The 244,286-nt window shown below is 38.0% G+C and overlaps 2 protein-coding genes and 1 long non-coding RNA gene across 6 annotated transcripts; 2 read left to right on the top strand and 1 right to left on the bottom strand.

Moving 5' to 3' along the window:
• The first annotated feature begins 62,278 nt into the window (after window positions 1-62,278).
• ZNF507 (zinc finger protein 507) lies at window positions 62,279-95,895 on the top strand. 3 transcript variants are annotated; one of them, XM_077132275.1, is made up of 7 exons: window positions 62,279-62,419; window positions 63,891-63,984; window positions 68,957-71,088; window positions 72,560-72,677; window positions 76,311-76,425; window positions 91,971-92,105; window positions 92,228-95,895. In XM_077132275.1, the coding sequence occupies exons 3-7, from the start codon at window positions 68,959-68,961 to the stop codon at window positions 92,592-92,594; spliced, it is 2,865 nt and encodes a 954-aa protein (XP_076988390.1). In that variant the 5' UTR covers window positions 62,279-62,419; window positions 63,891-63,984; window positions 68,957-68,958; the 3' UTR covers window positions 92,595-95,895. The 3 variants fall into 3 exon arrangements, with proteins under 3 accessions (XP_076988390.1, XP_076988391.1, XP_076988389.1); XM_077132276.1 differs by lacking the exon at window positions 63,891-63,984; XM_077132274.1 differs by lacking the exons at window positions 62,279-62,419; window positions 63,891-63,984 and adding an exon at window positions 63,992-66,543.
• Window positions 95,896-104,594: 8,699 nt separating this feature from the next.
• Window positions 104,595-108,069, bottom strand: LOC143660255 (uncharacterized). Its single transcript, XR_013163895.1, has 3 exons — window positions 107,894-108,069; window positions 105,785-105,973; window positions 104,595-104,926 (listed from the first exon to the last, which is right to left on the bottom strand). It is a non-coding gene; the product is annotated as an uncharacterized LOC143660255 (long non-coding RNA).
• Window positions 108,070-108,216: 147 nt separating this feature from the next.
• On the top strand, window positions 108,217-221,349 carry DPY19L3 (dpy-19 like C-mannosyltransferase 3). 2 transcript variants are annotated; one of them, XM_077132273.1, is made up of 19 exons: window positions 108,217-108,586; window positions 110,114-110,254; window positions 114,350-114,483; window positions 135,459-135,549; window positions 142,246-142,367; window positions 142,929-143,074; window positions 144,943-145,066; window positions 145,684-145,818; window positions 191,681-191,812; window positions 193,119-193,220; window positions 195,206-195,279; window positions 195,424-195,582; window positions 198,538-198,660; window positions 199,026-199,137; window positions 199,758-199,814; window positions 204,024-204,106; window positions 213,581-213,713; window positions 216,006-216,164; window positions 217,436-221,349. In XM_077132273.1, the coding sequence occupies exons 2-19, from the start codon at window positions 110,152-110,154 to the stop codon at window positions 217,595-217,597; spliced, it is 2,151 nt and encodes a 716-aa protein (XP_076988388.1). In that variant the 5' UTR covers window positions 108,217-108,586; window positions 110,114-110,151; the 3' UTR covers window positions 217,598-221,349. The 2 variants fall into 2 exon arrangements, with proteins under 2 accessions (XP_076988388.1, XP_076988387.1); XM_077132272.1 differs by lacking the exon at window positions 108,217-108,586 and adding an exon at window positions 108,593-108,848 and having other exon boundaries at window positions 217,436-221,348.
• Window positions 221,350-244,286: the final 22,937 nt, after the last annotated feature.

The following is a 244,286-nucleotide window of genomic DNA, read 5'->3' as shown; positions in this document are numbered from 1 at the left end:
TTGAGTCAAGAAATAAAACATTACCCCTGCCTCCAGAATCCCTTTTTGGGCCCCTGCCAACCTGTACCCCTGTTCTTCTCCCCAAAGCTATCATCCTGACTTCTGACACATAGATGAATTTTGCCTAGTTTTTGAACTTTAAATAAATGGACATACAATTTATGTGTCATCTTTTCTGCCTGGTTTCTGCCTCTCAAATGAGGTTTACCAGTATTATGTATAGTAGTGTTTCATTCATTTTCATTCATTAATACTCCATTATGTGAAGATTTCATAGTAGGTGTTTGTGTGAACATCATCTCACATGTGCACACATTTCTGTTGGGTTTGTATCTAGGAGGGGAACTGTTGAAGCACATGTTCACTTAACTAGATAAAGGTAAACACTCTTCCAAAGTGGATGTACCAATTTAAACTCCCAGCAGCAGTACTATCTCCCTGAATATTTTAAACTATAGGTTATTACTGCCTCAATCAGTTCAGCTCTAATCTTAACCATGACCCAACTAAAAGAGACCATGTGTAAAGCTTTGGAGGCAGCCGGAGTGCAGTTTAAATCTTGGCTTCATCGCTGACTAGCTGTAAGTGCTTCTTTGGAGAATTTCACTTAGCCTCAGATTCCTGATCTGTGAAGAGACCATAATCATAATGTTCTTGTAAGAATCCAATTGGATTTTATATGCAAAAGTGATTTGCAAACTGTAAAACCATACACCCGTGTTAGGGATTAGAAAGAAACATTGGGTCCTTTCAGCCAATATTATAGTCACCTGGTGCTAAGATAGAACTCTCCCAGTAGCATTAGAAGTGTAGAGGACATCAAGCTAGAAAGACCTGGGTTAAAATCTTCTCCCTAGCACTTACTTTGAGGAGTATGACCTTTGAGGAGTTGGTTAATTTCCCTGATCCTCAGCTTTTTTTATGTATAAAATGAGAATAGTAAAACTTCCCCTATAAGGTTGTTGTGAGGGTAAAAAGATATAATGTCTGAAAAAAAAGTGAAAGAGCGAGAGAAAGAGAGTATGAGAGAGAGAGGGAAACAGAGAAATCTATGTGCTGATTCCAGTACTGGGCACTTAGCAAGTGCTTAAAAATTTGGCTGTCATCATTAGTTGTATTAGTTTCCTGTGGCTGCTGTAACAAATTACCACAAACTGGGTGGCTTAAAACAAGAAACTTAACATTTCTGGAGACTAGAAGTTTGAAATCAAGGGTTGTCTCCTTCTGGAGAATGTGTGCTGTGTCTCTCCTGGCTTCTGGTAGTTGCCAGAAGTCCTTGGCACTCCTGTCTTTGTAACTGCATCACTCCAGTCTCTGCCACCAGCATCACATGGCCTTCTTCTCTGTGTGTCTGATCTGTGTCTCTGAATCAAAATACTCTTTCTCTCATAAAGTACAAGACACTGGCTTTAGGACCCACTCTAATATAATATAAGCTCATCTTAACTCGACCACACCTGCGAAGACCCTATTTCCAAATAGGGTCACATACACAGGATTTGAACAAATCTTTTGAGGAGATACTATGCAACCAGCTGTAAATAGCAAAGGTCTAGGAAATATGACTTTTTGATTGACACCGAATATGGTAGACATCTGGTTCCATGATTCCTTTTTATTGATACTCTTGTCTTTCATAATGAGGGTTTGTTCTATGGAGAATTGTCAATGGATAAAAATGTGACTTATGCCTCAAGATCCTCCTTTTCTGTTTTCTTCCTGCCCCACACATTCAGGGACTCAATGTGTCTAGAACATCTGCCATCCATCCCCTCCCTAAGAAATGTTTCCTATCAGGAAAAAGTGAAATGCCAGCATTAGATATGACGGTCACAGAATTTCAGAGCTAGAAGTGACATGAGGGCATCCAACACATCCAATTCGTTTTACAGATAGTGAAGCTGAGGCCAGAAATCTAGTTACACAGTTGGTTAGTGGAAGAGCCAGGGCTAGAGCTCTGAGCTGACAGCCAGCCCTGAAAACCAGCCCAGGGTTCATCCTTTGGTGGCTTGGTATAAATGTTCATCTGAATCTCCAATTGTAAATTTAAAAAAGTTGATTCTATATTAAAAGCTTTTCAAATATCAGAGACAGAGTTAAATCACAACTAGTATATCCATAAATTAAATAGGCCCTGCTAAAATGTAAAGCATAGACATAGAAAAAATCATCAGCATTTATATTTCAAATAACATCTTCTCTTTAAAAAAATTGGAGAACTTCTGCTTCCAGCCATGACAGAATAACTGATATGAGACTTGCCCTCCTGCCAAAAACAACTATAAAACTAGACAAAATATATGAGGCAAACTGTTTTCAGGCATTGAACAGCAGACAGTGCAGGACTGTCATCTTTGAGAGAAGGCACACATATGAGGTGAGCTCCATTATTGACCTGGCTTTCTGCCGGCAGCAACTTTATGCCATGGTACAAGGAAAGGAGCCAAAATAGAGCAGTAGTTATGCTAAGCTGAAGAGATAAAGATCAGAGTTCCAGGTTGCTGAAGAGGTTGAATCATGTGGCTCAAGATAACAGAGAAGAGGGAGCTTCACCGAAAAGAGTCCCAGAAGTCTGATTGGGGATTTACCATGGCACCTTGGCTAAGGGTTGGGATGTGCACACATGGGATAAGATTCCAAGAGGACTAGCAGATGTCTCTCACTCTGAGAGTGATACAGTGATATCAGAAGTTTTGCACTGTTGGAAGTGTTGACATTCTAGCCAATTCAGAGTAGAGACAGTTCACTGAATGCCCTGAGCCTCCAGTTGAGATCTCAGAAAGGATGTGTCTTCAGATTAAGGACCGTGATCCAAAGTGAAGACCACACTATAAGGCAAATTTAAAAATTGAAACACATCCTAACAACAAATAAAATAACAGTACAGAAAGGACCCACTAGTAACATTATTGCCTGCAAGAGCTAAACTTGAAACTCTTTAAGGGAAAATGATCTAATCTGGACTCCCCACTGTGTATCATCCGCAATGTCCACTAAACACTCAAAAATTGCTATACATGAAAAGAAGCATCAAAATGTGATCCATTTAGAAAAATACATATTAAATGAAAACTTATCCCAACATGACCCATATGTTGAAAATAGCAGAAAAAGATCTTTCAAGCAGCCTTATAAATGTGTTTAAGGTTTAAAATAAAAGATAATCTTAATAAGTGAACAGCAGAGATATTGAACATATAAAAAGAGAACCAATTGGAAATTCTGAAACTGAAAAGTAAAATACCTGAAATGAAAGCCCTGTGAACATAACAGAAAATTGGGGATTACAGGAGAAAATGTTAGTGAATGTGAATACAGATCCATAGAAATTATGCAAGCTGAAGAACAGAGATAAAAATATTAAGGAAAAAAAATGAACAAAGTTTCAAGGACCAGTAGAAAAACTGCAAAGCATTCTGGCATATATGTAATTGGGACCCCAGAAGAGAGGGAAAAGAGAAAATAGAAAAAACTTTTGAAGGAATTACAAACAAAATTTTGTGGTAAGCATGAGCTGGGATAAATACAAAGAGAGCCATACCTAAACCATATGAAAATCAAATCATTGAAAACTAAAAACAAATAAACAGCCTTAAAGGTAGCCAATTTAAAAAGATGCATGGCATACAGGAGAACAATAATATAAACAATGGATATCTTCTACTTAAATGGAAACTTGATCTACAAAAAGGAATGAACACCATCAGTTCGGTAAATGTGTGGATGAATGTAAAAGACTCATTTTGCTCTTTTAATTTCCTTTTAATACAACTGTCTAAAGCAAAAAATAAAAACACTATATGGTGGGGATTATTAAATATTATTAAATATATATGACACCAGTAAAACAAAGGATGGGAAAATAAATGGATTTTACTGTTGCAAGGGTCTTACACTTTACAAGAAGTGGTACAATATTAACTCCAAATAGACTGTGATGAGTTAGAAATTCACATTGTAATCCCTAGAGCAGTCAATTTTTAAAAATTACAAACAGAGCTCTTTGTATTAGAATGCATGAAGAGAAGAATTAAAATAGACACTAAAAAATAGTACAATAATGCAAAAGTTTTCAGGGAAGAAAGAACAGATCAGCCCAAATCAGATGAAACAACTAGAAAATAAATTGCAAGACGGTAGACTTGTAGGTTATCAGTTATTAAATTCAATATAATGTGCCACTCTTCAATCAAAAAACACAAATTGTCAAACTGGATTTTAAAAGTAATGTCCAATTATATGTTATCTGCAAGAGATACTTTAAATGAATAGAAATAGGGCAAATGTAAAATATGGAAAAAAGACAATAAGCCAACAGAAAATCTAGTTTAACTATATTAATATCAGGCAAATTAAACTTCAGAACAAAGAATGTAACTATGTATGAAGAAGGATATTTCATAGTGACAGTGATTTCATAGTGATAAGTGGGCAATTTCTCAGGAAAACATCACAATCCAAAATGTATATATACTAAATAAAAGAGTTTCAAAATACATAGAGCAAAACCTAACAAAGCTAGAAAGAGATATAGACAAATCCACAATCACAGTTGAAGATCTTAACACTACTCTCTTGGTAATTGACAGAACAATTAGGCAAAAATTAAAGATATAGAATATTTAAAGAACATTTTTAGAACACCACACACAACTGTAGAATGCATATTATCTGCAAGTGCACCTGAATTTTTCACCAAGATTCAAAGTAAATGATAAATTTCATAATGTTGAAATAGTAAAGAATATGTTCTGTGGCCACAGTGGAAAAGCTGCAAATAGTTAGAAATTTAAAACATACGCCTAATTAACAAATGGTACAAAGAAGAAATCATAAAAGAAATTGCAAAATATTTTAACCTGAGTGATAATGAAAGCACAACACTTAAAAATTTGTGGGATGCAGCTCATCCAGATTGCAAAAACTTCTGACACCAACTACAAATGACTGCAGTAACTTCAGACACTTCCAATGGCAACCCAATCCTGACACTGACTACCCAGAGTTAAGCCAGACTCACAGGTTAAGGTCAATCCTCTATAAGATTGCTCTTCAGACACCAGATGTAATTTCAATGATCCAGACCACCTCCACTTCTGACCAACTGGCTTCAAATGTGGAAACATTCCCCCCACCCTCTCAGATTTGATAATTCACTGGAACAACTCAAAGAACTCACTGAAAGCACCATCCTTACTATTATAGTGTCAGTGTAGTAAAAAAGATATAAGTAAGAAGAAAACAAAAAAAGAGATGCATGGGACAAAGTCTGGGAGGGTCTCAAATGCAAGCTTCCATTTCTTCTCCATGTATAGAGTCAAACCACATCACTCTCCCAGCACAGTGATGCATTTTATCAGTTAGAGGAGCTCACCTGAGCTTCATGTTCCAGAGATTATAGGAGGTTCCATTACATAGGCATAATTGATGGAATCAATGTCCATGTGATTGAATTCAGTCTCCAGTTCCCCTCCCATTTCCAGAAGGCCAGGCTGATAATACCTGGCTCAAAGCCCCAATCCCTTAATCATATGGTTTGTCTATCTGGTGTGGCCAGTCTCCCCATCCTAAGACTAAGTATGGCAGGTCCCACCTTGTTATCTCCTACCATAAACTACCAGGTATGATCCAGCAGCTCATGATAAAGAGCAAAAGTCACAGCTAGCATGGGAAATTTCAGGGATGTAGAAGGTACCACCCAAGAACTAGGACAAAGACCAACCGTGTTCTTCATTAAACTACACAGCTGAAGCAGTAACTAGGGAGTATTTAATAATGGGCATATTAGAAGAAGAAAAAAAAGAGAAGTATTAAAATCAGTGATCAAAGTTTCCATCTTAAGTAGCTTGAAAAAGTGAAAGTTTAACCCAAAGTAAATATAGGGAAGGTAATAATAAAGATAAGAGATGAAAACAATAAAATAAAAAACAAATGTAATTAGCAAACTCAAAAGTTGTTTCTTAAAAAAGGTTATTAACATTGATGAACCCCTGGAAAGACTAAAAAGTGTAAAAAAGATAGTAAACACAAATTATTAATTTCAGAAATTAAAAGGGAGACATTGCTACAGATTCTGCAGACACAAGGCAATATTTTGAACAACTTTGTTGCCATTAAATTTGACAGCTTCTATGAAATAGGGAAATTCCTTAAAGATTCCAACTTATCTCAATTAATGCAAGAAGAAACAGAAAATCTTAAATCTATTAAAGATTTAACTGAGAATCAGAACAAACATAAGGCCCAAATGATTTCACTGGTGAATTCTACCAAATATTTAAGAAAAGTACAAAACCAGCCTTACACTAACTCTGTTAGAAAACGAGGATGAGAGAATAGTCCTCAAATAGTTGTATAAGTTCAGAATAACACTGATTCCAACCCTGACAAAGAAATTACAAGGAAAGAAAGTTACCAACAACTATCCTTCATGAACACAAGCATAAAAATTGTTCACAATATATTGACAAATAAAATCCAGCAATATGTAAAAAAAATACATCTAGAGGAATAGGGCTTTTCATAAATGCAAGTTGGTTCAACTTCATTATATTCATTATATTAATAGAAAAAGGGAAAGACAAAAATATCATCTAACTACATACTGAAAAAAAGAATTACCACACATTTTTAGGAGGAAAAAAATCAAAATAAGAATTAAAAAAGAACTTCCCCAATCTGGTAAAAGGCCTCTATGAAAAATCTACACTAACATCATACTTAGTAATAAAATATTAAACACTTCCCTTTAAAATTGGTAGCAAGACAAGGAAGTCATTCTCACCATGTCAATCCAACAATGTCCCAAGAGAGTCTAATCAGTGCAATAAAACAAAAAGAAAAAAAAGACAAAGATTGAAAATGAGAAGTAAAGCTATATCAATTTATAGATAGCAAGGTGATTTATATAGAAAATCCTAAGAAATCTACAGAGAAAGTGCCAGAACATAAGTAAATTTAGCAATGTTGCAAGATAAGCCAGTATACAAAAATAAATTTATTTCTATATACTAGCAGCAACAAACATTGGAAAATGAAATTTTAAAACGGTGCCATTTACAATAGCTTTAATATATAAAATACTTAGAAGTACATTAACAAAATATGTGTAAGATTTTTTCTCTGAAAACTTTGATAATGGAAATTAAACACCTAACTAAATGGAAAGATGTACCATGTTCTTGGATTGGAAGACTAGCTATTGATTGACTTCTATTACTAGAAGACTCAATAGTAAATGCTCAATAATGATCCTTAGATTCAGTGCAATCCCAATGAAAATCCAAGACTATTTTGTAGAAATGTACAAGTAAATTCTAAAATTTTTATAGACATAGAAAGGACCAACAATAACCAAAACAGTATTGAAAAACAATAATGTTGGAAGACTTAAGCTACCTACCTAGTTACTAAACTAGAGAAATCAAGACAAAATGATTTGACCATTAGAATAGACAAACAAAGCAATTGAACAGAATAGAGAGTCCAGAAATAGACCTATGCATACTGATTTTTGACAATTCCAAGGAGGAAATAAAAACCTTTTCAACAAATATGCTAAAAGAACTGAATAAGCATATAAGGAAAAATGAACCTCAACTTCTACACTCACATTATGCATGAAAACATAATTTGAAATAGACCTTAGGCCTAAATATAAATCTAATACTTTAAAACATCTAGCAGAAAACAGGAGAATACCTTCTGACCTCTGGTAGATAAAGATTTCTTAGAGGAGATACAAAAAGCACTCACCTTAAAAGAAAAATGACTGATAAATCAGGCTTCATCAAAAAAAATTCTACTTACTAAAAGTTACTAAAAAGTAAATTAAAAGACAAGCCACAGACTGGGGGAAAATATCTACAATTAATATATCCGAAAAAGGACTTGTATCAAAAATACATGAAGCAATCCTATAAATCAATAGTAAAAAAGTAAACAATCCAATAAAAATGAACAAAGAACTTGAATAGACTCTACACAAAAGTTATATAAATAGCCAACAAACACAACATCATAAATAATCAGGGAAATACAAATTAAAACCATAATGTGTATCAGTTTGCCAGCTGCTAGCACAAAGACCACACAGTGGGTTGGTTTTTAAAAATGGAAATTTATTGGCTCACAGTTTCAGAGACCAGAAGTCCAAATTAAGGCATTGGAAAGACCATGCTTTTCCCCCAAAGACTATAAAGTTCTGTTGCTGGGTGCCAGCAACACATGGGGTTCTTTGGTTTTTCTGTTACATGATGAAGTGCTTGCTGTCTTTTCTCCCTTCTTTAGCTTCACTCCTTATAAGGTCTCTAGTAATCAACATTAAGACCCACCCTTATTCAGTTGGACCACACCTTAACTAAAAGTAACTTCTTCAAAAGGTCCTTTTTATGATGTTTCACGTTTACAGGAATGCAGAATAAGATTGAGAACATGTGTTTGTTGGGGTACCTAATTCACAACCACTTGAGAGGCTAAAATGAAAGAGACTGACAATACCAAATGTTGGCAAGGATGTGAAACAGCTGGAACTCTTGTACATTGCTAGTGCGGGTAAAATGGTACAACCACTTTGGAAAACTAGGATACATTTTTAAACGTATACTTATCTATATGACCTGGGATTCCAGTTCTACATATTTACTCAAGAGAAATGAAAACTTGTTCACATAAAACTTGTCTGCAAATGTTCACAGCTTCAACGATAATAGGCAACAACTGGAATACAACCCCAATGTCCATCAACAATAGAATGGATAAGCAAATTGTTATGTATTCCTATAATGGAATACCACTCAGCTGATAAATACAATAACATGAAAAAAATCCTCAAAAGTATTATGTTGGTACAGGTGCAAAATGGCAGGATTGGAATCTTTGCAAATCATTCCCTCTACTAGACAAAAATGAAAGCTGGAAAAAGAGACTGCAATTAACTAAATTGTAGCCCTAAAACCAGAATGGACATTTAGAACAGCTATAGTAGTATCAGAGCTCACTTTTTGTAAATGAAAGCATAAACCAGTGACCAGCCCCCGTTGTTCAGCCCATGGAAATGGTGTGGTTGTGGCAATATGGCCCAAATTCCAGTAACAGCTGGCTGGGATCAGAGCTGGCAGAAGAAACTTCCTCCTCTAAATGTTGGGGTCAAAGGGTTGTGGTGAATTAAATTTTGTACTCAAGTTTAGGCACAATCATGGTCTTGTCCCTATTTTTGGTGGGTTTGAACCCTTCATAAACAAGAGCTCTTCCAGATGCAACTTCAGTTAAAGTGTGGCCCAACTAAATCAGGTTGGACTTTAATCTGGATTACTGGAGTCCTTTTAAGCAGACTGAAATGTAGACACACAGAGAAGCCATGTGGAGCATCAAGAAGCTGCAAGTCAATGGGACACAGATAAGAAAGAAGACATCACCATGTGCATTGTCATGTGACAGAAAAGGAAAGGAACATCAAGGATCAGTAGCAACCAACCCCAAATTATCACAAGCTTCAGGGAAAAAGCATTGCCTTGCTGATGACTCAGTTTTGGACTTCTGGCCTTAAAATGTGAGCCAATAAATTCCTGTCTTAAGTCAACCCATAAATAAATACACAAAGTATTTATTTTAGCAGCTAGAAAATTAAGACAAAGGTCAAGTTCAGCCTGGGAGATATCTAAGGGACCAAGAAACTGACCTGTTTCAGACCTCTGGGTAGCAGCACTTCCACTTCAACATAAAAAACTAGTGCATTTTTTTCCTTCTGTGCATGGGTATTTCCTAGTCTGGCAGATCCAAGAGGCCCAGCATTAAACTGTGGCCTGGGTTTGGCCCTCTCTGCAGCAGTTTCTGGCCTCACATCAGTATCTACCAGGACTTAAAGACCCAATGCACTTCTTTACTGGTTGAGTTTCTTCCTTTCCTTATTTGTTTAATCTAGCAGATCCCTGAAGGCCCAGCCAGATATAAATTCAGTTCTCTGAGAAACAGCTTCTTCTAGCCTTTTATCAACATCTACAGGGACATAAAGAGACTATGCAGCACTTTCTCTTGTATTTCGTGTGTGTATGTGGTTGATTTTTTTTTCTATTCTCCATTTTATATTTTTTAGTTCTGGTGGGTCCCGGAGGAAGGAGCGGGGATGCTGGCCAAGGTTTTGACCTCAAAAGTAGCAGCTTCTTTCTTCCCACCAGCAAATAAAAAGAGCCTTGGGGAGGTAGTGTACGTCATTATTTTTCCTTGGTTTTGTTTTTTTATTCCTTGTTTTTTCTTTTTCTTTGGGTGTTCTATCCATTAGTATTTTTTTTCCTGTTTCTTTTTTCTCTCCTTCTTTCCTTCATTTTTTCCCTTCTTTCTCTCAGTTTGACAGATTGCAGGGCGTGGGAGAACTAGAATTCCAAAGTGACCACAAAATAATACTCAAAGTATCCAATTCTCAAAAAAAAAATTACAAAACAGACTAGAAGACAGGAAATAATAGTAAAAAATTATTTGATGGAACATATTCTGGAGGAAAAACAGTCTCTGGAATTACTAATCAAAGCTCTTAGAACAACTCTCATAAATAGGTTCAAGGAACTAAAGCAAAACATAGAAGAAGAACTAAAGGAAGTCAGGAAAACAATAATACGAACAAAATAAGAATTTTAATAACGAGATAGAGATTATAAAGAAGAACTAATATAAACAAATTATGGAACTCAGACATGTAATAATTGAAGTGAGAAATTCAGTCGAGGATCCCAGAGCAGACTGGGGGTGGCAGAGAAGGGATCTGGGAACTCAAAGGTAAAAAAAATTGGAATGGCCTAGGTCGAAGAACAAAAAGAAAAGAAGAATGAAAAAAAAATGAACAGAGCCTGAGGAACCTGTGGGACATGTGCAGGCATATACACGTCATAGGAGTCCCAGAAGGTAAAGAAAAAGAGAAAGGACTGGGAAAAATATTTGAAGAAATAATGGCCAAAAATCAAATGAAAGATATGAATATACAAATCCAAGATGCTCAACAAACACTAAGCAGGATGAATGCAAACAGATCCACCGAGACACATTATGATCAAGCTGTCAAATGTCAAGGACAAAGACAGAGTCTTAAACACAGCAAGACAGAAGCAATGTGTCACATAAAAACGGTTCTTAATAAGATTAACATCTTATTTCTCAATAGAAACCAGTTAGGCCAGAGGGCAGTAGGAGGACGTATTTAAAAGTGCTGAAAGAAAAAAAGTTACCTGAGAACAATATACCTGGCAAAGTTATCCTTCAAAAATGAGAGAGGGGCAGTGCGAGAGTGGCTCAGTGACAGAATTCTCATCTGCCATATTGGAGACCCAGGTTTGATTCCTGGTGCCTGCCCATGCAAAAAAAAAAAGAAGAAGAAGAAGAAGGAGAACAGGTGTGGGCTCAAGAGCTTTATTCTGGGTGGGCCACGGTGACTCAGCAGGCAAGAATGCTTGCCTGCCATACCAGAGGACCTGGGTTCGATTCCTGGTGCCTGCCCATGTAAAAAAAAAAAAAAGAGCCTTATTCTTTCCATGTCAGTGTAGGGACTCAGCCATCGCCTCTTCCCAATAAGGCTCTTTCTCCTTTCCCTCTCTTTGGCCCTAGATTTATAACCCATGAAAGCACTAGGTCCTGGCCCCTTGATACTGTCACATTTGGTTCTCTTTGTGTTTTGTGGGCTCTGATCCCTCTGTTCACCCAGCAGTGGCCATAGCAAGCAAAAGTTCTCTAGAGTCCTGGAGGATGGGATCAGTCTGACATTGTGCCAAGTAGCCAGAAGTTGACTCGCCCATGGCCTGCTGGCCTTCCCACAACTTCCCACAGGATGTTAAGAAGTCCATGACATGGGATTTCTTTCCATACCCTGTACCATCCCGAGTAACAAAATGAATCACACTTTGAAGCCAGATTTGGGAAATTGAATTCCCTATGAATTATTTTGATTTGTGAGGAAGTTTAGGTTGTGTTTCTTGTTTTATTTTTGGGCAAATTTATCTGCGTTTGATTTTTGTTAAAAGATACGTGATATATATATGATATATATATATCCCCCTTTCAAATGTAAATGTTTAAAAGTAGGTATTTATGTGTTTCCACAGCTGACTTCCAATGTAGACTTCATGCCCCTTCCCTTTCACACTCTTTTCTTTTCATACCCTTGTATTGGTTCTAATAAATGGTTTCTTTAAAAAAAATATGAAGGAAAAATTAAGACATTTCCAGACAAAACCTGAGGGAGTTCATTACCACTACTCTGCCTTACAGAAAACACTAAAGGGAGTCTTCCATGTTAAAAGAAAAAGACACTAGACAGTATCTCAATGCTGGATGAAGAAATGAAGATTTCTGGTGTAAGTAACAGTATGGGTAAATATATATGCCAGTCTGATTTCTTTGTTAATTTGTAATGCTGTCTTTAACTTCTTATAAGCCTGAACATGCAAACGCATAAAAAAGACTTAAATCTTTGTTACTGGGCACACAAGCATTAAGATGTAATTTGTGACATAAACAACATAAAAGGGAGGATGGAGAGATACATGTACTGTGTATACGTATAGGCTATTGAAGTGAAGTTGCAATCAACACAAACTAAATTGTAATATATTTAGTATGCTAAATATAATTGCCATGGTAACCATAAAGAAAATATCTTAAAAATCTACACAAAAGGAAGGGATAAGTGATTCAAAATGGTTCATTATAAAAGATCATCTAAACAAAAAGGCCTGTAATGGGGGAAAAGAAGGTGAAAGAAGATATAAGAGTTACCAAAAAATAATTAGCAAAATGGCAGAAGTAAATCATGCCATATCAGTAATCTCCTCAAATGTAAATGGACGAAACTCTCCCATCAAAAGATATTGACAGACCAAATAAGGAAACATGAGCCAAATATATGCTGTTTACAAGAACCCCAACTTAGATCCATAGATAGAAATATATTGAAAGTGAAAGGATGGGGAAAATATTTCATGCAATTAATAATCAAAAAAGAGTGGGGTAGCATATTTAATATCAGACAAAATAAACTTTAAGTCAAAAACTGGCAAGACACAAAGAAGGGCATTATATATTGATAAAAGGGTCAATATACCAAGAAGATTTAACAATTATAGATGGACCTAACAGCAGAGTACCAAAATATATGAAGCAAACATTGACAGAATTGAAGGGAGAAATACAAAAGATAGCTGAATATTTTAATACACCACTTTCAACAGTGGACAAAACATTTAAACAAAAGATCAAAAAGGAAATATAGAACCTGAACAAAACTATAGATCAACTAGATCTAACCAATATATATAGAATACTGCACCCAACTAGGGCCGAATATACATTCTTTTCAAGTGTACACAGATAATTTTCTAGGATAAACCATGTATGAAGGCACAAGTCTAAATAAAATTTTAAAATACTGAAATCATAAAAAGTAATCTCTGACCAAAATAGAATGAAGTTAGAAATGAATAACAGAAGAAAAACTGGAAAATTCAGTAATATGTGGAAATTAAACAGCATACAGTCAATGGGTTAAAGAATAAATTACAAAGGAAATTGGAAAATACTAAGACACAAGTGAAAGCAGAGTCAGAACATAAAAAAAATATATGGGACACAACAAAGGCAGTGCTCAGAAGGAAATTTGTAGCTATGAATGCCTTTATTAAAAAAAGAGGAAAGATCTCAAATTAGTAACCTATATTTACATCTTGAGAAACTAAATAAGGAGAGAAAAGTAAATGCAAAGTTATCAGAAATAAAGAAATAATTAAATCTGGAGCAGAGGTAAATGAAATAGAGAATAGAAAAACAACTCAGAGATTTTAAAAAGACAAAAATTGGTTCTTTGGAAAAAATCAAACCTTTAGCTACAGTGACAAAGATAAAAAGAGAAAGGATGCAAATAATTAAAATGAGAAAGAAAAATGGTGCTACCAATACTGACCTTACAAAAATAAAAAAGATTATAAGAGAATATTATGAATAAATGCATGCTAACAAACTAATCTAGAAGAAATAGAAGAATTCCTAGAAATACATCATTTACCAAAATTTATTCAAAAAAAGAAAACATCCACAAGACTATAATACAGAGGTTCACTCAGTAAACAAAAGCTTTCAACCCAAAAAAAGTCCAGGACTGGAAGGCTTCACTGGCAATTTCTACCAAACATTTAAAAGAATTAATATCAATCCTTCTCACATTCTTCAAAAAAATCCAAGAGGAGTGAACACTTCCTAATTCATTCTATGTGGACAGCATTATCCTAATGCCAAAGCTTGATAAAGATATCTAAGAAAAGAGAATTATGGGACAACTTCCCTTATAAATATAGATGCAAAAATCCTTAACAAAATACTAACAAACTGAATCTAATGGCATGCTAAAAAAATTACACACCATGAACTAGTGCGATTTATCTCAGGAATGAAGGGGAGGTCCAACATATGGCAATCAATCAATGTAACATACTACATAAACAGATTGATGGGGGAAATCATTATTAGTTCAATAGATGCAAAAAAGGCATTCAACAAAATCCAGCATCATTTTTTGATATAAACACTCAGAAAAGTAGGAATAGAAGGGAAGTTTCTCAACACGATGAAAGCCATTTATAAAAAAGCCACAGTTAACATCATATTGGAAGTCAGATTTAATACTTTCCCCCCAGTATCAGAAATGAGACAAGGATGCCTGCTTTTACCACTGCTATTCAATATGGTATTACAATTTCTTACCATAGCAATTAGGCAAGAAAAAGAAATAAAATCGATCCAAATTGTAAAGGAAGAAATTAAAGTATGTTTATTTGCATGATAACATGACCTTATATTTAGAAAATCCAAAGGAATACACAGGAAAACTAATAGAACTAATAAATCAAGTCAGTAAAGTTGTAAGATACAAGATCAACATGCAAAACAATTGTGTTCTTATGCATTAGCAATGAACAATCCAAAGAGGAAATTAAGAAAGCATTTCCATTTACAATAGCATCTAAAAGAATAAAATATCTAGGAATATATTTAGCTAAGGATAAGAAAGACATATATTGAAAACTACAAAGCACTGTTGAAAAAAATTAAAGACAGCCTAAATAAATAGAAAGACATCCCACGTTCATGAGCTGGAAAAGTTTAATTGTTAATTTGTCAGTATTACTCAAAGCCAAAATAAATTCAATACAATCCTTATTACAATTCCAGCAGCGATTTTGCAAAAATGAAAATTTTGATCCTCAAATTTATATGGAAATGCAAGTGGCCCTGAATAGTCAACGCAATTTTGAAAAAGAACAGGGTTGGATGACTCACACTTTCTAATTTCATATTGTATTAAAAAGTGACAATAATCAGCACAGTTTGGCATCGGCACAAAGATAAACAAATAGATCAGTGGAACAGAATCGAAAATTCGGAAATAGACATATACATCTATGGCTGATTGATTTTTAAAATTTTTTTATCATATAATATAACATATATACAAAGCAAAGAAACTAAAACGCAATCGTTTTCAAAGCACTCTTCAACAAGTAGTTACAGGACAGGTCCCAGAGTTTGTCATGGCTACCATATGATCCTCTCAGATTTTTCCTTCTAGCTGCTCCTGAATTTAGGAGGCTAGAAGGCATAAATATTTTTTATCATCACAATCAATTTTTTTTCATTTTTGTGGAAAATAGTATATATATAAAGAAGCAGTAAATTTCAAAGCACAGCACCACACTTAGTTGTAGAACACGTTTCAGAGTTTGTCATGGGTTACAATGCCACAATTTTACAAAACCAATAAATTTAAGTTTTTACTTCTAGCTGCTCTAAGATACTGGAGACTAAAAAAGATATCAATTTAATGATGCAGCAATCATGTTCATTTGTTAAATCCTCTCTTCTCCACCATCACCTTTAATCTTTCTATGCCTCTCTTTAGGAGTGTTTGGGCCGTGGCCATTCTAACTTTTTCATGTTGGAAGTCTCTGTCAATAATATGGGGTACAGAACTGGAACTATCTGATGTTCTGGAGAGTCTGGGCCCTCTAAATTTCAGAACTTATCTAGTCCAGGTGACCCATCTGGAGGTTTTATGTTTCTGGAAAGTTACTCTAGTGCATGGAACCCCTCTGGAATCTTATATATTGTCCTCGGTGTTCTTTGGGATTGGCTGGAATGGTCCTGGTTGAGGTTTAGCAAGTTATGACAGATAGCAATATCCAACTGAAGCTTGCATAAGAACAACCTCCAGAGTAGCCTCTTGACTCTATTTGAACTCTTTTTGCCACTGATATTTTATCAGTTACACTTCTTTTCCCCTTTTGGTCAGGATGGAATTGTTGATCCCACCATGCTAGGGCTGGACTCATCCCTGGGAGTCATCTCCCACACCACCAGGGAGACTTTCCCCCTGGTTGTCATGTTCCATGTAGGGAGGAAGGCAATGATTACACTTGCAAAGTTGGGCTTAAAGAAAGTGAGGCCACATCTGAGCAACAAAAGAGGTCCTCCCGAAGCAACTGTTAGGCATACCTATAGGTAGGCTACCTACGTAAGTTTCATAAGTATAAGCCTCAAGATCAAGGGCTTGGCCTATTGATTTGGGTGTCCCTAAAGTTTGACACAGTATCAGGGGATTCCCTGATGGTAAAGTTTAATAGTTCCATATTTTTTCTCCCATCCCTGTAGGAACTTTGCCAATACTTTTTGATTATCTGATTAACATACTCTAGGGTGTATCCAGGCAGTACATTAAGCAACATATAAGGATTAAAGGACTTCTTTCTTATTCTGGGGCCCCTGTGTTTCAAATGAGCTATACAGATAGTTATACAGATTGTTCAATGAGCTATACAGTACTTGGAATCTCAGGTAGCACATGAGATTTTGTTGGTTTGTCCAGAGTGATGCCCCGATGAATCCCAGAATGATTTGATCAGTGACTGGAAAAGTATTTGCAAGCCCCCTTCGGGGAATGGTGAGAACGGGGAGAAATTCAACTTCCCCAAGTTGAATTCTTAATATTCTCACAAGCAGTGTGGACAACCAAAGCTATAGGCTGAACCCCCAGTCTTGGGGTTTGTTCACATGAAACTTAACCCCACAAAGAATAGGTGAAGTCTACTTAAAATTTAGGCCTAAGAGTCACCCCCAAGAGAGCCTCTTTTGTTGCTCAGATGTGGCCCCTCTCTCCAGCCAACAGACGAGCAGTCTCACCACCCTCCCCCTCTCTGCGTGGGACATGACTCCCAGGGGTGTGGACCTTCCTGGCAATGTGGGACAGAGATCCTGGAATGAGCTGAGACTCAGCATCAAGGGACTGAGAAAAACCCTAGAATGAGCTGAGTATTAACATCAAGGGATTGAGAGAAACTTCTCGACCAAATGGGGGAAGAGTAAAATGAGACAAAGTGTCAATGGCTGAGAGATTCCAAACAGAGTTGAGAGGTTATCCTGGAGGTTATTCTTATGCATTAAGTAGATATCACCTTGTTGTTCAAGATGTAGTGGAGAGGCTGGAGGGAATTGCCTGAAAATGTAGTGCTGTGTTCCAGTAGCCATGTTTCTTGATGATGATTGAACAATGATATAGCTTTCACAATGAGACTCTGTGAATGTGAAAACCTTATGTCTGATGCTCCTTTTAGCTACTATATCAACAGAAGAGTAGAACACATGGAATAAAAATAAATAATAGGGGGAACAAATGTTAAAATAAATTTAGTTTGAAAGGCTAGTGGTAAATGAAAGCGAGGGGTAAGGGGTATTGTATGTATAATCTTTTTTTTTTCTCTGTTATCGTTTTGTTTTTATTTCTGTTGTCTTTTTATTTCTTTTTCTAAATCGATGCAAATGTACTAAGAAATGATGAATATGCAACTATGTGATGATATTAAAAATTACTGATTATATATATCTTAATGTTTTGTTTGTTAATTTTTTTAATAAAAAAAGTTTTAAAAAAATAAATAAATACAATTTCTACTAAAAAAAAATGAGCTATACAGATAGGTTGAGTTAGATTATGTGCTAAAGAAAATTTAGGTTTCAGACCAAGTAAACCTTTCTTCCTTTGGTCTCAAAGGGCCGATTGATCTTTGACATGGGTCCTGGGTCCTGAGTACATGCAGTGAGGAAAGAATAATTTCTTCAACAAGTGGGGTTGGGAAAACTGGATATCCACGTCCAAAAGGATGAAGGTGGACCCCTACCTCATGCCATATACAAAAATCAACTCCAAATGGATCAAAGACGGTGCTGGTTTGAATTTGTGGATCCCATTAAAGCCATGTCCTTTAATCCTCATTCAGTATTGCTGGGTGGGAGTGTTTTAATTATCCATGAAGATGTGACCCACCAAATTGTGGGTGGTAACTTTTGGCTAGATGATTTCCATGGAGGTATGTCTCCACCCATTCCAGAGGATTGCTTACTGGAGCCCTTTAAGAGGGGGACCTTCATGAAACAAGAAATCCTGGAGAGAAAGCCAGCAGATATCACCATGTTTTCCATGTGCCTTTCCAGTTGAGAGAAAAATCCTGAATGTCATCGGCCTTCTTGAACCAACGTCATCTTTCCCTGAATGCCTTCGATTGGAATTTCTATAGTCTTGCATTAGTTGGGACATTTTCAATGTCTTAGAACTATGGACTTGCAACTTAATAAATTCCCCCTTTTTAAAAAGCTATTCAGTTTCTGGTATGTTGTGTTCTAGCAGCTAGCAAACTAGAACAAAGGCCTAAATATACGATCTAAAGTTATAAAAGCTTCGAGGATAAGATAGGGGCAAAATCTCATGACTTGGCATTCAGTAGTGGATTCTTAGATATGACACCAAAAGCACGAGTAACAGAAGAAACAGTAGATAAATTTATTTCATCAAAATTAACAACTCTTGCGTATCAAAGGAAATAATCAAGAAAGTGAAAAGGCAACCTACAGAATGGAAGAAAATAGTTTCAAGCCATATATCAGATAAAACTTAATACCCAGAATATATAAAAACACCTACAACTCAACAACAAAAGACAAATGACTCAATTTTTAAATGGGCATAGGACATGTATAGAAATTTCTATACAACACAAATGGCCAATAAACACATGAAAAGACACGCAACATCATTAGCCATTAGGGAAAGGCAAATAAAACTGCAAAGTGATACCACTTCACACCCTCTAGGATGGCTATTATTGAAGAATAGAAAATAACAAGTGTGGGAGTGGATGTACAGAAGTTGGAACTCTAGTGTATTGTTGATGGGGATGTAAAATGGTGCAATCACTGTGAAAAGCATTATGGTGTTTCCTCAAAAAGTGAAATATAAAATTATCATTTGACCTGGCAATCTCACTGTAGATATATATCTGTTCTAGTTTGCTAGCTGCCAGAATGCAACACACCAGAGACAGGTTGGCTTTTAATAAAAGGGGATTTATTTCGTTAGTTCTTCAGAGGAAAGGTAGCTAACTTTCAACTGAGGTTCTTTCTTACATGGGAAGGCACAGGGTGATCTCTGCTGGCCTTCTCTCCAGGCCTCTGGGTTCCAAACTTTCCCTGGGGTGATTTCTTTCTACATCTCCAAAGACCTGGGCTGAGCTGCGAGTGCTGAGATGAAGTATGCTGAGCTGCTTGGGCTGTACTACGTTGAGCTCTCTCATTTAAGCACCAGTCAGTTAAATCAAACATTCGTTGTGGCACGCACACCTTCTAGCTGACTGCAGATGCAATGAGCAACAGATGAGGTTCATTTACCATTGGCTCATGTCCACAGCAATGGGGACACCTTATGGATTCTTATGAAGAATCCAAGTTGGTCAGATTTGGGAAAGAAAGAAACTCAATGCTAAGAGTTGGAGGTCAAAAAGGGGGAAGAGAGAAATGAGACAAAATAAAGTTTCAGTGGTTGAGAGATTTCAAACATAGTCAAGAGATTATCCTAGAAGTTATTCTTATGCATTATATAGATACTCCTTTTTAGTTTATGGGGTATTGGAGTGGCTGTAGGTAAGTGGCTGAAACTGTTGAGCTGTGTTCCAGTAGCCTTGTTTCTTGAAGATGATTATATAACTAGATAGCTTTTACAATGTGGCTGTGTGATTGTGAAAACCTTGTGTCTGATGTTCCTTTTATCTAGGGTATGGACAAATGAGTTTAAAAATATGGATAAACAATAAATAAATAATAGGGAGAACAAAGGTTAAAATAAATGGGTAGATGGAAATACTAGTGGTCAGTGAGAGGAAGGGGTAAAGCATATGGTACATATGAGGTTTTTTTTGTCCTTTTATTTCTTTTTCTGGAGTAATGCAAATGTTCAAAAAATGATCATGGTGATGAATACACAACTATATGATGATATTGTGAGCCATTGATTGTACACCATGTATGGAATGTTTGTATATTAAGAATGTTTGTATGTTAGTATTTATCAATAAAAATATTTTTAAAAAAAAACAGAGTTGGAGGTTGTACTGTTTTAAAAGGATTATGCACACTAGAAAAACTGTGTTTTAATTCTGATCTAGAATTGTGCTGGAAACCTGATTGGATTATCTCCACAGAGATGTGGCGTGCCCAATTGTGGGTATTAACCTTTGGTATGTTGATTAGTTTACTGGAATCTTTTAAAATAGGAAACAATTTGGAAAAAGCTTGAGAGCCACAAAAGTAGCCAGAGACTTTTGGAATGATGAAGGAAAACGCCCCAGGGGGAATTTTGTGAAACAAGAGGTCTGGAGAGAAAGCTAGCAGATGTCACAATGTTCACCATGTGCCTTTCCAGTTGAGAGAGAAACCCTGAACATCATGGGCCTTCTTGAACCAATGTGTCTTTCCCTGATGCCTTAGATTGAACATTTCTATAGCCTTGCTTTAATTTGGACATTTTCACAGGCTTAGAACTGTAAACTTGCAACTTAATAAATTCCCCTTTTTAAAAGCCATTCCATTTCTGGCATATCATATTCTGGCAGCTTGCAAACTAGAAGAAAGGTAAAGTTAGGCTAATCTTGTTCAAGACAAAGAATGGGTATGGAAGGGAACCAATTTTTATTGCAGGTTTCTGTATATTTCAGGCCACTTATTAGGAGTTTGCTTCAAAATGTTCCAGGCAAAAGGAGCTAAGTAAAGATGAAACAAAACCAGAAATATAATTTTAAATAATATAGGGATATGTTTAGAATAGGGATAAAATAGAAACACACAGGTTATCAAGGATGGCATGGGGAAATTTGCTATTAATGCCCAAGACTTCTATATAATCAAGCATGTAAAGCACATGTACCAGACCTGAGACCATGATAATGAAGCTATTGCTGGAAAGCCATGTTGGGTAGCATGTTTCAAAGCTATACTTGTTATGTTTAGCTTAATATAGTTTTTAAATTCAAATTTATGCTCAATAAACAAGGCTGCAACAGAAAATCTTAAAGGAAAAACTCCCCCATAGTCCCACAACCCATAAAAACTATGGGGAAAAAAATGTTGACTTAAAGCTGCAAAAGAGTGCCTGCTGTATGATTTCATTTATTTGCAGTTCGAAGAAGATAAAACTACTCTATAGTGAGAGAAATCAGAATAATAGTTGACTACGTGGGGGAGCAAGAATGAGGCACAAGAGAATTTTCTGGGATGATAGAAATGCCCCATATCTTGATCAGGGTGTTAGTTCTAGATGTATATTTTGTCAAAACTCATGGAATTATACACTTAAGATATGTATGTGTCATTTGCACGTATATTCAGATTTTATCCACATTTTTTAAAAATGCAAATGCACATTCCATTTTCTCCATATCTTGCTAAGGTAGGATTCCAGAACCTTACAAAGTCTCCCCAATGTTTTGAGAAGTTACGCCAGAGTGTACTGTGTGTGTATGCTCACGAACAAGTCTGTTGTGGTCACTGTCACGGTGGCTTCTGCAGGTTCCTGGGACTGCCCAAGCTTCTCTACCTTTCCTGGTATTGCTGCCTCTTCCCTCCCACATGCCCCACCATCTCCCATTGTGTGTTGGAGCCCAGCACATTGCTCTGGTCCCTTGAACTGTGAAAGCTACAAGGTTGCTGAGATGGCATGCTCCTCTTGGGTAGCTCGTCAGAAAGCTCCCACAGCAGTGGTGCTATGGGAATGATGCTACAGTGCCTTATCAGGTATCTTTGTTGTTGTTTTGACCATGTTTCAATAGCTATTCTGTCATTTTTGTTGCTCTTGCTGTTGCTGTTTTTATTTCACCTCACAATCCAAGATCAGTGGGGGAAAGATTACATCACTGCTGCAGAGAAGGAAATTGCAGCACAGCTGAGGAACCCATGGTTGGGTGCAGCACAAGAACGAAAGTACCAGAGTTGGAAGACCTGGTTTGGGATCTGGAGCAATGAACAAAGGTTGGGTTCTCACTTACTGGCTGGGTAACCATGGGAAAGTCACTTCACCTCTCTGTGCCTCATTTTCCTCATCTGTAAAATAGAGATAATAACAGGACCTACCTCATGAGGTTCTGAGGTTTAAATGAGTTAGCACATGGGAAAGGCTTAAAACATTGCCTGGCACAGCTTAAGTGCTAGCTAAATGTTTGTTAACTACATTATAAAAGTTATATTGGGCGGGTGATGGTGGTACAGTGGCAGAATTCTCGCCTGCCACTCCAGAGACCCGGGTAAGCTCTCCGGTGCCTGCCCATGCAAATAAATAAATAAATAAGGTTATATTAAATCACACTCAGAACCTTCAAAAGGAAGATCACCCAGCAGGGAGAAAAAATTAGTTGAAGAAGCCCGAACTCATGCACCTTCCTTTTAATATACCACTTGGGTGAACATTTTCAGCTGGGGGGAAATTACAGACATATATACAGAAGGATGCTTTTTGCTTAGTCGACATGAGCAGGATTATCCACAGGGTAACATAAAATCACCCCAAAGACAATGTTGAAAGAAAGGTGAATGATAAAATGGGGGTCAAGCGGCCTTAAATTGAGGGCAATATCTTCGCTCTACTTCCCCCTCCCAATAAGAAATATGTGGAACCTATAAAAGGCTGGTGAGCCCAGAGCTGCCAAGGCTGGCTGGTCTGCTGCTCTTCCATGGTCTGGAAGGGGCAGAGCAGGGAAAGGGAGTTGGGAGGAGGGAGCTCCCTCTGTCCTCTGATGAGGCAGAGGGGACCAGACTGTCCATCACAGAGCCATAATGTTTAAGCAGCATGAAGTCATAAAGTGGGCAGCAGAGCAGGTATGCTCCATTGCAGGCGAGCTCGCCCTCTTTCTGCTCCCCCAACCCCTCTCCAACCCGAGGATGCTGGCAGAGGCCCTCAGCAGCCCTTCATCTCTGTCACTGGAATCTCCTGAAGACAGACTCTAGGTCCTGTATGCCTGCCCAGGCTACAGGGGCCAAGAAAAGGCAACACCATTCATTCATCATTCATTCATGCAACAGATATTTATTGAGCACCTACTATGTACCATGCCCTGCCCTAGGCACTGAAGACAGAAGCAAACCAAGAAAAGCTCCTACCTTAATGGTGCTGACTTTCCAGTGAAAGGACCAGACAATAGCAATAAAGGTAGTAAGTAAATATATTATACAGTGTGCTAGAAGATGCTAAGTAAAAGGGGAGTCTGGATTGTGGGGTAGGAAACAGGGTGGCAAAAGTAAAATGGGTGGCAAAAAGTCATGGCAGGGACTAGGGTAAGTAGGAGCCCATGGCGCAAAATTTCAGGAGCCCTCACTCTCGGGCTCGTGCGATAGCAGGGATGACACCTGGGAGTGAGAGCCCCTTTAAATTTTATGCCTGGGCACTCCCTCACTCGGTTCGCCCTAGTCCAGGCCCTGAGTGAGTTTAGACCTCTTTAAGCAGGTGAGATCTGAGCAAGCACTGGAAGGAGGTGTGGAAGTGAGCCAAGTGGACATCAGCGGAAGCGCAGAGGCCAAACCCCTGGATGAGGGCATATCTGGTGGGCTCAGTCTCACCCCAGACTTCATGCCACCTGGTGACAGTGCACATGGGCTGCTAATATTGGAGACCAAAGTTCCTCATGGACACAATAGATAGCCTCAAATCCCTAGCCCCTGTTTGTCAGGCTTTCAGAGATCCTCATCTTAAAAACCTCATTCTTCTAGGCAGCACACACGTGTACCATTGACATCTTAGACAACGAGCCCCCTCAAGTCCCCACAAGCCCCACAGGCCCAGTTCCTCATTCCTGTTCTTCCTCTGAACCCCCTCCAAATCCCCAAATTGAGGCACCCACAGCTCACTGATGAGCTGTATGCTTGAGACAAGAGCGCAAGGAGAGGGACAGAGAACCACGTTTCCTGCTCCACAAAGGAATGAGGTCCTTGAAATATAAGACCCTGGAGGCTTAATGGACTAAGTTGATTCCCCCAGCTTTGGTGATAAATAAACTTCATCATTCCCCAGACCGCTAATAATTAGCTCTCAGACAAATCAGTGATCAAACTTAAAAAGATGGTCTGTGAAGAGCTAATCTCACAGAAGAACAATTGCACAAAAGTTTACTGTAGCCATATGAAGGGAATTTTTATGAACCTTTTAAATCTGCTGATATACTAGGGAGCAGCGCATCAGTGGTGCATTTAAAAGTCTATATGGAAGTAAACATTTTACTGCATGTTTGGGAAGAAGGGAAAAGTTAGCCGAGATTCATATTCTTCTAGGACAATGAGGTCATACACTGGTTTGCAGCTGGTTGTACCTCCCATGGGGTCCTATAAAGATTCGTGAAGGCCCCAAACGCTGCTGCTTTGTTACTCCTGGAGATTTACATGATTTGGGTTAAACACAGTAGTAAACTTTCTCTCCAAGACCATCCAGGAGCCAATAACTGAAAATGGCTTCACAGTGGCACAGAGCCAAGACAACAGCGCCCAGGGTTTCCCCACAGCCTGAGGACTGGGGACCCAGCTACTAGGGCAGACACATCCAGAGCTAGGCTGGACCTTAACCATTGCCTGGGCCTAGGGGGAGATCCCAGGGAACCCATTCTTCTTCTTCCCACTTCCCAGGTCTGTCTGGAGCTTACAGCAGGCACATGATGTAATCCCACGATGCAATACACTTGTTCAAGTGGACATTTGCCGTTTCGGTCACTTGGTTTCCATTACCTCTTCCTCTTAGGTCCCGCTACATACTAGTTTTCTTTAAGGGACTTTTCTGCCCATCTTTTGTTCTGCCCCCCAACCCAGCCTCCAGCCAAGCTGCTGGGCAGGCAGCGTGTCCAGGTTCCACCAACCAGGCTCCTTAACCCAGACCCTGGAGACCTCAAGGGCAGTGGTGCAGGGAGGGAGCCCTTTCCTTCCCACCATGGTGCCCAGACTGGCAGAAGCAGGCGTGCTACCCAGATATCTCGGCCCAGTCTGAATAATTTCCTTTTTCCAGGCCTTGTTCTCCAGACTTTTGGTCCTCTCTTGAGTTAGCTAGGAGTCTTCCTTTATATTCCTAATGTGCTAATATTTACTGGAGCTAGCTTCAGTTGCCCATCACCAAAGAACCCTGATGGGTACAGAAGGATACAAATGCAGAGCATGTTTCTGGGGCAGAGTCTCCAAGACAAATGCGAAAATGTGACTTCACCCCGCATCTCTAGGTCAACACTCACTGTACCCCCAGAGGTCATCCACTAGCAAGACCACGGGGCCTCTCCGGGTAGTCATGAATCCATTATTTCAACAACCAGAAATAAGGCCTGGACTTAGTGGTCATCATAGAGGCAGAGGATAGATACAATGCTCTCTCAAGGACCCTTTCCAAGAAGATTCTCAGGTTAGAAGTGTCAGGAGCCCTCACAAACAGGAAGCCACAGAGGGAAGGCCCAAATTTACTTTGTTATATATACAAATTTTTTATTTTGAAATAATTTCAAACTTATAAGCCAGCTGCAAAATAGTATAAAACCCCACTCAGAAAACTCCAACATACCACCCAGATACCAGATCCACCAATTTTTAATATTTTGCCACATCTTCCATATCATTCTATATATATCCATCCAACCATCCATCCATTATCCATCCATCCATCCATTCATCTATATATCCATCCATTTATCTATCCGTCTATATATCTATCTATCCTTAATTTACTTACAAAGAGTGCCAAATGTGGGTTACTCTTTTTTTATGCAGTTGACTTATTTGAAGAATATCTTCTGAGCCCTTCCTATGTGCAGGATGCTCTGCTAGGCTCAAGGGACAAAAAAAAAAAAAAAGATGAATAAAGCAGGGTCTTCCCTGGCATCCAGCAGGAAAGAAGAGGCTCCAGCATAGAAACATCAGGAATGATGGCTATGCCACTCCTGCTGGGTCCCAGCCAGGAGTGCTGGTGTCTTCGCCAGTAGCCCTGAGGAAGGAAAGGCCACTAGGGGCTGGTGGGACACCAGGGTTGGGCCATGAAGGGTGACCGGGGCACAGGGCAGCAGCAGAGACCACCCTTGCTGGAACTGCCCATTTCGTGATGAGAGCTCCATTGATCAAGGTCAAAGACAGTCTTTTCCTAGGCTGTTCCCCTGGGCTGGCAAATGAAACCCATGCCCAGCACCCATATGGGCAAGGGCTTCATATGACCTATCAAAAGAAGGCAGAGAATCTCCCAACAGATGTGATCTTGGATAAGTTATCTATCTCTGGTATGACCTATGCCTCCATTTCCTCACCTGAAAACTCACAGTGTTGTTGTGAGAACAAAATAGGGTCATACATATAAACATTTAGCACAGGCGGTGCCCAGCCTTAGAAATGCACTCATATGATGTCAGTTATTTCTCCCTAGACTATTAACTCCATCTGAGAAGAAATTCTGTTTTAGTCTCTGCTATATCTCCAGGATCTAGGATTGTGCCTGACACTTAGTAGGTATAGAGTAAATATTTGAAAAATTATCTGATCCTCAAAGTTAAGCCACAAAGAAAAAAGACAGAAAAAACTAATGTGCAGGATATTGTGTTCTGCCCCTCTGGTGGGCAGTCTCCTCCCAGACACTCCCCTCCGGCACTGCATGCCTGAAAACTGCATTTCCCAGAGTCCTTTGCCAACTGGTTGACTTCAGGCTAGATTCTGCTAGCAGGAGGCACTGGAAGAATGGAAGATATGAAGGAGAAGCCAGTTTTTTCCAGTTGCTGAGCCTCCTGCAGAAGAAGTGGCAGCAATAGGGAAGATGGCAGCTACCAAGCAATTAATAGTGGTGGCAGCAGCAGGACCAGAAAGTGCAGACCCGGGTTCTGCTCAGCAGTTTGGTTTCGAAAGCAGCAGTCTTGGTCGTACCCCAGCCATGGGCATTGGGTAACACCAATTCCCTATTGTTTCTCAAGCCCCAGGGGTGGTAGCAGCCTCTGGTAGTTATCCATCATTGAATAATTTTACCTCATTCTTTTGATCTCCTCCCTCTCTCCTAACACCTTCCTAAACAATCCCTTGTATTGAATTCCCTGTTTTGGCATACCTGGGAGTATTGTACTAATTAGACTCTAATGGATGTAGTTAACTTATTTTTGAAGCATGTATGGGGGCTCAGGGTGGCCCTTCTTTCTGGACAGTGCCACCTCTTCATCTCTGCACTGTGAAGGCTCTTTTCAGTAAGTCCCAGTGTCCTTCCAGCCCCACCTGACTCAGGCCCACTGCATACAGTTAGGCTGGTTGCTCACTGCACAAACGTACCCTGGGGCTGAGTTCTACTCTCCCAGGGAAGTATGTCCACCTGGAGGGCACTTTTTCTAATTTATACAGAGATGGATGTTATGGATTAAAATGTGGCCTCTCAAAAATACATGATCAAGTCTTAAACTCTGGCCCCCTGGGTGTGATCTGATTTGGAAATAGGATCTTTGAAGATGGTATTAGTCAAGATGAAGACAAACCAGATTAGTGAGGGTTCTAATCCAGTATCACTGCTGTCCTTATAAGGAGAGGAAAATTGGAGGTGAAGAGATGGAGAAAGACAGTCATGTGATGGAGGCAGAGATTGAAGTATGCCATGAGTCACTGACAAGCCACCACCAGAATCTTACAGATTCAGAGGAAGCACAGCCCTGCCAACAACTTGATTTTGGATTTCTTGTCTCCAAAATTATGAGTAAAGAAAGTGCTGTTGCTTGAAGCCCTCTAGTTCATGGTACTTTGTTATAACAGCTCCAGAAAACTAAGGCACTGCCGATAACCCTGCTAAGATGCCTCCAGGCCTACACCTGTGTGAGGCAAGGTCTTTCCCAACAGCCTCAAGGCCCCTAGCCTCCTTCCAAGTAGTGCTGTCTCCTGGACTGGTCCAAGCATTTCACAGGAGGAAGCATTTCAATTGGGGTTGATGGATTTTTCACTCAGGTGGAGGCCAGGTCCACTTGAACAAAACAGGTTCAGGACCCAGCAGAGCTGCTGAAGCTACCCCAAACCCAGCCTTACATTGCTTAAAACATCCCCAGGCCTCCATCCCATTTTGTGTGGCTCTGAGCTAGGTGCTGGAGAAAAAACATAAAGCAGAGCTATTCCTACCCTCAAGGACCTTCTAGACCTTGGTACTCCAACAGCCAGGAATCTTTCTGCAAGCTACCTGTTACCACGCAAAGAGTCCAGCAGGCTGCTCCCAGACCAGCTTCTCAGGCAGGGTCTTGGTCCCACCCATTCCTTCCAGGCGACTGTGCCAGCACTACATTTCTTTCAAGTTTCAGGTACTTCCCAGGAAATGCAATAAAATGAAGAAAGCCACTTTCTTTGGGCTCCCTAACTCTCCCGGAGCTCATCACTTCTCTTCTTGGTGTTGATAACGCACGCCCAGGGTTAGGAAACTGCACCACCCACTGGGTTCACTAAAACTGAGGCATTCCTATTCCTGCAGGAGAGTGCACGTAGATACTTGAAACCCTTAAACAACCCCTTGCCATATGCGTTGATTTAAATGGAAACCAAACGGGAAAGGATTCTGACGACAGTCTGTCACCGAAAGCGCTACTTCCTCCGGTTAATTTATGTCTTCCGTAATCAAGTTGCTGCTTTTTAAAAGGCTCCACCTGTGATGGCACTTTTTTTTTTTTGCCCATACGTTCACATTCAAAGGTCCCCAGCCGATGTGCTAATAGTCATTTTAAGATGTTGCACCCTCATAGCACTTTATCTTCCTAGCTCTTTACCTGTATTAATTAATTAGTGCTATAAATATAACCAACACATGACTATTCTAGGGCTAATCAGTCACTGACTCAGCTCAAGACCCGGGGGGAAATTAGGAAAATTGGATCTTTCGAAAGTTGGGCCCATACACGGTAACTTAGTCAAACCTGTCCTGAGAGTCACTGAGGACTGGCTAATTTGGGCTCCATCTAGGTATGAAAGCAATTTCCTTACCAGCAAATAAGTAATTCTGGTCAAAGTGATGCCAGCCTGTTACATGGAAAATGCAGTCTATGTTTCCTTGCTGTTGAATATACTGGCATTTATTGAGGACATGCCTTGTGCTAGGCCATCCAGTAAATGTGAGGACACAGATTTAGCCCTTCCCATGCAATCATTTCAGTTAGGCAGAACCAGGATATATTTGGATCAGAAACATCAACATCAAAAATCAAGCAAAGGGGGAGGGGATGCAAGGGTGATTCAATGGTAGAATTCTCACTTGCCATGCGGGAGGCTCAGGTTCAATTCCCCACCCACACACTTCCCAAAAGCAAACAAACAATCCAACAAAACAAACAAAAATTCAACAAATGGTTCCGCAATAATGGGATACTTACATGGAAAAAGAATGAAGTGTGACCCCGCCATACAGCATTAAAAAAAAAAAGTGTCCAGTGAAAAATCAAGTAAAGGAAATCAGGAGGATTTAGAGATTGATGCAAAATATAATAGATTCACTGAGTCATTCAAAACATATTTATTGAACATCTACTATGTGTTGCAGGCTGGAGACAGTAGGAATAAGACTTAGTCTCTGCTCTGAAAGTGCTTACAGCCATAGAGAAAGACAGACTTGAAAACTACAAGAAAATACCCAGAGGAGAGGGAAGAAGTACAATAAAAGATGGTACATTTGGTGGTTCTCAAAAGTAAATTCAGAATAGTCACTGATCTTTCCAGAAAAAGAAGGCTGGAAGGAGGAAAGTTCTGTTGATTGAACCACAGACCTGAAGGACTATTTTTACTGCTAATTTGTAACTATTTCTGTTTTGTTTAAACCCTGACTCTGAATATCTGGATCCAAATTTGCTTTTGATTCTGGATTGGCCTAAATGGCAAGAACACTGGGTCCCTGGTGCTGGGCTGTGGTCTGACCCTGGCCTGCAGGCCTCCACCCTGCCTTTGGCCTTTGGGTCTACGGCAGACTCAGGAGACTCATTTTCTTAAGTTTGATTTTCTTCTGTCAATTGCAAACTAAGGAGCTCATCCCACCCAGAGTCTCATCAGAAGCCAGGAGCTGCTGGACAGTATTCATGTCTGCAAGTAGAAGAATTGCTTTGTTCACCTCTGATTTGCTTTTGCTCTTCGCCAGTGCCAATTTAATTCAGCAATAGTGTTATACCCAGGGCTCTGGACTGGGGACTGGGGCCTGGTGGATTGAGGCCTTGAGAAAAGGGAGAGGATGTCTGCAGCTCTAGCTGGGAGTTCAAACCTTGTGGAGGCTACATGGATAAATGACAACATGTCAAGTTCAGGGTAGGTGTTCTAGTTTGCTAGCTGCCGGAATGCAATATACAAGAAATGGAATGACTTTTAAAAAGGAGAATTTAATAAGTTAACAGTTCTAAGGCCAAGAAAATGTCCCAATTAAAACAAGTCTACAGAAATGTCCAATCTAAGGCATCCAGGGAAAGATGCTTTGGTTCAAGAAGGTTGATGAAGTTCAGGGTTTCTCTCTCAAGTGAGAAGGCACATGGCGAACACAGTCACAGTTTCTCTCTCGGCTGGAAGGGCACATGGTGAGCAACGCATCATCTGCTAGCTTTCTCTCCTGGCTTCCTTTTTCATGAAGCTCCCCAAGAGGCATTTTCCTTCTTCAACTCCAAAGGTCACTGGCTTGTGGGCTCTCTGCTTCTCAAGGCTATGTCATTCTTCTTTGCTCTCTCTGAATCTCTTTCTTTCTCCAAAATGTTTCCTCTTTTATAGGACTCCAGTAAACAAAGCAAGACCCACCTAAATGGGTGAAGACATGCCTCTAGCTAATCCAGCTTGACAACCACTCTTGATTAAATCACATCTCCAGGAAGATGATCTAATTGCAGTTTCAAACATACAATACTGAATAGGGATTAGGAGAAATGGCTGCCTTTTCAAAATGGGATTAGGATTAAAACACAGCTTTTCTAGGGTACACACATCATTTCAAACCAGCACAGTAGGAAAGATGGACTCTGCCTGCTTTGGATGGACAGTGGAGGAGGTGGGCCAGAGATCAAGAAGCACCATTAGAGGAAGTTTCCATCCCACACTGGAAGTGCAAGCCGTGAGAGGTGAGCAGAGCGTGTGGGCAAAGACTGAGTGACTGGGAAGAAGCTCACTTTAGACACCCACCCTGAAAGCATTCAGACATCCGCATATTGTAGTCCTTTGATTTCCTAGATCTTCACCCACTCACCCATATTCTGGCAGCAATGAAAGCAGAGCCAGGTTCCCCTGAGAGCCAATCTGTAGGGAAATGATCTCCTTGGGTCTCTCATGGCTTCCCACCACCACCACCTCCCTCCAACACCAGGGCTCAACTCTATTCTGATGCAGCCATTCTGAGTAGAAAGAGGTGAATCAGCTTCTTGCTTCCTTGGTGCAACAAACCACCCCCATATATTCTCACTGAATAATTCAGAAGCACCAAGCACCAATGCTTCACCCTTCCAGTGTAGGTCATTCTGAGAAGTCATAGGTTGAAGACTGTGAAGTTCACAAAGACAATTCTGTTTAAGTTTTCATTCAACTATAACAAGGAAGGAGGTCCTTCATTGATGAAAAAGGCTGGAGGAGGTCCTGAGATAGCACCTGGAGTCCATGAGAGACTCTTATGGAGGCTGCCCATGGGGGAGATCCTGCAACCCTCAGGTGGGCACTTCTCCAATTTTACATGCCTTGGGGGAAACACGGTCTTGTTGGTGTTGCCCCTGCTTTTAGGAAAGCTCTTCCCTTTGTCAGTATTCTTGGGCCTCCTGGAGTTGCCCTGTACCAGGCCCAGGCCCCCATATCTGTCAGCTGGTGGAAACCCTGCTACCGTTCCTGGTTAGTCTTCTGTGCTGCAGGGTGCCTCTCAAGAACACTTCCCTATGCCTCCAGGGCCCTTCTCTGAGCTGCCCATGGTGGAGGGGTTCCCCAAGATTACCTATGGAATGGCGTTGGAACCCAGCTTCCCAAATGAATAGATGAATAAATGAACCATCCCACCAGACCTCTCTTTGTACCCTCAGAACAGGAGACTGAAAAGAATAATACAATACAAGATATAAGCCCAGGATCCAGAAGCACTTCAATAGTGCTCAGATCTTCAAACTCACAAGAGCTAATTATCCGCACCCACCCTACCATGAAACAGCAACATTCAAAAAGGAATATGCAAATCACCCCCAAAGATACATAAGCAGAGGTACAGGGAAGATCTGTTCTGGACAGGTATACTTTAGTCTTGTGCTACCCACAGTCTGGTCCATGCACTAGTTGCATCAGCATCAGCACGAATTTGCTGGAAATGCAGGACCTTGTTAGAAATGACACACCCCAGATGTACCAAATCAGAATCTGTACTTTATCAAGATCCCCTGGTGATTTCTGTGCACTATGGAGTTTGAAACGTGTTTTGGTTTAGAGGCCCAGCTGCATATTAGAATCAAATGGTCAATTTTAGTTTTTAAATATCGACACCCAGGCACCATCCACAACCACGAAAATCAGAATTCCTGGGGTGGGGCTCAGACACCCATATTTTTTAAAGTTCCCCCAAAGGATTCAAATGTGTGGCAGAAATAAGAACCGAGGCCCCAGAAGTTTCCTGCACTACATACCCAGCTGAACTGGAGGGGTTTTTTTTCTCTTCCCTTATTGTTATTTTTAAATAGATAATGCATGCATATAACCATTTAAGATAAAAATATATAAACTACTGGTCCTGTAAGGGTAGTTCAGTGGTAGAATTCTCACCTGCCAGGTGGGAGACCTGGAGTCGATTCCCAGCCCGTGTACTTCCCAAAACAAACAAACAAGCAAAGAAAGAAAGAAAACAAACAAAAATAAAAATTCAACGAATTGTGTTGCAATAAGGGGATAGTCACATGGAGAAAGAATGAAATGTGACCCCCTCTATACAGCATACAAATAAATATATACATATACATATATATATATATATATATATAAACATACTAGTATATAGTGAAAAGCAAGTCTCCCTCATATGCCTAACCTTCAATACCTCAATTTCCCTCTCTAAAAGTAACCACCTGTGCTGGTTTGAAATGATGTATGTACTCTAGAAAAGCCATGTTTTAATCCTAATCCCATTTTGTAAAGGCAGCTGTTTCTTCTAATTCCTATTCAACATTATATGCTTGAAACTGTAATTAGATTATCTCCCTGGAGGTGTGATTTAATCAAGAGTGTTTGTTAATCTGGAATAAGTGGAGGCATGTCTCCACCCATTTGAGAGGGCCTTGATTAGTTTCTGGAGTCCTATAAAAGAGGAAACATTTTGGAGAATGAAAGAGATTCAGAGAGAGCAAAGCAGAATGACATAGCCACCAGAAGCAGAGTCCACCAGCCCGTGACCTTTGGAGATGAAGAAGGAACATGCCTCCCGGGAGCTTCATGAAATAGGAAGCCAGGAGACAAAGCTAACAGATGACACCATGTCCACCGTGTGCCCTTCCAGATGGGAGAGGAATCCTGACCGTGTTCACCATGTGCCTTTCCAGATGAAAGAGAAACTCTGACTATGTTCGCCATGTGCCCTTCCACTTGAGAAAGAAACCCTGACCTTCGTTGGCCTTCTTGAACCAAGGTATCATTCCCTGGTTGCCTTAGATTGGATGTTTCTATAGACTCGCTTTAATTGGGACATTTTCTCAGCTTTAGAATTGTAAACTACCAACTTATTAAATTCCCCTTTTTAAAGCTATTCTGTTTCTGGTATATTGCATTCTGGCAGCTAGCAAACTAGAACACCACTGTTACCAATTTTTGCATGGACAAATACATCCCTGTATATACACACTTCTTTATATATGCAATGCCATGAGACTATACATGCTGTTCTGCATCTTGCCCTTTTCACTTAACAGTGTATCTTAGAGCTTTTTCCATAGCAGGAAACATAGTTCTGTCTCATTCTTTTTGACAGTTACAAAGTATTCTATTGTATGGGTGTAACATAATTTATTAACCAGTCTCCTAGGGTTGGACATTCAGTTATTCAGATCAGTTTCCAATTTTTGCTACAACAAACTATCTGCAAGGAAATCATAAAACAGTGGCCACCACAGTCACTCTCCCTTTTTTCCTACTTTACTATTATTTTTTTCATGGCACTCATCAGCACCACCTCAGGGTGACCACATAATTTATCACGCCAATTGGGACACTTCTGAGAACAAAACAGGGTACTATCAAAGATTTTGCAAGGACATAAATGTGACTGTCCCAGGCAGCCTGGGACCTGTGCTCACCCTCCTTGATGTACTGTGTATCCTTGTGCATCTGTTTAGCATCTACCTCCCTACTAGAATTTAAAGCTCCTGGCAGGTTAAGAACCGTTAGTTTTGTTCACTGCTATTTCTCCCAGACCTAGAACACAGCCTGGGATGCAACCGGAGCTCATTAAACATTTCATGAATTAATATATGAATTAACAGTGACTATCTCTGAGTATTCCTCATTGGCACATATGTGAGTAAGTCTTCAGAATAAATTCCTAGAACTTGGCCAGTTGGGTCGAAATGTGCATCTTACAATTTGATTTCATAGAGGGTGTACTAAGTAACAGCCCACTGACAGTGAGCGTGGGACTTCTGCCCCCTTGATGTGCATGGCCTGCTTATGTGCACAAATGTGTGCCCACACACACACTCAACATGCCACACTCAATGACCCGCAGCCACTGCACTGCTCAGTCAGAATGTTAAAACTCTGACTTCCCAGAAATGCAAAAGTTTTGGTGCCAGCATAGCTGGGGGAGAGATCCTCTCATAGCTGCTGCGTCTGGTGCATTCTTTCTTCTCCCCAGTAACCCCTGCAGGAAGGATCAACATTTAAAGATTATGCTCCAGGCCCTTGACTCTCAGACTCAGCCTGATAGCACCTAGCATGCACTCAATCAATGTTTAATTAATTAAACACTCAAACCAAATCAAAGAATAGATTGGTTATCTGGATCTTTTATCTATATAGCAATAGGCAACTGGTTAATTGCTTTTTTTTTTTAAGTCTTGTACTGAAATGACAACATGTTTTACAATTACGTGGATATCATAATTACGTAAAATTACATAATTTCAGAGGTCAAAAACCTGATCCATAAGAAATATTCCCAGGGTATCCTCAAGAGCAGATTACTGCAGAAGCAATTGCCGTTATCCTAGAAGTCAACAGGTTCACGTTACCATGAGGCTGAAGTATATAATATTATGGTATATGATAGGATAACTAAAGTATACAGATGGTTCTGCAAAAATAAAATAGCCAACTCAGAGAACCTGCACCAGTACTGATTTCCCCCTATGGACATCCGTACATATGCTGATTGTAAGGATAAAGGAATGTGTGCTCACCTAAGATGCTTGATTGTGCCTCTCCCTGTGGGGCTCTGTTGGGTACCTGGCATGCCATGGCTCTATAAAAATAATATTACCTTGGGTAAAATTGAGGAGAGTGAAAAGCTGGTAATCAAATCATCAGGGAAAGGCAAAATGCTATGGGGTTCTTGTGCTTAATAAACTTCCCATGGTTGGTAGAACTTTCTAGAAAACCCCTCCAAAAACCTCATGGAGCCCAGGTTGGGTCGCACAAGTGTCTTTGTGTTTCCACCTAAGGGTCACCAATTATTAGCCTTAGTTTCATTTCATTTACAGATCACAAGATGCTGAGATTTTTGACTATTCATTTTTAGCTTTAAATATTAGACTAGACTCTTTTGGATTTTACTCTGGTTAGAGTTCTACTTTTGGTGGGTTTGGGGCAAATGAAAGCAATGGCAATCCGAGTGCCTTCGCTGCACATTCCGCAAGCGGGGGAAGACTCATTTGGAACCTGCCACTTCTCCGTTGCTGGCAGCAGCTTGGCCCAAACAGGCCTGGTACCTAAGGAAGATGTGAAACACAGAGCAGGAAATCTTAGTAGCAGATTTATTCCTACTGGAAATTTCTGGGTAACTTCTAGAAATCGAACATAATAATAAATTCACAAAGGCATTTTTACCTTACTTACTGAAGATTTTTCCTCTTTCTTTTATTATTATTATTTAAAATAAAAAAAAAAAAAAAAAAGCTCTTCCGGGTTGAGTTAGAGCCCTCACTCACGCATTCGTTCGGGAACCCACGATCTGGCAGCAGCCCAAGCTACAGAGCTTGCCAGGAGACCTCCAGCGGCTCATCCCGGCCTCGGATTCCTCACAGCGGGAGCCTGAGCACAGACGCCGCCCCGACCATAAGCGCTGCCTTCACAGGCTGTCGGGGAGTGTGAACCTGGGACAGCAGCGCTGGCTGGCAGCCCCGCAGTAGCCACTTCCTCCTCTACCCTCAGTCGTGGAAACACTTTGTAAGATCAATAGCTGTTGCTCCAGGATTTCTCTCTTTTCAACATTGTCAACACATGTTCAGCCACACATCGTATATATCTGCATCCACAAATACACACGCCAACAAACACATTTGTCACATGTTAATCTTCATGGTCAGCTCAACATCTTTAAGTGGTGCAACTCGCCCCAAAGGAGGAGCGGACCCGTGGGTCTGGCTGAGGATTGAAGCTCACTGGCGCTCAAAGGACCCAAGGTCCACCAGGCTTTGGGGACTGTGCTCTGGGGAACTTGCAGCCACAGAGGGACGGCTGTGCCTTCTTCAAGTTCAGATGGCCTGTGAGGGGACAGGCCTCCAGGGTCTGTACAAAAGATCATGTATCAGAAAGTACAGATACGGTGTCAGCACCTTGTGGTCAAACCCCGGAACAGGTACTGCGTGTCCTGTGGGACCCACATTTTCACCCATGACTCATCTTCCATCGACTGCCATGATGTGACCTCTAGACAGATGGCAGGTCTGGAACAACTCAGATCCAAATTCCCTATGTCTGTTTTTAAAAGAAGAGTCAAAGCTGTCTTTCCCTGGGGCTCTAAGCAAGAGCAGTGCAAAACGCCATGGAAAGAATGTGACTCTGGCAACAAGTGGACTGGGCCTCAACCTCTGGCTCAGTCACCATTGGCTGGGTGACCTTGAATGGGTTTCAGGACTTCTCAGATCATTGGTTTCCAAGCTTTAAAATGGGGATGAGAGCACCCACTCTCATGAGTTTGTCATGGGGGCTAAAGAAAATGCATACAAAACACTTAACTTCCAATATGAGTGTGGCATGTGGAGGGGGAGGAGAAGGCCATAGTCAACCTTCTGTGGTTGTCCCCAGAACCTAAGGCAAACATCTTCTGTCCCCTCTGAGAAGCAGAGAGCTTAGGCCACTGTGCTTCTGAAAAGGAGATTGTAGCTTTGGGACTGACCACAAGAAAGAAAGAAGAGACTTTCGGAATGGGAGCAGGGGATAAAGTGGCAAGTGGGCAGAAAGCAGAGGAGGCCTGAGGAGGTGTGCTGGTTTGAAAGGAAGTATGCCCCCTAGAAAAGCCATGTGTTGATCAAAATCCCATTTCATAAAGGTGGAATAGTCCCTATTCAATACTGTGTGTTTGAAACTGTAATCAGATCATCTCTCTGGATGATGTGATTTAGTTAAGAGCGGCTGTTAAACTGGATTAAGTGATGACATGTCTCCACCCATTTGGGTGGGTTTTGATTGGTTTATTGGAGTCCTATAAAAGAGGAAACGTTCTGGAGAATGGGAGATTCAGAGAGAGCAGAGAATGCTGCAGCACCATGAAGCAGAGAGTCCACCAGCCAGCGACCTTTGGAGATGAAGAAGGAAAACACCTCCTGGGGAGCTTCATGAAACCAGAAGCCAGGAGAGGAAGTTAGCAGATGATGCCGTGTTCACAATGTGCCCTTCCAGCTGAGAGAGAAACTGACTGTGCTTGCCATGTGCCTTCCACTTGAGAGAGAAACCCTGAACTTCATCGGCCTTCTTATATATCATATCTAATTTTCCTTCTTTCTACACTCTTCTCCACACCTCTCTCTTCTGTCTTTTCTTATCTGTCTCTAGTGCTCACTTTGGTATTTCTTGCAGAGCTGGTCTCTTGGTCACAAATTCTCTCAGTGATTTTTTGTCTGAAAATGTTTTAATTTCTCCCTCATTTTTGAAGGACAATTTTGCTGGATATAGAATTCTTAGTTAGCAGTTTTTCTCTTTTAGTAATTTAAATATATCATCCCACTGTCTTCTTGCCTCCATGGTTTCTGCTGAGAAATCTACACATAGTCTTATTGGGTTTCCCTTGTATATGATGGATTGCTTTTCTCTTGCTGCTTTCAAGATCCTCTCTTTCTCTTTGACCTCTGACATTCTAACTAGTAAGTGTCTTGGAGAATGTGTATTTGGATCTATTCTCTTTGGGGTGCGCTGCATTTCTTGAATCTTAAGTTTTGTTTAACAGAGGGTAATTTTTCAGTTCTTGTTTTCTTGTTTCTTGTCCTGCTTGTAAGGTGCCTTTTCCCTCCCCACCCTTAGGAGGGTCTACATAGGTATTACAGACTCCAGCCGGGTTTTCCCGGACTAAGCTGGCCTCCTTTCAGGGGGAAGGAATCACCTGCATCAGTTTTCCCTGAGTGTGAGACCCAGCAGGTTGAAAGACTTTCCTGTGAATTCTCTGGGCTCTGTTTTTCTTATCCTGCCCAGTATGTGGTGCTTGTCTGTCTGCGGGTCCCACCAGCAAAAGATGTTGTGGCTCCTTTAACTTTGGAAGGCTCTCCCTGTGTTCCCGAGACTTGCAGCCAGTCCAGCTGGTCCAGACTGGGGTACGCTGTGTGTCCGATCACTGTCGTGGCTCCGGGAGCTGTTCTGTACTGTTTCTGGTTATTTAGTAGTTGCTCTGGAGGACGAATTAAAACGTGCGCACCTTACTAAGCCTCCATCTTGGTCCCCTCTCCTCATTGGCCTTCTTGAACCAAGGTATCTTTCCCTGGATGCCTTTGATTGGTCATTTCTATAGACTTGTTTTAATTGGGACATTTTCTCAGCCTTAGAACTGTAAACTAGCAACTGATTAAATTCCCCTTTTTAAAAGCCATTCTGCTTCTGGTATATTGCATTCCAGCAGCTAGCAAACTAGGACAGGAGGAGAGGGGGAAGGGAAGAAACTCCTGTACTAAATGCACCTCTCCTGTGCCTCCAGCTGGGAAAGAGGGGTATTGATGGGTGAGCACTGTAAGGGACACCGCTGGGGCACCTACAACCTTTTTTTGGATGGTGACCTTATCAGTAGATCTTCAGACTCTGATCGTTATGCCTGCACTGTGAACCCTGAGCAGCAGAGCCCCCACATCACCCAATCACCATCCAAGTCACCACTCAGCTCCCCATAAAGAACAGCTCCTTATGGTACCTATTAGGACTAATGTAAAACCAAAGGGACCTCAGAACACCTAATAGGGCCATGAGGAGGAACCCCACCCCATGATGGAACATGGATACTCCTCTCATGTAAGCAGTTGAGAACATTGCCCATCATTATCACTGTTCTGGTCAGGGAGGTTGGATTTGAAAACACACAGGGGATGTTGCCAGTCAGGCTCCCAGAGCAGAAAAGCAGAGATTGAAAGAAGCCACTGGGAAGCCAGTTTAGGAATCAACATGATGTGATAGAAAAATGGCAAATGTCATTTACCAGAGAAACTGTATATATTTAGAAGAAATGCTTTGATAGACTCTCTGTGGTATGGGGGTAAAACTACAGGAGTATGCTTGAGCAATAAGGATGGTAAGTGAACTGCCTTCTAAATGAGTGTTCTGTTGACTGGAGGGCCCTTTGTTTCTTTGGGTTTGGGTTTGTGAGGTTGAGGGTAAGAAGGAGGGAAGAGTCATGTTGTTTGGCTTGAAAAGAGGGATTTTGCCTCCTGAGATGATGAAGACCAGGTAATTGGGCATTGCATAGTGGACAACTGATCACTAGTAAACAGAAATTTCTAGCAGGGATGGCATGGGTCTCATGCTGTGACCACTCTGCCAACTCAGTGCTGGCTAATGCTTTTGTGGGTAAGGACTTTTGGACAGTAAAGGGCATTGTCTAGGTTGACGTGTGAGCAAACACATATAGCAATGCCTAGACACAAGCACCTGTGGAAAAGGGCAGAGCAGACATCAGAGCTGGGAAGTATGCAAAGGGGGAGTCAGAAGGCTTGGGTGCAGGTCCAGCTCTACTGTCAACAATTTGGGGAATCTGGAAAAGCTACTTCCTCTCAGGGATTTATTTACTCATCTTTAAAATAGAACCCTGTCCTTCAAACCCTGTGATTCTGATTTAGTTCAACACTCTCCACAGCACAATAGGAGGAGGTGGGTAAGGTGACATTAGCAGAGCATTTGTGCATTTATATGGACTGTGCTAGCAGCCACCACAACAAAATGAATTTTCTCACAAATTACATATGCAAAGAGCTGCTTAGATTGAACTGTAAGATCACTTCAGGCACACTGTTGATTTTCATTATTTTAGTTTTCTCCAACCTTGAGTTCCCTGCAACCATCCCCCAATGTGATTTTACCCAGTCAAAAAATCTCTACCTCCTCTTTCTAGGAATCATTTCATAAAAGCTCAGAGGAGGGGAGTCTGAAACACTAGGCCTATTTGGATAAAATGTTCATCTCCTAGAGCCAGTAGGAATTTCTCTGGCTAGAGCAGTAGATATCCTTCCATGGTGATATGAATGGCCAGTCATGCATGCATAAAATACAATAAATTTTTATACAATAAAGAAAGCAACTTCTGTGATGAAAAATTATCCTGCTGAAGCACAAATACTTTATGCCCCTACAGCAGCTGTCCATTGGGAAGCCCTAAGTAGCCCTTCTCCAGGGGGTTCTGCCAGTGTCCCCTTTCCCACCCATTTTGCCTTTCTCACTCCATTTTCCTGTGGTGATGGGGTTGGGCAGCTTCTAAGCTGCGTTCCCCAGCAGAGCAAGCAAGCTGATAATTCAGAAAAAGATGCCTCTCCTGACATCGCAATGGCCATTAGGGGGCTGAGATCCCTCGGGTGGCCCTGTTCAGCATCTCTCTTCTGATTCATTGTCTTCCCAGGAAAGACTGGCGCTGCATACATACACCAGGATATTAAAATTAGACACTGCTCTGCCTCTGATTTGGAGATGGAATATATGGAATGACTTCTATGACAGAGCAACAAGATGCACACTCCAAGGCTATTCAAAAGAAAACAAAATAAAAAGTAAACCTGGAAGGGCTGCTCATACAAAAACTTTCAGTACAGTGGGAATATCAAGGGACCATTGAAGAGAAAAAAGACCACAAGAACAGAGGATCCAATGACTTCATATGGGCTTCAGGACTTGAGATGACCTCATTCATTCATTCCTTCACATACTCGTTGGACCAAGGGCCTGGCGCTGTCCTTGGTGCTGAATCTTCAGCCAGCTGAGAACCACCACCAAGGACCCTGGTGATCCTCTGGTACTTACATTCTAGTAAGGGGACACTAACAATTGAACTGTAAATAAACCAAAAACAAGATAATTTAGGAATGTTCTAAATGCTACGAAGAAAAAAAATAGGACACAGTGATAGCCTTTGTCAAGGTCACGGCCTAGGGGCGGGGGCACTACTTTAGCCTGGGTGGTCTGGAAAGCCTGAGGAGACACTTGAATAGAGACTTGAGGGATGGGATAAAGCCACCTGTGCAGAGATCATGGAAAGAACATTCGGAGCATCCACAACAGCCTGTACAAGGGCCCATAGGTGACTTCCAATGCTAAAGTGCAGCGGGAGAGTGATAGCAGATGAGATCAGTGGGAGCCTTGGAAAAGACTTCGGATTTCATTTATAAGGGCAAAAGGAAACCTTAGAGGTTCTCAAGCATAGCAGTAATGGCATGATCTGACCTAGATTATAGGAGGCAGGTGTAGCAGCAGGGATACCAGGGTGGAGATTTTCACAAGTGCCACATAAGAAGTGATGATTAGGAATGATGGCAGTGAAAAGTGGAAAGAAGTAGATGGACTTGGACTTTTTATGGGAGCAAACAGAGCCGGCTAAACCTGCTATTGAGTTAAGTGGGATGTTGGAGGAAAAAAAACAAAACAGGCATGTAGGGTAACAGACTTTTTTGGCTTGAACAACTCTCTGGTGGCAATGAGTTATCAGTGCGTTGGGCTTAATGATAAACTCTTCCCAATCATCTTTGGAAGAAAGACAAGTTTGTTGTTGTTTTTTTTTTTCAAAGGAATTTAGAAGCCAACTCAAAAGAAATACAAATGCTGATAACATTCAACTTTGCAACATGAGAAATGTTTTAGCTTTTGTTTCCTTGTGATTTTTTCCCCTTCTCCTTAAAAACAAAAGTGAAGCAAAGGTTAGAAACAAATCTTGGCAAAAATATAAACATCCACTTTGTGAAGACTCAACCTGAAGAAGGTGCTTTCTCCACCAGAATTGTATTTGTTTCTGATCTGCTGTTTCTTTTCTAATCTTACTCAATTGTTTGGTTGGGGATCTAGACTTTAAACTTAACCAGGTGAGCCTTAAAGCCAATGCAAAGGAATATCTTTGTTGAGGATTCTAGTGTGTTTGGTGGAGGTGACTGGGTAAAAGCAAAGTGAGGATTCAAGGGCGGGAGAAGATTTTAGAAGAGGCAGAATATCGAGCAAGAGAAACTGAAAACACATTTGTGGGAATCGATTGGCTGCCTAGCAGCAAATATCACTGCTGTGATTGCTGCAAAGGAATCACACGACTACTGCCAAGTGCATTTGCTTGCTGTGTGGACAGTCCTCTAATGAGACAGTTTCAAGCCAGTTGTATTTTGCATTGCTCAGTGCCAGCTTGGCAATTTTTTTTGCATTAAACACTGCAGCCCATTAACCTGATGGGTTACTTTTCTGAGTGGGCAGAAAAGTATACTTTTTTCTTAATATAAATACTTTTTCTTAAAAAAAAAAAGATGGTGACAATGATGATGATGATGATAAAGAAAATGAGTTCAATCATCTTGAAATCTTGAATTCATTGAACTAAAATGACCCAATAATGGGCCTTTTTTAATCTTTCTGGACCATTCCAGAAAAGTACTCAAACCATTTTTCAGCCTTTCTCTGCCCTGTGCTCCTATTGGGGGGACTAGGCCTTTCCATTTCTTGCCTTTCAGGCTCAGAATAATTTTGAACCTTGGAGCAAGAAAGACATGGGAACTTGGCCTGGGGCAGACTGAGCCTGAAGAAGTGAGGAAAGAGGAAGAATTTAGGCACAAAATCACTGGGATGTCACTAGTCTCAACTCTAAATGTAAATGCTGTCCTGTGTCTGACATCATGACAAAAGTAGGATTTTTCTTCTTTAGAGGGCAGTGAAAGAACTCTTCCCAGCAGAAGCAGCCTCTCTTGTTGGTCCACATAAATGTAAAACCTTGGGCGGAGCCCAAGAGTCTGTTCCTAGAGTATGCTCACTAGAACTCCATTTGAACACAATTTTTACTTTGCACAGTCTGTGGTCACTGTCACCACAGCATTCCTCCTGCCTACCCCCAGCACAGAAGGAGAAAGGGCATGTTAGGTTTGGCACCAGAGAGTGTTTGGTGTTGCATGTCACTGCCCCTTTCACAATGGGACATAATGGGTACAATGGCTCACTTTCAAACCTCTTTCCTTCAAGGTCAAAGAAAGGCAACTGTGGGCATCACATGCCCTGTGGAAGGTGAATCTGGGATTTCTGCCTTTCAGATGCAACTTCTACTTCCATGAGAATTGTATAAAGCTGATTAGAGCCACTTGGTTGCTGAAATGAGATGACGAAAGCTATACTTCATCAACATACAAAACTTAAATAGCAATAATAAAAGGTTTGGGTGGCAAGGATAACACATGAAATATTTTTGGCTTATTATGAAAAAGAAAGGTTAGCTTGGAGAAGAAATCAGGAAAAAACATACATGTGCATGCACATGTATTTGTAGGAGTGTGCACTTAAATGCATGTGTATATTTGTGAACATGTGCATGACACTTTCAAAGTACCAGAAGCCAATTGCCCACTGATTTTCTGACAGGCGGCATGGTCTGTTTTGACTGCCAAAAATCAGAAAGAAAACCAGAAGCAGACAAATACTGTCAGGAAGCTCAGCCCTGAGCACTTGATTCAGCCACACCGGCAGCTGAACACAGAAGATTCTCTGCTTCCAGCACGGTCAGGATAATCCTCCAGGCATAGTGTCCCTTTATGCTAAACTTGGAAGTGCAGAACTTTGGTTTTATACCAGCATGGGCAGACTGAAACCTTGCATCCAAATTATTTTACATATTTTGCAATCTACCATTTTAAAATTTCAGACAAATACAGTCACTTTCCAGAAGAGGTCTTTTACCCTATGCCTCTCTCTCAAAAACAAAAACAAAACAGTATTAGCAAGCCATTAGGGACTTATCCTTTGGTTGGCGATGCATTTTGTGACACATAAAATAAACTTTATCAAGACAATATGTGGCTTTATGAAAATTGATGGACAAGAGATGCCTTAGAGTCTAGTAGAGCAGATAACAGGGTTAGGGTACTCTTCCAGCTCCGAAATGGTGAACACTTCAGCACTCAGTAAAGCAGTCAGAAGGCAAGTAGATTCTGAAATACATACCTACATACATTCTGTTGTTAGTGCAATTCAAAGAACTTGTCTTATTAGGCCATTTTATGCAATATTTCTCAGCATATTCAATCAGTCTCCTCAAATTAACATTGTCACCAAAATTAAATCAGTATTTCTCCTTTAGGGGAATAAAGAGTATATTATCTAATAATCAACTTATTTAAGAATCGCAATGCTGGTTGCTATCACCAAAAAGCATTTCTGAATTATTAGCTATTAACTGTACATTACTTTGATCTTCATATCAGTCAGATTCAGATAAAATGTGAGCTACTAATTTAATTATGTTTTGGATTTCCAATAACATATCTATTTATACTGATTGCACAGGAGGAAAAGACCACCCATAATAATAATAGTTATGAAAAACACTTATTGACATGCCAGGCTCTGGGCTTGGGGCAACACTGGTATTATCTACTTTAAACTTCAGCAAGCCTAGGAGGAGGCCATGAGGCTTCCCATTTAGGGATGATGAATTGGGGATGGGACGTTGTGTCTATTCCCTGGACTTTGACCCAGGCAGTGTGAGTCTAGAGCCCTGCTCTTCCCCACTGTACTGCCCCACTTCTCAGTGGCATGAGGAATTCCAAGGAAAGTCATCAAGGAAAGTCATTTTCCATGAGATGCCTTCCCACTCTGAGTCAGCAAATCATAGAAATACAGACATTAGCACTGTTAGATGACCCAGTCGCTGAATAAGGTAAAAGCCACTTCTGTTTATTGTTCTTTGTGCACTGGTTTCCTCCATCTAATATGCTTGCCCCTTCACTAGGAGTGTTGTACAAAAGATGGAGGAGCTAAGACCCATTCCATTCTGCAGACAAAGGGTAATTTTCTAAGTAAGAATAAATGGGAAGGAGAAGAACTCCTTCTTCTGCGGTATGACCCTGTGTAAAAATCCCAGGTCATCACTTAACTGTCTGTTGCTGAGTAAGAGTAAATTCTCTGTGCCTTAGTTTCTTCAGCTGTAAAAGGGGGATGATCATAATCTCTCTGCGGCATGGAGTTAGGGAAAGGGTTATAGGAAACAGTACATGTAAAGCACTCAGCATAGTGCCTGACGCAGAGTAAATGCTCGGTTCTCTTATATAAGCCGTGATCACCTACTGAGATCCCTGGTGCACCCTGTACGATACCTGCCAAGAGACTTTGCTTACACACCTTCCTTCCCTGTCATATTGTGAGTACCTCCCAGGCCCTGTTTGGGCCTCATTCATCTAAGGATTCTCTACACTGTTCCCACCACTCATGAAGGTCAGTTGAGTGCTTGAATAATTGCATAGATGCACTCACTGCAACCCCAGCTTTCTGTACAGAAGAAGTAACTGAAGCACCAAGAGGCCAGGCCACTGCCTGAAGCCCTGGAGATAGATGGTGGCCAAGCTGGATCGGGGACCCAAGCCTCTCATCTCCATGTCACAGGAGAAAGCCTCAACTTTGCATTTTCTTAAGAACGTTTTCTCAAAGCCAAGACCAAAGTGATAACCAGAACATCTTTAATATTACCAAAGTAGGGATACATTCAGAATCTACTTTTCCAACTTCTTATAACTTACATGTCAGCAAGCCATCACATAAAAATGCAAAAAAAAAAGTTGCAAAAATATGGGCTTAAACATTTTTAGTGTCTTGCATCTTAAGTAATTACACCGTAATACTATGATAATCTAATAGCAATTGACAAGATAAAAATGCGTGGTAATCATGTATTATACCTGATATAAGCAATATCACATCACCTAATATCCTGCCTTTTTACACAACTATTTCATTACTTGGAAGCTCCCTGGTAATGAATATGCTATTAAACAGGTTTTTTTTAATTTGCATGTTTCTCTTACAGTGATTCTTCAGTAAATTTTTCTGACTTCCTTCATAAATAAGTTTCATTGTTCCTCATTACTAAAAAAAAATAACCACATTTTCCTGTCCTGAAAGGATGCCATATATTAGATGACCTTCCTACATAAAATCGGAAATGAAAAAGGGCCAGACAACCTGCAGGAAAATAAGTGTTCAGACAGTAGGGCACCAATACAGTTGGGCAGATGTAAGGCACTATGGTATAGTTAAAAATCTGCCAAAAGACTATTTTACAATGCAAAGAATCAAATGACAATTTAGTTTTACTACAGCATGAGACAAGTCCCAGCTTTTGCACAATTTATCACTGATTTCTTCATTTCATTGTTTTAAGCATGCTTTTAAGACACACCGGATAACTAGTAAAAATTGTATACAATGCAAATGACATTTCAGATAAGTTTTATTGACTTAATGCCCTGATAATAAAATTACAACAATCAGTATTATTCTGATTTATTGCAATTTTAACTTTCACTTTGTAATGGACTTGGTTCATTGTAGAATTGAATGTAATGTTGCTGCCACCTCAAGGTCACTCCCTGAAAATGAGATGGCTCACTCCAGTCTAATGCACTAGCACAAGTAAATAACTGAGTGCTTTATGGATGAAAATATCACATTGTGGTCACGTCACAGTAAATCTAAACTTTTATTTGCAATGAATCCACGGGCTTTACATGCAATTTTCAATGAAAACATACTACAGCAGTGCTAGTGTGGCATTGTGAGCACTGGATTTGGGAGAGGAAAGGATCTTACACCACGGTCCAGGCAGAAAATATGTTAATTCATCAAACTGAAGAGTCCTCTACATGTAACTGCATGTTGACATGGCATAATCCAGATACAGTGGCTGCTTTAGAGAAAGAACTGGCCCTTGAGTTTATTTTTATTTCATAAAGCTTAGTTGGTTCCCTCCCGACCCTCTTAGAGCTCTTCTAGTTAATGACCTCCATGAGCCTGATTTTCTACCCCCAGATTTATCAAAAATACCTTTTATATGAGCAAACAGATCACAGTAAAGGAAATGCCAGTGATTCAACGCACTCACAATAAGAGAAAAGCAAATTAAAACAACAAGGCAATATATGTTTTACCTAACAGATTGGCAAAGATCAATTGCTAATAACACTGGTTTAGCAAGTGGTACTGTAAATCAGATGAGGGAAATTTGGTGGTTTAGGTTTTTTTGTTGTTTTTTTTTTTCAAAATTTAAAATGCACATACCAGCAATCCCATTTCTAAAAATTTATTCTTCAGATATATCTACACATGTACACAAAGATGTATGTACAAGAAAATTCATTACAGCCAGAATTGGAAACAAACTAAACGTCCATCAGGGGAAGACTTGTAGAATAAATTATAGCAAATACAGACATGAAATACTGTGGAGCCTTTGAAATCAACAAGGCAGTTCTATATGTACCAATATGGCACAATTTCCAAGATCATACAGTCAAATGGAGGGAAAAAAAGGCAATATGCAAAACAGTATGTATACTATGCCTTCTGTTTGTATTTGCTTAAAATCTCTTCGGAAAAAATACAATAAACCATTCCTAATGATTGCCTCTGCTTACATGAACTAATGTAACATGGTTAGATAGGGGACACTTCATTTTCACTGTATTCCCATTTTTGTCTTGAATTTTATACTTGCATGTATTCACGACTTGAAAACTACAGCAAAAATAAAACATTCTAAAAACTGCTAAAGGGAAAGTCAGTGGTTATGAAGAAGGGATAACAGAGCCTAGGAGGGAGGAAGGGAGAAAAGAGACAAGGGTGGTAAAGGATAAGGCAGCCGCGGTGGGGTGGAGCAGGGCAGGGGCTTGCTGGAGGCACAGCCTCCCCCTGCAGGTTCCTCTGCTCTGATTCATCCAGAACCCGCCGTTCCTGCCTGGTCTCCTAGTTCCCTTCTTCATACTTCCTCTATCTGACTCTTCTCCTAGATGTCAATTCTCATTTCAATTCCTCTGCAAGTCCTTCTGTTCTGCCTCCCTCTAAGGATCCTCTCTACCCGTAGTCGCCTCCAGGAAGAGGACGTGAGCCAACCCTCCTGCGCCTGCTGCCAGGCCATGGCTGGGAGTGCCAGGTACGACTGTGTGCACCCTGAACGTACAGTGTGAGGAAGCCGCGTTACGGCTAACAGCCCCATCTGCCATCTACCCTCGACTGCAAGTAAAGCATTCAGCAGAGCGTTGTCTGCATTTACTTCTTCTCCAAGCCCAGATACCCCAACGATGAACGATACATCTGCTGTGTTGAACAGCATCGGCCAGGGTGCAGAAGAAATGCGTTTGCGATGGGTTTAGAAACCTGGAGACATGCCACAAGCTTGGGAGAAGGCAATGGGCTGGAGAGTCCACCCACAGTCTCTTGGCTATGGACCCAGGGTCACCTGGTACTAATTAGATGTTTTGCATCAAATATCTCAGTGGAGCTGGTGGGGAGTACCAAGCAGAGAGCAGGAAAAGGAGTTGAAGAAAGGAAGAGGGTGTCTCCAACTGTAGAGCTTCATGTGTTTCCTGGTTTTAATATGCTTTTCCTTTATCCTCTTTTATTAAAACAAATCTCTTGCTATTTTTATAACTCCTTCAATGATGCATCATTAACAGCGAAGCCAAAATTCTATTTGACATTGCTTAATAATTAAAATTCCACCAAATATCCATCAAAATACTTTATGAGCCTCTACCTATGCAGCATTTTAAATGCAGGCACATTTCTCCTATCCAACCCCCCATGGACTGATTTAGTTTCCTTCTGGTGTTAATTTAAAATACTGTAGTTCAAAAGATTATGAATAGACCTGCACCAACCCAACTTTATCCACTTTGAAAACGGACACCTCCTTTTTATTATATTTGAAGATGATAGGAAAAGTGGAAAGCAAAACAATAAACAAAGGTTTATTCACCTTAAAGGGAGGTCTAGGCAGATTTCTGGCACGTGGAAATCCTTCTACATTTTTCCTATAAGCAAGAGAAGGTAAAAAGGCTAAGCACAGCACTCAGTATTAGGGGAGTTCCCCAGAAAGGAAGGTAGTGTAGAAGCTGGGCCAGTGGCAGGATTGCTGAGTCCACACTCTGCTCTGTGCCCTGTGGTCACACCACCTCACTGCCCTTCCCATCTCTTGAGATTCTTCCAGCTCCAAAACCTAACATTAATTCTAAGAAAAATTGTAGAACAAGAGAAGAGCAAAAATGGAGAGCAATGAAAAGAAGAGTCTGGAAAGCTGAAATCAAGCCTTGAATCCAGAGACAGGAAGTATACTCTTAAGCGTCCATTGTCTCTCCACCATAGTCAACCCTCCAACCCCTCCACCCCCACCCTTTTTAGGTATTTTACACAGATATAAATTAAGAGAGAATATTTTACTGAGTATTTTTGCCTCCAGATCTTTCACCTTCTATATAATTACCTGTAATCATCTCAAACGTATAAATAGACATGTTTAAAAATACCCCCACCTCATTAGTTGTTCCAAACTTGGTTTTGAGATGGCATTCTGGAAATCCGAGATCCCCTGAGGACACAGGCATGCGGTGAGATGAGGAGGAAAAGGGGCAGATCCGGTCTTTGATGGAATGGCCAGTTTCCAGAGTTGGATCCTTAATCACACAAGCAGCATGGTGGTTCTTGAGGGGTCAACTGCAGAATAATAGTAATCACGAGATGGGTTCCTGGAGACAGAACTTGGGGGTAGGGGAAGGGATTCTCTAAAAGGAAGAAATGGAAGGAAACGACTCGGTGGTGAAGCACTGAACTCGTCAACAGGGAATCTGAGGTGAGACCTGCTGTGAAGGACACGGAGGGGGCTGCTCTAATGTGGGGCCTCCTTGTCGATGCAATCCCAGCACTACACAAAGGTGGGCTGGAGGGGATTAATTACTACTAGTGTGGATGTTATAGGGTCTCGAAGATTTTTATTCAGTATTTCAGAGATTTACAGGAAATCTCCAGGCAGTTAAGCTGAGGGACTGAGCTTGTCATTCAACTGGCTCAAAGCCAATCATTTGGAGGGTAACTAATTCCTGGGATATGGAGCCATACAGTCAGGAAGCAGGTCTGACCCCAGTAAGGTCAGTGTCGTGGCCAAGTACCCTGGGCTCAATTTAGAGACATAACTATGGCAACTACTGTGCCTGATAGGTTATTACAGGAGATTTATTGACGGATATGCCTGAATAGCAGAGCCATTAATTGCAATTACCAGACAAGACACTTTGTTCATCTCGGGGAACTGAATGCCAAGACGCCCTAACAACTTTAAAATCCCATTTGCTCTTGGGCTTTCTGCTGGCGTCACTGAACCCATGTCCACTTCCCAGTACAGTGAGGGAGAGGAGAAGGGGCTGAGCTTGACATGGCACCAGCTGGAGAAAATGGTATATGCCAGGCACTGGGGCATGAACTGTAGAAACTTCATGCAGCCCCCAGAGCACCCTTCACAAAGGTAAGGGAGGCAAATGCAGCCCCACACTTCCTGATGACTCATCTGTGGGCCCCACCAACAGAGTAGCCAAATGCCTTCCCCTGCACTCTGTCAATTGACACAGTCATTTTCTGATTTTTTGGGTCCTACCTTGCTCTACTCTGGTTTTCCTGTGCATTGTGCTGCTTGGCCCGGGCTCTGTTCACTTTGAGGTCTCCCAAATCTGGATCCCTTGCTCCTTCTGGTCTTCCTCAGAGCAGCCTCCCCTGAATATCCTTTTACTCTAAGACACTGACTCCACGGCCCCGCCCCCTTCCATCCCTTCACTCCACTCTATTTTCTTCATTGCACTGACCACAATCTGAAACTAAGCTGCTTTTTGTCCTGTTTACTCATTTGTTTCTATCTCCCTCTGGATTCTAAGGTCCATGAGGGCATAGATTTGGCCTGTCTTTTCTGCTGCATTCCTGGTGCTTGGCACAGCACCTGGCCCATAATAGGTGCTCAAGAAATATTTACGAAATGCATGAATGGACTCAGCAAATTCTGCGGTTGTTGTTAAAGGGACCATCCCTCTCCAACTAGATCCCAATTCCCCTGAAAGCAAGGACTTTCTGGTAGCATCTTATTTAGCACTGCAAATACCTTAGGTGCTGTGCTGGTTTGAAATGATGTATGTACCCTAGAAAAGCCATGTTTTAATCCTAATTCCATTTTGTAAAGGCAGCCATTTCTTCTAATCTCTGTTCAGTATTGAATGTTTGAAACTGTAATTAGATCATCTCCCTGGAGATGTGATTTAATCAAGAGTGGTTGTTAAACAGGATTAGCTGGAGGCGTGTCTCCACCCATGTGGGTGGGTCTTGATTAGTTTCTGGAGTCCTATAAAAGAGGAAACATTTTGGAGAAAGAAAGAGATTCGGAGAGAGCAGAGCAGAGCAGAACGACATAGCCATGAGAAGCAGAGCCCACTACCCAGCGACCTTTGGCGATGAAGAAGGAACATGCCTCTTGGGGAGCTTCATGAAACAGGAAGCCAGGAGAAGAAGCTAGCAGATGACACCATGCTTGCCATGTGCCCTTCGAGATGAGAGAGGAACCCTGGCCGTGTTCACCATGTGCCTTTCCAGATGAGAGAGAAACTCTGACTGTGTTCGCCATATACCCTTTCACTTGAGAAAGAAATCCTGAACTTCATTGGCCTTCTTGAACCAAGGTATCTTTCCCTGGATGCCTTAGATTGGACATTTCTATAGATTTGCTTTAACTGGGACATTTTCTCAGCCTTAGAACTGTAAACTACCAACTTATTTAAATTTCCCTTTTAAAAAGCCGTTCTGTTTCTGGTATATTGCATTCTGGCTAGCATACTAAAATGGGTGCTTTAACACTGTTAAACAAGTGAGTGAGTGAGATTGCTGAGCCACAATCCCTACCCATGCAGCAGAAGAGGTAAAATGCATATACCACCACTTTTCAAGGAATATTAGTAGCTGATGCTTAAATAGTGTTTTCTTTGGGGGGGGGGGGCACCATTGTAAATACTCTCCAGTATATTCATTCATAAAATCCACATAATAGCACTGTGGGATAGGGACTGTTATTCTCTGCATGGTCCAGATGAGGTGCTGGAGCACAGACAGGTCTCTACCTGTCCAAGTGTGTCCAAGATTACATGGCTAGTAAGTGATAGCTCCAGGAAACAGACCAGACAGTCCAGCCCTACAGCTTCTGCCCGTAACCCATATGCTATGCTATTTCTCTTGATTTTGAAAACTTGGGTAAATATAAAAGCAGTGAGAAAAACACCCCAAAACAGAGGCCTTGGGGGCATTAATCTTATGTTCACTTGGGTCTACTTGTTCTTCTAAGTCGATGAAAAATTACAAATCTCTGCTCCAAATTAAGATGTCACTTGCTAGTCTCCCTTTTATAGATAAAACTTTAAGACCATATTTAACCTGAGGCTACTGAGACCAATGATCTTTTTTTTTTTTAATTCTTTCCATGAAGAAATTAAACACAGTTCTTCCCCAGAACTGTGAGAACACAACTCCGCTTCTTAAACTCTCTGCCAAGAGTATGGATTATAAGAATTTCAACTAATGTAGAAGAAATTTTTCACTGATAGAAAGTTGGCCAAACCAGATGCCCCTTTAGCTCCACACCATTTCAATGTTAATAAGCAGGAGGAGTTCTTATTAATAAGACCACTCAAATAGCTACAATTTTCTATACTTACTACTGAGGCCCACCGACTTGAAGTATTCCCTTTAAGACAAACTTGACTTGGTATGCCCTAGAATCCACATAAATTAAATCCTATAATCTCTATCATCCAGTTCTCCATTTTACAAGATCATATGATGTGATTTAATGTAGGAATGATGAAACTGAAGCACCACAAGAATTTCAGTCACCCAAGAGAAACTCCATTATATTCATCATTCATCCATCCATTTCATTCATTCATTCTTTACCATTTGTTTCTCTTCTGAGCATTTACTATTGCTAGGCACCATACTGAGTGGTGGGGATACAATAGGGAAGTTGTACTAGTCAGGGTTCTCTGGAGAAACAGAACCAACAGGATATATCAGTAAATATGAGACTTATAAAGGTGTCTCATGCAACTGTGGGAATGGAAAAGTACAAAATCCACAAGGCAGGCTGTGAAGCTGGAAACTCTGATGAAGGGTCTGAATGAGCTCCACAGGAGAGGCTCACTGGCAGTGAAAAGGTCTCTCTTCTTCCTTAAAAAAGGTCTTCAACTGACTGGGTTCTCTCACTGGTGGGAGACATGCCTTAGTTGATTGCAGATGTAATCAGCCACAGATGCAATCAACTGATTGATTTAATACACCATGCCTTCTGGTTAATCAACCAGCAATGAAATATCCTTGCAGCAATGGTCAGGACAGTGCTTGCCTGACCAGAGCACTGGGCATCATCATTTGGCCAAATTTACAACAGAACCTACCCATCACAGTAGCTGACCACCCCCCAGGGGTCATAGTTCACAGAGGGTGTTGGCACTAGTCCAATGGGCACACAGGTGACTTACAGCTAAGGTAAAAGCTCTGAGCAAATGGCACCATGTATAGCGAGATGGTACAGAGGTTTTACCCGGTCACAGAGGTCAGCAGAGGCTTCCTTAAGAAAATGACCCTTGCTGAAACCTGAAGGAAGAGTAAGAGATAACAGCGCAGAGGCGCAGGAGTGGTGGGGAGGACACCGTGTGTGGTGCAGCTGGGAAACTAAAAATCAGATCAGAGAGTCTGGGCATGAAGAGGCTGGGAGGCTTGATGCCCTGAAGCCTCAAAGGCTGAAAAAAGACCATCAGAAGCCATTGGAGAGTTTTATGCACTAGTAAAAGGGGAAAGATTGGAGGACTATTTAGACAACGAAATTGATAGCTGCATCAGCTGTGTACAGTCTACTTGCCAACACAAGAAAGAAAAACAAAGGTCAAGAACCAGCAGTGAAACAAAAATGACTTCCTGGTCCATCTTAAGATAATCAGAAACTTAAAGGATCAGGGTGCTCATCCCCAGAGGAGTCCAGTTAGACCAAGTTCCACTGCCCTCACTTCAGTTCTGCAAATCACCCAGCAATAACCCTTATGGCTTGAAAAAGCCAAGAGTCAATTCATGTCCACCCTTGGAGATGGGTTCTCTTTTGCATTTCTGTCACTAGAATATCCAAAAAAAAAAAAAATCTATAATGTAGCTATTATTCTTGTACTGACACCAACATTATTATGCATCAGTGTAGCAGGGTACTAATTTTAATCTGCAAGGAAATCACATTATTTTCATGCTGAGAAGCACCTTTAAATGTCATCTGAAGATTTGTGAATTTTTCCAGTATGTTCCTAGATGTTGGCATGTGTAGTTTATTTTCCGTTAACATGTATATTTGGTATCCACTAAATAGAGTATATGTTTCACATAGGCTGAACCTATGTGTACTATCTTTTGGGTCTCCCTTATTCCCACCTAAATCCCAGTGGGATGCAAACACACACACACACACACACACACACACGGGTGTGCACAATACCTGATACAAGGCTGCATTCACATGGTGTCCAATCAGCACTGTTAGTTGGTTGACTCACTCACTGACAAAGAAAACCAGCCTGACCATCAAAGCCATGAAGTCAAGAAACTATCCATCCAGTCCTTGTTTAAAAGGATCTGGTAAAAATATAGGGTAAAATCAGGTGAACTGTCAAAAGACTCTCTACTCCGGCTCATCAAAGAAGGGATAAAACTGGAAGGAACTAGAACCTGAGGCTGCAGGGAAGGTGGTTCTGACTTACCCCAGGGAGAGTGGGCAAGGATCAAAGAGGAGAGCCAAGAATGCCACATCTCTGGTTAAAGGATCAGAGAGAAAATGAGTATATTAAGCGAATAGAGAGGTTTTGCAATTTTAGAAGGAAAGTGCTCCCTCAGATGACAGCAGAAGCCACTTCCAATCTTTTTTCTTTCTTTGATCCACCAGTGGCACCCTGGCCACCACCCAGACTCACACAGTCCAAGCAGACGTTTTGGCTGGAATCAACATGTTAGCACCCTCATTTTTCAAAATGTAGAGGATATGATCTAGGATTAAACCTATAGAAACCAACCCCTAGATGTCATTGTTGCTGCTGAAATATCAAATTTTGATTCTTTGAAATTTCGAATCTGAAGAGATAGCAGCCTTCATCTGAATACACCATTTAAATAATGCAAATTCGATTCACTTTCAATTTTCAAAGCCAAGTCCAAAGTCTTCTGGACTTCTTAACCAAAATGTAACTAAATCTTAAGAGTGTTAACAGGCATTCAGTTGCCAAGAAAATCTACAGTTAAGAAAAATAGGCTGAGAACCACAGAGTCACATATGACATATGACTAACAAACTCACATCAAATTCCACAATTCATAAACTGATTATGGAGTAGCTGGATAATTCTGCTCCTCTTCGTTTCCACATGTATTTTGACTTCTGCGTTTGCCTCTGCCACTGCTGTCCAGAGCCAAAGGTTATCTGCTTTGGAAGCAGCAGCTTCCAACCAAGGACAAAATGAGTGAACAGGGGTACTCACTGGCCCTCAACCTCACACTATTTCAAACTAGCGACAGAACATGGCAGCTTCTTTGTTCTCAGTCTCTCATCTCTATCTCTTCTTTCCATTTCTTATCATTCCACTATGAATCTTTGCAAGAATAATATTTAATGTTTCTGAATCACTTACTATGAGTCAGGCACATCCACGATTTATACACGAGGCCCTTTAATTCTTGCAACAGCCCTATGAGATAAGCATCACTATCCTCATTTTACAGATTAATTAACTGAGGCACAGAGAGGTAATTAACTTGCCCTAGGTCACACAGCTAGTGCATTGTAATAAATTTTGAAATTCAGGGCATCTGAGTCTGCAGCCTAGCCTCAGGGCCCTCTGAAGCTGACTCCCAGGTCCCTAACTGCATGCCATCTGTGTTCTCTTCCCAAAGCCCCTAGCCCTCAGTATGATGCCCAATCTTCTGAAAAGACAGCTTTCAAGCAGCTCTTCTGACCCAAAACTTCCAATGGGTCATCACTGCCTGTTAAATAAGCATCATGCCTGGAGACTGTCTGCTAAATGAAATCATGTTTTCATTCAGTCAATGAGTACTAACAGTGTAGCTATATTCCAGGCCCTGTTTTAGGCTAGGGGGAAATATCAATGAGCAAGACTGACAAGCTCCCTGGGCTCTTAGAGCACATTCTCCACCAAGGTAAACAGATGCTGAGCCAGTGATGACACATAATTATCAACCGAGCTAAGTTCACCGAGGTATGTGAAATAACACAAGCAGAACCACTCATACAAGCCCCCACACCAGAAAAGCCCTCAACAGATGCTGGCTGCCTGTCTTTGCCACAGTCCCAACAAGTCTTTCTGCCCTAGTGTGCCCTGTTTCCTGTTCCCCCCCACCAGGCAGAGGGATCTCTACCACCCAGACAGATGCCCTGGGTCCTCTCTCACCTCACATCTCCATCCATATTGGGCCATTTACTTCCACCTGCCAAGCTCACCCCTCCGTGAGCTTTGCTCAGGATTTTTCCTCCCCCATTAGCTGGTCATCAGGGCTCTCTCTCCAGGTGGCCCACAAGTATGAGCTGAGGGAGGAGAACAAGTGCAAAAGAGGTGAGTGGCATGGGAACCTGGCCACCTGTCAGTGAAGCTTACTTATACCCCAATACCTTCCACACACCTGATGTGGATGTGCCACTTTGACGTTGCCACAGGTTTCTGCTGGACCTTTCCATCCTTATGACTTGGCAGAGAAGACAGAACCTAGCTTACAGGGAGCAGTTCTAGCCCCTGCATCAAAAAAGGCATGGGCATTGCAGTATGGAATTTTCCTGGGTACCATATGCTTTTCGACCCCATTTATCGTCTGCGTCAATGAGAGAAACATGCCAAAAAGAAACATTCCAGTAAGTCAAACACTCTACAATATTTCTTATACTGGGTCTTTCACATCAGATGAGGCGCTCAGAGCTGGAGGATTCTTAGAAGGTAAGAAGGCTGTCCAGGATTTCTATTTACTGATGCCTTGAAGAAGCAAGAAGTGGGACTCACAGCCAGCTGATGATGATGTTAGTGGCTCCTCCTAGTCTGTCAGCTCAAGAGGAGTTGTCAAAATAACGAATGACATATTTTTAGATTACAGATTACCCCTTAGGCAGGCTCTCAAGGTGTGATTAGCAGTTACTTTTCTTCTTAGTGTCTTTCTTCGTCTTCTTCTTTTCATTTTCTTCCTCTGCTCCTCTCATCAATAAAGGCTCACTGCTTTAAAGAAACTGCTTCTCTGAGAAGAATTTAACAGTATCCTATTACAATCACATTGTCTTGTTCAGAAGTAGGTGGTATTACCTGTCAACAGGGTATGGGGCATAGCAAATTGCTGCCACCTAACTCCCCTGAGCAACTCCCTGGCTCCTGGGCAGATAAAGTGGCAAAAAGAAAGAGCCTCCTGGAGGCCCTGATATCTCATTTTCATTCCCCTCATGGAGAAGAGACTGACTCTATTGACAAAGATGACTGAAAATTGCTTGAGCGTTCCAATAACCAGTCTGTATTGAAGCAGAGAGACAGTCTGGCGGAGGCGCATCCCTGCTTCATCGCAGAGCTCGGCTGAGCCACGCTGCGCCACAGCATGAGTCTGTGGCATGTGCAGCCCAGACTCAGAGGAGCCTCCTGTCGTCTTCAAAAGCAGCCCCTCTCCGCATCTACTTCCAGCCTGCTGCTGTGTCTCCTGGATCCCAACCATAATTCAACATAAATTCAGAGAATCTCTGCCAGAAACCAAACTCCTAGACTGATTCAGGGACCCGGGGTGAGGCCTGGGTTAGCTGGCCAAGGTCAATGTCCACTTCCCAGCAAAGAGCTCTGTGACTTGATTGCACATTCCAGGCAGGCCACTAGATGTCACCATCCTTGAGCCTTGCCATGACAGGACTCAAGGATGCCCTGGGTACAGGACTGAGTACCGGGGGCTAGGAGAACTCTAGACAGAATTCCATCAGAAGCTTTATTGCAGGGCTGCTTCATCATGACAATCTGAACTCTTCAGTGTAACTCTTCTAAACCAGTGAGCATCTCAATCCTTAATAGTTGAGCTGAAAGTTAAGGGAAACCAGCATTAGGGAGTAAACCCCAATTCTCACAGTTAGGTGCCTTTTTCTCTGTCTCTTCTTCTTCCTAGTCAGAGTCAGCTATTGTGTAACCTTCTGGTTTACTTGGGCACTCTATAAGTAATACGTTAATATTGTATGCCTCTTAGCACCAGGGATTTTAGATGCTGGTGTACTGCTGAAATAACATAGGTCTGTGGCTTTCAGCAAAGAACGAATGGCAGGCAGATAATTTATGGTGATACTTGAGACCTGAACAATAATTATTAAGCATTTATAGGTATATGTTCAGGATGCAAAGTGTAAGGAACCCAGAGCTAATGTTATTACTGACAGCTGTATATATAGTAGTATATCATATCCTTTAATCTTGCATTCCTTCTCAAGTTGCATCAGGCAATTGTTTCATTCATTAATAAAATCAAGCTTTGCCATTATGTTTAATAACTGAATCCAATTTTGAACCTGGAGGACACCTATAATTAAATTCCATACGTCCATATACCAGACAGCTGAAACTCAAAGAAGTAGCAATTGAACTTCTTGTTTTACAAGAAAGATGACAACATCAGAAAGATATAGACCACCTGCTCACCATGGGAGCTAAATAACAAAGCCAGGGAAAATTTTCCAGTTCCATCTTCTCAGATCACACCATCACTTCCTTTTCCCCTTTTACCCTCCTTTCTCCTTTTAACCTTCCCAATCTTTCCTTATTTGAGATGGTATATTCAAAGTATATATTTCAAAGGGGATGAGAAAAATTGCAATGAGAAGAAATAAAGGCGAACATGTCACCTCCAAATCTCTTTGCTGTGCCAAAGACTGGCTTACATGGTTAATTCCTTCCAAAGAATTCTAATCGAATCATATTACACCAATGACAACGTATCCTTCATGTGTATCATGGCTTGTAAGAAGTTGGTCTTCTCCTCAAGTTTCAACTGGTTCAGTGTTTCATTCAGTTTACAAGCAGCCTTGACCTTGGCAGTTTACTCATGGTGGGGGTTTAAGCTGGAAGCACTTCTATCAGACTCCCTGGTCACTCTAGAAGATACAGAGTGATGATACTTGCAGAAGAAGCAAAATCTTTAACCTCATCAACAAACTAATTATCCCAAACTAGGATAATGAAGTATGTGGAGACAGGGCTTCAGTTATCTGAGTTCTCTTGCATCTGGACTCAAAATCAAATTTCATTGAATAGATGCTAGATAACTGAGCAAGCACATTTCCTATCTGTAACACTAATCTTACTATTACCATGATTGGTTAATTAAATCATTATAAATAACGTTGTGAGGCAAGTAGAAGATGTTTAAAAGAGTTAAGGTGAGATGGTCACAACCTAAAAGGAACTGTATCTGTGAATGTGCTTCTATTCCTCTGACTTTAAACATGCTTACCATAATTTTCAGGGGTGCTCTTTTTTAGGAATAAAGAAACACTAAAGTTTTGCCCCGTTGACTTTTGAAATGGTCTAGGTTTTTCAACTGGATTTCTCTGCCAGATACCTTCTCTGCCTTCAGAAATAAGGGTCTTAATTCAAGAATTAACATGCCTTTTTGCTATAATGGTTTCCTCCTGTTGGTTCTGCCTTTGCCAGTTACTTTATTGTAAGGAGGAACTTCAGTCAATAGTAGCTGTCATGCTGCAGTAATAAACAGCTCCAAATCCTCAATCTACATGTCTTTCATGGATAAGCTGGGGCTCAGTTTATAATTGTCACTTTAAGATGTAGGCTGACAGGGTGGTCAAACATTGCCAGTCATCAAGACAGGTGGAAAAGAGCACCCCAGAGGAAACTGCACTAGCAATTAAATGGTCCAGTATGACGGTGACACCCGTCACTTCCACATACAATTCACTGACCACCACCAGTCACAGGCCCCACCCCCTAGCCATAAGGGGGCCAGAAAGTGCCATCTTACCCATGTGTCGGAAGAGGGAGAACCAGAAATAGCTGATGAATACCAGGAAGGATTACCATAGGAGGTCCAAACAAGGTAGACTTACCTTCCTTCACCTGTTTTAGAATTCCCTTAATTTCCCTAGATCAGATTTTCTATACTTTGTTTTTGTACTCTTCCCTGATCAAATAATTTCCTGGTTTCTGTTATGTCCACTTGATGGACATTACTAAAGAAAAGAATCTCTTGGGACTGTTATTGACTAGGATTGTTTGTGTCAATCATTTAAGAAAAGGAAAGAAATGTGCCCATTGTTTGTTCTCCCTTTCATTTATTTTTAGTTTTCCTTGGCTTTTTTTTCTTCCATCCTTCCATGGTAGTCCTCTGCTCAGTCTCATGTCTTTCATTGAAAACATTACTCAATGCTTTATTTTTACTTTTCACCTATTTGGTCCAATTGGCAAATGGTTCTGTGGAATAGAATTCTAACTTTGCTGGTTCCCAATCCTCAAATTCAGGTGAATTTATATCCTGAAGCACAGTAAGGGCAGTTACTGATATATTTGAACAGCAACTCGAAAATGCTGGCCTTCCTTCCACTTGATAAGTGACAGCCAACCCTACTACAAAGGCCTCTAAATATGTCCGGAAGTCCCTAAGAGCGATCTTATTGAACAAACCCAGTTCATTACTACGAGTGGAATCTTCAATTTTATTCCCTTTCACCTGTTCATAGCCCGCCTGCTGAGTCCACACCCAAGCACCTTGCTGTGCAGTTCCTAAAATGCCAAAGCTGGTCAGGATTCTGAATGTTGTTGGGTGGAATGCCTTACACACTTCTTAATTCACTCCATTAATGGGGAACTAAAATAGGACTGCTTAAACCCTAGTGGATATTTCATGAGACAGAGCCTGATGGCAAACACATTGTTGTTTGGATGAGTTCTCAGTCCTTTGAGCAAATAGGTTGCCCAGGGCCAGCTCCGCATTTTAGCAGGCACATCTGAAGTCCAGACATGAACATAGCTCAGACTTCTACATTTAAGCCAGCAACACCACAAAATAGCAAGGTCCAACCAACAGAAGTAGCCTCCAGTCTTAACCAAATTCAGAAGCACAGAGTTGAAAAGAATGTCAATGTCCACTGCTGAAAGCCAATTAGGGAGTAGGGATGATAAATCTATCATGGGAGATTTAGGCGATTTGAGGAGACTCCAAAAGTGAATACACACCTAGACGACCACTGACAGGACAACGTAGGGGCCGTGACAGCCCGGCAATCGAACCGCGAGCTCCGCCCAGGAGCTGGAGACCAGAGAGAGACGCCCGCTCAGTTACTGTCGCACAGCCCCAGCGTCCCGAGGTGCTCGTGGGCGGAGCCAGGGCATCGCCCCGCCCCCACCGTCCGCCACTCGGGTCATCTGACCTGCCCGCGTCTCACGTGATCCGAGCCCAGCGCCGCCATTTTGGAGCTCCGGATGAGGAGGGGGAAAGCGGGGGAAAGGGGAGAGCCTGGAGCGAAGAGTGCGAGGACAAGGGCGAGGGCACGGCCGTGCTCCTGGCCGGCCAAAGGAGGCTCGCGGAAGCAGCAGCTGCCGCCCGACCGCAGGTACCGCGCCCCGGGGCCGTCACTCCGCCCGCTGGTAGCGCCCCGCGGGCCATGTGCGTCTTCCCCTCAGGCCTCTGCTGGTGCCGGCTTCCTCCTCGGCAGGCCGACAGCCGCTGGCGCTCGCCAGAGTTCCCAAGTTCCGTGCCCTCATTCGGTCTTGTTTGCCTCCCACAGCAAGGCTTCTGGATCCCCTCGCGGAAACCGTGGGGTTTCCCTGCGGTTGGGAGTGGGGGGAACCTGTCGCTCCCCGCATACTGTCACCTATGTGGTCCATAGACAGTCCTCACCCCCCCCCTTCCGAGGCGTAGCCTCTTTCCCTTCGACAGATGTGGAGCCCCTTAGACCACCCGAGATGGAACTAATAGTGTCCTTGCTACGTCTCTTCATTACTTTCTCAACCCCCATCGCCCCACGTCTTTGGTCACTGGTTTGGTGTAGAAAAAGCCATCCTGGCCCTTTTCACTTAACTACCATCCTCATTAGTAGAGTGATCCCCCAAAGGTCACTGAGATCCTTGGGAAAGTCTCCCACCCTTTATGACCTGGGGGCATCCGGAAAAATGGTTTGGGTGAAAGACCTGGATGATTAATTAGGTGGAGGTCACATTCCCAACCTTTAGGCGATCTTTTTAGTTCCTGCATTTGGGCTGTAGTTTGCTATCAGTCTACATAGCTTTTAACAGGCAGTAACTGAATGTATCACGTCCTCGAGTTCGTACTTTCTTCCGTACTCTGCTCTGACTCAGTTTATGGATAGTACTGTGGATTAAAAGAGAAAGCCTGAACTCTTTCTTTACCTCACTAACTCATTTAAAATTAACTTAAGGGGAAGCACAGAGACGTGCTTGCTGCCCTGGCAGTGAACTATTTACTTAACCGTAATCAATAACGTAGTCGCATTGTAGGAGAAACGAGTAATTCTTTGATCTTTTAGCATCATCCTAGCTAGGATAAGGAACAGTAGGAAAACAATAATAAGAAGAAGAAGACCAATGTAGGAAACTTCATTAGAAGAAGATGTATATCGGTCCAGCCACTGTGTCATATATTTTCTTGTCATTCTGTCCACTCTGCTTGTAGAAAACTGTTTGAATTTTGTAGAATCACCCTTCAGATAGTTTTTGATTAAGAGTAAAGTAGCAACTTGTGGTTTCTTATTTCTTGTACATTAGAAAGCAATGTCAGTAAAACCACTAGTATTTTGAATCAGAAAATTCTGAATGAAAATGTAAAATATGCAATTATTGGGAAATGTTTCCATAGTTATTTTTTCTAATTTCACTAAAATCCTCATGTCTACTTGCTAGATAACTTACGTAAATTTGTATCACATATGAATTGCATGGACATTCCTCCGAGTTTCTTTTTGATGTGGAATATTGGAACATTTTTCACTACCAAAAAATATAATTACTTTGTTTCACCAAGAAAGAGAAATGTTTGATATTTTATACTTTCGTTCTTGGTCACAGCTGGATTTTGAAGATTGATCCAAGGGACTGTATTAATTTCAGGAATTGATTTGAAAGACACTGGGTCTGCCACTTAACAGCCATGTAACCTTGGGTAAGTCGCTTAACTGCAATGAGTGTTTCCTTATTTGCAAACTTGTATAACACCCACCCATCCTGCCCAAAGAATTGTGAAGATCAAACAAGCTAACATGTTTGTTACAATCTAACTTTAAGGGGCTGTTTCTCTTTTTAACAGCAACACTTTATTCATTTTTGTTCTTGCTAGAACTAATTGAAAAATCGCTATATTGGAGAAAGCATGGATTCAGAACCAGGTAGGCCTGGATTCTGATTATATTTGCACCACTTCTCTGAGCCTCAGGTTGTACTCTACAAAAAAGAGGTAGGGGTATTGCCAGGAGTTATATGAATACTACTCAAAATCTACACAGGCACCACAGGAATTGGGCCCCTCAAGGGCAAGCACACTCTCTTATTCATTTTTATATTTCCAACACTGTGCTTGGCGCATTACAGGTGCTCGGTAAATGTTAGTTAAATCTGGATACTGCTTGACTTTAGTTAGACCTTATGTCTAATTACAGCTGCCAGATTAGAATATTCTCTCAGACTAGGTGCCAGCTAAGAAAATCTTAGGCTATGAAATACATATACTTGTGATATTTATACTCAGGTTTTTTTTAGTGGCAATTAATTACATAGAGCTATGGAGATTTTAATTCATATAAATTATAGCTGACATTATAAAGGTAAATCTTTAAATAATGTGTGAGCAGTTTCCTGGTAAGTTTTTAGAAGACAGTTTATAATTTGGGAACTTGAAAGTTCATCCTGTTCAATTCTCCCTTTACATCTTAGGAATTGAAAATATGCAGGTAGTGACTTGCCTAAGGCCACACAGCTAACTGAGGACACTCTAGTGGAGGAACTGTGAGTTTCTAACCCCTGCCTTCTTGTGACTGAGGCAAGAAAGTGTTTTGTATTTTAGAATTATGATAATCTAGAAGAGTGGGGTTTAACTTTTACTTCTAGTTGAAAAAGAATAAATGCTTAGTATGAAAGAAATGGTTCTTTACATCATATTGAGCTGTTTTCATATAGACAGAGAAAATTACAGTCTTTTCTGCAATCCTTCATGGCCCAGCATAAATTATTCAGCTTGATTTTACTGATAACCATACTGCTATAACTGAAAGGAACTAAGTAGATGTACAAGTAAACCAAGTAATGAAAATTATAAGGAAGTAAAGGCAACTGAAATAATTTGGCTCTTAACTCTTCTTGGGAAAGATACTAATTATAAGCTTTTGCCTGGGGAATACTGTTGTTGAGGAAAGATTTGAGAAATTTAGTAGAAAAGTTTGTAGAACTCTTCTGGTTTGAGATACAATTTTTATTTATTTATAACAATTTGGTGTAGTTGGACTAAATGTTGGTTTATGCCTAAGGCTTCTAAACAAAAAAATTCCCTGTTTAGTTGATGCCTTTCTAATCTTCTCTCTTTGTATTGAACCCTCCTATTTAGCCATACTGATCTTTTCATTAACCCCTAGATAGCATGTTTATTCTCACTTCTAAAAATATTATGGCTGTCTTCTTTGTCAGTCTTACTCATTTTATCAACAGTCTTACCCATTGTAGCAACAGCATTCCAAGAAAGCAAGTAGCACACTCAAATTAGGATAATTCAAGAAGGGTACATGTACAGAGACACTAATTATTAGAGTGCAAGCATTAAGTAGGGGTACCACAGAGATTAATGCAGTTATCCAGAACTAGCCGCATCAGGAGAAGGGAGAGGCACCAGAACCAGAAGGAGAGTCGTGTGGAGCAGCCTGTCTGGAGAGGAGAAGTGGCCTTCTGTCAAAGGACACAGCCAGTCCAAGGTGACCTAGAGAAGCAGAACAAACATCCTGGTCTGTGCTGCCTCCATCTGATCTCTTGCCTTGACTCCCCATTGTCACAGTTCAAGGAAAAGCTAGAGGACATGGGAGACTGATGGTGTAATCCCTCTGGGAAAGACCTATTGCTTTGTTTAAAAGCTATTATTTAAATCTTTTTAATTTATGGACAGATTATTGTCTTATTCACTAAACTAAGTTTTAAACTATGAGTACTATAAATTTTAAATTTTTCCATTTTTCCTGATGTTTAGCATGGTACCTTACACATAATTTTTTTTGTAAATTTTAAATATGTACACAAATAGAGAAAACAGTATAATGGACTCCTAGGTACTTCATCACTGAACTTCGGTTGCCAAATTTGCCATTCTTAATCTGTCACCTTCCACTGTGGCAATTTTTAAAGGTTGTGTTTACATTGATCTCTTGGAGGCCCATAAAGTGCATAGGTTATCATAATCTGTGTTGTAGTCATTGAACCAAGGAATTGTATTTGTACTCCTTATTTGTATCTCTTTTATAAATGAATTTTATTTCACTTGACGTGCAGTCGCTTATGCATTAGTGTCTTAAGTAGAATTTTTGGAAAAATTTGGGGAGTTGGCCTTGAGGTATCTTCCCCAAGCAAGCAGATTCTTTGTTATGTGCTGTTTACTTAACTTTTTTTTTTTTTAGCAGAGACTTTTGTTTTTATGAGATTTCAGTTGTGCATTGATTTTGCATGTGGGCCCAAACCAGTTTTTCAGGTATTTCTTGATATACTTTATGTTGTCATATTTGTTTATAGTTGCCATTTTTGTACTTATCCTCAAATGTATGCAGCCTCTAAAATGAGATACTTACATAAATGTTCAGGGAAAATTGGAGCATCTGTTGCAAATTTCCATTAGCTCTTAATGCCTAAGCAGGCACCACTTTAAAAATCTGTTTTGTCAGATTCTTTTGTATTAGTCTTTTTCTTGAGATGAGATGAACTCCTTTTTCTCATCATTTCACTTTCTTTTGAAGGTACACACTGAAATATCCACAGGAAACAATTTGAATTGCTCTATCTCCCTCTTATCATTAAGTAGAAGAAGGATAACATAAGTCACCATTGTAACCCTGTGGGTGTGTAAAGTGTGTTGAGCAAACATTTGCTTGTTAACCTCCACCTTCATAGATGTCACATTTCATGGGGATGGGGACTTTATATCTAGCATAGAGTGCCATATCTTGTGCAAGAATTGAATGTTCAGGGATCCTTCCTATTAAACATGATAGTTAACTGATCTGAATTCAGCAGTTGAACTTAAAGAAATAAAAATACAAACCTTAAGTGAATCACTCTAAAGGGGAATCGATAGTCTCATGAAGGGCCATAGCCTTCCTTGACCTAAAAATGTGTAGTGCTAAAGGTGCTGGAATAAGTTAAGAAATCACAAAATGATTTTTCTAAAGAAAAAAATTGTTCCTCTACTTGCCATCTCTTTAGTCACTTCAAGTCCAGTGTAGGGACTGAAATACTGTTCCGTCACTTCTACCTGAGAAAAATTGTAAGAGCCAGTCTTTAAGAGGAAGTGTCTTCAGGTCATTTAGGGAAGAGAGCTGCTGAAGGACAACAGCATTGGGGAGCATAGAAAGCTGTCATTGCTGTTACAGCTGTGTTCAAGAGGAAGAGCAGTTAGAGACAAGTGGTGGAAAATTGAAAAACTGATTCCTCTAGCCTGTAAGGCAGAGTATTAGAAAGGGAAGAAGCAGAGAGTAAAATGTTTGCATTTTTGCCTGATGTGGACCTAGATATGGGAGGCTGGTATATCAGAGGGAATAGAAAATAAGAGGAAAAACTGAAAATGCTGCCAAGATTCGGTACTAGTGGGAGAAGCTGCTTAGAATACCATGGTATCTGACAGGCCAGTTTAAGTATGATCCTGTCAGGGACCAAAGGGCCTTTTTATGTTGATTTGGCCGTCTGAGGAAGAGGACCCATGATTCACCACCTAATATAAGAATTCAGAGCTTGCAACCAAAATTTAAGAATATTATGGGTCTTTGGTCTATAGCTAGTACCACTGAAATTCTGTTGGCATTTATTGAATGTTGTGAGTAAAATTCCAGAATGCACCTAAAATGTGGAAAAACACAACTTGTTGCTGGAAAAAAGCCTAAACTTAAAAATGTGATCCAAGTGAACAAATTAATCTCACTTTACGCCAAAGGAAATGTTTGAAATGAAAGTACTGCCAAAAATATAAAGAGTATTCAAGGCTTAGTCTGAAAGATGTGGGAGCATTTTATGTTTAGTGACTTCCTGGGCCACAATGCATGATCAGAATGGACTTTGGTCATATCTAGACCTGAAATATGACTGGGATATCATTTTTCCTTTCTCTAATGTTCTTTTCCCTTTCAGAAAAAAGTAAAATGCATGCATGTATGTGGATATGAGTAATAGCTGACCACTAATATGACCTCAAGAAAAAAAAACCACAGCATACTTTGTGGTTTATCTTCAGGAAGATATATCAAAGGAAGTAAAAAAAAAAAGGAACTGGATCATGGCACTTACTTAGTTTCACTTACATAGTACTTCTCAAATTTCTCTATGCACTTTACATAGATTGTGAATATTTTCACAATCCCAAAGATTTGGGGCCAAAAAGCAGAAATTTGTGGTTTTAGTATTAAAACCAAGTTAGGTTTGGTGTAAGAAGTTTCCAAGAATTGTATCAATCATGTAATAGCTTTGCAGAGTAATGTTCACAGTACCTTGAGAATGTTCCATATACCCTGGTAATGACCATGTTGCCTAATTAAGGAACAAGAGTCATTCTTTGGAAAGGTATAAAAGGGAAAGGTACTGATCAGGTCTGACTGCTTGGGGGATGATAGAAAATGAAGGAAAAGGAAATGCAGATTTTTACAATTGTTTCCAAAGAAATAAATGAAGGATGGAAAGTTCTTCATCATTAGTTTTGATAGGCGATAATGTTCCAAAGAGAAATGTTAAACAATTTAAGTCTATATTAGATATAACCAGGTACATTGAAACAGAACTCTTAGTTTAGAAGATACTTAAATTAGTTTAGAGACTAAAATTGGTTCAGATTTCCTGAAGTACATATCTGTGATTAACCTGTAACCTGGTGTTTCTTTCTATTGTATATTACCCTTTTTTAGATATGGAAGAAAGCAGCAGTGTTGCCATGTTGGTGTCAGATATTGGGGAACAGGAAGCCATATTGACTGGAGAAACGGTCATCAGTCCCTCTTTGGAAACTGATGAACAAAGAAGAACTAAAACAGATCCTTTAATCCACGTTATACAGAAGCTAAGCAAGATCGTGGAACATGAAAAATCACAAAAATGTCTTTTAATTGGGAAAAAACGCTCACGTTCAAGTGCTACAACACGCTGTCTTGAAACCCAAGAACTTTGTGAGATTCCGGCTAAAATAACCCAGTCAGCTGCTGCTGATGTTAGAAGGGCTGAGATGTCACAAACAAATTTTATCCCTGGCTCTCTTGCCCAGAATGAAGGGAAGGCTATGTCTTATCAGTGTAGCCTTTGCAAATTTCTATCATCTTCCTTCTCTGTGTTAAAAGATCATATCAAGCAGCATGGTCAGCAGAATGAAGTGATATTAATGTGCTCAGAGTGCCATATTACATCTAAAAGCCAAGAGGAACTTGAAGCTCATGTGGTAAATGATCACGAAAATGATGCCAACACTCAGACCCCATCCAAAGCCCAACAGTGTGTAAGTCCCTCCAACTCTTTATGTCAGAGAATTGTAGAAAGAAATAGTGAAACCATTCCTGACATCCCAGTAAATATACACAGTCCACAAAGTCATACCATCCAAACTGCATCCATGGCAGAAATGGGTAAGAGGAAATGGTACGCATATGAACAGTATGGCATGTACCGATGCTTGTTTTGTAGTTATACTTGTGGCCAGCAGAGAATGTTGAAAACACATGCTTGGAAACATGCCGGGGAGGTTGATTGTTCCTATCCAATCTTTGAAAATGAAAATGAGCCCCTAGGCTTGCTAGATTCTAACGTGGCTGCTACACCTAGTGGGGTCGAAGCTGTGGTCATTGCTATTGGAGACAATGAACTGAGCATCCACAATGGTCCATCAGTTCAAGTGCAGATTTGCAGCTCAGAGCCATTATCATCTTCATCTCCTTTAGAACAGAGTGCAAAAGGAAAAGTGCACCTAAGTCAGTCAGTTACTCTTGATCCTAATGAGGAAGAAATGCTAGAAGTGATTTCTGATGCAGAGGAAAATCTGATTGCTGATAGCCTACTTTCATCAGCACAGAAAATCATTAGCAGTAGCCCAAATAAAAAAGGTCATGTTAACGTGATAGTGGAGCGTTTGCCAAGTGCTGAAGAAACTCTTTCACAGAAACATTTCCTCATGAATGCTGAAATTGAGGAGGGAAAAAACCTGAGCCCTATAGAAGCCAAAAGTGAATGTGAAAGAACAGATGAAGTTTATACTGATAAATGTACTGTTGATATTGGGGGATTAATCATAGGTTGGAGTAATCCAGAGAAGACAGACAGTGAGTTAATAAACAAAGGACTGGCTACTGATGAGAATGCCCCACCAGGGCGAAGAAGAACAAACTCTGAGTCTCTGAGACTACATTCATTAGCTGCAGAAGCCCTGGTCACAATGCCTATAAGAGCTGCAGAGCTAACACGGGCCAACCTTGGGCACTATGGGGATATAAACCTTTTAGATCCAGATACTGGACAAAAGCAAGTAGATAGTACATTGGCAGCATATTCTAAAATGATGTCACCACTTAAAAAATCTTCAGATGGATTAAGTAACTTTAACCAAAGCAACTCTACCTTGGTAGAGCTCGCAGAGGATAGGCAGGAGTTGTCAGATGGGCATGTTAAGACAGGCATCAGCATGTCCTTGCTAACTGTAATTGAAAAATTGAGGGAAAGGACAGACCAAAATGCTTCAGACGATGACATTTTGAAAGAGTTGCAAGACAATGCCCAGAGCCAACCCAACAGTGATGCCAGTTTGTCAGGAAGCAATGTGGTGGAGTACATCCCTAATGCTGATCGACCGTACCGCTGCCGTTTGTGCCACTACGCGAGTGGTAACAAGGGCTACATTAAGCAGCACTTGCGAGTCCATCGACAGAGACAGCCATACCAGTGTCCCATCTGCGAACACATTGCTGACAACAGCAAAGATTTGGAGAGCCACATGATAAACCACTGTAAAACGAGAATATACCAGTGCAAGCAATGTGAAGAATCTTTCCATTATAAGGTGAGGGTTGGCTTGGGAAATCCTTCAGATAACCTTAGAATTTTAGAGCAAGGGGGAAACTTTGTAGATCTAGTCCAACCACCTCATCTTACAGTTAAGGAAATGGAGTCCCAGAAAAGTTTGCCAATTTGCCCAGGGGCTCCCAGCTAATTAATATTAGAGCTGGGACTAAAATCCATGTCCCCAGAATCCCTAATGCAGGTTTCTTTCCACTGCCTGCTGCTTGCATAAAGGCTCTGTGCTTATTGCTTTAGTGTGTATGCCCTTTTTTGTGTGGGGGTGGGTGCGGAGGTCTGCATGGTCCAGGAATCAAACCTGGGTCTCCTTCATGAAAGGCAAGCATTCTACCACTGAACCACCCATGCACCCTGTATGCCTTTTTTAAAAAGTGTTCATTTTAAATTACAAGAGAATGTACAGTAGAGTAACATCATACATGAATTTAATCCTGTATCATCAGGAAAAAAATACCTTATTTTTCATTTTATGTAGCCCAAAATGCAAGTCATTCACTGCTCCACAACCAGCAGTTGCAGAAGGAAAAATGGGTTGTATTGGACTTATTGAAAGACAGCAGAGTGGAAATAGAAATGTGTGTGTTATGTTTTGTGGGCAGCGTAAGGGACTTGAAACGATTCTTTGACTATGTAATTTTCAGTTTATGTGCTGACCTTAGAACAGCCAGCACAAAATACTACTTTTTTGTAAAAGGAACTTTTCTTTGTCAGTGTGCTAGTTGACTCTTTGAAAAAATGTATCTTAAAGAGTTAACTAGGATATAGATTTTTTTTCCTCTTAGATTACCCAGAGTTGAGGTCCAGCTGGTAGTAAGAAGGTAACTAGAAATAAAAAAGCTTAAAATCTGAGACTCACTGCCATTGAGATTGCCCTCATGAAAGTCTCACACAATCTCAGGCCCTAAGACAGTAGTTCATCCAAATGAACTGCAAAAGTAAATCCTAAAAGTTTCCGGGAGTTTATTTTGCTACTGTGGTCTTGATGTGTGGGGGCAGAGGTAGAAGAGCAGAATATTGGTGGAGGAACAGTTCCAAAAAAGGTTTGTCTTACACATGTAATTGATACTTGGCAGGAGTCCTTGGTTAGTGATTGATTTTGTTTTCGTGGAAAGTGTTGAAATATTCTGAACCCTCTGGGCTCTTTCCTCCTCAGGTATGCCAGTGGTCCAGTGAGCGTGCATACGCCATACATTGATAGCTCCTAAGATTGGTGGCTTCCTTTTGGAAAATGAAAAGAGGAGCTATCTTTCTAATGATATCATGGTTTTGCTACTATATTTCTTTTGATTAACTGTCAGATGTGTCAGATAATCTTTTGGCAGATTTGATCTTGAAATAATTGGTGGTAGTTTTAGGTAGTAGACCCTGAAAGCAATTAATTCCTTCTACAGCCTCCTGGTAACAGGACATGTGTATTTGTTGAAAATTACATATAATTTCTCTCAATTTTTCAGAGTCAGCTGAGGAATCATGAGAGAGAGCAACACAATCTTGCAGATACCTTGTCAATGGCAGCTTCTAATGAGCCAAGGCTTTCCAGTGATACTTCTGATGGAAAATGTGTTCAGGAAGGTATCTGCATTTTTTTATACAAGCTGCACTGACGAACATTTGAAATAAATAATGCCCTTAGTTGTCATCTGGGTTATCTTCAGGATCTTTTCTCCTATGTGTTTATACTGTGGATATGAGAGGGTCTTCTCTCTGTTCCTGAGGATATTTAGAGTACTAGTGGAAGTAAATATTTACAAGGTCCTAGGTGAGAAATACTAGGTTAATACTCAGCTTCAACTAGGCAGATAGATACTACAGTTGAAATTTATGCTGTCCCTTAAGAGCCAGTCTTCGATGTAGACTAAGAAAATTGCATACCGGCAAGCCAAAGAAGCTGCAGCATAGAAAGAAAGTTTCCTCTCCTCTCCCAATACCAATTGACCCATTGAGAACACAGCTTTTGCAGATGGTAAGCCCCCATCTCAAACTTCAGCAGAGGCGTCCTGCAGTGATCTTATCCTTATCCAAGTATGACTACCGGATTCCATTTGCATTATTAAAAAAAAACGAAAATAAAAACACAGGATTATTTTATGTACTACTTAGGTACCAGTCAGCCAAGTTTGTAGTAATAGGAATATTAGAATCCAAAGATTTAATTAGAATTCTGTGAAAAGGTAGATGCCACATCCAGACAATGAGGGATAAAGCACAATAGCTGTGCTTCCTTGCATCAGTTTACTTTAAATGTCTCAATTATGGTACATAGTGTTTATGAGAAATAAAACATATTGGGGTGACTTTCCATTTTAGATTTCCTAAGAATTAAAGTTAGAAATGACTGCACAGTAAAATGTTTTACCATAATGTTTCATTAAATTATACCCCAGAAAGCATAACTGATTCTGCAATGTTTCTGCAAGAACTGATTTTGACACCACTGTAGCACCAAAATTCCCTTGTCAAACAGATGCCATCCCTGTAAAACTATCCAAAACAAAAGGAGTTTATGACATAGCATCTGTTTCTGCGATAGATGGCTGAACTAAAACAGTTTTGTTTCCTTTCTACAAAATAGTCCTGAATGTCTCCTTTTATTTTAATTCATTATGTTTCCATATCTCCTTTTAAGGGGACATTAAAACATTTGATGTGGTAGGACCATAAATCCCTAATGAAGGAATAAAGTGAGTAATACTCAGTGGCACCCCTTGCAGTTAATACTGGTATTGTAGTATGTCTTTTCTAGTACCATCTTAAAAAGCAGCAATTTTATATTGCCCAAATAAGCTTGCTCTTAATTATAACTCACAATTTTGATAAAAAAGATAAAAATACCAACTCAAAATAAGAAGCAGCAGTTCAAACTTTATAGTGTTAGCGTCTGTCCACCGTACTCCATTTTGCAGCATCTTTGTAGAGCATTCTCTTTTTTTTTCTAGGGTTGAATGTATGGATTTTAAATGGTTACCATAGCTTTTGTGTGTATGTGTGTGCTCCAGTTGTCTCCATCTGCTTTTCTCTGTCATAGTAGTACAGCAAGTCAGGTGGCTGTTATCTTCCTGCATACTTATACCTGGAGTAGTACTTTATTAACTCAATGTTAGATATTTCAGAATCTGGTTATCAGGCCAAAGAACAAGCTTTTTACTCACAAAGAAGGTAAAAATAACTCATGTTTTATTAACACTCCTTAAACCATGTAGTAAACTTCTTAAACAAGAGGGGAGATATGTGCCTTTGTGATACACAAAGTCTGCCCATTAAGATAGCACAGATAACTTAGGGTATCTCGTAGATCCAAAATTCCATGTAACTACTTCAGACACTAGTTTATTGAAAAGGCATGTAGTGTCTGTTTTGTGCAGGGTGCTCTGCTCAGTGCTGGGAGTGCAGTGAGGTGTCACTGCCCTTGGGGAACCTAAGCTAGTGGAGAAACAGTGCTATATTGACAGGTGTGTCAGCAAACACTACAGATGCTCTAGTACAGCCATGGACATAATACTGTTTCTTCATGGCATTGAATTAAATTGTTCTGTATTGACAACTACAATTTGCCAAGCCCTGAAAGTTAAACATAAGCAGAATAGTCAAATCCCTGTCCTCAGGGGAGCTATATCTTAGTGATAGGGGCAGGGACTTCTCAAACACATGAAGTGATGTACACCCTGCAGTGAAGGAAGAACACGGTATTCCTGGACTTATTGAACCCTACAGTGAGATCATAGTACTCTATCTTATAGATGAGGAAGCTGAGACCTCAGGAGGTCAAATAATTTGCCTGTTATCACACTGGTAGTAAGTAGCAGAGAAAGGACTAAACCCAAGACTTTGAACTTTCAATTTAATATTCTTTCCATTGGAAACAGTTGCTTGAAGTAGCACTGACTCTCATTCTGTGCTATATTAAGTTTTTCCATCTGTCATTTTTATTAGTTGTCATTGATCTGTAATATTTCTCACACAAACCATTATCCAATATTTCACACATTGGTTTTTCAAGAGTTTTTTTTTTAACTGTATTTGGAACAGTGCCACTTATAATCAGGTCCAAGTTTTTAACCTACCAATTAAGAGCAATACTTAGATTATAATTATGATTAGTGTGTGTATTAATGTTATAGATTTATACCAGGAAACGAGGACATTTTGGTTTGCCTGGCAGTAGTTATTAGCAAAAGAAAATTTCTATTTTAGGAAGCTTAAATTTAGCTTAAATATTTTCTTTGTTTCATTGAAATTGCAGTGTGGGTTTTCTTTTGTACCACCAATTTTACTTTTATGTGCTGGGTACTAGTCTTCTCTCTAAGCTTTTTTCCTACTCTGCCTCATTTTTGAACATCCATACTGGCTTTGTTTCTGAATAAAAAAGCATTCAGGGTGTGAATAGCTTGTGGATTTTGTGCTGACAGGAGAGTGAATAAAGCATTGACTATCTTCAGCAAACAATTTCATATTATTAAGTCATTCAGCTTAGTATTGTCACAAACTTACCCTACTTGAATTATCCAGCCTTATGTCACGTGATGAAGTTAGTAATGTGACCTTCCTGAATTTCAGAGAGCTGTACATTCACATTAGGCATGACCTTAGTCCTTGTAACCTGTCAGTTTATTAAATACAATTATTCCACATTATATGGTACTCAATAATTTGCAGTTGCTTGTCCTTCCATTGGTGCACTGATAACTGATATTTAATTATAAACAAAGGAAAACCAACCACAGAGTGAAAAAACTTTAGGCTTTTTATACAATATTTGTTATATGTGCTTTGTAGCCATACTTTATAATTTTGGATTGTAGTATTAAATATGTAGCTTGTTGGCAAATCGGTTTCCTTAAGGTAGTGTATCCAATATTGATTAGACCTTTGAAATCAACAGTGTATCCCTGCTGAATTTAGCTGCTACAAAGTCAGCAAGGCAGCTGGAACCAAGTTCATTATGTTTTAGAATTTTGTACAAGATTGTGCAGAAACCAACCCAACCTATTTATGAATCAGATGATGTTCTGTTTATACTTGTTGATAATGCAGATGCGGAAGAACCTGTAAACCCACCTTCAAACTTGTTAACTTTAAGCAGTGAGAAAGCCTTGACTAAACTGTTAATACATGTGTGGTATGAATATTCATTTACAGTGCACCATAAATACTGTCATTTGAATCTTATCAAAACATGCTATAAAAATTCTGAAATACCTTGTCTAGGGAATAAGTCTTCAGTCCAGAAACAGTACAGATGTGATGTGTGTGACTATACAAGTACAACATATGTTGGCGTCAGAAACCACAGACGAATCCACAACTCTGATAAGCCGTACAGGTAAGTGTGATGATACTAGAGTTTCAATGCTTGTATTAAAATATTTATAGTAGAGGAAAACAGAAATAAATAAAAATTCATAGTACTTTTTTAGATATACAGGTTAAGAGCTAAGAAACTTCTGCTTAATGGCTTTGTGAGTGTGTTTAGTTGGTTAAGGAGCATAAACTTTAAGCTTGGATCTTAGGACAATAGGCATTTTGTCTAGTTGCAATATAAGAAGATGTCTGTATCTGTGAGTTTTATGTTTTCCGTTTCATTTATGTATAAATTATCGTAGCAATTTTCATTGTTTAGAGAACATTCCGGTAATTTGACTACTAGGTGTTCAGCATTCCAGCAGAGGATCTTTAACACTTAAAAGCAATAAAATTCCCTATAAAAGAATACTTTTTTTTAAATGAAGCTATCATGTGTAGAATGAAGTCTTTTACTAGAATTTTGGTACTTGATTTTTCACAAAAGCCAATTCCAGTATATATATTTTTAAAATGCAGGCAGAGATAATTATTTCATAAGCAAACTTTGCCCCCTGAGAATAAACTATTTGTTATTTACATACAGTAAAGGTATAGACATTTTTGCAAAGAGTTTGTCAGCTGTCACAGAGCAGTTTGTCCTACTTGCAGCTGTGAGGAAACATGAGGCTCTCACATCAGCACTAATCCAGTCACCATCACTAGGTGATTGGCATGAGGTCTTTTAACCCCCTTATCAAAACTTGTTTCATGTTTGAGATCTCTCCCCAGGTTTTATAGGGATGACACAAGTGAGTGTGGGAATGTTGCTATATTGATACCTAAATGAAAACTAACCTGACATACTATGCCAGAAAATGGCATTCTATGATCCCATAGTGTGGCTTTCTCGATATATATAGATTTACTTAAAATCTGCTTAATTTGCTAACCAGAAGACTTATTTATAGTTGCTTTTCACCCAGTGCATCTGGTTGCAAAGCCTCATTGCTCTGTGAAAGGTATTTAACCTTGCCTCAGTGTCGATATTTGAAATTTTTTCAGAAGTAGAATCCCTAGAAAAAACTTTTTCCTTCCAGAGTATAATGTGAGGCCATCATTAGCCATTATTAACAATAAATAAGTGCCAGAAATTGTAGATAAAGAGTAATAGGTGTATTGACATGTATCATTTTATATCATTTGCACTAGAAAGTGTATGGGGCATCATGATGGAAACGGGATGTAGTTCACCTGGAGAAAGCTTTGCCTTTATATTTGGGGTACTGTTATTCTTGAATTTAGTGACATACCAAACCAAATTCGTGTGTCCCAGGTAAGCATAAAATAATATTCTCTGAGTTCTAGAATTAAACTGTTCATTCATTGAGAAATATTTATGGAGAAAATGTGCCAGATGCTGTGTTAAGCACTTGGACCAGAGTCATAACCAAAAAAGTATCATCATTACTATCCTGGAGCCTATAGACAAACAATAAACAAGTAAACTCTCAAAAATATATGTAATTAAGTTAAATTTATAAAAGAAGGCAATGACTCATTGTGGTTTTATAGAAGAGAATTTCACGTCCAAATGACTAAATTACCCTTACAATTCAAAGACTCATTTCGATGGGCTGTTTGATTTCTCTGTGAACCCGAATTTTGGGCAAGATCTACCCAAAAAAGGTTTAAGATCTTGGTATTTTAGGGGTTGTGTGTGGTTTTTTTTCTTACATCCTTAAAATATTCACAGAGTGATGGGATTAGTTGAGCTTATTCTTGGGACTTCCTGCTATTAGGCAACATCCTGTGAGAATTCCCTCCATGTAACATGAGAGAAGCCTCAGTGTGTTTTCCAAAGTGAGTACTCACACTGCTCTGTTTCGCTGGGTCTGGCTGGGCCTGAATGTTTATGTTGTCATACATTCCCCTCCCTCTGATTATTTCCCGTTTTTTCTCATCTGTCTTATTTTCAAATTTCCTAATTTTGTGACTCTTCTTTTAACTTTCTTTAAATACTACACGTCCCCTCTTGTCTTCATGGGATTTGTAGTTTACAGACCATTATGGATTAAAATATTCTGTTCCAGTATGCTGCTAGGACTTTTGCCTTAAGCTGAACTATAAGCAAAGGCTTCCTGATGTTTGATTTAATCTAAGTTATCATAGTAGTTTTTCTGGCTTATTGCATATCTGCTTCATTCAATTTTGTTACCTTGGCACACTTTTGGCCAGAGTTTGGACTTGTTTTCTTAGAATCCATACCCTATGCCTTTCTATACCCTTCCCCTTCCTTTTGTTAAGAAATAGGCTCACCAGTAACACTGATGACTTTTTTAGAGCAAGAGTACCTTGTTGCAACACTTCTAAAGTCTTTGTACATATGTTTGTGCTGGTTTGTTTGAATCTGTTGTGTACCCCAGAAAAGCCAAGTTCTTTAATCCTCATTCAGTTTTTGCTGGGTGGGAGCTTTTTGATTGTTTCCATGGAAATGTGACCCACCCAACTGTGGGTATAACTTTTGATTAGGTGGTTTTCATGGAGATGCGTCTTCATCCAAAATGATTCCTTTAAGAGAAATCCATTTTGGAAAAAGCCTTAGGGCCACCAAAACCAACAGAACCAATAAAATGGACACAGCCCCAGGAAGCCATTGAAGATTCCTGGAGAGAAAGCTAGCAGATGTTGCCATGTGCCCTCCCAACTGAGAGAGAAATCCTGAATTTCATTGGACCTCTCTTTGGAGTTGAGGTATCTTTCCCTTGATGCCTTAATTTGGATATTTTCACAGCATTAGAACTGTAAACTTGCAACTTAATAAATTCCCTTTTTAAAAGCCGTTCCATTCTGGTATATCTCATTCCATCAGCTTATGCAAACTAAAACAGGGTTCATTGTGTATTTTAACCTGCCTGTTATGTAAGATTTTCTGCAGTAGTGTCACATGTTCTTTTCTTCTATGTTTGCTTTTTTTTGCCTTTGCAGTCCTTCACTGAATTCATGTGTGGTCTGAGCAGGCTCTCACTTACGGGATCTGTGACCTTTTATTATTGCACCTCCCTATACTTGACTTTATCATTTATAAGCTGAGGATAATTAAAGCATTATAGGATTGTTGTGAGGATTAAAGGAAATACCATATATAAGGTCCTTGCACATAATCAGCACCCATTAAATAATAGCCGTCTACTATAGTTAATAGTCCAGTTTTTACCCTTACCCAATCTTAGTGATTCATTGTCTAACAAAAATAAAAGCAGAAATAGAGAGCTGGGATGAGGGGAAGTCATTGACTTCTGATCATTTGGAAAATTTAAAAAAAGTAATTCTGTTCCTAACCAGGCACATGTAGCTTATTTTATGAGAGATACTTTGCTAAGGTAGAGATACCATTACTTATGGGGTCCCTATACCAACATTGGGGCAGTCTTCATTTTTTTTAATTGATTGCAGTAGTTTTTTATATATTTTGGATACATGTCGTTTGTCTGTTATGTGTATTATAGATATCTTCTCCTAAGCTATGAATCCTCTCTAAGCCATCTCTCAGTGGTATCTTCTGATACACAGAAGCTCCTACGTTAGTTTACTCCTCCCTCGCTCTTTTAGGATTTAGATCCTCCAGTGTGGAGGTAAGATGGCTCACTGTGTTTTAGTCTTCTGTCCAGCGGGTCTGTCTGTTCAAGTCCAGGTACCTAGAAGTTCCTAGTTTTAATTTAGTCAAATTTATTCTTCTTTTCCTTTGTGCTTATGGTTTTTATACTCTGAATCTGGTTTTGTATTTTTAAAAAAGCCTGGTGAGTAAGGTAGATGATAAAACTGGGGTCGGGGGTGGGGAGGAATATGTGCTTTTAAAATGGAGAGCTTGATTTCCAGGGATGGCACATCAACTAGGTCAAAAATAATGTGGGCTTTTGTAATACCAAGCTTGATTTTCTGATATGGCACATAACCTAAAAGAAAAATCTCAATAAAATTCCAGAACGGTTTTAGCAATGATTGTATTTTAGAAATGACCAGATTGCCTTTCAGTGTGTTCAGTCATTGTACAAAGTCTAGTCTTAATATAAATAAATATATCAGAAGTGATAATACCTAACTTTTTTTTTTGATACCTAACATTTTTGAAACACTTTTTGTGTTCTTAATCCTCAAAACATTCCAGTATTAGGAATTTACTATCCCCATTTTATAGACATGGAAACAGAGACTAGGACAGATTAAATAACTTTCCCCAGGTCGTGCAATTAAGGGCGTAAACTATTGCTCCTGATGGCTTTACCATCCTGTTAAGTCTCTGCTATGCCAGAGGAAACTCTTCATTAGATGTACTATTGCTGCAAACCAAATCACCCTCAACATATGTGGTATAAAACAACAGCAATTTTATTATGTTTGGGGATTCTGTGGGTCAGGAATTAAGAAAGGGCACAGTAGGAATGACTTATCTCTGTTCCACAAGGTCTGGACCTCAGCAGGGATGGCTTTACAGCAGGAGATCACTCACACAGCTAGGGTTCCAGTCATCTGAAGGCTTCCTCACCACCACCTAGTGGTTGATGTTGGCTGGGGCCTCTGCTGGGATTTTTTTCTGGACACAGTCACATGATTTCCTCCTGTGGATTTTCCAGGTGGAGATGGACTAGTTGAGACTCCCTCTTGGCATGGCAGTTGGTTTCCAAACATGAGCTTCTTAGAAATAGTAAGCAAAAGCTGTATTACCTTTTCTGACCTATCTTGGAAGTTGCATACCATCACTTCACCATAGTCACAGATCTCTTAAGGTCTCTTTTAACCTGTAGGCATGTTGAATCTTTAATCATTTGTGTTGACTTGGGGAAAAACCCAAGCCTTTTAAAAAGCTGTAGGCATGTTGAATCTTTGATCAACTGTGTTGGCTTGGGGGAAAACCCAAGCCTTTTAAAAAGCTTAAATTTTTTTTCAGGAAAACAGTTTAGGAGATACTTTAATTTGGTGGAGAAAAATGCATTTTGTTTTGAATAGTGGACTGTTTTTCACAATGGGATAACAACTTCACAGAACTTTAGCTATTTATTTCTATAATTTTAGGTTAAATAAAATTTAAAACATAGGAAAGGAATTGAATGCAGTAAGTCAAACCAAACTCTATTGCACAATTTCTATTGAAACCTTTGCATGCATGTTCATATCATACTCAAGGTGGCCCAAATCTTGTAAGACATTCAGGCTCTGCTTTCTTTCACATAAGTGCTCAAGGCATTTGTTCCTAATTGAATAAACCATGGAAGCTAACCAAGTAAGGTGCCAGGCCAGGAAGATAGTGGTATTTTAGCCATAATCCTTATCTATCTGGGATTCTAGGACTGAAATTACTGTTCTATAGAATTGAGAGAAAACCTGTAGGAAAAATTGCCTCTAAATCAGTACCAAGTTTCTTAAAGAAGCTTTAGGCTTTGACATTGGTTCTCTTTTTGGTTGCCAAACCTTACCCTATTTCTATCTCCTGATGGTCTCTGTTACCAACAAAATTCTCCAAGATTATTCACTAATGTCAGTTCATATCAGTGAGACCATACAGTATTTGTCCTTTTGTTTCTGGCTAATCTCACTCAGCATAATGTCCTTAAGGTCCATCCATGTTGTTACATACTTCATAACTTTATTCTGTCTTACAGCTGCATAATATTCCATCAGGTGTATATACCACAGTTTATTTAGCCACTCATCTGTTGGTGGACATTTTGGCTGTTTCCATCTCTTTGCAGTTGTAAATAATGCTGCTACAAACATTGGTGTGCAAATGTTCATTTGTGTCCTCATGTCCTAGGGAAGTTGAGCATCTCTTCATGTGCCTTTTGCCCATTTGTGTTTCCTCTTCTGAGAAGTGTCTGTTCAAGTCTTTTGCCCATTTTGTAATTGGGTTGGCTGTCTTTTTGTTGTTGAGTTGAACAATCTCTTTATAAATTTTGGATAGTACCAGACCTTTATCTGCTATATCGTTTCCAAATAGTGTCTCCCATTTTGTAGGCTGTCTTTTTACTTTCTTGATGAAGTTCTTGGATGCACGAAAGTGTTTAATTTTGAGGAGTTCCCATTTATTTATTTATTTCTTCAGTGCTCTTGCTTTGGGTGTAAAGTCTAGAAAACTGCCTCCAAGTATAAGATTTATAAGATATTTCCCTATGTTTTCTTCTCACAGTTTTATGGTCTTAGATCTAATGTTTAGGTCTTTGATACATTTTGAGTTAACTTTTGTATAAGGTGTGAGATATGGGTCCTCTTTCATTTTTTTGCATATGGATATCCAGTTCATAATACTCATTGAACTCTTAATCAGTGTTTGGATGTGGCCAGTGATGAACTGTAGTGTGGTTTAATTGTTTTATTATGTAAGCCTATAAAGTCTTGAAGAGAGTAGGCTACCATTTTTATAATATTTAAATATTGAAAACTTTCAACATTTCACCATTTTTAAAAAATAAAACATTGTAAATATGTCTTAAACCTCAGTACAAGTTATACCTTACTTCTTCACTTCCCCAACCCTTCCTTTCCAGAGGAAAACCACTGCCTTATCCTGATGTTGCAGGCATTTTTTACTTTACTAATTATGTGTGTGTGTGTACAGATGTAAACATGTCCATATATCTATATATATATAATGTGCATACATATATATACATACACACACAACATATATGCTGTTATTTTTGGTGTTTCAACCTTTTATTTAGATGGTAGAGCAAACAAATCTTTTTGTTACTTTTTATTGATCATTGAGATTGGTCTATAACAATAATGAATACATTGCTTTTATTTTAACCACTGTATAGGGTTTTATTATTTGAGAATAAACCAGTTTATTTCCATATCCCTTTCTAAAAACCTTTCAATTGTAGATTGTGTCATTTTTTGACAATTCATAGCTACAGTAAACATTCTTGTATCTGTGTCCCATGAACATACACAGGAATGTCCTTGGGGTATACTTATAGAACTAGAATTGTGGAGTCACAGGTGTGTGCCTCTTCAGTATTAATAGATATGACCAGAATGCTTATATATATATGCCCACCAGCAATTTGAGCATTTCCATTTCTCCACATCCTTTGAACAATGGCATTATCAGACTTACTCATCTTTACCAGTCTGATGGTGGTAGTGCATTTTCCTGTTTAGTAAGATTATCTTTGCATGTTTAAATTTCTGAGTTTCTTCTAAGACCTACCTATTCATTGCCTTTAAGTGGGCTGCTCTTTCTTGAGGTCAGAGGCATACTACTTCCCTAACATGATAAAGTTAAATCAGAGGTGGATTAGATTAAGAGTTTATTCCTTCACTTATTTACTCATTACAGCTGACGAACCAATATTGATACATTATTGATGCATTATTATTAACTAAACTCCATGGTTTACCTTAGAGTTCCCTGTTTGTGTCCTACAGATCTATGGTTTGTTTGTTTTTTTCACCTGGGCAGGCACCAGGAATCGAACCCGGGTCCTCTGGCATGGCAGGCAATCATCCTTGCCTGCTGAGCCACCATGGCCCGCCCTAGATCTATGGTTTTGACGAATGTATGTCAAAGCCATTCTATTTTCTTTGTTTTATTTTTGCTGATAATGTGAGAAAGTTTAGATGAGTTGCCTAATTTGTTAAGTGTGTAATTAAAGACAAAATATCTTTTAAAAAATACTTTTTCAGTTTCTTAAAAAGGTAAAACATAATATTGCCATACGGTCCAACAGTTTCGCTCCTAGGTATTTACTCAAATGATATTAAGGAATGATGAAAAAGAAGGAAAGAGACAGACGAGTTCAGGGGGTCTGAAGCTTAACTTTAACAAACAACTTTATTCTTATCCAAATCCTGCTTATATACTGCAGGGTAACAAAAGGCATGCATGCATTTCTTGAAAGAACAGAGCTTGTTTTTCAGTGCTCTCTTCCTTCATACTTAACATAACCATTTGGGGTAGGGGTAAACATTCTCTTCCTCCCAGACTGCTCTACATAACAGTCTCCACAGTTTACTGCCACCACCCTGAGGCCAGCTGCTTCCAACAAATTCTGCAGGTCTTGTTTTAACCCTTGGCTCCTACATTTCCCCCTTTTTATTTTATTAGCTGAGGTGACTGTGCCTGTCTTAGGTTGCCCTTACGCTCTGAAGGAAAGGACTTACCTGCCATTGACTACCAGTCAAGCTTTCTGACTTTGAGTATTTGTTGTTTAACACAGCTGAGGAGGAAGAGAAAGAGTATAAACAGCCCCAAACCTAAGATTTTTTTAGCTCTTGGGTAAGTGATTGTGTAACATCACCTCCATAGGCTACATGTAAATTATTCTGAGATAATTCTAATACCCCTTTTTTGTAATCCTAAAATATCAGGACTTAAAACTATCTGAAAGCCCCAAAAGATACCTCTTTACCTTTTCCCATTCTATTTCAAATAGGTTATATGTTAAAAGAGGGTAATACAGAAACTGCTGTGATTCCAGTTACACTTTAAACTTCGTAAAAATTTAAATTATACATTTGATATCCAATATGAACCAATGTCATCTCTATATCATATAGTCTGTTATTAATTTGCTCTTCAATATGAGATTATCTGTGCCACAGTTCCCTAGCGTTTTTCTAACAATGCTGTGTCTGTATAGTTTGATGCAATGCAGTTCCAGCGACTGCAGCCACTGTGATGCTTCCAATGATTCCAATGACAGCTGCAATAATGAGTCCAATTAGTCTTAGTCCTTTTTAGATATTCTTTTGCCAAATGGATCAGTATTTGTGTTTCTGGAGAGGATTGCAAAGATCTTGACATCTGTACCGGCAGCCAAATACCTCTTTCTTCTCCTTGCTGCTATAATCGTCTCATTTTCCTGCAACATAAATGCTTGGAGACAAGTGAATAGAGAACAATTCTCACAATTAGAAGTTTGATTTCTTATATGCATATGACCTTTAACAAATATATATGGATCTCTAATACATATTTACATATAGTGTTTATGGCTGCTATTTAAAGAGAAGTTATAGTTACTAGAATTCGCTATAAAAATTGGTCCCAGTCCTAGGAAAATTTCCCATAAATTTCTCTGAATAATGTATTTATCATCCCAAAATTCTGGCACAAATCATCCTCTATGTAATAAACTCTGATTTAGCTTGCCTGTCCATATAGTCTCAGTTATCTTCAAGTTAGAGATGGGAGACCCCACAGGGGCCGCATCTCTTACAATTCCATAGGAATCATTAATTATGATAACTGCTCAATCCATATGACATAACTGCCATCCATTCTGACTTTCTTTCCCATCTAACAGGCAAATATCATTTGTTTCCATAGAGTTATGCATACGGGTCTTACTTAAGATGGAAGAGTTAAATTTGACATCATTTTTCTTTTTCCTTAAGTAGTTTTGGAAGCCTAGAATCTACTGGACATGGGAATCCTAAACTAGTATTCAGATATTTTGGTAAAGTTGGATCTGCCCGTTAGGGCCTGCAGCAAAGGTGGATTAGAAATATAAACCCAATAAGTATGACTATGTCCCTGTCTGTCAGCAATTAAAGTTATATGTCCTATAATATACATTACCCATTTAGTTATTTTCGTCCAGGTCGACATGTCTGGGTTTTATTCTTTTTGAGGGAATCCAAACCGAGGTTCATCATCTGCAATGACAAGAGCAAATCCCCTACCCCACACCTTTACCATTCCTGGTTTCCATAAATCATCTTTAACATCTTTCCAATAGATTGGCTGCAGCTGCAGTTCTGTTTGGGTTGTACCATTTTTCTTTTCCAAATTACTAAAATGTTGTTCTGCAGGAGTCTGTGATGAATTATCATAAATGTTTTAAAAATTTAAAGTAAACCGTGCTTTTGCTAATTGATTTTTAGGTGTACTTATTTTCATAACATCATCCTCCTTATCATCATCTCCCCCTTTTTGTTTTATTAGCATAGACTTTAGTGTCCAGTTCGCTCGTTCAATAATTCCTTGCCCAGAGGGATTATGTGGAATTCCTGTGATATGAGTAATATTAAAGGTAGTACAAAATTTATGAAATTGCTTTCCTGTATAAGCAGGAACGTTGTCTGTTTTAATAGATTGAGGGCATCGCATAACAGCAAAAGCGTTACGTAAATGTGATCGAACATGGCAGAAACGTTCTCCAGATTGTGTGGTTGCACAGATGAAATGAGAACAAGTGTCTATGATAACATGTACATATTACATTTTACCAAAATGTGAAATATGAGTAACATCCATTTGCCATAATTCATTTGCTTTTTGACCTCGAGGATTAACCGCTGATGCAAATGGGAGTGCATTTAAAGGTCCACATGTTGGACAACTCCTAACAATGTCCTGAGCTTGCTGTTTAGAGAAAGACGGAAATTTCTTTCTCAGCTGTTTGCTAATTAATATGAGTCAATTTGTGAAATGTGGGATCTTGAATTACCCTACCCCCAACAAGACTATCTGCTTGCTGATTTTGAAATGACAAAGGACCCGGAAGATTGGTATGAGCTCTTATCTGCATGATAAAAAGAGGATTAATTCAACTTCTGACTAATGTTTGTAAATGTAAAAACATTTGGGACAATTCCTTTCCTTTAGGCAAAAAGCTGGCTCAATGTGAGTAACTGTTTGGCAGCTTTATTCCAAATCACAAACAATATTGAGAGATTGTGGAAAATTTTGCAGTACTTGAATTACAGCTGCTAATTCAGTACACTGAGCTGAGGTATAAGGCATTTTGCAACTTTTGTTTTCCGCTGGGGTGACATATGCAGCCTGCCCATTAAGATTATCATCAGTAAAGACAGTAATAGCTAGAAGGGAAGCCAGAACTATTTTAGGCAAAATCCATTGCGTTCTTTTTTAAAAATTGTAAAAGTTTTGACATAGGCAAATGATTATCAATTTGTCCTTTAAAATCACTTAACGCTATTTGTCAAGAGGTATTTAAGATAAATAGACTTTGAACCTCTTCGATTGTTTGGTAAGATCCATTCTAAAACACCATCTTGCCAAAACAGGCCTGTGAGAGATTTCAAGGTAAAGAAAATAATAAAATCAACAGGCTTTTCTAGATCTATTTGAACAAGCTGTCCTTCTTGAATACATTGTTCAATTAACTGTAATTCTTGTTCAGCCACAGCTGTTAACTGCCTTTTGCTTAATAAATCAGAATCTTCTTATAATCCCCAAAGTGGCAGGTAGCAAAAATGAAAGCAGAGTGTTAATCTTGTCATGTAAAAGGAATGCAGGGATGAGGATTCTTTATAACTGGTTGTTCATTTTTGCTAATTTTAAATTTATTGCATGCAGTTTTAATGGTATTTTCCTATATCAGAGGTCAAATTCCAATATGCTTACATGGCCAGGCCCAGTTGGGTCCTCTGGGAACTGGCTAGGGACCAAGAGGAGCTTCCTGGGACCTAGCTATCTTTATTAAAGTACACCTCCTTCTGGGAGGATAGCCATTCCTCCCAGCTAGAGTGCACATTTTAAGTATTTCTTACCAAGGTCATGTTATAGCAACATCAGTTGCATGTAATGGCAACATCAGGTGAACAAAACAGACTCCACAAGTATATTTTTTCCTTGCATTCAGCCCTCAAATTTGATTTGCTTCCAATGTAAGCCATGGTTATTTTGGGATAAATGTAGTTTATACATATGTAGTTTGTATAAACACTGGACAAAGCATTAAGATATTTTGGCTTAAAGGAATTTAGGTATTTATATGATTTGAATATTATTTGGCCAATAATAGATTCATTTACAGCAATATTCCTTAGATTAATAGATTAAGCCACCTGGTTTGGGGCAAGAAGAGAAACAGTTCTTTCCAGTATAATGATACCCAGGAGAGAATCAGTTTTTTTTTATACAGATAACAACATGATAAAAGTTAACATAGTTATTTTGACAAAACACAGACTTTTTGCCTTTTACACTGCTTATCTAGAAAACATTTTTCTATCTTTTCCTTAGAACAGGCTAAGAGTCCAAGAAAATGTTGTCATTTTAGACTCGTTAAATTTTTTGATTTTGACCATAATTTCCATTTTTACAAACTCTTAATTATTATATTAGTTTAGCCTTTGTCCTATATTTTTCTCGTCTTGTAACAGTTATTCACTTTATCTTTAGACTATTGTTTTTCCTATTAATAAAAATATCTTTTATATTTTTCATACTTGTCATTATTTTGAATATTTTACCACATATAATTACCATCAAAATAAAATTTGTTAGAATAATGTTAAATACTTAAAATACTTTAGTTAATGCATATTTGAAACATCAAAATATAGTTTTTAACAAGAATTTTCAGTTTTAAAGTTCTGAAAATATATTTCCTTTTCAAATATGAATAGGAGCTAAACTCATGGCCAGTTTCTAAATTGCTGTCTGTTGAGGATCTGATTTAACAAAAGGAGATGGGGCTGCCATTCCCATTCTGTGTCACAAGATTTTATTTGTAGCATTGGTATAAATTTCAGTAGAATAATTATTTAGATTAAACCAAGGTAACTTAACAGAACACTGTGAGTCAGAACTACAACCTTGAATTGCATACCCCTTAGGGGACCAATCTGTTACAATTCTATAGGAACCATTAATGAGTACTGACTTTTGTTTGGCATGGCATTGTACTTATTGAATATTTCTGACTCAGGTGTATATGAATTTTTATATAAAGGCAGCTCATTAAGAACAAGCTCAGAAATTAATTTTTCTTTATCTCGCTGAAGCAATTTTTTAAAAATCTATTATAATAATAGAGCAGTTTTTAGAAATTATAACTGGTGTGGGCAAGCCAGATTGTAATGACTCCATGGGTTAAATTACAGCATTAACTTTTATCAAATCAGTCAACATTCTCCATTTTCTTTATTTCTTTTTTTATAATAAATACTGGAGAATTCCAGGGACTGTGAGATTCTTATATATGTCCCACTTTAAACTATTCTTGAACTAACTGAGTTAGAGCCTCTAACTTTTGTATAGATAAGAGCCACTGCTCAACCCACAAAGGCTCATTTGTTTTCCAAGTTAAAGGTATGGGTTGAAGTGTTATATCAGCAGTGGGCTCAATTATATATTTGGATAGCTGAGAAAAAGCACATACTGGAGTATGTTTAAGATTAAGTGTCTCATATCTGTTTCTTAATTGTTTCCTACTTTTGCCCAAATTTGAGGATTAACTGTATTTTCTTCTGAAAACCATGGGCAATAATTGTGTACATGACAAAGAAAAGTTTCTAATTGAGACTGAGAAAATTTTGTGCCTCTAGTGGACAGCATAGATTTATAGAGGTTCCTTTCTGCTGAACCTCAATACCCCATGTTTTACACCTAGCTGAAAATATCTCCAATTCACTCCTTACCCTTTTGTAGCTCTTAGTAGCTCTTTGTAGTACTTGTAGTGGACATCCCTGGGGTATCTCTTCACTTTATTCTTTAAGAGTTCCCCTATCAGATCCCTGTCTGGGCACCAATTGCTGAATCCAGCTCAAGCAACTGTCCAGAGTCAGAAGGGGCAGTGGGAGATTGAGAAAATACACAACACAGAGTTTAAGAGAAAGCGGGGGCTAGGTGGTTCATTGCCTGACTGAACACAATGACCAAATAGAAACAGAAATATCTTCCCTGTTTTGTTATGCTCACTGCAAAGACTTCATAACCAATTTCCATTACTTAAGATTTAAAACATTACACTGAAACCTGTAACAATGCTTTTGAATGAGATCAAATAAGTTTAATAATTCAGATGTTTTAACAGGCATCCCAGTAGCTTCTAACAATGTTTTCAACACACACACATACTCCTCCAGCCGCCTATTGTGATTACCCGTTACCCTGATGCTCCAAGTAAAATGCTTACTTTACCAGTATGACTCGAGTCCTCTTCTATTGGCTGGACATACGTGCCTCTAATGAGACTTTTCCTTGGTTCCTTAATATTGTCTTGGAGTCTTCTTTGAACCCCACTCTGGGCGCCAAATGTTGCTGCTTCCTAAGAAACGGAGCTCGAAGGATATTAAGGAATGACGAGAAAGAAAGAAAGAAAGAAAGAGACAGACGGTTCAGGGGGTCTGAAGCTTAACTTTAACAAACAATAAAGAACTTTATTCTTATCCAAATCCTGCTTATATACTTCAGGGTAACAAAAGGCATGCATGCATTTCTTGAAAGAACAGAGAGCTTGTTTTTCAGTGCTCTCTTCCTTCATACTTAACATAACCATTTGGGATAGGGGTAAACATTCTCTTCCTCCCAGACTGCTCTACATAACAGTCTCCACAGTTTACTGCCACCACCCTGAGGCCAGCTGCTCCCAAGGAATTCTGCAGGTCTTGTTTTAACCCTCATGTCCACACAAAAGCCTGCAACAAATGTTTATAGCAACTTTATTCATACTTGCCAAAAACTGGAAACAACCAAGATGTCCTTTAATAGGCAAATGGTTAAACAAACTGTGAAATATCTATACAGTAAAATATATTCAGAGTCAAAAAGAAATGAACTATCAATCCTCCAGTAGATGGAGGAACCTTAAATGCACATTGTTAAGTAAAAGAAGCCATTTTGAAAGGGTGGTAAAACCATTCAATTCCAACTATATGACATTCTAGAAAAGGCAAAACTATAGAAATAGATCAGGAGTTGCCAGGGTGAAAAGCAGAGCACAAAACATTTTTAAGGCAGTGAAACGATTCTGTATGATACTGAAATGGTGGATACATGACATTATACATTCGTCAAAACACATAGATCTGTAGGACACAAAGAGTGAACTCTTAATGTAAACCATGGAGTTTAGTTAATAATAATGTATCAGTATTGGTTCATCAGTTGTAAAAGATGTACCACATTAATGCAAGATTCTAACGGTAGGTATAGCTTGGGTGTGGGGTGTGACTATATAGGAACCTCTCTTACTGTCTTCTCATTTTTCCTGTGAAACCAAACTAGTCTAAAAAGAAAAAAGTACTTCACTGTTGATTTCAGAATTTACCAATTGTAACCAATGCTATGGAACAATTTTTGTTTTGAATATAAATTTTTAAGATTATTAACTAACTTTCTCAGTTATACAGTTTAAGTTGTTGAAGCTTTTTCAGGGCTATTATTTTCTGTGGATCTGTAAATAGGTACGAAGTTTATGTTGAAAATTATTCAAATTCTTTTTTGCTTTCTTTATGTGATATAGAGTATTGGTCTTGTATGTTTTTGTTTGTATTTATAGTTAAATAATTTAGAGCAAAGATTCTGTACATTATTAGAAATTTTTCCAAATATTATAAATAACCAAAGAAGTCTGAAATGTTTGTCTTGATTCTTATAAATTCTTCCTAATGTAAAATACTGTATTTCATTGTTTCCCCGGAACATGCATTTCAGGATTTCTTAAACTCTCTGAAATCAATAGGTATCTTACAATGGATGATGTCTTTAGAAATGCAGATATGTCTAATAAAACTTTAGGAAAAGGAATTTAATAATTATTGCAGAATCATAAGCTTCTCAAATGATGTTATGGGATAATTCTGATTTTCCTCTCACCTGTCTTTCAGGTGCTCTTTGTGTGGGTATGTATGCAGTCATCCTCCTTCTTTGAAATCTCACATGTGGAAGCATGCAAGTGACCAAAATTATAACTACGAACAAGTAAACAAGGCTATTAACGAGGCAATTTCACAAAGTGGCAGGTATCTGATCCTACCCCCTTCTGTTGTTGTTATATATAAATTAAAGCTGGGATTAAATCTACTAGTCCTACATTATAGCCAACTCAAGGTTTTGTATATTTTGTTTTTGTTTTGTTTTTAAGAGTTCTGGGGAAATCCCCTGGAAAGACTGTATTAAGCAGCAATGAAGAGAGAGCTGATCCTGTCACTGGAAGTTCAGAAAATGTGGTATCATCCTCAGAGCTGATTTCCCAGGCTCCCAATGAAGTTGTAGGTCCCAACGAGAATGAAAAACTGAGCCCAACAAGTAATACCTCATATAGTTTAGAAAAAAACTCCAGCCTGGTCCCTCCTGGCATGGAGTATTGCGTTTTACTCTTCTGTTGTTGTATTTGTGGTTTTGAATCAACCAGCAAAGAAAATCTCTTGGATCACATGAAAGAGCACGAGGGTGAAATTGTAAACATCATTCTAAGTAAGGACCACAACACAACTCTAAACACAAATTAGATGGATTAATTGCTTGAAGAGAGAAAAGATAGAAGATTCCTCTAAGCAGCAGTTTCATCTTTACACCAATCTCAAATAACTTTCTAGACAAAGAAGAAATAGTGTATAATTTTTGAGGAAATGACACATAAGACTTTGGAACCAAATTTTGTAATGTAGTAAAAGTTATTCCAAATGGATAATTGGTAAATATATTTAAATATTTTGGGCATGGGGAGGAGGAAGCAAAGATATAATCCTATCTTAACCCTCTGCCACTCCTTATTGTTGAGTGTATTTATTATTAAAAGCTTATTATAGTGTATATGTGCAAGCAAAAGAGTTAAGAAAGGGCTTTTCAGGAACTTTCTAAAACTTATTGTTGTAAAATTGTCAAAATCTTAAGCAGAACTTAGTTTTCTTCCTTTTCAACTGTGACATACCAACTCTAGAGTGATTGGCCTCCTGTGAGAAATGGGAGGCAGCTGTCTGAATCAGTAAGGAATATGTTCCTTTACTCCCTAAAAAGATAGAAAGAAAAAACCTCTTAAGTCCAAATTTAAATTGTAAATAGGCATATAAGAAGTAAACTGTTGTCTGAAATTTACATGAATTTCTTGCGGGCAAAGGAGAAAATAGTTGAATTCCCAGTTTCACAGCAAGGATACTTCACTGAGCGCAGTGCACTTCTCACAGATTCTTTTCAGAGTGTTTGTCAGAGTACTGCATGCTGTCTCAATATATAGAGACCTTCTAATCATCTTTTCTAAACCAGAGTAAGCTTGAAAAAATCTGTTAAAGTAGCAAAGTATGAAAATTTACATTTGATCATCAGACCTTGAAAATAGTTTGAACTCTAAAATAAAAATCATTTGAGTGAAATTCAGTAGCCCTTAAAATGAGTATCATTATTGAAACTTCTTCTTGGAATTTACTAACCTAAGTTTGTTTAATACAAGAGGTATAACCAGGTGTGACTAAAATATAATAAAAATTCATGTTGCTTATGGAAATTTTAGTGACAAACACACAGCATTTGGAAAGTCTACAGGATTTCTCCTGTCTAGGAAATTCCGTTTTGTTAGCGTGAGATAGAACATGTGGAAAACCAACTAAAATGCTTTTGCATTAAAAGCTGCCATCAGATTGTAAATTCTTCATTAATTACATATTTTATATTAAATGCATTTCAAAGTATGAAGAGAACATAGAGTGTTTGGTTTTGGTTTTTATAGTTCTGATTATTTATGCATTGTTTTGTTACAGTAAGTGCTGCCGACAAGTCCAAAGGCTGTGACACTGATAAATTTAGAACAGCACAAAGAGATTTTTTTTTTAAAGTGGGCTACTCTGTAGATAGTAAGAAAGAATCTGCTCCCAAAGTCGAGGTATGAATTGAATGAATTAAAATTTTAGGTTAGTGTTAGCAACTATTTAAGTGGGGCCAGGCATCCTGAAACATGATCTGACGTTTTTTAAAATATCATTTTGGTGATAACATTTGAACAAACAAATGATTTTAACCTTGCAGCTTAGTAGTTTAGGTAGTTTTAATTTATTTATGGAAATTAATCCATTTCTGATACGTAGTTTTTAAAAAAGATAAAATGAATTTATGTATATAAATTATATTCCCCAAATTTACTGTATGTAGATTTATATTCTTTTTTCCTGTTTTCAGAATTGAAACATATTTAATTTCAAATTTAAATAAAGTATCTTAAATGGTTTCATTATTATCGCTTATATTATTGCCACTCATATTATAGGTCAGTTTTCTCATTGCTGGTAACTAAGACTCAGTATTTCTCTGTATAAATCTGTTATTCTTGAAATTAATAACAGTAGAACTTTTGTTTTATAACATTTTCTTTATCTTTAATTTTATGTAATAATTTAGAAAATACTGATAACCAAAAAACTTCCCTAAAATTTTTATGTGAATTTTTAATTTTTCAATGTGAGTTTTTAAATTACCTTTCTTCATTTCCAAACCCATTCTATTGATTGTTACTTACGCTTTCAGTCTGATCATGGATTTAAAGTTTCCGTAGCAAGGAAAGTTTAACCAAGAAATTCAAAGCCTTTAAACTTTTCACCTGATTCTGGCCTAGAATGTCCTCGAAAGCTTTCTCCTGGCCTGTAGGACTAACCTTTACCAAGGGTATTGTGCACCTTCCCATTATTGTTTTGTGGCAAGCCTTAAGTTACCTGTCTCTACCAAGAACAATTGAATATATCTAAAAGTAATAATGAGGATTAAATATGCAATTCGAATTGCAAATAGAGAAGTACTAAAATAATCAGTAGGAATCCCCTTTGTACTAGACCTTTTGTTATACAAAGCTCCTGGTTTGTTTTCTTCTCTGAACACAATTTGAGATTTGATAGTGGAAATGGTTTTTAAAACTCACTTGATAAGGCAAAGATTGGAGGGAGGGGAAGATGATGTATTCTGATCATTATAAATAATACTCTTCAGGGCTGTATCATTTTTTTTCCTTTTTCTGATACTCTGGAATATGATGTGTCCCCAGTGTTCCAACAGTACCATACCTATATTCCATTTGATCTGTAGACTTTAAATTCTGTGACCAGCCAGTGTAATGTAGTAACATTGAATGAAGCCTTTGTTCTAGATCTTTCACTCTCTGTGGCTCTGTGGCTTTGTGGCTTTATTTTCTGTCTTTTCTCACAAAGCAAGTGGTGGGCACCCATGTTTACATTGTATCTGTATCTTCCCACAACGTATTTGGCTTGGCAAGGACAAGCAGGCTTCTGTATTGAGACTTACTGTATTTTTAGTTTTCACAGACACTTATTTAATCTTTTTTTTTTTTTTACTGTACAGCAAGGTGCTCTAAGTAATATTCTATAAAATATATTTAATAGATATTTGAGTTTGATATTCATGGACATGAATACTTGTATTTTTTTAAGAAATAAATATTGTGTAACACTATGGCTTTGCTTCTGTAGCCAAAGTATAAAAACTTCTGGAACACTGACATGAAAAGACTACAGTTAATTCTGACACTGTATCTTATTAAAATAGGATGATTTGCATTTTGTAAAATTATCCTGCACATTGAGCTGCATGCCTTAAAGCCTAAAACTCTAGGATTGTTTTCATGGTAGAACAGTTTATCTGTTCAGAACAAACAGTGAAGCAAGGTCTATAGCGCTTCTTTAACTACCTTTGGAAATACTGTACAATGTTAGAATAATTTATTTTGCTTTACAGGAGTTTGTCATGTATTGACTTTAATATTGTATTTTGGTAATAAATTTTTTTGTTAAAAACACTTGCCTCTAAGTTTTATTAACAAAGGCTTATGTCTTTATCTTGGAATTGTTGTTTTGATCAGTGTTGATTTGATTGCTTAGAAAGTTGTGTTTAAAAAATTAAAATCTTCCCAAGTTCCTAAGGCTTTATAATTATCCTCAGTAACTTGTTAAACTATTGCTGACTGTATTTTTGTAGTCTACTGACTAGCACTAAACTGTGTAACATAGAGATAATTGAAAAAATTTGAATTTCAAAAATCAAAATCAAAAAATCAAAAATGTAAATTTTGAAGCTTTGTTCCATGCTACAAACTCAACACTTCAATTTACCTTCCAAATTACATCTTTGCATTCTCTGCTTTCCGTTCCAGTATAGTTAAATGCTAATGACTAGTTGACATTCTGCTAGTGGCCATTAGCATTCTTTATTGAAAGCCACAGATGACAGTGATGTGCACCTTGATTGTAGTCTCTATCAGGTATTTTCTGGCATTAGATTTGTTGCATTGGTAAGTGAAGCTAACGTCATCTGACTACATCATTGATCTAGATATCAGTTCCTGCTCTTGAATCCTGGACCACCTCTGCTTAAAGTGTCCAAGACCAGATTTTTCTTCCAGTAGCAGTAATCCTTTGTCCCCAGGGGCAGCTTAATCGTAACCTCTGTCTTTCAAGAATCCAGTGTCTGCACCGTGTCACTAAACTCCAGATGTAGAAATCTCTCATCATGGAAGGTCTGGGAAGATCACTATCCAGTGCAGTAGCCACCAGCCAAATGTGGCTAGTATGCTTTAAGTATAAAATATACAGCAGTTTCAGAAACTTAGTACAAGAAAAAAGTGAATTATCTCTTTAATAGTCTTTTATATTGATTAACGTTGAAATGAAGATATTTTGGATATATATTATTAACATTACTCTTAACTGTTTTTACTTTTTTTTATGTAGCTACTAGAAAATTTTTAATTTTATTTGTGGTTCACATATTTCTGTTGGGCAGTGCTGGTATGAAACAGAGATTAACAAACTACAACCCTCACTTCAAATTTGGCTGGCCTTCTGTTTTTGTAAGTAAAGCTTTATTGGAACAAAGCCACCACCATTTGTTTACGTTATTGTGTATGGCTATTTTCATGCTACAGCAGCAGCATTGTGTAGTTATGACAGAGATAGTGTAGCCCACAAAACCCAAATTATTTACTATCACTTTCTTTACAAAAAAAAGTTTGCTGACCACTGGACTAGAACAATGATATAATCAGTAATCTAAAGCCACCAAAAAGAAAAAAGGTTTTTATAAAGAAAGCCTTTTATAGTAATGTTTTCTAACTAAATAGTACTTTTTCCCTCTGTATTTTTTATAAAGCCTTCCTGTTCTTCTACAGTCCTTGCCTGTAATTTCTGACTTTAACCTAACTCACTATTTCATTTTCTCTGATATAAAAACAAAGTATGTTTAAAATAACAAATAATTAAATAATTAAGTAAGCAGGTAGTACCTTGTTTTCCTCCTGTCTACCTTGCAGTGTCAGTGGTTCCTCTCACTGCTCCACTCTTTCAGTGCTGTGGGTGCTACAGCTGATATGGTCACAGCAACTGCATATGTGACAGTAGTACAAGGTAACTAGTAACTAATCATTTAGCTGCATTGACACCTGACTTGAATAATCCAGGATATAAAGGAAAGAGTCTTAGATGCACCTCCTTACAGCAAATAGCATGTGAGTCTAAAGCCAAATTCACGAGGAGAGGTAAGGAGCTGTTGACTAGATTGGCAGAGCTAAGAAAACGTCACAGTACTCTCCTACATACGTTTCTTCCAAATCAATCAGCAGATGTAAAATGAAAACATTTTTGGCCGTACAAAACTTAGGCTTTTTTTTTCAATTGGTGCCATATGATAGGCTTACTTAGGTAGTGCGATTTGGTTTATATCTCAGAATCCAAATGAGTGTAAGTTGCTTGAACAATTTCCAGAGTCTTATGTGTGTAGCAGTCATTTATATACTGTATTGGTGGGCTGTAGATGGTATTTCTCTGGTGGTACTTTAATAAATATACTGTATGTAACTTTAACATTTGAACCATAAAGCATTTGTAAAATTATGGTAGCTTTGGGTTTTATCTAATAGTTTGTCCAGTAGTAGGTAATCACTGTTTAGGTTGTTTGCCACAAAAGTAGATTATAGTTGCCCTTTCTTTGAATTAAAAAGTTTTTTAGGCATCTAATGTAAATTCTGAACTGCTATATGACAAAATTTACAAATATTGGTGTATTTTTTCTTCATAACCCAACTAAGTTTAAACAGCCGTGTTACTTAATCCAGATGATAAAGCTACAGTTCTGTAACAGTTTACAAAATTGAATATAAGGCAGGTACTTCTGAGGTAATAATGCAGTATACAGGGGCTTGTTTTAAAAGGACTCTGTGTGTTAGGTAGATGGATTTTATTTACACAAATCAGAAAGTAATGAATATGATGAGCTCAAACCTATTTCATCTTTCTGATTTCTCAGCTTTGTCCTTTGTTAAAAGTAAAAATAAAAAAGAATACCCAATTATATCCATGTCGTTGCTACTGGCTTATCATAATAGTTGATTAACATTAATAAAGTTTGTTATCTTGAATGTGTACACAATGGAATATTGTGACCTGAAGAGGCCCTCAACAAGATAAAACAAGCTGCTCATTTTCAGGTCTTTTATTTTAATACTCAATAGGTTTATTTAAGGGTTTATTGACAGTACAGTACACTTCTCCAGATTTTTGTTTCTGCTACTTGTCATTTCATTAATTTTAGTATCCATATTTCAGAAATAACGATGGCTGCATTTTACTGAAATAGGCACGTCAATCCACATCTTGCTCTTTTTGTTTATATCTGCAGGCCTATTTTTTAAATTCAGTGTTTCCAACCACAAAAGGTGTTAGAAAATTTTATTTTAAGCTTATGAGGAAAGTACAGCAGGGATGTCGTTTAAATCTTAAAGCTGTATTTATTTCTGATCCTCTACAGCTAACGTTCTACAAAAAATTAGTTATGCTGAAATAAATAATTGCAGGAAAACAATGGTTGTTTTCATTTTCTAAGCCCTTCATGAAGCACAAGACTGCCTTTGATGAGAGAATACTTCTCTAAAGCGTTGATATTGGGAGTCCATGCAGAATATCACCATATAGATTTAAAACTCCTTAAAATGACTCTCTTCAGCATCTGTGCCCAGCTGGAACAACCGTATACTCAGTCTGCAAATACTAATGAAGAGGCTTCTGCATATTGTTTGGCAATTTTTAAAAATTAACTTTGTAATAGCAGAAAAAAAGTGTGAGTCTTTCTAATGGGAAAGCAGTCACCGTGTCCCATCTGGAGCAAAGCTGAGAAACATGCATCGTGTATAGCTGCCTCAGCTTGTTTGAAATACAGTTTGGCTTTACCTTTTTTAATCTCTGAGGAGCTCATTTGTTCCCTCTATTTTCTTTAGATGCAAAGGAGTGATAAAATATTTACCGCTTATAGTTGTGTGGATTAATGGGATGACCTATAAAATACCTAGTAAAGTTTCTGACACAATTCTGGTTCCAGCTGTAGCTCAGCAGGCATATGACCTGGAATAAGGCATTTAACTTTTTTTTTTGAGCCTCCAGAAGAGCTCAAAGTGGGTGCTTTTATAGTTTAGGGTAAACTGTAAAGGGGAAGAATTAAACTGCCCTTATAAATCATGATACCAAAGCTATTAAGTAAAGCTTTGGAAATGAACATAAGAACCACACTAGGTTTTGTGGGTGTATTTGTTTATTAGTTTGTTTATTTTGGGGACAGCCCACTCAAAAATATCCTATCTTTTAAAATATACACACAAAAAGACAAACCTAGTTTTATCAGTTCCTAGAAAATTGTACACAATTCATGTTACAACTAAAAAGATAACAATCCAGAAGAAAATGTTAGAACATTACCCTCTTACCATCATATTATGTTCATATAATTATCGATGTGCGATTCTTTGGCTCCTACAAACTGCCATTAAGGATTTATTTTCACCTGCCATGTTGGATAAGGAAAATGTGAGAATGGCACTTCTCCTAAGTAAGCTTATAAACTGGCTGGATTGGCAAAACTTAAGTCCAGGGAGAGGGAATCATACTTAGGATTGTATGGACTGGAAGACAAACTCACCAGGGATGAGAATGTTTGCCAGGTCGCATCATGGGGAGAAAGGGTCCTGTTCTCCAGGCCTAACATGGACTAAATATAATTAACCTCTAACTATACAGTAAAACAATGAAGGGAAGCTTGAAGTTCAGAGGACAGAGTGAGTGCCAAGTACTAGACTATTGGAGAAAGGTGGAACCTTCTTGGAACAGGTGAGAAATGGCCTGTCCCAGATTGTGCAAAGTTCATGCACAAAAGACAGACTTCTTACCTCTTGCAAGAACATTTCAGCTGCAGGACTCTGGTGCAGAGAAGTCTTAATTCTGACATATGCCTGCAAACCTATCTAGATGTCAACCTCTACGTGAGGTGCTGCCTGCAGGCCTAGGGTGCAGCTTTCCTAGTTACACCTCGTGGATTTGCGATCAGGTAGGAAAATGGCAGAAGTGGCAAAGATAAAGCCAAATCAGTATTGATCCACTGATGTAATTTACTCTTAAAAGATTAAATGAAACGACAGAGTCTTTGGTAGTTCGTATTTCCAGCTAGAAGTTATGCTTTACAGAACAAAACAAAAAAGTGAGCTCCAGAGGGCATGACTTCAGTTGAAAATAAAACGAACAGTAACACTCGTCTTGTGAATATAAGTGCTGGGATCAAATTCTAGCTGTATTCCCTTGTCTTCTAGTAAATAAGCCCAGGGTTTGTTTTTGAAATTCAAGAAGATACCAAATCTTGCTTACAGGGTACTTTGCATTTACATAGCAACTTTGTGCTGATTTTCTCTTACACTTAACAAGCATCTGCTAATTGAGTTTCTAAATACTCCTGAGAGAACTCTTTAGGTAAAATTCATCCAATAAAATTCAGATTCCAGTTTTAAAAAGAAGTTGATATCCTTCCACCAAGTAGAAATAACAGCTTACAACTAGGTTATCTGCCTTTAGTGGTTGATCAGCTAATCAAATATATAGCTTCTAGAATGACTTAGGGTCTTTTAATAAGACTAATAACTGAGTTCTTTGGATACTGCTTCCCAGTCCTGAGCCATCCATGCACACTAGCTTCTTTATAAGATAATTCCTACACTGTGTGTGCTTGTACAGAGTCCGTGATCATCAAAGAAACAGGACAAATTGTGTACATGGAGCAACACATACATTCAACTGTAACTTAAAAGAAAGTACTTTCTACGAGTTGTGGCAGATCTTGCACGTTGTCCCCAACATCTATTCTTTTCCATGGTGGTAGAATTTTTAGTTGCCTAGTTACAGACTGTATTTCCCAACCTCCCTGGTAGCAAGGTGAGGCCTTGTGACTAAATCATGGGTGAAATTGTGGACCAGTGGGAGATGACTAGAAGATAAACCTCTGGGTTGGGAGTTCCATCCTTTGCCTTCTTTCTTTTTTCTGCTGGCTATGTGAATGTGGTGATGAGCCATTACTGACTAGGAAAACAAGGATGACAACCTGGTGACAGCAGAGTAATAAAATAGAGGAACCCTGGGTCTCTGACAGTGGAGCTGCATATCAGTTCTGGAGTGCTTATGTGACACAGAAACAAATGTCTTCTTTAGCCACTTTTTTTTTGAGGTCATGTTTCAGCAGTTCAACCTATATCCTAAATAGGACTGAATTCTCAGCCATTATTTTTAGCCTGTTCCCTAATTTTTGTGTAGGGAAAACAAATCCATTAGAGGCAAAAGTATTCTGTCAGGGATAGGGATCCAACTACCAAAATGTATAGTGTATCAGTGGCTTTCAACCTATTTTTGTTTTTCATTATTATCCCTTTAAGGACCCTAATTAGACATTTTTTCCTTGTCACCACCCATGAAATTTTAATACCACAGATATACTATGTATGTGCTTATGTACTATATGTATATCTGTGCTTTATACATAAAAAGAGTCAGATTTTTTTCAACCCCCAGGAATCAATTTTCTATCCACTGGGGCAGATTATGTAAATTAGGCGGCTGAAAGTAGTCGTCAGCAGAGAAAGACACTCCAACTTCCTTTCCTAGTATCTGGACTGAGAATTCAAAAAGGTCAAGTAACTAAAACCTCTACATGATAGCTGTATTTCTCGCCTCCATCATGTAGGTAAGTCCCTACACAGCAGTTGGGGTGGTTGGAATCCTAGCAGCTTTCAGGCCCGGAGCTGCAATCAGACCTATGAATTCTTTTTAAACATAAGAAGTCCTTTGGGCGAGCTTATCACTATCCATGGAGGATTCAGGAAAGTTTGGGGGGAGCATTTGATAAGTGTTACTGAAAACCCAGCCCACTACTAGATTGGCCATAATGTTAGGCATGATAAAATGTCTGAATTCGAGAGTGTTAGAAACACATACGTTTCTGGCTGAGTCTTAATTCTTCCTACAGAAAAACCAAAAACTCCCACGCCTGACAATACGCTTTAGCATCTGTTAGTAGGCAAAATCTGCTTCTAGGTTTTTTAGACACCTGTTGTGTACATGCCTGTTTTGCAGGGAGTAACATTAAAGCAGTCCAAGGGAACAAATTAGAAGGACCAGCCATGGTTGGATGTTGGGCTAGAACAGCCAACACCTAGGAATCATCACATTTGGCAAGTAGCTAATATGATAATCATCATCCGCTCTAATTGAATATCTTAACTATTCATGTCCTTGCTCAAAAACATACACAGTCATTTTAACCACAGAAAGGAAAGGAAGGTATCGATAAGAACAACAAGAAAGGTAAGAAGAAGAACAGGTGTTAAAGAGGAAAATGAAAACTGATAACATTTAAATACCTTGTTAATTTTATTTTATAGAGTTCTTGGATAATTGTACCCCTATACCAATCTGCCTATAAATTTCATTATTCTAAACCACTACAAATATCATTAAGAAAATACAAAGTTGATCAAAAGGAGAGAAAAAATATATTTCATAATGCCCTTTCTTAAGCTTCTCAAGAAAAAGCCATGTCAATTCCCTCAATTCTGTGAGAATTGAGGAAACTCATCTCTAGGACTTAGCCTTGGTTCCCTAAGAACAAAACATGTCAAAGCAGTCTCAGAAGTATGCCATAGGCATACCCTATCTCTGAGGTCTCTCACGTGGGTCACACACAGGAGTGTATAAAACAATTAGTGGGATGCAGGAAGAAAATACCAGGATTTCCATTTATATTTAGTTTTATGTATGCATATAGAGACACAGAAAAAGAACAATTTTTGTCTGATAATGAAAAGGGATCAAAAATGTTTGAGAACCACTGCTCTGGCATTTATCAAGACATTTAAAAAGTAAACTAATCTGTGGACATGAAGAAAGATGAATTGGATGAAAAGACTGTTTAAAAAATATACATGTTGGGCCAAACTGCCCTTAACTTAATACATATTTTTTACACGGGAATGCTCAGTATTATAAAAATCTCATTTCTCCCAAACATTTCCGTATATTTCTTATACAATTCTTGTAAAAATCTCCATGGGTTCTTTTTTGGAATCTGGTAAATTAGAAAGTTTATTGGAGCAAATAAATATGAAAAATAGCTGAGATGTGTTTTTTAAAAATACATAATGAAGGGGCAATTGCTCTTCAAAATATCAAAGCATTCTATGGAGAAATAGTAAAAATCATATGGAATTGTTGCAAGAAAAGTAAAAATGTTGCACTTTTAAAAATGATTTGTAAAAATCATTTAAACAGTAGTTTATAAATCATATACATACAGGAATTTAGCGAGTGATGCAGGCAACACCTCAAATAATAGAGTAAAAATGATGGTAGATTACAATGTACTTGGAAATTACTGCTTTTTTGTATATATATTTCACAATAAAAATTTTTTTTTAAATGGTAGAACAGTGACTATCCAATTAGATCTAGCTCATCCCATATTAAAAAGATTCTTTATTTTTAAACACTAGAAGAAAGCATAAAAAATATTTTACAATCATGGAGTGGGGAAGGCTTTTCTAAGCATGAGGAAAACCCAGGAACTATAAAGAAAAGATAATAAATTTGATAATATAAAAATGTAAAATCCCTGTATAGTAAAAGACACCAGCCAAGATAAACAACAGTGAGAAAACACCTGCCACAATTATGACAAAAGGTTAATTAATATCCATATAATAATCCTTTCATATCAAGATTAAATAGATAAAGTGGTCAAAGGACATAAAAGAAAATCTCAGGGAAATAAATGTAAACAGTAAGCCCTTGCTATATCCACCTCACTAATAAATACATATAAAATAATATGTTATTTGTCACCTAAGATGGGCAGAGATTTAAAATATCCATTGTTGGCAAGGGCATGGAGAAGTAAGCACCATTATACAGGGTGTTTGCCAACATTTGTCACAATTTAGAGTATGAGTTCTAACAATTCTATTTCTAGAAATATATCCTAATGAATTATACAAGCCAAAGGCTGTTCTCTCTAGCATTACTTATGATAGCATAAAACCAGAAACAAACCTTGAATGTCCAACAAGAGGGGAACAGTTAAATTATGATACATCCATACAGTAGATTATTTTTGAATTAGTTATCTATTATTGGATAACAAAATCACTCCAAAACTTAGTGGCTTAAAACAGCAATAAACATTTATTATCCTCATGATTTCTGTGCATCAGATATTTGGCCAGGTCTGGCCCAGGCTCTCATGAGGCTACAGTTATCTGAAGGCTAGTGAGCTGGAGTTGGATGACCTATTTCCAAGGTGGTTCACTCATGGCTGCCTGAGTGGCACAGGCCAAGTTCCTCTGCATGTGGGCTTTTCCACATTGTTTGAGTATGTTTGAGTGTCCTCGGCAGTTGGCTTTCCTTTCCAAGAGACTGGAATATTTTATGATTTATCTTCAGAAATCCCATTCTGTCACTTCTACAGTATTCTGTCACACAGGACAGCCATGATTCTATAAGCAAGGACAACACAGAAGCATGAAGAGCAGGCAGGAAGGATCATTTCAGCTGAGCTCTAAAGGCTATTAGTAGTCAGGTTCTGAAGTTAGTACATCCTGAGTACCAGCTACTACATGAGGGATGGGTTGGGTGATTGAAGACAGAGGAGCAGATATAGAGGTAAGGAAACCAGTAGGCTACTGAAATGATTCCAACAAGAAATAGCAAGTTGGATTTGGGTGGTGGTAATAGAGATGGAGAAAAGTGGGCAAGTTCTGAGATAGTTAGTAGATAATCGCAATAGGACTCAATAATCAAGTGAATGTATAGATTGCAAAACAGGGACGAATCAAGGCTGGCTCCTAGATTTTTTACTTGGACAATTAGTTAAATGGGGCACCTGGGAAAGAAGAGCAGGTTTGGGAGTTAAAGGAAGTTTTCATTTTTAGCATATTGAATCCGAGTTGCTTCCCCACATGAAAATGCTCAGTACCTAATGATCAGGAGATATACCTGGACATAAAAACTTGAGTCATCAGCACATCACTGGCAACAGGGGCCATGGGTCAGAGAATCATTGTTTTTTTTTTTTTATTTTTATTTTTTAAGAGACAATGACGCTTGCAAGGACACTAAAAAGGAATGCCAGGAAAGGGAGATATGTTGTCACTGAACACAGGAATGATTAAGAGTGTCGCGGTACTAAGTCAAGCAATTTAAAACTGAACAAACATTTGACATTAGATAGGAAAAAGAGGGAGAACTTTCACCCTTGGTTCCAAGATAAGGTATTTTTATGAGAAGGATGTGATGAGCAGTGCTAATGACTCCTGGTGCAGTGCTTCTCAAAGTGCGATGTGCACACAAATCACCTGGGGATCATTAAAATGCAGATTCTGGCTCTGAGGGTCTGGGGTAGAACCTGACACTCTGCATTTCTATCAAGCTCCCAACTGGCAGTGATAGTGATACTGCAGGTCCCCAGTTCACACTTCCGAGTTGCACTGTTCTAGAGGACCACTACTGCTGGCCACCAGGTGAAGTTCGGATGTCCATTTGGGCTGCAAAACATCATGCAAACAAGAAGTTTCACATCTGCAGTTACAGTCCATGACCTAAGTACATTCCTTTTATGGTCCTTCCCTGACTCCTCAGCTCTTAAAGCTAAAAGTAGGGGCAAAGGCCTACTATTCTTTATCTATCACTCCCAGGATTGCTGCATCAGAACTAAGGAATCTATATGAATTGGCTTATTCATTCCCAAGACTTACTCTAGTCTCAAATCTTTATCTTGCTTAGAAAGCAGTTTCATAATATTAAAACAAAATATACAGCTGCTAATGAATACTATATCCTTTACTCAAGGGACACATTTGTCCTCATCATCACATTTTTCCCCAGAGTGAGACAATTTATTAAGAAAACCCCTATTCACTTGAAAAAAAATTCTAGTTAAGGGCATTTTCATGTGTGCAAGCAACTCGGATTCAATATGCTAATTCACACATGTATGAAGCATCCACATATATTTTATGTAAGGCATTATTTTTGTTTCCTAGGCTGCTTAAGCGAATGCCATAAAATGGCCTGGCTTAAACAATGGGAATGTCTTAGCTTACGGTTTTGAGACTAAAAGAAAATCCAAATCAAAGTGTCATCAAGGCAATGCTTTTTTTTCCCCCCAAAGAGTGTTTTGGGGAGTCAGTCTGGGGGCTGACTGCCAGTGATCTGATTCTTCTGTCATGGCAAGGCACATGGTAGCATCTCATGGTCTCTACCTTCTCTTCTGGTTCCCATTTCAGCTTCTTACTTTCTTGGTTTACTCTCTCTCATGCTTTAACTCAGTCCACTTATAAAGCATGCTCTCATGCTTTAACTCAGTCCACTTAATAAATCCAGTAATAGGATTAAGACCCATTCTGACCCATTAAGACCCACACACACCTTAACTGAAGTAACCTCTTCAAAAGGTCAAAAGGTCCTTACTTACAATGTGTTCATACCCACAGTAATGGATTAAATGTAAGATCATGCTTTTCTGGGATACCTACAGCTTCAAACCACCACAGGTATCTTAACATTAAAAAAATAATAAATGAAAATACAGTCTCTGTCTTCAAGGCCATAACGTGAAAGGGAGAACACCAACAACTATGTTAAAACATGGCAAATACCATCTGAAAAAAAGCGCTGACATTTTTATTAAAGCCACCCAGCAGATACTTCAATCTATTTGCACAGAATGTGCTTATCATTAAGAGCAACAGACACATGAAAGGGGAGAAAGATATCCAGCAGGAGTGACTAGGAAAGACTTCCAGGATGAAGTGATTTCATGTTGGAACTAGACTAGGGGGACGGGTGTATTTTCATAGGTGGAGGGCCCGGGTGACCATTCCTTATCAAGAATCAAATGAAATTTGAGGAACTGCTGTTTTTTTGCGGTGAGGTTAAGATATCCAGGTACAAAGCAAAGCACAGTCTCTGCTCTCAAAAAAGGCTTACAATCTAGTTTGAAGACAGAATAACACGGAAGACTAAAAACCAAGAGAAGCACCTTTTTTAAGAGAAAAACAACACAAAACAAAACTAACAAGGAAATAGCGCCCCCTTCCTCCAAGCCCCCACTCCTGCTCTCAACACTAGAGAGAAGTCTTCGGAGAAGCAAAGAACGAACCTCTGGGGAGAATAAAGTAGGGCCCCCTCCCTATTCAGTCAGTAAATAACTCCCAAGCACAGATCAGTGGTAACTGGGGGTGGGGGGTGGACGGTTTATGGGAGGATAGTTGGGTATAGAAACTGATGCTACAACCCAACAAGGGCCCCACAAGTCTTGATGTCCCAACAGCCTAACTGCTTCCGTCCGGCCTGCCACACCTGTATGGTCAGGAGGGACAGGCAGCAAGGAAAACTGTCTTACAAGACGAGAGCACCCTGCACGCGGTCCCAATCCCTCAGCGGCTGCCTCCCCGCAGGCTGACCTAAAGTGACCCTTCCTTGGAGCTGCCATCCACCTGCGCCCCGGAGCCCCACCTCCCACTCCGGCAGGAGGCTACGATAGCAACCAGGAAACACCTGACGCTGTCCCCAGGGGGGCTGAAGAAAGGGGAAAGGCGGGTTAGGGTTGGCAAACGGAAGTGCGCTGCTTCCTTCCGGCCGGGGCTGCACGAGACGGGGCGGGGAGACCCGGGATGGGGCGGGGGCTCGAGTTGACGGACAGCTCCCAGGACCTATGGGTATGGCCGGGTCGGCCCTCTGGCGCGCCCCTTCCCGGGGCCAGCTGACGCGCCTCCGACCCCATCAGCTCCGCGTTGCACAAAGCCCAGCCACTCCTCGTCCTCCCTTAGTTCTGGGCGGCCCCGCCTCCTATGGCCTTCGCCCGCCCGCCGGCGTCCTTCCTACATCTAGCGCGCGTGAAGTCGGCTGAGCCGCCGCAGGTCTGGGGCTTCGCGGCCTGCCGCGGGCGGAGTGGACACGCGAGCACAAGGGCTCCGCGGCGTGGCGAGAGTGGTCCGGCGCGCATCTTTCGCGTCCTGCCCCGGAGCGCTTCGCGGAATCCGCTGTGAAGACCGCCATCCCCTCCCGCCGCTGCCGCGTCGCGCAGTCGGCGGGCGCCGGGACTGGGCATCCTAGGGGGGACAGGGCTCACGGAGGTCGGTGGCGCGAGCTTGAGAGTAAGTTTTTGGAGCCGTGGTGCTCGCTTCTTGGGCATCTTCGCTGGACTTGGCCGCGCGGGAGGAGGGCGGGCCTGGTTCGTGACCTCCTCGGGGGCCACTGGACCTGGGTGACGTGGAGCAAATAACTGAGCTGCCCCGGCCGCCAGCCGACCCCGCGGGTACCTGTACCTGAAGAGGAATCCAGGTGCGGAACCGAGCTGGATAAAGTGCCCCGTATCGCCGAGGAGATGCCAGAACATGCCAGTCATTCTTAACTAATGTAAGAATTGCTTTTAGTTGCCATTTCAAACATTTGAAATGGCATTCCTTTTAATTTGTTGGAGGAACTTTTTCCAGAGCTCATGGGGTTATCACAGCGCCTAGCACATAATTGACCCTTAAATATTTGTTGACTTTCTGTCCTAACATGTTAGAGTGTATGAATTGTGGGATTGTTAAAACTCATCTTCTCCATAGAAAGGGCATTACTCTGGGATTAGGTCATTTGGGGGAGAAACCTATCTCTGGCAGTATGACTTGGCTACTGACATCCTTTCCTCCTTCACTGCTCCAAATTCTTCATTTTCAAGCGTTTGAGAGCATGGCACCTTCAACTGAAGTCTGCTATTTTCCTCCACGCATGTTTTGTATGAACCACCGAATGAATTGTTTGTATAATGTTGGTTGTTAGGTTCTTTTCTATAGAGCAGATGGTTTACCTTTAGAAATTAATAAACTGCCCAAGCAATTGCGTGAGGGTACTGATCGCTCTTTAATAATTAGTAAAATGCAGTTCATTATTCAGGGGAATGAGGCAAGCTGTTCTGGGGGATTGTAATCAGCTAACTCACCACCACACTCCCCTGCCTCCCACTTGCTGCTTCCAAACCGGGCTCCTGCTCCCTGCAGTTCCTCCCACTGTTGCTCCCTGGGATAGCAGCTGCTATGATGGGTACGCCCCCACTGTCATCACTACTCAGGCATATTCCTCAAGCTTTCAGTATGAATTGTTTTAAAGTACACTGTTAACTAAAATTCATATACCTGCAACAAAACAAATCTCAGTTCCTCAAACTCAGGCTGTCAACACATTTATCGGATACCTCCCCCTTGGTCAGTTCTGTGGGAGATCTGCAGTACAAAAGACCTATTATTGCCTATGAAATTGTAGAAAATAATATAAAGCTATATAATTGTGTGACAAATGGCATAGTAACTGCTGTGGTTCAGGGAGGACGATAGGTACTGCCAGGAGCATCCAGGGAAGAAAGGCTTCCTGGGAGAAGGACAGAGGCTTGTCTGCATAGCTCACCTGTAGTCCTAACACCTGGTAGTGCCTGCCATATAATAGATGCTTCATAAATATAGTTTAGTCAGATAAATAATAGTATGTCTTGAGTTTAGCTTCAAAGGCTAGTTAAGATGGGAAAATTAGAGGGTGTGCTAAAACGGCGGAAGTTACTTAAGCACAGACGAACATGGTGTGTGTTGGGAAAAATGGGTGCTGGCATATAGATGGGTCGCTTATTTCTGTGTTGTTTGTAGGAAGGTCAGAAGAACAATGCATGTAAGTCTTTGACATCATGATGTCCATCCGGCAAAGGAAAGGAGTAAAAACTGAAGAACTTTCTGAAGATTATTCAGCACAAGAAGAAAATGTGAAGTTTGAAAATAAATTGCTATCTGGTAGGTGATTTAAACAAAAGTAGCATTTTGGATTGCCTTTGTAACTGTATATTAAAATATCACTCTCTAATATGTTAGAAATTTGGTGAAACGTAACAACAGATGAAACTTGTTCCATTATGTGATTTTTTTAACTTTTTTTATTAATTAAAAAAATTAACAAACAAAACATTAAGATATCATTCTATTCTACATATACAATCAGTAGTTCTTAATATCATCACATAGTTGCATATTCATCATTTCTTAGAACATTTGCATTGATTTGGAAAAAGAAATAAAAAGACAACAGAAAAAGAAATAAAACGATAATAGAGAAAAAAAAGATTATACATACCATACCCCTTACCCCTCGCTTTCATTTACCACTAGCATTTCAAACTAAATTTATTTTAACATTTGTTCCCCCTATTATTTATTTTTATTCCATATGTTCTAGTCTTCTGTTGATATAGTAGCTAAAAGGAGCATCAGACACAAGGTTTTCACATTCACAGAGTCTCATTGTGAAAGCTGTATCATTGTTCAATCATCATCAAGAAACACAGCTACTGGAACCCAGCTCTACATTTTCAGGCAGTTCCCTCCAGCCTCTCCGCTACATCTTGAACAACAAGGTGATATCTACTTAATGCATAAGAATAACCTCCAGGATAACCTCTCAACTCTGTTTGGAATCTCTCAGCCATTGACACTTAGTCTCATTTCACTCTTCCCCCTTTGGTCGAGAAGGTTCTCTCAATCTCTTGATGTTAATTCTCAGCTCATTCTAGGGTTTTTCTCGGTCCCTTGATGCTGAGTCTCAGCTCATTCCAGGATCTCTGTCCCACGTTGCCAGGAAGGTCCACACCCCTGGGAGTCATGTCCCATGCAGAGAAGGGGAGGGTGGTGAGACTGCTCGTCAATGTTGGCTGGAGAGAGAGGCCACATCTGAGCAACAAAAGAGGCTCTCTTGGGGGTGATTCTTATGCCTAAATTTTAAGCAGACTTGACCTATCCTTTGTGGGATTAAGTTTCATATGAACAAACCCCAAGACGGGGTTCAGCCTGTAGCTTTGGTTGTCCACATTGCTTGTGAGAATATCAAGAATTCAACTTGGGGAAGTTGAATTTCTCCCCTCTCTCACCGTTCCCCGAAGGGGGCTTGCAAATACTTTTCCACTCACTGATCAAATCACCCTGGGATTATGTGATGTTTTGATTTTACAGTTGATTTCATTGCAGTTTGATTACTTTGATTTATAATTATGGTTAGATAAAAAATGAAAGAGCTTTGGTTAAACCCCATGTTTCTTTCTCAGTTGTCTGCCCATTAGCTTCTCTTTATGCTGATCTGATCTTTTGACTCTCTAGAGTAATGCCTTTCCCTGGCATTTAGATTTTGGTCTATTTCTAATTTTTCTGGTTTTATGTATGTTGTTAACATTAGGCATGTTAACCTTGGGTTTCTCGTTTCATTCAAGTATTCAGAGGAATTGAACATTTTTAGTTCTTTATTTTCAGTGAAATTGCTGGCATTTGCTTCTTTACATTCTTTTGGTGGGAAAAGACAGAATTTGATGACTTATATAAGACTGAGAACTCTTCCTAAGTGATATAGCAAATGGCATTAATCACATTTTGCCTCCTAAGTTGCTTTCTTAACATGATCAGGATTTTAAAGACAAACATGAGAAATTCCATGTCCCTCGGCCATTTTAGATATCTGACAGAATTTATAATAACTGGAGCCATGAGCTGCAGTTATCAGCCTGAGCTAGTAAAGTAATTTGGGGAAACAGTTTAATAAAAGTAATCTATATTGGAAAGTCATGCCATCCAACTCAGCTATAAGCAGAGTACATTTTGGGTAATTCACAGTACTTTCCAGGGATGTTCTACAATTCTTGAAAAAATTCAAGATTTTTTCTTTTTTAATTAAAATGCAGCTTCAGAGATTGTTTATTTTACCCAAGAAGTATTTATTCATATCAGAAAAACTGAAAATAAAGGAAAAAAGAACTTCCACAAACCCACCTATCATGAGACAATTCCCAATGACACTTTGATTCACTTGCCATCTAAATGCCATTTTCTGCACATGTATGCTTACAAGCATTCATATGTAGTTTTACAAAATTTGGATCCTACATGCTATTTTGTAACTTGCTCTTTTTCTCTATTATTTGTGAATGTATGTCAGTAAATGTATTAAACTTTAATCAGTGACTATTAGTATACTGCTTTGTGGCTATAGTTAAACTAATTCCTTATGGTTGAATATTTAGGTAGTTTTCTAACCCTTTACTAATACAAACAGCACTGGGATAAATGTCCTTATGGCACAATGTTTGTTTAGAACTTTAATTATTTCCTTGGGGTATATGCGAGATTTGAAATTGCTTGTCATATTATTATATGCTTATTTTGGTGGCTTTTACTTCCTTTTAACCTTGTTGCCTTTCAGAAAGCTACCAATTTATTCTTCTACCAGCAATGTTTGAAAAATGTCCGTTTTTTTATACTGTTACCAAAACAGATTGTTAGCATTAAGTTATCAAATTGGTCAAGATTAAACAAATTATGGCTTACATTGTTTTTTTTTTTTTGAATGTGAATGGTCTTTATTCCCTCCAGTGAAAATCCAAACTGATTTAATCAACACTGGAATTTTTTTTTTTTATTAGCGTTGTTTTGGGCATTAAAGATAGGTCAGTTAGCTAGATATTGATAAAACTTTTTATCAGACAAGTGCTGGCATAGAACTGCTTGAGACATGTTTGCATCATTATCTTTTTTATGTTCAATAACTTGTATTTAGCATCAGAATTTCTTAGACTTTCTCTCTTAAGAATCCATTGTTAGCATTATTTAAACAAGATATGCCTAATAAAATGAAATAAACCATTTAAAAACTCAATACAGGTCAAAGCAACTACAGGGACCAGAGAGATGATAAATCCCTTAAGCCAGGAAAAGTTCGTCTGGTTCTCCCACACAAGCCCCCGAGGAGGTCCTCAGTCACTTTTTTTTCTCAAGTTTTTTACTTTGAAATAGTTTCAGACTTACAGAATATTTGCAGAAATAATCTGAAACGCATACAGAGAACTCTGGCATATCCCCATATTCCAAGATCCTCCACTTTTAACATTTTGTCACATTTGCTATATCATTCTGTGTACCCGTCTATGTATAATCTCTCTGTATATCTATATACTACCTATTTTGTAAGCATTTGCAGCTCATTGTTATGATTTGCATTTCTTTAATACTGCAGAATTTTGAACGTGTTTTTCTTCTGTCTGTTCTGTTTATTGGCCTTTTTTTTAATGTGAATTGCCTATTCATGTCCTTAATCCGTTTCCTTCTGGAATAATTGTCCTGAAAGTATTTATCCTATATTAAGGATATTTAAGCTTTTTTGTATATACTACAAATATTTTTCCTAGTTACATGTCCTTTAACTTGAATTATTTTTTTTTTTAGATATGTTTTTTTTTCATTTTATGTAGTCAAGTTTTTCAGTAACTTTTATAAATAACACAAATTATAAATAAATGGTCTAAAAGAGTTTTTACCCCTTATCCCCTTATTTTTTATACATACTTTTACTCATCTATCCATAACCTGGATAAAAGGAACATCAGACACAAGGTTTTCGCAATCATACAGTCACATTACAAAGGTTATATCTTTATACAATAGTTTTCAAGAATCAAGGCTACTGGAACACAGCTCAACACTAAAAGAGTTTCTACATCTTAAACATGTAATCCATTTATTCCTCTATTTAACAAACTTGATTGTTAAACTATACTTGTGAAACTATGCCATACACAGGTCCTAAGTATTAAAGATGAATAACATAATATAATTCTCCATAAAAAGGTCATGTTCTACTTGGCAAAACAGACAAGCGAACAGTTAGATACAATGAGGTGAAAACTAATAAAAACAGGAAAACTGGTCTGTGGAATTACAGAAAAGTAGTTCCTTTCTGTTGGGGATAGAGAAAATTTCACCTAGAGCTTAGCCCGCTTAATAATATGAGGTAGAACTCTTGAATTCTCAATTCTTTACTGATTTGGTTCTTTATCTGTTTCCTTTTTCTAAAAGGTTATACCAATAGAAGATTATGGAAGATTCTGTCATTGACAATTGGTGGAGCCATTGCCCTTTGTATTGGACTTCTTACATCTGTCTACCTTGCCACTTTACATGAAAATGATTTATGGTTTTCTAATATTAAGGTATGGGGTTTTTATGGCCAACTATGATTTGCTTTTCATTGCATTCAGTAGTTGCCCAGTAGATGAATGACCCACACAATGCAGTTTTGCCGTAAAGAATCTAACCGCTTAATGGGTTTGGCTATAAAGACTTTTATGTTTATTATTTTAAAAATAATATCAGAATTTTTATAATCAAGTGAGATTTCTCTTTTTCATTAACTTACTCCAGTTATGCAGCAGTTACTGGATTTTGAAAAATCCGTTGTTTTTCTAATTGGATTGTGAAAAACATTTTTCTTAGTGAAATCAAATAGAAGAAAAAATATCAGAGTTTATCATATATAGTAGGGTTGAATATTGTTTTTTTGAAACTTTTAATTAAATTTACGTATGTGCAAATCAGGTCACAGTATAAAACGTAATTTTTACTATGGGTTACAGGAAAAAAAAGAAAGAAAGAAAAAAACCATGGTTCTAAACCATGGAGTCTTAATCTGACTTCATACATGGACCTCAGGGTCTCTGTGGCTTAATTTTCATCAGCTTCTTAGAAAGAGCTGTGCCTCTTTTTAAACACCAATTTCTTGTGTTGTCTCTGTCTCTCTCTCTAAATTTCCAAAAGCACTCTTGGCCTGTTCTCAGAACTACTATATTATATAAGAAAACTTGCACATTACCAGCATTAGACTGTTTTTGATTCAAAATGTCAAAATCTTTTACCTTATTTACTAGCCATGCTTTAAGGATTTAATTACTGACAAAGGTAAAACAAAACTTATCAAAGGCTGAAGATGTTATCATCTAAGAATATTAAAAAAATGTGCTTCCAGATCTTAAAGGCAGTTACCAAAGTGAGCATTCCAAAGTATTTTGAGCCTTGGTTACTGGGCTGGTTTGAATCTGTGGTGAACCTTAGCAAACTAGAAAAGTTACATTATTGGATTGATTCTCCAGAGGAGATTACTTTGAATATCAAGTTTAATTTATATTAAACTTCTGGTATGTTTATTTTTAAAACCAGCCACATTACTTTCTAGATACGGCATGATTTTATATACACAAATTATCAGGCTACCAAAGAATAATAACTCTTATCCTTCAGTGACAGTTTTTCTTATGAGCAGTTATCCTCACCTGTATCTCTTTAAAATGGAGTACTTATGAACAGGTTCCCTAGAATTAAGCAATGTAATGCTTTTTATTAATACAGATATTTTGAATAAAGGCTCAAATATCCCCATGAACATATAGCTAAAAGTAAATGCTAGTAACTGAAGAGTAGACATTCTGAAGAGATCACATAATTTGATTATAAATTGTAAGTCTAACTCCTTACTTGAAAGGTTACAAGCGGCATTACTAGTGTCCCCCCTAGTTCTTGGGGGGTTCTTGGCTTTACCAGTACATGATGATGTATTCTTTTTCATTTGGGTTCCACTGAGTTAGTTCCTGCTTTACCCTGTGCCATTCTCCTTGTAGGGAGTCCACTAATCTGGATTAAGACCCTCCATGGTTCAGTTTGTCACCCCTTAATTAAAACTTAACACTTTGAAGAGGACCTTCTTACAGTAGGTTCACATCCACAGGAACTAAAATTAAGAGCTTGCCTAACTTGGGGTACGTAATTCAATCTAACATTGCAGTTGAAAGGAAAGAATTAACAGTGATGACCTGCTTTCTCCCATTTGCTTATAGATGGATGGATGTGCCATTCACTGTGATAATGAACACTATTAAGGGAGCAGATCTGGGGAACAAGACAGGAAACGATGAGTTCAGGTTCATTGTATTAAGTGAGACACTTTCAGAACAGTCTAAGTAGAGATATGTCCTTAAGGAAGCTAGATTTATGGATTTGAAGGCATGTGTTCCATCTGTGTTGGAAATGGACATTTTCATGTTACCAGCTTATATATATGTGAGTGAGATTGTTTCAGGAGTGTAGAGGGTGAGAATAGCAGGAGAGCCTTGGCCAGTTTCTGTCTGTGCCTTAGATGCCATCTGGGAGAAACTACAAAACAGGCACATCCTCTTGACAGGTCTCCCCACCCACCATCCTATCCCTGAAACTTATGGTTGAGCTCATTCTTAATTACATTTTTTCTTCTTTACACATGCAGTAACTCATAGCATAGATTTTTCCTGCCTCACAAAATCCTCTGATGTACTAACTGTTTCTCAAGCCTGATGATAGCTCTGTAGAGGCATTAGGTTTATTTTTAAGCTTGGAATATCTAGACCAGTGCTATCTGGTAGAACTCTCTGCAGTAAAGGAAATGTCCTGTACCTGCACTCTTCAATGTGGTAGCCGCTAGCAATGTGGCTATGAAGTACTTGAAATGTGGCTAGTGTAACTGAGGCACTGAATTTTTTATTTTATTTAATTTTTATTTGCATGTTAGCTCAAAAATGTATATTCTTTTTTGGTCAAAAAACAATGGAAAATTATAGCATTATTGCTCAGAGATCTTACTTAGCCAAAGTAAAAGCTCATTTTCAGAGTTTATATGCCTTTATAAGTCTACTCTTATAGTTTATACCATTTTTGTTTTGGGGGATTATGAGAATATTTGAGAAGGATAAATCTATTTTTCTTTAATATTTGTAAATATATTATAACTTATTTTTACCAAAATTGCCAGGCTAGTTTTTTTTTTTTGCATGGGCAGGCACAGGGAACCGAACATGGGTTGCCAGCATGGCAGGAGAACTCTGCCTGCTTAGCCACCGTGGCCCACCCACTAGGCTAGTTTCTGATGAAATAGTTTGTTTCTTTTGAATACTTTGAATTAGTTGTAATTTATTCAAAGTAAAATTCTTGCTTCTGAAAATGGACAAGTCACACATTGGTTTTATACATTCAGAATATTTTAAATGTTTACAGCGACATGTTAGTATTTGAAAAGTGGGAACCTTGAAAGAGTAACATGAAAATTTGAAGGAGAAGACATTCGTAGTAAATGATCATAGAAAATCTCTATGTAATGTGCTTTCTCGGCATATTTTTTTGTTTAAAAAGTTCTTTTTCTACTTTCATAATCATTATATTTCCCTTGCCCAGGAATCAAAAGTATTAGCAATTTTTAAAAATAGCCTTTTAAAATTTAAAAATAAGCATTACTGGCTTATGCTGAAGGGCAATACTGGCTTATGCTGAGGGGCAAAATCAGCACTCTGAAACACTGGGAAGAGCCTGAAGACCAGGTAGCAAAATCCTGGGAATGGGTGTGAGAACTAATAGCCTTTATTGAATATATACTACATGCTTGGCATTGTTTTGGTGCATTTTATAAATAGTTTATTTAATCTGACTGTTTCCGAAGACTAAATGCTTTAATTCTGATTTTTTTGCTAATGTAACCTGCTTTTTTGCTGCCCTTTACATAAATGAAACAAATGAAAAGGGCAAAGCCTTTACAGTGAGTAAGAGCCTGGTGTATCACTGGTGCCCAATAAGGGAACCTTGATTGTTGAGTTACCTCTGGGCTGAAGGAGTGGGGTAGGCAGGGAGAGGGAGAGGCCAAGGCTGGGATAAAAGATCTGAGTTGGAACTAGGGCAGAAGGATACAACTTTTGAACATTTTAACATGAAAAACATTACATATTAGTACGTTACCCTTAACAAAGTCTGTTTTCATTTTTCCCTTCCATTCTTCCTCTATGTGGAAATGAAAATTTTAACATGAAAAGCATTACTTGTTAGTATGCATTACCCTTAACAAAATCTTTTCATTTCCCCCTTCCATTCTTCCTCTATATGTTTTACTTATCACCCCAATAGTTTTTATAATCTGCTTTGTTTATCTGATATTATATCATATTCATCTTTAGTTATATATTTTCACAAACTTTTACAATTAAAATGTAAATAATTATGGTTGTATAATTTTTGAAAGTTTTTATACTCTTAAATTCTTCCACTGTTTCCATATTCCCTTATCATTGAGTAGATTATTTCTACTTTATAGTTAAACTCCTAAAATTACTTAACTCCTCATTTTCAAGTGAGAATGTAAAGATATTAGCACCTCCTTTTCTTGGAATTACCTTGGAGCAATTAGGAAAATAATAAATAATCACAGTCTATCTCTGATTAAACTAAGAGAGAGCTGTTATCTGGGCTACAGTAGATGATGAAGGACTGCCAAATCCAGTGAAATTCAAAGGAGCGTAGAAAAGTACTGAAAGAAGAATCTCAAAGCTGTAGATTTTGGATAAAGCCAGCAAAGCATAGTTCTCCAGCATTACCGGCTTCTGCTGAGGGGCAAAATCAGCACTCCAAAATACTGGGAAGAGCCTGAGGACCAGCTAGCAAAATCCTGGGAATGGGTGTGAGAACTAATGGCAGGTGCTTTTCTGGGAACACATGTTGTGAAGTAGAAGTAAGTTTAGCAAGCTGAAAGGAGTAATTACAGATACAAACCATACTTGTTGAATGTGGAATTTAAGAGGATAAGGATAAAGAGAGCTTGCATTTTGTACAGCTCTGAAGCTTGCCAGTATGTGTTGGCGAAACGAGAAGACTAAAGAGAACTCTCATATAAGTGACCTGCAGCATAAGGAAAATTCTTACGGGCCTGAGATGTGACCCTGGCCTCTTCCCTACATGAGCTTCCTACAAGTAACTGGTTTAGTAAGAACTTGACACATTCAGAAATGACTCATAATCAGAAAGGCACTAGCACAGGATCTGTGCAATCACATTTCTGGAAAAAAGGGAAGAGAAAAAGAAACAACAGATGAGCAGTCACTAGAAAAATTTTGCAGCCAATCACATGAAGGTTGTGCTCAAAAGTCACCATAATTAAAACAAACAAAGCATTTGCCACTTGAAAGATGAACTTAAAGCAGAAATATGAAAAGATATGTACCTTCTTCTAGACTGTATGGGAAGAGAATAAAAGGAAATGAAACATGAACTGGCAGAACTTAGGCAACAAATATAATTAAAAGCTATAAACGTAATAAAGGTTAAGACCATATTAGAAGCAGCATACAACAGATCAGAATTTGTAGAAAGTACAGAAAGAAATATTGGGTAGGATTAAAAAAGTATACAGAAGTCAATGAAATTAATAAAGTATTAGAGGATGATAGCTAAGGAAGACAAAGAACAACAAGTATACACATAATTTGTGTCCTAAAACAAGGAAGTCAAAACAATGAAACAGAAAGTAAAAAGTCTTAAAGATATAATTCACAGAAGTTAACCAAAACAACATTTAAATTTGTAAATTGAAAGGGAACTCTGGGTCCCGGTAAAAAATTGCCCTAAAATAATCAATGGAATAAATAAATAAATAAATAAAATAATCAACGGTAGTACATAGTTCTGTGATGTTGCTGGACTTAAACAAAACAACTTCATGCGTCCATGTAAAAATATCAAGTAACTTCTAGGGGGAAGCAAAGGTCAATCTGTCTTCTGACATTTCCATCATAAAATTGAATGCTGGAAGACTATGAATGATGCTTACAGAGTACTCAAAGAAAAGACATTGATTTGCATATTTTAGTCCATTCATTCCATCATGTATAAAAGCACCAAAACAACTTTTTTGATAGTGCAAAATGTGTTTTTTTAAGAATACCTGAAGAAATTGGTAGAGGAAAAACTGTCTTTTTTCAAAGAAAAATGTAAAAAACAGTGGCAGAAAGAGGCTTGACTTTAACTGTATGAATAAGACTCAATAAACAGTTACATCACAAACTGTAAATGATAAACCTTAACAATGTACTGATAACACAAGTTAGAAAAGGAGAAGGGAAAGAGGAGGTAAGAGATGGTGGAAGTATCCTCATTTCCTTATCTGTTATAGCTAAAGATAAAAAAAAATTCATTTAAAACTGTTAAGTTCAGAAACAAAGATACTGCTGAGGAAGATGTAGTAGTAAGCTGCAGGATTAAGTCTGTCCACCAGAACAGCTATTAAACAGGCAGGAACTGTCTGAAACAATTATTTCAAAACTCCAGATTCCAGTAGAACACTGTACAGTATCCAGGGAAGAGTGGGAAGAAGAGGCTAGTATATTACAGTAAAGACTAGAAAGGAAATTGCTTTCTCTGTGTGGCAGTTACCAGCACCCATTCCCCACTTTCATAGTAAGCTGCTCTAGGATGCAGCCCCTGGCTTCTACTTCCCTAAGATCAGGGGTGGGCATGTTTGATCAATTGCTGACCCCAGCTTTTGATTTATGGCTTCAGATTGCAAAGGCAGCCATTGTTCCAACATGTCCTGGACAAAGGTGACTGATGAGATTATAGATGCTAAGTTTCTGCAGAGCTGTGGGGGCCAGCTCAAGAACTGCATTTGCAGGGCAGGTCAAGAAATTGCAGCTTTAGCGAGCTCTCGAAAACGTTCCTGGTATCCTTCCTGATCCCTTCCCCAAGGCAGTTTGGAGTCACTCTGTTCCCCTTTCCTGGGTCACTGGATTTGTTCTGGCTAGGGAAGACTGGCTTGGAAAACTCCTCTCTGGCATTCCTTCCCCTCCCAGAATTTACTTTCTGTGGTAGTTAGATTCAGTTATCAACTTGGCCAGGTGAGTATACCTAGTTCTGTTGCTGCGGACATGAGCTAATGGTACGTGAACCTCATCTGTTGCTGATTTACATCTGCAGTCAGCTAGGAGGCTGGCCTGCTGCCATGAAGGACGTTTGACTTAATTGGCTGGTGCTTAAATGAGAGACACAAGGTAGCACAGCCTAAGCAGCTCATCATTCCTCATCTCGGCACTCGCAGCTCAGCCCAGGCCTTTGGAGATGCAGAAAGAAGTCACCCCGGGGAAAGTTGTTGAAACCGAGGGACCTGGAGAGAAGGCCGGCAGAGACCATCCTGTGCCTTCCCACGTAAGAAAGAACCTCAGTGGAAAGTTAGCTGCCTTTCCTCTGAAGAACTAACAAAATAAATCCCCTTTTATTAAAAGCCAGTCCGTTTCTGGTGTGTTGCATTCCAGCAGCTAGCAAACCAGAACACTTTCAGATGAAAACAGCTTGAGACAACAAGGAAGGCAATGTAAGAAAGTATTGCAGCAGATCACCTGGGGCAAAGGGTTTCCTCCTTTAAACACTGGAAAGAAGGGGAAGTTCTTTCTCATGGGAAAGAGAAAGGGCATTCATATACCTCTAAACAGGGTAAGTCCAAAGCATCTAACAAGCACGAGCCTAGACAAGATGCAGGCCCAGAAAAAACAAGGAGTACCCTGCACATCGCACTTGCTGTGGGCAAACTTTCCTGATAGAACGGCTGACACTCAAGAAAACTTCTGCCATATCACCAGCTTGTTACAAAATCAAGAAACAGTCATATCAGGGAATAAATCCCAACATTAACATTTAAAATATTAGAATTTACAGTGTATAACAAAGAACATAAGAAAAAGGAAATAATGATCCATCCAATGTATAAAATTTTCTGGATAAAAATCCAGAAAATACCAACAAGACCAAACTGTGGACATAACAAACAAAGACTTTAACAAAATGACATTAAAAATGCTCTAGAATAAGAAGAAAAATACAAAGAAAAAACTAAGGGATATCAGGAAAACAAAGAATGAACAATATGAGAATCTTAGTAAAGACATAGAAATGTTTAAAAGGAGCCAAATAGAATTATTAGAGTTGAAGACCGTGATAGCTAAAAATGAAAAATTCCCAGGAGAATTTCAGTAGCAGTTTGGGACTGGCAAAAGAAAGAAGCAACAAACTCGAATACAAGACGATTGAAATGTGTCAGTTCAAGGAGCAGAATGAAAATAGAATTACGAAAAGCGAGAATAGCTGAAGAGATCCTTGGGACACCATTATGCATACCAATATGCTCACTGTGGTAGATCCAGAGGGAGAGAAAGAGTATTCAAAGAAGTAATAGCAGAGAGCTTCCCAAACTTAGCAAAAGACACGAATATGCACATCTAGAAAGCCAAGAGAACACCAAACAGAATATACATGAAGAAAAACATACCTCATCATATTTTGGTCTAAGTGCCAAATTCAAAGCACAAGGAAAGAGTTCTGAAAGCTGCAAGAGAAAAACATGTATGTACAAAACAGCCACAGTTAGTCTGAGTGCCGATTTCTCATCAGAAACTATGGAGGCAAGAAGGCAATGGGTTGAAATATTTAAGTACTGAAAGAAAACTACCAACAGATAATTTTATGTATAGCCAGATTTTCTTTCAAAAATGAGGGAGACCAACAAATAGGAATAGAAGCTATGGTGTCTGTACTTTGGGCTGTACTAAGTTCCGTATGCAAATAAATGTGAGAACCTCATGTAAGCCAAACTTAGAGCTAATTGCACAATATCCTTTAACACCTCTTCCAACCCCAAATATATTGCCCTGTTGTGTCACTTGGTGACTGAAATTCCCTAAAAGAAATTTAGATGTGCTCTATATTCAAGGTCATGGCTTAAGTGAATTAGGTGAAAAGGAGGTCAAGGAGGAAGGGCTGTTGAAGATTTTTTCCTGTTAGAGAGGAATACATGCCCTAGAGGTACTCTGATTTAAAAATATATATATACATATTGAATATGAATTTAAAGAATAATTTGACTAGGAAAATGTTTGTAAGCAAATAGCTTAGCCTTCATACATTTTTGGTATAAAGCTGTGAACTTCATAAATTTGTAGAGCAAAATGTAAAACAAATACAAGAGGAAAATAAAGAACTTTTACTAAAAAAATGGAGAGATTGAGATGTTCCTAGATAGGCAAAAGCTAAATGAGTTCATCACCGCTAGACCCAGTCTACAAGCAATTGTAAACAGAGTTCAGACAAAAGCAGAGATACTAGAAAGTGGTTCAAAGCAGCAGAAAGAAAGACCTATGGCCAAGGTAACTATTTGGGTAATTATAAATGCCAGTACTGTTTATTGTATTGTATATTTTGTCATGTGATTCCTACAGATGCCCGAATGGAAATGCATTTAAAGTAACAATAAATCTATGGTTTTGGATATACAATGTAGAAGAAATATATAAATGGTAACAAGTACAAAAAAGTGGGAAGAGAGGGGTATAGGATGAGTGTGTGTTGTATGCTATTGAAGTCAAGTCAGTATCAAACTAAATATGATTGTTCTATATTTAGTATGTTAAATTTTAACCCCATGATAACCACAAGGAAAATATATGAAAAATACATCCAGCTGGAAATGAGAAGGCATTCAATATGGTACAATACACACACACAAAATCAAATGAACATAAAAGTAGGCATTAGCAGAAGGAATGAGGAACAAAAAAAATACATGAATTACAAAAACTAACAAAATTGCAGAAGGCGGCAATGTTTCTTAGACTTTACACCCAAAGCATCAGCAACAAAAGAAAAAAAGGATAAATGGGGCCTCTTCAAAATTGAAAATTTTGTGCCTCAGAGAACTTTATCAGGAATGTAAAATGACAACCTACACAATGGAAGAAAATATTTGGAAAAAACAAATATCCCATAAAGTCTTAATATCTAGAATATATAAAGGAATTTTTTCAACTTAACAACAACAAAAAACAGTTAAAAATGGACAAAAGGCTTGAATAGACATCTCTCCAAAGAAGATATACAAATGACCAAAAAGCACATGAAAAGATGTTTAACATCATTAGCCTCCTTTTGGGAAAGAAGTTGCTATATCACCCAGCAATCCCACTACTTAGGTAAATGCCCCAAAGAACTGAAAACAGGGACTCAAGCAGATATATGTTCCCCAGTGTTCACAGTGGCATTATCACAATTGATTAAAGAGGAAAACAACCGAAGTGTTAAACCAACTGATGTAGGGATAAATGAATATGGTATATGCATACAATTAAATATCATTCACCAGTAAAAGAAATGAGGTTCTGATACTTGTGACAAAGTGGATGAACCTTGAAGATACCATGTTGAGTGATATAGGCCAAACACAAAAGAACACGTTATCTCACTTATATGAAATCATTAGAGTAAGTCAGAATCTAGAATATAGGTTACCTGAAGGTGGGTTGGAGATAGGGAATAAAGGAGTTAAGATTTAAAATATACAGAATTCCTTTTTGAATGATGGAAATGTTTTGGTAATGGATGGTGATGATGGTAGCACAACATTGTGAATGTAATTAATAACACCGAAATATATTTGAATATTGTTGAAAGGGGAAATGTTGGATTGTATATGTGATAAGAGAATAAAAATTAAAAGAAGAAATCCATGAAACTGTACAGCACAGTGAACCCTAATTTAAACGATGGGCATTAGTTAATAGTACAACTGTAAAAATGTGCTTTTATCAGTTATAACAAATGTACCACAACAATGCAAGGTGTTACTCATAGGGTGGTATAAGGAAATCCTGTATTTTATACATAGTTGTTCTGTAAACCCACAATTTGCCTAATAAAATTATTTTTTAAAAAACAGGTATAGAAAAGGAAAATAATATTAAATAAAATTAGATGGGAGGAAGTATGAACTTAGGAAGAGTTTCATTACTCTTAATAGGAAGTCAATGAATACTATCCATAGAAATAAAAAAGTTATGGGTATAAAGGGACACACAGAAGAGAAAGAAAACTTACAAATTATTTTTATGAGGTAAACATAACACACCAAAACTGATGAAAAGAATATAATTATAGTCCATCTTCATTATTCCTGGATTCTTTATTCACAGTGCTTTCTTGGACAGTTGCAGTGCAGACATGCGTAGCACTGTGAAAAATTTGAGTCACCAGACAGGACAATCCCAGCCAGGGTTGAAGAAGGCAAAGCTCTGTCCTCTTGTTTCAGCTCTCACACTGAACAGTTTAAAGGTTGTTCTGAAGGCAAGGATACTGTTTCTAAATGGGATTAAATGAGGGCAGCCTTTAAAAGACAAAGAACTTCTTGGAGAATTTGAGGAAAATTTCATTTTAAATTTAAGTTCAAATTTAAGGAGGAAGCAAAATATATAAAGTGAAACAAAAAACACCTAAAACAAGGTTACATTCTTTTTATCAGTTGATGAAATATTGCGAGTAGATACTAGAAGGAACCTAACCTTGTTTTTCCCGTAAGGGCAGTGATTCAGTATTCACTAATTCAGTGTTTTCAGTTACTGTATAGAACGTAAGTATTGCAAATAACAAGCAGTGATTGTGTATAATCTAGATAATAAAAATGTGAAACAGACTAATCTCATTTAAGTATATTGGTGCAAAAATCCTAAATAATACTAGTAAGTAAGATCCAGTGGCACATTAAAAGTATAACGTGCTAGAATGAGTCGTTTTTTTGCCAGGAATGTAAAAATGGTTTATTGTAAAGAAATCTGTTAGTATACTTGCTCAGTAATTGTATTTGTACTTTAAGAGATGCAAAAAAAGAAAGGAAGGTATTTAATAAAATTTAGCATAACTCCATATTAAATTTCTTATTAGAACTCAAAATACAAGCCAACCAAATCAGTCGCATAAAGGACAGAAATCATGTGATAGTCTCAGTAGACACAGAAAAAGCATTTGACACAATCATCATTACTTCATGAAAAAAAAAAGATCAACTAGTATAGAAGGGAACATCCTCAAACTGACAAAGAGCATCTACGAAAAACTCACAGCTTCATACATTCAGTGAAAGATAGAAAATTCTCCCCCTAAGATCAAGAACAAGACAAGTATGCCCACTCTTGCCACTGCTATTCAACATTGTACCAGAGGTTTTAGCCAAGGCTGTTAGGCAAGAAATGAAATAAAAGGTATTCAATTGGAAAGGAAGAAGTAGAGCTTTTCACAGGTGACACGATCATCTGTGTAGAAAGTTCCAAGGAATCCACTAAAAAAACTATTAGGGCTAATAAACAGGTTCATTGAAGTTGCAGGATACAAGATTGGTATGCAAAAATAGGTTTTATTTCTCTGCAGTTAACAACAAACAGAAATGAAATTAAAGAAACAATTCCATAGCAACAACAAAAAAAACTAAAATAGGAACAAAGTTAACAAAAAGGGACGAAACTTATACCATGTTGGTGTATTGAAAGACTTGTTAAGCTGACAAGTTATTCTACAGATTCAGCACAATCCCTATCAGAATCCCAGCTGGAATTTTTGCGGATATTAATAAGCTGATCTTAAAATTCATACAGAAACTCAAGGACCCCGGGATAACTAAAATAATCTTGAAAAAGAAAACAGTTTAAGGACTCACAAGTCTGGTTTTGCCTTGCTGCAAAGCTATAGTAATCAAGATAGTGTGATCCTGGCACAAGGCTAGACCTTTAGATCAGTGGAATAGTATTGAGAATCCAGAAATAATCCCTTATGTTTATGGTCATTTGATTTTTGAAAAGTCAGAAAAAATAGTCTTTAGTAAAAATAGTTTTTTCAAATAATGATCCTAGGATAACTAGATAGTCACGTGCAAAAGAATGAAGTTGAACCCTTCCTCATACCATCCACAAAAATTAACTCAAAATGTATCACAGACCCAAAACTATAAAAATCTCAGAAAACCATAAGATAAGTCTTCATGGCCTTGGATTAGGCATTGGTTTCTTACAATGTGATACCAAACTACAGGCAACAAAAGAAAAAATAGATAACTTGGACTTCATCAAAATTTAAAACTTTTGTACTTTAAGAACACCATTAAGAAGGTAAAAAGGGGTCAAGATGACGGCTTAACAATGTGCGTGTTTTAGTTCGTCCTCCAGAACAACTACTAAATAACCAGAAACAGTACAGAACAGCTCCTGGGGCCATGTCAGAGACCAGACACACAGCGTAACCCAGTCTGGACCAGCTGGACCAGCTGCGAGCACCCCCCCAACCGTGAGTTCCCAAAGCTGCGGCAGCCAGTGCCCCTCCCCCACAGGCTGCTTTCCAGAGGGGAAAGGAAAGGACTTTACCAGCAGCAGAGACTGGGCACAATCAAACACCAATTGTGGAACTAATTAACTAATTCTGACTACTAAAAATAGGCCCCCAGTTTAGGTGAACCTAATCAAAGCGGAGGTTGCTCATTTTTGCCCCGGCGCCAAGGGGGCAGGACTCACAGAAAAAGGGGGGAAAAAAAAGAAGGAAACAGAGGTTTTTGTGGCTGTGTATCTATAAAGACTTGACTGCCTCTGGATACAGCAGCAGGACTTTTCAGGCTGCAACTGCCCCAGACATAGGCAGAAGTGAGCTCTTTTGGGGGCTTGTCTGGAGCCTGTGCCTTCCCCAGGGGAGGGGTGAAGCCCAACTCAGGTGGAATCCCTCCCTCAAGGAATTCAGAACCCAGGACTTGGTAATTTGAAGCCATTAAAACCAGCCTACAACCTCTCCTCTGTCTCCACCACGCCCCCAGCAGGGTGAGTCTGCCAAAGTTAAAGGTACTGCATCATCTTATGCTGGTGGGACCTGCAGTCAGACGAGCACCACATACTGGGTAGGATAAGAAAAACAGAGTCCAGAGACTTCACAGGAAAGTCTTTCAACCTGCTGGGTCTCACCTCAGGGAAAACCGACGCAGGTGACTCTTTCCTCCTGATAGGAGGCCAGTTTGGTCTGGGAAAATCTGGCTGGGGTCTATAATATCTAAGTAGACCCTCCTAAATGTGTGTGGGTGAAAGGCACCACACAAGCAGGGCAAGAAACAAGAAAACAAGAACTGGAAAATTCTCCTCTGTTAAACAAAACTTAAGCTAAAGGTCCAGATAAAGCTGAACGGAATGTCAAAGAACAGATAGACAACAAATTCATCCAGCAAGAAAACCCTAGATAAAAGAAGTGAAAGCAACCTCCAGAATAAACTAATTAAGGTAATTAAATGCCTAGACGCCAGCAAAAAATAAGAAATCACACTAGGAAAATTGAAGATATGGCCCAATCAAAGGAACAAACCAACAATTCAAATGACATACAGAAGCTGAAACAATTAATTCAGAATGTACGAACAGACATGGAAAGCCTCATCAAAAACCAAATCAGTGAATTGAGGGAGGATATAAAGAAGGCAAGGAAAGAACAAAAAGAAGAAACTGAAAGTCTGAAAAAACAAACCACAGAACTTATGGGAATGAAAGACACAGTAGAAGAGATGAAAAAAACAATGGAAACCTACAATGGTAGATTTCAAGAGACAGAACATAGGATTTCAAAACTGGAGGATGGAACATCTGAAATCTGACAAGAAACAGAAACTATAGGAAAAACAATGGAAAAATATGAGCAGGGACTCAGGGAATTGAAAGACAATATGAAGCGCATGAGTATACGTGTTGTGAGTGTCCCAGAAGGAGAAGAGAAGAGAAAAGGAGGAGAAAAACTAATGGAGGAAATTATCACTGAAAATTTCCCAACTCTTATGAAAGACTTAAAATTACAGATCCAAGAAGTGCAGCATACCCCAAAGAGAATAGATCCAAATAGACATACTCCAAGACATTTAATAATCAGAATGTCAGAGGTCAAAGAGAAAGAGAGGATCTTGAAAGCAGCAAGAGAAAAGCAACCCATCACATACAAGGGAAGCCCAATAAGACTATATGCAGATCTCTCAGCAGAAACCATGGAGGCGAGAAGACAGTGGGATAATATATTTAAATTATTAAAAGAGAAAAACTGCCAAGCAAGAATTCTATATCCAGCAAAACTGTCCTTCAAAAATGAGGGAAAAATTAAAACATTTTCAGACAAAAAATCACAGAGAATTTGTGACCCAGAGACCAGCTCTGCAAGAAATACTAAAGGGAACACTAGAGACAGATACGAAGACAGAAGAGAGAGGTGTGGAGAAGAGTGTAGAAAGGAAGACTATGAGTAAAGGTAAAAAGAAGGAAAATTAGATATGACATATAAAATCCAGAAGGCAAAATAGCAGAAGAAAGTACTACCCATGCAGTAATAACACTGAATGGATTAAACTCTCCAGTCAAAAGACATAGTCTGGCAGAATGGATTAAAAAACAGGACCCATGTATATGCTGTCTCTACTCAAAGGACATGAGGCCAAGGACACAAATGGACATTTTACACATCAATGTTTATAGCAGCATTATTAGCAATTATCAAGAGATGGAAACAGCCAAAATGTCCATCAACAGACAGTTGGCTAAACAAACTGTGACATTTATGTAAGATGGAATATTATGCAGCTGTAAGACAGAATAAAGTTATGAAGTGTGTAACAGCATGGATGGACCTTAAGGACATTCATTACGCTGAATGTGATTAGCCAGAAACAAAAGGACAAATACTGTATGGTCTCACGGATATGAACTGACATTAGTAAATAAACTTGGAATATTTCCTTGGTAACAGAGAACATCAGGAGATAGAAATAGGGTAAGATATTGGGTAATTGGAGCTGAAGGGATACAGATTGTGCAACAGGACTGAATATAAAAACTCAGAAATGGACAGCACAATACTACCTAACTGTAATGTAATTATGTTAAAACACTGAATGAAGCTGCATGTGAGAATGATAGAGGGTGGAGGGCTGGGGACATAAATGAAATCAGAAAGAAAGATAGATGGTAAAGAGGGAGATGGTATAATCTAGGAATGCCTAGCATGTATAATAATAGTGAAATGTACAATGTACAAATTTTAAAAATGTTTTTGCATGAGGAAGAACAAAGGAATGTCATTATTGCAGGGTGCTGAAAATAGATGATAATTAATACTTTAAAATGTCACCTTATGTGTGAGACTAAAGCCAAAAATGTTTATTTGTTACAAAATTTATATTTTGACTAGAGCATTTCCTAATATAACTCATGTAGATAGTTTGATTGAATGTCATAAAAGTACTTGGAATCTCAGGTAGGGCATGAGATTTTGTTGGTTTGTCCAAAATGATGCCCCGATGAATCCCAGAGTGATTTGATCAGTGACTAGAAAAGTGTTTGCAAGCCCCCTTCGGGGAATGGTGAGAGTGGGGAGAAATTCAGCTTCCTCAAGTTGAATTCCTGATATTCTCACAAGCAGTGTAGACAACCAAAGCTATAGGCTGAGCCCCCAGTCTTGGGGGTTGTTCATATGAAACTTAACCCCACAAAGGATATGTCAAGTCTACTTAAAATTTAGGCCTAAGAATCACCCCCAAGAGAGCCTCTTTTGTTGCTCAGATGTGGCCTCTCTCTCCAGCGAACATGACGAGCAGTCTCACCACCCTCCCCTTCTCTGCGTGGGATATGACTCCCAGGGGTGTGGACCTTCCTGGCAACGTGGGACAGAGATCCTGGAATGAGCTGAGACTTAGCATCAAGGGACTGAGAAAAACCCTAGAATGAGCTGAGAATTAACATCAAGGGATTGAGAGAACCTTCTCGACCAAAGGGGGAAGAGTGAAATGAGACTAAGTGTCAATGGCTGAGAGATTCCAAACAGAGTCGAGAGGTTATCCTGGAGGTTATTCTTATGCATTAAGTAGATATCACCTTGTTGTTCAAGATGTAGCGGAGAGGCTGGAGGGAACTGCCTGAAAATGTAGAGCTGTATTCCAGTAGCCGTGTTTCTTGATGATGATTGAACAATGATACAGCTTTCACAATGAGACTCTGTGAATGTGAAAACCTTTGTGTCTGATGCTCCTTTTAGCTACTATATCAACAGAAAAGTAGAACATATGGAATAAAAATAAATAATAGGGGGAACAAATGTTAAAATAAATTTAGTTTGAAATGCTAGTGGTAAATGAAAGCGAGGGGTAAGGGGTATGGTATGTATAATCTTTTTTTCTCTGTTATTGTTTTATTTCTTTTTCTGTTGTCTTTTTATTTCTTTTTCTAAATCAATGCAAATGTTCTAAGAAATGATGAATATACAACTATGTGATGATATTAAGAATTACTGATTGTATATGTAGAATGGAATGATATCTTAATGTTTTGTTTGTTAATTTTTTTTAATTAATAAAAAAAGTTACAAAAAAAGGTAAAAAGACAACACATTTTTGTGGGGGAAATCATACATCTAATAAGGTACTTGGATTTAGGAAATAGAAACTGTTACAATTCAATCAGAAAACATAGATAGTTTTTCAAAGAAGATATACAGATGGCCAACAAATACATGAAAAGATGTTCAACATCATTAATCATTAGGGAAATGCAAATCAAAACCATAATGAGATACCACTTCACTTCTAGGATGTCTGTAATTAAAAAGGTAATAAGAAGTCTTAGCAAAGATGTGGAGAAATTGAATTTCCTAGATAATGCTGGTCAGAATGTAAAATGGTGCAGCTGCTTTAGAAAACAGTCTAGCAATTCCTCAAACCATTAATTATGGAGGATCCATAAGATCTAGCTTATTGCCCCTAGTTATATACCCAAGAGTAATGAAAACATATCTGCACAAAAACTTGGACATTAGTGTTCATAGCAGCATTATTCATAATAGTCCAAAAGTAGAAACCCAGGTGTTTATCAGCTGATGGGTAGGTAAATAAAATATGCTATATGTATACAAAGAAATATACAAAGAAGCGAGTTACTGATACAGTAACCTATATCTATAAAATGGATAACCCTTGCAAACACTATGCTGCTGAAAGAAGCCAGTCACAAAAGATCACATGTAACTCCATTTATATGAAATATCCAGAATAGGCCAATGTAAGGAGACCAAAAGTAGATGAGTGGTTGCCTGGGCCTAGGGATGCTAGAGGATTTGGGGGGTGGATGTCTAGGAAGAGCAGGGTTTCTTTTGGGGGCAATGAAATGTTCCAAAATTGATTGTGGTGATAGGTGCACAACTCTCTGAATATACTAAAGTTACTGAATTATACACTTTAAATAAGTGAATTGTGGTATGTGAATTATAGTTCAATAGAGTTGTTAAAAATTAAAAAGAATAATTTTGGTTTATTTAATTTTTTTGGACATACCATGTATACACCTCAGATCAGATGCCAAGACCCTGTTAGTAGGGAAACATAAGCACAGTGCTAACCAGTAAAACTTTCTCTGATGATAGAAAATTTCTGTATCTGTTCTGTGCTGTGTTGTATAGTATGTTAGCCACTAGCCGAATGTGCTCAAGAACTGAGGAGCTGGATTTGTAAAAAATGATTTGTTGAGATGAGATGTGCTTTATGAAAATTAGCCATTTTAAAGTGAGCAATTCCATGGCATGTAGTACATTCAGAATGTTGTTATAGACACTCGCTCTAGTGCCAAAACATTTCTATTACTCCAAAGTGATACCCAGACTCATGACTGCTTCATTGTGGGCCCAGTGAAAGTACTTGCACATCAGCAGGAATCTAACCTCCTCCAGCGCTCTGCTTGGCAGCTGTCATGTGTCAAGGATTTAATCAAATCTAGGGCAAGAATCATTCCATTGTAACAGATGGACACGAATTTAACCAGACAATAAACTATGCATGTGCTATAAATATGTTTGCTGAGGGCATGATTCCTTGTACAGAACTTTAAGAACAGCTGTCTTATCATGAGTCTAATTATTTGGGGGACAATTTTTATGGACAAAAATTATTTACATGTGATTTATAAAAACTAATTTAATATATTTCCTTTCTAAAATTTGATGTCATTTGCTTCAAAGGGCATAATATCTTTTGTGTGTTGCCTGCAACTTGCCTTATTTGCCTGAAAAGGATGCAGATCTTAATTGGGAATGGTCATTGTTTTCTTTGATGCTTTTTCCTGTTAGTGCTTCTGTTACATAGCAATATAAAACTGTTAAATGGCTTTAGCTGTACAGTTCTTTAAAATGGAATTCTTTTGTCTTTCTATATCTTTGTCATTATCTTCAGAGAAGTTTTCATTTTCTCAATAAACATTGTCTTCCCTATAGAACCTATGCAAATTAAAATATGGCATATTTGTTCGTTTTTGCATTCTTTAGAGGGTAACTTCTTGTGGTGTACATTTCCGTTGGCATGATCTACCAGGCAAAGTATAAATTGCTGTAAAACTGGAAAAGTGTTTGAATGAGTAAAGCAGATGTTCTCTTAGCATGAAGCAGATGTAAAACTTCCAAGTGTCTGTCTAATAAAGTATAGCATTTGGTTCTATACAGCTGGTGCCAAGATTACCAATTAATCATGTTTGAATGCATTTTTACTAATTAGGTCCCCCTCTGTTCAATATACATTCTGGGTATATTAAAGAGAGGGGTAAGCCACAGAAGCTTTCTGTTAGTACTTTGAGAGATTTCTTTTTCTCCATCTTTATAAAGCCAGTCTTTTTTTATTGTTTCATCATATTGGAAATGAAGCTCATACGTGTGGATGGATGACTGATTTGACTGTCCTGTTTGATGTGGGGATGTAGATTTGGAGTTAGGATGTCCCATTAAAGGCAACAATTAGTACCTTGAATACTTGAAAGCAGCTGGAGAGAAGAGGAATGTAATTAAACTTAATGTGTTCTTTTTTCTTATTTGCATGGTCAAGAGATAATCTTTGCTCATTTAACTTCAATTCATAGCCTCTGCAGTTCCTTGACTGAAGAGGGAAGTGAACATTCTAGGAACAAATGATACCAGTTTGGTTTTGTTATCAAAAGCAATAGGGCAGTTTTTCTCAAAGATTAAAGATGAGTAGATTAACATGACTGCTAAGAAAAATTGCTCTTACTGCCATGAAAGATACATCACCAATCAGTAGCAATTGTAAAAGCTGAAAAAGCAGTGTCATTTTATGTTGTCCTTTTTATGAAGCAAGTATGCCAGTGAGATTAATTTTCTTTCTCATGCTTGATTTCCCATGATAAATGTACTATCTGTCGAAGGAAATTCAATACATAATGAAGGTTTGCTGTCCCTCCCATTTTTCTTAAAAAGAGTTAATGGCAATAAAACATAATAGTTTATTTTAGGGGTCAATAATTGGATGTTTACATTCTTAGATAATTGAGAGTATTTCTGTAATACTTTATTCATGAATTGATCTGTAATGCTTTTTTTAAGATATTTAAAGGGGGGAGAAATGAATAAAATAATTGCCAGATCTGAAGCTAAATAGCATTTGAGTGGTTCGTTTACTATTTAAAAAGTAGGTGAAAGCAGTGGAAAACAAAGATGTACTAAAAGAAGTCCACTGAAAGATGTTCTGTGTTTATCGTCCTCCAAAACAAAGTTGAGATTATGGTGTATGGAATTGCTTTAATACAGTGCAGCATAGATAGAGTTACATTTTAGGACAATATGTTGCAGATTCTAGGACCTGGTTTTTTGAACGAAGTGAAAGAATATGTAATGACATAGATTATAGCTTTATGTTCATTTAAGTTTTTAAATGTGTCTGAAACATAGAATCTAAGAGTATTGATGGGATTATTCTAGAAAGTCTTCCCTATTATTACCAATTTTGAATTTAATAAAAGCATCTTGCACCCAAATTAACTATAGATACTGCTTTAAATGTTCATTTTTTTCTGAGATAGACTATTTATCTAAAAGTAGTTTAATTTATGTGTTCATTTACCTATATGAACATCTTGTTACTATAGTTCTGCTTGTCAAAGTAAAATTCATATGTAAAAGGTCTTCCCATTTTACCAAAAATACCTTATATTCTTAGAATAAAAATAAAAATTTGCTCCCATATAATATTGTTAGCTTTTAGACAGATGTTTAGTATAAAGTCCTTTCAGTTTGGAGGTTTTTTAAGACTTCCTATTTTTTTTCTCACTTGTAGTGTTCTGTTTTGTTTCTTTTAAATTTTAAAGTTTAGCTTTAACCTGTGTGAAAACAGAAGAAAAACTTTAACTCTGAAAAATCAACTTAAATGGAACTAGTTGTCTCCATTTTAAAAATACTTTTTATGAAAAAATTTTAAATATCCAAGAAGTAGAATAGTATAATTTTATATATACTAGAATATATACCCCCCCCCGCTCCATTAGTTATCAACCTTCATTCTTGTTTGCCAAGATTTCTTGAGAGGATATTTTCCAAGTTTTTTTCTATGTTAAGCCTGTAATTTCAGTATTCTATTTCCACGATAATAATAGATATAGATACAAAAACAAAACTCAGCCATGTGTACTGAGCAGATCTAACTCTGTTTCAGGAAGTGGAGCGAGAAATCTCATTCAGAACAGAATGTGGACTATATTACTCCTACTACAAGCAAATGTTGCAGGCTCCAACCCTCAGGCAAGGTAATTACAACTAATAGTTTCATTTGGGGCCTACTGTGTTCTTTTTGATATTTCAGTCAAAACATAATTTTGCATTAAAGCATTTAAAATGCTTTGCAGAACTTTTGTAGTTTTTCGTTAACATCTAGTCATTCCAGGAAAATGTTTAGCACTGAAAGAAGTTCTGTAGTACTTTATATAACTTTTCCTTCTTTGCCTTCCCAACTCTACTTTCCAAAATTAATCAGTTTGGGATTTCTTACTGATTTTTCTCATGATCTTTTGGAAGAGGCCTTTGCAAGTTATGGTAGTGTTGTCTAACAACAAGAGGCATTTGTGTGTTTCAAATGAAAATTAGATTTGGGTCTCTTCATTCCAAACTCTGCCTGTTCCTACCTTTAGTTTGCAATTGCCATTATTCCTACATTTCTTCTTTTCCTAAGTGGTTTGAAGCCCATATTTACCACTCCTCCAACTAATTGAAGCCCCCCAAAAAATCTCTCCTACTAACTGTAGGTTTGACATGCTTAACATGGGCACACATGAAAGAGAAATACCCATTTCTTTAGGCTTTGGTTAGATTCAGATTTGATTATTCTGGCAAGAATTCTTCATAGGTGAATTTTTGTGCTTCTTACTGTATACCATAATAAGAGACATGAAATATTTGATTATCTTTCTCATTATTCCATAAAAATTATTATTTCATTCCCATCAATGGCCTGATTCATCTATAATAAAATTAATTACCGGCTTTTCACTTAATGGTTTTGGCAGCCATTGGTGATTGTTATATCCCTATTTCAATATGGGTACAAAATAGTGATATTGCATCATTCTTCCTATATTTATTAGCTGACATTCTGTTATCTAGAAAACCTTTTACTCATCAACTATTTGGTTCCCTGAGATACAGTTTTTATAGGAAAGGTAGTATCAGTGTTGGGTTTTTTCCTCCGTATTTACCAGTTTTCAAAATTATGAGTTGCTTCTCTAGTGTCCTCTAAAGCACTGTTTCTTATTGGCGTGGGTGGGGGGCAGTTGTGCCCCCTAGGAGACATCTAGCAAGGTCTGGAGAGGTTTTTGGTCGTCACAGCTATGGGAGTTGCTGCTAGCATCTAGTAGGTAGAGGCCAAAGATGCTGCTAAGCATCCTAGAGTGCACAGAATGGTCCTCACAACAAAGAATTATCTTGCCCAAATGTCAGTTGTGCTGGGGTTGAGAAACCCTACTCTAAAGGTACATGGTTATTTTCTTCTTAGGTATCACTATTAACTCAGTGATTGATATTTCATTCATCTAAGTCACTTTCTAAGGTTTTTCCAAAAGAAAATTTCAAGCCTATAAAAAGCTAGAAAGAATCCTCTAAATGGATTTACTTCTGTGTGTCTGTCATCTAGCTAAAACAGTTACTAATTCATGACCTATCTTGTTTCCTCTATATCCTCATCCCCAGCTTGGATTATTTTGGAGTAAGTACAAGACTCACATTGTTACCTCTGTAAATATATCAGTATGTTTCTCTAAAAGATAGCAACTCCTTTTTATAAACATGACTACAATGTCATTATCACACCAAAACACAATTAAGAAATTCCTTACTATCAGATGTTCAGTCAGTGTTCACATTTCACAGATTGTCTTTGTCTTATAGTTTAATATGTATTTTTTATTGGCCCTTTTTGTAATGCAGCTTTTTCTTTTTAAATTTGTTTTCTTTTTGTAATGCATTTTATTGAGATATAATCAGACCCCATACATACTATACAATCACTGGCTCACAGTATCATCACATTTAATATTGTTTCTGAGATCCAAATAAAGCCCATACATTGCAGTCTTTGATATGTCTCTGTGCCATTTTGAAAGGATGTATGTACCCTAGAAAACCCATTTTTAATCCTAATCCCGTTTTGTAAAGGCAGCGTTTCTTCTAATCCCTATTCGGTACTATATGTTTGAAACCTTAATCAGATTATCTCCCTGGAGATGTTGATTCAGTCAAGAGTGTTGTTAAACTGGATTAGGTGGAGATGTGTCTCCATCCATTACAGGTGGGTCTTGATTAATTTATTGGAAACCTATCAAGACTAAATACTTTGGAGAAAGGGGGAGATTCAGAGAGAGAAGAGAAGAATGACAGAGCCACAAGAAACCTGCAACAGAGAACGCTGCAGAACCATGAAGTCCGCCAGCCAGGGACTTTTGGAGATGAAGAGGGAAAATACTTCCTGGGGAGCTAGAGAGGAAGCTAACAGATGATGCCATGTTTACCATGTGCCTTTCCAGTCGAGAGAAACCCTGAGTATGTTCACCATGTGCCTTTCCACTTGAGAGAGAAACCCTGAACTTCATCGGTGTTCTTAAATCAAGGTATCTTTCCTTGGATGCCTTAGATTGGACATTTCTATAGACTTGTTATAATTGGGACATTTTCTTGGCCTTAGAACTGTGAACTAGCAACTTATTAAATTCCCTTTTTAAAAAGCCATTCTGTTCCTGGTATATTGCATTCCAGCAGCTAGCAAACTAAAACAGTCTCTGTAAGTGTTGCCTTTGATCTCTAGGTTTCCTTCTATCTTTCTTGTAATTTTTTGTTGAAAATTCTGATTATCTGTCCAATAGAGTTTTCTACTTTCTGAATTTTACTGGAGCTCCTTGGAGTCATTTTTTTTTTCAGATTTAATTTTTTTTTTTATGTATGCTGTATGGTGGGGTCACATTTCATTATTTTTCCATATGAGTATCCCATTATTGCAGCACCATTTCTTGAATTTTTGTTTGTTTTTTATTAGTTTTTGTTTGTTTTGCTCGTTTGTGTTTTGGGAGGTGCATGGACCAGAAATTGAACCCTGGTCTCCCTCATGGCAGGCGAGAATTCTACCACTGAACTATCCTTGCAACCCCCCAGATTTTTTTTTTAGTTAGACTTATTAAAACATTAATAGAGAAAAAACATATAGTCATCTCAAGAGAAGCATAAACATTCAGTGAATGTTTATGATAAAGTCTTAAACTAACAATACAAAGAAACTTTTCTTAATCTGAAAAGTATATATCCAAAAACTAGCACTAACCTCATTCTTACTACTGAAATTTTAAAAGCATTTTCATTTACTATTAGGAATAAGTCAAGAATCTTCACTGCTTTCTTACTATATTGAATTGGTGTTCCCAACCAGTGCGTTTAATAGCCTGAGTTTACATTTTCTAGGATGTTCATATTAGCAAAGTCATACAGTATCTATCCTTTTGTATGTGGCTTATTTCACTCAGCTTTATGTCCTCAAGGTTCATCCATGTTGTCACAAGTTTCAAGACCTCATTTCTTCATACTGCTGCATAATATTCCATCTTATGTATATACCACAGTTTGTCTATCCACTCATCTGTTGAGGGACACTTTGATCATTTCTATCTTTTGGCAATCATGAACATCACCACTACAAACATCAGTGTACAAATGTCTGTTCGAATCACTGCTCTCAGATCTTTTGGGTATATACCAAGTAGTGGTATTGCCAGATTACAGGATAACTCAATATTTAGTTTTCTGAGGAAACTCCAAACTGTCTTCCACAGTAGCTGTACCATTACATTCCCACCAGCAGTGGATAAATGTTCCAATTTCTCCACCTTCTCTCCAACATTTGTAGTTTGTTTGTTTAATGGCAGCCATTCTTATAGGTGTGTGATATCATCCCATTGTGGTCTTGATTTGCATTTCCCTAATAGCTAATGAAGATGAATATCTTTCCATGTACTTTTTAGCCATTTGTAATTCTTCTTTGAAAAGTGTCTATTCATATCTTTTGCCCATTTTATAATTGAGTTGATTGTTCTTTTGTTGTTGAGTTGTAAGTTTTTTTATATATATACTGGATATCAAATCCTTATCAGATTAATGATTTCCTAATATTTTCTCCTATTGAGTTGGCTGCCTTTTCTCTCAGGATATTCTATATATATAGGATCATGTCATCTGCAAATAATGAGAATTTTGCAACTTCCTTTCCGATTTGAATGCCTTTATGTCTTTTCCTTACCTGATTGCTCTAGCTAGAACTTCTAGCCCAGTGTTGAATAACAGTAGTGACAGTGGGCATCCTTGTCTTGTTCTCGATCTGAGGGGGAGAGGCTTTCGATCTCTCGCCATTGAGTATGATGCTGGCTGTGGGTTTTTCATCTATATACCCTTTATCGTATTGAGGAAGTGTCTTTCAATTCCTACCTTTTGAGGTGTTTTTATCAGAAAAGGATGATGAATTTTGTTGAATGCTTTTTCAGTGTCAATTGAGATGGTCATGTGACTTTTCCCTTTTGATTTGTTAATGTTTTGTATTATGTTGATTGATTTTCATATATTGAACCACCCTTGCATGTCTGGAATGAGCCTATCTTGGTCGTGGTATATAGTTCTTTTAATTTATTCAATTTACAAATATTTTGTTGAGAATTAGGGAGATTAGCCTATAGTTTTCCTTTCTCATGGTGTCTTTGATTTGGGCATTAGAGAGAGTCTCATAAAATGAGTTAGGTAGTGTTCCTTTTTTTTCCATTTTTTGGAAGAGTTTGAGCAGTATGATGTTAGTTCCACCTGACCCTGGGCTTTTCTTTATAGGGAGGTTTTTGATGACTGATTCAATCTCTTTACTTGTGATGGGTCTGTTGAGGTCTTCTGTTTCTTCTCGAGTCAGCATGGGATGTTCATGTGTTTCTTTCCTCTAAGTTATCTAGTTTGTTGGCGTACAGTTGTTCATAGTATCCTCTTAGGATTTTTTATTTCCCATGATGTCATTTTCTGAGTCTCTTTTCCCTTAGCTCTTGTTAATTGGTAGTTAGCTCTAGAGGTTTATACAGATTCAGGCTCATTTTTCTGGCAAAAATGCTTCTTAGTAGATGGTATTGTGTACTTCCTGCTAGTGTCCCATTGGAGGCACCCAAAGGCTTTCAAAATGATCCATTCCTTTTTGTTTTTGTTTTGGGTTTTGTTTTTTTTTTTTTTGCTTTAGGCACCAGGAAATGAACCCGGGTCTCTGTCGTGGCTGGCGAGAACTCTGCCTGCTGAGCCACCATGGCCTGCGATTCATTCATTTTTAAGTTAGCAAATAGCCTTTCACCTAATGATTGAGCACCATTGACAATCAGTACATAGATTATTTTATTTCCATAAGGACTACAAAATGATGATACTAGTTCTGTCTTTTCTTCCTTGATTATTAGATGGAATACATCTCTAATGGAAAATATTTCCTCATCATCTCTTTCTTATTCTAAAGGTTCAGTTCATAAAGAAAAGGCAGGATACACATTGGTTCTTTCCCCTTGTTTGCTTTCAGGATGAGTTTATATATTCATGTTGCCCCCTTTCATGCTTTAGGAAGAAAACTGCTTACTGTATATACAGTTTTGTATATTGCTTTTTTGCACTTAGTAAAAATGTTTAGGATCATTCTAGAGTGGATTGTAAAGATATTTCCTACACGTTTTTATAACAGTATAGTGCTCTTTTGTATGGCTGACTGTAGTTTATTCAAATAGTCTCCAATTGATGGGCATTTGAGTTATTTCTGATCTTTTGCTATTATAATTGATGCTGTATAACCTTGTGCCCAGGTCATCTAGTACTTTTTCCAATTTTCTTTGAAAATGATTTCTAGACATGAGCTTATCAGATCAAATGGTCAAAATGCACATGCAATTTTGCCATGTGTTGCCAAATTCCTCTCCATAGGAATTATACCATTTTATACTTCCAGCTGCATGCTATGAGAGTGTCTGCTTCCTTACAACCTCACTAACAGAGTATATTGTCAGACTTGATTCTTTCCAAGCTGATTAAGAAATGATATCTCAGTGTAGTTTTGGTGTTTGTTTGTTTGCTTTACATGGGTAGGCACCGGGAACCGAACCTGGGTCTCTGGCAAGCAGGTGAGAATTCGCCTGCTGAACCACCGTCACACTACCCTCTCAGTGTAGTTTTAATTCGCATTTCTCTTGGAAGGAGTGAGAGTGAAAATTTTTTCATATGTTTAAGGACCAAGTACATGGTTTCTTCTGTGACTACCCCTTCATACCTTCTGTTAGTCAGCTTGGTTTTGATAGCACATGACCTGAAAATAGCAATGGGTTTCTGTAGCAACAGGTTTATTTCTCAGTGTCATTACATAAATGCTGCAAGTCAGCAGCAGCTCTCCTTTACCCCACATCTTCTTACATCAGCCCTTTTTGGAACACACTGCTATCATGGCAGAAGGAAGGACTAAGAGAGCTGGCAGAAACACATATCTCTCAAGAGATACTCAGAGGTAGTGTGTGTCATATGTATTCACATGCTGTTGGCCAGAGAAAGTCAAATGGCCAAACCTACCACGAGGAGGGGGAGAGGCCATATATACTCTCTAGAAGGAGGTACTACAGGTCTCGTGGCAGGAAGACTTCTGGGGGATGTAAAATCCTTCTGCCCAAGTTTATAAAGGAACCATATACTTTTCTTATTGCAGTCACAAAAGTATAATTTATTTATGTTGTAAATATTTAAATAATGCTCATCTAATATGCATTGAGGTCTGTGAAGGTAGGACTCGGGGTTTTTGCTTACCTCAATGCCTAACACAGTTGCTGGAACATGTGAAGAATCTGGGATTGGTTTTGAATGAATGAATGATGATTGAAATTCTAATTATTTTTTCTTGATTTTTCAAATATCAATCTTAGGTTTACATGGTTTAATCTATGATAATAAAACTGAATCTATGAGGACAATTAACCTCCTTGAACGAATGAATATTTATCAAGAGGTTTTTCTCAGTATTTTATATAGAGTTCTTCCTATACAGGTATGTTATATTTTGTAACGTTGAATTGTTATTATCAGATGATACCTTTCATTTTAAATTGAAAGTTTCACGTGTTCTTCGTACCTTCCACTGGCTTGTTATAAAATCAGCAATATATAATTTTCTACATTTATATTGTGAACTTTACTTTTTATTTGTATTTTAAAAAATATTTTTCACATGTAGATGCTTCCTGGCTTATATCATAATACATGTATGTGATCCAGAAATTGATACTTTTTTTTGTTTGGAAATGTGTAACACTCCTGATTTATCTTTGAGACTTAAAAAATACTGGAAAATTAGTAAATCGTGGTGAGCACTTTCTCATGTAAATGAGGAAAAATTGGGGCCAGTTAAGTATAATACTTGTCTAGAATAGACAATGAAGCCAGAACTTTAAGGGCTTTGTTTACTCTTCTGCTTTGGGAAGAAAGGCTGCTAGCTCACTCCTAGTTAGAAAGAGTTCTAGATATTAAATTTCCTATGTCATGCTTTTTAAATGGTTATTGGAATGTTAGGGCTGCTCTAACAAACATTTTTTTATTGTTTTCTTTACAGAAGTATTTAGAGCCAGTATATTTTTATATTTACACCTTATTTGGACTCCAGGCAATCTATGTCACAGCTCTTTACATAACTAGCTGGCTCCTTAGTGGTACGTGGCTATCAGGACTTTTAGCAGCTTTCTGGTATGTCACAAATAGGTGAGTTGGAAAATCTGTTCACACCTCTCCCTTTACAAAATGTAAATAAAATTTAAATCACTTCGATTCTAATTCGGTGAAAATTATTCTACCACATTTGTTTGAGTGGGAGCATTTTCTCTTTAGTGTATCTATCAGTGTTTCTTTTTGTTGTTCTTTTTATATGTAAGGTTTTTTTTCAGTCCTTTTTTTTTTTTAATTTTATTGTGGTAACATATATACAACACAGAATTTTCCCATTTGAACCATTTCCATATGTACAGTTCAGTGATATTACATTCACTATATTGTGCTTCCATCACCACCATCCATTACCAAAACTTTTTTATCACCCCAAAGAGAAACTCTTCCATTTCCTCTGCCCTCCAGCCTGTGTAACCAGTAATCTATTTTCTGTCTCTATGAATTTAAGCAAAATATTCTATTACAATCTTATTTGTTGCTTACTATATACCAGGCACTTGTGAATGTATTATTAAATGTGTTATGTATTCATTTAATAACCCTATAGGGTCGGTGCTATTATTTTCCTTATTTTAAAGGTGAGGAAATTGAGGCTTAGAAATTTAAGAAATAACAGAGCTAAGTCTTGGTGAAGATTCAAACTGAGGGTGTGAGATATCTCTGTTATGTTGCCTCCTAACACTTTTTTAACTTTTAATTTTGAAATTTCAAATTTACAGGACAGTTGTAAAAATAATACAAAACCAATACAGAGAACTCAGGCATACCACCACCACACCACCCTGATACCCAGATCCACCAATTTTAACATTTGCCACATTTGCTGTATCATTCTATCTAGTTTGCCATGTATCTGTATGTCTGTTTGTGTATCTGTTTTCTAAACATTTGAGAGTATGTTATGTACATTGTGCTCCTTGAACTCTTAATACTTCAACGTACATTTCCTAAAATAAGGATATTCAGTTATATAATCACCTTAATGCAGTTAACAGGTTTAAGAAATTTAACATTGATGTAAAGCTTACCGTCTATATTCCAGTTTTTTTGTATCCCTTTGAGCCCTTTCCTCCTCCCTTGCTAAATCCCATCCAGCATCATGTATTGCGTTAATTGTCATTTTTTCTTTTGGTTGCTCTTTATTTTTACATTGTGGAACTATATATATATAATATATATATATATATTATATTATATTATATATATATATAAAACATGAACTTTCTCATCTCAGCTACTCCTAAGTGTACCGTTCAGTGGCATTAATCACGTTCACACATTCACAATGTTGCACTACCCTCAGCACCATCCAGCCTCTTAATATTTTAATCTAACATATTGTTCCTGCTGAAAGTGAATGAAAGTAAAGTTTATTGTTCTTAGAGTAAACAGAGGACACTTTTTGAATGCCTACTATGCAAAAGGATAGTTCTTAGTGCTGTGCATATAAAGATAAAATTAGATTTGTGCTTGCCCTCTAGGGGATTACATCCTGGGATGGGGGCCAGGATCCTTATTGCCAGTGATGAATTTAAGACTCATGTATAGAGTAATGTAGAAACAGAGAGAGAGAAAATATAAAATATGGCCTATGGCAGAGTTAGAAATAAAAGTAGGAGGTGGTGTGGCATGAAATATCCATGGGCTTGGGAGTCAGACTAACATGGGTTTGAACCCCAGCTTTACCAATTAGCTAAATATTTACCCCTAGATAAGTAACTAAATTTCCTCAATGCCAATTTTATGTTACCATGATGGTGATGATAAGAACAATTATTATTGAACCAATAACTAGACTACAATATATTTGGACTTAATGTAAATATGTCTTTGATTTTAGAAACTGTTTGAGGAAACTATTGCAAAAATGATTACTTTGGCCAATTGTGTTTTATTTTGTGTAGAATAGACACCACAAGAGTTGAGTTTACCATTCCATTGAGAGAGAATTGGGCCCTGCCCTTCTTTGCAATTCAAATAGCAGCAATTACATATTTCCTGAGACCAAATTTACAGCCTCTTTCAGAAGTAAGTTTTGATAATAATTTGTATTTTTTTAATTCCCCTATTTTATATCAGAAGCCTCAGAAAATGTGTTGCATATACAGTGTCCCAGTGCATGTGAATTGTTCTTATCTGTGACCCATTTTTAACTTGAATTAAATGAAGTTTTCTTTCTGTGATTTTTCTTACTTTGCTGGGAAAATGTTTTCATTTTTGATGTTAAAATGTACTCTACATAAACTCCCCTTAAATAGTTGCAGCAAACCCACACGCACTTTATGCAAAACTGTCAGAATTTTTAAGCCATTGCTCTTGAGACGAATTGGTACGTTGTCACCTCCATAATAGTGTGGAACTTTGTGCAAAACTGTCAGAATTTTTAAGCCATTGCTCTTGAGACGATTTGGTACGTTGTCGCCTCCATAATAGTGTGGAATACACATACCGTATGTGAATATTTATATGCAAAATGTCACTTTAGGATATTTAGAGCTTAAGTAACAAATGCAAGGGTTTTCAGAGCAACAGTTTATGGTTTTCCTGTTTGGTTTTAGAGAAATTGGCTGCTCTTGAGAAAACTTGTCTGCAAGGCTTTTTATTAATAGAGACATGTAAATTATACAAAGATTTTCTTTTTACAGAGGCTGATACTTCTTGCCATTTTCATATCAACTTTTCTCTTTAGCCTGACATGGCAATTTAATCAATTTATGATGCTGATGCAAGCATTAGTACTGTTCATATTGGACTCCTTGGACATGCTTCCAGCAGTGAAGGTACACTCTGCTTTATTTTGTCATTGGAAATTTTATTGTTTGGTGTTTTATATCATAGAGTGAATTTAAAATATGCAAGTGCTTTATAATAAAGTTGAAGTTTCTACTTAGATTTACTATAAACATGCTATAGTCAGTTGAAACTGAGTAATTTATGCAACCTGGTTTGACCCTCTTCACTTTGATTCTGCTTATTTTATGTTAAAAGACAGAGTCTTGGGGCAGGCCATGGTAGCTCAGCAGGCAGAGTTTTGTCTGCCATGCCGGAGACCTGGGTTTGATTCCCAGTGCCTGCCCCTGCAAAAAACAAAAAATAAAAGACGGAGTTTTAGGGGGTACATATGCCTACGTCAGTTTTCCTTTATAGAGATTAAGTCAATGTACAAAAATAAAATAGCCATTTTAAAATGTCTTACTGGATATTCCCCCACCCACTCACCTAGCCCCCCACCCCCACGTTCCAACAAACTCAAAGGGAGTATAACAGCTTTTCTGTGGTAAAGTCGGAAACTTGAGCTGGGCCACAAAAGAAAAGAGTAGAATTTGGGTAGAGTGTGAGAGAGCAGACTAGTAAAGTAAACTGTAGCACAGAAAGCAAATAGATTATTTGGTATTTATTCAGTTGTGAAGACATGGTCACTCATATACTGCTGGTAAGAATGTAACTTGCTATAGTCTGTCTTTGTAGTAGATATCAAATATCTAAAAATGTGTATACCCTCTCACCAGCAGTTCCACCTCTGGAAATTTAATCTAAGGAAATAATCATATGTGTTCATTTCAACTGTATTATAATAATGAAAAGCTGGAAACAAGCTGAGTCAGTAGCAGTAGGGTATTGTTAAATAAACTATGCCGTATCTATGTAATAGAGTATTATAGCGTATCTATGTAAGGAAGTATTATGTAACCAGTTGTTCACTTCTCTCCCTTTTTTTTTTCTTAAGTAAAGCATATCAAAGTGTTAATAGTCAAATACATGGTTCTGTATATTCTTTTTGTTCTTTGGATCTTTTGAATTATTTTTTTCTGTAATAATCATATATTTAACTTAAATTTAGAAAAGGGGGTACTGGTTTACTGTACAATTTATTGTACAAGCAATTTATTTCATGGGATTTAATTCTAAACTTGATTAAACTTTTATATTTGAAACTATGTTGTTGATGTTAGAGATTGTTAGAAGTATCAAAATTTTAGAAAGAACAGTATTATAGTGAAAGGATCCTGAGTTATAAAAGCCTCTAAAAATTATTAGCTTTTAAACTTTGGCAAGTCATTTAACTTCCTGGAGCCTTAACTTCTTCATAAGTGTGTCATTGATCCCCAGTCATGTCAAAAGAGAAAGACTCAGAATAATTGATATAGAAAAAAAAATCCAAATTTAGAGCACAGTGTAGTGACAAGAAGTGATGTCTTCTTTGATGTATGTCATTATCTTTTCATGGGTGATGGGAAATCTCTTAACCAACAAAAGCCCAAGTTTACAGTCAAAAATATGTTCAAGGATTTTTAAACATAAAGCAGAATGCAAATGGTATAATATTAAGTATACACTTTTGTTTCATTAAAGGCTAAAAATATGAAAGTTAATAAAGATTAATCTGTTGTGGAAACAAGAAGATACATTTTAATGATGAATGCCTAAGAGATCATTTTAAAGTACTCCATACAGTTCCAGATAAGCTAGAGTCCATAAACTTCTTATTCCTCCAAATAAGTACAACTAAAAACCCTGGACCTGGTTTACAAAATAAACATAATGTTTTGCAAGGTAGAGAGAAGAAAGCAAACCTTTTAGGTACCTTGAGACCCAAGCAGGAAATGGCAAATTCTTTTTGCCTCTTCTATCCTGGAATGGGTGCTGGAGAAGCCAGCATTCTTGAAATATCAATGGTCTTAGACAAAAAAAATCACCAAGAAAAGCTTGCTCCCTCTAGCTAAAGGATCAAAAAAGTGGAAACCTAGCAAGATGGAAATTTTCAAACATTAACCATCCTACTCCAACCAAACATCACAGGAAAACTGAAGCCCTGCTCCCACCTCTGTCAGCAGATTCTGAATGAAGACTATACATCCACCCTCACCTAGGTGTAACAAGGTACCATTTATTTCCCACCACAGTTGTACTAGAAGAAGCCTAATTGGGAGCCAGGACTTTCACCGTCCCCCTAGGTATCAGTGAGGGCCTCATGGGAAGACTGTGCTTCCACCGTCCCCCACAGGTATCAGTGAGGGCCTCATGGGAAGACTGTGCTTCCACCGTCCCCCACAGGTATCAGTGAGGGCCTCATGGGAAGACTGTGCTTCCACCCCATCCATTGATTGTCACACATCCTTTCCCTTCCCTACCAGAGTGGTGTCAGGCAGACCAAATGGGAAGTTGGGACTTTGACTGATACTTGCAGGTAACAACCCCCCCTCCTGTAGTTTCAGTGAGGCCACATGAGCGGGAGTAATGACGTGCTCATATTCTTCCCAGCCAGGATAATATCAGTGGATACTTGGTAGGGAGCCTGAACCTTCACCCTCACCCAACAATGAGGCATCCCCCTGCCCTTTCCCACCCTAGGAGGCCAAGTGTATAACCTGAACTTTCACGCCCAAATGAAAATAATGAGGTGGAACCCTTCTTCCCCTGCCAGCGTGGCACTGATGTGGTATCAGAAGAGGCTTGCTGATGCAAAAGATTTAATTAAGACCCAGTGTTTCATAGTCTAATGCCAAAAATGTATTAAGATACAGTAAAATAATCACTCATCACACTAAAAATCAGGAAAGTCTCTCTTGAAAGAAAACAGACAACAAAAGACACTAACACTGAGACATAGAACTTGGAGTTTTCTGATAAGGAATTTAAAACAACTATCATTAAAAAAAGCTTCATTGAGCGTTTATAAACAAACTTGAAAAAACTGAAATTTAAAAAACAAAAAACTCAGCAAGGAAGAAGAGACATAGAAGAACCAAATGGAAATTTTAGGACTGAAAATTTCTAATAACCAAAATGAAAAGCTCACTGGAGGTGGGCATTGGTGGCTCAGTGGCATAGTTCTCACCTGCCATGCCAGAGACCTGGGTTCGATTCCTGGTGCCTACCTGTGCAAAAAAAAAAAAAGGAAAAAAACCTCACTGGATGCGCTCAAAAGCAGAATGAAGAGGACAGAGGTAAAAAAAAAAAACCCCACTTAAAGATAGAACAGTAGAAGCTATCTAATCTGAACAAGAGAAAATAGGGGGAAAATGAGTTGAGAATCAGTGACCTGTGGGACTGTAGCTAAGTCCCAGAAGTCATAAAACGTGGAAACCTTCATGCTATCAGAGTGCCAGAAAGAGAGGGAGGAGGAATGAGGGCCTGAAAGAATATTCAAAGAGGTAATGACTGAAATTTTCCAAAATTTGGCATAGGATATAAACATACAGATTGAAATAAAACCATGCCAAGACACCTCGTAGTCAAACCTTCAAAAACATGAAAAAGCAATCTTGAAAGCAGCCAGTAAAAACAACAGTTTACCTATAAGAGAAAACCAATTAGATTTACAGTGTATTTCTCAAGAGATACCATCAAGGCTAGAAGGAAGTGACGCAGTATTTTTCAGGTGCTGAAATAAAGGAACTGTCAATCATGAATCTTATACCTAGCAAAAATAGTCTTCAGGAATGAAGGAGAAATTCATCTGACATTCTCAGATGAAGGAAAACTAGTAAAATTTGTTGCCAGTGGTCCAAATACAACCTAAAAGAACGGCTAAAGGTAATTCTTGAAACAGAAAAGGAAATAATAAAAGAAAGAATCTTGAAACATCATGAAGGAAGATAAAGCAATAAAAATATGGGCAAATACAATTGACTTTCCTTCACTTGGGTTTTCTAAATTATTTTCGATGGTTGAAGTGAAGTTATGTCTTACATGGTTTTCAGAGTATGTAAAGGAAATATTTAGGACAATTAGAAATGAAGAGAATTAAGGGGACTCAAGAGGATAAGGGTACTTAAATGGAGGTAAGGTTACTACGCTTCACTTGAGCTGGTAAAATGTTAACACCAATAATAGACTTTGTTAAGTTTTGAATATATAATGGAATATTCAGAGCAGCCTCTAAGAAATACATACAAAGAAATACACTCAAAAAGACTAAAATAAATAAAGGAATGCTAAAAATGTTGAGTTAACCCACAGGAATGTAGAAAAAGAAAAGCAGAAAACAAGAAATAGAATGGAATTTTTAAGTCCTGTCATAAATATAAATGGTTTAAATGTGCAAATTAAAAAAAATGGCCCAACTATATACTGTCTATAAGAAATTCACTTCAAATATAATAAAATAGGTAGGTTGACAGTAAAAGGATGGAAAAGATATACCATGCAAACATTATTCAAAAGAAAGGAGGAGTGGTTATATTAATCAGAGAAAATAGATGGCAGAGCAAAGAAAATTACCAGGACCAGGGAAGGTCATTATATAATTTAAAAGGATCAGTTACCAAAGAGACATAGCAGTCCTAAATATGTATGAACTAAATGGTAGAGCTGCTAAATTCATGAAGTAAAAGCTGACAGAACTGAAAGGAGAAATAGAGAAATCTACAGTTATAGCTGGAGACTTCAACACCCCTTTTCAACCTTGATACAGCAACTAAACAGAAAACAGGAACTAATCAGTATTTCTAGAATACTCCACCTAACAACAAAAGAATGCACATTGTTTTCAAGCACTCATTGGAGCATTTACCAAGTTATATATCCTGGGCCTTAAACCTCAACAAACTTAATACAGTTATGATCATACCAAATATATGCTAGGACCACAATGGATTCGAACAAAAGATCAATAACAGTCTAAGTTCCCACCTTAAGACAGGTGTAAAAGAAGATTAAATTAAACCCAAAACAAGCAGAGGAAAGGAAGTAATAAAAATAGGAGCAGAAATCAAAATTAAAAACAGAGAAACAATATAAAGAATAAATGAAATAAGCTAGTTCTTTAAAAAGATAAATAAAATTGACAAACTTCTAGCAAAATTCCACAATCATAATTGCCTTGGAGCATTAAATCTTTTGAACAGATTTAACACCAAAGGTGTGAGTCTAGATGTGATGGTTTGAAGCTGTTATGTACCCCAGAAAAGCTGTGTACTTTTTCGTAATCCAGTCTTGTGGGGAACAGCCATGTTTCTTTAATCCTGATTTAAAATTGTAGGGTGGAAACTTTGATTAGATTGTTTCTATGGAGATTGACACACCCAGTTGTGGCTGCGGGCTTTTGATTAGATTACTTCTGTGGAGATGTGGTGTGCCTGGTTGTGGGTGTGGCCTTTTGAGTAGGTGGAAATGTGACTGCCTATTCAGGGTGGATCTTTATTAGTTTACTGAAGTCATTTTAAAGGGGAATCATTTTGGAGAAACCTCAGATAAAAATGCTTGGAGAACAGTTGCTTCAGAGCTGACAGAGATGCAGACATCTGAAGATGCTTAGAGTGCCAGCAGAGAGCAGACATTGGACTTTTGGAGATACAGCGCATAGCAGATGTCACCGTGTGTGTGCCTTCCCAAGAAATGCTGAGCAAGCCAGAACCCAGAGTGTGTCCTGGATGAGTTAGGTGAAGACCTACAGGTGCTTAGAGGAGTAACCACTGGCACTAGCAGCTGTCTGAAACCAGAAGCTTAAGGACCAGCAGACACTAGCCACATGCCTGCCCAGCTGACAGAGGTGTTCTAGACCCATCAGCCTTTCTTGAGTCAAGGTATCTTTCCCTGGATGCCTTAATTTGAACATTTCTATGGCCTTAGAACTGTAAACTTGTAGCAATAAATTCCCTGTTTAAAAGCTGTTCCATTTCTGGTATATTGCATTCTGGCAGCATTTAACAAACCAAAACATTATAGCATTACTTAAGTTCTAGGGAGTATAGCATAGTGGTTAAGAACACAGACTCTAGAGCTAGACTGCCTGAGTTTTTGATAAATAAATGTATGTAAATTACCTAGAACATTGTCTGGTTTTTTTTAACAACAAATCTTTAAAAAAAATAGTTTTATTGACAAATCTTCATACACATACACAGTCCGTACATGGTGTACAATCACTGGCTCACTTATCATCATATAGTTGTGTATTCATCACTGTGATCATTTTTAGAATATTTGTATTACTCCAGAAAAAGAAATAAAAAGAGAAAAGAAAAAACCCATACATACCATACCCCTTATCCCTCCCTTTCATTGACCACTAGTATTTCCATCTACCCAATTTATTTTACACCTTATCCTCCCTATTATTTATTTTTTATCCATTTTTTTTTATTCCTCTATCCTTACCCTGGATAAAAGGAGCATCAGACACAAGGTTTTCACAATCAAAAAGTCAAATTTGTAAAAGTTATATCACTATACAATCATCTTCAAGAATCAAGGCTACTGGAACACAGCTCAACAGTTTCAGATATTTCCATCCAGCCATTCCAATACACCATAAACTAAAAACTGATATCTATATTATACATAAAAATAACCTCCAAGATTGCCTAGTATTTTAAGTCTATTTGAACTATAGTAATTTTGGATGATGATGATGATGACCCCTTCAAAAAAAATTCCATTTATTCTGCACAGAATGAGTATATTATTGCTACCTTGTTTCTGAAGTATATACTAATAGAAGCCCAGAAGGAACATTGGGCATACCACTGATAAGTGGAAACTTTGCAATTTATAATATGGCCCACTTCCACATTTCTGGCTGCTTACCAGCAGTATTTCTCTTAAATCTAGGGCATAGTTACATTTACAAAACTGTATAATCTGAACTGTACTTTTTCTAGAAATAAAGTATATCCACCTGATATGAAAATAACTTACAGCATATAAACCCACAGCTTCCCTAATAAAAATAAATAAATCTGACAGCATCAAAACATACCATGTCCTATAAGTAATAGGGGGAACAAACGTTGAAATAAATTTAGTAGATTGAAATGCTAGTGACCAGTGAAAGGGAGGGGTAAGGGGTATGGTATGTATGAATTTTTTTTTTCTGTTTTCTTTTTTATTTCTTTTTCTGAATTGATGCAAATGTTCTAAAAAATGATCATGATGATGAATATACAACTATGTGATTAAAAAAGGTTCATATTGTATGTTGATTGGTTTTATTAATAAAAATTAAATATATGTGTATATATACCATGTCCCAAGAAAGACCAATAAATTTTTTTTCTTAAAAAAAAGCATCTGGTTGTGTCCTTAAAGAGTCCCTGCAAATTGATAAGAAAAACACTGACACCCCAGTAGAAAAGGAAGTAAAAGGATATAAATACTTCTTAGAAGAAACATTATCTAAAAGGATAAAATAATTTTACTTCTCACTACTTAGAAAAAATATATTTTAATTGCCAATTTGCAAATGCAACAGGTATTTAAGAAAAGATATGCAGAAATTTTATAGAGAAAATCAGGAAATTTATAGAAGGATGTTAAACAGACCTAAAAGATGCAAATTCTCCCTAAGTTGATTTCAAGATCTATTGCAAGTTTAATCAAAATCACAGCACTATTAGTTGAACTTTGCAAGAAAAGTCCAAATATAAGTGGAAAAGGAAAAGGAAAAGAATAATCAATACTTTTCTGAAGAACAAAGTAAAAAGTGTAGAATACTTGCTTTGTCACCTATCGATAATTTTATAAAGCTGTAGTAATTCAGACAATATAGTACAATGAAATAAAAAATGACAATGGGACCTAAGAGGGGGTCCCCAAATATACCCACAAAAGTAAGAAGATACTAGAGACCATTGAGAGTGGTTAATAAATAATTATGGGAGGGCTGGTCATACCAGTGGCAGAAGTAAAATTGGATTCACGCTATATCGTGTAAAAAAAAATAATTCTAGGTTATTCAGAGATCCAAATATGTAAAGAAAAATATATACAAGTTTTTAGCAGGAAATATAATAATTCCTTAATGATTTTGATTTAAGAAGGCAGTTCTGAATAAAAAAACATGCCATGAAGATTAATAGAGTCAATAAAATGGGTTAAAAAATTGATGTTTAGCTACCTTAAACAAACAAAAAAGCTTAACAAAGGACACTATTAAAGGTTAAGTAGATATAAACAGGGAGAAAATACTTATATTGAATTAGAATACAATAACTCTTGCTACTCAGTAAGTAAAATATAAGAACCTCAGTAGGAAAAATGAACAAATAATATTAGTATTCAGTAAGAAGAAAAAGGAGTGCCAATAAATATATAAAAAGCTCATCTTCCTGTTAAGTAATTATGGAAATGAAAATTAAAACCATGATGGTATTTCAAAAATGATAGGATATCAAATGTGATATACCATTTCTTACCAACTAGGTAACTTATTGAAAACATGTCACCATCCAAAATAAGAAGAAAATACTTAGGTACAAATTTAACAAAGAAGTACAAAACTTGTATTCTGAAAACTGCAAAATATTGTTGAAAGAAATTAAAGAAAGCCTAAATAAATGGAAAAGCATCTCATATCCATGGATTAGAAAATTTATTGTTTAGATAGCAGTACTCTCCAAATTTACCTACAGATTTAATGCAGTCCCTATCAAAACCCCTACCTGGCTTCTTTGTAGAAATTGGCAGAGTGAACCAAAAATTCATAAGCAAATAAAAGGGACCCAGAATTAGCCAAAACAATCTTGAAAAAGAAGAGCGAAGTTAAACTCATATTTCTGATTTCAAAACTTTGTACAAAGGTACTGCAAGACACAGTAATACTGGCATAAGAAACATACAGATCAATGAAATATATTGAAAGTTGAGAAATAAACTCTTACATTTATGGTCAATTGATTTCTTATATAATTCATCTTTCTTTGTGTTAAGGTATACACAACAAATACCATCTTTACCATTTTATTTTAAGTAGACACTTCTTTGACATTAAGTATATTAACAGTGCTGTGTCATTCATGCCACTGTCTATTTCCAGACTATTTTAATCATCCCAAACCCAAACCCAAATTCATTTAGCAATACGAATTGCTTCCCCCCACCCCTGGTGACCGCTACTCTGCTTTCTGTCTCCATGAAGTTTCTTAGAAGCTTATTTTATTCACTGCAATGTCTTCAGCATTCATCCATGTCGTAGCATGTACCACCACTTCATTTCTTTTTATTGCTGAGTAATTGTATGGCTATATCACATTATGCTAATCCAGTCATCTGCTGATGGGCTCTTGGGTTGCTTCTGCCTTTTGATTACTGTGAATAATGCTGCTTTGAACATTGTCATCGAAATATCTGTGGGATCCTGCCATCACTACTTTGAGGTATGTATGTATAAGTGGAATTGCCAAGTCATATGATAATTATATGCGTAACTTTCAGAGCAACCACCAGACTTTTCCACAGTGGCTGCATTTTACATTACCACCAACGTGTGAGTGTTCCTATTTCTCCATATCCTTCCCAACACTTATTTTAGTATTTTTTTTAATGGAAATGTATTACAGGTTTATGTTAGGCAACTTTACACAAAAGCACAAAGAATAAGAGAAAATTGGTCACCTCATCCAAATTAAAATGTTTTATGCCTCAAAGAAATTTATCATGAAAGTAAAGAGACAACTACTTACTGGGGGAAGATATTTGGAAAACATTTATCTAATAAAAGTTTAATATCCAGAATTTATAATGAAACCCTGCAACATAGCAATGAAATTATAAACAGCTCACTTAAAAGTTGGGCAAGACTTGACTAGAAATTTCTCCAAGAAAGACGCAAATGGCTAGAAAGCACATGAAAAGATGCACAGTATCACTTACTGAGAAACGAAAGTCAAGACCACAATGAGATACCATTGCCCACCCACTAGAATGGCTAATACTAACAAAGGGAAAATTACAAGTGTGGGAGAAGATGCAAGCAAGCAGGAACAATAATTCCTTTTTACTGGGAATATTTTGATGTTTGGCAGGTGGAAGGTAGTTTGGCAGTTCCTCAAAGAGTTCAGTATAGAAGTATCACATGACCTATCAATCCCACTTCTAGGTAAGTACCAAAAACATTTGAAAGCAGGGACTCAAAGAGATATTTGCATACTAATGATCATTAAGGCTTTATTAACACTTATCAAAATTGGAAGGAACCCAAGTGTCCATCAACTGATGAATAGTTAAACAAAATGTGATAGGTCATACAATATAATATTATTCATGCACAAAAGGAAAGAAGTCCTGATACCTGTGACAACATGGATGAACCTTGCAGATATGTTAAGTGTAATAAAGCCAGGTACAAAAGTACAAATTGTGTATAACTTCACTCATATGAAATAGAATAAGTAAACTCATAGAATCATAATATAGAATACAGACTACCAGGGGATGGGATAGAGATAGAGAATGGGGATTTAATGGTTAAATTGTAAAAAGTTTCTATTTGAGTAGATATGAAGTTTGTAATGGATGGTGGTAATAGTAATACAACATTGTAAATGTAAATACTGAATATTTGGACTGTATTTGAATATGGTTAAAAGGGGAAATTTTAGGTTGTATACATGTTATTCTAGAAACAGTTTTAAAAAAGCAACATACAACACAATGTAACCAATGGATTGTAGTTAGTAATATAATTATAAAAATTTTCTTGCATGAATTGTAAAAAATGTGCCACACTAAAGTATAGGTTAAAAATAGGATGGTATATGGGAATTCTGTATTTTATGCATGGTTTTTCTGTAAACCTACAACTTTCCTAATTAAAAAATTTATTTGAGGGATTGTTTTCATTTCTTTTGGGTTTGAATTTGTATTTTCAGTTTCATATAGGAGCTGGATTGCTTGGGTCTCATGGTAATTCTGTTTTAGTTTTTGAAAAACATTATGCTGATTTCTGCAGCAGATTTACCATTTTACATTCTCACCAGTAATATGAGGATTCTAATCTCTCCACATCCTTTCAACACTTGTTATTTTCTGTTTATTTTTTGTAATACCCATCCTAATGTGTTTGGACTGGAATGTCATTGTGGGTTTGTTTTGTTTTGTTTTTGTATTTACATAGTGACATCATATGGATCATCTTTTCATGTGCTTATTTCCATTTGTATATATTCTTAGGAGAAATGTCTGCTCAAGTCCTTTGCACATCCTCTGATTGGGTTGTTTGTCTTTTTGTTTTGAGTTTTAAGAGTTTTATATATTTTGGACACTAGGGCCTTATCAGATATATACAATACTTTCTCCCATTCTTATGCTGCCTTTATTCTCATGTTATCCAAGGACAGAACGTTTGTTGAAGGTTTTCTCACATAGATGGCATTCATATTGTTTCTCTTCATTGTGAGTTCCATTGTACTAAGGCCAGAGCTTTGAATAAAGGACTTGCTACAGAAATGACATTCATATGATTTATGTCTCCTGTGAATTTGCTTATGTTGATTAAAAGACGGCAGGTCACTGACAGACTTTCCAAATTATTTGCCCTCATAGAGTTTCTTTCCCATGTGAGTTAACACATGTTGAGTCACTGTAGATCTGTGAGTGAAATCATTCCGTTCAAAGGGGCTCTCTGGAATGTGAGGTGTCCACTGAGATTAGATGATTGACATTCTCCAGCATCACATCTCTGAGTAACTTTTTCTCGGATGTGTCCAGCGGGGCCCATTCTTCCTGGATAAAGTCTGTAGTTACATCTTTGAAGGTCACTGATGCCAAATCCCTTCTCTCTGCTCTGGGATGAACACCAGATGTCTGCATTTGTGACAAGTGTACCAGGGATTCTGATGTGGAGTAGAACCTTAAACTCTAGGCGGTAAAGAATTGCTCGGCCCTGCACCTCCAACCAAGATCTACTCCTTTCTGGGACTGTGTCTCTGCTCTGAAACTCTGCAGAGCTCGAATGCCACAGAACTTCTCTTCCTGTGGGATTTTGTTTCAGTGTTTCCATCCCTCTTACTTCACAGGATTTATTTGTTCCAAGGGAATTAGGGCTCTGTTTCCTCATCAGTGGGAACCAGGTTCCTGAAGGTCATTGGGAAATCTGAGAATCTGGAATTACCTCCCCCATGGCTCTTATTTTTAGTATTTTTTTTTAAATGGCTATTATTTAAAGTTTGAAGTGGTATTTCATTGTGTCTTTAATTTGCATTTCTTTGATGGGTAATAGTGTTGAATATCGTTTTTTAAACTTTTTTTTATGAAATATATACGCAAAGAAAAGAAAGACAAAACAATAATTTTTAAATAAATTTTGAAGTACATCTCAAGTTCCAAGATTTCAGACTTTGTTATGGGTTACCATTCCACTATTTCAGATTTTTCCTTCTAGCTGCTCCAAAACTCTAGTGCCTGAAAGAAATACCAGTATAGTGATTCAGCAGTCATACTCGATCATTAAATCCTATTTTCTCTGTTATTCCTCCTTCTCTGATCCCTCTCTGAGTGTATAGGGATCTTTGGTCAGTACCCATTCTGACTTTTCATGTAGAGAAGGGCTGTTGACACTAAAGATAGAGAGATTTAATTCTTGATCATCTTGGAGAGGATGGTCCTTCTGGGTTTCAGAATTTATCTGGGATAGGAACCTGCTGGAAATTATAGGTTCCAGGAAAGCAAATTTAGTGCATGAAACTTTTATAGAGTCTTAGTTCAAGCCCTAGGTGTTCTTTCTCTTTTTTCTTAATTTTTTTTTTATTAGAGAAATTGTGGGTTTATCGCCTAACCATGCATAAAATACAGGACTCCATATACCACCCCACCACCAACACCTTGCATTGGTGTGGAAAATTAATGATAGCACTTTCTGGTAATTTTACTATTTTTTTTTACATTAGTTTACTTTTGTTACAATTGATGAAAAAATTTTAAATAGTGCTATTAACTATCGTACATAGTTTACATTAGGTGTATTTTTTTCCATATACCCCCCTATTAATGCCTTGTTTTAGTGTCATACATTTGTTATAATTCATGAAAGAAAATTCCTACACTTGTACTATACACTATAGTTATTGTCTACAATAAGGGTTCACTGTATTATAAAGGCCTATGCTTTATCCTTTAATCTTTATTCTAGTAACATATATGACCTAAAGTTTCCACTTTTAACCACATTCCCCTGTATAGTTCAGTGCTGTTAATTATACTCACAATAATGTTCTACAGTCACCGCCGTCCATTTCCAAACCTTTATAATAAACCCAAATAGAAATTCTGAAATTAAGCATCAACTCCTTATTCTCTAATCTTGTGGTAACCTAATTCTACATTCTAACTATGAGTTTGCATGTCATAATTAGTTCATATAAGTGAGGTCATACAATATTTATTCTTTTGTGTTTGGCATAGTTCATGCAGTATAATGTTCTCAGGGTTCATTCATGTTGTCACAAATCATCACAGCTTCATCCCTTTTTAAAGCTGACTAATGTTCCATTCTGTATACATGCTACTTTTTTTTTAATGCTGTATGGCAGGGTCACATTTCATTCTTTTTCCATGTGAATATCTGTTGCTGCAGCACCATTTGTTGAATTTTTTGTTTTTGTTTGGGAAGTGCATGGGCTAGGAATCAAACCTGGGTCTCCCACATGGCAGGCAAGAATTCTACCACTGAACTACCCTCGCACCCCCTATACTACATTTTATTTATTCTTTGGTTGATGGACACTTGGGTTGCTTCCATCTTTTGGCAATTGTGAATAATGAGGTATGGCAGAACTTTTATTTAAGGTTTTTATGTCATAAGGAAACACCTTAAAATTGGGTTTTGGATATTCTTGTTCTTAATGGGCCTCCCCACTCTAGAGCTGTATCAGTGATCAAGCCACGCCACAAAGCCATAGGCCACTTGCCATCTTGGTGACTCCTTTCTCCCCTTCTCCCTCTTCTGTCACAGATTGCGTTCCAGAAAACTTCAGTGTCCTCCATCTCTCTTCAGCCCCTGCATGCCAACTCAGTCTCTGCCCTTACAAATCTACAGCCATTCCAGCTCCTCCTAGCAGAACTAAATTCTCTCCAAGACCTTGCTTTAGAAGGCAGTTCTCTTACATTACAAAGCTGTCAAAAGTCACAGAGTTTTCCTGGCTTAGGATCCTAGTTGTTCTTAAAAGTTATCAGGAGTGATGTTGGTTGGGATTTAGCAAACCATGGCAATTAGCACTATTTAATTGAAGCTTGCATAAGAATAGACTACAGAATACCTCTTGACTCTATTTGATCTCTTTTAGCCACTGATGCCTTATTTTATTATGCTTCTTTTCCCCCTTTTGGTCAGGAAGGCATTGTCGATCCAACAGTGCCAGGGCCAGACTCATCCCCAGGAAGCATGCCTCATGTTGTCAGGGAGACTTTCAGCCCTGACTGTCATTTCCCACGTAGGGGAGAGGGTAAAGAATTTCCTTCCAGAGTTGGACTGAGAAAGAGAGAGGGGAAGGCACATCTGAGCAACAAAAAGAGGTTTCCTGGAAGCAACTCTTAAGCCTCGTTATAGGTAGTATTAGCTTCCCCACTATAGAAATAAGTTTCATTAGGGCAAGCCTCTTGGGCTTGCCTATTTTCTTGGGAGTTGGGATTAGGGCTTGCCTAATCAAGGGCTTGGCCTATTTTCTTGGGAGTCCCCAGTGGTTGAGGGGATAACTGGGTTTCCCAGTTTAAGGGAAAGATTAATAGTTCCCTTTTTTTTTGCCTTTGGATTCCCAAGGGACTCTGCTAGTACTTTTTAATTATCAGCCCACTTTAGTTGTAAGATGTATGCTGGTATTACATTAAGATGTACAGAATTATATGGCCCCGTTCCTGTTCTAGAGTCCAGAAGTTTGGGTTGTTTAAATGAGCTATCCAGACAGGTTGATTTAGATTGTATGTTACAGAAAATTTAGGTTCTTGACATAATAAGCTCCCCTGCCTTTGGTCTCATATAGTAGGTAAGGATCTAGAGTGTATTCGTTATCATCTTTTATCATCCCTTTTCCTGTATTCTGATTTACCGTAGTCCCAGCCAGAGTGGCTTTGTTTTTATCTCTGATTGAGGTCTGTTCTGTTTTTCGGTTACTGTAACTGTTATTGTATATAACTGTGCTATCTTTCAGGGCTGCGGCACTCCATTTCTGCATCTTAGGTGTCAAGGAGTTAACTCGAAGTTCCAGGAAAATACCAGCTGATACACATACAGTTCAGTGTCTCCAAATCTAAAAATATACTTACAACTTCAGATTTAGTCTGGCTGCTATAAGGACTTACAATCTAAACTCCAATTTTCTTATAAATACTTTCTGAAAGAGACCGTAGCATATTTATTCTTTTATTTCTGGCTTACTTTGCACAACACATTGTCCCCAGGGTTTGTTCAGTTCAGTGCGTGCCTCTCAGCATCCTTTTTTGTAGCTGCACCATATTCCGTCATATAGATGTATCACATTATGCCATTCTTCATCTCAATCATTGTACCCTTCAGCTCCCTCCATCTATTGGGCATCATAGATAATGTCCAAAATAAACAAACCACGTCTCACAATATCCTCACTTAGTTGTACAATCTGCAGCCCTCTCAATTTTAGATGGTTTTCATTGGTCCATAGCAACAAAGAAACAACAAATACAGTGTCACCAGCTATCAAATTAAAGCTACCCTTTATCACTTGTCCCTTACCACCTCCACACCCAATTAGTTGCCCTTGTTAGTGCTGTGGTACTGTTGATGTCTTCCTGTTAACTGTTGACCATAGCATACATTTTTAGTTCGCCCCCATACTCCTCTATTATTGATTTTTTGTCTAATAGCAAACCTTTGAAATAGTGCATGCAAGAACTTATAATTGTAGATTTAATCAGTGGGATATATGGCACTATGCATCCCCTTTCAGTCATTCACCTTCAATAAGGCAGTGTTACTTATAGCCCCACTAATTAGTTACTATCACTTCTGTCAATTCCCTTACATTTAGGTTCAACCTCATTGGGTAGCTATGTTAGTAAGTAAGCTGTGATAAACCAGAACTTCATTGGCTTATGTTTGTTTGTTTTTTGTTTCTTAATTTTAGTTTATGAGTATTTTAATCTCGCAGTTATTAAATTCTAGGATCTCATATTTTAGGCTTTCATTTTTTTAAACTTGTTTATTGTATATTATAACGTGTACAAAGAAATTAAAAAGCAATAGTTTTCAAAGCACTCTTCAACAAGTAGTTACAGGACAGATCCCTAGGGTTTATCATCAGCTACCATATGATCTTCTCAGATTTTTCCTTGTAGCTGCTCCAAAATATAGTTGGCTAGAAGGCTTAAATATTTTTTTATGACCACAGTCAACTTTTTTCTTTCTTTATTATGAAAAATAACATATATACAAAAAAGCAATAAATTTTAGAGCACAGTGCCACAATTCATTGTAGAACATATTTCAGACTTTGACATGGGTTATGTGGTAATTAGGTTCAGATATCAACTTGGCCAGGTGAACGTGCCTAGTTCTTTTGCTGTGGACATGAACCGATGGTATGTGAACCTCATCTGTTGCTCATTACATCTGCAGTCGGCTAAGAGGCGTGCCTACTGTAATGAATGATGTTTGATTTAATTGGCTGGTGCTTAAATGAGAGCTCAACATAGCACAGCCCAAGCAGCTCAGCATACCTCATCTCAGCACTCGCATCTCGGCCCAGGCCTTTGGAGATGCAGAAAGAAATCACCCCAGGGAAAGTTGTTGGAACTCAGAGGCCTGGAGAGAAGGCCAGCAGAGATCACCCTGTGCCTTCCCACTTAAGAAAGAACCTCAGTTGAAAGTTAGCTGCCTTTCCTCTGAAGAAGTAAGGAAATAAATCCCCTTTTATTAAAAGCCAATCTGTCTCTGATGTGTTGCATTCTGGCAGCTAGCAAACTAGAACAGGTTACAATTTCACAATTTTCAGTTTTTACTTCTAGCTGCTCTAAGATACTGGAGACTACAAGAGATATCAGTTTAATGATTCAGCATTCATATTCATGTGTTAAATTCTATCTTCTCTGTATAATTCCACATCCACCTTTGATCTGTCTATCCCTCTCTTTAGGAGTGTTTGGACTATGGCCATTCTAACTTTTTCATGCTGGAAGGGTCTGTCACTAATGGGGGTAAGGAAATGGAACTATCTGATGTTCTGGAGAGGCTGGGCCCTCTAGGTTTCAGAACTAATCTGGTCCAGAGACCTATCTGAAGGTTGTAGGTTTCTGGAAAGTTACTCTAGTGCGTGGAACCCTTGAGGAATCTAATATATTGCCCTAGGTGTTCTTTAGGATTGGCTGGAATGGTCCTGATTAGGGATTGGTAGGTTATGGTAGGTAGCAATGTCTAACTGAAGCTTGTGGAAGAGCAACCTCCAGACTAGCCTCTCAACTCTATTTGAACTCTCTCTGCCACTGATATTTTATTAGTTACACTTCTTTTTCCCCTTTTGGTCAGCATGAAATTGTTGATCCCATGGTGCCATGGTTGGATTCGTCCCTGGATGTCATATCCCACATAGGAGGGATTGCAACAATTTCACTTTGCAGAGTTGGGCTTAGAGAGAGTGAGGCCACATCTGAGCAACAAAAGAGGTCCTCCAGAAGTAACTCTCAGGCATACCTATAGGTAGGCCAAGCTTCTCTGCTACAAACATAAGCTTCATAACCTTGATAATATCAAAGTTATGGCCTACTGATTTGGGTGTCCCTAACGTTTGACACAGGGGATTTCCTGATGGTAAACTTTAATAGCTCCATATTTTTCTCTTATCCCTCAAGAGACTTTGCCAATACTTTTTGATTATCTGCTTAATGTACTCTAGGATGTATCCAGGCATTACATTAAGCTATACAGGATTAACGGACCCCTTATCCTGGGTTCCCTGTGTTTTAGTTGTTCAAATGAGCTGTACAGATAAGTTGAGTTAGATTATGTGCTACAGAAAATTTCGGTTCCAGACCAAATAAACATTTCTTCCTTTGGTCTCAAAGAGTATGTGTGGTTCTGAAATATAAACATTGTCTTCCTTATTCCTGTGTTCTGAATTATTTAAACCAACTTGATCGGCTTTGTTCTTATCTCTAAATATCAGATTATATATACATATAAAACAGCCTGTTGAAATCCAAAAATGATAATTACCACTCCAGACTAAATGTGTCTGCTATAAAAGCTTACAATCTAGGCTCCTGTTCTCTTGTAAGCATTTTCTAAAGGAGAACATACCATAGATGTTCTTTTGTTTCTGATTTATTTTACGTCACCAAATGTCCTACACTTTCATTCACATCATTGCTTGCCTCACAACTTCGTTCCTTTTTTGTAGCCCCACAACATTTGTTTGTAAGTATGTGTCATGCATCATCGTTCACCAATCTTCTTCTCAGTCAGTGTGTCCTTCAGCCACCTGTATTCATCTGGGGTTATGTATAGTGCCCAAAGTCCACAGTCCATCAGTACTCTCAATTTTAGATAATTTCATTGTTCCCAAGAGAAAGAAAACCGATAAACACACCCTCGCCAAATAGGAAATCTAAACCTCTTAACTCTTGTCCCTCTCCAGTTATTGCTGTGGTAGTGCTGTTTTCCTTTTTAAACAGCCCATAGCATGCAATACCAGTTTTTTAAGTCCCCTGTACCCTGGACTTTAAGCACTCTTTGTGCATGAATCATACCTTTGAAGTAGCTCTTGCAAGAACTAATTTATATTTCTAGTGTTATTCAGTGGGACACGTAGGTCTGTACAACCCCTTTCAATCTTGTTCGTTTTCAGTATGGTAATATTACTTATAGACCCACTAGAGAACCACCTTTTACTTCTATTCCCTTACATTGAAGTTCAACCTCATTAACTAACTTTTCACCCATCTCTAGCTTCTGTCTTTTTCTTTATTCTGTATTATAAGCCTCTGATTTTACCTTTTCCGTGGTCATAAAAATGGAATCATACAGTATCTATCCTTGTGTGTCTGCTTATTTCAGTCAGCATTTGGTCCTCAAACCTCATCCATCTTGTCAGGTCCTTTCATCTTACTGCTGCATAATATTCCATTGTATGTATATACCACATTTTGTTAATCCACTCGACTGTTGATGGGCATTTGGTTTGTTTCCATCTTTTGGCAATTGTGAATAATGCTGCTAAGAACATCGGTGTGCAATTGTCTGTTTGTGTCATTGCTTTCAGCTCTTTTGAATATATACCAAGTAGTGCTATTGCTGGGTCATAGGGCAACTTGTTATTTAGTTTCCTGAGGAACCACCAAACAGTCTTCCATAGTGTGTGTACCATTATACATTCCCACCAGCATTGCATAAGTGTTCCAGTTTCTCCACATCCTTTCCAACATTAGTTTCCTGTTTGTTTAATAGCAGCCATTCTTATAGGTGTGACATGGTATCTTGTTGTAGTCTTGATCTGCATTTCCCTTGTAGCCAGTGAAAATGAACATCTCTTCATGTGCTTTTGAGCCATCTGTATTTATTTTTCAGAAAAATGCCTATTTATATCTTTAGCCCTTTTTGTTTGTTTGTTTTCATTTTTAAACAGTTTTATTTGCACATCATGCAATCCAACCTAAGTACAAAATCACTGGTTCCTGGTATAATCACATAGCCATGCCTTCTACAGTCTGTGTAAAGACATTTCCTTGTCTTCCGCAAACAATCCCTTGCCTCTCCCACATATCCCCTGCTTGTTGATACTTAATTTTGGCATAATTTTAGCCCACTTTTACTACGTAACTATAATACAATAATGTTAGAATACTGAATGAAGCTGGATGTGAAAATGATAGAGGCAGAAGGCCTGGGAGCACAAATGAAATCAGAAGGAAAGATATACGATAAAGATTGAGATGGTATAATCTAGGAATGCCTAGAGTGTGTAATGATAGTGACTAAATGTATAAATTTAAAAATGTTTTGCATGAGAAAGAACAAAGGGATGTCAATAATAGAGGGTGTTGAAAATAGATGGTAATTAATATTTTAAAACTTTAACTTATGTGTAAGACTAAAGCAAAAAATGTTTATTTGGTACATAATTTATATTTTGACTAATGCATGTCCTAATATGCCTTATGTGGACAACTTAATTGAACACCATAAATGGAACCTTGAGTAGGGCATGAGATTTTGTAGATTTGTCCAGAGTGATGCCTCAGTAAATCCCAGAAGGATTTGAACAGTGAATAAAAAAGTATTTGCAAAGACCCCTTCGGGGAATGGTGAGAAAGGGGGAAAATTCAACTTCCCCAAGTGGAGAATTGTTGATATTCTCACAAGCGGTGGGGACAACCAAAGCAATAGCAATCTTGGGGTTTGTTCATATTAACTTAACCCTGCAAAGGATAAGCTAACCCTACTTAAAATTAGGCCTAAGAGTCACCCCAAGAGAACCTCTTGTTGCTCAGATGTGGCCTCTCTCTCTCAGCCAATACAACAAGCAAACTCACTGTCCTCCCCCTCTCTACGTGGGAGATGTGAACCTTCCTGGCACCATGGGACAGAAATCCTAGAGTGAGCTGGGACTCAGCACCAAGGGATTGAGAAAACCTTCTCAACCAAAAGTGGGAAAAAAGAAGTGAGACAAAATAAAGTGTCAATGTCTGAGAGATTCCAAACAGATTTGAGACGTTATCCTGTAGGTTATTCTTATGCATTAAATAGATATTGCCTTTTTAGTTAAGAAGTAACAGAGAGGCTAGAAGGAACTGTCTGAAAATGTAGAGCTGTTTTCCAGTAGCTATGTTTCTTGAAGATGATTGTATAATGATAGAGCTTTCACAGTGTGACTGTGTGATTGTGAAAACCTTGTGTCTGATGCTTCTTTTATCTATCTTATGGACAGATGAGTAAAACATATGGATTAAAAATAAATAAATAATAGGGGGAACAAATGTTAAAATAAATTTAGTAGGTTGAAATGCTAGTGATCAATGAAAGGGATGGGTAAAGGGTATGGTATGTGTTCATTTTTTTCTGTTTTCTTTTTATTTCTTTTTGTGAATTGATGCAAATGTTCTAAGAAATAATCATGATGATGAATATGCAACTATGTGATGAAAAACAAAAGAATATTCATATTGTATGTTGATTGGTTGTATTAATAAAAGTTTTTTAAAAATTTAGCCCATTTTATAATTGGTTTGTTTGTTCTTTTGTTGTTGAGTTGTATGATTTCTTTGTGTATACAGGATATCAAACCATTGTCCAATATGTGATTTCCACATATTTTCTCCCATTGAGTTGGCTGCCTCTTCACCTTTGACAAAGTCTTTTGAGGTACAGAAGCATTTGATTTTGAGAAATTCCCATTCATCTGTTTTTTCTTTTGTTGCTTATGCTTTGGGTATAAAGTTTAGGAAGCTACCTCCTATTACTAGGTTTTGAAGATGTTCCCCTGCATTTTCTTCTAGAAGCTTTATGGTGCTAGTTCTTAAATTTAGGTGTTTGATCCACTTTGAGTTAGTTTTTGTGTAGGGTGTAAGATAGGGGTTCTGTTTTGTTCTTTTGCCTATCTTCATCCAGTTCTTCCATGCCCATTTATTGGAAAGACTATTTTGTCCCAGTTCAGAGGATTTGGGGGCCTTGTCAAGAATCAGTTGATGCTTCCGGGCCAAGATGACGGCTTAACAATGTGCGCATTTTAGTTCATCCTCCAGAAAAACTACTAAATAACCAGAAACAGTACAGAACAGCTCCTGGGCCACATCAGTGACTGGACACATAGCGTACCCTAGTCTAGACCAGCTGGACCGGCTGCAAGCTCCCCAGAACCGTGAGTCCCCCAAGCCATGGTGGCTGGTGCCCCTCCCCCACAGGCTGCTTCCCAGAGCAGAAAGGAAAGGGACTTTACCAGCAGCAGGGACTGAACACAACTAAACGCCAATTGTGGAATTAATTAACAAGTTCTGACTATTAGAAATAGGCCCTCAGCTCAGGTGAACCTGGTCATAGCTGAGGTCCCTCATTTTTGCCCCAGAGCTGAGGGGGCAGGGCTGACGGAACAAGAAAAAAAAAAAGGAAACAGAGGTTTTTGTGGCTGTGTTTCTACAAAGGCTTGACTGCCTCTGGATTCAGCAGCAGGACTTCTCAAGCTGCAACTGCCTCAGACATAGGCAGAAACAAGGTTATTTGAGAGCATGTCTGGAGCCTTTGTCTTCCCCAGGGGAGGGATGAAGCCCAACTCAGGTGGAATCCCTCCCTCAAAGAATTCAGAACCCAGGACTTGGTAATTTGAAGCCATTAAAATCAGCCTACAACCTCTCCTCTGTCTCCACCACACCCCCAGCAGGGAGAGTCTGCCAAAGTTAAAGGTACTGCATCATCTTATGCTGGGGGGACCTGCAGGCAGACAAGCGCCACATACTGGGCAGAATACGAAAAACAGAGTCCAAAGACTTCACAGGACAGTCTTTTAACCTGCTGGGTCTCACCCTCAGGGTAAACTGACGCAGGTGACTCCTTCCCCCTGATAGGAGTCCAGTTTAGTTCGGAAAAACCTGGCTGGAGTCTATATTACCTATGTAGACCCTTCTAAGGGTGGGGAGGGAAAAGGCACCTTCCAAGCAGGGCAAGAAGCCAGATAAAGCTGTACTGAATGTCAAAGAACAGATAGACAACAAATTCATCCAGCAAGAAAACCCTAGGTAAAAGAAATTAAAGCAATCTCCAGAATAAACTAATTAAAGTAATTAAATGCCTAGATGCCAGCAAAAAATAACAAATCACACTAGGAAAATTGAAGATATGGCCCAGTCAAAGGAACAAACCAACAATTCAAATGCCATACAGGAGCTGAAACAATTAATTCAGAATATACGAACAGATATGGAAAACCTCATCAAAAATCAAATCAGTAAATTGAGGGAGGATATAAAGAAGGCAAGGAATGAACAAATAGAAGAAATCGAAAGTCTGAAAAAACAAATCACAGAACTTATGGGAATGAAAGGCATGGTAGAGGAGTTGAAAAAAACAATGGAAACCTACAATGGTAGATTTCAAGAGACAGAACATAGAATTAATGAACTGGAGGATGGAACATCTGAAATCCGACAAGAAACAGAAACTATAGGGAAAAAAATGGAAAAATATGAGCAGGGACTCAGGGAATTGAAGGACAATATGAAGCACACAAATATACGTGTTGTGGGTCTCCCAGAAGGAGAAGAGAAGGGAAAAGGAGGAGAAAAACTAATGGAGGAAATTATCACTGAGAATTTCCCAACTCTTATGAAAGACTTGAAATTACAGATCCAAGAAGTACAGCGTACCCCAAAGAGAATAGATCCAAATAGAACTACTCCAAGACATTTACTAATCAGAATGTCAGAGGTCAAAGAGAAAGAGAGGATCTTGAAAGCAGCAAGAGAAAAGCAATCCATCACATACAAGGAAAGCCCAATAAGACTATGCACAGATCTCTCAGCAGAAACCATGGAGGCGAGAAGACAGTGGGTAATATATTTAAATTATTAAAAGAGAAAAACTGCCAACCAAGAATTCTATATCCAGCAAAACTGTCCTTCAAAAATGAGGGAGAAATTAAAACATTTTCAGACAAAAAATCACTGAGAGAATTTGTGACCTAGAGACCAGCTCTGCAAGAAATAGTAAAGGGAGCACTAGAGACAGATTCGAAGACAGAAGAGAGAGGTGTGGAGAAGAGTGTAGAAAGGAAGACTATGAGTAAAGGTAAAAAGAAGGAAAATTAGAAGGACATATAAAAGCCAAAAGGCAAAATGGTAGAGGAGGGTACTGCCGGGCAGTAATAACACTAAATGTTAATGGATTAAGCTTCCCAATCGGGGGACATGGACTGGCAGAATGGATTAGGGAACGGGACCCATCTCTATGCTTTCTCTACTCAAAGGACATGAGGGCAAGAACACAAATGGACATTTGCACACCAATGTTTATAGCAGCATTATTTACAATTTCCAAGAGATGGAAACAGGCCAAAATGTCCATCAATAGACGGGTGGCTAAATAAACTGTGGTATATACATACAATGGAACATTATGCAGCTGTAAGACAGAATAAAGTTATGAACTATGTAACAACATGGATGGTCCTTACGGACATTATGCTGAGTGAGATTAGCCAGAAACAAAAGGACAAATACTGTATTGTCTCACTGATTTGAACTGACATTGGTGAATGAACTTGCAGAATTTCATTGGTAACAGAGACCATCAGGAGATGGAAATAGGGTAAGATATTGGGTGATTGGAGCTGAAGGGATGCAGATTGTGCAACAGGACTGAATGCAAAAACTCAGAAATGGACAGCACAATACTACCTAACTGTAATACAATTATGTTAAAACACTGAATGAGGCTGAATGTGAGAACGATAGAGGGAGGAGGGCTGGGGGCACAAATGAAATCAGAAAGAAAGATAGACGATAAAGATTGAGATGGTATAATCTAAGATTGCCTAGAGTGTATAATGACAGTGACTAAATGTACAAATTTAAAAAATATTTTTGCATGAGGAAGAACAAAGGAATGTCATTACTGCAGGGTGTTGAAAATAGATGGTAATTAATGTGTTAAAATTTCAACTAATGTGTGAGACTAAAGCAAAAAATGTTTATTTGGTACAAAATTTATATTTTGACTAGTGCATTTCCTAATATAACTTAGGTAGATAGCTTGGTTGAATGACATAAGTACATGGAACCATGGGTGGACATGAGATTTTGTAGGTTTGTCCAGAGTGATGCCTTGATGAATCCCAGAGTGATTTGATCAGTGAGTGGAAAAGTATTTGCAAAGTCCCCTTTGGGGAATGGTGAGAGCAAGGGAAAATTCAACCTCCCCAAGTTGAATTCTTGATATTCTCACAAGCTGTGTGGACAACCAAAGCTATAGGCTAAGACCCCAGTCTTGGGGTTTGTTCATATGAAACTTAACCCCACAAATGATAGGTCAAGCCTACTTAAAATTAGGCCTAAGAGTCACCCCCAAGAGAACCTCTTTTGTTGCTCAGATGTGGCCTCTCTCCAGCCAACACAACAAGCAAATTCACCAACCTCCCCCTGTCTACGTGGGACATGACTCTCAGGGGTGGATCTTGTTGGCAACGTGGGACCGAAATCGGAGAATGAGCTATGACTCAGCATCAAGGGACTGAGAAAATCCTCTCAACCAAAAGGGGGAAGAGTGAAATGAGACAAAGTGTCAATGACTGAGAGATTCCAAACAGAGGCGAAAGGTTATCCTGGAGGTTATTCTTATGCATTAAGTAGATATCACCTTGTTACTCAAGATATAATGGAGAGGCTGGAGGGAACTGCCTGAAAATGTAGAGCTGTGTTCCAGTAGCCATTGTTCTTGATGATGATTGAATAATGATATAGCTTTCACAGTGTGACTATGTGATTGTGAAAACCTTGTGTCTGATGCTCCTTTTATCTACCTTGTCAACAGATGAGTAGAACATATGGAATAAAGATAAATAATAGGGGGAACAAATGTTAAAATAAATTTAGTTTGAAATGCTAGTGATCAATGAAAGGGAGGAGTAAGGGGTATGATGTGTATGGTTTTTTCCTCTGTTTTTGTTTTATTTCTTTTTCTGAATTAATGCAAGTGTTCTAAGAAATGATCATTATGAATATGCAACTATGTGGTGATGTTGTGAATTACTGAATATATATGTAGAATGGAATGATCACATATTAAGAATGTTTGTGTTTCCTGTAATTTTTTTTTAATTAATAAAAAATAATAATAATAATAAAAAAATCAGTTGACCATAGATTTAGTTGTTTATGTCTGCACTCTTGATTTGATTCCATTGGTCAGTGCTTCTACCTTTGTGCCAGTACCATGCTGTTTTGACTACTGTGGTTTTATAATAGGGTTTAAGGTCGGGAAATGTTTGTACTCCCAGTTCGTTCTTCTTTTTTTCTAGAATATCTTTAGCTATTCATGGTCTATTTCCTTTCCAAATACATTTGATAACTAGCTTTTCTGAATCTACATAGTTGGTTGTTGGAACTTTGATTGGTGTTTCATTGAATCTATAGATCAATTTAGGTAGATTTTGACATCTTAATAACATTCAACCTTCCTATTTATGAGTATGGAATTTCTTTCTATCTAGGTCATTTTTTTTATTTCTTTTAGCAATGTTTTCTAGTTTTCTGTGTACAACCCCATGACATCTCTATTTAGGCTTATTCCTAGATACTTGATTCTTTTGGTCACTATTTTGAATGGAAATTTTTCCTTAATTTTCTCCTCAGATAGATCATTACTTGTACATAGAATTACAACTGACTTTTTTTACATTTATCTTGTATCCCGCCACTTTGCTGAATTTGTGTATTAGCCCAAGTAGCTTTGCCATAGATTTCTCAGGGTTTTCTATGTGTGTGATCATATCATCTGCAAATAATGAAAGTTTTACTTCTTCCTTTCTATTTTGGTCTCTTTCTCTTCCAAATAAATTTGATAACTTACTTTTCCAAGTCTTCAAGGTAGGCTGTTGGGATTTTGATTGGTATTCCATTGAATCTCTTGTGTAGAGTTAACACCTTAAGGACATTTAATCTTCTTATCCATGAGCAGTGAATATCTTTCCTCCTATTTAGATCTTCTTTGGTTTCCCTTAGCAATGTTTTGTGGTTTTCTGTGAACATGTCCTTTACATCCCTGATTAAGTTTATTCCTCGATTATTGATTCTTTTAGTTGCTATTTTGAATGGAATTTTTCTTGTCTCCTCAATTAGGTCATCATTTGTGTATAGAAACATTAATTTTGTATCCCAGCACTTTTGCTGAATTTTTTTATTAGCTCAACTAGCTATGGTGTAGATTTCTCATATAGAATCATGTCATCTGCAAATAATCAAAGTTTTACAGCTTCCTTTACAATTTGAATGCCTTTTGCTTCTTTTTCTTGCCTGATTGCTTTAGCTAGAACTTTTCGCACAATGTTGAATAATAATAACAGTGGGCATCCTTGTCTCGTTCCTGATCTTAGGAGGAATGCTTTCAGTATCTCGTCATTAGGTATGGTGCTGGCTGTGTGTTTTCATATATGCCTTTTATCATATTGAGGAAGATTCATTCAATTTTTACCTTTTGAAGTGTTTTTATCAGAAAAGGATGTTGAATGCTTTTTCACCTTCAAGCGAGATGATCATGTGTTGAACCACCCTTGTGTGCTTGGTATATATCACATTTGGTCGTGGGCATAATTCTTTTACTGTACCATTGGATTTGATGGGCTGTTTTTTTTTTTTGTTTTTATTTTTGGGAATTTTTGCATCTATATTTATTAGAGAGATTGACCTGTAATTTTCCTTCTTTGTAGCATCTTTATCTGGTTTTGGCATTAAAATTATGTTAGCTTAGCTTCATAAAATGAGTAAGTTATGTTCATTTTTCCTCAGTGTTTTGTAAAAGTTTTTTTTTCTTTCCTTCTTCTTGGGCAGGCACCGGGAATTGAGGCCTCCCACATGGCAGGCAACAACTCTCCCTTTCTAAGTCACTGTGGCCCACCCTTTTGTAAGAGTTTGAGCAAGACTGTGTTACTTCTTTTTGAATATTTAGTAAAATACTCCTGAGAAGTTATCTGGCTCTGGATTTTCTTTGTAGGAAGATTTTTGATAACTGAGTGACTCTCTTTACTTGTGATTGGTTTGTTGTGATCTTCTGTTTCTTCTGAAGTCAGTTCTTGTGTTTCTTGGTGTTTGTCCATTTCATCTAAGTTGTCTGGTTTGTTGGCATATAGTTTTTCATAGTATTGTCTTATGATTTAATTTTTAAAATTTCTTCTGGGTCCATGGTAACAACCCTCCTCTAATTTCTGATTCTGTTTAATTTATTCTATTGTTATTTTGTTGTTGTTCTCCAGTTCATTTATTTCTGCTTTAATCTTTGTTATTTCTTTTTATTTACTTTTGGGTTAGTGTGCTGTTCTTCTCTAGTTCTTCTACATGAGCAGTTAAGTCCTCAATTTGTGCTCTTCTTTTTTAATGTAGGCATTTAGGGCAATAATATCCCTCTAAGCACTGCGTTTCCCACATCTGCAATTTATGATAGGTTATTCTTACTCATTTCTGGATATTTACCACTTTACCAATTGCTCTTGCAGTTTTTTCTTTGACCCACTGATTATTTGAGACTGTGTTATTTAATCCCCTATATATGTGAAAGTTCTGGTTCTTTGGTGGTTTTTTATTTCCAGCTTCCTTCCATTGTAATCAGAGAAAAGTTCTTAAATAATTTCAAAATTTTTACATTTATTAAGACCTGTTTTGTGCCCCTAGCCAATGATCTATCCTGGATAATGTTCCATGAACACTGGAGAAGAATGTATATCCTGGTGTTTTGGGTGTAATGATCTGTATATGTCTGTTAGGTCTAATTCATTTATCACATTGTTTAGGTTCTCTATTTCTTTATTGATCCTCTGTCTAGTTCTATCTATAAAGTAGAGTGGTATATTGAAGTCTCCCAGTATTATTGCTCAAACTTCTGTTGCTTTCTTCATTTTGCCAGTGTTTGCCTCCTGTACTTTGGAGCTCCTTGATTGAGAGCATAACATTTATGATTGTTATTTCTTCATGGTGAACTGTCAGTTTTATTAATATATATTGTCCTTCCTTTTCTCTTATAATATCTTTACATTTGAAGTCTATTTTGTCTTATATTAATATAGCTGCTCCTGCTTTCTTTTGATTACAACTTGTGTGGAACATCCTTTTCCATCCTTTCACTTTCAGTCTATTCGTATCCTTGGGTCTGAGGTGATTTTCCTGTAAGCAGCATATAGATGGATCATATTCTTTAATCCTGTATCTTTTTAATCCTGTGTATTCTGCCAATCTGTATCTTTTAATTGGTGAGTTTAGTCCGCTAACATTAAGAGTTGTTACTTAAAGGCAGTTCTTGAATCTACCGTCTTATCCTTTGGATTTTATCAGCTCTGTATATTCTTTTCCCTCTTTCTGTTTTTGTCCTTTAAATTACCCTTACTCGTACTCTTCGATTCTGTGCCCTTCTCCAGATCTCCCTCTCCTGTCTTTTTTTTTTCCCCCAGACGACAGAATACCCTTTAGTATTTCTTGTAGTGTAGGTCTCTTGTTAACAAATTCTCTAAGTATTTGTTTGTCTGAAAATTTTAATCTCTCCCTCATTTTTTTTTTTTTTTATTAAAGAGAAAGGGAGGAAGGGAAGGAAAGACAGAGAGAAGGAAGGAAGGATGGAAGGAAGGAAGGGAGGAAGAAAGGGAAACATCTTTTAAACATTTTCTTGTTTTATTATATTTTGTTTGTTTGTTTGTTTTTTACATGGGCTGGGGCCGGGAATCGAACCGGGGTCCTCCGGCATAGCAGGCAAGCACTCTTGCCCGCTGAGCCACCGCGGCCCGCCCACTCCCTCATTTTTGAAGAATAACTTTGTTGGATAAAGAATTTTTGACTGGAAGTCTTTCTCTTTCAGAATCTTAAATATATCATACCCCTGTCTTCTTGCCTCCATGGTACCTATTGAGTAGTCTGAACTTAGTCTTATGTGGCTTCCCTTGTATGTGGCGAATCACTTTTTTCTTTCTGCTTCTCTTTAGCATTTGATAGTTTGATTGATGTGTGTCTTAAATCAGGTCTGTTTATATTTGTTCTATTTGGGGTTCATTGGGCTTTTTTGATTTGCATATTTATGTCTTTTTTAAGGATTGGGAAGTTTTCCCCCATTATCTCCTCAACCAATCTTCCTAGCCCTTTACTCTTCTCTTCTCATCCTGGGACACCAGTTGTCTTGTATTCATGCATTTCATGTTGTTCATCATTTCCCTGACCTCCAATTCCAATTTTTCATCTCTTTTTGCCATTTATTCTTTTGTGCATTTGAATTCTGTTCTTTCCTGTCATCCGCTTATACATTTTTCTGCCTCTTCAGATCTGTTTTGTGCCTCTAGAATATTTTTTGTTTTGTTTGCAGTATCTTTTTTTTTAATGTGAGATCCACTTCTTTCCTATTTTTTCAAATAATTCTTTATGCTTTTATAGTGTCTTCTTGATATCCTTTATGTCATTAGCCTGCCCACTGAATTTATTTAGGAGATTTGTATGAACAACTTTGCTTAATTTTCTAAATCCTGTGTCTCTTTTGGTGTTTTAATTTGGTCATTTGGCTGTACCATGTCTGCCTGCATCTTTGCTTTGTGATTTTCTCTTGCCTTTGAGGCATTGGATTATCTTGCAAGGTTGGTCTAAGGTACTGATTTTTGTATTTCCATGGATTTGCATTGAAGGTCTCCTTTTAATCTTAGTTTGTCAGAAATTCCCCTTGAAACTACTGCCTGGACCCTATGTAGGAGATGCAACTCTGTTTGAAGATCTGTTGTAAGATAGGCATGTAGGCAGTTTTCCAGACTGCTTTTTCCTCATCTTCCCAGCAGCGGCGCTCTTGGACTACCTCTTCCATGGAGGCCCACCTCTCCCCAACGGCAGCAGCTGGATGAGCAAGATGAATACCAGTTCCAGCCAAGGCCACTGGTCTTGGTGTGCACTGAAAGCCACCAGTCCTGGGTCTGAGGGGTGGGCAGTGTGAACCCTGGCAGAGAATCTTCTTGTGGGCCTGGTGGTTCTGGTGGTCACCTGGCTTCCACATGGAATGATCTTAGGCTGTGCGACTGAATTTTTCAACTGCCTCTGTCCTCAGTCAATCTGGAGATCCTGGCAGTTTGGTCAGCTCACTTGTTTCCTTGGCTGCACCTCTCCACTCATGAACACTTTAGGCCTCCAGGCTCTGTGGGGAAAGGGAAACAATACCAGGACCCAGCGAATCTCTTTCGCCAGCCACTTGTCACACCTTCTCCACTCTGCATCGCCCCCTCCTCCCAAAAGGAAGTACCCCAGTCTCTACAAATAACACGTGACCACAGCAGCCTGCCTCAAAGGTCAGAGGCAGGCACTTGCACTGGCTAGAAAGTCTCTGTGTGCAGGCAAACCAAGTCTTCTGGCTTCCAAGTTCCCCACAGGAGCTCCCAGCTGCAGAACTGAGAGGGAAGATCTTCCAGACTAGCTGCAGAGGCTGACGGGAATGCTGGAGCACCTCACTCTTTCAGAACTCGCTCCTTCCTGTTCACTGCCACTTACCACTGAGCACACTCACCTGATTCTCTCTGCCCTAATTTCTCTGTTTTTTCATCCATGTCCTTCCTATATAGTACAGAAGACTCTTTCTGGTTACTTGCACCCTGGAACAGCTTCCCAGCTGTTTTTCTGTCACTTCTTTAGTTATTCTACAGAGCAGGGGTGAACTCAGCGTATTCTATTCTGCCTTCTTCCTGGAAGCTTGAATCCATTGCCTTTTTTTTTTTTTTTTTTTTTTAATTTTTATTATTTTTTTAAATACCAAAACCAAACAAACGCAAACATTCTTAACTTTTTTAAAAATTTATTTATTAATTAAAAAATTAAGAAACAAAATAAAACATCAACATACATAATCAGTAATTCACAATATCATCACTTAGTTGCATATTCATCATTTCTTAGAACATTTGCATTAATTCAAAAAAAGAAATAAAAAGACAATAGAAAAAGAAATAAAACGAACACAGGAAACGAAAAAAAAAAAGATTATACCTACCATACCCCTTACCCCTCGCTTTCATTGATCACTAGCATTTCAAACTAAATTTATTTTAGCATTTGTTCCCCCTATTATTATTATTATTATAATTATTATTTTATTTTATTTTTTTACATGGGCAGGCACCGGCAATCAAACCCAGGTTCTCGGGCATGGCAGGCAAGCGTTCCTACCTGCTGAGCCACCGTGGCCCGCCCATATTATTTATTTTTATTCCATATGTTCGACTCCTGTGTTGACAAGGTAGATAAAAGGAGCATCAGACACAAGGTTTTCATAATTACACAGTCACACTGTGAAAGCTATATCATTATACAATCATCATCAAGAAACATGGCTACTAGAACACAGCTCTACATTTTCAGGCAGTTCCCTCCAGCCTCTCCATTACATCTTGGATAACAAAGTGATATCTACTAATGCATAAGAATAACCTCCAGGATAACCTCTCAACTCTGTTTGGAATCTCTCAGCCATTGACACTTTGTCTCATTTCACTCTTCCCCCTTTTGGTCGAGAAGGTTTTCTCAATCCTTTGATGCTAAGTCTCAGCTCATTCTAGAGTTTTTCTCAATCCCTTGATGCTGAATCTCAGCTCATTCTGGGATTTCTAACCCCATGCTGCCAGGAAGATCCACACCCCTGGAAGTCATGTCCCATGTAAACAGGGGTAGGGTGGTGAGTCTGCTTGCTGTGTTGGCTGGAGAGAGAGGCCACATCTGAGCAACAAAAGAGGTTCTCTTGGGGGTGACTCTTAGGCTTAATTTTAAGTAGGCTTGACCTATCCCCTGTGGGGTTAAGTTTCATATGAACAAACCCCAAGACTGGGGGCTCAGCCTATAGCTTTGGTTGCCCACACTGCTTGTGAGAATATCAAGAATTCAACTTGGGGAAGTTGAGTTTTCCCCCGTTCTCGCTATTCCCCGAAGGGGACTTTGCAAATACTTTTCCAGTCACTGATCAAATCACTCTGGGATTCATCAGGGCATCACCTGGACAAACCAACAAAATCTCATGTCCTATACAAAGTTCCATGTACTTAAGGTGTTCAATCAACTATCTACATAAGTTATATTAGGAGATGCACTAGTCAAAGTATAGATTTGTACCAAATAAACATTTTTTGCTTTAGTCTCACACATTAGTTGAAATTTTAAAATATTAAGTACCATCTATTTTCAACACACTGCAGTAATGAAGTGTGTTGTTCTTCTTTTGTTCTTCTTCATGCAAAAACATTTTTTAAATTTGTACATTTAGTCACTATCATTATACACTCTAGGCATTCCTAGATTACACCATCTCCATCTTTATCATCTATCTTTCTTTGTGATTTCATTTATGCCCCAGCCCTCCTCCCTCTATCATTCTCGTATGCAGCTTCATTCAGTGTTTTAACATAATTGTATTACAGTTAGGTAATATTGTGCTGTCCATTTCTGAGTTTTTATATTCAGTCCTGTTGCACAATCTGTATCCCTTCAGCTCCAATTACCCAATATCTTACCCTATTTCTATCTCCTGATGGTCTCTGTTACCAAGGAAATATTCCAAGTTTATTCACTAATGTCAGTTCATATCCGTGAGACCATACAGTATTTGTCCTTTTGTTTCTGGCTAATCACATTCAGTGTAATGAATGTCCTTAAGATCCATTCATGTTGTTACACACTTCATAAGTTTATTCTGTCTTACAGCTGCATAATATTCCATCTTACATAAATGTCACAGTTTGTTTAGCCAACTGTCTGTTGATGGACATTTTGGCTGTTTCCATCTCTTGGTAATTGTTAATAATGCTGCTATAAACATTGGTGTGTAAATGTCCATTTGTGTCCTTGGCCTTGTGTCCTTTGAGTAGAGACAGCATATAGATGGGTCCTGTTTTTTAATCCATTCTGCCAAACTATGTCTTTTGATTGGAGAGTTTAATCCATTAACATTCAGTGTTATTACTGCATGGGTAGTACTTTCTTCTACTATTTTGCCTTCTGGATTTTATATGTCATATCTAATTTTCCTTCTTTTTATCTTTACCCATAGTCTTCCTTTCTACACTCTTCTCCACACCTCTCTCTTCTGTCTTCGTACAATCAACATCTTAACCTAATAACAACCTAGTCCAAGTAGTACAAAGCTAGTTTCAGTAGTATGCAAGCTCTCTACTCCTATCTCTGTCCTTCCCACTTTATATAGTTATTGTCTCAGATTATATCTTTATACTTGATATGCCCCTTAGCATAGATTTTAAATGTTGTTTTTCTCATTTGCCTGTTAAGTCATAAAGGGGAACAAAGCAGTTACAAAACCAGAACTATAATATGGCACTTTATATTCATCTACATAGTTACCTTTACTGATGTTCTTTATTTTTTCTCATGTTTCAGTTACTACCAAGTGTCTTTTTATTTCAACCTGAAGGACTGTTTTTAGTATTTCTTATAGGATAGTTCTTCTGCTAATAAACTCTTTCACCTTTTTTTTTTTTTTACCTGTAAGTGTCTTAATTTCTTCCTAGTTTTTGATAAATACTTTTGCTGACTATATACTTCTTGGTTGACAGTTTTTTTCTTTAAGGACTGTATATATGCTGGCCCATCTCTTCTGGTCTCCATGGTTTTCGCTGAGAAATCTGCTGTTACTCTTATTGAGGATCACTTTTTTTTTGCATTAAGATATTTTACTGATGGCTGAGTTTTTTGGTTGACCCTTACATTTTGTGCCAAGGCTAGTGCCTCACTCCTCTCACCCTAGAACAGGCTCTGGGGTGGAGCTGGGAGTGGTGTTGGGAGAAATGGAGCTCTTTGCTGGCTTTACTGGCCAGGAGCAAGTGCAATAAGAGTTCAGTAGCTGAGTCTTCTGTCTAGAAAGTAATTCCTCAGGCAGAAAATCAATTAAGTTGAGTCACTATTAAGTTGAGTCATGGTTAGGGACACGTGTCAACTTGGCCAAGTTGTGGTACCTGTTTATCTGATTGGGCAAGCGCTGGCCTGTCTGCTGCAATGAGGACATTTCATAGGATTAGATCATGATCACATCAACTGCATCCACAGCTGATTCCATTTGTAATCAGCCAAAGGGGAGTGTCTTCTGCAGTTAGTGATGCTAAATCTAATCATGGGAAGCCTTTTAAGGAGGACTCAGAGGAGACAGGTTCCATTCCTACTTTGGCTGGTGAGCCTCTCCTCCAGAGTTCATCTAGGCCATCCATCCGAGTCGTCAGCTTCGCAGCCTGCCCTGTGGATTTTGGACTCTGCATTCCTGCGATCACTTGAGACACTTGTATAAATTTTATATTTGCAAGTGTTCCCTGTTGATTCTGTTTCTCTAGAGAACCCTAACTAATACATCTTGGTACCAGGAGTGGTTCTTAAGAAACAGAATCTTAAAAATGGGTTTTTATGAATGGTTTTCTACTCTGACTGGACTCAGAGACACTAAGGACTCTATTTCCAGTAATCAGAATGACACTCCCAATCCATGGAGTGAGTTGGCAAAGGAGATAGTCAAAATATCATCATTCGATTCTCCTAATGCTTCGCTTGTACAAAGCCAGATTCTGAGGGATAATGTTTTTGACACCTTTACAGAGTTTTGCAGAAATAAAAGTTATAGAGATGTTGGTTGGTTGTTGTTAGATACACTGTCTACATTAAGGGGTGAAAGGGTTGGGCTTAAGGCTTCAAACGAGAAGCTTAAGTGCCGTCTGAATGATGTAGACGTTTCTATGAGTATCCTGAAGGAAAATCTTATTTCCTGTAGCCGTAGACTTGAGATCTCTGAAAATCAGACTCAGAATCTTATTGTTAGAGTAGCAACTTTACAACATAAACTGAAATCTCAGTCTTGCATGGTGTCTGCCGTTAAAGTGAGGGCATTGATTGGAAAGGAGTGGGACCCTGAAAAATGGGATGGTGACATATGGATTGATAATGATGTTGGGGGTGAGGTTGAAACCCTAGGCCATGCTGAGTCTTCTCTAGATAACTCTATAGTAGTCTTCCCTGAGGACATAGCCGCCCCACCTCCAGCCTGCCTTGAGGGATTGGCCACCCAGCCTCCTCCTGAAGGGATTAGCCCTAGAGTGATTATTCCTGTTTCACCAGATGAAACTGCAAATGAAAGCCCTGAAGCAAATGGCTTGGAAGATATTTCTAATTCTTTTCATGACCCACCCCCACCAGCCCTCATTTCTTCTAGACCTATAACTGGACTAAAGTCCCAACAGGCCCCTAAAGGTGAGGTACAAAGTATCACACATGAGGAGGTACGTTATACTCCAAAAGAACTGTGTGAGTTTCCCAATTTATATAGACAGAAATCAGGGGAATATGTGTGGCAATGGATTTTTAAGAGTGTGGGATAATGGTGGGAGGAACATAAGGCTGGATCAGGCTGAATTTATTGATATGGGCCCACTAAGCAGAGATTCTGCGTTCAGTGTTATAGCTCGAGCGGTTAGAAAAGGTGTTAACAGCTTGTTTGGGTGGTTGGTTGAAACATGGATCAAAAGGTGGCCAACACATTACCTGAGGTTGAAATGCCAGAACTGCCCTGGTATAATGTAGATGAGGGGATCCAGAGGCTTAGAAAGATTGCAATGTTAGAGTGGATTTATCATGCAAAGCCTGCTCTTACACCCCAGGAATGTCCAGAGGATGCACCTTTTACCAGAACAGTGAGAAATAAATTTGTGAGACTAGCACCATCATCCCTCAAGAGCTCTGTGGTTGCACTTCTCTGTAGGTCAGATATTACTATAGGAACTGCCGTCACTGAGCTGGAATCCTTAAACACAATGGGGATGACAGGATCCTGAGTTGGCAGAAGCCAGGTGGCAGCACTTAATCACCAAAGACAGGGTAGACGCAGCTATTATAATAGACAGCAAACTCAAAGGAGGCATCAGAATTATATGACACGCAGAGATTTGTGGCATTGGCTAGTAAATCATGGGGTACCTAGAAATACAATAGAAGGGCAGTCTACTAAATTTTTGTTGGAGCTGTATAAACAAAAGAGTTCTAGGTCAAGGGAACAGAAGTCTAAGCTGAATTAAAAAACACAGAGTCACGGCACCTTAATTAATTTCCAGACTTGAAACAGTTTACAGACCCTGAGCCCCTTGAATGAAGGGGAGGCCAGGTCCCTATGGGGGAGAAACCTGTTACACTGCCACAAATTTATACTGTTAATCTTCCTCTAAGTCTTCCCCAAGGAGACCAACAGCCTTTTACCAGGGTAACTGTGCATTGGGGAAAAGGAAATGATCACATATTTTGGGGATTATTAGACACTGGTTCAGAAGTGACATTAATTCTAGGGGACCCAAAACATCACTCTGGACCACCAGTCAGAGTGGGGGCTTATGGAGGCCAGGTGATCAATGGAGTTTTAGCTCAGGTCCGTCTCACAGTGGGTCCAGTGGGCCCCAGGACCCATCCTGTAGTTATTTCCCCAGTTCTGGAATGTATAATTGGCATAGACATACTGAGCAACTGGCAGAATCCCCACGTTGGTTCTCTAACTCGTGCGGTAAGGGCTATTATGGTGGGAAAGGCCAAGTGGAAGCCACTAGAACTGCCCCTACCAAGCAAAATAGTAAATCAGAAGCAATACCGTATTCCTGGAGGGATTGCAGAGATTACTGCCACTCTTAAGGACTTGAAAGATGCAGGGGTGGTGATTCCCACCGCATCCCCGTTCAACTCTCCTATTTGGCCTGTGCAGAAAACAGATGGGTCTTGGAGAATGACAGTGGATTATCGTAAACTCAACCAGGTGGTAACTCCAACAATTGCAGCTGCTGTTCCAGATATAGTATCATTGCTTGAGCAAATCAATACATCCCCTGGTACCTGGTATGCAGCGATTGATCTGGCAAATGCTTTTTTCTCAATAGCTATTAGTAAGGACCACCAGAAACAGTTTGCTTTCAGCTGGGAAGGTCAGCAATATGCTTTCACTGTCCTACCTCAGGGGTATATCAACTCTCCAGCCCTATGTCATAATCTTGTTCGCAGAGACCTTGATCATTTCTGCCTCCCACAAGACATCACACTGGTCCATTATATTGATAATATCATGTTGATTGGACCTAGTGAGCAAGAAGTAGCAACTACTCTAGATTTACTGGTAAGGCATTTGCATGTCGGAGGATGGGAGATAAATCCAACAAAAATACAGGGGCCTTCCACCTCAGTGAAATTTCTAGGTGTCCAGTGGTGTGGGGCATGTCGCGATATCCCTTCTAAGGTGAAGGATAAGTTGCTGTATCTGGCCCCTCCCACAACCAAAAAAGAATCACAACGCCTAGTTGGTCTTTTTGGATTTTGGCGACAACATATTCCTCATTTGGGTGTGCTACTCCGGCCCATTTATCGAGTGACCAGAAAAGCTGCTAAGTTTGAGTGGGGACCTGAACAAGAGGAGGCTCTGTGACAGGTCCAGGCTGCTGTACAAGCTGCTCTGCCACTTGGGCCGTGTGATCCAGCAGATCCAATGGTGCTGGAAGTGTCAGTGGCAAACAGAGATGCTGTCTGGAGCCTTTGGCGGGCCCCTATAGGAGAATCACAATGCAGACCCTCAGGATTTTGGAGCAAAGCCTTACCATCTGCTGCAGATAACTACTCTCTTTTGAGAAACAGCTTTTGGCCTGCTACTGGGCCTTAGTAGAGACTGAATGCTTAACCATGGGCCACCAAGTTACCATGAGATCTGAGTTGCCTATCATGAGTTGGGTGTTGTCTGAACCACCAAGCCATAAAGTTGGGCGTGCACAGCAGCACTCTGTTGTCAAATGGAAATGGTATATACAAGATAGAGCCAGAGCAGGTCCTGAAGGCACAAGTAAGTTACATGAAGAAGTGGCACAAATGCCCATGGTTTCCACTCCTGCTGCCACATTACCTTCTCTTTCCCAGACCAGAGCTATGGCCTTTGGGGAGTTCCTTACAGTGAATTGACTGAGGAAGAGAAAACTCGGGCCTGGTTTACAGATGGTTCAGCACAATATGCAGGTATCACACGAAAGTGGATATCTGCAGCATTACAACCCTTTTCTGGGGTGTCCTTGAAGGACAGTGGTGAGGGGAAATCCTCCCAGTGGGCAGAACTTCGAGCAGTGCACCTGGTTGTTCATTTTGCTTGGAAGGAAAACTGGCCAGAGGTGCATTTGTATACTGACTCATGGGCTGTTGCTAATGGTTTGGCTGGATGGTCAGGGACTTGGAAAGACCATAATTGGAAAATTGGTGACAAAGAGGTCTGGGGAAGAAGTATGTGGATAGACCTTTCTGAGTGGGCTGAAAACATGAAGATATTTGTGTCCCATGTGAATGCACACCAGAGGGTGACTTCAGCAGAGGAAGATTTTAATAATCAAGTGGATAAAATGACCCGTTCTGTGGATACCAGTCAGCCTCTTTCCCCAGCAACTCCTGTCATTGCCCAGTGGGCTCATGAACAAAGTGGTCATGGTGGTAGGGATGGAGGTTATACATGGGCTCAGCAACATGGACTTCCACTCACCAAGGCTGACCTGGCTAAGCCACTGCTGAGAGCTCAATCTGCCAGCAGCAGAGACCCACACTCAGCCCCCGATATGGCACCATGCCCCGAGGTGACCAGCCAGCTACATGGTGGCAGGTTGATTACATTGGACCACTCCCTTCATGGAAGGGGCAGCGATTTGTTCTAACTGGAATAGACACATACTCTGGATATGGGTTTGCTTTCCCTGCACACAATGCTTCTGCCAAAACTACCATCCGTGGGCTTACAGTATGCCTTATCCATCGTCATGGTATTCCGCATAGCATTGCTTCGGATCAAGGAACACACTTCACAGCAAATGAAGTACAGGAATGGGCGCATGCTCGTGGAATTCTCTGGTCTTACCATGTTCCCCATCATCCAGAAGCAGCTGGATTGATAGAACGGTGGAATGGTCTTTTGAAAACTCAATTATGGTGCCAACTAGGTGGCAAAAACTTGAAAGGCTGGGGTAATGTTCTCCAGGAAGCTGTGTATGCTCTGAATCAGCGTCCGCTGTATGGTGCTGTTTCTCCCATAGCCAGGATCCATGGGTCCAGGAACCAATGGGTGGAAATGGGCGTAGTACCACTCACTATTACCCCTAGTGATCCACTAGGAAAATTTTTGCTTCCTATCCCTGCTACCCTGAGTTCTGCTGGTCTATAGGTTTTAGTTCCAAAATGGGGTGTGCTTCCTCCAGGAGAAACAACAGTGATACCATTGAACTGGAAGTTAAGATTGCCACCTGGTCACTTTGGGCTACTTATGCCCCTGGATCAACAAGCCAAGAAGGGGATTACATTATTGTCTGGGGTAATTGACCCTGACTTTCAGAAGGAAGTAGGACTGCAACTACACAATGGAGGTAAAGAAGAGTTTTCTTGGAATATAGGAGATCCCCTAGGGCGTCTATTAGTACTACCGTGCCCTGTGATTAAAATCAATGGAAAACTGCAACAACACAATCCAGGCAGGACTACTAATGGCTCTGAAACGTACTACCGTGCCCTGTGATTAAAATCAATGGAAAACTGCAACAACACAATCCAGGCAGGACTACTAATGGCTCTGAAACGTACTACCGTGCCCTGTGATTAAAATCAATGGAAAACTGCAACAACACAATCCAGGCAGGACTACTAATGGCTCTGAAACGTACTACCGTGCCCTGTGATTAAAATCAATGGAAAACTGCAACAACACAATCCAGGCAGGACTACTAAAGGCTCTGAAACTTCAGGAATGAAGGTTTGGGTCACCCCACCAGACAAAGAACCACGGCCAGCTGAAGTGCTTGCTGAGGGTAAAGGGAACATGGAATGGGTAGTGGAAGAAGGAAGTGATAAATATGAACTTCGACCACGTGATCAGTTACAGAAACGAGGACTGTAATTCTGTTTTGTTCATGTTATACTATTTAAGTTGTAAGATATCAAGTGTAAGAATGAATGTTGCCCAAGGATTTGCACCCTATTCTGGAGAGATGTAATGTATTTCCAGTTATATGCAGGACAATTGAGTATTGTCAGGTAAAAGAAAAACATGTATGCTTATTTGTTTTCATTTGGAAATTAAGTATGGTTTAAGGTGATATATATATAGGTGCCAAGTTGACATGGGGTGGACTGTCATGGTTAGGGACACGTGTCAACTTGGCCAAGTTGTAGTACCTGTTCATCTGATTGGGCAAGCGCTGGCCTATCTGTTGCAATGAGGACATTTCATAGGATTAGATCATGATCACGTCAACTGCATCCACAGCTGATTCCATTTGTAATCAGCCAAAGGGGAGTGTCTTCTGCAATTAGTGATGCTAAATCTAATCATGGGAAGCCTTTTAAGGAGGACTCAGAGGAGACAGATTCCATTCCTGCTTTGGCTGGTGAGCCTCTCCTGCAGAGTTCATCCAGGTCATCCGTCGGAGTCGTCGGCTTCGCAGCCTGCCCTGTGGATTTTGGACTCTGCATTCCTGCGGTCACGTGAGACACTTGTATAAATTTTATATTTGCAAGTGTTCCCTGTTGATTCTGTTTCTCTAGAGAATCCTAACTAATACAACCGATTTCTTCCAACACTGAAGACTTTTTTTTTAACTTTTTTTAATTAAAAAAAATTAACAAACAAAACATTAAGATATCATTCCATTCTACATATACAATAATAATTCTTAATATCATCACATAGTTGCATATTCATCATTTCTTAGAACATTTGCATTGATTTAGAAAAAGAAATAAAAAGACAACAGAAAAAGAAATAAAATGATAACAGAGAAAAAGAAAGATTATACATACCATACCCCTTACCCCTCGCTTTCATTTACCACTAGCATTTCAAACTAAATTTATTTTAACATTTGTTCCCCCTATTATTTATTTTTATTCCATATGTTCTACTCTTCTGTTTTTATAGTAGCTAAAAGAAGCATCAGACACAAGGTTTTCACATTCACAGAGTCTCATTGTGAAAGCTATATCATTGTTCAATCATCATCAAGAAACATGGCTACTGGAACACAGCTCTACATTTTCAGGTGGTTCCCTCCAGCCTCTCCGCTACATCTTGAACGACAAGGTGATATCTGCTTAATGCATAAGAATAACCTCTCGGATAACCTCTCAACTCTTTTTGGAATCTCTCAGCCATTGACACTTTGTCTCATTTCACTCTTTCCCCTTTGGTCGAGAAGGTTCTCTCAATCCCTTGATGTTAATTCTCAGCTCATTCTAGGGTTTTTCTCAGTCCCTTGATGCTGAGTCTCAGCTCATTCCAAGATCTCTGTCCCACGTTGCCAGGAAGGTCCACACCCCTGGGAGTCATGTCCCACACAGAGAGGGGGAGGGTGGTGAGACTGCTCGTCATGTTGGCTGGAGAGAGAGGCCACATCTGAGCAACAAAAGAGGCTCTCTTGAGGGTGACTCTTAGGCCTAAATTTTAAGTTGACTTGACCTATCCTTTGTGGGGTTAAGTTTCATATGAACAACCCCAAGACTGGGGGCTCAGCCTATAGCTTTGGTTGTCCACACTGCTTGTGAGAATATCAAGAATTCAACTTGGGGAAGTTGAGTTTCTCCCCACTCTCACCATTCCCTGAAGGGGGCTTGCAAATACTTTTCCAGTCACTGATCAAATCACTCTGGGATTCATTGGGGCATCCTTGAAGATCACTTTTATTTAACAAGTCAGTTCTCTTGTGCTGCTTTCAAAATCCTCTTTTTGCCTTTGGATTTTGATAATTTCACTATAATCCATCTTGATTACAGTAGATTTCTTAGTGTCTGCTTGGAGTTCATTGAACATCCTGGATGTGTGTGTGTGTGTGTGTGTGTGTGTGTGTATATACATATTAGCATAGATTTTAAATGTTTTTTTCTCATTTGCCTGTTAAGTCATAAAGGGGAACAAAGCAGTTACAAAACCAAAAGTATAATAATATGGGACTTTATATTCATCTACAGAGTTACTTTTACTGGTGTTATTTTTTTCTCATGTTTCAGTTACTACCAAGTGTCTTTATATATATATATATGTATATATATTCATGTCTTTCAACAGATTTGGGAAATTTTCATCTATTATTTGTTCAATAGTTCTTCTGCCCCTTTCTCTCTCTTGTCCCTTTTCGACTCTAATGATACATGTTTTGGTATACTTGATGGTGTCCCACAGGTCCCTCAGGCTCTGTTTACTGTTTTTTGTTTTGTTTTGATTTGTTTTTCATTATATTTGTTCTGCCTCTCATACTGGATACTTCCACTTGTCTTATCTTCAAGTTTTATGATTCTTTTCTCAGCTTATTCAAATCTGCTGTTGAATCCATCTCATGAGTTTTTTATTTCAGTTACTGACCTTTGCAGGTTCAATTTTTCTGTTTGGTTCTCTTTTATAGTTTGCATCTCTTTATTTTGTTCGTTCATGTTTTCCTTTAGTTCTTTGCATATGGAATCCTTTAGCTTGTTGAACCTATTTATGATAGTTTAAAGTCTTTGATAGATCTAATGCATGAACTTCCTCAGGTGTGGTTTCTGGCACATTCTTTTTTTCCTCCTTAGTGAACCATATTTTTCTGTTTCATTATGTGTTTTGTAATTTTTTGTTGAGAATGTGGCCTTGTGAGTTTATGATCTTATCACTCTGAAAATCTAGTTCTCCCACTCCTTTGGTATTGCTGGGTTTTTGTTGTTGTTGGGAGCTGGAGCCATCAATCTGTGCTTTTCCAAATTATTTTTCCTCCCAAATGAGGAGTGGAAAGAAAAATAGGGGGAAAAAAAAAAAGTTGGAGCAATGGTTGGCCTCCGAGACAGCCCCCAGCTATCTTGAGTAGCTGATCAAGAAGCAGTATTGGCAATCAGACTACATACCCTCACGTTTTGGAGGCCTAGGTCCTTATAGTCCACCCTCACACCATTCAAGTGGCACCAGGAACTCAAGCTGTCCCCACTGCTACCTGCAAGTGGTTGGGTCACAGGGGGACAGTAACCACTGCTTGATGGGTGAAGTTCACCAGTATTTTCTGCAGTTACCAACCTTTTTTTACAGCTCCTCCCAGTGTGCTACAGTGTTTCACTAGACCATAGAGTTTCAAAACAGTTGATTCAGACAGCTCTTGCCAGTTAAATGGTTGTTCTGGCAGAGGGACTAATTCCTGGAGCATCCTACTCTGCCATCTTCCCACAATCTGTTTTTGAAAAGCAAAAAATTGTTATGAAAATGGCCTTTTCAGCAAATGGTGTGGGGCTAAATATTCATATGCAAAAGAATGAAGTTGGAGTCCTTCACACCATACACAAAAATTAACTCAAAGTGGATCATAGACCTAAATGTCACAGCAAAAACTGTAAAACTTTTAGAATAAAACACAGCAACAAATATTATGACTTCTTTTTTTTTTGATGGGGGGAGTTGCTAATGGGTACAATTTCTGTTTTAGGTGACAAAAAGTCTTGGTAATGAATCTCTGTGATTGTAACTGTAATGAAAGCCACTCAGTTGTACACTTAAAATGGTTAAAATGGCAGATTTTATGTTATCTATATGTTACTGCAATAAAGAAAATTTAGTTAATTAAAGATTGTGATAATGGATGCATAACTATGAATATACTGAAAGCCATGAATTATATAATTTAAGTGAGTCAATTTATGTTGTGTAGATTATATCTCAATAAAGCTGCTAAAAAGGGGAAAAATTTTCTAACAAGTAATTCTACTTTAGGAATCTATCCTAAGAAAATGTATTCATTCATTCATTCCTCTGCATTTATTGAATGATTGGCATGTAGGCATTGGTTTAGGCACTGGGGCTATAACTATAACAGTGAACAAAATAAGGAAGTAATCAAATATAATGACCTCAGGGTTTTTTAAAAGGGTGTTTAGTAACATTAATTTCAGCAAGAAGAAGAAAAACTGTAAACAACCTAAATGATCCAGCAACAGATAAATTATGGCCTATCTATATGGTAGAAAATTTCACAGAACAGTCATTGATGGAGAAAATTATACAGTATAAAGCGTGAATTATAAAAATGTTAGAAACCAATATGAAATCAACATTGTTTCTGTAGATAGTATTGTTTTGTTTCAAGAACCTACATTTCTACTGATTGTTTTTTAATTTTTTTTATTTTTTTTGAATTTTCTAAATTATTAAATTTATAATCTTAAAAACTATCAGTCCATTTCCCTGCATTTCCATTAGCATCAAGCAAAAGTGCTTAACGGTTACTACCCTAACTTTTAAATATTTGATCTTAGTTTACTTCCTTACAGGTTAAAGAAACAAAACTATGAGAAAATATGATCTACTACTGAATAAAATGGTATTTTCTGATATTCCAGTATGAGTCTATAATTGGCGTATTTGAAAAAGAAGACGAAAACTAAGAGAAAGTCTCAACTCTTTATTAGGGCTACCTTTTTTTTTCTTTGTGGCAGTATTTTGTGTGCAAATTGATTGTTTTATATTTCTTTCTGCATAACAGTTTGGGTTTTTGGGGTTGTTTTGTGTTTTTTTGTTTGTTTGGTTGGTTTTTTACATTGGAGCTATCTTTAAATGCCTAATATGACCAAGCATTTTAATAAAGTACCATATCTGGTCCTTATACCAGATCTTTAGCATGCAGGAAAGTATGTTCATCTCTTTTTTACAGATGAACCACTTCTGGCCCATTAAGGTCACACAGTGGGTCCATGGCAAAATTAGGACCACAATGCAGGTCTGTTACCTTTAGGACCCATGATCTTAACTGTCCCACTGTGCTGCCTGCTGTGAAACCATTGGCCTTGCCTGGAGGAGTTTTCAGTCTCATCATGGAGATCAGGCCATATATGCTACTGTCCTAAAATGTGTAGCATGGAGATTTAGGAAATAATGGCATACAATTAGGTAATGGTTGTAGTAATTGTAGGCAGTAATAAAAAGTAATTTGGGAGAAAACTGATGATGACAGAATATTCTTGTTGATTCCCACAGTATGTTTACACTATTGTTTGTATCTTCACTTCATTTATCTCTCTTTATTTCCTTTTAATTAATGTTATAAAATTTTTTAAGTTATGTTATTAAAAGGTAAAGAAGCAATATGTATATGATTTGGTTTCCTTTTTCTGATTGCATTTCTTGAAGCTGGTATGTTATATAACCTGAGATGTGCTCAACTAGTGACAGCACGAGGTGGTTTCATGAGATTGTCTGTTTAACCACCTAATCTTTGGCTGTTGCAGGCAACATGGCTGTATGGTATACAGATAACAGGTTTACTTCTGGTCTGCACTCTTCAGTTTTTTAATTCTATGATTCTTGGATCGTTGCTTATCAGTTTTAACCTTTCCGTGTTAATTGCAAGAAAACTTCAGGTAGGACTTTTTATGTCCTTAATTAAACTTTCCTTGAATATTATTTAGTGGCTTGAACCCTATTTTTGTAAAGTATATAAAGAAAAATTTAGATCAGATTTCCACCAAAAAGAACCAATAGTGTCCTTTGTTTTCAGGTGCATGGTATAGCATTTCTGTTTTCAAGCTTTCTGAGGTTGTGTGCAATCCCTTTGCTTTGATATTATTTTTTTAGAGAATTCAGGGCTAAGATGCTTAGTTGAATTGCCACTGATTTAAAACTGAAATAAAAGAAATTTTTAAGAATTTATTGTATATGTGAACACATGAGCAAGAATCATGACCTTTCAAGTTGGCAGACACCTTATTGTTTGAGGTAGTAACACCACTCTTCCCATCCTTCCATACCAAAATATTGATTATAAATGAATTTAATTAAGTCTGTTTTGAGGAATTTTTGTGAATCTGAAATAAATATCTTTAGAAATCATGGGACATTGCCTAGGGCATATTAAAATCATGCTTGAAATATTAACTTGACCTTGGCTTTATCATATAATTAAAGTTTCTAAAATTCATACAAGAGTTATATTGTTTTTCCTTTATGTTCTGAAAAAGCCCCTTTCCTTTCTCATATGCTAGAAACATTTCTATATTAAGAAGCCATTTCGTTCTCTGCTTTTGGAAGAATAAATCCCTTATTAGTCTTTCAAGTAGGAGCCACTGGACAAACTGCCATAAAAATTTTTAAAAGAACAAAACAGGCTTTTAGTTGACTAAAACCAGTAGTTCTCAGTTCATCCTTGAAAATATAATTAAAATAAATACCATTAATGTTTAAACTTTTAGAGACTGAATATTTTATACAATGATCTGAAGTTATCTGAGGATTATAAGAAAATTATTGTATATCAAAGAGCACAGTTTATTCTTTTTTGTAATGATAGGTTTTTATTTAACTGAGTTATAGCTATGCCTGTGTTATATGAATTAATAACAATGTAAAGATTTATATCAGTAAACATAGCCTGAATACCTTTAAATGGCAGATACCGTACTCAGTTTGGTTGCACAGATGTAAGAAAAATGACTAGGACACATCTCCTTTTCTTAAAGAGGTCATTAGTAAGGGATTCTAGTACTATTACAAAATTATGGATATTAAGACAATGTATCTCATGAAGATAAGTAGATTATATATTCCATGAATATTTTCCCTTTGTGTTACATAATCCAATGTTTAAAATCTTTAAATAATCTGATCTTAAGTGTTTTATGAAGTTACATTAAAATTTAAAAGTTAAAACTCAAATCTATTAATTTCTAGAAAAATCTGAAAACTGGAAGCTTCTTTACTAGGCTTGGGAAACTTTTGCTACACTTATTCCTGGTTTTATGTTTGACACTTCTTCTCAACAACATTATCAAGGTAAGTTAGTAAAATGACATTTACTGTGTGTTAAATTTATTCATGAAAGAATTTTTTAAACTTTTGAATAATCTAATTCTTAATTTATAAAGTATATCAGCATATTATAAAGTTACCAGTTTTATAATAAATAGGCTCAGTTTCACTTTATTTCAATGAAAAGTATTGTTTTCTTGATGTTAGTCATTAATTCTTTTCTTTCTTTAATGTGATCTATCTTGAACTTACCTTTTGAATTATTTAACTATTTTTTAAAACTCAATCTCAAAAGCATTAAAAAAGTATCTCTCTAAATTAAAAACAGTTCTACTTCTTAGAGGTTTTCTTTCAGCAATATGATACTAAAAATTATTTTTATTGTGTTGCGTTAATAATAAAAAAAAACAAAACTGGCCCTGCTATTAATTTTCTGCTAGAAAGCAGAGTAGATCTCAGTTTTGGTAGATGTTCCCCAACATTTAACTGATTTAAAATTAGCAGCCTTATACAGTAAAATAGCTTATGTGCATCCATTTCCTATATGCTTAGTAGGTGCTTTGCTAAGATTTTTTCAGTACCTAAGGGAGATACTTAATTGAATGTAATTTTTAATATATTTTTTCAGGCTAAAAGTTTTTCCAGGACAGGCTGTACTTAAAGGTATCTCTGGGACGTTTATGTCCTATATGTTAAGTTAGAACAAAAGCAAAATGATTTCTTGAGACAGTTTTGCCCTTCCTAGAATACTACTCTCAAGGCAACAGATATTCATGTGCATACAGGCTCATACCCCTTCATAAAAGAATGAAGTGCACTCCTCTCTGCTGGCTATCAAAGATAAAGACTCAGCCAGCTACATTAAACAACTGTATCCAGGTCTTTATTATTGGTTCTTAAATTCCATGTAGACCATTACTTTTCAAAAGTTTATTTGGGGAGAACAGTGTGTCTGAAAAATTGGCTCAAAGATATGCCATTCATCCATTTACTTACTCAAGATATTCAGGGATCTGTTCTTGGATTAAGCTATACCATAGAGAGCTGCATGCCTGGACCACTGTTTTTTGGCTCCCTGAAGAATAACTTCTGTTGAATTGTATTTTATGTTTGCCAATGACCTATAATGAGAGGAGTTAGAAGATATAGTCCTTTGAAACTCCTTGGTGTTTTTACTGTTCCCATGAGAGAAATTTCTCTAGATTCTCAGTTTTAGGACTTTTATAATCTCTTCTGAGCACCTGGTTTGTTTTAATCTTAGGACCCTTTGAGTAATATAAATGCTTTTATCTTCCTCTTCGCATTCACTGCTAGAATGCTTAAGCCCAGATTTATGGCTTATCACTAATGAATATATTTTGTGTACTAACCTCAGCTCTGCCTTCATCTTATTTTTTTCTATTTTCATTTTTCTTATCTATTTTCTTCACCCAATTCTGCTGTCTGGATGTTTTTAAGCCATAAATTTAAAGTCACAGTCACTAATGGTAGACACCAGCATTTGTCCTTCATCCCTTGAGGATTGCTCCTGTGTGTTGAATTGTCTGTGGGTGAAGGAGCCTTCCATCAGTTAATATCTGTAGACACATCAGCCCCAAGGCCAAATAGCCATGTGAGCTGTATACCTATTGGACATTTTGAGGTTTCAGACCATTACATTGTTATTTTCATATCTACAAATATGCTTCATGGTGGGCAATGGTGACTCAGTGGCAGAGTTCTCGCCTTCCATACCAGAGACCCGGGTTCAGTTCCCGGTGCCTGTCCATGTTAAAAAAAAAAAAAATCTATTGAAAATATGCTTCAACCTTTCTGAAATCAAAGTCCCTCATCTTATATCTATTTCACATATTGAACTTACACATAAGATTTTGTTTGAAACAAAAGTATTTCAAAAAATTGAAAGTGGGGGAGAAAGGAGAGGGAGCTTGAAAATCCCTGTTTTAGACTTCTTCAATTCTAAGAATTACTATGAACATTTACTCATTTTACATGTTTTTCCCCAATAGAAAATTCTTAACCTGAAGTCAGATGAACACATATTTAAATTTTTGAAGGCAAAATTTGGATTTGGAGCAACAAGGTATGACTGAATTGACTGTCTATGTTTGCCATTTTATATTAGATCAACAAAAACAACTATTACTTGCAGGCTCATTTTGAGGAAAAATATCTTGTGATTTACCTTATACTGAATTTAATACTTCACTTTCTGTGTATTCCCTAGGGACTTTGATGCAAATCTGTATCTGTGTGAAGAAGCATTTGGCCTCCTGCCTTTTAATACATTTGAAAGACTTTCAGATACTTTACTTTTTTATGCTTACATATTTGTTCTGTCCATCACAGTGATTGTAGCTATTGCTGTCGCCCTTCATAATCTCAGGTAAGGCATGTTTCAGAAATGTAACACTCTAATGAATTTGTTCTACATGGCAGATAAATTACAAAATTGAAAGTGAAACTATCAGGCGCAGAAAGTGGAGTATTGCTCAGCGTAAAAGCGGAATATTTCCAGTTTAGACACTCCACTCTCAGGTTCTTTGTGAAGAAACAATTAGGAGCAGTTGATGCAGGTGCAGACTGGGTTGGGCTTAAGTCCTGGCACTGCACACTTGGGAGCAATGCGATCTTTGAGACAGTTATTTAACCTTTCATTTTCCATTTCCTTATCTGTACAATGGGAATACTAGGAGTACTTACTCTGTAGGTTTTGCAAGAAAAAAATAAGTTAAAATAACATAAAGACCTTAAATTAGCGCCTTAGGCCTAGAATATTTTTAGAAGTTATCTATTACTGACTCTTAACCCTCCATTTTAGGTTCCATTATTAGTTTCCTATGTTTTTCTACCTTCTTCCTCTAGCTGCCTTTTTAGTTCTCATGAAATATCAAGAGTTCATTATTCTTATGTTTTTTGGCATATTATTTCAAGGCTCATGAAGTTGGAGTAGACCGTAATTATATTACTTAAAGTCTTAAGCAATAATCAACATTAAAAAAAAAATTGGCTTGCCTACCAGTCTATTGAAAGAAAAAGTCAGGGATATATATTAAGACTTTTAAAACAGCTTATCAGAATATCTACCTATTAAGCTGATGGATATCTTTGCATTTACTATCCATGTTAAATTGAAAAATATTAAGTGTAAGAAGTTGAAGCTACTGTCATTTGTGAAAACTTAATGAACCTCACAAGGAAGCCCTTTTTCTATATAGTTAACTTACCAGTTAAGGTGTGGTGAGCTGCAATTTAAGCCATAAGAGAGCCATGTCGGGAAAAAGTCATTAAAATTAGCTCAGATCAGTCGAGGTGTTTTATGATTATTAAGAATGAAGCAACATTGAACCATGAAAATATTTCATTGGCTATAAACTATTTTAGTATCTTTCAGAAGTGTTCTTTTTATACCTAGCCCAAGATAAAAATTTAGCCCTGTGAAAATAGATGGAAATTGTTCTAGACAGTGTAATTTAATATTATTCCAGACATATCAGGTGTCGACAGGACACTAGACTGCATGCAAAGCAAGAAATTCAGTGGGCTTGCAGTATCTTTGTGAAAGTGTTTGCCATGCTCAGTGTGAATCTATGAGCCATCTCGGGAAGCTGATTTGGTATATGATTTTAGATAAAGATTTTAGAGCATCCTCATCTACGAAGTAGGGATATTAGGACTTTGTTAGAGGAAAAAGCACTACATTCATTAAAGTAATTTAAGAATTAGGGTGTCTTAAGATCTAACTTCTAAGTAATTTGTAGGATTTTTATCAATGCCAAGAATTTAAATTATTTTTACCTTTTTAGTATTAGGAAGAGTGATGCTATTACATTTATAGAACACACCTACATTAGCCTGAAGGATAAAACTGAAAAGGGCACCCTGTTCTAAGCTTATAGGATTAATAAGAGCCTTTCACCTTGAGGTGGGGGGGGCGCTGGGGGTTGGGGGCTGTTGCAGAATTCCCCTGATATCAAGAGAAGACAAGAAGATTTGTCCTCTACTTGTCTGGAACAATCTTTTAATATCAATATAGAAGCCAGAGTTTGAGCTTTGATACATAAAATTTAAGTAAAAGATTACCTCCAGTGGTGAAAACTGCCTCAAAGTATCATTTTAACATTTTTATGAATCTAGAAATGTGAGCAGAGGATTTCTAGGAAATAAAAGTCCTCTACTTACATAGAAAACCAGCATACCTAGTGGATCCTGTTTGATTGTACGAAGAATCAGTGGGGCTTTTATGAAAGTATTACTTTTATCTTACACTGGCAGTCCTTACTGGTATTTTCTTTTTGTGTTGACAAGTTTTGCAACATCTAGACCTACTCATCAATCTTAACATCACCAAAGTAGAGACAGCCAGACAGTATGTTCTTCCCAATGTGATGCAAGACAGAGTACATAATATATCAATACCCCCATGAAGTGTTCTTGCCAAAAAAATGAACTTGACTCTAACATACTTCTAGATCTAATTACATGTTTGTAGGAAACATGGGAACAGAGAGATGTGTTAAAATAAACATCACCACAAGAAGATAATCAGCCAGAATTCTAGAAGGTGGGGAGAGATACAGGACAAGTGATACATTTTCTTCAAAAAATAAATGGCGTTATTGGGGGAGGAGAGGAGATATTTAAGGAGACATATCAATGAAATGCAGTGTACAGCCTTTGGATCCTGATTCAAACTAACCACCTGAAAAAAAAACAATTGGAATACCAAGGAAAATTGAACACTAACTGGGTGCTAGATGATGTTAAGGAATTACCATAAATGTTATTGAATGTGATAATTTTAATGTAGTTAACATTTGATAAAAGTCTTCTGTTAAACATACATAATGAAGTATTATTAGGTTAAAAATATGGTCATTGGTTCATAAAGAACTGAATTTGAAGTTTGTGGGTACCATTTTCACTTCTACTTATTTGTGAGGACTTACAAAATACTGTTAACAATTCATAAAACATCTGTAAAAGTCTCTTCTAGTTTCACTGAGTCCAAAAGGATTTTTTTTTCTTGCTATTCTCTATTTAAAGAATTGAAGCACTTTAAATTTTTACTATTTATGTGAAATCTGCTGTGAAATTGTCACTCTAGTAATACATTTGTATTGTGACACTTTGAGCATTATAAACAAATTCAAAATTGATTAATGCTAATTCATCTTTAGGAAATAATGCATTTTTATATTTTTCAATAAACAAATATAAATATACACATGCATCTTTAAATTTATGAAGAAATAACTTTTCTTATATTTTCTTTAAAAAACATTTAACTAAATTAAAATTACGTATCCAGCTTTAATTGTGTGTTTGCTATTTTATTCAGTGATTCTGCAAATCAACAATCCATGAGTAAAGTGGAAAAATGCACAATTGAAATGAAACCTGAAACTGCCTACAATTTAATACATACTATTCTGTTTGGATTCTTGGCATTGAGTACAATGAGGTATTTTTGTCTTGTCTGATTGATTTTATTTATATTATTTAACCACTCTGTGTTTGATGTAATACAATTTGGAAACTTAAAATCATCTTCACTAATGATATGGTTTCTGTAAAATTGCCCTTGTTTACTGTCTTCTCCTAGTGCAAAATATTATTCATAACCAGTTTTTTTCCTAATTACAAATGTTCCTATATTTACTTCTGTGATAATTCACAAAAGGCAGTGAAGTTAACTATACAGATGGTTTCTGTATAGTTTCAGTAAGATTTTACCATCACATAGTGTAAAGCTGCCTCTACTTCTATCACAGACTCCAGGTTTATATACAAGTACTTGTTGACCTTTGCTTATTTCTGCTCTTACAGAATGAAGTACCTCTGGACATCACACATGTGTGTATTTGCATCATTTGGCTTATGCAGCCAGGAAATATGGGAGTTACTTCTGAAGTTAGTCCGTCTTTACAACCCAAAAAGGGTCAGTGATACCCTTTTTTCCATTTCATTTTTATGACTTCTAGTATTTCTTTCATATCAGTTCATTTTTTTCAGTAGTTACTTTTTCAGTCTGGTGAAGTAGATACTAAAATTTGAAGCGAAAATAGCTGATAGATGATAATTTTATAAGAAATTAACTTTAGCAAGATGATAATTTTATAAGAAATCATCTTTTGAATGTATCATTTCTTCTTCCCCAGAGCATAAATTAGGTATGTTCATTATACAGAATTTGGAAACACTAAAAAGCAGGAAAAATAAATTAAAGATTACCAATAATCCCATTACCCAAAGTTATCATTAGTATTTTAATGTATTTTCCTAAAATTATTTATTAATAAGTGAATGATAATGATTACTAGCCTAGAAATGCAATTTTGAGTTGTTCTTCCCTATAAATTTACTAGGTGGCAACAGAAGCTACAAATATCTGATAAATAACTGGAACCTTTGCATTGACTTATTTGTTTTCCATACTGGAGATTCATCCACTGTTAAATTATATATATATATATATTTTAAGGCGTTTGTTAACAAAACAAGACAGTGAGGCAAAATGTTTTAAAAATTTGTAATCTAAGCAGTGTCTTTCTTATGTAGATATGTATAATGCGATATTCAGTACCGATCTTAATACTGCTGTATCTTTGCTATAAGGTAAGACTGATTTTCCTCATTCTTGTCATTAATTCATCTAGCAAATTAATTGCTTTGACTCTGTGTACTTTATGTGTTATTTGGCAAATAAATTGGTTTCTGGAGGGTAAAGTATCTTCTTAGTTTCTTATGACAGCTGGCATTGATAGGAAAACTGATCTGTTTCCTAAATAGTTTTTAACAAATAAAAAAAAATTGTAGCAAATCTACTGTGATTGTCCTTCTACTTAATTTTGGATTTAACTCTTAGTATTTGTCTGATGCAAATTCTGAATATCAAGATGTTTTCAGACCTATTTTGAGATGCATAAAGTAGAAAAATTATTTTCTTTTGTTACCTTATTTATATAGAGTAAGAGACTTTTGAATGTGTCATACTTTAATGTACATATTTTATAAAGTGCTTAAAATTACCTTTGTGACAGGGCTGGGCATAAATAAATAAGTAAATACAGTAGAAGATTAGCTTTTTTTATCTATTCTTTAGTTTGAGTAGATAATGATGGAATGCTTCCTATTCTCAGCTGACTGATTTCTGAAACACCATGGGCTGTGCTTCCAAGCTTAGAGTACCCTGTTAAGAGAAAATGTGTCATCACTCAGGCTGACTACTTGTGACTCTTGTCACATTGTTGAGATTTAGGGGCTTGAATTTCCACCTGGACAAGTAGCATAGAGAGTTTGTTTTATACGGTTGAGCTCTCATCCTCTCTTTTTAAAAATTCTTACAAAATTTCTTTTGGTTTTTATTGTGGTAGCATACATATAACATAACATTTCCCTTTTTAACCACTTTGAAGCATGCAGTTCTGTGGTGTTAATTACATTCACAGTGTTGTGCTATCAGCAGCATCCATTACCCAAAACAAAAATTCTTACGCATTTTTTAAGTTTACAGTTTGCCACCAAAAGATTTTTTTAATGAGGAGAGTGGATTTCAGATTTGACTGTTTGAATCAGAGCCCCAGGTTTAGGAGGGCAATTGAAATGGGGGCTGTGGGGAGATGCATGAATCACCCACACAACGGAGCAGCCACAGCAGTTCAGCTTTGGTTTCATTTGCTGATATTTTCATGTAAGATTTTATTTGAATCAAAGGGTTTAGGCAAAAAAAGATTTGATAATCACTATATTGGATGAATCTAGTATAAATTTTTCCAAAAAAAGTATGTTCTATGTGTTCCTATCTGTCAAAAACATTTACTATTATGGGGAGAGCCCTGTGCTAAATCCTAGATGTTGGAAAACACAGAATTAGATTTCCAGCCCTTGCCTCTGAGAATTCCGTTGCTCTAATACAAATATATAAAGCTTAAAACCACCTGAAAAGCAACAATTAAGGATCAGAATGAGTATATGTTTAATCATAAATTAAGGTAATTAAAGGTGAATTTATCTTTATACAATAATCCTGAAGGGTAAAACACCTCCTACATGGAAAAGATACAGCTCATCGTTGTTCTTTTCTCACCATTAAAGATGCGTGCAAACTGGAACAATCTTTTCCACTGTCTCTGTGTGTAAGCTGAATTCAACTTTTTTGAAACTGCATTTATTTTTTTAAAGCTTGTTCTTGATAAAATTAAGGTAGGGCATTGTAGAAGAAATAAACTGGGCAAAGGGCAGTGGTTCTCAGAAATTCCCAGACCAGCAGCATCAGCATCACCTGGGAACTGGTTAGAAATTCAGGTTCTTGTGGCCCATCCCAGACCTACTGACTCAGAAACTCTGGGCATTGGGTCCAGAAATTTGCACTTTAGCCAGCTCTCCAGAAGATGTGCTGTCAAGTTTGTAAACCCTCTGCTGTAGAGCAGGATTTCTCAACCATGGCACTTTTGGCATTTTGGCTGGATAAGTATCTCTTGTTGGGGGCTATCCTGTGCAGTTTAGAATGTTTAGCAGCATCCCTGGCCTTTACCTGTAAGATAGCAGTAGCACCCTTCCCCGCATTTGCAACAACCAAAAATGTCTCCATACATTGCCAGGTGTCCCTTGGGGGCAAAGTCCCACCTCCATCCCCCTTGAGAACCACTGCTGTAGAAGAACCAAGTGTGATAGCACTGAAAATACCATCATTTCCAGGAAATCTTTTAAAGATTTTCCCTGAGTTAGGGAGTTTGTATTCTAGGGAATCCTCTAAGACAGCCCTACTCTCTCTTGGTATAGGACTTGAGAAGAAATCCTGAGACACCCATCTTTCACTGTGTAAAATAGTTCAGATATTTCATGTTCTCGAAATTCATAAAATATAAAAAACTAAGAGAAAATAGACTTAATATGTATAGATTAGAGTTTTCTTGAAATTGGATCTGTTTTTCAATGAGTGATTGGAAAACCAAGAGAAAATAGACTTAATATGTATAGATTAGAGTTTTCTTGAAATTGGATCTGTTTTTCAATTGCTGAACAGATTTTTCTGTGAGTGATTTGAATTCATGTCTTTCAAAGCTTGATTTGAGTTTTACATAGCCTTTGTAATGGGGCTTTCAGAGTTGATTGTTCATAATACCAAAAAAAATAATTTTGCTGTATCTCTTCTTGTAGATAATCCTATTTCAAACGAAAAATGCGTACTAATCTCCACTGTGAAATAAAAAGTTTAATAAAATTATTATTCTAGTCATGAATAATCTATTTCGGTTGCTAAAACCCCATAAGAGCTACTGTTGATTGTTTAGAAACAGCGTTTAGTTAATTCAGTGCATATTTTCTCATTAAGGAGTTTGCTGTAAGACTTTAAAACTAGATTTTGATGTGAATTAGACCCAGTCATTAAAATGTTGGTACTTTGTTGATGATCAGAGTAATCAAAATAAACGATAGATCTTTGGGAAGATACTACAAAGATATTGTTTAATCAGTATTTTTACAATATCTCTTCCCAGAACTAGAACCACAAGTGCTGACATATGATTTTACATCTCTAATTTTCTGATTCACCCACCCAAGACAAGATGTGAATGAACAGTAAAAAAGTCCAAAGATGAGATGACAGGTTAAGAAAATGATCAAAGATGAGATGGCAGGTTAAGAAAATGATAGGGCTGAAGCACAGCCATAGACCAGGCAGGTGTTACCTTGGTTCTAATTAGTAGCTCTGAAATTTGCAACATTGTATTGTATTTGCAACATCACTGAAATACATACCACATACATTGTCAGTGGTCTTCTAATAATCAACATATGAAATGGATTCTGAAGTGAACCTGAGGGTATACATAGATGATCATGTCTTTTTAAGTCAACTATCATTTGATAAACAAGATTAAATTAATTGTTAAGTTAACAGACTTGTTATATTAAATAGGTGGTGGATTCTGAGTATAATTTTACATTGTAACTGTATATCCTTAAGTAACTCAAGTTGGCCAGGAGACACCAGTGGGTTAGAGAGAATTTTCAAATGTACCAGGCTTTTCTGGAGACTCTGCTTTCAAATATTCTTCTTTCCCATTGTACCTGTAATTATATTTAAATGCATCCAGATTTGTCCAGATTTCTAGTTCAAAAAATAAGATCACCATTCACAGAGTGTAAAGGGGCTGGATTCGGAGTCAAGTTCTACGTCATACCTCCTGTCACTCTGTGAACTGGACAAGTCAGGTTCCATCTCTGAACTGTAGTTTCCTTACTTGTAAGATGAAAACTAAATAGCAATGATAACCCAATAATCCTTATTGGGTTATTATGAGAATTAAGTGAGATTTTACATCTGAAAGTACTTCTATAGCTATAAAATGGTGTTATCTCCCACAAATCCTTTATAGAAATAATAATGCCATTTCAGCCCTTGAGATGACATTCAGAGTAGACTACATGGACAAAGGGTGTTATTTAGTTACATTTTTCTAATATACTGTCAACTTTCTTGTGGTTGGTATTCCTGTCATATCAAAATTAATGTTTTACAAAATATTGACACTACATACAATAGCATTCTTATTAGAATAAAAAAGTTCATTTTTAAAACTTGTCAACTCCTCTAGTCCTAATTAGCTCCTACTCGAAGTAATTTTGTCAGCGTTTCTCTGACTTCAGCTTACTTGTATCAGGAGGGTTTTCACAACAGTTAAATAGTTTTGTGTTCCAGTTGGCATGTTTATTCAGTTTACAAGTTATATGCAGTTTCTCTCTTTTCATTTAATTTGAGTGATAGTTGTGGGTATGGGGGTGGATTTTGTTTTTGTTTTGTTTTGTTTTTAATTTCAGTTCTGGCCAGGAATGATGGATGAACTCTCCGAGTTGAGAGAATTCTATGATCCAGATACAGTGGAGCTGATGAACTGGATTAAGTAAGAAGATTCTTTTAACTTTTTAAAATTTTAAGTTCTTTTTAAGAGTCACCACAGACCTTATCTTCTTTTTTCTTATGAATTTAATTGTGAAGAAACATTCTTTTTTATTAAGTTTTTCTTTAAAATTCTATATTTGGAAATAATTTCTATGCACTCAAGAAATATCCTCTGTAGCTCCAATCCCATGAGGAGGAAAATAGTATTGGGGGATAACTATCAAACCAGTGACAGAAATAGAAATAAAAGTTTATTCATCATGTGTGTTAAAACTTAATGTTTTAGACTGTCTTTTTGCCAATTTTATCTTTATTTTCTTTCATTTTAATTTCATTCAAATTTTCCATTAATGTTGAACTTGAGAGTTATTCTTTCCTTATCAATCATCTAAAAACTGTACTATAAACTACAGTTAATTAGAGTCATAATAGTTGGGTTCATATTTCACTTTAATCATAATTTTTAAGCCTAAGGCTAGAGAAAATTGAAAATAAAAAAACTAGGGCATTTCTTCTCCTGAACGTTGCGGTGCTTTAGCATTACATTGGTTCTTATTTTGACCTGCACTTTGTTGCTTTGCCTCAGCAGTTGGCATCAGAGTGAAATGAGTCTGTTTCAAAGCTTTGTTAATGAAACCTGCCTCACCCCCAGCAAAAATAAACTCTTTCCCTCAGAGCAGCCTTCCTGCACCCTGTCATACTGTATTTCCCTACTTTATAAGCAAAAAGCAGCAGTCTAATTATTTACATGTAAATAGATGTTGCAAATCTTGTGTGGCAAATTCTGAAAGCATCGGCTGCATTGTCTCATTCGCTTAGAATTTTAGTAGCCATATTGGCACCTGCTCATAACTAATGTTTGCTAACCAGTACAGTTTAGCACCACTTGTGTATTGAGAGATGGTAAATGGTTGATAGCTTAGGTCTCTCGAGTGCAATGCATGGATTTTATAGAGATTTATGTCTAAAATATATATGTGGCTTTGGTCCCAATGTTGGACTGGGTTTGACTAGATATAGTGAGTATAATTCTTCATGTATTTCCAGTGCTGAGACTGTTAAGCAGTGCTTTTTCTTTCTTTCTTTCTTTAATGTTAAATCATGGTAGACAATTATAGAGTGAATAATTCCTTCGGTATTATTGGGCAGAAGAAAAGAGGATTATTCATATAAAGGAAAGCTGATTACTTTTGCAATTAACTATAGTCAACTGGAAATTTAGGACACATGCATCTGAAAGTGAGGTTGATATTTTCTATTCTTAAAATTACACTGTTGAAATTAATGCGTAGCAGCACTTGCTTGCTGATCACATTGTAAAGATGGTGGTTCTTCCAGATCTACCTAGATTAGCATCATGTACACCCCCACTTCCACCCCCCAGTCTGTGAGCTGCTAATTATGTAGTCATTAAACATTTATACTAGAGAGCCCTGGGTTGTCTTTGACTGTCTCAGACCGGATGTACTGTTTGTAGTGCCTTTTATTTCCATGCTTTATCTCACAGAAAATTACTTAAAGTCGGAGTGACGCTCTGTCTCTGAAAAAGACTGGATGAGAGATTATTCTAAACGTAAAGAAGGCAGGATGTTAGTTTGACGTACTTCTCCCATCTAAGGATGTGGTCTGTTCATTAGATTCTAACTGCTCCTCTCCCTGGGTTCTGCCTTTGTAGACATACTCTTTTGAATTTTTTTTTTTTTAAGTCTCAGCAACTAAAGGATTTGTATTTTTTTTAAAGTGGCACCATTGTGATCTAATCTTGCCTGTTTTCCCTTAAAATTATTCAAATCTAAATCATCATTTTTATAAAAATAGCTGCTAGGCATGTTTGTGAAATAAACTTAAGTGATGATGAATGTATGCCAAAACAGTGTCTATTTAGACACAAAATATGTTTGTTTAAATCAACATTTAAATCAGCTGTGGTCTGTAGGCTTAGATTCCAAACACTAATGAATATACTTAATATTCTTTTGACTTACTCCAATTTTCTGTTTTTGAAACATAAAGTATAACCTTCAACCATCGCCATGCTACAATGATTAGTCAGTCAGTCACACAGTGTCTATGATGTTAGTAGACATGGTATGTGCTGGAGGAGAAGGCTCTGTGGGCTACAGTACATGGAGTATATCTGAAAGCAGGCACCAGACATGTGCGGGGTCTGGCTGTGTTAGAAAGGGGATGCTTCAGCTCTCTCCATCCGGTCTATTCTCAAACAGGGTGGAAGCATGCAATTACCTGTCCTTTGTCCCTGCAGAGGTTAGGCAGCTCAACTTCTGTAGCAGGATGGCTGCCTGCTGGGTTGAATTGGGACTAGGGAAATAGTCCCTGCAGAAACTCTAGGGACACCTCAAGTGATCCTTCTTTTGGGCACTGGATTATTCTTCGACATAATTGGTAAAATTATAATTCTTCGACATTGGTAAAATGTCAGGAAGAGGCTTATCTGCCATCTCCCAGTTTATATGCCTGATGCGGGGGTAAACCACACCTGTGTTAGGTATCTCTGCTGTACTCCAAGGAACTCAGAGCTTCCATTTGGGAATTAGATCTTTCCACTGACATGCTGATGCTGAGGATTTCTCTACTTTGAGGGTAAATTTAGGGATTCTGCCGCTAAATGGAAGTTATTTTCTTTTCTTTTGGGAGGCTTCATTATGCCCTTTTATATGCTAAGTGGATAACCTTAAGGGGAAATAAAGGGTATAGCTTTAGGGTAAAACTTACTGACAGGAGAGTGGTCATACCAGAGGGATTGGATGCTTGTAAAAACATTTAAAGCCTTAATATATAAAGCTATTTCACACCTGAGGTTGTATAGTTATTAATACAATTTAACAGGCATTTCTTGAGGAACAACTGTATATACTGTATACCACAGTAAATATTTAAACTTTGTGTGGTGATCCATTATAAAAGGCTCTTCATCAGCATGATGTTGAATTTCATCTTACTCCACATTCTTACTGTCAGCTCCATAGTCTTATGGTCAGAGTTTTAATATGTTAGAAGCTTAGCAATTTTAGTGGAATAATTCTTTTAGAATTCTAAATTTTAATAATAGAAAATACTGTTTTATGCTTACCTATCTTTAGTTCCTTAGATGAGTGGGGATTTAATTTAAGTATAAGACCAAGAATATTTGGAGATTAAATTTTACATGAATTCTGCAAGAACATTTTGTTGAAATCAGGTTTCCAAGGATGACAGCCCCAGCTGCCTTCCCTACGAGAACTAGACGGCGGCCAGGGCACCCTGTGCCTTCCCTGTCCCTGGCCTACACCTTCACCCGGCTGCCTGCCTTCCATGTTAAACTGCGGTGCTGGGTGTCTTGTTTTCAAACATTTAAAATTAGATTTACCCCTCTTCACTGATAGTGTTTCCTGGATACAAAGACTAAAAACCTGGGGTTTTTTTTTCCCTTCTGGTGTCTTTTCCCCCCCAAATCAGGTGGTCCTTTTTTAGGCTTTATGTCTTAATAGATGTTTACTTTGAACAGGGCTAGATGCCACAGTCACTAGTGGTTCTTACATCATTCTTTTGTGTCCTTAAGTGTTTCTGTTTCCAGAAAAGTTCCCTTGACATTGTACAATTATAATAAACAGATCAGTAGATTTGAATATTTTGAGGTGTGACATTTTCACTGCTTGACTTCAGAAGATTATTACTAGCTATAGTTTCTTAGTTATAAGGAAGCCTTCATGTGCTATGTTTTCTCATTGGTACTGAAACAGTGAACCAAATTTCCTTCACATTTAATCAAAGCAGAATTACTGTATGTTTTAAATACAATGTTGGTTAAGTTCAAACCTTAAATGCTTATAAACCTCATAGTTAATGAATCATTTTATAGTATTTGCATAATTCTATAAATTTTTCAAGTGTAGTTAAAGCACATGTTCACACTTTATATTATAATCCCAGTTTACCCATTAGTTCAATAGTAATTAACTTATAGAAGCTTTAGAGCTTCAAAAATAAATGAGATTATTTGTTCAAAATGCCGTCAGGTCTTCCTGGAATAACATTTAAATTATATAATGTAAATCCATTTGACCTATAAATCCCTGTCATTGTTTAGTGACATTTTTAGAAAATAAATTGTTTGCATGCTGGGCAGCCTGCTATGAAGCTTGACAGAGAGCTATAAAAACAAATTGTCCTTTCATTTTATATATCATCTATTCAAACATTTGTAAAAATTGCTTTATTTTTCTGTAATAGAGAAGTGTCGTTCAGTGGTTAAAAGCATATTAGCTGTTTTAGATACAGACCACATACTGTATAAGGCAGAAGTTATCTGTGAAGGAAGAATGCCCAGCGCTTTACCTGCCATACTGCATATCTTAAGGACAAAGATTCCGTTCTCCCTTTGTCCGCAAAGTTTACTACTTAAACTATAAAACAGTGTGAATATAGGTTTTTTAAAGTTTAGAAAATGTGTGCTTCTTTTTTCTTTTTTTTTTTTTCTGTTTTGCTTGTTGCTTTTGTTTTTTACATTTATTTTAAGGGTGAATATATATATATTTGAAGTGGAGCTGAAATATCCCAGATTTACCATGGGGCTAGCACATAAAACCAAGTGAAACAGAGTAAAGGGAATAAATATCATTTCTACTATCATCCTTGGATGTCAATATTTTTCAAGCTAGTATTGTTTCTAATTCATTTTATAAGCAATAAAGTACTTGTCTTTTGCTACTTTAAAATAAAACCAAGGAGCTAAGTAAGAGTGCATGTTAACAATCCAGGGTATTGTTATACTAACAGTTTAAGCAGATTACATTTCATTTCATTTAAACTTTCTGACTCTGCAAATAAGATCAAACATTGACATGTTATAATTTGATGAGGTTTTTTTTTTTTACTTTTCTCTCAACTCCTCTGCCTAGTGATGGCTGCACTGGCTGCAGATGGGTGGGTGGGTCCACTCCAGTGCTCAGAGCATGCTGAAGAGAGAGGCGTGTTTGATGTTTACCATGTAAACAGTATTGAGTACTTGACTAGCTACTGATCTATTTTGAAGTGTCTGTCTATAATGGGAACTGAGTCTGGCTCTGTTAGCTTGTATGCTTCTTGGGAGCAGGTCATTGTACCATGTTTGCTAGCCCAGCACCTAGTAGGCCCTCAATAATAATTTTTGAATGAATAAAGACTTTGTAACTGCCCAGCAAGCAGCTCAGGGCTTTTGACATTTACACGCTTTTGAATAATGTAATTCATTGAAATATTATGCCTATAATCCAGGAAGCAGGCTGAAGCCTTAGTCCTTAGCCATGAATGGATTAGTTATATATCTCTGTCAAATATGTTTTTCCCCTTAAGAAAATAATCGCATGCTAACAGGAATTGTAATTATAAAACATATACCATAAACAACTATCTGCTTGGTGCTAGTTCCTGTTATATATTCAAAACACCAGTGCTAAGACGGTCTTACAGTTTTAATGGATGTTATAAGTTCAGTGGCTGGGTTTGTCACTTGTGTAGAAAGACCAGCTTGGCACTATTTAGGCAGTAAGGCTGAACAAACTGGATAATTCACCCCCTGATAGCTCTTGCCTCTGCTTCATGCTCTGCCAGACGTGGACACCAAACTGATTTCCTTCCTGCATTCTAAACCTGTCTCACTCAGAGGACCCAAATACAGCAACTTCTAGGCATTCATATGTGAGACTATTATATCGTTTCTTTCTCTTTTTTTTCCAGTATTTTTATTGAGAAATAGCCACACATGTAAAAGTTCAACCATATTATACAATCGTTGGCTCACAGTATTATCACATGGTTGTGTATTCTTCACCATGATCATTTTTAGAACATTTGCATCACTCCAGAAAAAGAAAATAAAAAGAATTCATGCATCCCATACCCTTTACCCCTCCCTCTCATTGACCCACAGTATTTCAGTCTACCCAGTTTTTATCGTTTATCTCCCCATATTATTTATCTATATTTTATCTTTTTTATTTCTTTCATCTGCCCATACCCTGGATAAAAGGAACATCAGCAACAATACATTCACAATCACACAGTCACATTGTAAAAGCTGTATTATACAGTCTTCTTCAAGAATCCAGGCTGCTTTTCCTAATTTAAGTTGTATGGTCAGTTTGGTTGAACAACATAGGTACATGGAATCTTGAATAGAACATGAGATTTTGTTGGTTTGTCCAGGTTAAGTGTGATGCCCCAATATATCCAAGAGTAATTTGGGCAATGAATAAAGAAGCATCTGCAAAGGCCTCTTGGGGGACTACAGAGAAAGGAGGATATATTCAACTTCCTCATATGGAGAATTTCTGATATCCTTGCAAGCAGTGGGGACAACGAAATCAATAAGCCGAGCCCTTGATTTTGAGGTTTGCCCCTATGAAATTTATTCCTGCAAAGGATAGGCTAAGCCTACTTAAAATTAGGCCTAAGAGTCACCCATAGAGAACTGCTTTTGTTTCTCAAATGTGAGCAAGAATATCTTCAAGAATCAAGGCTACTGGAACACAGCTCAACAATTTCAGGTACTTCTCTCCAGCCACTCCAATACACCGTAAACTAAAAAGGGATATCTATATAATGCATAAGAATAACCTCCAGGATAACCTCTCAACTCTGTTTGAAATCTCTCAGCCACTGAGACTATTTTTTTCTCATTTCTGTCTTCCCCCTTTTGGTCAAGAAGACTTTCTCATTTCCCTGATACCGGCTCCTGGCTCATCCCCAGGAGTCAGGTCCCACCCCTGGGAGTCATGTCCCACATAAGTGGGAGGAGAACAGTGATTTCACCTGCCAAGTTCACTTAGAGAGGCCATATCTGAGCAACAAAAGAGACTCTCTGGGGAGTGATAGGCCTAATTTTCAGTAGGCTTAGCTTCTCCTTTACAGGAATAAGCTTCATAGGGGCAAGCCTCAAGATTGGGGGCTCAGCCTATTGAATTGATTGTCCCCATTGCATGAGAAAATACTAGGAATTCCTCAGATGGGGAAGTTGAATATTTTGTCCTTTCTCTCCAGTCCCCGAAGGGGACTTTGCAAATACTTCTTAATTCTCTGCCCACGTTACTCTGAGATTTATCAGGACGTCACACTAATCTGTACAAACCAACAAGATCTCATCCCCTATTCAAGTGTCCATGTAATTGTGGTGTTCATAATTCAAAAAGTTGAATGAGAATGTGCTACCCAAAATATAAATTTTGCACCAAATATCTCTCCCTTTGGTCTCACATGGAGGTTGAAGTTTGAAAAGATGGGGCATATCATCCTTTACCAGTATTCTGATTTACCTTAGTCCTATTCAGATCAGCTTCATTCATATATCTAGATGAAGTCTGATCACTTTTCAGCTTTTTTAACAGTTGCTGAATGGGGTAGTGCTGACTTTCATAGCTTCAGTGCTCTAACTCTGAGTCCCAGGTGTCAACAATACCTGAAGTTTCAGGGAACAACCAGTTTATATACAAATAGCTCAGTATCCCAGAATTTAGAAATATCAGTTACAACTCCTAAATATATGTGACTACTACAAGAGTTTACAATCTAGGAACCTTTATAATAGACCCCAACCTGATAACCCATACTCTCAACTTCAATTCTCTGAGTTTATATATCACAGATAATCCATATGAGTGAGATATGATAATATTTGTCTTTTTCTGACATTTTATTCAACGTCTGTCCTTAAGGTTCATTCAGTATTATGTCATTTCTTGCAGTGGAATGTTTTATGCCAGTTGAGAGAAAACTGGCTTGAAAAATAATGACATTCATATTTGTCCATATTTATATCCCTTAGCAATTGCAGTCTACTGCAGATGAGAGTAGCACAGTATACATGGAATGAAATAAGTGTTTGATAAATGCCAATTGAATAAAACTGAGTTTCCCTAAAAGTTTTCACTAATGAACTCTGAGCACCTTTACTTGTTTTCATTTAAACCCTCAAACCCCTCTGGCCATGAGGGACAAATGTCAAGGATTCCCTAGGAATTGTTGGTACAGAAGGGAAAAGTAAACATCTGTTTTTGTATTTTTGGGTCTGGTTGTCAGAATGACAACAGACTATCAAGTACAGTCAAGTTCACATAAAACTTTTATTCAGCTATAAAGCATGTTCTGGGCTCTGGTATGGATAAGGGAGGATACAGATAAGTAAATTATTTGTAAGCATCACAACTTGAGCTGTCACTTCTTGCTCATAAGGAAGGTAAGCCCTTGGATGGCATTCATGCTGTAGAATTAGTATTAAGTTGAGATACATGATTATAATGGGACTTCTTTTAGAAACTTCAGCAACAGAGCTAGGTTCCTGCCCTGCTCTCTGGAAACACTGAGAAGAACATCCTGCTATTGCTTTTTGTGCAGAGGACATTGAGTTTTAATTATTTTACTTAGACACCTTCTCAAAACTTAACTATCCAGCAGGCATAGACTCCTTTCCTAACACAAGAAGGACTAATATATCTTGTAGGATTTTTACTGAACCTCTAAAGAAAATTCTGTATTGGGGAGACTCCATAGAAGAGCTGTTGTGTTCTTCACTGTAAAATAATACCTTGATTTGCAAGTAATTGACCAGGTTTCAAAAAAATGGAAGGGAATTAATTAAATGAACTAAGATTCTTTTTTCCAGGGGGTGAAAAGGAAAAATGCTTTTGCTATATTCAGGGAGTCCTTCCTTGGTCCTCCACCATTGCCCTTCACGCTCCACAGGGAAGAGGAATGTTATAACTACTGGTGCTGATTAGAAAGTGAGCTCATCATTTAATATTAGGTTGCCCTGTATCACCTACAGTACTTACTCTTAATCAGGGCTAAAGAAAAGGAATACATATAAAGAAAACTATAATACTTGAACTCTTCAGAAATATTGTGCCTTTCTGTGTTGAGTAATAGTAGATATCTGCTATTTAAGAATTTTCTTTCCGTGTGCTTTTTGTTTTTGTTAAAAGTGATTATAGTAACACCTGTGATCCTTTTTTGCTTTTGTTTTAAACAAGAGATCCTGGGAATCATCTCATGATCAGCTGCAGCTTTTAGCTTTCTAATTTGATTGGTTTTACTTTTGGCAGCCGTTCAGTTAAGTTTAATGCAAAAAGCAGTGACAGTCATCTGAATTCTTCTTGTTAGAATCTGCCCCTCCGGAACAATAGCAGGAGAGGACTGTGGGTTTTAGACTAGATACCTTAGACTCAGGAGCAACCCTAAGACAGTTCATTATAAGAATTAACTCGTAACGCTAAGTTTGAAGCTTCCTAGCCATTGTGTTAATGAACAGTCAAAAACATGTAAAAAGTTTCCTAAAACAGTTTAAGTGCAAGTCAGAGACCCCAGCAGCCTCCTCTGTTTTTCCCTGCTCTAGCATTTCCTCACATTGCCAAGTAATTCTGAAGGAGTGTGATCATGTCTTCTCTATTGTCTTGGAGAAAACCTCAGCCGTGAGAATAAAATTCAAACTCTTAACATCTTTTAGCACTAACACCCCAAGGAAGGCAGTATTTGCTGGAAGCATGCAGCTGCTGGCCGGAGTCAAGCTGTGCACGGGAAGAATCTTAACCAACCACCCGCACTATGAAGATAAAGGCCTCAGAGAGCGAACCAGAGTGGTGAGGGCTCTCTACCTTTGCTCACTTCTTGCTGGTTGCCAGGGCTGCCCTGTGTGGGTGGGAAAGATGAAGTTTAGTGCCAAGCCCTGGCAGCTGTGGTTGATGAGGGCAAATAGGAGAACTTCATGCACAGGCTGCAGCTCCTAATGCTGGACTTGGGCCTGCCCTCAGCAGTTAAAGGCACGGTGTTTGACCACATGTTCCTCTCACTAGAGGAATAACAGAGAAGGTGATTGCCTTGAGGTGTACAGAAGAGAGTGTTTAAATGCAAAACCCTCCGAGCTTTGAGTTGGAGAGGGAAGGTGAAGGAGAAGAGAAATACTGATCACACTTTTTGGAGCATTTGTTGTTTCTTGGGGGTGTGTGTGCGTGTTTAAGTAGGTGGTACAGCCACAGTTTAAAGTTCTGAGCACACAAAAGGGAATAGGATGAAAAGTCTCCCTCTCCAACTCCTGTATCCCAGCTACTAGTTCCCCTCCTAGGATGCAATTGAAGTTACCACTTTCTTGTGCATTCTTCCACAGGTGTTTTATACCTGTGCAAATGTACACAAATACACACCTTCATATCCTTTTTCCCCTTTTTAAAACACAAGAACTAGTGTACTGCATCTTGCATTTTGGGGGGCACTTAATATGTTTTAGAGATCATTCCATATAATGTTTAAAAGCCTCCTTGTTATTTTTAAAGCTGTATAATATTTTATTATGCAGATGTCATACATTTTATTTAATGTTTTAGTTTTTTCCCATCCTTTGTGATTATGAACTATGCTTCAAATAATAAACTTGTGTGCAATTCACTCTGCACAGTTACACATGTGTATTTGTATATCACATTCTTATATGAAGAATTGTGGGCAAAGGGATTTATAATTTAGATATTACCAAGTCCCCCATTAGATCGGTTACACCAGTTTACATTCTAGTCAACAATGCAGGAGCATACCTGTTTCCCTTAGTCCTCACCAGCAGTGGTTTCAAACTTAATGTTTTATACTGGTCACTTCGTAATCTTGGTCATTGATTTTCTTTTGGGGTGAGAACAATCTAAAGAAAATTATTTATACTATGCAAGTTGTCTGAAACTTGAGAGTCCAGCTTAAATGGGAATCTTCCGTTTGTCCAAGTCTTCAGATAACCCCGAGTTAGTCAGAGGATTGGGGTCGGGAGTAGAGCCTGGCTCAGCAAACACATATTTCAATCAGGAAGTGGCCTGTAGTACTTAGACTCAAGAAATGTGGAAAAGACATATGAAATGTGTAGGAGTCCTTTTGTGCACCATTTTCTTCAAAATCTAGTGCCTGTCCAGATACAAGTTTTTAAACTGACATTCTTCAGTTGCACCTTCAGGACCTGGTGCTGGACTATAGTATGGTCTCCCAGTTAACAGTAGAAGCAGCTTTCCTCCCTACCATCTCACCCATCTGCATGGACGCACTGAATTAGGCCTTTATACTCAACCTCTTAGGTCACAAACCTATCATTAGAAAGCAGGTGGCAACAAGGAAGCAACGCCCATCTTCATGACTCCTCTCCTCAGCCCTTCCCAGCACACAACGTTTTCCCAATGCCAATTCCCAAAGTACAGGGGACACACAGTCTGGGTTACTCACTTTAGGTGTGTGAAGCTGGTGAGGAGTGTGAACGTGGTGCCTCCTCTTGAACTACTGCTGGATGCTGCATGATGTTCTTGCTCCAGGGAAAGATGAAAGAGAGAGATGAGTGGTAGGGTCTCATTCTGATCGAGCAGGATACAGCAGCTAGCCACCATGTCCTATAACCAGGGTCCCCATTGTGTTCCTTTTCCTCAACTTCTGTCATGAGGGACTGGGTCTCCTTACTAGGACATGTGCCTCCCCAAACTTTAGATCACCCCTAATGAACTCTTTGTCAGTAGGTTCCCTTTTTTAAAATAGAGGCTGTATTTTATTTACTCAGCCACATTTTTTATCCTGGTGAAGCATTCTTAGAATTAGGTCTACTTACGAATAACTCAAAATAATACATTCTAGATCAAAATGTATTTGATGTCCAAATGCAAATATATTCAGCATGACACATTTTCCCTCTTTCCAAGGCTAAGTAATTGCAGAATTGTTCGGGAAATTTCCCACACTCCATCGGAATGCAGCAGTGGTATGGGCATGGAGAGAAAGAGGAACAGGGTGTTTAGGTCTTAGATTCAATCCCTAGAGAAGGTTGCACTGTTACTACACTGATATTCCTCAGCTAACTCCCTGGCAGTTGAGTAGCATTTTGCCGTTATTCGATCTTTATTTCATTTTGGAAGGTTTATCAGATATATGCAAAGAGGTCTCCAGAGGAAGTGCATGCCCTCCTAAGATCCTTTGGCACTGACTATGTAATCTTGGAGGACAGCATCTGCTATGAGCGAAGGCACCACCGTGGCTGCCGGCTGAGGGACCTGCTGGACATTGCTAATGGACACGTAAGCACTTCCACTCTTTCCCTACTAGGGGAGTCTCCTGGAGGAGCTGGGATGCCAGCCTGAATCTTAAGTAATGTCAGTCTTTTATATTTCATACATAATGGATATGAATCAAATATTTGTTTTTCTCTTTCATTCTGAGAATTCTCTACCTTGGCCTTTTCATGGTTGCCACAGGGTCTGGCAAGGGGGAAAATGAGAGGAGAGCACTTCACATTTAACAGAGCAACTCTACCTTTAGTTCTTTCATATCATGGGGCTATACATTACAAAATTTATTTTTTAAGGATTTTGCTGTTAAAATAGTAAACAAAGCCTCAACCTTTAAAAACCACTGCTTTAAGGTGGTGTGATGGTGGCTCAGTGGCAGAATTCTCACCTGCCATGCCGGAAACCCAGGTTCAATTCCCAGTGCCTGCCCATGAGAAAAAAACAAAAAATACACTGCTTTAAAGTGGTCAGTAAATGAATGGCTGGGGTGGCAGTTCCCATCTCTCTCCCTCAGCCATGTGATAGACTGTGATTGTTCTCCCTGCTCCACTTCCTCTCGCTGGGTATTGGGTGGCCCCTTTTGTCCTCTTGACATACTTCCACAAGATGATTTTCTGTGCCTGAGCCTGCATGGCAGAGCAGAAAAACAAACTACTTCTCCTTTCTCTCTTCTGAGGAAAACATTCTTGGAGCTCTGCACCATCTTAAATAGAGCAAACAAATTTTTCACCCTTTAGAAGTGGTGTGTGCTTCAGTTATTGGTTAAACAGCTAAGTGTTTATAAAATGAATGGGACAAAGTGACAGACCTGGCCTAAATCTAAAATCCCTGATTATACAGAATTTGAGGTTTACGTTTTGCCCAAGGAAAATCATGACTATCGAGTTCAGAGAAGGTACAAACCAAAGACATGCATTTAAATTGTGTGTATAATTTGTTCTCCAGTGAGTTTGAGAGTTTTCTCTGGTCATAGTTATTCTTTATTTCATTGTCATGAGAGGAATATGCCTAAGATTCAGGAGATTTGAGATCTTGTTCTAGATTTGCCATCAGTGGTGATCACTGTGTGACAAAGAACTTTCATTATGTACTTTGGTTTGCCCTTCTAAAGGCTAAAAGAGTTAACCAGATGATCTCCAAGTAACCTTTGAAATTGAAATAATATAATTAATTTCACTAACATTCCATTCTTAAAGAAAACTAATACCTATTCCTACTTCTTTTTTCTCATAAATATGACTTTTTTTTCAAATTATTTTGGGGGTTTGTTTGGATTTTAGACAATGGATGGCCCAGGAGAAAATGATCCCGATTTGAAACCTGCAGGCCACCCTCGCTTCTGTGAAGAGATAAAAAGAAACCCAGCTCTTTATATGGCACACTTCACCAGAGTATTTCAGAACAAAACATTCCATGTTTACAAGCTGTCCAGAAACAAGTAACCAAGCTTTCTGTCCCATCTCTATTTTTGAAAGAATGAAACTCTATCATAATGAAGCTCAATTGATGACATTTCCTATGTAATTAGGTAGCCTGTACCTTAAAGCTGTGATTTGAGTAAGATCAACGATGTTTACACTAGTGTTAACCATCCTTGAAAGTCTCTTCTGCAAGCTTGTCTTTTTTATCTCGTCTTTATCTTTTTCATTGATATTCTTTAGCATAAATGTTCACAACTTTCTAAGATTTTGTTGTTGAAAACAGTTATGTGTGCCATGAGTAACCTAAACAGCCACATATCATGTTGGAAGTTGAGAGCCTGTTCAGAATTCAGGCTCTCAATTTCAGAATTTGAAATACTTTTAATTTCCAGTCGATTTAAGACAGCTCCAGTTGTATTCAATTGAGGGAATGCATAATTAAATGATTTAATATTGTTTCACCAGTGAAAACCAGCTGGTAGCTTTTTAAAAAGCTCTTTATTGGCCTGTTTTACTTTTACATTTTATAGTGTTCTCCAGTTTTTCATGCTCTTAACATTTAAAAAAATCATGTTAGGTCTTTACGTATCTGAAACTTTTAGGTTGGGCTCTGTGTGAAATGTCATGTATAGCAGTTCAGTAGTATGTGTCATATATTAAGTGTGTGTATGTGTGTGTTTTAATCTGGGCACAGCATTAAACTTTTGTATTGTAAGTCCTTTAAAGGGGCAGCCAAGTAGAATTTGTTACTATTTAGTGTTTTTATTTTAAAATCTATTGATATTGTGTAACCCCTCCTGCAAGTAAGATAGTTTGGCTTTATTTCTTACTCATTTAAATTGACTGGGTTTACAAAATTTTGTAAACTTTTTGTGTTTTTAGCCTTTGTATTTTTTACTGCCTAGAACCTCACAGAGTCTGAATATTTTTAAAATGCGTGTCTTAACTAATTTATTAATAAGATATTTTTGGCAGACAGCATTTTCATACCAAGTTTGATTTGTGGTCTCCAGTCTTACCTTGAGATCCCTGGTAACATTATTCTTTTCATTACTAAAAGGTAAAAATCAAGTGCCTCTAAGTCATGCCTACCTGTAAACAACAAAGAATTATGTGTACCTACTCACAGTTTTTAAAAATAATTGCTTTATAATTAATTTCTGATGATGGGGACATGGAAATGTTGCTGATAAAAGCATACTGTGCATTTAATTGAATCAAGATGGCTAATGAAATTAACTTTCTCCCCTCTTCTTGCCAGTTGGAACTGATTTAACTGCTTCTCATTGAAGTCATATTACAGTAAATTACAGTTGGCATTGAGATGGATGTATTGCATGTTCCAGTAATTTTGTGTTCAGTTACTACTTATTAAGCAGCATTCAAAACATGTTGGTACATGGTCATGTTGGACATAAGAATACTCAGCTTTTATCAGAACTTACTTAAATCAAAAATTGACTTTAGCTGGGTTATTAAATTATGCAACTAAAACTCCTGAATTTTTCTTTCCTATATTCCTTAAGGTTGGAGACCACTGCAGTTTAGGATAATACAATAATAAAACATTTTAATCAGTACTAAAACTTTAATTAAGCCAGGAATGATGCATGCCTGTTGTAGCTGACAGCATGGGTCAGTGCATCCTTCAGTGAGTGCCTTACTCTAACTGAAACCAACCATATATGTAAGGTACAGTATGTCAGACTGTGTGGTTCTGTTTTTAAGTCCTCTTACTTTTCCAGATATAGTTAAATTAATATCCACATATGTATTAGTTTAGGAATTATGAGTATTTGTTTGGAGTCTCAATAAATAAGAAACATATAATTTGATTTTTATGTTAATCATCACTGCATTGCTAGCATACAGTGATTTTTTTTTCAGTTAGGTACCATTGTTGCCAAAACACTTAGCATTCATTCTTTCGTGAAAAATATAAAGTGCCAAAAAAATCTTTCAAGACAGAATCCACACACTCTTTCCAAGACACTGTGACCATGTACAGAAGTTTTTATTTCTTGATAAACAAATCTTTCAGTGAATACTATTAAGTATTTTTAGTGCTCATCAGTGTTCTCTTTTATGACCTTCTTATTGAAAAGTACACAGGAAAAGAGAGGAAAAGCATCACCCGACCCCTGGCTCTGGTTTCCAGCCCCCTGCCAAGCCAAAGCCAAGAGACCTGGGACCTGAGCTCCATGCCACGCAGACCTTGGCAGCTGTGTTAACATGTAGTAGCTTCAAACTCCAGCTCTATAGTTATGAATAAAAAGACCACTTGAATCTCCTTCAGAGTTAGCTGTAAGAAGTGCTTTTAAGTACAGAACAAGTGCTCTTACCTGGCCTCTGCCTACCTAGCTCATCAGAGATCCCCAACCTCTAACCCTCTTGTAAACTGGCACTCTCACACATTCCTGCTCCCTCAGTGGAGTCAGATGCCCATACCAAACTTGTCCATACAAACTGTACTTCTTAATGTAAGTACATAGTTCAGTGAACTATTTATATAAACTTAGGAAATATGGGTGTAAAAAGAAAGTTATTTCTATGAAAATTAAGTTGGGTGCTTTGGTAAGATTTGATGAAGGTTGAGTTGCTAATAAAAATCCTTCAAATTTGCTGTGGGAAAATTATAAAATATTGGGGAAAATGGAAAAACAAAAAAAATTCTGAGTTTAGATTGCTTCATAGATTTATTTAAATATTCATCCCACTTTTTAAAAATCTAAAAGGATTGGGAGGTATAAAATGTACTCAAATCATGTTATAAGTATGGTTTATATAAGAAGTAGAACCACAATCGTTAGATCCTTATGCAAAGGAAAGGCCTTGCCTTTACATCAGAAGATTAGCAGAAGAATGTACAATCAGACATTTGAAGTTATGATTCCCTACTTTAACTTACCTGTCATTCTATGACCAGCTGCTGGTACTGATCATAATGGCTGATAGAGAGTCTACTGTAGTTAAAAGATTTAGTCATATTTATTTCAGGCTTTTTTTTTAAAGAACAGTGATTCTTTTTAGATATATTAGCCACAAGCATAATTGATTGTTATCTAATACCATTTATTGTCCATTTAAAGATGGTTTTCCTGACCTCTGAGATCAACTAGCAAAGTTTTTTTTGTTGTTTGTTTGTTTGTTTTTTTGTTTTTTTTGGAGGGAGGGTGTGTTTATATTGGGTGAGTGCTGCCACCGGGCAAGGGCATATGTAGATATGTCATCTGGTCTGCATCTTTTTTCACAATTAACTAAAAATGTTTATTCTGATTCAACGTTATCATAGTCTAAGATGTAAAAATTTTAGCCCCTATTTGGCCAAAATCTACCGAATTAACATAGAACTGTTCAATTTTTTAAATTTAATTGAAACCCTGGAATTAATAGGAAGATATTAAAATGTTCCTGAATCACTTACCTTGATTAATATACTTCCAAATGCTTTAGGCATGACAACCTTTTGGCCTAGGAGAGAATGCTTATCTATTCATGGAAAAAAGGCTCTTAAGATAAGAGAGTGATTCTCTTGTGGCAATTGATTTTGTGTTTTTAACATCTTATGGGTGAACTCTCACAAAGAACTTTTATAATTTGTTGTACTGAGTTGTATGGAGATTATGTACTAAATAAAGCTCTTTTAAATCATACAAAAAGAGTGGCTTTCATTTCTTTGAAAATGGAAAACCAAGGAACAGCTTATTGAAGTGCGTTAAATGTGTTTTAGACAATAATCACTGAAGATGGATGTGGCAAGGTCTTAATTGTACTTATTAATGTTGAAGGAGTTTATTTTTCACATGGATTTGGTTTGTTAGCTGCTTACTTCTTTCACTTCAATCCCAAGGTTATAATTTAAATTTCTAAAGAGAAGGCTGCTTTCAGCAGAATGTATCCTGAAAGACATTAATGCTGTTTGTTTTGACTTTGGAATAGTTTCTACTTTTTTATTAAATTCTCAATCTTTAGTAATTCAGGAAGATGGATAGTAGCTGAGTTCTGTGGTAAGAGTGAACAGATAGCAAATGTGCTTCACTGTTATGTTGTGTTCAAAGTAGATGTTGAGAATCCAAGCTGAAATATCTGGGGAGACTGCTATACTTCCAAAGAGAAGAAACTAGCAGTGGGATCTCAAATATTCTATACTGGTGAGTGGTCTCTAGCCAAGGAAGAATTACAAATGATACAGTTAAGTAAGAGACTGAGGATATGAATGAACAGAATATGTAATCGTTTGACAGTAACACCAAGCACTTGGCAAATGAAATGTTTTTTCTCTGCCCCTCCTTTTAGAAGAGGTACCTGAAACTCATTTCATAATAATCTTTCCAGGTTGTTTAATAGTTAGAAGTTTGCTATATAGTACTGTTTTTAAAATGCAGATAATGGTACTACAGTAGGTAGTAAAAGGCAGTCAATTTAGTAGGTGGCAAATGACATTTTTTAAAAAGATAACAACAGATAGGGATAGGCAGGTAAGCCTAGGTATTGTTTTGTGAAATATTTGTTTCCATGATATACGTAGCTATTAGTGTACTGGGGGCGGTATAAAAAGCATATTTCTCTCTGTGGGTAGCAAAATTTGAAAGCCGCACAAATGGCAGCTTGAACTTGTCCCTTCTTTGTGCCCCAATTTATTTAGTAGAAGAACCCTCTGAACACTGGCGATATTAAAGAATTAGCATATATTTTTAGTTTTGATGTGGGCATTAGGGTTATGATTTTTAAAGAGATTCATCTTTTAGAATATATACTGAATAAGTGAAATTCTGAGTTCAGGATTTGCATCAAAATAATTTGGGGGGTTGTGTAGATGAAACAAGATTGGCCATGAGTGAGAAAGCAAAGCTAATTTGGAATGTCTTATAGTAAAAACAGAAATTAGAAAAGAACCAACAAAATAAACCAGGAAACTGGGAAGATAAAAAGAAAGGGCTGACAATCCTAAAGAACACCTAGGGCAATTTATAAGATTCCACAAGGGTTCAAGGTACTAAAGTAACTTGCCAGAAACCTACAACCTCCAGATGGGTCCCTGGTCCAGATAAGTCCTGACACCTAGCCCAGCCTCTCCAGAACATCGGATAGTTCCTTTTCCCTACCCCATATCAGTGACAGGCACGTACAATATCAAAAATTTAGAATTGCCATAGCCCAAACAACCCAATGAAAGGTATGGAAAGATCAAAGATGATGTTGGAATTATGCATAGAAGATAGGACTTAACAAATGAATATGAACGCTGAATCATTAAATTGATATCTCTTTTAGTCTCGTATATTTTAGAGCAGCTAGAAGTAAAAACCTAAAATTGTGAAATTGTAACCCATGTCAAAGTCTGAAATATGTTCTACAACTAATTGTAGTGCTGTGCTTTGAAATTTATAGGTTTTTTTAATATATGTTATTGTTCACAAAAAAAAAAAAGGATAAAAAGTCGATTGTGATGATAAAAATTGTTTAAGCCCTCTAGCCTCCAATATTCTGGAGCAGCTAGAAGGAAAAATATGAGAGGATCGTATAATAGCTCATGACAGACTCAGATCTATCCTGTAACCACTTTTTGAAAACTATTGCTTTTTTATTTCTTTGCTTTGTATATATGTTATACTAAACAATAAAAAAAGTTTTAAAAAGGGGGGGGCTGAAATTAATCAATTAGAAAAATAGTAGAAAGGAAGAATAAATCTGAAAATTGGTTCTTTTAAAAAATTAATGAAATAAATACCTGACAAAACTGACTAATAAAAAGAGCAAAAATATGCAAAATTAGGAACATGAAAAGAAGACATAATCCTAGAATCAGGAATAATAAAAAGAACTATATGAAAATAATGTAAACACTTCTGTAATTTAAAATTTTTTTTGAAAATCTATCAAAAATTGGTTTGTTATTTCCTAACAAAATAAAATGTCAAAGTTGCCCCTCAAAACAAATTGAAAACTTGAATAGACAGGATCCTTACTTAGTTTCAAATGTTGCAAATGGCACTTGGACCAGAAGGCTGCATAACCAGGTTCTTTCCAACTTTTAAGGAAGAGGTAACTCCAATATTGATGAATTAGTTTAGACCATAGCGGGGAAAAGGGAGAGAGCTGTTCAGGTGTCAGCTTGGCCAAGTGATGGTGCACAGTTAACTGGTCAGGCAAGCACTGGCTTAATTATTACCGCAAGGATATTTCGTGGTTGGCTGATAAACCAGAAGGCTGGTTTCATAAATCATCAGTCAGTTGATTGCATCTGTGGTTGATTACATCTATGGTCAACTAAGGATGTGTCTTCCACAAGGAGAGAATCCAATCCGTTGGATTTGAGCCTATCAATTGAAGAATTTTAAGGGAGAAGAGAGAATTTTCACTTTTTCTTCAGCCAGCCAGCTTCTCCTGTGGAGTTTGGCAAGGACTGTCATCAGAGTTACCAGCCTCTTGGACTGCCTTATGAGTTTTGGACTCTTGCATCCCCACACCAGCCATCCTCTGTTGTGGAATTCGTCAAGGACCTTCATTGGAGTTGCCAGTCTCATGGCTTGCCCTACAGAGTTTGGACTTTTGCATCCCCATAGTTGCATAACATACTTTTATAAAACTCATATTTATGGGTCTCTCCTATAGGTTCTTTTTCCCAGGTCGGTACTGGGAGTGGTTCTTGAGAAAGAAAATCTTAAATATGGGTTTTTATAATTGGTTTTCTACTCTGATTAGATTCAAATGCACTGATACCTCTATTTCCAATAATCAAGGTGATACAGTCCATGGCATGAGTTGGCAATACATATATGCAAAATATCACCATTTGATTTCCTACTCATGCTTTTATATGAGGCAAGGCTCTAGGTGATAATGTTTGACACCTTACCAGAGTTTTGTGGAGTTAAGAAGTATAGTGATGTTGGCTGGTTTATTCTTAGATGTGCTAGAAGCAGTTAGGAAAGAAAGGGATAAACTAAAAGACTTAAATTTGCAACTTAAAACATAAATGCCATATGAAAGACATAAAATTTTCTATGTATGCCCTGGAAGAAAATCTTATTTTCTGTGGTCACAGATTTGAGATGTCTGAAAACCAGACCAAGAGTCTCATTGTGTGAGTAGCAGATTTTACAATGTAAACTAAATTCTTAACCTTGCAGGGTGTCTTCTTTTCAAGTAAGGACTTTGGGAAAGAATGGGATCCTGAAACTTGGGATGGGGACGTATGGGTTGCTAATGATGGTACTCAGGACATGGACATGGAAACCCTGTATTCTGCTGAGTCTTTGCTACATAGACTTGTAATAGTCATTCCTGAGGAAACAACCACCCATCTCCAGCCTGCCCTGAAGAGACAACTACCTGACCTCTAGCCTGCCTTGAGGAAGCAGCTTCCCAGCCTCCAGTCCACCCTGAGGAGTCTGCCATTCAACCTCCACCTAAAGAAATTAACCCTTCAGTACCTGCTAAACCTGTAACCACCTCCCCTGGAGAAACAGCCTTCACTCCTGTCTGGAGTGATTAATCCTGTTTTACCAGATGAAGCTGCAATGGAATGCCCTGAGGTAATTGGCTTGAAAGACACTTATAATTCTTTTCATGACCCACCCCCACCACCCCTCTCAAGACCCGTAAAAAGACTAAAGTCCCTACAGGCCCCAAAAGGTGAGGTACAAAGGTTGACCCATGAGGAGGTAGGCTTTACTCCAAAAGAACGGTATGTGTTTTCCAATTTATACAGTCATAAATCAGGGGGATATGTGTGGGAATGGATATCCATTAAGGGTGTAGGGTAATGGTAGAAGGAATATAAAGTTGGGTCAGAATGAATTTATTGATATGGACCTACTAAGCAGAGATCTTGCCTTCAATGTTGTAGTTTGGGTGGTTAGAAAGGGCGTTAATAGTTTGTGTGGTTGGCTGAAACATGGATCAAACTGTGGCTGACATTACCTAAGGTTGACATGCCAGAACTTCCCTGGTATAATGTAGATGAGGGGATCCAAAGGCTTAGAGAGATTGGAATGTTAGAATGGATTTAACATGGTAGACCTGCTCACACACCCCAGGTATGTCCAGAGGATACACCTTTTACCAGGACTTGAGGAATAAATTTGTGAGACTAGCTCCATTGTCCCAGAAGAGCTCTTTAGTCACCCTTCTCTATAGGTCAGATATTACTGTGGAAACTGCTGTCACTGAGTTGGAGCCCTTAAACAATGGGAATGATCGGATCCTGAGTTGGCAGAAGCCATGTGGCAGCAAAGTGGGTGCAGCTGCCATATTGGACAGCAGACGCAAAACAGCAGTCAAAATCTGATTCACAGAGACTGAAGGCATTGGCTAGTAGATCATGGAGTCCCTAGAAGTAAAATAGATGGGCTGTCTACTAAATTCTTGTTTGAGCTGTATAAGCAGAAGAGTTCTAGGTCAAGTGAACACAAGTCTAACTTCAATTACAAAAACAGAGTCATTGCCCCTTAATAAATTCCCAGACTAGAAGGTTTACAGACCCAGAGCCCCTTGAATCAGGGGAAGGCCAGGTACCCTTTTGGAAAGGGCCCTACTACACTGCCAAAAATTGACACTGTTAACCTTCCTCCCAGACTTCCCCAAGGCCTTTTGCCAGGGTAACTGTGCATTGGGGAAAAGGAAATAATTAGCTATTTCGTGGATTACTAGACAGTGTCTCCTCTGAGTCACTAATTCCAGGAGACCTAAAACATCACCTAGTCCACCAGTCAGAGTAGAGACTTAAGAGATCAGGTAATCGATGGAGTTTTAGTTCACATCCATCTCACAGTGGGTCCGATGAGTACGCGGACCCATTCTGTGGTTATTTCCCCAGTTCCAGAATGAATAATTGCAATCGACATAGCAAGAGGGAATCCCAGCAATGGTTCCCTGACTCATGGAATGAGGTCTGTTATGATAGGAAAGGCCAAGTGGAATCCACTAGAACTGCCCCTACCTAGCAAAATAGTAAATAAACAATACTGGATTCGTGGAGGGATTGCAGAGATTAGTCCTACTCTTAAGGACTTTGAAGGATGCAAGAGTAGAGGTTCCCACCACATCCCTATTCAACTCTGCTGTTTGGCCTGTGTAGAAAACATGGGTCTCGGAGGATAACAGTGGAGTATCATAAACTTAAGCAGGTGATGACTCCAACTGGAGTTGCTGCTCCAGCTGTCATAGCATTGCTTGAGCAAATCAACGCATTGCTCGGTAGGCAGTTATTGCTCTGGCAAATGCTTTTTTCTTAATAGCTGTTAGTAAGGACCACCAGAAACAGTTTTCTTTCAGCAGGCAAGGCCAGCAGTATATTTCACTGTCCTACCACAGGGGTATATCAACTCTCCAGCCTTATGTCATAATCTTGACCACAGGGACCTTGAACATTTCACCTTCCTACAAGACATCACACTTGTCCATTGTATTGGTGACATATTGATTGGACATGGCAAGAAGTAGCAACTACTCTAGGTTTATTGGTAAGGTATTTGTGTGTCAGAGGATGAGAGATAAATCCAACAAAAATACTGAGATTTTCCACCTCACTGAAATTTCTAGGTGTCCAGTGGTGTGGGTCATGTCGAGCTAACCCTTCTAAGGTGAAAGATAAGCTGTTTCATCTGGCCCCTCCTATAACCAAAAAAGAGGCACAATGTCTAGTTGGCCTCTTTGGATTTTGGAGACAGCATATTGTTCATTTGGGTGTGCTCCTCTGGCCCATTTACTGAGTGACAAGAAAAGCTGCTAGTTTTGATTGGGGACCTGAACAAGAGGAGGCTCTGTGACAGTCCAGGCTGCTGTGCAACCTGCTCTGCCACGTGGGCCATAGGATCCAGCAGATCCAGTGGTGCTGGAAGTGCCAGTGGCAAACAGAGATGCTGTCTGGAGTCTTTGGCAGGCCCCTGTAGGAGAATCACAATACAGGCCCTTAGGATTTTGGGGTAAAGCCTTATCATCCTCTGCAGATAACCACTCTCCTTTTGTGAAACAGCTTTTGGGCTGCTACTAGGCCTTAGTAGAGACTGAACACTTAACCGTGGGCCACCAAGTTGCCATGAGACCTGAATTGCCTATCATAAGCTGAGTGTTGTTTTATACCCACCAAGCTATAAACTTGGGTGTACACAGCAGCATTCCATCATAAAATGGGAATGGTATGTATGAGATAGGGCTCTAGTGGGTAAGTTACGTGAGGAAATGGCGCATATGCCCATGGCCGCCACTCCTGCCACATTACCTTCACTTTCCCAGCCCAGAGTTACGCCCTTTTGGAGAGTTCCTTACAGTCAGTTGATTGAGGAAGAGAAAACTTGGGCCTGGTTTGCAGATGGTTCTTCACGATATGCAGGTACCACCTGAAAGTGGAAAGTGCTGCCGCACCTTTCTGGAGTGTCCCTGAAGGACAATGGCTAGGGGAAATCCTCCCAGTAGGTGGAACTTTGTACAGTGCATATGGTTATTCATATTTCTTGGAAAGAGAACAGGCCAGAGGTGTGTTTGTATACCGATTCATGGGCTATTGTTAATGATTTGGCTATATGGGTAGAGACTTGGAAGGGGCAGGATTCGATAATTGGTGGCAAAGAGGTCTGGGAAAGAGGTATGTGGATAGAACTTTGTGCATGGGCAAAAATCATGAAGATATTTGTGTCCCATGTGAATGCTCACCAGAGGGTGACTTCAGCAGAGGAGTTTTAGTGAAGTGGATGACCCATTCTGTGGATACCTGACATCCTCATTCCACAGACAATACTGTCATTGCCCAATGGGCTCATGAACAAAGTGGGTATAGTGGTCAGGATAGAGGTTGTGCATGGGCTCAGCAACATGGACTTCCACTCACCAAGGCTGACCTGGCTATGGCCTCTACTGAGTGCCCAGTCTGCCAACAGCAGAGACCCATACTCAGTCCCCAATATGGCACCATTCCCTGAGGTGATCAGATTAATTTCATTCGACCACTTCCATCATGAAAGGGGCAGGACTTGTTCTAACTGAAATAGACACATACTCCAGAGATGGGTTTGCATTTCTTGCATGCAACACTTCTGCAAAAACTACTATACATGGAATTACAGAATGCCTTATCCATCTTCATGGTATTGCACCCATCATTGCCTCTGATCAAGGAACCCACTTCACAGCAAATGAAATGTGGGAGTGAGCACATGCTCACGGAATTCTCTGGTATTATGTTTCCCACCATCCAGAGACAGTTGGGTTCACAGAATGGTGGAAGAGCCTTTTGAGAGTCAATTATGGTGCCAACCAGATGGTAATACCTTGCAGGGCTGGGACATTGTTCTTCAGGAGGCTGTGAATGCTCTCAATGAGCATCAACTCTTTGTTGCTGTTTCTCCTATAGGCAGGATTCATGGGTCCAGGAATCAAGGGTGGAAATATCACCCCTAGTGATCCATGAGAAAAATTTTTGCTTCCCATCCCTACAACCTTAAGCTCTGCTGATCTACAGGTCTTAGATCCAAAAGAAGAGTGCTCCTACCAGGAGACACAACAATGATTCCATTGAACTGGAAATTGAGACTGCCACTTGGCCACTTTGAGCTTCTCAAGCCTCTGAATCAACAGGCAAGGAAGGGGATTTCTATACTGGCTGGGGTGACTGATCCTCTCAAGGGGAAATAGGGCTGCAACTACACAGCAGATGTGAAAAAGAGTCTTCCTGGAATACAGGAGATCCCCTTAGGGTATCTTTTAGTACGACCATGCCCTGTGATTAAAAACAATGGAAATCTCTATTTAGAGATTAAATATCGTTTAAGGTGATGTGTATAGCTGCAAAGTAGACTAGGGATGGAGTGTGATGGTTACTTTCAGGTGTCAGCTTGGCCAGGTGATGGTTCCCTGTTGTCTGGTCAGTCAAGCACTGGCTTAACCATTGCTGCAAGGATAGTTCATGGCTGGTTGATAAACCAGAAACTGGTTTATTAAATCATCAGTCATTCCTGACATGTACCCAAAAAAAAAAAAAAAATCATCAGTCAGTTGATTGCATCTGTGGTTGATTACATCTATAATCAACTAAGGATGTGTCTTCCACAAGGAGAGAATCTAATCCATTGGATTTGAGCCAATCAGTTGAAGAATTTTAAGGGAGAAGAGAGAATTTTCTCTTTTTCTTCAACCAGCCAGCTTCTCCTGTGGAGTTCATCAAGGACCTTCATCAGAGTTGCCAGTCTCACAGCCTACACTAAAAAGTTTGGACTCTTGCATCCCTACAGTTGCTTGCAACCCTCATAAATCTCATATTTACAGATATCTCCGGTATCTCTGTTCCTCTAGAAACCCTGACTAATTCAGCTCCCAAGTTCATTTTAGAAAATTAGCTCAATTTTAACACTAAAAGTCAACACATATAGTGCATTGGTTTTTTTCTTGTTGCATAATAAATTACAATGACTTCTGTGGCCTAAAACAACATACATTTATCTCAGTCTCCATGGGTCAGGAGGCTGAGCACTGTTTAGCAGCGTCCTCTTCCAAGCTCATTCAGATTATTAGTAGAATTCAGTTACTTTTGATTATAGGGCTGAGGCTTAGTTCCTAGAGGCCACCCCTCTCCATAAGCACATAAGCAGTAAACAGCATGACTACTTCTTCAAGGCCAGGAGGAGAGCATATCTCCCTTTTTCACCCTTTTTTTTTTAATGTAATGCAGTTTTCTTGAGATATAGTAACACACTATATAATCCATTCAAAGTATACAATCAATGGCTACAATATCCTTATATAGTTGTGCATTCATCACCACAATCAATTTTAGAGTATTTTCATTACTCCATAAAAAGGAAAAATAATGAAGAACAACCAAAATATCGCATACCTCTTATCCCCCCTTATTATTTTTTTACTGTATTTTATTACTCATCTACCCATACACTGGATAAAGGGAGTATCCGTCACAAAGTTTTTATAATCACACGGTCACACAATAAAAGTTATATAGTTATACAATCATTATTAAAGATCAGGGCTACTGGATTACAGTCCAGCAATTTCAGGTATTCTGGTTATTCTAATGCAGTAGAAAATAAAAATATATTTATATAATGAGTCAGTTGTCATAATCATTTTTTAGACTTTCCCAGTTATACCTCCTCCATTTGATTTGATCATTCTCTCAATTTTCAGAGATATCTGGGCAATGACCATTTTAACTTCTTCGTGCTGGAAAAGGGTGTTGATCTTTTGGAATAGAGGAGTGAAACTGGCTGACGTTCTTGAAGAGACTGCTACCCCTGGGACTCAGGGCTTATCTGCCATAGGGACAATTTGGAGGCCTTAAGTTTCTGAAAAAATAAACTTACTAAGAATAACTTTTATAGAGTCTTAGATAGAGCCCAGAGTATTCTCTAGGGTTTCCAAGAATAATGTTGATGAGGGCTTGGCATACTGTGGCAATTTGCAATATCTGGCTGAAGCTTGCAAAAGAGCAACCTCCACAATGACCTCTAGACTTTATTTGAAATCTCTTAGCCACTGAAACTTTATTTTGTTTCACTTCTTTTCCCTGTTTTCATCAAGAAGGCATTCTCAATCCTACAATGCCAGGGTCAGGTTCATCCCTGAGAGTTATGTCCCATATTGCCAGGGAGATTTATACCCCCTGGAAGTCATGTCCCATGTAGGGGGTGGGTAGATAGTTTATTTGAAGAGTTGGCTAATGCCACATCTGAGCAACAAGAGTCTCTGGGTTGACTCAGGCATAATTATAAGTAGGTTTGGCCTTGCCATCTCTGAAATAATTTTCATAAGGGCAAGCCTCAAAATTGAGAAGTTGGCTTATTAAATTGGGAGTCCCTAATGTTTAAGAGAATATCGGGAATTCCCCAAGCAGGGAAGTTTAATAGTTCTGTATTTTTTCTCAGTCCCTCAAGAAGACTTTGCCAATACTTTTTTACCTTCTGCCCAAAATGCTCCGGAATGTATTAGAGTGTTATATTAACCTGTACAGAATAACAAGATCTCATTCCCTAATTTAATTAAAAGCTATTTAAACAAACTGACCAGACAGGTCAAATTTGATAGTGTGCAACAGAAAATTAAATTTTGGACCAAATAAACATCTCTTCCTTTGGTCTCACACAGAAGTTGAAGTTTTAACGTACAGACAATAACATCCTTTACTCTGTATTCTGATTTACCTTAGTCCTCACTAGATTGGTTTCATTCCTATCTCTAATCAAAATCTGAATCCAGCGCATCTCTTCAGGAAGGGTCTAGCCCCTCTTTTAAGGGCTTTCGAATGATTAGGCCAGGCATACCCAGTGCAATGTTCATTTTCATTAACTCAGCATCAACTGAAAATCCCTTCACCTTTGCCATGTAGTGTAACCTAATCACATGAGTGATATCTATCATATCCATGGCCCCACTAAAAAAACAAAGGTAGAGGATTATATAGGGCATGTACACCAGTGGTGAGATCTTGGGGGTCATCTTTGAATTCTGCTTACCACAGATAGTTTAAAAAGAAAATGAGGTTCCAGTAAGATGGCAGAATAGGATAGGTCAAGTTCACCCCTGCTCTGAGGAACAGCTTGAGGAGTGCTGGGAAGGTGACTGGGATGGTGATTCCAGGATAAAGTGACCTGGTAGGATCTTCTACACCACGTAGGGAGGCCCTGATTACAAAAGCTGAGGAATTGAGACACACAACCAGAGACCAGCCAGCCAGTACAAACACCTCCTTTTGAAATGGAAGCCCAGAGTCTTCAGGAGTGCATGGACACGGAGACAGGGACAAGGAAGTAAGTCAAGTTGCATTCCTTGAAAATACTACTTTCAAAACACGCTGCCCCACGACTCCACCCACACCCTATGCACCTGAACCCTGTCACCTGCCGGCCCACTATGCTCCAAGAACCCCCACCCCTACCCACCCTCTTTGCGCCCCGCCCCACAAATCTGCCCCACCCGTGCACTGGCCTCAGACTGACCCACCTCTCCTGCACACAGTCTCGCCTCAACCCTCCTGAGACCCGCCCACTGACACCCAGCCTTTTGACCCCCACCCTACTCTTCACTGCCTCCTGCAAGTGGTTGCCTGTACATCCAGGCTACATGCACTCACCTTCATGTCTAGGCCATATCTGCTTCCAACCCATGCAGTAGCCCAACCCCACCCCGACCCTCTGAGCTCTCTGCACGTGTTTATCAACATCTGGGGTTCCCCCAGATCCACGCATGTGCACCCCCACCACAGCCTCCTGCTCTATGCAAGCACTGATCTGTGCATCCGGGCCACACTTGCCCCAGCCCATGCAGGCATAAACCTAGCCCGCTGCCCCACACCTCTGTGCAGAAGCACACCAGGGCCCTATCCCCCGACCTGTACACACCAGGGTCCCAATCCCAGACCTGTGCACACACACAACCACATCCTCCCCACTGCATGCCCATGCATCTGTTAGCCAATCGCCTGGCTCCAGCACCCCGGCCCCCTGCCCCACACACATGCCCACCCTTGCCCCACCCACTGGCACAAGCACCCTGCTCCCACACCTGGCGGGTGCTCATATGCTCATCTGTGCAGCATAACCCCTGCTCTGCATACCCATGCACCTCTGCCACAACCCCCCTGCACTTGCGTACCCATGCCAGGGCCCTGCCCTTCTGACATCACCCACCTCTAACCCACTTTCTCCAACCCCCACAACCTGTGCCCTGATCTCTGTGCCCCAAACCCCACACCATGATACTCACAACCCGCATACTCCACGCACCTGCCCAAATCCTGCCTGCGCACTAGCTCCCATGCATACACACAGCCCCCACATCTGCCTTCCAATGCACCCTACTTCAGTGTCCACCATGCTGCACCCTATTCCTTTGCTCCAATACCTACCAGAGCTGCACCCCATCCCCATGGCCCCTGCACCATACCTCCACAAACCCACATCCTGTGTCCCACACTCACAGGCACCAGCGTAGCATCCCTGGCCCATGCCTATACCTGCATCACATGTCACTTCACTGTTGTGCCTTTCACCCTACTCCACATCCATCCTGAAAATACAAAGCTTTAGACTACTGAAGGAAATCAACATCCAAAGTAACCCTATCAAGATATTTATAGGCCTTAAAGACAACAGAAGATCACTAGCATATCAAGATGCAGACAAATATAGCCCAGCATAATAACCAAATTAAAACACTGGAGGAAACACAGACTTTGGAACAACTGATCAAAGATGTTCATATAACTCTACTAAATAAAATCAGTAGGATGGCTAATGACATAAAGGAGATCAAGAAGACACTACAAGCGCATAAAGACAACTTTGAAAGAATAAATAGAAAAATAGCAGATGTCACAGAGATTGAAGATGTTGTAGACCAAATAAAAAATACGTTAGAGACACATAACAGCAGATTTGAAGAAGCAGAAGAAAGAATAAGTGAACTAGAGGACAGGACAACTGATTTCAAACACACAAAAGAGCAAATGGCAAAAAAGATGGAAAAATTTGAACTGGATCTCAGGGATATGATGGACAAAACAAAGCACACAAACAAAAGAATCATTGCTGTCCCTCAGGGAGCAGAGAATAGTAAAGGGCTAGGAAGATTAATTGAGGATATAATGGGGGAAAACTTCCCAACCCTTAAAAGGACATAAATATGCAAATCAAAGAAGCTCAATGAACTCCAAATAGAATAAATCTATTCTATAATAAATCTATAAATAAATAGGTTTTCCCCAAGACACATACTAATCAATCTCTGTCAAATGTTCAGAAAAGCAGGAAATCCTGAAAGTGGCAAGAGAAAAACAATCTACTACATACAAGAGAAATCACATAAGACTGAGTTTAGAATACTCAGCTGGCACTATGGAGAACAGAAGGCAGTGGTATGATAAATTTAAGATCCTGAAAGAGAAAGACTTCCAGCCAAGAATTCTGTATCCAGCCAAAATGTCCTTCAGAAGTGTGAGAGAGATAAAAATTTTCACAGTCAAATCCTGAGAGAAGTTGCCAACAAGAGATTGGCCCTACAAGAAATACTAAAGGGATTTCTGCCAGCTGAAAAAAAAAAAAAAAAAACAGGAAAGGAAGTTCTGGAGGAGGACACAGAATTTAGGGCTTCCAGTAAGCAAAACATAAAGGATAAAAAGAGAAAAAGGGAAAAGAAAACATAGATCTGACCAAAAAAAAATCCAAAGGATAAGATGATAGATTCAAGAAATGCCTTTACAGGATGGTGCAATGGTGGCTTATTGGCAGAATTCTCGCCTACCATGCAGGAGACTCAGGTTCGATTCCTGGTGCCTGCCCATGCAAAAAAAAAAAAGTGCCTTTACAGTAATAACTTTGAATGTTAACAGACTCACTGATTAAAAGATAAAGATTTGCAGAATGAATTAAGAAATATAATCCCGCTATATGCTATTTACAAGCGACTCATCTTAGAAACAAGGATACAAATAGATCGAAAGTGGAGGACTGGAAAAATATGCTCCATGCAAGTTGTAACCAAAATAATGTGGGAGTAGCTATACTAATATCAGACAAAATAGACTTTAAATGTAAAAACATCATAAGAGACAAAGAAAGTGGGAATAGCTATACTAATATCAGACAAAATAGACTTTAAATGTAAAAACATCATAAAAGACAAAGAAGGACTCTATATGTTAATAAAAGGAACAATTTTCCAAGAAGAAATAAAAATCATGTGTTTATGCTCCCAACCAAGTAGCTCCAAAGTACATGAAATAAACACTTGGCAAAACTGAAGTGAGCAATAGACTTTTCAACAATAATAGTAGGAGACTTCAATACACCACTCTACTCTATAGATAGAACAACCAGACAGAGGATAAACAAGGAAATACAGAACCTAAACAATTTGATAAATGAATTAGCCCTAATAGACAAATATAGGTCGTTACACCCTAAAACACCAGGATATACATTCTTTTCTATTGTTCATGTAACATTCTCCAGGATAGATCATATGCTGGGGCACAAAGCAGGTCTTTGTAAATTTTAAAACATTGAAATTATTCAAAGCATATTCTCTGATCACAATGGAATGAAGCTGGAAATCAGTAACCCACCAAAGAGTGAGAACTTTCACAAATAAATGGAGATTAAATAACACACTCTAAAACAACCAGTGGGTCAAAGAAGAAATTGCTAGAGAATTTGGTAGCTATCTGAGAACTAATAAAAAATCAGAACACAACATTTCAGAACTTACGGGATGTGAGAAAATTAAGTTTAGCTTTCACACAAGATGACACAGGAAAGGGCTGCAGAATAACTCAAATCGGTTTTGCAGGCAGGAAATGAGAACACCTCTGATGTAAGCCTAGAATTGGTGCCAAACCGGTGGAAACAAGTTAAAGAAGTAATGGCCAGGTCATTAAAAAGTAAAGCATAATCAGAAGTGGGAAACTTCCATGGGAAATTTGAATTAGTTAGACTCTCCAGAAAACGGTAACCTCTGGAGTATCCAATCAGTGGATAAACAGGGGAGGGTGTGTGAGCTAGGCATAGGTCTACTGTGCCATTCTGGCATTCTATTGTTTGGTGTGCCAGCCACCATTTTTTGTTCAGCTGGGTGCCCATTCTTGCAAGATCATGAATAAATTATTTTCTTCTTCACAATCGGGTGAGAGCTTATTTACTTTCAAGTATGGCATTTTTTTCTAACATGTGATATGGCAGAGGTTGTTCTGAGAGGGAAAATTATTGCCCTAAATGCCTATATTACAAAAGAAGAAAGACCAAAAGTCGAGGACTTAACTGCTCACCTGGAGGAACTTGAGAAAGAACAACAAACTAACACCAAAGCAAATAAGAGAAGAGAAATAACAAAGATTAAAGCAGAGTTAAATGAATGGAAGAACATAAAAGAAATAGAAAGAATCCATAGAATTGAAAGTTATTTTTTAGAAAATCAATAAAATCAATGGACCACTAGCAAATCTGACAAAGTAAAAAAGAGAGATGATGCAAATAAACAAAACCAGAATTGAGAGGGGGGAGGGTTGTTACAACAGACCCTGAAGAATTAAAAAATCATAAAAGGATACTATGAACAACTGTATGAACAAACTAAACAACTTAGATAAAATGGACAAATTAATGGAAACCATGAACAAGCTACACTGACTCAAGAATAGAAGACCTCAACAAACCAATCACAAGTAAAGAGATTCAAACAGTCATAAAAAATCTTCCCTCAAAGAAGAGCTCAGATTCAATGGTTAGAAGGCCCACTTTCCATGTGGGAGACCAGGTGTGATTCCCAGCCACACATCTAAATAAATAAATAAAAGCCCAGGACCAGATGGCTTCACAGGGGAATTTTATCAAACATTCCAAAAAGAACTATCACAATTCCTGCTCAAACATTTCCAAAAAATTGAGGAAACAGGAACACTTCCCAACTCATTTTATAAACCTAACATCAGTCTAATACCAAAACCAGATAAAGATGCTATAAGAAAGGAAAACTACAGGCCAATCTCTCTAAAATAAACATAGATGCCAAAATTCTCAACAAAATACTAGCAAACCAAATCCACCAACACATTAAAAGAATTATACACCATGGCCAAGTGGGGTTTATACCAGGAATGCAAGGATGGTTCAACACAAGGAAATCAATTAATGTAATATAGCACATTAACAATTTGAAAGGGAAAAGTCACTTGATCATCTCAATTGATGATGGCAAAGCATTTGCCAAAATTCAACTTACTTTTCTGATAAAAGCACTTCAAAAGTTAGGAATCAAAAGTAACTTCCTCAATCTGATAAAGGGGATATATGAAAAACCCATAGCCAGTATCACACACAATGATGAGAGACTGAAAGCTTTCCCCCTAAGATCAGGAATGAGATAAGGATGCCCTCTGTCACCACTATTATTCAACATTGTACTAGAAGTTCTAGTGAGAGCAATCAGGCCAGAAAAAGAAATAAAAGGTACCCAAATTGGAAAGAAAGAACTAAAACTTTCATTATTTTCAGATGACATGATACTATACTTGGGAAATCCTGAAAAATCTACAACAAAGTTACCCGAGCTAATAAACAAATTCAGCAAGGTGGCAGGATATAAAATTAAGTCCAAAAATCAGTAATGTTTCTATACACAAGCAATGACCTGAAGAGTCAATTAAGGAAAAAATTCATTCAAAATAGCAACTAAAAGGATCAAGTATCTAGGAATGTACTTAACTAAGGATGTAAAGGACCTGTACACAGAAAACTAAATAACATTGGTAAAAGAAATCAAAGAAGATCTAAATAGGTGGAAAGACATTTCCTGCTCATGTAGAGGATGGTTAAGTAGTTAAGATGTCAATTCTACCCAAACTCATCTACAGATTAAATGCAGTACCCCCAAAAAATGCCAACAATTTCTTTGGAGACTTGGAAAAGCTAGTTACCAAATTCACCTGGAAGGGAAAGAGACCCCAAATAGCTAAAAGCATCCTAAAAAGGAAGAACAAAGTGGGAGGGTTAACATTTCCTGATTTTAAAACTTATTATAAAGTCACAATGATCAAAACAGTATGGTACTGGCACAAAGATAGAAATATTGACTAATGGAATGTATCAAAAGTGCAGAAACAGACCACCAAATCTATAGTCAACTTATCTTCAACAAGGCCCCCAAATTCTCGGAACTCGGATAAAATAGTTTTTTTCAATAAATGAGCATTGGAGAACTGGACAAAAACAGCCAGAAGAATGAAAGAGGACCCCTATCTTCTACCCTATACAAAAATTAACTCAAAGTGTATCAAACACCTAAGTGGAAGAAACAGGACCATAAAGTTCCTAGAAGAAAATGTAGAGAAACATCTTCAAGACCTAGTAACAGGAGGTAGCTTCTTAAACTTTACACCCAAAGCACAATCAACAAAAGAAAAAATAACAAATGGGAACTCCTCAAAATACCATGTTTTTGTGCCTCAAAATACTTTGTCAAAAAGGTGAAGAGGCAGCCAACTCAATGGGAGAAAATATTTGGAAATCACACATCAGATAAAGGTTTGGTATCCTGTATACATTAAGAAAGCATACAACTCAACAACAACAAAAAGCAATTTTTAAAGTGGGCTAAAGACATCAATAGACATTCTTCTGAAGAGCAAATAAGATGGTAAAAAGCACATGAACAGATGTTCATTCCCATTAGCTATAAGGGAAATGTACATCAAGACTACAATGAGATACCACCTCACACCTATAAGAATAGCGGCTATTAAACAGGAAACTACAAATGTTGGAGAGGATGTGAAGAAATTGGAAAACTTATGCACTGATGGTGGAAATGTATAATGGTACAGCTGCTATGGAAAACAGTTTGTCAGTTCCTCAGAAAACTAAATATTGAGTTGCCCTATAACCCGGCAATACCACTACTCAGTATATACCCAGAAGAGGTGAAAGCAGTGAAACAGACATTTGCACACTAATGTTCAAAGCAGCATTATTCGCAATCACCAAAAGATGGAAACAATTCAAGTACCCATCAACAGATGAGTGGATAAACAAAATGTGGTATGTATATATGATGGAATATTATGCAGCAGTAAGATGAAATGACATCATGGACCACATGACAAGATGACAAGTCCTGAGGATGTAATTCTGAGTGAAATAAGCCAGACACAAAAGGATAGATCCTGTATGATTCCACTTTTATGACCACGGTAAAGGTAAAATCAGAGGCTTATAATAAAGAATATAGGGGACCTGAAGCTTCAGATGGGTGAACAGTAAGCTAATGAGGTTGAACTTTATTGTAAGGAAATATATAGAAGTGAAGGCAGTTCAGTAGTGAGTCTATTAATAATATTACCATACTGAAGGTGAACATGATTGAAAGGGGTTGTATAGACTCATGTGTTCCATTAATTAGCACTACAAATATAAATAAGTTCTTGCATGAACTACTGCAAAGGTATGAATCTTGTACAAAGTGTGTATACATTCGGGATAGGAGGAAAACTGCTATTGCATTCTATGGGATATGTTTAACAGAAAAACATCAACAGTCCTGCAACAATACCAGGGATAAATAATGGGGAGAGGGACGAGAGTTAAGGGGTTAGGTTTTCTGTTTGGTAAGGGTGTGTTTCTTGGCTATCTTTCTATTAGGAACAATGAAATTATCTAAAATTGAGTGTGTTGGTGGACTGTTGACTTTGAACATTATACATGATACCCAGTGATTGGAAGTGGCTGAAGGATGCACTGACAGAAGCAGATTGGTGAACGATGTTGCTACAAGAAGGAATGAAGTTGTGAGGCATGCAACATTGTGAATGAACCTCTGGGACATTTTGTGAAGCAAAAAGAGCAAATATTGTATGGTCTCACTTAGGAAATACTTATAAGAAAACAGGGACCTAAATTGTAAGCTCTTATAGCAGTCACATTTAGTCCAGAGTGGTAATTGTTATTTCTAGACTTTGAGAGGCTGTTTTATATATGTATAACCTGGTATTTAAAGATAAGAATGAAGCCAATCAGGTTGTGATTAACGTAATTCAGAGCACAGGGGTAAGGAAGACAGTGTCTATATTTTAGAACCTCATCTACTCTTTGAGACCAAAGGAAGAAAGGTTTATTTTGTCCAGAATCTAAATTTTCAGTAGCACATAATCTAACTCAGTCTGTCTGGATAGATCATTTAAACAATCCAAACCCAGGGAACCCAGAATAAGAATGAGGGCACTTAATTCTGTATAGCTTAATGTAATGCCTGGATACATCCCAGAGTATAGTAAGCAGATAACCAAAAAGCCTTGACAAAGTCCTTTGGGGGATGGGAGAAAAACTATGGAACTAATAAACTTTACCATTGAGGAAATCCAGGATACTGTGTCAAACATTAATGACACCCAAATCAATAGGCTAAGCCCTTGATCTTGAGGCTTGCTCTTTTGAGGTTTAGTTATGTAGCAGAGAAGCTTAGCCAACCAAACACCTAACAGTTACCTCTGAAGGACCTCTTTTGTTTCTTGGATATGGCCTCTCTCTCTAAGTCCAATTCTGCAAGTGAAACCATTGCCCTGCTCCCTACGTGGGACATGACATCCAGGGGTGAAAGTCTCACTGGTGATGTGGAAGATGACTCCCATGGGTGAACTGGCCCTGGCACTGTGGTATCAACAATGTCATCTTGACTAAAAAGGAGGAAATAAGCGTAACAAATAAGATATCAGTGGTGACAGAGTTCAAATAGAGTTGAGAGGCTACTCTGGAGATCACTGTAACACACGCTTCAGTTAAGCATTTCTACCTATCATAACTTGCCCAAACCCACCAAAACCATTCCTACCAACCCTAAAGAACACTAGGGCATTATATAAGATTCTACAAGGGTTCCATGCATCAGAGTAACTTTCCAGAAAACTACAACATCCAGATGGATCCCCGGACCAGGTAAGTCCTGAAATTCAGAGGGACCAGCCTTTCCAAAACACCAACTAGTTCCATTCACCTATCCCATATTGTTGAGAGCCCCTAATGTAAAAATTTAGAATGGGCATTGCTCAAATATCCCTAAAGAGTGGGAGAAAGTTCAAAGATGATCATGGAGTTATACAGAGAAGGTAGGGTTTAACAAATGTGTATGATTGCTGAATCATTATATCGATATTTCTTTTAGTCTCTAGTATCTTAGATCAGCTATAAGTAACCCATACCAAACTCTGAAATCTGTTCTACACCTAATTATTGTGATGTGTTTTGAAATTTATTGCTTTTTGAATATATGTTATTTTTTACACACACAAAAAATTAGATTGTTATGATAAATGCACATTTATATGATGATGTTGTGAACTATTGATTGTACATTTTGGATGAATACATGGTATTGAATATATAATATAGATCAATAAAGATATACAATTTTTTTAAAGATCAAAGGAGAAGGTGGAGTTATAAAAAAGAAGATAGGATTTAGCACATCAGTATGACTTTTGAATGATTATGATTGATATTTTGTTTGGTCTCCAATGTCTTGAAGCAGCCAGAAGGTAAAACCTAAAATTATGGAACTGTAACCCATGAGAAACTCTGAAATCTGCCCTTTAACTAATTGTGGTATGCCTTGAAATTTATGCTTTTTTGTATATGTTAGTTTTTACAATAAAAAAGGCAGAATACAAGAAAAAAGAAAATGAGAGTTCTGGCCATGACTATTTGACAATTAACATGGCAAATCTTTGAGAGAAAGGAAACATACAAGGTGAGTCCCAATTATCACCCTGGCTTTCCAACTGTCACACAGGGAAAGGGATCTCAGGCAGAAAATAACAGTTTTGCTGGAGGAAACACATTGGATTTAATGGCTGCTTAGGTGGCTAGAATTTGGTAAGTGTTAAAGAGAAGGGAGTTGCAGAAAAGAAAGCCCAAAATGATCTGTGTAAAAGGTCCCTGTGGGTTCTTGGCCAATTCCTAACCTGTACTCTGTTCTTAGAAGAAAAGATATAGGGGACAGAGAGCTGAACAAAGATTTACTGGTAAGACAATGAAATTGGGACCCAGCCAGCATGGAGAGATCATGATTTCAGTGGAGACCCCAGAAAGGCCCCACCTTACACTGGGGGTAGAGGCTAATATCCTACCTGTCAGAAGCAAATATAAATCTACTATAAAGGATGATAACCCCACCCATGGCCTCAAATTATCTCTACACATTTTAATACACAATGTCTAACACTCAAAAAAAAATCTAGGAATAATTTTTAAAATACTGAGACAGAATTGTAATATAGTCAGAGCCACTGGTGATTGAGTTATTGGGATTTAAAGCACAGACTTTAAAACAACTATTCTTATTATTTTCAAGATATTAAGTGACAAGATGTAGAATTTAGACAAAGAACTGAAAACTATTTTAAAAGTAGTTGGAAAGTGCTCCAACTGAAGAATGCAGTAAATTAAGCACTCAGTGATGGGTTAAATAGAAAATTAGACACAGTTCAAGAGAGAATTGGTCAACAGGAAGATAGATAGTAAGGAAATATTTACTAAAATGGGAAAATAGATGGAAAATATGGAAAGGACATGAGACATACTAAAGAATATTTCACTTTATCCTACAAAAGTAACTACAGTCACAAAAAAAAAGGGAAAGAGAATGAGCTTATATGACTTGGGCAACCTACTTACACTCTTAGTTTCAGGTTTTTATCTTCTGGAAATGGAAATGTAGTAATAATCTACCTATGGAATTTTTGAGAAGATTCAGTGAGATAGCACATTTAAAGCACTGGGCCTAATGCTTCACACATGGTAAGTACAATAAATGGAAGCTGTTGGATATCATCATCAGTATAATCAAAATTAGAATGTCAAGGAGAAAATTATGAAGAACAAAGTTACCTATAAATCAGAAATTAAAACCCCTCAATTTTATGTGAAATGTTCTCACTGTAGAAAACATCTTAAAAGGAAAACAAACACCTTGAGGGGCTTGGGAGGAGAATAAAACTATTTGTGAGGAAACCAGCTTCTTAATAATCCTGAGGGATGAATTTGCATTACGAGAAGAGGTGTGTGTGTGTTTCTATATGTGTGGGAGAAGCTGGTGCAAAGAACTGTAGACAAAGACTAAGAGAGATTGATTGATTGAATGATGTTGGAAGAAACATCATCTTTGTTCAAGATAAGTATAAAAGTCCTGCCAAGATGCACATATTCATAAAGTAGAAAGGACTGATTGTGTGTGAATCTTCTTAAGAAAGGGAAGAGAGTGAAAGAATATGGTTTCAGGACTAGGATGGTAATTAGAGCAGCAGTATGCTAATTAAGGCTTATAAATTTAATGAAACTATTAGCATTTTCTCTTGCAAGAAAAGGTGGATGTTTTTTCCCCAGGAAATGACACCTGTGAACAATTATCTCTCTTATTGCTATTAGGAGTATTTACATAAATTGTGCTCATTTAGCACTCACTGCTTGCTGTTAATGATTTTTTTTAACAACATCTGATCTCATGCTAGATTCACCCTGTATAGCTAAGAAAAGTACTTTGGGATCCTTAATAATTGAGAGCATAGTACAAATAGACAAGACCATTGTTAGGGGGCCTACTATACACTATTTCTTTGCTCTGTGGGCAGGTTTTCCATTTGTTTAATAGAACAAAGTGTTTCAGATTCTTGGCCTATCTATAAGAGTCTGGTGGATTACGAGCACTGAGTTTGACCTTCCAATGCCATCATTCAGCTCACTGATTCTTCCAATGAGAACTTACTGAGTACCTGCTCTTTACCTGGAATAAAGCTGGGACTGGGGAGGGTCCTCTGAAAGCAAACATGAAGAAATTGTTGCACTAAATAAAGTTGTTTATGGTGGCATGCTTTAATCAGAGCTATGAATACTCCTCTAAGGGAAAGTAAGGGGTCTACCAGTTAGGGAAGTTTCATGTTGCAGGTTACAGAAAACCTAACCTAAAATATCTTAAACTATACATGGAATTTATTAGTATATTTAACTGTCAAATAGGCCTTCAGGTGAGGCTTAATCTAATGTCTTAATTGATTAAATGCAGTGAATTGATATTAGTTGAGACTTATAAGCACTGCACACACAGAAGAGGACAAGATAGACAAGCTTAATAGTCTCATTGAATTTACATTCTAGTTGGAGGATACAGACAAATATGAAAGTATTAAAAAAGCTAAATGCTTAAAGAGAATTCCTATAAGGTG

This window comes from Tamandua tetradactyla, chromosome 16 (genome assembly GCF_023851605.1).
Source record: "Tamandua tetradactyla isolate mTamTet1 chromosome 16, mTamTet1.pri, whole genome shotgun sequence".
In the NCBI taxonomy this organism is placed as follows: domain Eukaryota; kingdom Metazoa; phylum Chordata; class Mammalia; order Pilosa; family Myrmecophagidae; genus Tamandua; species Tamandua tetradactyla.
Note: the sequence above shows the minus strand (reverse complement) of the source record. Positions and strands in the feature narration are given on the sequence as shown.

Bases quoted from the DNA above. Each gene is read 5' to 3' on its own strand.
- ZNF507 (XM_077132274.1), top strand. From the start codon at position 66,519: ATGTGGGCCCAAACCAGTTTTTCAG. The intron at 66,544-68,956 runs GTATTTCTTGAT...ACCCTTTTTTAG, and splicing joins GGCCCAAACCAGTTTTTCAG to ATATGGAAGAAAGCAGCAGT. The intron at 76,426-91,970 runs GTAAGTGTGATG...CCTGTCTTTCAG, and splicing joins AACTCTGATAAGCCGTACAG to GTGCTCTTTGTGTGGGTATG.
- DPY19L3 (XM_077132273.1), top strand. From the start codon at position 110,152: ATGATGTCCATCCGGCAAAGGAAAGGAGTAAAAACTGAAGAACTTTCT. The intron at 110,255-114,349 runs GTAGGTGATTTA...TTTTTCTAAAAG, and splicing joins TGAAAATAAATTGCTATCTG to GTTATACCAATAGAAGATTA. The intron at 195,583-198,537 runs GTAAGGCATGTT...TATTTTATTCAG, and splicing joins GTCGCCCTTCATAATCTCAG to TGATTCTGCAAATCAACAAT.